General features: G+C 41.2%; 5 protein-coding genes across 11 annotated transcripts; 2 read left to right on the top strand and 3 right to left on the bottom strand.

The window, feature by feature from the left end:
• The first annotated feature begins 2,017 nt into the window (after positions 1-2,017).
• Positions 2,018-4,734, top strand: c1ql3b (complement component 1, q subcomponent-like 3b). Its single transcript, XM_062023390.1, has 2 exons — positions 2,018-2,826; positions 4,550-4,734. The coding sequence occupies exons 1-2, from the start codon at positions 2,206-2,208 to the stop codon at positions 4,727-4,729; spliced, it is 801 nt and encodes a 266-aa protein (XP_061879374.1). The 5' UTR covers positions 2,018-2,205; the 3' UTR covers positions 4,730-4,734.
• A 51,152-nt stretch (positions 4,735-55,886) lies between these two features.
• LOC133631474 (liprin-beta-2-like) lies at positions 55,887-182,695 on the bottom strand. Of its 6 annotated transcripts, XM_062023689.1 has the most exons (28): positions 182,598-182,695; positions 180,615-180,636; positions 138,097-138,189; positions 135,055-135,239; positions 122,409-122,495; positions 115,745-115,858; positions 113,740-113,877; positions 104,098-104,310; positions 102,194-102,286; positions 98,153-98,258; positions 93,074-93,135; positions 92,931-93,006; positions 92,386-92,453; positions 92,150-92,217; positions 91,926-91,991; positions 91,797-91,857; positions 89,005-89,134; positions 88,797-88,829; positions 73,667-73,820; positions 73,297-73,416; positions 71,848-71,998; positions 70,958-71,069; positions 69,486-69,574; positions 67,299-67,421; positions 58,257-58,382; positions 57,479-57,667; positions 56,702-56,860; positions 55,887-56,627 (listed from the first exon to the last, which is right to left on the bottom strand). In XM_062023689.1, the coding sequence occupies exons 3-28, from the start codon at positions 138,176-138,178 to the stop codon at positions 56,580-56,582; spliced, it is 2,853 nt and encodes a 950-aa protein (XP_061879673.1). In that variant the 5' UTR covers positions 138,179-138,189; positions 180,615-180,636; positions 182,598-182,695; the 3' UTR covers positions 55,887-56,579. The 6 variants fall into 6 exon arrangements, with proteins under 6 accessions (XP_061879673.1, XP_061879676.1, XP_061879675.1 ...); XM_062023692.1 differs by lacking the exons at positions 88,797-88,829; positions 180,615-180,636; positions 182,598-182,695 and adding an exon at positions 158,605-158,737; XM_062023691.1 differs by lacking the exons at positions 88,797-88,829; positions 180,615-180,636; positions 182,598-182,695 and adding an exon at positions 158,605-158,737 and having other exon boundaries at positions 73,667-73,829; positions 89,005-89,131.
• Positions 182,696-194,513: 11,818 nt separating this feature from the next.
• LOC133631463 (basic helix-loop-helix ARNT-like protein 1) lies at positions 194,514-232,093 on the top strand. Its single transcript, XM_062023665.1, has 20 exons — positions 194,514-194,659; positions 204,008-204,165; positions 206,237-206,300; positions 207,433-207,580; positions 210,134-210,154; positions 210,237-210,269; positions 211,562-211,591; positions 212,894-213,051; positions 215,512-215,591; positions 215,895-215,987; positions 216,060-216,177; positions 220,175-220,324; positions 221,762-222,008; positions 224,263-224,369; positions 225,697-225,847; positions 225,921-226,000; positions 226,072-226,183; positions 229,210-229,303; positions 229,630-229,723; positions 231,873-232,093. Exons 3-20 carry the CDS (start codon positions 206,255-206,257, stop codon positions 232,028-232,030), a joined length of 1,920 nt encoding a protein of 639 aa, XP_061879649.1. The 5' UTR covers positions 194,514-194,659; positions 204,008-204,165; positions 206,237-206,254; the 3' UTR covers positions 232,031-232,093.
• Positions 232,094-236,495: 4,402 nt separating this feature from the next.
• LOC133631462 (BTB/POZ domain-containing protein 10-like) lies at positions 236,496-266,545 on the bottom strand. 2 transcript variants are annotated; one of them, XM_062023662.1, is made up of 7 exons: positions 266,276-266,545; positions 265,548-265,863; positions 259,959-260,061; positions 254,555-254,675; positions 251,519-251,716; positions 244,337-244,447; positions 236,496-237,290 (listed from the first exon to the last, which is right to left on the bottom strand). In XM_062023662.1, the coding sequence occupies exons 1-7, from the start codon at positions 266,511-266,513 to the stop codon at positions 236,914-236,916; spliced, it is 1,464 nt and encodes a 487-aa protein (XP_061879646.1). In that variant the 5' UTR covers positions 266,514-266,545; the 3' UTR covers positions 236,496-236,913. The 2 variants fall into 2 exon arrangements, with proteins under 2 accessions (XP_061879646.1, XP_061879647.1); XM_062023663.1 differs by lacking the exon at positions 236,496-237,290 and adding an exon at positions 243,110-243,370.
• A 20,689-nt stretch (positions 266,546-287,234) lies between these two features.
• On the bottom strand, positions 287,235-287,839 carry LOC133631231 (parathyroid hormone-like). The gene is made up of 3 exons (XM_062023389.1): positions 287,832-287,839; positions 287,679-287,764; positions 287,235-287,583 (listed from the first exon to the last, which is right to left on the bottom strand). Exons 1-3 carry the CDS (start codon positions 287,832-287,834, stop codon positions 287,364-287,366), a joined length of 309 nt encoding a protein of 102 aa, XP_061879373.1. The 5' UTR covers positions 287,835-287,839; the 3' UTR covers positions 287,235-287,363.
• Positions 287,840-288,358: the final 519 nt, after the last annotated feature.

Genomic DNA, 288,358 nt, shown 5'->3' with positions numbered 1-288,358 from the left:
CATTTTTATTTAAAAAAAAAACAGTTTTTCCAAGGTATTCAATTTTAGCTTGAGGGTGCATGGGAGTTTGCTTAACCAGTCTACATGTGCTTTGTGGACTTGGAGAAGGCATTGGACCGTGTCCCTCGGGAAGTCCTGTGGGGAGTGATCAGAGAGTATGGGGTATGGGACCGTCTGATTGTGGCGGTCCGCTCCCTGTATGATCAGTGTCAGAGCTTGGTCCACTCCCTGTATGATCAGTGTCAGAGCTTGGTCCACTCCCTGTATGATCAGTGTCAGAGCTTGGTCCACTCCCTGTATGATCAGTGTCAGAACTTGGTCCACTCCCTGTATGATCAGTGTCAGAACTTGGTCCACTCCCTGTATGATCAGTGTCAGAGCTTGGTCCACTCCCTGTATGATCAGTGTCAGAACTTGGTCCACTCCCTGTATGATCAGTGTCAGAACTTGGTCCACTCCCTGTATGATCAGTGTCAGAGCTTGGTCCACTCCCTGTATGATCAGTGTCAGAGCTTGGTCCACTCCCTGTATGATCAGTGTCAGAGCTTGGTCCACTCCCTGTATGATCAGTGTCAGAGCTTGGTCCACTCCCTGTATGATCAGTGTCAGAGCTTGGTCCGCATTGCCGGCAGTAAGTTGGACACGTTCCCAGTGAGGGTTGGACTCCACCAAGGCTGCCCTTTGTCACCCATTCTGTTCTGAACTTTTATGGACATAATTTCTAGGCGCAGTCAAGGCGTTGAGGGGATCTGGTTTGGTGGCTGCAGGATTAGGTCTCTGCTTTTTGCAGATGATGTGGTCCTGATGGCTTCATCTGGCCAGGATCTTCAGCTCTCACTGGATCGGTTCGCAGCCGAGTGTGAAGCGACTGGGATGAGAATCAGCACCTCCAAGTCCGAGGCCATGGTTCTCGCCCGGAGAAGGGTGGAGTGCCATCTCCGGGTTGGGAGGAGATCTTGCCCAAAGTGGAGGAGTTCAAGTACCTCGGAGTCTTGTTCACGAGTGAGGGAAGAGTGGATGGTGAGATGGACAGGCGGATCGGTGCGGCGTCTTCAGTAATGCGGACGCTGTATCGATCCGTTGTGGTGAAGAAGGAGCTGAGCCGGAAGGCAAAGCTCTCAATTTAGCGGTCGATCTACGTTCCCATCCTCACCTATGGTCATGAACTTTGGGTTATGACCGAAAGGACAAGATCACGGGTACAAGCGGCCCAAATGAGTTTCCTCCGCCGGGTGGCGGGTCTCTCCCTTAGAGATAGGGTGAGAAGCTCTGTCATCCGGGAGGAGATCAAAGTAAAGCCGCTGCTCCTCCACATGGAGAGGAGCCAGATGAGGTGGTTCGGGCATCTGGTCAGGATGCCACTCGAACGCCTCCCTAGGGAGGTGTTTAGGGCACGTCCGGCCGGTAGAAGGCCACGGGGAAGACCCAGGACAGTTGGGAAGACTATGTCTCCTGGCTGGCCTGGGAACGCCTCGGGATCCCCCGGGAGGAGCTGGACCAAGTGGCTGGGGAGAGGGAAGTCTGGGCTTCCCTGCTTAGGCTGCTGCCCCCGCGACCCCACCTCGGATAAGCGGAAGAACATGGATGGATGGATGGATGGATGGATGGATGGATGGATGGATGGATGGATGGCAGTGTTGTTTTATTTTCACCCCCAAACATCCTACTTATATGGTCAAAAAGAGCTGCACAATAGATACTTCGTAGCACGCGTTCTTCTTGTTCTTGTTGCTGTTATTGTTGTTGTTATTGTTGTTGTTATTGTTGTTGTTGTTATTGCTGTTATTGTTGTTATTGTTGTTGTTGTCGTTGACTTTCTGTGCGGAGATTGAAGAAAAGCATCACTCATCCCCTCCCTGCTCCTTAAAAGCAGCCAACATTCTTTCAATTGTTGTGCGCACGCAGTAAGTGCGTGGGCAGAAAGAAGAACCCTAAAGGAATGTGGAGTAAATTTGAGCCCCACCCCCCTTCTTATTACCATGGAGGTGGAGGTGGAGGTGGAGGTGGGCGAGGTTGAAAAGGCAGACGAGCTGCGCGTAAAAAGCGGTGTCTGCTCCCTCTCCGCGCGTTCAAAGGGCGGTTTTAGCGCCCGAAAGTTCCAGAAGCACACCGGCTGGCTCCACTTCTCCTCTCCGCGCAGCACCGCTCACAAGCAGGCTGGAAGACCACCAGGCTCGGAGGACGCAGTCGCTCCGCAGGGTGCAGATGATCGCAGGCGGCGTGTGCGGCGTGGCGCTCGTCCTGGTGCTGGTGGTGCTCATCCCGGCCATGGTCAACTCTGCCGGGACCCCCACCCGCTACGAGATGCTCGGCTCCTGCCAGATGCTGTGCGACCCGCACGGGACCACAGCCACCGCCGCGGCTCCGACCAAAGCGCTGGAGCCGGTGAAAGACGCGCACCGCCTGGCGCAGTCCCTGCCCACCTTCATCCAGGGGCCGCAAGGCGAGCCAGGACGCGTGGGCAGAATGGGTCCGAGGGGTCCGGTGGGCGAGCCCGGCCCACCCGGTACCGCTGGCCGGCCCGGGGAGAGAGGGGCTCCCGGTGCTCCGGGGCCACCCGGTGCGAGTGGCCCTACCGGGGCCATCAGCGCGGCCACCTACAACACCGTCCCAAAGATCGCCTTCTATGCGGGACTCAAGAAGCAGCATGAAGGCTACGAAGTGCTGAAATTCGACGACGTGGTCACAAACCTGGGGAACCACTACGACCCATCCACGGGCAAGTTCACCTGTTCCATACCCGGGATTTACTTCTTTGTTTACCACGTGCTGATGCGAGGCGGGGACGGAACCAGCATGTGGGCCGACCTGTGCAAGAACAACCAGGTACGACACTTTGGTGCTTGGCTCACTTTTACGCACGCAAATGTCCGCTTGGCATTGACTAGGAACACGACACTTTGGTGCTTGGCTCACTTTTACGCACGCAAATGTCCGCTTGGCATTGACTAGGAACACGACACTTTGGTGCTTGGCTCACTTTTACGCACGCATGGCATTGACTAGAAACAAACTTCAGTGCGCTTTTATTGGAACTAGCAAGTCAAATGCTGTTCTAATATTCTTCAAAATACATGTTGCACTTGGTAGAGATAAAACTGCTCTGCATCCAACTTGGAGAACTTAGACTTAGACAAAGTGTAGTGATCCACAAGGGAAGTTGTTCCACACAGTAGCTCAGTTACAAAGGATGGAAAGGATAATGCAGATATGAAGTAGACTAAAAATGTACTATAGTAGCAATAGAAAATATAACGTGTGTGTAATATTTACAGATTACATAGATAGATAGTACTTTATTGATTCCTTCAGGAGAGTTCCCTCAGGAAAATTATATATTAAAATTTCAGCAGCAGACTTGAGATTTTTTTAAAAAGTAAATAATGGAGGTATAAATGGAAATAAAATAGAAAATATAACAATAGGAAGAAAAATAAAAAGTAACAATACAAACGAAAATTGAACAGTAAAAATAAGAATATAACAAGAAGAGAAAGTAGTGACCATGTTATGAAGAGAAAGAAAAGAAGAAAAACGGTAAAACTGTCCATTATATGAAAGATGTGATGTGTATATTGCACCTTTTCATTTGTATTGCACAGTTTTTTGTTGCAGTTTATTTCAGTATTATTATTGCTTTGACATCCTAGTACCCCAGACAGGACTTGTACAGTCTTAGTCCTGCACTTATATGTACAGTATATATAACAGGGGGGTCAAACTCATTTTAGACGGGGGGCCACATGGGGAAAAATATACTCCCGAGTGGGCCGGACTGGTGAAATCACGGCACGATAACTTCAAAATAAAGACAACTTCAGATTGTTTTCTTTGTTTAAAAATAGAACAAACACATTCTGAAATTTGACATTCTGAAATTGTACAAATAATAATGTTGTTTTTTTACACTTACATGTTGCGGTTAATAGTATTCTATCTTTATTTGTCCTTATTTATACTTTCTGAATAAATGGTGTGATAATATTCATCAGTCAACTCGTCTGTGTTCATTTTCAATACATCAAGATAAAAAATATCATAATCAAATTACAGAATCCTATTTATGTAGTTTGCTCATTTTCCTGGACTGATGTACTAATATCATGTGGTTTATTTTGTGCACGTGTAGCATCATCTACAAAGATACAAAGAATTGCTATTGTGACATCTAGTGGACACATTTAGAACAGCAGTTTCTTTCATTCAAAAACTTCAGGTTAATTTTTATACTTAGCAAACTCATCCCGCGGGCCGGATAAAACCTGTTCGCAGGCCTTATCCGACCCTCGGGTTGTACGTTTGACACCCACGGTATATAATATATACTGATATATTATAATATATTTGTATATAATGTATAACAAATCCCACTTACCATGTACAATATTACAGCAAAAGCAGACAGTGGTGTTCCTAATATTCTGTCCATGCAGTCCACCATACCAAAGGTGATTAAATGCTTGCGTCAATCATCTTTCATTTGAAATACATCTCTGGCTTTCCTCCTGGTGTGTTTTGACCTTTAGTGGCAAATTGTAACCCCCTTTAGGTCCGAGCCAGCGCCATCGCCCAGGACGCCGACCAGAACTACGACTACGCCAGCAACAGTGTGGTCTTACACCTGGAGCCCGGCGACGAGATCTACATCAAGCTGGACGGAGGCAAGGCCCACGGGGGCAACAACAACAAGTACAGCACCTTTTCGGGCTTCATGCTGTACGCCGACTAAAGACCCCGCAAACACCCCACTTGTCACTCATGCTGCTCACGCTCCAGCACTGGGATTAGTACTTCTATGTTCTACCCCGGCACTGGGATTAGTACTTCTATGTTCTACCCCAGCACTGGGATTAGTACTTCTATGTTGTACCCCAGCACTGGGATTAGTACTTCTATGTTCTACCCCAGCACTGGGATTAGTACTTCTATGTTCTACCCCGGCACTGGGATTAGTACTTCTATGTTGTACCCCAGCACTGGGATTAGTACTTCTATGTTCTACCCCAGCACTGGGATTAGTACTTCTATGTTCTACCCCGGCACTGGGATTAGTACTTCTATGTTCTACCCCAGCACTGGGATTAGTACTTCTATGTTCTACCCCAGCACTGGGATTAGTACTTCTATGTTCTACCCCAGCACTGGGATTAGTACCTCTATGTTGTACCCCAGCACTGGGATTAGTACTTCTATGTTCTACTCCAGCACTGGGATTAGTACCTCTATGTTGTACCCCAGCACTGGGATTAGTACTTCTATGTTCTACCCCAGCACTGGGATTAGTACTTCTATGTTGTACCCCAGCACTGGGATTAGTACTTCTATGTTGTACCCCGGCACTGGGATTAGTACTTGTATGTTCTACCCCAGCACTGGGATTAGTACTTCTATGTTGTACCCCGGCACTGGGATTAGTACCTCTATGTTGTACCCCAGCACTGGGATTAGTACCTCTATGTTGTACCCCAGCACTGGGATTAGTACCTCTATGTTCTACCCCAGCACTGGGATTAGTACCTCTATGTTGTACCCCGGCACTGGGATTAGTACCTCTATGTTGTACCCCAGCACTGGGATTAGTACCTCTATGTTGTACCCCAGCACTGGGATTAGTACCTCTATGTTCTACCCCAGCACTGGGATTAGTACCTCTATGTTGTACCCCGGCACTGGGATTAGTACTTCTATGTTCTACCCCAGCACTGGGATTAGTACTTCTATGTTCTACCCCAGCACTGGGATTAGTACTTCTATGTTCTACCCCAGCACTGGGATTAGTACTTCTATGTTCTACCCCAGCACTGGGATTAGTACTTGTATGTTCTACCCCAGCACTGGGATTAGTACTTCTATGTTCTACCCCAGCACTGGGATTAGTACTTCTATGTTCTACCCCAGCACTGGGATTAGTACTTCTATGTTCTAGCACATGTCAGGTTTGTTTTATTCTGGGTAGGTTTAGTGTCATCACACTCAGGAAGACATTGCTGTTGCATTGGTGTGTGATGACGCAATACCACCTTAATGCTGCCAACTAATACTACTTACCTATACACGCATTAATAATACCAATACTCACACTACTTACTTCTTTCTCTGGAAAACAGTGATTAGGAGCAAAATAAAGAAAATGTAGTGCAGTTTGGTCCTGGATGCAGTTCTTTCAGCAGAATGTTGACGACAAGACTTTGTGTACATGTAGCATGTGATGAGTACTGTACAGTATTTGTGTACATGTAGCATGTGATGAGTACTGTACAGTATTTGTGTACATGTAGCATGTGATGAGTACTGTACAGTATTTGTGTACATGTAGCATGTGATGAGTACTGTACAGTATTTGTGTACATGTAGCATGTGATGAGTACTGTACAGTATTTGTGTACATGTAGCATGTGATGAGTACTGTACAGTATTTGTGTACATGTAGCATGTGATGAGTACTGTACAGTATTTGTGTACATGTAGCATGTGATGAGTACTGTACAGTATTGTGTACATGTAGCATGTGATGAGTACTGTACAGTATTTGTGTACATGTAGCATGTGATGAGTACTGTACAGTATTTGTGTACATGTAGCATGTGATGAGTACTGTACAGTATTTGTGTACATGTAGCATGTGATGAGTACTGTACAGTATTTGTGTACCTGTAGCATGTGATGAGTACTGTACAGTATTTGTGTACATGTAGCATGTGATGAGTACTGTACAGTATTGTGTACATGTAGCATGTGATGAGTACTGTACAGTATTTGTGTACATGTAGCATGTGATGAGTACTGTACAGTATTGTGTACATGTAGCATGTGATGAGTACTGTACAGTATTGTGTACATGTAGCATGTGATGAGTACTGTACAGTATTTGTGTACATGTAGCATGTGATGAGTACTGTACAGTATTGTGTACATGTAGCATGTGATGAGTACTGTACAGTATTGTGTACATGTAGCATGTGATGAGTACTGTACAGTATTTGTGTACATGTAGCATGTGATGAGTACTGTACAGTATTGTGTACATGTAGCATGTGATGAGTACTGTACAGTATTTGTGTACATGTAGCATGTGATGAGTACTGTACAGTATTTGTGTACATGTAGCATGTGATGAGTACTGTACAGTATTTGTGTACATGTAGCATGTGATGAGTACTGTACAGTATTTGTGTACATGTAGCATGTGATGAGTACTGTACAGTATTTGTGTACATGTAGCATGTGATGAGTACTGTACAGTATTTGTGTACATGTAGCATGTGATGAGTACTGTACAGTATTTGTGTACATGTAGCATGTGATGAGTACTGTACAGTATTTGTGTACATGTAGCATGTGATGAGTACTGTACAGTATTTCTTTGACCTCCGCCAAGCAGCAAAGCATGAGTGAGTGTCACTGCAGGTGGTCTTCGTGTTTCTCATTACGTATGCAGACCTAACTGAGAAATAGGCAAGACAATTACAGAAATACAAGTATTGATTGATTGATTGATTGATTGAAACTTTTATTAGTAGATTGCACAGTACAGTACATATTCCGTACAATTGACCACTAAATGGTAACACCCCAATAAGTTGTTCAACTTGTTTAAGTCGGGGTCCACTTAAATTGATTCATGATACAGATATATACTATCATGTATACTATCATCATAATACAGTCATCACACAAGTTAATCATCAGAGTATATACATTGAATTATTTACATGATTTACAATCCAGGGGGTGGGATGTGGAGGGTTTAGTTGATATCAGCACTTCAGTCATCAACAATTGCATCATCAGAGAAATGGACATTGCAACAGTGTAGGACTGACTTGGTAGGATAAGTACAGCAAGTAGTGGACATAGAGAGAGAGTTCAGATAGCATAAGAACAAGTATATACATTGGAAATACATTTGATTATTTACATTTGGTTATTTACAATCCGGGGAGGTGGGATGTGGAAGGGAGGGTGTTAGTTTAGGGTTGAAGTTGCCTGGAGGTGTTCTAGTGTGTTTTTGAAGGAGGATAGAGATGCCCTTTCTTTTATACCTGTTGGGAGTGCATTCCACATTGATGTGGCATAGAAAGAGAATGAGTTAAGACCTTTGTTAGTTCGGAATCTGGGTTTAACGTGGTTAGTGGAGCTCCCCCTGGTGTTGTGGTTATGGCGGTCATTTACGTTAAGGAAGTAGTTTGACATGTACTTCGGTATCAGGGAGGTGTAGCGGATTTTATAGACCAGGCTCAGTGCAAGTTGTTTGACTCTGTCCTCCACCCTGAGCCAGCCCACTTTGGAGAAGTGGGTAGGAGTGAGGTGGGATCTGGGTAGTAAGCAGTTAAGTTACTTAAAAAAAAAAAAATCAACACCATCCATCCATCCATTTTCTACCGTTTGTCCCTTTTCGGGGGGTGCTGGAGTCTATCTCAGCTGCATTCGGGCGGAAGGCGGGGTACACCCTGGACAAGTCGCCACCTCATCACAGGGCCAACACGGATAGACAACATTCTTATAGCCCTGAATCACAAATCTAAACTTAGTACTAATTACTATTACTGTATGTTAAGTCCTTTTCCTGTTCTGTGTACAGTGTGAGTGACTCAGCTGGTCATTTATATAAATACCATTTACACAAAAACTCGACTTAGGCCCCTTCTACACTAGGATAAGGTTATCCAGGGTAAATCCCACCTAACCTTATCCTTGTCCACACACACAATGGTCGTTTAAGACCCCCCCCCCCCCCCCCTCCGTCCAGTACACATGCACACGTCATAGTCACCTCCAGTGTAGCTTTGTGTGCAACTTCTTAAATGTAACTTATCTGAACAATATCCAGTGTTGTGCTATTTCAATGAAGTGGAATCCAGAGTGACTATTGTAGTCAATCACACCTGAGACATCATACATCAATCACACCTGAGACATCATACATCAATCACATCTTTATTACACACCTAAACTATGTGATAAAGAACATTTACTAGGGATGTAGATGTCTGGTCAGGACACTCCTCACTCTTCACTCCTTCACCTTCATTGTCCATTCCTTTTTGCTGACTTGACATACTCTGGACCTAGACATTGAGTCCGTGACATACATGGCGGACAAGAACTGATACAGTCTGCTTTGCCAGTCCAAATACATTCGCCGTTTTCCGTAGTCTTCCCTCGACGGCCAGGTAATACAAAGCACACGCTACCTTTTTTATCACATCCACGGGAGCCCACATTCTCGTTGTCTCCCCTTCGACAAATGGACAAAGTTTTTCCGTAAGTAGAATCACAGCTGACCTGGACATTGGAAAGTTCTCTTGCCGTCTGAAAAGTGTTAGGGTTAGGGTGAAAAAAACATGTTGTATCCCGAATAGCTGCAATGAATGAAGTTATTAATTAAGGTATTCATGTGTGATTTCCACAAGTGTCCGTACATGTAGAAGAATGAGAAACATGGCATGTCTGGATGACCTGCCTCCATATTTCTAGTGTTTACCTCCGAGTGGGAACAGGTTGTTACGAAGCTGGCTGTGGCGTGTTCTTTCTGACGTCACTTCCTGTGTGGGCGTGGTCTTTCTGGCTTTACTTCCTCTCCGAACTCAGTTTGTAAACGATCAACGAGTCCATACAAAGCCAAGAGCGGGAAAATCAAGAAATAGACGCCGCACTTACCCGTGTGAAAATGTATCCGAGGAGGGGGACTTTAAACGATGGTTTAGTGTGGCTGAAACGCGGCTTAGGCTAAATAATGATTGCTTGAAGGCTTATTGTGTAGACATGGCCTCAGAAACGCAATTAGTTTGTGCACGCTGAGGACCTCCTGTAGTTGAGAAGACTGGGAGTTTAGTCCTGTAGGACCTGCTGTAGTTGAGAAGACTGGGAGTTTAGTCCTGTAGGACCTGCTGTAGTTGAGAAGACTGGGAGTTTAGTCCTGTAGGACCTGCTGTAGTTGAGAAGACTGGGAGTTTAGTCCTGTAGGACCTGCTGTAGTTGAGAAGACTGGGAGTTTAGTCCTGTAGGACCTGCTGTAGTTGAGAAGACTGGGAGTTTAGTCCTGTAGGACCTGCTGTAGTTGAGAAGACTGGGAGTTTAGTCCTGTAGGACCTCCTGTAGTTGAGAAGACTGGGAGTTTAGTCCTGTAGGACCTCCTGTAGTTGAGAAGACTGGGAGTTTAGTCCTGTAGGACCTCCTGTAGTTGAGAAGACTGGGAGTTTAGTCCTGTAGGACCTGCTGTAGTTGAGAAGACTGGGAGTTTAGTCCTGTAGGACCTCCTGTAGTTGAGAAGACTGGGAGTTTAGTCCTGTAGGACCTGCTGTAGTTGAGAAGACTGGGAGTTTAGTCCTGTAGGACCTGCTGTAGTTGAGAAGACTGGGAGTTTAGTCCTGTAGGACCTGCTGTAGTTGAGAAGACTGGGAGTTTAGTCCTGTAGGACCTGCTGTAGTTGAGAAGACTGGGAGTTTAGTCCTGTAGGACCTCCTGTAGTTGAGAAGACTGGGAGTTTAGTCCTGTAGGACCTGCTGTAGTTGAGAAGACTGGGAGTTTAGTCCTGTAGGACCTGCTGTAGTTGAGAAGACTGGGAGTTTAGTCCTGTAGGACCTGCTGTAGTTGAGAAGACTGGGAGTTTAGTCCTGTAGTTAGTTTGCAAGACAACACAAAAACCACACCTTGGTGCATGACCTTTGCAGCACACTTTTCAAAGTGATGCTTGTCCTCAAAGGAATCATCATTTGGAAGAAGAAGATGCTTTGGTGTGAAAGTCATCTTAGCTCAGGGGCCACATGGAGGAACATCTGTGCACACGGACTGTTACAATCATGGCATTAAAACCAAAAAATAAAGACAACTTCACATTGTTTTCTTTGTCTTACTTTGGCCAAAAATAGAACAAACACATTCTCAAAATATTACAAAAATGTACTGTGGGACCCCATTTTTATGACTTGATGGGGCCCCACAGTAAAATCATTGGCGTTTTGGCAGTCATTTCACTCCATATCAGTCTGTCTCCTGCAGCCTTGCTCATAAAACTGTATAGTATTATACTATACACAACACACATGTATACTGTATACATGTGTGTTGTGCAATTAATTAAAAACATATAAAACCAAACTATTCAAAAAGTTTATGAAGTAAGAAACAAAACAGTAATGATGATAATCTTAATAATAAAACAAAATATGTTACTAATATTTCATTTTAATCAATGTATTCATTCTAAAGCAGGGGTCACCAACGCGGTGCCCGCGGGCACCAGGTAGCCCGTAAGGACCAGATGAGTAGCCCGCTGGTCTGTTCTAAAAATAGCTCAAATAGCAGCACTTACCAGTGAGCTGCCTCTATTTTTTAAATTTTATTTATTTACTAGCAAGCTGGTCTCGCTTTGCCCGACATTTTTAATTCTAAGAGAGACAAAACTCAAATAGAATTTGAAAATCCAAGAAAATATTTTAAAGACTTGGTCTTCACTTGTTTAAATAAAGTCATTAATTTTTTTACTTTGCTTCTTATAACTTTCAGAAAGACAATTTTAGAGACTAAATACAACCTTAAAAATGATTTTAGGATTTTTAAACACATATACCTTTTTACCTTTTAAATTCCTTCCTCTTCTTTCCTGACAATTTAAACCAATGTTCAAGTACATTTATTTTTTTTATTGTAAAGAATATTAAATACATTTTAATTTAATTCTTCATTTTAGCTTCTGTTTTTTCGACGAAGAATATTTGTGAAATATTTCTTCAAACTTATTATGATTAAAATTCCAAAAAAATATTCTGGCAAATTTAGAAAATCTGTAGAATCAAATTTAAATCTTATTTCAAAGTCTTTTGAATTTCTTTTAAAATTTTTGTTCTGGAAAATCTAGAAGAAATAATGATTTGTCTTTGTTAGAAATATAGCTTGGTCCAATTTGTTATATATTCTAACAAAGTGTAGATTGGATTTTAACCTATTTAAAACATGTCATCAAAATTCTAAAATTAATCTTAATCAGGAAAAATTACTAATGATGTTCCACAAATTCTTTTTTTAATTTTTTCAAAAAGATTCGAATTAGCTAGTTTTTCTCTTCTTTTTTTCGGTTGAATTTTGAATTTTAAAGAGTCGAAATTGAAGATAAACTATGTTTCGAAATTTAATTGTCATTTTTTTTGCGTTTTCTCCTCTTTTAAACCGTTCAATTAAGTGTATATATCATTAATTATTAATAACATAGAGTTAAAGGTAAATTGAGCAAATTGGCTATTTCTGGCAATTTATTGAAGTGTGTATCAAACTGGTAGCCCTTCGCATTAATCACTACCCAAGAAGTAGCTCTTGCTTTCAAAAAGGTTGCTGACCCCTGGTCCAAACAAACAATGTGCAATTATAAACACTTTGTGAAATAATAAAAAATAAATGAAATCAAACATCTAAAGTTGGGGTGTCAAAGTCATCTTAGCTCCGGGGCCACATGGAGGAACATCTGTGCACACGGACTATTACAATCATGGCACTAAAACTACTACTAAAAAATAAAGACAACTTCACATTGTTTTCTTTGTCATACTTTGGCCAAAAATAGAACAAACACATTCTGAAAATATTACAATAAAAATATGGAACAAAATAGTTGATATAGTTTAGATCCATGAAGGAAAGAAGAAAGTGAATGAATGTTTATAACTGAATATATTTACATATGTATACAAATGTGTTTTCTTTTCTGTTTTGTTTTTTGTACTGAATGAAGTAACGTTTATGACAACCTTTTTCCAAAACACAATATAGAGTGTGAGATATAACATCATAATGCATACATTTAGCATTTGTTTGCAAAAAGGCTTACAAAAAAGTGGGACCCCAAAAATTGACTGTGGGGCCCCATTTTTATGACTTGATGGGGTCCCTGGGACCCCATTTTGAAAATTCCTAGTGCCAACACTGATGGAGTATTAGTGCGTGCAGAACAGCAGCAGGCGGCTGTGGCCTGCGGGCCGGATCTACTACTAATCAAATATCATCCCGGGAGCTGTAGATCATTGATCCGGTCCGCGGGCCTTGACTTTGACACCTAGGGTGTACAGGAAGTCACGCAGATCTTCTGATAGCAGGAAGACATGATCTAGCATGAAGACAAAGGCATCAAAAGATGTGTTCTTTCAAAGCACAACATGCTAACGCACATAAATAGTCCTTTTTTCACAAAACAATGTCCAAACAGAAGATGGGACTATTAGAATTAGAATGGCCAGCATCATTGTTGGACCAACAATGATGTTGGACCAACATCATTGTTGGACCAACATCATTGTTGGACCAACAATGTTGAACTTTGACAATATTTACACATCAATGATTCTTCTTGATCCTGGACTGAGCCGCTCAGACAAACTCACGACTGATCCCAGATTGGAAATGTTGCCTGAAAGAACATTTTCAGGCCATTTGCTGCCATCTTGTGAGCATTCCTTCATTACTTTGCTTGACTAATCCTCTCCCTGTCCACATACTTTGGACCAAGAAGCAAAGAGATATTTTTCTGTGGAAAAAGAAAGCAAACCAGAGAGGAAATGACCCAACAGATTTGGAGGTCAAGTAAGAACATCAGCAACACCCCAGTGTAGATACATGCTTTTATTTTGACAAGTATTTCAAGATGACTTCCAAAGTAAAACAAGCTGAAGTCAAGATTCTTCTTCTCTCCAAGTCAACAGGATGGCTGGTCAGGTGGTCACAACATGGATCTGCTCATCCACTTATCAATATCATACATCATTTATTATTATTATTATTATTTACAGCTCTGATCCTCTCACAAGATAACAGGAAGTTTTGCCCCAACACAGTCGGAGGGGCGATACTGTCCATTCATCACGATACTGTCCATTCATCACGATACTGTCCATTCATCAGGATACTATCCATTCATCAAGCTGTGAAGTCACCCTGTGATACCACCTGTTCTACGAGCAGAGGACTGCACCTCTTTCATTTTGTCAGTCAGACACTCCACCAAACCACTCACCATCCCAAACAATGTCTCCTGTCTCCTTACTAGCAACATGCTGCTTGTAGGTCGCGTCCTCCTTACTAGCAACATGCTGCTTGTAGGTCGCGTCCTCCTTACTAGCAACATGCTGCTTGTAGGTCGCGTCCTCCTTACTAGCAACATGCTGGTTGTAGGTCGCGTCCTCCTTACTAGCAACATGCTGCTTGTAGGTCGCGTCCTCCTTACTAGCAACATGCTGGTTGTAGGTCGCGTCCTCCTTACTAGCAACATGCTGGTTGTAGGTCGTTTCCTCCTTACTAGCAACATGCTGGTTGAAGGTCGCGTCCTCCTTACTAGCAACATGCTGGTTGTAGGCCGTGTCCTCCTTACTAGCAACATGCTGGTTGTAGGTCGCGTCCTCCTTACTAGCAACATGCTGGTTGTAGGTCGTGTCCTCCTTACTAGCAACATGCTGGTTGTAGGTCGTGTCCTCCTTACTAGCAACATGCTGGTTGTAGGTCGCGTCCTCCTTACTAGCAACATGCTGGTTGTAGGCCGCGTCCTCCTTACTAGCAACATGCTGGTTGTAGGTCGCGTCCTCCTTACTAGCAACATGCTGGTTGTAGGCCGCGTCCTCCTTACTAGCAACATGCTGGTTGTAGGTCGTGTCCTCCTTACTAGCAACATGCTGGTTGTAGGCCGCGTCCTCCTTACTAGCAACATGCTGGTTGTAGGTCGTGTCCTCCTTACTAGCAACATGCTGGTTGTAGGTCGTGTCCTCCTTACTAGCAACATGCTGGTTGTAGGCCGCGTCCTCCTTACTAGCAACAGCAGTGGTCGTGTGGCGAGCAGCAGTGCCATTAAAGTGTGTTTTGGAGAATGAAACATGTTGTGTGAGAGCAGAAAGTATCAACTATAAGTAATATCAATGTGACATGAATTCATCTCTGTATTAATGGACTTATTCAAAATATGGAGGTTTTTTATTTTAGGCTGCAAATGAGACAAGAACGTGCTATTTTTTGACCAAATGTGTCACAAATTGTTGATTTGTATGTCTTCAACATCTTGAAGTCCCAATCAGGAAGTGTGCAGCAATCACGTCAGTCATGTGACGAGACCAGCTGTTGTCACTCTAGAGACTCTGTGATTGATTGAAGTTCTCAAGTTCATGTATTGCTCCATTAAAGGAAACTCCACAAATAAAACAACTGCCTTGCCTCTTATTTGAAGTGGATGTTAGTCAGGAAGTGCGAGTAGTTGTGGCCGCCATGTTTGCTTTAAGCCAGGAGTGTCAAACGTATGGAACAGGTTTTATCCGGCCTGCTGGATGAGTTTGCTAAGTGTAAAAATGAGCTGAAATTTTTGAATGAAAGAAACTGCTGTTCTAAATGTGTCCACTAGATGTCACAATAGCAGTTCTTTGTATCATTGTAGATGATGCTACATATGTGACCTGTGCTGGCAAAATGAGTCACAATGAGGACATTTTAAAAAGTGAGTTATTGTTATTTCCACATTGTCCATCTAAAGACCTTCAAAATGATATATGGTTTGTTGGAATCGGACAGAAAATGACCGAGTTACATCCGATTGAAGTCGACCAAGTTTGAGGGTCCGTTTTGAGAAAAAGCAGCTTAAAGTTGACTGTTCCAGAATAAGAATGTTCCAAAACAAAACTCCATAGCAACCATACCTTAAAAGTCCTTGTAGCAACACCAAAATTGGTACAATTAAAGTCAAATCCATGTCTAAAGGAAAAATATATATTCAACTCTATAGAAAACGGTTATGTACAAAAATGTCAACACTGTTATGTCACAGTTTTTTTGTTCACTGGTCAGTTTGTCAGCTGGTCAGCTGTCCGTCATATTCCTGACCAGCAGCACTAAGAAGATTCGCCAGTGAATTTAGCGCACTTGCAACCGCCTGTGTACCCTCTCCACCTTCTAAATCCATTATGGAATGTAAAACACTCTAACTTATCCACAAAAATAATAATTAAATGTTCGAAAATCACCTTTTTTCACCAAATATTCCGCTGGAATTACTGTGTTGTTTTTCATCCGGGCGCTGCCATGATCCCACAATGCACCGCGCGGGGTGATTCAACCACTGAGGGTACGCCTCACAGCGACCGCTTAGCAACAAGCCAGATTTGTTTACGTCGGGACAGCTTTAAAAACTCAAATTATATTGCTTCAGAATGGCGTCATCGGGAATTCCATGCTCATTTTTATAAAGTAGGTCAGCTTGGCGTCACAATGCTAGCAAATATGGCTAAGAGGATTCACCCTTATTGCCGCCAGTGAGCGTTGAAAACACTCTCAAGGAATTTTAACACAAAGGATTCATTTCTGAAGACATACCTCGTACAAAACCTTCAAATAAAGGTGATTTAAGATGTTTTCTTGCTATTTCCATGATTGGGATCGCTAGATTGTGGCTTTATGGACTCATTTTTGTGAAAATCTCAATTTCAACCAAGTTACATTTTTTTCACTTATTTGCCTGTAGCTCAAAATGAGCCTGTGCGTATTCCGACTCATTTTGCCAGCACGGCTCACAAATGTACCAAAGAAAGCACATGATGTTAGTGCACCAGTCCAGGAAAATCATCAAACTACATAAATAACATATTGTCATTTTTTTTAAAATTTTTTTTTATCTTGATAGATTGAAAATGAACGCCAAAGAGTTGACTGATGAACATTATCACAACATTTATTCAGGAAGGATAAATAACAACAAATAAGTATAGAATACTATCAACAGCAACATGTAAGTGTAAGTAAAACAACAACATTATTATTTGTACATTTTCAGAATGTACTTGTTCTATTTTTAAACAAAGAAAACAATCTGAAGTTGTCTTTATTTTGAAGTTATGGTGCCGTGATTTTACCAGTCTGGCCCACTTGGGAGTACATTTTTCTCCATGTGGCCCCCCCGTCTAAAATGACTTTGACGCTCCTGCTTTAAGCTCAGAGTGTGGATGTTGTGCACCACGACCATCTGGTCCTCATATACTGGACTGGACCTCTTCTGCAAGGAAAGTCAAGTTGGACCAGATGAAAGCTGAAGAGCTGCGACCAACCTGGGAGGAAATATCAGAATTTACAGCAACAAAGTACAACTGAGCACAACATTTGTCCATATTTTCCACAGAAGAAATAATGTAAATATTGTTGCCACCACATGAGCGAAGATGGAGCACCACCAGCAGGATGGATGATGACATGGCAGCCAAGCTGGGCCGAGGTCTTTAGAACCTTCCTCTCACTCTCAGTGATGGGCCAGCTGGTTCTGATCCCTGCGATACACCGCGGAGGTCCTTAGTGCCGGCGCTGATCCACCACGGAGGTCCTTAGTGACGTCGCTGATCCACCACGGAGGTCCTTAGTGACGTCGCTGATCCACCGCGGAGGTCCTTAGTGACGTCGCTGATCCACCGCGGAGGTCCTTAGTGACGTCGCTGATCCACCGCGGAGGTCGTTAGTGACGTCGCTGATCCACCGCGGAGGTCCTTAGTGACGTCGCTGATCCACCGCGGAGGTCGTTAGTGACGTCGCTGATCCACCGCGGAGGTCCTTAGTGACGTCGCTGATCCACCGCGGAGGTCCTTAGTGCCGGCGCTGATCCACCACGGAGGGCCTTAGTGACGTCGCTGATCCACCGCGGAGGTCCTTAGTGACGTCGCTGATCCACCGCGGAGGTCCTTAGTGACGTCGCTGATCCACCGCGGAGGTCCTTAGTGACGTCGCTGATCCACCGCGGAGGTCCTTAGTGACGTCGCTGATCCACCACGGAGGTCCTTAGTGACGTCGCTGATCCACCGCGGAGGTCGTTAGTGACGTCGCTGATCCACCGCGGAGGTCCTTAGTGACGTCGCTGATCCACCGCGGAGGTCGTTAGTGACGTCGCTGATCCACCGCGGAGGTCCTTAGTGACGTCGCTGATCCACCGCGGAGGTCCTTAGTGACGTCGCTGATCCACCACGGAGGTCCTTAGTGACGTCGCTGATCCACCGCGGAGGTCCTTAGTGACGTCGCTGATCCACCGCGGAGGTCCTTAGTGACGTCGCTGATCCACCGCGGAGGTCCTTAGTGACGTCGCTGATCCACCACGGAGGTCCTTAGTGACGTCGCTGATCCACCGCGGAGGTCGTTAGTGACGTCGCTGATCCACCGCGGAGGTCCTTAGTGACGTCGCTGATCCACCACGGAGGTCCTTAGTGACGTCGCTGAAGATGACAACTGACAAGAAGGACAGAAACCACAATTTAAGAGACTTTTTAGGACGTAACGTTTGTTCCGTGGAATGTGACACATGACAGACAACCTGTGTGGCGGCTAACTTCTCACTGCATCAAAGCACATGAAAGAATGTTCCAGAACCAACCACTCACACACAATCACACACAAACAATATGGTCACCAGAGCGAATGATGCAATGTTCCTCTTGTCTTATGACTAACATATCACCTCCTTCAAGGCCTTCAAGGAGGTCATTGTTGGCCTTCAAGGAGGTCATTGTTGGCCTTGAAGGCCATCAAGGCCAACAATGACCTCCTTCAAGGCCAACAATGACCTCCTTCAAGGCCAACAATGACCTCCTTCAAGGCCAACAATGACCTCCTTCAAGGCCAACAATGACCTCCTTGAAGGCCAACAATGACCTCCTTCAAGGCCACCAATGACCTCCTTCACAAACTACATCATATTTACTTCTAGAATAATAGACTTTTTCAGCAGTTTTCTACATTATGGACCTTGGCGAGAGTCTTGCACTCTGGCTCGCAGTTTGTAAATGACAGGGGCAACATATGAAATAACAAGTGTGTGTAAGAAATTGAAATGCGCCCCCTTTGGCCAAAATAAATTAAAAATAAATATATATCCGGGAGGAGCTCAAAGTAAAGTTGCTGCTCCTCCACATGGAGAGGAGCCAGATGAGGTGGTTCGAGCATCTGGTCAGGATGCCACCCGAACGCCTCCCTAGGGAGGTGTTTGGGGCACGTCCGACCGGTAGTTTCTTTTTTTCTTGTGAAATTGTGAACTTTTTCTTGTGAAATTGTGAACTTTTTCTTGTGAAATTGTGAACTTTTTATTGTGAAATTGTGAACTTTTTCTTGTGAAATTGTGAACTTTTACTTGTGAAATTGTGAGCTTTTTCTTGAGAAACTGTGAACTTTTACTTGTGAAATTGTGAACTTTTTATTGTGAAATTGTGAACTTTTTATTGTGAAATTGTGAACTTTTTCTTGTGAAATTGTGAACTTTTTCTTGTGAAATTCCAACAAATTTTTCACAACAAGCTTTTTTATATTTGCATAGTATGTATATATTATTAATGTTGTAAATACACTTCTTTATATATCTAGAAAGGCTGGTCCCAGGCATTTCTTGGAGGTCTCAAGAAGGTAACAAATACAAGAATGTGTGTGTGTGTGTGTGTGTGTGTGTGTGTGTGTGTGTGTGTGTGTGTGTGTGTGTGTGTGTGTGTGTGTGTGTGTGTGTGTGTGTGTGTGTGCAGTTCATATAGCAGCCTGCCCCAGCCACAATGTGGACCCTGGTCTCCTTGGCCAACTTCCTCAGGGTGGGCAGGTCCCGTACTGATGTTCTCCACAATGGTCCCACAGACCCAGAACATTCTGGACCTTGCCGCTCATCTCTGACATGGCAGATACTTGGCGTTTCCTGCCAGCTGAAGCAAATGCAAAACAGGCAGTGATGAATGACTGACAGGCTGTCAGGCTGCAAACTTCTTGCATGTTTGATTTTTAGGTTAGCATACAGAGCAGACATGTAGGTTAGCATACAGAGCAGACACACTCAGCAGAGCAGCAACCAAAATACTAACTCACTTAACTCAATCAAACATACAAACCCTACATACAACTTGTCTTTTAGTACAAACCCTGTTTCCATATGAGTTGGGAAATGGTGTTAGATGTAAATATAAACAGAATACAATGATTTGCAAATCCTTTTCAAGCCATATTCAGTTGAATATGCTACAAAGACAACATATTTCATGTTCAAACTCATAAACTTTTTTTTTTTTTCTGCAAATAATCATTAACTTTATAATTTGATGGCAGCAACACGTGACAAAGAAGTTGGGAAAGGTGGCAATAAATACTGATAAAGTTGAGGAATGCTCATCAAACACTTATTTGGAACATCCCACAGGTGAACAGGCTAATTGGGAACAGGTGGGTGCCATGATTGGCTATAAAAGTAGATTCCATGAAATGCTCAGTCATTCACAAACAAGGATGGGGCGAGGGTCACCACTTTGTCAACAAATGCCTGAGCAAATTGTTGAACAGTTTAAGAACAACCTTTCTCAAGCAGCTATTGCAAGGAATTTAGGGATTTCAACATCTACGCTCCGTAATATCATCAAAGGGTTCAGAGAATGTGGAGAAATCACTGCACGTAAGCAGCATGGCCGGAAACCAACATTGAATGAGCGTGACCTTCCATCCCTCAGACGGCACTGTATCAAAAAGTGACATCAATCTCTAAAGGATATCACCACATGGGCTCAGGAACACTTCAGAAAACCACTGTCAGTAACTACAGTTGGTCGCTACATCTGTAAGTGCAAGTTAAAGCTCTACTATGCAAAGCGAAAGCCATTTATCAACAACACCCAGAAACGCCGCCGGCTTCTCTGGGCCCGAGATCATCTAAGATGGACTCATGCAAAGTGGAAAAGTGTTCTGTGGTCTGACGAGTCCACATTTCAAATTGTTTTTGGAAATATTCGACATCGTGTCATCTGGACCAAAGGGGAAGCGAACCATCCAGACTGTTATCGACGCAAAGTGTAAAAGTCAGCATGTGTGATGGTATGGGGGTGTATTAGTGGCCAAGACATGGGTAACTTACACATCTGTGAAGGCACCATTAATGCTGAAAGGTACATACAGCTTTTGGAGCAACATATGTTGCCATCCAAGCAACGTTACCATGGACGCCCCTGCTTATTTCAGCAAGACAATGCCAAGCCACATTCAGCGCGTGTTACAACAGCGTGGCTTCGTAAAAAAAGAGTGCGGGTACTTTCCTGGCCCGCCTGCAGTCCAGACCTGTCTCCCATGGAAAATGTGTGGCGCATTATGAAGCCTAAAATACGACAGCGAAGACCCCGGACTGTTGAACCACTGAAGCTCTACATGAAACAAGAATGGGAAAGAATTCCACTTTCAAAGCTTCAACAATTAGTTTCCTCACTTCCCAATTGTTTACTGAGTGTTGTTAAAAGGAAAGGCCATGTAACACAGTGGTGAACATGCCCTTTCCCAACTACTTTGGCACGTGTTGCAGCCATGAAATTATAACTTAATTATTATTTGCAAAAAAAAAATAAAGTTTATGAGTTTGAACATGAAATATGTTGTCTTTGTAGCATATTCAACTGAATATGGCTTGAAAAGGATTTGCAAATCATTGTATTCTGTTTATATTTACATCTAACACCATTTACCAACTCATATGGAAACAGGGTTTGTACTAAAAGACAAGTTGTCTAGTATGTTCACTATTTTATTTAAGGACTAAATTACAATGAAAAACATATGTTTCATGTACCCTAAGATTTGTTGTTAAAATTAAGCCAATAATGCCATTTTTTGTGGTCCCCTTTATTTAGAAAAGTACCGAAAAGTATCAAAATACTTTTAGTCACGGTAGCGGTAGCAACATATTGGTAAGGGGACAACACTAGTTGGAAAAGAAGCAATAAAACATGTAAGACAATGCAAATGTAGCTTGTAAAAAGCTGGAATGTAACAGACAGACATAAACATCGACAACGTTTGCGTGTGGAAATATCTCGCATTTGAATTTGGGAAGGCCTTTTTTTGTGGGGGAGAAAGAGAAGAGGATGCAAAAGGCTGAGCGATACCAAGACACCATCTTAGTCTCCCAGCAGACACCATCTTAGTCTCCCAGCAGACACCACCTTAGTCTCCCAGCAGACACCATCTTAGTCTCCCAGCCATCTTAGTCTCCCAGCAGACACCATCTTAGTCTCCCAGCAGACACCATCTTAGTCTCCCAGCAGACACCATCTTAGTCTCCCAGCAGACACCATCTTAGTCTCCCAGCAGACACCATCTTAGTCTCCCAGCAGACACCATCTTAGTCTCCCAGCAGACACCATCTTAGTCTCCCAGCAGACACCATCTTAGTCTCCCAGCAGACACCATCTTAGTCTCCCAGCAGACACCATCTTAGTCTCCCAGCAGACACCACCTTAGTCTCCCAGCAGACACCATCTTAGTCTCCCAGCAGACACCATCTTAGTCTCCCAGCAGACGCCATCTTAGTCTCCCAGCAGACACCATCTTAGTCTCCCAGCAGACACCATCTTAGTCTCCCAGCAGACACCATCTTAGTCTCCCAGCAGACACCATCTTAGTCTCCCAGCAGACGCCATCTTAGTCTCCCAGCAGACACCATCTTAGTCTCCCAGCAGACACCATCTTAGTCGCCCAGCAGACACCATCTTAGTCTCCCAGCAGACACCATCTTAGTCTCCCAGCAGACACCATCTTAGTCTCCCAGCAGACACCATCTTAGTCTCCCAGCAGACACCATCTTAGTCTCCCAGCAGACACCATCTTAGTCTCCCAGCAGACACCATCTTAGTCTCCCAGCAGACACCATCTTAGTCTCCCAGCAGACACCATCTTAGTCTCCCAGCAGACACCATCTTAGTCTCCCAGCAGACACCATCTTAGTCTCCCAGCAGACACCATCTTAGTCTCCCAGCAGACACCATCTTAGTCTCCCAGCAGACACCATCTTAGTCTCCCAGCAGACACCATCTTAGTCTCCCAGCAGACACCATCTTAGTCTCCCAGCAGACACCATCTTAGTCTCCCAGCAGACACCATCTTAGTCTCCCAGCAGACACCATCTTAGTCTCCCAGCAGACACCATCTTAGTCTCCCAGCAGACACCATCTTAGTCTCCCAGCAGACACCATCTTAGTCTCCCAGCAGACACCATCTTAGTCTCCCAGCAGACACCATCTTAGTCTCCCAGCAGACACCATCTTAGTCTCCCAGCAGACACCATCTTAGTCTCCCAGCAGACACCATCTTAGTCTCCCAGCAGACACCATCTTAGTCTCCCAGCAGACACCATCTTAGTCTCCCAGCAGACACCATCTTAGTCTCCCAGCAGACACCATCTTAGTCTCCCAGCAGACACCACCTTAGTCTCCCAGCAGACACCATCTTAGTCTCCCAGCAGACACCATCTTAGTCTCCCAGCAGACGCCATCTTAGTCTCCCAGCAGACACCATCTTAGTCTCCCAGCAGACACCATCTTAGTCTCCCAGCAGACACCATCTTAGTCTCCCAGCAGACACCATCTTAGTCTCCCAGCAGACGCCATCTTAGTCTCCCAGCAGACACCATCTTAGTCTCCCAGCAGACACCATCTTAGTCGCCCAGCAGACACCATCTTAGTCTCCCAGCAGACACCATCTTAGTCTCCCAGCAGACACCATCTTAGTCTCCCAGCAGACACCATCTTAGTCTCCCAGCAGACACCATCTTAGTCTCCCAGCAGACACCATCTTAGTCTCCCAGCAGACGCCATCTTCCACAGCAGCATTGGTTGCAGCGTGGTTGCTCGCCATGACACTCAGCAAATGGCCGAGCAGATGAGCGCCGCCAGTTAGAAGCTTCCAGCACAACAAACGGGACATTGTAGTTTTGGGAGTGGATGAAATGAAAGTGGTTTCTTTGGACCACAAGGATGCAAAAGAGTGCACAAGACAAAAGTTGTTATGTAAAATGAGATTTGGAGTTCCTCACACACTGTGACTATCTGCCCTGCAGGCCTCCTCATTAGTGGCAAACAGGGGAGTGACACTCATTTTGTATGTGGATGTCTTTCAGGCTGACATCACCGCTGGCACACAGGACAGGATGACTAACCCAGCTAACACAGGACAGGGATGAATAACCCAGCTAACACAGGACAGGGATGAATAACCCAGCTAACACAGGAGAGGGATGAATAACCCAGCTAACACAGGACAGGGATGAATAACCCAGCTAACACAGGACAGGGATGAATAACCCAGCTAACACAGGACAGGGATGACTAACCCAGCTAACACAGGACAGAGATGAATAACCCAGCTAACACAGGACAGGGATGAATAACCCAGCTAACACAGGACAGGGATGAATAACCCAGCTAACACAGGACAGGGATGAATAACCCAGCTAACACAGGACAGGGATGAATAACCCAGCTAACACAGGACAGGGATGAATAACCCAGCTAACACAGGACAGGGATGAATAACCCAGCTAACACAGGACAGGGATGAATAACCCAGCTAACACAGGACAGGGATGAATAACCCAGCTAACACAGGACAGGGATGACTAACCCAGCTAACACAGGACAGGGATGAATAACCCAGCTAACACAGGACAGGGATGAATAACCCAGCTAACACAGGACAGGGATGAATAACCCAGCTAACACAGGACAGGGATGAATAACCCAGCTAACACAGGACAGGGATGACTAACCCAGCTAACACAGGACAGGGATGAATAACCCAGCTAACACAGGACAGGGATGAATAACCCAGCTAACACAGGACAGGGATGAATAACCCAGCTAACACAGGACAGGGATGAATAACCCAGCTAACACAGGAGAGGGATGACTAACCCAGCTAACACAGGACAGGGATGAATAACCCAGCTAACACAGGAGAGGGATGAATAACCCAGCTAACACAGGACAGGGATGAATAACCCAGCTAACACAGGACAGGGATGAATAACCCAGCTAACACAGGAGAGGGATGACTAACCCAGCTAACACAGGACAGGGATGAATAACCCAGCTAACACAGGACAGGATGAATAACCCAGCTAACACAGGACAGGATGAATAACCCAGCTAACACAAGACAGGGATGAATAACCCAGCTAACACAAGACAGGGATGAATAACCCAGCTAACACAGGACAGGGATGAATAACCCAGCTAACACAGGAGAGGGATGAATAACCCAGCTAACACAGGAGAGGGATGAATAACCCAGCTAACACAGGACAGGATGACTAACCCAGCTAACACAGGACAGGGATGAATAACCCAGCTAACACAGGACAGGGATGAATAACCCAGCTAACACAGGACAGGGATGAATAACCCAGCTAACACAGGACAGGGATGAATAACCCAGCAAACAATATCCCCAAACTCTTACTCAGACATGTTGCAATATGAGCTGCAATGTCAACATCAAAGCATATATTTCATCATCAGGTCAGGTGATCAATATATTATATATATTTCATCATCAGGTGATCAATATATTATATATATGTCATCATCAGGTCAGGTGATCAATATATTATATATATTTCATCATCAGGTCAGGTGATCAATATATTATATATATGTCATCATCAGGTCAGGTGATCAATATATTATATATATTTCATCATCAGGTCAGGTGATCAATATATTATATATATTTCATCATCAGGTCAGGTGATCAATATATTATATATATTTCATCATCAGGTCAGGTGATCACTGCACCTTCAATCAACAGTCACATAGTACATTATATAGTACATTATATAGTACATTATATAGTACATTATATTGTACATTATATTGTACATTATATTGTACATTATATAGTACATTATATAGTACATTATATAGTACATTATATAGTACATTATATTGTACATTATATAGTACATTATATTGTACATTATATTGTACATTATATTGTACATTATATAGTACATTATATAGTACATTATATTTCAAAGTACATCCAGTATTTATTCAACTGTAGCCCTTTTGGCTGCTTTTACTTGTCCTCTGTCGCCACCTGTAGGCTGAGAGGTGGCACTGCACTCTTCAAAATATATTCATGTTCATTTATTAGGGGAAGAAGATGGATGGATATTTATTTAGCTGCATGAGAGGGTCAAAATATTCAAATACTAATGTAGAGTATGTGTGTGTTGTACTAATGTACTATTATGTGTGTGTTGTACTAATGTAGAGTATGTGTGTGTTGTACTAATGTACTATTATGTATGTTATACTAATGTATAGTTTGTGTGTGTTGTACTAATGTACTATTATGTGTGTTATACTAATGTATAGTATGTGTGTGTTGTACTAATATATAGTATGTGTGTGTTGTACTAATATATAGTATGTGTGTGTTGTACTAATGTACTATTATGTGTGTTGTACTAATGTAGAGTATGTGTGTGTTGTACTAATGTATAGTATGTGTGTGTTGTACTAATATATAGTATGTGTGTGTTGTACTAATATATAGTATGTGTGTGTTGTACTAATGTACTATTATGTGTGTTGTACTAATGTAGAGTATGTGTGTGTTGTACTAATGTAGAGTATGTGTGTGTTGTACTAATGTATAGTATGTGTGTGTTGTACTAATGTATAGTATGTGTGTGTTGTACTAATGTACTATTATGTGTGTTGTACTAATGTAGAGTATGTGTGTGTTGTACTAATGTATAGTATGTGTGTGTTGTACTAATGTATAGTATGTGTGTGTTGTACTAATGTAGAGTATGTGTGTGTTGTACTAATGTAGAGTATGTGTGTTATTCTAATGTAGAGTATGTGTGTGTTGTACTATTATGTGTGTGTTGTACTATTATGTGTGTGTTGTACTATTATGTGTGTGTTGTACTACTATGTGTGTGTTGTACTATTATGTGTGTGTTGTACTATTATGTGTGTGTTGTACTACTATGTGTGTGTTGTACTATTATGTGTGTGTTGTACTATTATGTGTGTGTTGTACTATTATGTGTGTGTTGTACTACTATGTGTGTGTTGTACTATTATGTGTGTGTTGTACTATTATGTGTGTGTTGTACTACTATGTGTGTGTTGTACTATTATGTGTGTGTTGTACTATTATGTGTGTGTTGTACTACTATGTGTGTGTTGTACTACTATGTGTGTGTTGTACTATTATGTGTGTGTTGTACTATTATGTGTGTGTTGTACTATAATGTGTGTGTAATGGAGGCCCGCCAAGTGTATGTTTGTAAAGTTGTCTCCGTGACACTTTAGAGAAGTCCTGTTATGCTAAACCAACTTTTTTTTTACCTTTTGGTTTGTGTTAGTGTGTTTATGATGAATTTACCTCACGGAACATGACAATCATGGAGACATGGTGGACATATTTACTAAACAATCTTGCTTTCCTTCATATTTCCTTCAAAAAAGCCATTTGGAATTTTTCCAACTTGTGACATTTTTTTCCAATTGGTCATCTCAGCTTTTAGTTTGCTTTTTTTTCCACTTTTACCCGAAGAGTTTTGCACGACTCCGCCAATGTAGTCCAACATTTGGTCAATGAGCTCCTTCTTTTTCTCTATCCTTTTGTTGTGGGGCAGACTGGCTCTTACATGCACATGCATCCTCCGCGGTGGCCATTTCTTATACAAAGAGTAACGTTCAGTTCCAACGTCCATATGGAAGTGCTAGAAAGTACAACATGGATGACGGGGAGAAGACGCAGTCCAAGTGGAGGCACGTAAATAAGAAAAGGGTGCATCCTGAAGAGAATGTCCGTGGGACACATTTTCAAGCGTTGACCAGTCCGCAGTTACAAGAAGGTTGGTGACCACTCATGTAGACCACAAGGAAGTCTTTTAAACGTAGACAAAATAGATCCTGACCCCTTTAAGATCTTGCCCTGGACTTTGAGCTGACAGTTTGGGCTTTCAGCGCGGTACCGAGCGCACTCATCTCTCATTCCAGACGACACGGGTTGGAGACCCGGGCGGAACGGAGGCAGGGCCTGGACCAGGCAGGACCAGACGGATTTCACAAGCATGCTGCTAGTGTGACAACCGCCGTGAAGTGTCATGCTAATGACTTTAGCACGGCGCCACATGATCCCCTGCTTGCCGCGTCTCACTGAAAGTCTTCTTTAAAAGCGCCCTGAGACCACAAGCGCTCCCACACAGTCCTGCCAGACCAACCTGAGGACAACACCATTGTTTTATTGTGTGCTATCATGTCCTCCAAAATTCAACTTGGAGCTCTTGTCCTGGTTGTGGGACTGTGCATTCTGACGCAGGGAGCCCCAGCCGAGTCCACCAACGCCTTCTGCAACATCGTGTGGTAAGAAAGCCTCATTTTCCTTGGGATGTGGTCTAGTTGTGTACGCTACAGTCGCTGCTTGCTGTGCAGGCTGCTGGGTGTGCCGTGCAGCCACACCAACATGGCCATTGTGACTCAGATTAAACTCATGGGCTCCTACCAGGTAACAAATGCAGGATTTCTACATCGGGTTAATTGTGAATAATCTCCTGTTTGCTTCACACCAGCTGGGCCCGCTCACGCCACTGCTGATCCACGCCAACCACACCTCAGCGGTGGGCCAGGTGGAGAGCGTTAACTTCACCTTATCTTCCACAGCCACGAGCCTCGGCTGCCGCGTGGATGTAAGCCATCCATTGACTTGTCACAAAAATATCTAAAACATCTAAGAGTTTCTTTGGCTGGCTCTCCAGGGTGCGTCAAAGTCGGCCTTCTGGGCCAGCTTGTTTGATAACGGCACTAACTACTGTAATCTTCGCAACATCATACAAGGTACGCTCATGACTTCTTCCAACTTTTTCCATGTTTAGCTCATTTGGTGTTTCCTGTGCACACAGGAAGTGGCCTCACCAAGGCTCCTGGATTCACAGAGTATACCAACGAGTGGCTCTGCCTTGGATACGGTCTCTCCGACTGCAAATAAACTATTGTTGAATGCCAATGTCTTAGATTAGCACATCAAATGATGAAGCATCCTCTGTTACGTTGCTATCATTCTTTTTGTATGATGTACTTCATTTCCCTATCTTTGTGTTTCATCCAGCATGACTAATAAAAGTAGCATGAGCCCAAGAGTAGTCATTATTCACACTTAACACGGCAGAGCACAACAACCTTGTGACCCACAACAATACAATCAATGAATTCAGCAGCACAAACACAATACATGAGCCTCCATGGCTGTAGGGGGAGCCCAGGAGTCAAAACACCCAAACACAAACAATTACTCTTGACAACAGGAGTCAAAACACCCAAACACAAACAATTACTCCTGACAACAGGAGTCAAAACACACAAACACAAACAATTACTCCTGACAACAGGAGTCAAAACACACAAACACAAACAACTACTCCTGACAACAGGAGTCAAAACACACAAACACAAACAATTACTCCTGACAACAGGAGTCAAAACACCCAAACACAAACAATTACTCCTGACAACAGGAGTCAAAACACACAAACACAAACAATTACTCCTGACAACAGGAGTCAAAACACACAAACACAAACAACTACTCCTGACAACAGGAGTCAAAACACACAAACACAAACAATTACTCCTGACAACAGGAGTCAAAACACCCAAACACAAACAATTACTCCTGACAACAGGAGTCAAAACACCCAAACACAAACAATTACTCCTGACAACAGGAGTCAAAACACACAAACAATTACTCCTGACAACAGGAGTCAAAACACACAAACACAAACAATTACTCCTGACAACAGGAGTCAAAACACACAAACACAAACAATTACTCCTGACAACAGGAGTCAAAACACACAAACACAAACAATTACTCCTGACAACAGGAGTCAAAACACACAAACACAAACAACTACTCCTGACAACAGGAGTCAAAACACCCAAACACAAACAATTACTCTTGACAACAGGAGTCAAAACACCCAAACACAAACAATTACTCCTGACAACAGGAGTCAAAACACACAAACACAAACAATTACTCCTGACAACAGGAGTCAAAACACACAAACACAAACAATTACTCCTGACAACAGGAGTCAAAACACACAAACACAAACAATTACTCCTGACAACAGGAGTCAAAACACACAAACACAAACAATTACTCCTGACAACAGGAGTCAAAACACACAAACACACACAATTACTCCTGACAGCAGGAGTCAAAACACCCAAACACAAACAATTACTCCTGACAACAGGAGTCAAAACACCCAAACACAAACAATTACTCCTGACAACAGGAGTCAAAACACCCAAACACAAACAATTACTCCTGACAACAGGAGTCAAAACACACAAACAATTACTCCTGACAACAGGAGTCAAAACACACAAACACAAACAATTACTCCTGACAACAGGAGTCAAAACACACAAACACAAACAATTACTCCTGACAACAGGAGTCAAAACACACAAACACAAACAATTACTCCTGACAACAGGAGTCAAAACACACAAACACAAACAACTACTCCTGACAACAGGAGTCAAAACACACAAACACAAACAATTACTCCTGACAACAGGAGTCAAAACACCCAAACACAAACAACTACTCCTGACAACAGGAGTCAAAACACACAAACACAAACAATTACTCCTGACAACAGGAGTCAAAACACACAAACACAAACAACTACTCCTGACAACAGGAGTCAAAACACACAAACACAAACAATTACTCCTGACAACAGGAGTCAAAACACCCAAACACAAACAATTACTCTTGACAACAGGAGTCAAAACACCCAAACACAAACAATTACTCCTGACAACAGGAGTCAAAACACACAAACACAAACAACTACTCCTGACAACAGCTTCATCTTGTGGAGTGTTTTTGAATTACAGTTTGTGTCCATGGCTTGAACACTACGGACACATTCTTAAAGGTAGCCTATGGTTCACAATCATTATGAAAGACATGACGACGGATGGATTGTTTTGAATGCATTCTAACTCGTAAATAAACATAAATCCATCCATCCATCCATCCATTTTCTACCGCTTATTCCTAAATAAAAGTCAGTAATAAGAGCCAATGAGAGTTTCTCTATCCTGCCCATAAAATCCAGTAAATAAACTTTCAAAAAGCGCCAACAAAACTCCATTCACATTTTGTGACATGAATATTAAGCAAATATTAGTGATATTATTATAACTGCTAACGTAGACAAACTATTTCTAGTGGCGTTGTGATCACTCCCCTGTATGTCTATGTTTACATCATGGAGTGGTCTGCTGCTTTCTGGCTTCCCTGCTCTCTGGAAGTTTATTCTGGATCATAAATCATGCCTCTCACCTGGAGGGTAGATGGCAGAGGATGTAATCCCACAAGTTGGTACACTTTGACAACCATTTTGCCAATTTGCAAGGATTATGAGACTTTCTTCATCTAAACGGGATCCTAATGACAGCAGACCTTGTACAGTAAGTGTTGTCTATGAGTGTTCTCATTGATCCAGGTCATTGGATTCTCAGGGCATTCAAACAATCGCAACTGGACTGTTTGGTTTGTCTTAGAAGACGTTTCGCCTCTCATCCAAGTAGGCTTCATCAGTTCATGCTCATAGACTTAGATTGGTCAGATCTAGTCTTGTGGTTGGTGCCAATACCTCAGTAGGCTTCATCAGTTCATGCTCATAGACTTAGATTGGTCAGATCTAGTCTTGTGGTTGGTGCCAATACCTCAGTAGGCTTCATCAGTTCATGCTCATAGACTTAGATTGGTCAGATCTAGTCTTGTGGCTGGTGCCAATACCTCAGTAGTCTTCATCAGTTCATGCTCATAGACTTAGATTGGTCAGATCTAGTCTTGTGGTTGGTGCCAATACCTCAGTAGTCTTCATCAGTTCATGCTCATAGACTTAGCTTGGTCAGATCTAGTCTTGTGGTTGGTGCCAATACCTCAGTAGGCTTCATCAGTTCATGCTCATAGACTTAGATTGGTCAGATCTAGTCTAGTGGCTGGTGCCAATACCTCAGTAGGCTTCATCAGTTCATGCTCATAGACTTAGCTTGGTCAGATCTAGTCTAGCAGCTGGTGCCAATACCTCAGTAGTCTTCATCAGTTCATGCTCATAGACTTAGATTGGTCAGATCTAGTCTAGCAGCTGGTGCCAATACCTCAGTAGTCTTCATCAGTTCATGCTCATAGACTTAGCTTGGTCAGATCTAGTCTAGCAGCTGGTGCCAATACCTCAGTAGGCTTCATCAGTTCATGCTCATAGACTTAGATTGGTCAGATCTAGTCTTGTGGCTGGTGCCAATACCTCAGTAGGCTTCATCAGTTCATGCTCATAGACTTAGATTGGTCAGATCTAGTCTAGCAGCTGGTGCCAATACCTCAGTAGTCTTCATCAGTTCATGCTCATAGACTTAGATTGGTCAGATCTAGTCTAGCAGCTGGTGCCAATACCAATCTGAGTCTCCGAGCATGAACTGATGAAGCCTACTTGGATGAGAGGCAAAACATCTTGTAAAACAAACCAAAGAGTCCAGTTGCGATGGTTTGAATGTAAATGATGTTTTATTTTGTTTGTTGGCTCTCATAAAGTCTGCAGGGTTGTAATAATCAGTGATGAAGAAAAAAAAGCAAATGTTGTGATCCATCCATTTTCTATTGCTTGTCCCTTTAAGGGTGGCGGGGGTTGCTGCAGCCTATCTCAGCTGCATTTGGGTGGAAGGCGGGGCACACCCTGGACAAGTCACCACCTCATCACAGGGCCAACACAGATAGACAACATTCACACACTACGGACCATTGATGTGTTTTTTAAAATGAGTTAAGTATTCTTAAATGGATCAAAATACGTAAATATTCAATGTTATTCTAAAGGTGCCTACATGACATATACTGTATATGTACATCATGTACAGTATATAAAACCTTAATGGAGGTGTTTGGGTGTTTTGAAGGGCTTCATAGGCAGAATTGAAGGTCTCCCATAGGCTCTATTGATTGCATGTATTTATATTTACAATGCATTAACAAAAACATCCATGGTCATATCTCTCACATCCTCCAAGGTTTCTCATTGGCTTGACTTTTTCCTTGCCCTGATGTGGGATCTGAGCAGAGGATGTCGTTGTGGCTTGTGCAGCCCTTTGAGGCACTCGTGATTAAGTGCTATATAAGTCAACTTTGATTGATTGATTGATTGACTTATTGAGTATGTTTGTGAAGAAGACCCACGACCTTCACGTTAGATTGAGTTTAATTCCAATTGCTACATTTTTTTTTACATCATCATTATATTTTTAATAAATATAATATAATTATAAATATTTATTGATTACTAATTGCAAAGACATATTCATTTGGCCTGTCAGTGAGACTTCTTCCAGCGGGCACTGTCATCATTTCACCAATCTCCCCTCACCCCCTGGGAGGTGAGGGGAGCAGTGAGCAGTGTATATACAGTACAAACATACAGTGGTGGTCAAAAGTGTACATCCACGTGTAAAGAACATCATGTCATGGCTGTCTTGACTTTACAATCAACTCTTATTTTGTTGTGATGTAGTGATTGGAGCACATACTTGTTGTTGTTGTGATGTAGTGATTGGAGCACATACTTGTTGTGATGTAGTGATTGGAGCACATACTTGTTGTTGTTGTGATGTAGTGATTGGAGCACATACTTGTTGTTGTTGTGATGTAGTGATTGGAGCACATACTTGTTGTTGTTGTGATGTAGTGATTGGAGCACATACTTGTTGTTGTTGTGATGTAGTGATTGGAGCACATACTTGTTGTTGTTGTGATGTAGTGATTGGAGCACATACTTGTTGCTCACGAAAAACATTCATGAAGTTTGCTTCTTTGATGAATTTATTATGGCTCTACTGAAAATGTGAGGGTGAAAAGTATACATACAGCAATGTTAATATTTGCTTCCTTGGCAAGTTGACCTGCAATAAGGCGCTTTTGGTAGCCATCCACAAGCTTCTGCTTGACCACTTGACCACTAAATTGCTGCAGTTCAGCTAAATGTGTTGCTTTTCTGACATGGACTTGTTTCTTCAGCATTGTCCACACCTTTAAGTCAGGACTTTCTAAAACCTTCATTCTAGCCTGATTTAGCCATTCCTTGACCACTTTTGAGGTGTGTTTGGGGTCATTGTCCTGTTGGAACACCCAACATGCCCACCTCTTTAGGACCACCCTTTCTAGATTTATAAATATGTGTATTTACAACATTAATAATATATACATACTATCCAAATATAAAAAAGGTAAGCTTTTAGTTAATTTAACAAAACAAAAACATTTTTTGTTTGTAATTGTTTTTTAATCTTCATTATTTACTTCAAGTTATTACAGTATGTCTCTATATACTGTACATATTTCATTTACATTTTTTTAAATTAATTTTGGCCAAAGGGGGCGCATTTCAATTTCTTACACACACTTGTTATTTCATATGTTGACCAAAGGGGGAGCACTTTTAAAACCGAGACACAGTCCATTTGAAAAATCCCTCCTTTTTGGGACCACCATCATTTTGGTGCAAATGAGACATCGTCTATTAGTTTCAATGTTATTGATTTATGTCATCACTTCTTCACACCTCCTCATATGGAAGATACTTGTCCTTCTTTATGTCTCAAGAAGGGTAGAAATACAAGAACACACACACACACACACACACACACACACACACACACACACACACACACACACACACACACACACACACACACACACACACACACACACACACACACACACACACACACACACACACACACACACACACACACACACACCAACTCTGGTTGTAGTCCAAGGACCATTAACAAATCCATGAAATTGAGCTGCTAGGTTTAAGCATAAATAATCAATTGAATTGGTCTTGTCAGATAAACAAGATGGTGTCTAAAATGAGCAGAACTGTTTCTGTTATCAGAAGATGTGCCTAATCTACAGTCATTGGTGTTGTCTCAACTCCATGATTGCTCTGTCATTTGGTCATGTGCTCCAAAGAAAGATATTCAAAAGCTCCAACTTATGCAAAAGAAGACCGCACGATTGGCATTGAAGTGCCCACTTGGACTAGTTTTGACATATGTTGATAAGCACTTACTTAAAACCCTATTGGTGTTTTTTTTTACTGTTCATACTACAAGAAGGCCACAAATCTTACATCTTTGTAACAGACACAGACAGTCCACTGGACAACAGACTAATCAGCATGGAATCATCACAAATAACAACACAAAAGTTTGTAACAATTCATCCTCAAAAGTTTCAAGTGAACAACAGATGTACTTTTTTCATGCATTTGGAAATAGTGAATAAAGTACTAGAGCTTCAACAATGAAGCTGCTGTTTAGTTGTGTCTTGTTACTGTGGTGTTATAACACCTCTTCTTGATGAACAGCTTGCTTTTCTCTACTTTTAATTGTTGCTACCTGAGCAAACAATACCTGCTAGCTTCTTTTCTTTAAGTGTATGGATTGCAATGCCTTCAACTTGACACTTCTACTATTTGCTCATCAATAATACAAGCAACGCCTGTTTTGTATGTGTCTTTAAAAAAATAAACACATAATATTGTTCTGACATGATACATTTAAGTTTCTTTTCACCAAGCAAAACTTCCATCTGCATCCAATTGAATCGCATCGAATCCTAATGTTTTAAAAAGTATTGTTAGTGAATAGTAACCCATGTATCAAAATTTTATATATATATATATATATATATATATATATATATATATATATATATATATATATATATATATATATATATTTTTATATATATATATATATATATATATATATATATATATATATATATATATATATATATATATATATATATATATATATATATATATATATATATATATATATATATATATACTAGATTTGTCCCAATACCAATATTTTGGTACCAGTACCAAAATGTACTTCAATACTTTTCTAAATAAAGGGGACCACAAAAAATGGCATTATTGGCTTTATTTTAACAAAAAAATCTAATGGTACATAAAAAATATGTTTATTATTGCAATCGAAGAACAATTTAGTCCTTAAATAAAATGTTGAACATACTAGACAACTTGTCTTTTAGTAGTAAGTAAACAAACAAAGACTCCTAATTAGCAGTAACATATTGTGTCATTTATACACCTATTATTTTCTACACATTATGAGGGACAAACTGTAAAAATGGATTATTCATCTACTTGTTCATTTACTGTTAATATCTGCTTATTTTATGTTTTAACATGTTAAAACATGTTATCAATGATTCCCAGAGCCCAAATCAAGTCTCCGGGCTTTTGAGCATTTTCAGTTGAGAGTCTATTAGAGTGGAGTGCCCTAACGCTAACAGTTAGAGATCAATTTAAATCCATCTTAAAACTCATTTATACACCCTAGCCATTAAATACACCCCTTGTTTAGACCAGTTGATCTGCCCTCTCTCTTTTCTGCTCTGCCCCTTTAAGTGGCCACAGATCAGTGTCCACGGAAGAGGAATTAGCTGTTCCAAGTCTGGACCTGGTGTTGCTCAGGTGGTGACTTCTCTGATCTGCTGACTTGTCTACATTCACTTTGGTCTAAACTCTCACATTATTAACTGGATCTACTCAGCATCCATTGCACTGGTCAGGACATGATGACTTGTCTACATTGACTATGGTCTAAACTCTCACATTATTAACTGGATCTACTCAGCATCCATTGCACTGGTCAGTACATGATGACTTGTCTACATTGACTATGGTCTAAACTCTCACATTATTAACTGGATCTACTCAGCATCCATTGCACTGGTCAGTACATGATGACTTGTCTACATTGACTATGGTCTAAACTCTCACATTATTAACTGGATCTACTCAGCATCCATTGCACTGGTCAGGACATGATGACTTGTCTACATTCACTTTGGTCTAAACTCTCACATTATTAACTGGATCTACTCAGCATCCATTGCACTGGTCAGGACATGATGACTTGTCTACATTGACTATGGTCTAAACTCTCACATTATTAACTGGATCTACTCAGCATCCATTGCACTGGTCAGGACATGATGACTTGTCTACATTGACTATGGTCTAAACTCTCACATTATTAACTGGATCTACTCAGCATCCATTGCACTGGTCAGGACATGATGACTTGTCTACATTGACTATGGTCTAAACTCTCACATTATTAACTGGATCTACTCAGCATCCATTGCACTGGTCAGGACATGATGACTTGTCTACATTGACTATGGTCTAAACTCTCACATTATTAACTGGATCTACTCAGCATCCATTGCACTGGTCAGGACAGGATTGTAAAAATCTTTGCAAAGTAAAACAACAAAATGTTCACCTTTTCCATGTAAAGTAAATAGATTTTACCCAAAAAATTGGCAGTTTTGAATTTTTTTTTGCCAGTTTGGCAAAAAAAAAAAAACAAGTTGTGGAAAAAAAATGCACGTCAAAAATGGTTATGTTTAGGAAAGTGTACGATGATCATTACTTTTAAAACTAATTGGTTAAAAAAGATACTTACCTCTTATGGAGGAAAAATGTTAATGTTCTCAAATGTTAGCATTTCAGAAAATTTACAAGTTGGTAAGAAAAAAATATTTGCAACTTATGAAATATTTTTTTTTTATGGGTTAGCATTAGCACAATTTCTAAAGATGAAGGAATTGGGGTAAAGGGTTAGCATACTGTATTTAAATATAATGATCTAATCAATACAATAAATAAAATAATATTAAAACAATTATAACAATTTATTAAAAAATGGTTAAGGTTAGTGATTGTACAAACTACAGAAGCAGTGAAGTTGTCACGTTGTGTAAATGCTAAATAAAAAGAGAATACAACAAATCCTTTTCAACTTATATTCAATTGAATAGACTGCAAAGACAAGATATTTCATGTTCACACTGACAAACTTTGCTATTTTTTGCAAATATTAGCTCATTTGGAATTTGATGCCTGCAACATGTTTCAAAAAAGCTGGCACAAGTGGCAAAAAAGACTGATAAAGTTGAGGAATGCTCGTCAAACACTTATTTGGAACATCCCACAGGTGAACAGGCTAATTGGGAACAGGTGGGTGCCATGATTGGCTATAAAAGTAGATTCCATGAAATGCTCAGTCATTCACAAACAAGGACGGGGCGAGGGTCACCACTTTGTCAACAAATGCGTGAGCAAATTGTTGAACAACAACATTTCTCAACGAGGAATTTAGGGATTTCACCATCTACGCTCCGTAATATCATCAAAAGGTTCAGAGCATCTAGAGAAATCACTGCACGTAAGCGGCAAGGCCAAAAACCAACATTGAATGCCGTGACCTTTGATCCCTAAATGGTACTGCATCAAAAAGCCACATCAGTGTGTAAAGGATATCACCACATGGGCTCAGGAACACATCAGCAAACCACTGTCAGTAACTACAGTTGGTCGCTACATCTGTAAGTGCAAGTTAAAACTCTCCTATGCAAACACAAAGCCATTTATCAACAACACCCAGAAATGCTTGGCTGGGCCTGAGCTCATCTAAGATGGACTGATATAAAGTGGGAAAGTGTTCTGTGGTCTGATGAGTCCACATTTCAAATTGTTTTTGGAAACTGTGGACGTCGTGTCCTCCGGACCAAAGAGGAAAAGAACCATCTGGATTGTTCTAGGGTGAAAGTGTAAAAGGCAGCATGTGTGATGGTATGGGGGTGTATTAGTGGCCAAGACATGGGTAACTTACACATCTGTGAAGGCACCATTCATGCTGAAAGGTACATACAGCTTTTGGAGCAACATATGTTGCCATCCAAGCAACGTTACCATGGACGCCCCTGCTTATTTCAGCAAGACAATGCCAACCATATAGTAAAAGAGTGTGGGTACTAGACTGGCCTGCCTGTAGTCCAGACATTGAAAATGTGTGGCACCTGCAATATGAGAAGGGAGACCCCCGGACTGTTGAACAACTTAAGCTGTACATCAAGCAAGAATGGGAAAGAATTCCACTTGAAAAATGTGTCTCCTCACTTCCCAAACGTGTTGTTAAAAGGAACTAATGATACTGCTTCCGCTATGTATTCATTCAGCTGATGGTGGTACTGATGACACATTGGGTTCAGCAGAACTCTGAACAATGAAGCTGCTGTTTAATTGTGTCTTGTTACTGTGGTGTTATAACACCTCTTCTTGATGAACAGCTTGCTTTTCTCTACTTTTAATTGTTGCTACCTGAGCAAACAATACCTGCTAGCTTCTTTTCTTTAGGTGTATGGATTGCAATGCCTTCAACTTGATACTTCTACTATCTGCTCATCAATAATACAAGCAACGCCTGTTTTGTATGTGTCTTTAAAAAGTAAACACATATTGTTCGGACTTGATACATTTAAGTTTCTTTTCACCAAGCAAAACTTCCAACTGCATCCAACTGAATCGCATCTAATGTTAATGTTTAAAAAGTATTGTTAGTGAATAGTAACCACATTCATAATGAATCACCATTTAAGGTAGAGATGCACACCCCTGATAAATATATATATACATATATGTGTCTATATATGAATATATACACACATAAATACATTAACATATATATAATTACATATACATACACACATATATACACTACCATTCAAAAGTTTGGGGTCACCCAAACAAGAATAGACTGTCGAGTTTCAGATGAAAGTTCTCTTTTTCTGGCCATTTTGAGCGTTTAATTGACCCCACAAATGTGATGCTCCAGAAACTCAATGTGCTCAAAGGAAGGTCAGTTTTGTAGCTTCTGTAACGAGCTAAAGTGTTTTCAGATGTGTGAACATGATTGCAGAAGGGTTTTCTAATCATCAATTAGCCTTCTGAGCCAATGAGCAAACACATTGTACCATTAGAACACTGGAGTGATAGTTGCTGGAAATGGGCCTCTATACACCTATGTAGATATTGCACCAAAAAGCAGACATTTGCAGCTAGAATAGTCATTTAGCACATTAGCAATGTATAGAGTGTATTTCTGTAAAGTTAAGACTAGTTTAAAGTTATCTTCATTGAAAAGTACAGTGCTTTTCCTTCAAAAATAAGGACATTTACATGTGACCCCAAACTTTTGAACGCTAGTGTACAATCAGAGCTATTCAAATGTTTGTATTTAGTGTATTAGATCCTGCAACTAGTTTGTATTTAGTGTATTAGATCCTGCAACTAGTTTGTATTTAGTGTATTAGATCCTGCAACTAGTTTGTATTTAGTGTATTAGATCCTGCAACTAGTTTGTATTTAGTGTATTAGATCCTGCAACTAGTTTGGTGTATTAGATCCTGCAACTAGTTTGTATTTAGTGTGTTAGATCCTGCAACTAGTTTGGTGTATTAGATCCTGCAACTAGTTTGTATTTAGTGTATTAGATCCTGCAACTAGTTTGTATTTAGTGTATTAGATCCTGCAACTAGTTTGTATTTAGTGTATTAGATCCTGCAACTAGTTTGTATTTAGTGTATTAGATCCTGCAACTAGTTTGTATTTAGTGTATTAGATCCTGCAACTAGTTTGTATTTAGTGTGTTAGATCCTGCAACTAGTTTGGTGTATTAGATCCTGCAACTAGTTTGTATTTAGTGTATTAGATCCTGCAACTAGTTTGTATTTAGTGTATTAGATCCTGCAACTAGTTTGTATTTAGTGTATTAGATCCTGCAACTAGTTTGTATTTAGTGTATTAGATCCTGCAACTAGTTTGTATTTAGTGTATTAGATCCTGCAAGTAGTGTTTGGATGTCAGTGTCCGCAACATGTGAAGAGCATGGAACAAAGCATGCATGGAACAAAGCATGCATGGAACAAAGCATGCATGGAACAAAGCATGCATGGAACAAAGCATGCATGGAACAGAGCATGCATGGAACAAAGCATGCATGGAACAAAGCATGCATGGAACAAAGCATGCATGGAACAAAGCATGCATGGAACAAAGCATGCATGGAAAAAAGCATGCATGGAACAAAGCATGCATGGAACAAAGCATGCATGGAACAAAGCATGCATGGAACAAAGCATGCATGGAACAAAGCATGCATGGAACAAAGCATGCATGGAACAGAGCATGCATGGAACAAAGCATGAATGTAACAAAGCATGCATGGAACAAAGCATGCATGGAACAGAGCATGCATGGAACAACGCATGCATGGAACAACGCATGCATGGAACAGAGCATGCATGGAACAAAGCATGCATGGAACAAAGCATGCATGGAACAAAGCATGCATGGAACAGAGCATGCATGGAACAAAGCATGCATGGAACAGAGCATGCATGGAACAAAGCATGCATGGAACAAAGCATGCATGGAACAAAGCATGCATGGAACAGAGCATGCATGGAACAAAGCATGCATGGAACAAAGCATGCATGGAACAAAGCATGCATGGAACAGAGCATGCATGGAACAAAGCATGCATGGAACAAAGCATGCATGGAACAGAGCATGCATGGAACAAAGCATGCATGGAACAGAGCATGCATGGAACAAAGCATGCATGGAACAAAGCATGCATGGAACAAAGCATGCATGGAACAAAGCATGCATGGAACAAAGCATGCATGGAACAGAGCATGCATGGAACAGAGCATGCATGGAACAGAGCATGCATGGAACAAAGCATGCATGGAACAGAGCATGCATGGAACAAAGCATGCATGGAACAAAGCATGCATGGAACAGAGCATGCATGGAACAAAGCATGCATGGAACAAAGCATGCATGGAACAAAGCATGCATGGAACAGAGCATGCATGGAACAAAGCATGCATGGAACAAAGCATGCATGGAACAGAGCATGCATGGAACAGAGCATGCATGGAACAAAGCATGCATGGAACAAAGCATGCATGGAACAAAGCATGCATGGAACAGAGCATGCATGGAACAAAGCATGCATGGAACAAAGCATGCATGGAACAAAGCATGCATGGAACAAAGCATGCATGGAACAAAGCATGCATGGAACAAAGCATGCATGGAACAGAGCATGCATGGAACAAAGCATGCATGGAACAAAGCATGCATGGAACAAAGCATGCATGGAACAAAGCATGCATGGAACAGAGCATGCATGGAACAAAGCATGCATGGAACAAAGTATTTGACTGTGGTTTTCTGTGCATGTGACCAAGACAACTTCAAACCTTCTTGTTTTAATTGTATTTTTCTTTTGTGATAGGTACGACTTTACCGTAAATTAATCATTAATGAATCTTTTTTCTGCCTGCTTTTTCAATTGAAGTAGTTCCACTAGAGGTAGAGAAATTGTTCCAAAAGTATGTGAGTTCTTTTCAAAGAGGATGATCCTGAAGTTCTGTCCTCACTCGTCTCTAAAGCCAACAAAGAAGGAAGTGTTGTCATTTGTTGCAGGTCACAACTTGTGGGATTCTCTTCTCTTTGTTTGCTGGCTTGACCTTTTTAGATGCTCACCAGGCCAAAGTCAGCCTTGTGGCTTTTCTTCCGGAACAATCAGTGGTGCCCAGATGGCATCAGCTCATCAGATTTGTGTTACCAAGGCTAGTGAGTGTGAAGAATTAGTGCAAAATGGAACATCCAGCCGGAGAAAATGAAGGTTTCTAAAAGATCTTGCCTGAAAAAGTTTGTCCTGAGAGCAAAGAGAGAATCCTTGGTGGCTTTTACTCAAATCAACTTTGCAGACAAAAAGGTTTTTGTGCGTACACATACTTACAACTCCAAGACCAAAGTAAACAAGTATTAATGTTAAGCACATTTAAGAAAGACCCTGTTTTTTTTATTTTAATGAAAAGAAGTATTTATGTTTAGTGAAGTGAAAAGCTATCATTATTTCTTTATTTAAGAATATATATATTTACAAACATTGACATGAAGCCACAGATTGCTGCACTCCTAAATGTCCCAACATGGTGCAGCAATACACACAAGCAGACAAAAGGCTCATCAATGATCTACATTTCAATATGAGATCAGTCTCTTTTACATTGTTTAGGAAACCACCTCATACTTTCTGAAAATGTACACAACAACATTCAATGTCAGCCTCATTTTCTCCAATGGAAGGAAGTAAAGAATGTCTTTTCCAGCGGGTGTTGCAGGGAGGCTTCCCATTTAGCACAATCACTCTTCTGGCCGAGCGAGTAGTAAATGCTGCACATTTATTAAAAGAAGATGACAAATAGTCAGAGCAGTGATTTCACACGTACGGCCGGGATGAGTTTGCTAAGTATATATATATATGTACATACCCTGTTTCCATATGAGTTGGTAAATGGTGTTAGATGTAAATATAAACAGAATACAATGATTTGCAAATCCTTTTCAAGCCATATTCAGTTGAATATGCTACAAAGACAACATATTTCATGTTCAAACTCATAAACTTTATTTTGTTGCAAATAATAATTAACTTAGAATTTCATGGCTGTAACACGTGCCAAAGTAGTTGTGAAAGGGCATGTTCACCACTGTGTTACATGGCCTTTCCTTTTAACAACACTTAGTAAAGGTTTGGGAAGTGAGGAGACACATTTTTGAAGTGGAATTCTTTCCCATTCTTGCTTGATGTACAGCTTAAGTTGTTCAACAGTCCGGGGGTCTCCCTTCTCACATTGCAGGTGCCACACATTTTCAATGTCTGGACTACAGGCAGGCCAGTCTAGTACCCGCACTCTTTTACTATGAAGCCACGTTGATGTAACACGTGGCTTGGCATTGTCTTGCTGAAATAAGCAGGGGCGTCCATGGTAACGTTGCTTGGATGGCAACATATGTTGCTCCAAAAGCTGTATGTACCTTTCAGCATGAATGGTGCCTTCACAGATGTGTAAGTTACCCATGTCTTGGCCACTAATACACCCCCATACCATCACACATGCTGCCTTTTACACTTTGCGCCTAGAACAATCCGGATGGTTCTTTTCCTCTTTGGTCCGGAGGACACGACGTCCACAGTTTCCAAAAACAATTTGAAATGTGGACTCGTCAGACCACAGAACACTTTTCCACTTTGTATCAGTCCATCTTAGATAAGCTCAGGCCCAGCGAAGCCGATGGCGTTTCTGGGTGTTGTTGATAAACGGTTTTCGCCTTGCATAGGAGAGTTTTAACTTGCACTTACAGATGTAGCGACCAACTGTAGTTACTGACAGTGGCTTTCTGAAGTGTTCCATGTGGTGATATCCTTTACACACTGATGTGGCTTGTTGATGCAGTACAGCCTGAGGGATGGAAGGTCACGGGCTTAGCTGCTTACCTGCAGTGATTTCTCCACATTCTCTGAACCCTTTGATGATATTACGGAGCGTAGATGGTGAAATCCCTAAATTCCTTGCAATAGCTGCTTGAGAAAGGTTGTTCTTAAACTGTTCAACAATTTGCTCAGGCATTTGTTGACAAAGTGGTGACCCTCGCCCCATCCTTGTTTGTGAATGACTGAGCATTTCATGGAATCTACTTTTATACCCAATCATGGCACCCACCTGTTCCCAATTAGCCTGCACACCTGTGGGATGTTCCAAATAAGTCTTTGATGAGCATTCCTCAACTTTATCAGTATTTATTGCCACCTTTCCCAACTTCTTTGTCACGTGTTGCTGCCATCAAATTCTAAAGTTAATGATTATTTGCAGAAAAAAACAAAGTTTATGAGTTTGAACATGAAATATGTTGTCTTTGTAGCATATTCAACTGAATATGGCTTGAAAAGGATTTGCAAATCATTGTATTCTGTTTATATTTACATCTAACACCATTTACCAACTCATATGGAAACGGGGTTTGTAATTCTACTGTCATAGTTTGTCCTTGTGTGACACTTGCAACATACCCTTGTATTTTTCACCATGACACGCTTGCCATCACGGTCACCAAAGCCAAAGTAGTTGGACACACCAGATCTGAATGATAGTGGAGGATCTTCCATTTCAGGTGTATTGCAGGCACTGACCATGTTGCAACCAGCTGAATAGAAGCTGCATGTCTCAGCAGCTTGTTTTGCTGTGAATAACATAACATAACATAACATAATATAGTCCATAAAATAGTCCATAACATAACATAACATAACATAACATAACATAACATAACATAACATAACATAACATAACATAACATAACATAACATAATATAGTCCATAACATAACATAACATAACATAACATAACATAACATAACATAACATAACATAACATAACATAATATAGTCCATAACATAGTCCATAACATAACATAACATAACATAACATAACATAACATAACATAACATAACATAATATAGTCCATAACATAGTCCATAACATAACATAACATAACATAACATAACATAACATAACATAACATAATATAGTCCATAACATAGTCCATAACATAACATAACATAACATAACATAACATAACATAACATAACATAACATAATATAGTCCATAACATAGTCCATAACATAACATAACATAACATAACATCTGACTTATTGTGTGGGGAAATAAGTAGACAAGTACACATCATTCACTAACTGTGTTACAGAAGAGGTTGGTTAGAATAATACCGTATTTTTCGGACTATAAGTGGCAGTTTTTTTAATAGTTTGGCCGGGGGTGCGACTTATACTCAGGAGCGACTTATGTGTGAAATGATGAACACATTAGCGTCAAATATGAAATAATATTATTGATGTCATTGACGTAAGAGACTAGACGTATAAGATTTCATGGGATTTAGCGATTAGGAGTGACAGATTGTTTGGTAAACGTATAGCATGTTCTATATGTTATAGTTATTTCAATGACTCTTACCATAATATGTGAGGTTAACATAGCAGTTGGTTATTTATGCCTCATATAACGTACACTTATTCAGCCTGTTGTTCACTATTCTTTAGACATTTTAAATTGCCTTTCAAATGTCTATTCTTGCTGTTGGCTTTTATCAAATACATTTACCCCAAAAAATGCGACTTATACTCCAGTGCGACTTATATATGTTTTTTTCCTTCTTTATTATGCATTTTCGGCCGGTGCGACTTATACTCCGGAGCGACTTATAATCGGAAAAATACGGTACATATTGCTGGATATTGAAAACATTCAAACCTTTTATTTTTTTAAATCAAAATGATGTAAATTCAATGATTTGGTGTTGTGGTTTTTAAAAAAAAGAGTGAGAATCCAAATACAGATCAGTAAAAAAATCTCTATTTAATAACCCAAAATCACTGGAGAATATAAATGAGTGGTAACAAAAGATCAGCTGCAGGAAAAGCGGGTCAACAGTCTGTCCTCCACCTGAGGAAGTACAACAATCAGGACTCACAAAAGGTTCCGGGCAAAGGTGAGAGTTCTGGAGCTCAGGACTAGATTGTAGCGCAGGTAACAGACCAACTGGCAGCAGCTGAGTGGAGATGCAGGGTTTAAGTCAGGTGGTTGATTAGCAACAGGTGTGCTGCATGATTGGCAGCACACCTGCAGCTAATGACAGCACAGACACAAGAGCAGGAAAAGAAGAGGAAACAAAAGCAGGAAGTGACAATTTACAAACACAACTTATTAATTGTGTGCAAAGCAAACTAAAACCTTTCTAGCCAGGAATGTACAACAATTCTTCTCACCAAAAGAGGATGAATAGAACCTCAGAGGAAGATGTAAGCGAACACATTTGGATGCACGTAAACACCTTTAGTTGATCAGGATGCAACATTAATAAAACAATGCACTAATATGACCCAGTTTAACAAACTCAAACTTTTACAAAGTAAAAAAAAAGAAGAAACTTATTAAAAAATGGTATCTTATTCATTTTATTTTGTGAATTACAACTTACTTAACTATTCATTCATGAGAACTTTATTATTTATTTATTTACTTACTCATTTATTTATTTAGTAACTGTTTGTTTGACAAATTGAGTACAAACAAATGTCTTAAAAATGGCTATGAAAGAGAAAAGAGGTAGGATTAAATAAGATGTGCTTCTTCCTATTCCTTTTCAGACATGTTGTAATGAGAAACTGTAAATATGTGATGTAAATGTATGCAGGTTCCAAATAAACTAACCATCATTGTTATTATTATTATTAATAATTAATATATCTTACTACCATCAATGTTTCCACTATGTATCATTACTATTTTCATTATTATTAAATGTGCCTTACCACCATCCATGTGTCCATTTTCAGTACATTGCTAATATTATCATCAGCTTACCACCAGCAATATACGCATTATCAAAGCATTACTATTATTATTATTATTATTATTATTCAATTGATCACTGTGTCCTTATCTTCCAACATGTTATTATTATGGGCCTGCTGCAATACCAGCAGCCCATATTATTATTATTATTGCTCATACTTCAAACTTTATTATTATTCTTTTTCCGCACGTTTCTCTTACGAGACCAACCGGCCAACGGACCCCCACATATGTTATACCGTCGGAAAGGGGCTGTTTGCAGCGATGGCGTGAATCTAAATTGGGAACATTGTGTGTTACCATGGCAACGCTATTCACGAACCCCCGCAAAAAATGGGCCAATTGAATGGGTACACACCTTTACAATGGCAAATATTTCCAGCACGAACCCACACATATGTTATACTGTCGGAAAGGTCTCGTTCGCGCCGATGGAGGAAATCTAATTTGGGAACATTTCATGTTACCATGGCAACACTGTTCACGACTAAAAAAACAACCTTTTGTCTAATACGAGACGAACTGGTCAACGAACCCCCACATATGATATACCGTCGGAAAGGTCTCGTTCATGCCCATTGCCGTATTTTAAATTGATAACCTAGTTTTGCAACCCTTTACCCCACAGTCATATAACTTGGTGTGTGACACTTGCTAACTTAAGCATACTAACTTTTTAACATCTCATTTGACATTTGCTTCTCTATTTCCGAAGCCAAACACCTTGCAGTCGTGTTCATTGAAATGTGAGACATGCTAACTGTTAGCATGCCATCGTTAGCACATTTACTAAGTGTTAGCATTTTATTGTGCGCATGCTAATGTAGCTCTGTAGGTCATTTTGTACAGTTACACCTAAAAGTGAGGGATTCGGACACTCGGCACCATCTTCACAGTACGGCAGCAGAGGTCCAGAGCGTCCAGGGCACAGATTGCAGGCCCATCAACATTTCACATCAAAACACAAAATTGACAATTTTCTAGTTATTATTACTATTAATTGGATCTGACCTCCATCAATGTGTTCATTATCTTCCAACATGTTAATATTGTAATTATTATTACTATTAAATGTATCTGACCTCCATCAATGTGTCCGTTATCTATTCATTATTATTATCATTATTCATTCTATTATTATAATTATTATTAAATGTATCTGACCTCATCAATGTGTCCGTTATCTATTCTTTATTATTATCATTATTCATTCTATTATTATTATCATTATTAAATCATTTTTACCATGACCAATTTGTGAATGTGGACTGACTGAATAATTGTCACTGCTCACTGTTACGCGCTTTGTGTGTATAGAAAAGTTGTACGTGGGTCAAAGGAGTCCAGATTGCAGTACTTCTGACGTTCTGTCATTGTGTGGAGAAACACAGCATAGAAGACAAATGACAAAGATTTGTGTGGCCAAGACTTGAAAACATGACTCATTTCAATGTTAATCTTGCAAAGCAGCTTTTTATTGAGTGAATACATTTGATGAAGAATGTTTCACTTTGTCCATCAGCCATTCATGTTTGTCCAAGCTAATAATAGATCAACAAGATACCAGCACAGTTGTGAATGGACCATGAACACACTAACTTTATAGCATCCACTAGATGGCACTGGAGTACAGTCTTGAAAATGGAAAATGGATTAACGCAAGAAGCCAACATTTTTTTTCTTGTTTTCTTGCAAAGCAGAAAAATCCCATAAAAAAAGATACTTTAGGCTTTGCAGGTGGCGAGTCCGTAGCCCAGGCAGGCCCACTCGTTGGTCATCTCCATGAAGCCCGGCGCATGCACCAGTCCGCTCTCTGGGTAGGAAGAACACATTTTTATTCAACTTGTAAGTCTTTGCAGCAAATTAGCTTGTCATCCAAAAAAGATGTGACCTGAGAGGAGGTCATAGAGGTTGCAGTAGTTGAGGCCATTATCCAGAAGGCTGGTGAATCCCTGAGATATGGACTGAGCCTGCAGGGCGCACAGGACATTGTGCACGTTCAACTACACAGCGCTATGAAGGACGCATGGCCGTCCCAGCCCGGCCGGGGAAGATCACGCAGTACTGGGCTTTGTTTTGTGTGAAAGAGGGCTTCAATGCAAACTTATACCTAGCCCATTCCTGCTCCGTCATTGATACGACTACAAATGAGCGGAACGTGATTACTTACGGAAACACGACAGCCTCCGGTCAGCACGGTGGGACTGAAGGTGAAGTTGATATTCTCCACCTGGAGGCCGTCTGCGGAGGTGTGGTTGGCGTTGATGCCCACAGGAGTGCCCGACACCAGCTGGACGCAACATTTGGACAGTTTAGACATCTGGTAAGCACTTTGGAAGCAGGCCGATGGATGCTTTTCTACCGTGTAGTGACATTTGGGGCAGCCAAACATTGGGTTCAAGGCCTGGATCTGCTGCACCACTCTGGTGCCCACCTCCACACAAGGCACGCTAAAGAGCCTGGAGGAACATGTTCCACACGTCAATGGACTCTTTTTGGAAAGAACAAATGTGGGAACATACCAGAGAGTCCTGCAGAAGGCGTGGTAGGGCACAGGAATAGGCACGGCGGCCGTGAAGACGACCAGTCCGGCGACAAGGAGGAGACTTTTCATGGTACCCGCGGAGGTTCTGGTGGAGGTTGCTGGGTGGAGGTTCTGGCGGAGGTTGCTGGGTGGAGGTTGCTGGGTGGAGGTTCTGGCGGAGGTTGCTGGGTGGAGGTTGCTGGGTGGAGGTTCTGGTGGAGGTTGCTGGGTGGAGGTTGCTGGGTGGAGGTTCTGGCGGAGGTTGCTGGGTGGAGATGTGTCCCGAGGCTGCGTTGGAAGAAGTGCTTCTGCTGCTGGCCTTTTAAACTACATCAAGCGGTCATGCGGTAAAGCGGCGTTGCAATCGGTTGGGTGTGGATCCACGCTGATGACCCGACATGGTGGTCTTGTGCTGATGACGCTTTAGTGATCAGAGTGGCACCTGTGCACTGTGCTAGTGATGAGAGGGTCACACCTGTGCACTGTGCTAGTGGTGAGAGGGTCACACCTGTGCACTGTGCTAGTGATGAGAGGGTCACACCTGTGCACTGTGCTAGTGATGAGAGGGTCACACCTGTGCACTGTGCTAGTGGTGAGAGGGTCACACCTGTGCACTGTGCTGGTGATGAGAGGGTCACACCTGTGCACTGTGCTGGTGGTGAGAGGGTCACACCTGTGCACTGTGCTGGTGATGAGAGGGTCACACCTGTGCACTGTGCTAGTGATGAGAGGGTCACACCTGTGCACTGTGCTAGTGATGAGAGGGTCACACCTGTGCACTGTGCTGGTGATGAGAGGGTCACACCTGTGCACTGTGCTGGTGATGAGAGGGTCACACCTGTGCACTGTGCTGGTGATGAGAGGGTCACATGACTCAAACCTCTTCTTCAGCCCTTCAAGTTACAAACCCCAAAAGCAGTCAAGTTGTCACGTTGTGGAAATGGTAAATAAGTGTGCGTGTGGTGTGCGTGCGTGTGGTGTGCGTGTGGTGTGCGTGCGTGTGGTGTGCGTGCGTGTGGTGTGGTGTGCGTGCGTGTGGTGTGCGTGCGTGTGGTGTGGTGTGGTGTGGTGTGGTGTGGTGTGGTGTGCGTGCGTGTGGTGTGCGTGCATGTGGTGTGGTGTGGTGTGGTGTGCGTGCGTGTGGTGTGCGTGCGTGTGGTGTGGTGTGGTGTGGTGTGGTGTGGTGTGGTGTGGTGTGGTGTGGTGTGGTGTGGTGTGCGTGCGTGTGGTGTGGTGTGCGTGCGTGTGGTGTGGTGTGGTGTGGTGTGGTGTGCGTGCGTGTGGTGTGCGTGCGTGTGGTGTGGTGTGGTGTGGTGTGCGTGCGTGCCTTTTTTTTCTTGTCATGAAAAACAAAATAGCTTGTTAGAAGCTACTTTTCATGTAAAAAACAACAAGTTATAAGTTAGCGTACTACATGTTCCAAGTCATTTACTACATGTAATAAAAGAAGTTTATAGCAGTTATTCTATCATCATCAACACTATTACTGACACGTCTCATCTTCATCATTCCTCACTTCACTCATTAAAGACCCTCATCTTCATCATTCCTCACTTCACTCATTAAAGACCCTCATCTTCATCATTCCTCACTTCACTCATTAAAGACCCTCATCTTCATCATTCCTCACTTCAGTCTTTAAAGACCCTCATCTTCATCATTCCTCACTTCAGTCTTTAAAGACCCTCATCTTCATCATTCCTCACTTCACTCATTAAAGACCCTCATCTTCATCATTCCTCACTTCAGTCTTTAAAGACCCTCCTCTTCATCATTCCTCACTTCAGTCTTTAAAGACCCTCCTCTTCATCATTCCTCACTTCACTCATTAAAGACCCTCATCTTCATCATTCCTCACTTCAGTCTTTAAAGACCCTCATCTTCATCATTCCTCACTTCAGTCTTTAAAGACCCTCATCTTCATCATTCCTCACTTCACTCATTAAAGACCCTCATCTTCATCATTCCTCACTTCAGTCTTTAAAGACCCTCATCTTCATCATTCCTCACTTCAGTCTTTAAAGACCCTCATCTTCATCATTCCTCACTTCACTCATTAAAGACCCTCATCTTCATCATTCCTCACTTCAGTCTTTAAAGACCCTCCTCTTCATCATTCCTCACTTCAGTCTTTAAAGACCCTCCTCTTCATCATTCCTCACTTCACTCATTAAAGACCCTCATCTTCATCATTCCTCACTTCACTCATTAAAGACCCTCCTCTTCATCATTCCTCACTTCAGTCTTTAAAGACCCTCATCTTCATCATTCCTCACTTCAGTCTTTAAAGACCCTCATCTTCATCATTCCTCACTTCACTCATTAAAGACCCTCATCTTCATCATTCCTCACTTCACTCATTAAAGACCCTCATCTTCATCATTCCTCACTTCACTCATTAAAGACCCTCATCTTCATCATTCCTCACTTCAGTCTTTAAAGACCCTCATCTTCATCATTCCTCACTTCAGTCTTTAAAGACCCTCCTCTTCATCATTCCTCACTTCAGTCTTTAAAGACCCTCATCTTCATCATTCCTCACTTCACTCATTAAAGACCCTCCTCTTCATCATTCCTCACTTCACTCATTAAAGACCCTCATCTTCATCATTCCTCACTTCAGTCATTAAAGACCCTCATCTTCATCATTCCTCACTTCACTCATTAAAGAGCCTCCTCTTCATCATTCCTCACTTCACTCATTAAAGAGCATTGTGACTCTGAAATGCTGGAAATGAAGCGTGCAGAATCTGCTAATTCCCGCCACGGTTGGCAGCCTGACGAGTCATTCGGACATCAGCAGACCAAAAAGTCCTTTTGTTGGTTCCTTGAACAAAAGTGTGGATTGTACAGCAGCTGCCTGTTTGATTGCGAGTGTGACCAAGTGTCATGTTCATTTCCTGTGCACATGACAGCCATCATAGCAACAACTTATGGAATGTTTTGACTAGAGTAGAAAGAACAATGTCTGTACACCTTTTGTGGAATGACATGTGTTGGTACTCACCAAGTCATGTGACATTGCCAATCATTGTAATAACTATTATGTTGACAAGGTATCTCAATGAAGACATGGTATGCATAAGTCCAATAACAACCAATCAGCTGACCTCATTAGGAATATTATAATGGATAATAAGGACTGTGAATTCAATGTTCCTCAGGTTGAAGTCAGTGAGGTTGAGAAGTTACTAGACTCTCTTGCGGACAACAAAGTAGCTGGTGTAGACAACCTGGAGAGTCAATGACTGCTGGTATCATATCAGTTCCTGTTTGTCATATTTGTAATAAATGTTTACAAGTGGGCCTGTGTCCAAAGATATGGAAGGTGGCTAAGGGTACTCCTCTACATAAGGATACCAAAGTAGCTTTCAATGAGGGCAATTCTAGACCAATAAGCATCCTACCTGGGTTATGTAAAATACTGGTTCAATTCTAGACCAATAAGCATCCTACCTGGGTTATGTAAAATACTGGTTCAATTCTAGACCAATAAGCATCCTACCTGGGTTATGTAAAATACTGGTTCAATTCTAGACCAATAAGCATCCTACCTGGGTTATGTAAAATACTGGTTCAATTCTAGACCAATAAGCATCCTACCTGGTTTATGTAAAATACTGGTTCAATTCTAGACCAATAAGCATCCTACCTGGGTTATGTAAAATACTGGTTCAATTCTAGACCAATAAGCATCCTACCTGGGTTATGTAAAATACTGGTTCAATTCTAGACCAATAAGCGTCCTACCTGGGTTATGTAAAATACTGGTTCAATTCTAGACCAATAAGCATCCTACCTGGGTTATGTAAAATACTGGTTCAATTCTAGACCAATAAGCATCCTACCTGGGTTATGTAAAATACTGATTCAATTCTAGACCAATAAGCATCCTACCTGGGTTATGTAAAATACTGGTTCAATTCTAGACCAATAAGCATCCTACCTGGGTTATGTAAAATACTGGTTCAATTCTAGACCAATAAGCGTCCTACCTGGGTTATGTAAAATACTGGTTCAATTCTAGACCAATAAGCGTCCTACCTGGGTTATGTAAAATGCTGGTTCAATTCTAGACCAATAAGCATCCTACCTGGGTTATGTAAAATACTGGTTCAATTCTAGACCAATAAGCATCCTACCTGGGTTATGTAAAATACTGGTTCAATTCTAGACCAATAAGCATCCTACCTGGGTTATGTAAAATACTGGTTCAATTCTAGACCAATAAGTCTTTAAATTAGTTTGCTCGTTGATGATTTGTTTGGTTTTATATTGTGTAGTTATATTTATATGGTCATTATTATTCTGTGACTGTAAATTGTTTGCTTGTTTTTTTATTGATGTTTTTTTTCTTTCTTTTCTGTATTGTGTAGTTATAATGATATACTTTTACTTGTAAATGCATTGAATTGTGGACTCCAGGAAGACTAGTGGCTTGTTGTGGTAACCAGCTAATGGGGATCCTTCATAACAACCCAATCTTATTATTTACCTTACACTGATACTGTCATCTTATTATCTACCTTACACTGATACTGTCATCTTATTATCTACCTTCCACTGATACTGTCATCTTATTATCTACTTTCCACTGATACTGTCATCTTATTATCTACCTTACACTGATACTGTCATCTTATTATCTACCTTCCACTGATACTGTCATCTTATTATCTACCTTACACTGATACTGTCATCTTATTATCGACCTTACACTGATACTGTCATCTTATTATCGACCTTACACTGATACTGTCATCTTATTATCTACCTTCCACTGATACTGTCATCTTATTATCGACCTTCCACTGATACTGTCATCTTATTATCGACCTTACACTGATACTGTCATCTTATTATCGACCTTACACTGATACTGTCATCTTATTATCTACCTTCCACTGATACTGTCATCTTATTATCAACCTTACACTGATACTGTCATCTTATTATCTACCTTCCACTGATACTGTCATCTTATTATCTACCTTACACTGATACTGTCATCTTATTATCTACCTTCCACTGATACTGTCATCTTATTATCGACCTTCCACTGATACTGTCATCTTATTATCTACCTTCCACTGATACTCTCATCTTATTATCTACCTTCCACTGATACTGTCATCTTATTATCGACCTTCCACTGATACTGTCATCTTATCTACCTTACACTGATACTGTCATCTTATCTACCTTACACTGATACTGTCATCTTATTATCGACCTTCCACTGATACTGTCATCTTATTATCGACCTTACACTGGTACTGTCATCTTATTATCGACCTTACACTGATACTGTCATCTTATTATCTACCTTCCACTGATACAGTCATCTTATTATCTACCTTCCACTGATACAGTCATCTTATCTACCTTACAGTCAAATCTAATAGACTTACAATTGATGTTTGAAGACTTAGGGCCTGGTCTATTAGAGGTTTGCGTGTACTAAAACATGTACAAACTTGATAGCACATGCGAAGTTGATCTACTCGTGAGCAGCATTGGCGTCGTTAGGCTTATTTTAGGAGGGCCTAAATTATTTTAAGTCCTCCTAAATACATTGGTGTGGTTTTTTATTTTTATTTTTTACAGAAAATTGCAGATAATTTTAATATAAATATGAAGGACTATTATTTCAAATAAATAATAATACATCCATCCATCCATCCATTTTCTACTGCTTGTCCCTTTTGGGATCATGGGGGGTGCTGGAGCCTATCTCAGCTGCAGTCCAGCGGAAGGCGGGGTACACCCTGGACAAGTCACCACCTCATCACAGACAACATTCACACACTAGGGACCATTTAGTGTTGCCAATCAACCTACCAGGTGCATGTCTTTGGAGGTGGGAGGGGCCTATCCCCAGGTGCATGTCTTTGGAGGTGGGAGGAAGCCGGAGTAGAACCCAGGCAGTCACGGGGAGAACATGCAAACTCCACACAGAAATATCCCGAGCCCGGGGATCGAACCCAGGACCTTATTGCGAGGCACATGCACAACCCCTGTGCGACCGTGCTGCCCTAAATAATAATACATTCTGTCATTATTCACTATGACTATGAATCATTTGAAGACTCTTTGTCAGCACTTATTATCCCATCCAGTCCATTCCATCAGTGCATTACTAGACTGGAAATCCAGTCCACGTTTTCCCTGTGGAGTCAGACGCAGCAACTTGAAGACTACTTCAGTGCCTCATAACTCAGACCAACAATGGAGCGTGACTACACTTGAAACAATACTTGGAAGTACTTGTAGTACAATGAAAATCTTTATTTGCATGTTGCATGTTCTCAATCAATCAATCAATCAATCAAATTGATTTGTACACTAGTAAGTTAAAGTATATTTCAAGAATGAAGTACATTTGACACACATTGTGTTTATTATAAACAAAATGTTACTACCTTTAGTATAGAATGTCCAAAAACCAAATAGAACACAAAAGAAATAAATTAAACACTGCAACAGTATTCCAAGTGGAAGTGTATTAAGTAAAAATGGAAGTATTACTCTTGTTTTGCTAAGGAACATTTAATGATGAGGGTTGGACATCACTGGTCCACAGGTGGACTTCAGGAGAAGGTAATGATGAGGGTTGGACATCACTGGTCCACAGGTGGGCTTCAGGAGAAGGTAATGATGAGGGTTGGACATCACTGGTCCACAGGTGGGCTTCAGGAGAAGGTAATGATGAGGGTTGGACATCACTGGTCCACAGGTGGGCTTCAGGAGAAGGTAATGATGAGGGTTGGACATCACTGGTCCACAGGTGGGCTTCAGGAGAAGGTAATGATGAGGGTTGGACATCACTGGTCCACGTCACACTGGTGGGCTTCAGGAGAAGGTAATGATGAGGGTTGGACATCACTGGTCCATGGGTGGGCTTCAGGAGAAGGTAATGATGAGGGTTGGACATCACTGGTCCACAGGTGGGCTTCAGGAGAAGGTAATGATGAGGGTTGGACATCACTGGTCCACGTCACACTGGTGGGCTTCAGGAGGATGAAGGAAAGACTGCAAGCAAAGTAAGGAAGCTGTGATTGGCTGCTATTGATGACCTAAATGTCATGTGGGCGTCGGCCACACACCTGGTCTGTGGACTCATCAGGATCCAGGATGTGGATCTGGTTCACTGATGTGCATCCGTCCTGAGGCCCACCAGACTCCACGGGACAAACGTAGTCCTTGGACTCTTCTGGCCGCCTCCTCCGCAAGTGAGCCAAGTTGGAAAAGACCAACTTTTTTGGCTGCAACACAAAAAATAACCCAGGAAAAAAACATAAATCTTTGTGGTAAACTTGATCTTTTACTGGCTGGCTGCTTTTTATGTTTATTGCATCATGAAAACATGAATGTTATGTTTACTGTTTCATAAAAACATGAATGTTATGTTTATTGTTTCATAAAAACATGAATGTTATGTTTATTGCATCATAAAAACATGAATGTTATGTTTATTGCATCATAAAAACATGAATGTTATGTTTATTGCATCATAAAAACATGAATGTTATGTTTATTGCATCATAAAAACATGAATGTTATGTTTATTGTTTCATAAAAACATGAATGTTATGTTTATTGTTTCATAAAAACATGAATGTTATGTTTATTGTTTCATAAAAACATGAATGTTATGTTTATTGCATCATAAAAACATGAATGTTATGTTTATTGTTTCATAAAAACATGAATGTTATGTTTATTGTTTCATAAAAACATGAATGTTATGTTTATTGCATCATAAAAACATGAATGTTATGTTTATTGTTTCATAAAAACATGAGTTTGATGTCTATTGTATAATGATGTAACATGCATGTTATCTTCATTGAGGTAAAAAAAGTGTTTTTGTTGTGTGTTACCTTGATCTTGGCGGTAATGTTGAGTGGCGAGTGGTCAGCGGCTTCGGCGTATTGTCGCTTCTCCTGCTGGGCGTGTCTCCCCAGCAGGTTGTTGAAGTTGCTGCTGAGGTGACGTCTGAGCAGTGTTTTGTGAGGCGGGATGTTCAGCAGCGTGGCCAGCGTGTCGGCGTTGAAGCGAGGCTCCACCATCTTTTTCACAAGAGACAATGGAGGAAGTTGATGGAAGCGACAAGCTAACATTCATAATTACTATCAGACCTCCACGACAATCATTCATACTTACTATCAGACCTCCATGACAATCATTCATACTTACTATCAGACCTCCATGACAAACATTCATACTTACTATCAGACCTCCATGACAATCATTCATACTTACTATCAGACCTCCATGACAATCATTCATACTTACTATCAGACCTCCATGACAATCATTCATACTTACTATCAGACCTCCATGACAATCATTCATACTTACTATCAGACCTCCATGACAATCATTCATACTTACTATCAGACCTCCATGACAATCATTCATACTTACTATCAGACCTCCATGACAATCATTCATACTTACTATCAGACCTCCATGACAATCATTCATACTTACTATCAGACCTCCACGACAATCATTCATACTTACTATCAGACCTCCATGACAATCATTCATACTTACTATCAGACCTCCACGACAATCATTCATACTTACTATCAGACCTCCATGACAATCATTCATACTTACTATCAGACCTCCATGACAATCATTCATACTTACTATCAGACCTCCATGAACTCCACTGCCACGCAGGTTTGGGGCGTACTCTGCCAGGTCCACAGATCTCAGCCACTCCATGACTCTGTGGTTGGACCACTGGGTCACCTCACTGTGACTCAACTGCTTCTGAACCACACATCAATAATGACTTTAGTACCATCAACTTTGTATTCAGCATCAATATTGACTTTAGTACCATCAACTTTGTATTCAGCATCAATATTGACTTTAGTACCATCAACTTTGTATTCAGCATCAATATTGACTTTAGTACCATCAACTTTGTATTCAGCATCAATATTGACTTTAGTACCATCAACTTTGTATTCAGCATCAATATTGACTTTAGTACCATCAACTTTGTATTCAGCATCAATATTGACTTTAGTACCATCAACTTTGTATTCAGCATCAATATTGACTTTAGTACCATCAACTTTGTATTCAGCATCAATATTGACTTTAGTACCATCAACTTTGTATTCAGCATCAATATTGACTTTAGTACCATCAACTTTGTATTCAGCATCATTATTGACTTTAGTACCATCAACTTTGTATTCAGCATCAATATTGACTTTAGTACCATCAACTTTGTATTCAGCATCAATATTGACTTTAGTACCATCAACTTTGTATTCAGCATCAATATTGACTTTAGTACCATCAACTTTATATTCAGCATCAATATTGACTTTAGTACCATCAACTTTGTATTCAGCATCAATATTGACTTTAGTACCATCAACTTTGTATTCAGCATCATTTGTTGAAAATCTACTTCCTGTTTTGAGGCCGTAAACCGGAAATTAGCGTCCGTAGCGTTTTTTTGCTCGGAAGGATTCGTCATTCATCGCCCCAAGCAACGTGTAGTGACTAAAGGCTGTAGATGACGGTTCACCGTGCGTGACTGCTCGCCGTCTGTCGCTGTTGCGAAAAAGCTAAGTAGCGCTCTATCTGTGTGCTTTTAATTGTTCTACAGCTTTCTTTATCACTTCTCAAACATTTTTAGTGGTACTATTTAACTTGCAAATCACCCGATCTCTGTCCCACCACCCTTTCCTCAGCTAGCTAGCTGCTAAGCTAGCGCGGAGAAAGGCAGCGCCGGTCAGTAAGAAGCTACTCCTACAGACCGCGACCACTTCCCTGAGGACAGCAGGAACTTCACTCGGTGACAGAAAACACTGTGAGTAATGGCTTCCTGCGCGTCTTGCACCATACTCACGGAGAGGTTGGCTCTGCTAGAGGGCCGTGTCCGCCAGTTAGAGCAGAGTAATGTCGTAACTTTAGATGTTGCGGACACATCTGCTAGCGTTAGCTGTAGCGAGCTAACTAGCCCAGCTTGTAGCAGTCCTAAGCGGCCTACAAGCTACGGTGTACCGGTTGAGACGCATAATAGATTTAGCTCTTTAGCTAGTCCTACACCCCAGTCTACCGGGCACCACACCTTAGTTATAGGGGACTCCATCACCCGAAACATAAAGCTTAGCAAACCAGCCACAATAAAGTGTATCCCCGGGGCCAGAGCACCTGACATTGAAGCTAATCTTAGGGAGCTAACTCGCAACAGGCCTAGTAAACACGTACGACAGGCTAATCGCACCACTAATTATGCGAATATAGTTGTACACGTTGGCTCCAATGACACTAGAATGAGACAGTCAGAGATTACAAAGAGAAACATAGCCAGGACTTGTGATCTCGCCAGAAAGATGTCCAGGCATCGAGTAATTGTCTCTGGCCCCCTGCCTGCGAGAGGCAATGATGAGAGATATAGCAGATTAGTCTCGCTTAACAAGTGGTTGGCTAGCTACTGTAGGACGCAGGGACTAACGTTTATTGATAACTGGCCCTCTTTCTGGGGCAAACCAGGCTTGCTGATGAGAGACGGCCTTCACCCTAACCAGGAAGGCGCCATCATCCTGTCTAGAAACATAGACTACTATTTAAGTCCCACTTGACTGACTACACTAGAGCAAGCCCGGTCACAGGCAATTACAATGTCTGTTAGTCCGGGTGAGGAGTCAGTTAAGCTAGAACTAGCCAGCGCCAGGCTGGATAATCCATGTACGCATAGCAATTCTCTTAGAATAATACACAATTCACATAATGTTTTTTCTGTTGTGTCTGTGTCAGAGGTGGACATGCATTCTACTGAGGTGGCAAATTATGATATGTCCAGTCTATTGCAGCACCAAGCAAACAATCGGAAAATTCCCGTCATATCAATTCCTAGATATGGTCGAAACTATTTAAAGTGCACTACGCATAATAAACGCAACATTGTTAATATTGCCACTACGGATAATCTTAACAAAAACTCGTCAAAACAGCCCAATACCTATAATATGGGCTTTTTAAACATAAGATCATTGTCTCCCAAGGCGTTATTGGTTAATGAGGTCATTAGAGACAACAATCTTAACGTCATTGGTCTTAGCGAAACCTGGCTCAAACCGGACGAATTTTTTGCGCTCAATGAGGCATCTCCTCCTAACTATACGAATGCGCATGTTGCCCGCCCTCTTAAAAGGGGAGGGGGTGTCGCACTAATATACAATGAAAATTTCAACCTTACCCCTAACCTAAATAATAAATATAAATCGTTTGAGGTGCTTACTATGAGGTCTGTCACACCGCTACCTCTCGACCTGGCTGTTATCTACCGCCCCCCTGGGCCCTATTCGGACTTTATCAGTGAATTCTCAGAGTTCGTTGCTGATCTAGTGACGCACGCCGACAATATAATCATAATGGGGGACTTTAATATCCATATGAATACCCCATCGGACCCTCAGTGCGTGGCGCTCCAAACCATAATTGATAGCTGTGGTCTTACACAAATAATACATGAACCCACGCATCGCAACGGTAATACAATAGATCTAGTGCTTGTCAGGGGTGTCACCACCTCCAAAGTTATGATACTTCCATATACTAAAGTAATGTCCGATCATTACCTTATAAAATTTGAAGTTTTGACTCTTTGTCAACAAGCTAATAATAATAATAACTGCTATAGCGGCCGCAACATTAATGCTGCCACAACGATGACTCTTGCTGACCTACTGCCTTCGGTAATAGCACCATTCCCAAATTATGTCGGCTCTATTGATAAACTCACTAACAACTTTGACGATGCCTTGCGCGAAATTATTGATAGTATAGCACCGCTAAAGCAAAAAAGGGCCCCTAAAAGGCGCACCCCATGGTTTACAGAAGAAATTAGAGCTCATAAATTATCATGTAGAAAACTGGAACGCAAATGGCGCGCGACTAAACTTGAGGTTTTCCATCAAGCATGGAGTGATAGTTTAATAACTTATAAACGCATGCTTACCTTAGCTAAAGCTAAATACTACTCAAATCTCATCCGCCTCAACAAAAACGATCCTAAATTTCTGTTTAGTACAGTAGCATCGCTAACCCAACAAGGGACTCCTCCCAGTAGCTCCACCCACTCGGCAGATGATTTTATGAATTTCTTTAATAAGAAAATTGAACTCATTAGAAAGGAGATTAAAGACAACGCATCCCAGCTACAACTGGGCTCTATTAACACAAATACGACTGTATATACGACGGACACTGCCCTCCAAAATAGTCTCTCTATTTTTGATGAAATAACATTAGAGGAATTATTACAGCGTGTAAGTGGGATAAAACAAACAACATGTTTACTTGACCCACTTCCTGGGAAACTTATCAAGGAACTGTTTGTATTATTAGGTCCATCAGTGTTAAATATTATAAACTTATCACTTTCCTCCGGCACTGTTCCCCTAGCATTCAAAAAAGCGGTTATTCATCCTCTGCTCAAAAGACCTAACCTCGATCCTGACCTCATGGTAAACTACCGACCGGTCTCCCACCTTCCGTTTATTTCCAAAATTCTCGAAAAAACTGTTGCACAGCAGCTAAATGAACACTTAGTGACTAACAATCTCTGTGAACCTTTTCAATCCGGTTTCAGGGCAAATCACTCTACGGAGACAGCCCTCGCAAAAATGACTAATGATCTATTGCTAACGATGGATTCTGATGCGTCATCTATGTTGCTGCTTCTTGATCTTAGCGCCGCTTTCGATACCGTCGATCATAATATTTTATTAGAGCGTATCAAAACACGTATTGGTATGTCAGACTTAGCCTTGTCTTGGTTTAACTCTTATCTTACTGACAGGATGCAGTGCGTCTCCCATAACAATGTGACCTCGGACTATGTCAAGGTAACGTGCGGAGTTCCCCAGGGTTCGGTTCTTGGCCCTGCACTCTTTAGTATTTACATGCTGCCGCTGGGTGACATCATACGCAAGTACGGTGTTAGCTTTCACTGTTATGCTGATGACACTCAACTCTACATGCCCCTAAAGCTGACCAACACGCCGGACTGTAGTCAGCTGGAGGCGTGTCTTAATGAAATTAAACAATGGATGTCCGCTAACTTTTTGCAACTCAACGCTAAGAAAACGGAAATGCTGATTATCGGTCCTGCTAGACACCAACATCTATTTAATAATACCACCTTAACATTTGACAACCAAACAATTAAACAAGGAGACTCGGTAAAGAATCTGGGTATTATCTTCCACCCAACTCTCTCGTTTGAGTCACACATTAAGAGTGTTACTAAAACGGCCTTCTTTCATCTCCGTAATATCGCTAAAATTCGTTCCATCTTGTCCACTAGCGACGCTGAGATCATTATTCATGCGTTCGTTACGTCTCGTCTCGATTACTGTAACGTATTATTTTCGGGCCTCCCTATGTCTAGCATTAAAAGATTACAGTTGGTACAAAATGCGGCTGCAAGGCTTTTGACAAAAACAAGAAAGTTTGATCATATTACGCCTATACTGTATATACCTTTATATACATATATATATATATATATACCTATACTGGCTCACTTGCACTGGCTTCCTGTGCACTTAAGATGCGACTTTAAGGTTTTACTACTTACGTATAAAATATTACACGGTTTAGCTCCAGCCTATCTCGCCGATTGTATTGTACCATATGTCCCGACAAGAAATCTGCGTTCAAAGAACTCCGGCTTATTAGTGATTCCCAGAGCCAAAAAAAAGTCTGCGGGCTATAGAGCGTTTTCTATTCGGGCTCCAGTACTCTGGAATGCCCTCCCGGTAACAGTTAGAGATGCTACCTCAGTAGAAGCATTTAAGTCCCATCTTAAAACTCATTTGTATAATCTAGCCTTTAAATAGACCCCCCCTTTTTTAGACCAGTTGATCTGCCGTTTCTTTTCTTCTCTCCTCTTCTCCCCTGTCCCTTGCGAGGGGGAGTTGCATAGGTCCGGTGGCCATGGATGAAGTGCTGGCTGTCCAGAGCCGGGACCCCGGGTGGACCACTAGCCTGTGCATCGGTTGGGGACATCTCTGCGCTGCTGACCCGTCTCCGCTCGGGATGGTTTCCTGTTGGCCCCGCTGTGGACTGGACTCCCGCTGATGTGTTGGATCCACTGTGGACTGGACTTTCACAATGTTATGTCAGACCCACTCGACATCCGTTGCTTTCGGTCTCCCCTAGAGGGGGGGGGTTACCCACATATGCGGTCCTCTCCAAGGTTTCTCATAGTCATTCACCGACGTCCCACTGGGGTGAGTTTTTCCTTGCCCGTATGTGGGCTCTGTACCGAGGATGTCGTTGTGGCTTGTACAGCCCTTTGAGACACTTGTGATTTAGGGCTATATAAATAAACATTGATTGATTGATTGATTGATTATTGACTTTAGTACCATCAACTTTGTATTCAGCATCAATATTGACTTTAGTACCATCAACTTTGTATTCAGCATCAATATTGACTTTAGTACCATCAACTTTGTATTCAGCATCAATATTGACTTTAGTACCATCAACTTTGTATTCAGCATCAATATTGACTTGGTTGCACATTTATGGATGAATTACTGATGAAAACATGAAATATTGTAAGCATTACAATAAAAATAATACATTTGTGATTCAGCTTGCAACTTAGCTATTGCCCTCCATTTTGACTCCAGAGGTCTTCTTCTATGGTTTTGTGGGCTGTCTCCTTGAATGAGGTGCTTGATCTCTGTTGCCTCCTAAAAAAAGTTTGGGTAATAACTTTTCTAGCACCTTTTTCCTCTTTTCTGTTGTGGTAAATGATGTGTGTAGTTTGTGCTGAAGTCAGCATTAACAGCTCCTGGTCTGCAGCAGCAGGACTCTTCGTGTTCACGGGAAGCTTCATTTCTGTTACAGGTCTGGAAGGTTGGGAGGGATCTTCCTTTCCGTTACAGGTCTGGAAGGTTGGGAGGGATCTTCCTTTCTGTTACAGGTCTGGAAGGTTGGGAGGGATCTTCCTTTCTGTTACAGGTCTGGAAGGTTGGGAGGGATCTTCCTTTCTGTTACAGGTCTGGAAGGTTGGGAGGGATCTTCCTTTCTGTTACAGGTCTGGAAGGTTGGGAGGGATCTTCCTTTCCGTTACAGGTCTGGAAAGTTGGGAGGGATCTTCCTTTCCGTTACAGGTCTGGAAGGTTGGGAGGGATCTTCCTTTCCGTTACAGGTCTGGAAGGTTGGGAGGGATCTTCCTTTCTGTTACAGGTCTGGAAGGTTGGGAGGGATCTTCCTTTCCGTTACAGGTCTGGAAGGTTGGGAGGGATCTTCCTTTCTGTTACAGGTCTGGAAGGTTGGGAGGGATCTTCCTTTCTGTTACAGGTCTGGAAGGTTGGGAGGGATCTTCCTTTCCGTTACAGGTCTGGAAAGTTGGGAGGGATCTTCCTTTCCGTTACAGGTCTGGAAGGTTGGGAGGGATCTTCCTTTCCGTTACAGGTCTGGAAGGTTGGGAGGGATCTTCCTTTCTGTTACAGGTCTGGAAGGTTGGGAGGGATCTTCCTTTCCGTTACAGGTCTGGAAGGTTGGGAGGGATCTTCCTTTCTGTTACAGGTCTGGAAGGTTGGGAGGGATCTTCCTTTCTGTTACAGGTCTGGAAGGTTGGGAGGGATCTTCCTTTCTGTTACAGGTCTGGAAGGTTGGGAGGGATCTTCCTTTCTGTTACAGGTCTGGAAGGTTGGGAGGGATCTTCCTTTCTGTTACAGGTCTGGAAGGTTGGGAGGGATCTTCCTTTCCGTTACAGGTCTGGAAAGTTGGGAGGGATCTTCCTTTCCGTTACAGGTCTGGAAGGTTGGGAGGGATCTTCCTTTCCGTTACAGGTCTGGAAGGTTGGGAGGGATCTTCCTTTCTGTTACAGGTCTGGAAGGTTGGGAGGGATCTTCCTTTCCGTTACAGGTCTGGAAGGTTCGGAGGGATCTTCCTTTCCGTTACAGGTCTGGAAGGTTGGGAGGGATCTTCCTTTCTGTTACAGGTCTGGAAGGTTGGGAGGGATCTTCCTTTCCGTTACAGGTCTGGAAGGTTGGGAGGGATCTTCCTTTCTGTTACAGGTCTGGAAGGTTGGGAGGGATCTTCCTTTCTGTTACAGGTCTGGAAGGTTGGGAGGGATCTTCCTTTCCGTTACAGGTCTGGAAGGTTGGGAGGGATCTTCCTTTCTGTTACAGGTCTGGAAGGTTGGGAGGGATCTTCCTTTCCGTTACAGGTCTGGAAGGTTGGGAGGAATCTTCCTTTCTGTTACAGGTCTGGAAGGTTGGGAGGGATCTTCCTTTCCGTTACAGGTCTGGAAGGTTGGGAGGGATCTTCCTTTCCGTTACAGGTCTGGAAGGTTGGGAGGGATCTTCCTTTCCGTTACAGGTCTGGAAGGTTGGGAGGGATCTTCCTTTCCGTTACAGGTCTGGAAGGTTGGGAGGATCTTCCTTTCCGTTACAGGTCTGGAAGGTTGGGAGGGATCTTCCTTTCCGTTACAGGTCTGGAAGGTTGGGAGGGATCTTCCTTTCCGTCACAGGTCTGGAAGGTTGGGAGGGATCTTCCTTTCCGTTACAGGTCTGGAAGGTTGGGAGGGATCTTCCTTTCCGTTACAGGTCTGGAAGGTTGGGAGGGATCTTCCTTTCCGTTACAGGTCTGGAAGGTTGGGAGGGATCCTCTACTAAAGTTTGTTCCTCCAGGATTTTGTGCTGGACTTTCATCCTTCTTGACAAGGTGCTGATGCACTGCAAGCTTACATTCATGTTTAGTTGCTGTGAGTCCGCAGAAATTCCTCAATGCGATGCTTCAGTCTCTCTTCTATCAAATATACTTTCTTTAACTCCCAGAGTACACTATTTTCCAGACCGGAGGGCGCACCGGATTATAAGGCTCACTGCCGATCAATAGTCTATTTTTGATCTTTTTTCATATAAAAGGCACACTGGATTATAAGTCATATTATTATGATTATTTTCTGAATGTAAAAGACTTCCTTGTGGTCTACACAACATGTGATGCTGCTTCTTCTTCAACTCACTTTCTGACAGTCTCTTCAGGATGCACCCTTTTGTGGACGCTCTTATCTACATGCCTCCACTTGGACAGCGTCATCTTTGGTGTAGCGTGCAAGGACGGGAGTGGAAGAAGTGTCAAAAGATGGCGCTAACTGTTTTAATGACATTCACACTTTACTTCAATCAATAATGGAGCAGCATCTCCTCATCCGTGGCTCACTAGTGCAACAACAACACCCGGAATGTGTCCCGTGACCGGAACTCTCTAATAACTAAAGTTCCTGGCTCACCTGGACCATCCAGATGACATCAACCTGTGTGCATGTACGTCCAGGTGTCACCTGGCTGACCCTGGCTCACCTGGACCATCCAGATGACATCAACCTGTGTGCATGTACGTCCAGGTGTCACCTGGCTCACCTGGACCATCCAGATGACATCAACCTGTGTGCATGTACGTCCAGGTGTCACCTGGCTCACCTGGACCATCCAGATGACACCAACCAGGCCCCCGTTGAACCTCGCCCAGGACAAGTTAGCACTTTAGCACAACAGCTGGCCTTCTTGCCAGCATCAATCTGTGCTAATCCTGAAAGACTTGTTTTGCCTGCACGTGTCTTTGGTCTCTGCCTCCTGGGGTCACTCAACATGGCACAATGTCATACAGGCAAGAATATTAAACACTGACCTCGCTGCTGGGTCGGCGCTTCAGACACAAGGGGTGGAACTTGTGCAGGTGCAGAACATGGATGGCACACTTGATGCTCACATGATGCAGCTGGCTGCTCACTTTCAGGACGTGCAGATCATTCTGAACACACAACTCATGTCATGTTGTGTAACTACAACACACCACTTCATGTCATGTTGTGTAACTACACCACACCACTTCATGTCATGTTGTGTAACTACAACACACAACACATGTCATGTTGTGTAACTACACCACACAACTCATGTCATGTTGTGTAACTACACCACACAACACATGTCATGTTGTGTAACTACACCACACCACTTCATGTCATGTTGTGTAACTACACCACACAACACATGTCATGTTGTGTAACTACACCACACAACACATGTCATGTTGTGTAATTACATCACACCACTTCATGTCATGTTGTGTAACTACACCACACAACACATGTCATGTTGTGTAACTACACCACACCACTTCATGTCATGTTGTGTAACTACAACACACAACACATGTCATGTTGTGTAACTACACCACACCACTTCATTTCATGTTGTGTAACTACACCACACAACACATGTCATGTTGTGTAACTACAACACACAACACATGTCATGTTGTGTAACTACAACACACAACTCATGTCATGTTGTGTAACTACACCACACAACACATGTCATGTTGTGTAACTACAACACACCACTTCATGTCATGTTGTGTAACTACACCACACAACACATGTCATGTTGTGTAACTACACCACACCACTTCATGTCATGTTGTGTAACTACACCACACAACACATATCATGTTGTGTAACTACACCACACCACTTCATGTCATGTTGTGTAACTACACCACACAACACATGTCATGTTGTGTAACTACACCACACAACTCATGTCATGTTGTGTAACTACACCACACAACACATGTCATGTTGTGTAACTACACCACACCACTTCATGTCATGTTGTGTAACTACACCACACCACTTCATGTCATGTTGTGTAACTACACCACACAACACACGTCATGTTGTGTAACTACACCACACCACTTCATGTCATGTTGTGTAACTACACCACACAACACATGTCATGTTGTGTAACTACACCACACCACTTCATGTCAAGTTGTGTAAGTACACCACACAACTTCATGTCATGTTGTGTAAGTACACCACACCACTTCATGTCATGTTGTGTAACTACACCACACAACACATGTCATGTTGTGTAACTACACCACACCACTTCATGTCAAGTTGTGTAAGTACACCACACCACTTCATGTCATGTTGTGTAACTACACCACACCACTTCATGTCATGTTGTGTAACTACACCACACCACTTCATGTCATGTTGTGTAACTACACCACACCACTTCATGTCATGTTGTGTAACTACACCACACCACTTCATGTCATGTTGTGTAACTACACCACACAACACATGTCATGTTGTGTAACTACACCACACCACTTCATGTCAAGTTGTGTAAGTACACCACACAACTTCATGTCATGTTGTGTAAGTACACCACACCACTTCATGTCATGTTGTGTAACTACACCACACAACACATGTCATGTTGTGTAACTACACCACACCACTTCATGTCAAGTTGTGTAAGTACACCACACCACTTCATGTCATGTTGTGTAACTACACCACACCACTTCATGTCATGTTGTGTAACTACACCACACCACTTCATGTCATGTTGTGTAACTACACCACACCACTTCATGTCATGTTGTGTAACTACACCGCACCACTTCATTTCATGTTGTGTAACTACACCACACCACTTCATGTCATGTTGTGTAACTACACCACACCACTTCATGTCATGTTGTGTAACTACACCACGCCACTTCATGTCATGTTGTGTAAGTACACCACACCACTTCATGTCATGTTGTGTAACTACACCGCACAAGAGATTGTGTAGTGTTGTGTGTCTCACCACACCACTTCATTTCATGTTGTGTAACTACACCACACCACTTCATGTCATGTTGTGTAACTACACCACACCACTTCATGTCATGTTGTGTAAGTACACCACACCACTTCATGTCATGTTGTGTAAGTACACCACACCACTTCATGTCATGTTGTGTAACTACACTGCACAAGAGATTGTGTAGTGTTGTGTGTCTCACCACAGTGAGGTATTGCAGCATGTGTCCATCCACTCTTGCTTCACTAAATTGATCTTTATACTGAGGCAGTCCGATGTCATCCAGCCATCCTTTGGAACGTCACATGTTACAAGTACAAAGTACAAAAGCAGTGAAGTTGTCACGTTGTGTAAATGCTAAATAAAAAGAGAATACAACAAATCCTTTTCAACTTATATTCAATAGAATAGACTGCAAAGACAAGATATTTCATGTTCACACTGACAAACTTCATTTTATTTTTTGCAAATCATGAAGTTAGAATGTAATGTCAGCAACACATTGCAAAAAAGGGCATGTTCACCACTGTGTTACATGGCCTTTCCTTTTAACAACACTCAGTAAAGGTTTGGGAAGTGAGGAGACACATTTTTGAAGTGGAATTCTTTACCATTCTTGCTTGATGTACAGCTTAAGTTGTTCAACAGTCTCCCTTCTCATATTTTAGACGCCACACATTTTCTATGTCTGGACTACAGGCAGGCCAGTCTAGTACCCGCACTCTTTTACTATGAAGCCACGTTGATGTAACACGTGGCTTGGCATTGTCTTGCTGAAATAAGCAGGGGCGTCCATGATAACAACATATGTTGCTCCAAAAGCTGTATGTACCTTTCAGCATTAATGGTGCCTTCACAGATGTGTAAGTTACCCATGTCTTGGCCACTTGGTTTTTTCCTGGGTGTTGTTGATAAATGGCTTTGGCTTTACATAGTAGAGTTTTAACTTGCACTCACAGATGTAGCGACCAACTGTAGTTACTGACAGTGGGTTTCTGAAGTGTTCCTGAGCCCATGTGGTGATATCCTTTACACACTGATGTGGCTTTTTGATGCAGTAGCGCCTGAGGGATCCAAGGTGTGTAATATCATGGCTTACGTGCAGTGATTTCTCCAGATCCTCTGAACCTTTTGATGATATTACGGAGCGTAGATGGTGAAATCCCTCAATTCCTTGCAATAGCTGCTTGAGAAAGGTTGTTCTTAAACTGTTCAACAATTTGCTCAGGCATTTGTTGACAAAGTGGTGACCCTCGCCCCATCCTTGTTTGTGAATGACTGAGCATTTCATGGAAGCTGCTTTTATACCCAATCATGGCACCCACCTGTTCCCAATTAGCCTGTTCACCTGTGGGATGTTCCAAATAAGTGTTTGATGAGCATTCCTCAACTTTATCACTCTTTTTTGCCACTTGTGCCAGCTTTTTTGAAACATGTTGCAGGCATCAAATTCCAAATGAGCTAATATTTGCAAAAAATAAGAAAGTTTGTCAGTGTGAACATGAAATATCTTGTCTTTGCAGTCTATTCAATTGAATATAAGTTGAAAAGGATTTGTTGTATTCTCTTTTTATTTAGCATTTACACAACGTGACAACTTCACTGCTTTTGTACTTTTCTACTTTGCTGTTACTGCTGGCTTCATGGTGTCATATTTAGTGTTGGAATACATACGAGTGACCCAGATGTAATCCAACTCAGCAGACTTCTCGTGCTGCTTGCTAGTCAAAGCCTTCATGGCCAGCTGGAGTTTCTTCCTATGCAATGGATTCTTCATCCCCATTTCCTAGAAAAACCAAGAAGGGGAGGACATGTTTGGACTCTCAGTCAGCTGTTCCATATGACTGCATCTACTCCCACTCAACATCAACAATCATTCCAAACAAAGTCACACAACAGAAGAAGACTTGTTGAAGGCGGAACTAAAAGAAGCTAGAAGTAAAGAGACAGGTGTTACTAAATGACAAGTAGACAGGCAGCAGTAAGACAGGTGTTACTAAATGACAAGTAGACAGGCAGCAGTAAGACAGGTGTTACTAAATGACAAGTAGACAGGCAGCAGTAAGACAGGTGTTACTAAATGACAAGTAGACAGGCAGCAGTAAGACAGGTGTTACTAAATGACAAGTAGACAGGCAGCAGTAAGACAGGTGTTACTAAATGACAAGTAGACAGGCAGCAGTAAGACAGGTGTTACTAAATGACAAGTAGACAGGCAGCAGTAAGACAGGTGTTACTAAATGACAAGTAGACAGGCAGCAGTAAGACAGGTGTTACTAAATGACAAGTAGACAGGCAGCAGTAAGACAGGTGTTACTAAATGACAAGTAGACAGGCAGCAGTAAGACAGGTGTTACTAAATGACAAGTAGACAGGCAGCAGTAAGACAGGTGTTACTAAATGACAAGTAGACAGGCAGCAGTAAGACAGGTGAGACATGTAGAAGTACAACTATTAACATGCTTGACAAAGATGACTGTGACACTGGCTGTGCACATGTGTGTGTGTGTGTGTGTGTGTGTGTGTGTGTGTGTGTGTGTGTGTGTGTGTGTGTGTGTGTGTACCTTGTGCAGCTCATGTGGCGTGGCTGCCAGTAGAGTTTGAGCAGAGGTGATCCAATGGCGAGCGAGCGTGACGTACTGACTCAGTCCAATATCTTCCAGCCAATCACACGTCTGCTCTGAGCTCCACTTGGAAAAAGGAACCTTCAAGTCTCTGAACAATAAATAAATACATCAATCATATTTTTATTCTTCAATTATTGCTAAACATTTCTGTCTTTTTTTCTGCTGCTGCTTTTCAACACTTTCTAAACACTTTGTAATATCATGATGAGTACATTATGTTTCATATATATCATTATGTGTACATTATGTTTCATGTATATCATGATGAGTACATTATGTTTCATGTACATCATTATGTTTCATGTATATCATTATGTGTACATTATGTTTCATGTATATCATGATGAGTACATTATGTTTCATGTACATCATTATGTTTCATGTATATCATTGTTTCATGTATATCATTATGTTTCATGTACATCATTATGTTTCATGTATATCATTATGTTTCATGTATATCATTATGTTTCATGTATATCATTATGTTTCATGTATATCATGATGTGTACATTATGTTTCATGTATATCATTATGTTTCATGTACATCATTATGTTTCATGTATATCATTATGTTTCATGTATATCATTATGTTTCATGTATATCATTATGTTTCATGTATATCATGATGTGTACATTATGTTTCATGTATATCATTATGTTTCATGTACATCATTATGTTTCATGTATATCATTATGTTTCATGTATATCATTATGTTTCATGTACATCATTATGTTTCATGTATATCATTATGTTTCATGTATATCATGATGTGTACATTATGTTTCATGATTTGTACTTCTAAGTTCATTTGACTTTTCAAATCTCTTAAGGGTAATATTAGCACCACAAGATATGTCGGACATTTGCAAAGTGTACACCCTCACACCACATCTTAAAACACCCTCACAAGGTCAGCTGATCAGTTTCTTCTTGTCCTTTACAATCCAGAGGTGATGGTGCATTACAATCCAGAGGTGATGGTGCATTTTCTGCTGGGGCACCAAAACTTTGGAACAAAATCCCTCTTACTATTTGGACAATTCCCTCTTTAATGACTTTTAAGTCACATCTTAAAACATATTTTCACTCTTTGGCTTTTAAACCAGCATGACAGTTGTGTGGTTTCACTCTTTTTTATTTTCTCTGATGTAATTTATGTATTTATTCTTCTTAATAGTCAAATGTTTGATAGTACTGACTCAGCACTTTGGCAAACTTCTATTGTTGTTTTTTAAACCTGCTGTATAAATAAAGTGGATTGGATAAGTTAGTGGGACATACAATATATATATATATATATATATATATATATATATATATATATATATATATATATATATATATATATATATATATATATATATATATATATACACATACCGCATATTAACTGAAGGTGCCAGTCTTGGTCCAGCGCTGGCTCTGATGTTTCCCCGCTTAAAGTCTCCAAGGTTGGGGTCATGGACCTGGACCGGACTACCTGACTGACTGCGACGGATGCTGAAGACGAGACAAAGACAACAAAAGGTAAAAAAGTTGACCTTAAATCCTCCCAGGATTTTGCAGGCTTTTCTGTTGATGTTTGAGTGTCACTCAGAGACTAATTGAATTGTTTATGGGCTGAAATATGCGGGGAAGTTGCAGGCATTCAATAAAGTTGGTTGAATTGGAGTGAGTTGCTGTGATTGCAAGAAGGAAATATCCTGGAGGGACTGAAAGATGGAGGACTGCCATCAGGACCAGGACTTACAAGCCCCACAGTTTCTTGATGCCTCGGTGACTCTTCCTGCTTTCTGCTGACATGGCGGACTGCTGGCTGGAGTCCCTCTCAGTGGACAGGAAGGACTGCTGGCTGGAGTCCCTCTCAGTGGACAGGAAGGACTGCTGGGACTCATCCATCTTCTCTGCATGTCCTGTCACAGCAGGAAGAAGAAGAGTAGATGTTTTGTGCGTCCTGACAACAAACCTTCTGGCCACAAAGGAGAAATACCCACCAGGACCAGGCAGGTGCAGGATCCAGGTGAGTGAGAAGTGAGAAGAAAGCAAAGATTTGAGTCAAGCCTGCAAAGTTTATGTTGGAGTTGCAGCCTGAGTCAGAGGTCAACTTTATTTTGTCTTGCTAAAACATGAACATAAACTCCTGCAGGATCATTACAATGTTTGTCCTTGTAGTGGATTGTCCGAAGCTTAAACAGGCAACAAAAGTAGTTTAGTACAACACATGTATTTACCCATTATCAGAAGAGCAGGTTGAATGAAGTTGGCCGTGCAGACAGACCACATGTTACTCCGGAGTAAACAAGACACACACAAGCCAAAATCACTGTCGAGTTCCGGTCTTCTGCCATTTTTTATATGTCTCTTGTGCGTCATTGTTTGTTATCTAATGCGTCATGATTGTTTTGTTCTGGTTTTGTCTGTTCCAAAACAACCTTGTATCTCTTAGTCATATTTGGAAATTCTAAACATTCTGTAGACAGGTTGGCACAACTCCATATTCACCTTTGTCCCACTGGCACAGAATAGAAGAGAAATTAAATGAGCGTACATTCTTGATAGACATGCAATATAGGTCAAAGGTCAGAAATTCTACTACATCCTCACTTTCTTTAACTTCATTATTACCCTATTTACACCGGAATATAAGGCCCACTGCCAATGAATGGTGTATTTTTGTTCATATATTAGGCACACCGGATTATAAGGCGCATTAAAGGAGTCATATTATTATTATGATTATTTTCTAAAGGTAAAAGACTTCCTTGTGGTCTACATAACATGTAATGCTGCTTCAAAATGTTGCATAGATGATGTTTTACTTATCATCTTCAACTCACTTTCTGACAGTCTCTTCAGATCTTATCTACGTGCCTCCACTTGGACAGCGTCATCTTTGTTGTAGCGGTGTAGCGTGCAAGGACGGGAGTGGAAGAAGTGTCAAAAGATGGCGCTAACTGTTTTAATGACATTCACACTTCACTTCAATCAATAACGGAGCAGCATCTCCTCATCCGGGGCTCACTAGTGCAACAACAACACCCGAAATGTGTCCCAGGACTGGAACTCTCTAATAAGTCAAGTTCCTTGGGTGAATAATGTAAAGTCACTACACCGGTATGTTTTAGTGCTTTCATGGTGAGTTTACTGACACATATAAGTAAGAACTTGACACTACTTTATATTAGAAATGACAACATGAATGTCACATAACAAGAAGATAGAGAAAAAGAAGAAGATTATCACTACGGTGTCGACACCGACTACAAAGGTGGATGCGCACAATTTTTCAGGATTTATGCAGATCCCAAATACAGATCAGCAGGTACCAGAAAGTAAGAAAAGTTGCTTTTGCATAATATTGTGAAACAAAATGATAGATAATGTCTTACCTTCTACACACAGCATAATATATGCTACATGGGTTATACTTTTCTACCTTCAAGGTACTCAAAGCGCTTTGACACTATTTCCACATTCACACACTGAATGCCATGCAAGGCCCTAACCACCACCCATCAGGAGCAAGGGTGAAGTGTCTTGCTCAAGGACACAACAGACGTGACTAGGTTGGTAGAAGGTGGGGATTGAACCAGGAACTCTCAGGTTGCTGGCACGGCCACTCTCCCAACTCCTATATTTATTTCGCCGACAATCCTTCAAGTGGTGTGGCTTCATAGCTTACCAAAGTCCTACTCAAACATTTTGATGGATGTTTGAGCGCCGTGTGTAATGTTCTATATTTTCAATGGAACATATCAAATGTTGGTGTTGTTTACTTGAGTCATATTGCCAACATATTGCAGTCTACACATATCTCTTATGTTTGACTGCCATCTACTGGTCACACTTATCATTACACCATGTCCATCCATCCCATCCATTTTCTACAGCTTGTCCCTTTCGGGGTGGCGGGGGGTGCTGGAGCCTATCTCAGCTGCATTCGGGCGGAAGGCGGGGTACACCAATACACCATGTACCAAATAAAATAGCTTCCAGGTGGGTAAGTTCCACCAAACGTATTCCTTACATTAGGTGCACCAGGCTACGAGGCGCACTGTCGAGTTTGGAGAAAAACAAAGGACTTTAGGTGCGCCTTATAGTCCGGAAAATACAGTATAATTATTATTATTATGTGTGGTTTTGTCCAATATTTATACATGTGATTTATTCTGCTACATGCCATCTTATGAGCTTGTAGGATCATTTAGGATCATGTAGGATCATGTGGGATCATGTAGGATCATTTAGTATCATGTGGGATCATGTAGGATGATGTGGGATCATGTAGGATCATGTGGGATCATGTAGGATCATTTAGGATCATGTAGGGTCATGTGGGATCATGTGGGATCATGTAGGATCATGTGGGATCATGTAGGATCATGTGGGATCATGTAGGATCATGTGGGATCATGTAGGATCATTTAGTATCATGTGGGATCATGTAGGATCATGTGGGATCATGTAGGATCATGTGGGATCATGTAGGATCATTTAGGATCATGTAGGATCATGTAGGGTCATGTGGGATCATGTGGGATCATGTAGGATCCTGTGGGATCATGTAGGATCATGTAGGATCATGTGGGATCATGTAGGATCATTTAGGATCATGTAGGATCATGTAGGATCATGTGGGATCATGTGGGATCATGTAGGATCATGTGGGATCATGTAGGATCATGTAGGATCATGTAGGATCATGTGGGATCATGTGGGATCATGTAGGATCATGTGGGATCATGTAGAATCATGTGGGATCATGTAGGATCATGTAGGATCATGTGGGATCATGTAGGATCATGTGGGATCATGTGGGATCATGTAGAATCATGTGGGATCATGTAGGATCATGTAGGGTCATGTGGGATCATGTGGGATCATGTAGGATCATGTGGGATCATGTAGGATCATGTAGGATCATGTGGGATCATGTGGGATCATGTGGGATCATGTAGGATCATGTGGGATCATGTAGAATCATGTGGGATCATGTAGGATCATGTGGGATCATGTAGGATCATGTAGGGTCATGTGGGATCATGTAGGATCATGTGGGATCATGTGGGATCATGTAGAATCATGTGGGATCATGTAGGATCATGTAGGGTCATGTGGGATCATGTAGGATCATGTGGGATCATGTGGGATCATGTAGGATCATGTAGGGTCATGTGGGATCATGTGGGATCATGTATGATCATGTGGGATCATGTGGGATCATGTAGGATCATGTGGGATCATGTGGGATCATGTGGGATCATGTGGGATCATGTGGGATCATGTAGGATCATGTGGGATCATGTGGGATCATGTGGGATCATGTAGGATCATGTAGGATCATGTAGGATCATGTGGGATCATGTAGGATCATGTAGGGTCAAGTGGGATCATGTAGGATCATGGAGGATCATGTAGGATCATGTGGGATCATGTGGGATCATGTAGGATCATGTAGGATCATGTGGGATCATGTAGGATCATGGAGGATCATGTAGGATCATGTGGGATCATGTAGGGTCATGTGATGTTTCACATAAGATCACCTGAGCACACATTTAGTGGGATGGAACCTCCGACACGTCAGCCATCTCCAGCTCTACACACACCACCATGTTGTGTTACCACCTTTTGCAGTAACTTATGTGTGTCCTTGTTTTGTGTTGAATTGTGTTTTCTGATGTTTGTTGTGACAATGTTTTGTGTTCCCATGTTTGGTCTACAAAGGTTTTGTGTTCCCATGTTTGGTCTACAAAGGTTTTGTGTTCCCATGTTTGGTCTACAAAGGTTTTGTGTTCCCATGTTTGGTCTACAAAGGTTTTGTGTTCCCATGTTTGGTCTACAAAGGTTTTGTGTTCCCATGTTTGGTCTACAAAGGTTTTGTGTTCCCATGTTTGGTCTACAAAGGTTTTGTGTTGTGACATTTCATGTCACAGCATTTTCTTTGTCACAATGTTTCCTGTTAGATGTTTTGTGTTACGATGTCACATTTGTTGAAAACACAATGTTTTGTGTTTCAATGTCCATCCTTCCATCCATTTTCTACCGCTTATTCCCTTGGGAGTCGCGTGGGGCGCTGGAGCCTATCTCAGCTACAATCGAGCGGAAGGCATTTCATTCATAATATTTTATGTTACCATGTTTTGTGTTATGATGTTTCATGTCACAATTTGTTGTGTCACTATATTCCGTGTCACAATTATTTGTGTTATATTTTGTGTCACAATATTTTGTGTAGAGATGTGAATCGATAAAATCTGTTTGGTTCCGATTCCACTTTTGATTCTGCTCAACGATTCGGTTCCTTATCAGTTCTCCTATCAATGTTTATTTGGATAAAACAATAAGAAAAGGATGGATTAGCATCAATTGTTGTTCAGTTTGGAGCTAACGTGACCTACAAAGCCAACAGTGAGGTCTTACAAGGCACACAGCATAGAAAAAACTTTTAAAAATAAAATTAAAAAAATATTTTCTGTAGAATTTATCAAAATAAAACGTGGAAATTATACAAGAATGTAACATTTTGAAAAAGTAATAAACTTTGTCATCTACCTAGAAAATATAGCGTGCAATACAAGGTTTGTTTAGATCTACAAGGTCAACGTCAAATAATGACATAGCATGCAACACAAATATCATGTTGATGTTTGCTGCTTACAGATCATCAAAACATTCAATTCAAAATCTCAGAAAATGTCTTTTTTTAAAAACTGTATGTTGGGAACTAGCATGGCTGCGGTATTTGTGACCCCAAGATGCAGGTAAGAGGATTTGAATATATTTAACAGAGGAGAAGCAATCATGTATACAACACAGGCTCTCTAACAATAATCAATCATGTATACAACACAGGCTCTCCAACAATAATCAATCATGTATACAACACAGGCTCTCTAACAATAATCAATCATGTATACAACACAGGCTCTCCAACAATAATCAATCATGTATACAACACAGGCTCTCCAACAATAATCAATCATGTATACAACACAGGCTCTCAAACAATAATCAATCATGTATACAACACAGGCTCTCTAACAATAATCAATCATGTATACAACACAGGCTCTCAAACAATAATCAATCATGTATACAACACAGGCTCTCTAACAATAATCAATCATGTATACAACACAGGCTCTCAAACAATAATCAATCATGTATACAACACAGGCTCTCTAACAATAATCAATCATGTATACAACACAGGCTCTCAAACAATAATCAATCATGTATACAACACAGGCTCTCAAACAATAATCAATCATGTATACAACACAGGCTCTCAAACAATAATCAATCATGTATACAACACAGGCTCTCAAACAATAATCAATCATGTATACAACACAGGCTCTCTAACAATAATCAATCATGTATACAACACAGGCTCTCAAACAATAATCAATCATGTATACAACACAGGCTCTCTAACAATAATCAATCATGTATACAACACAGGCTCTCTAACAATAATCAATCATGTATACAACACAGGCTCTCTAACAATAATCAATCATGTATACAACACAGGCTCTCTAACAATAATCAATCATCCAGCTTTGAGGGACAGGCGAGGCTGGCATGAATAACCGCCTGATTGGCAACTGCAACCAGGTGCAACCAGGGACAGGCGAGGGGTGCAATCAGGGACAGGTGAGGGGTGCAATCAGGGACAGGTGAGGGGTGCAATCAGGGACAGGTGAGGGGTGCAATCAGGGACAGGTGAGGGGTGCAACCAGGGACAGGCGAGGGGTGCAATCAGGGACAGGTGAGGGGTGCAATGAGGGACAGGTGAGGGGTGCAATCAGGGACAGGTGAGGGGTGCAATCAGGGACAGGTGAGGGGTGCAATGAGGGACAGGTGAGGGGTGCAACCAGGGACAGGCGAGGGGTACAATCAGGGACAGGTGAGGGGTGCAACCAGGGACAGGTGAGGGGTGCAATCAGGGACAGGTGAGGGGTGCAATGAGGGACAGGTGAGGGGTGCAACCAGGGACAGGCGAGGGGTGCAATCAGGGACAGGTGAGGGGTGCAATGAGGGACAGGTGAGGGGTGCAACCAGGGACAGGCGAGGGGTGCAATCAGGGACAGGTGAGGGGTGCAACCAGGGACAGGCGAGGGGTGCAATCAGGGACAGGTGAGGGGTGCAACCAGGGACAGGCGAGGGGTGCAATCAGGGACAGGTGAGGGGTGCAACCAGGGACAGGCGAGGGGTGCAATCAGGGACAGGTGAGGGGTGCAACGAGGGACAGGTGAGGGGTGCAATCAGGGACAGGTGAGGGGTGCAATCAGGGACAGGTGAGGGGTGCAATGAGGGACAGGTGAGGGGTGCAACCAGGGACAGGCGAGGGGTACAATCAGGGACAGGTGAGGGGTGCAACCAGGGACAGGTGAGGGGTGCAATCAGGGACAGGCGAGGGGTGCAATCAGGGACAGGTGAGGGGTGCAATCAGGGACAGGCGAGGGGTGCAACCAGGGACAGGTGAGGGGTGCAATCAGGGACAGGTGAGGGGTGCAATCATGGACAGGTGAGGGGTGCAATCAGGGACAGGTGAGGGGTGCAACCAGGGACAGGCGAGGGGTGCAACCAGGGACAGGTGAGGGGTGCAATCAGGGACAGGTGAGGGGTGCAATCAGGGACAGGTGAGGGGTGCAACCAGGGACAGGTGAGGGGTGCAATCAGGGACAGGTGAGGGGTGCAACCAGGGACAGGTGAGGGGTGCAATCAGGGACAAATAAATAAATAAATAAAAATAAAAATAAACTCCCCCCCTGGGACAAATTTTCAAGCGTTTACAAAAAGGTTGGGGAGCACAGGTGTAGATGGTGACGAGGAAGGGGGAGAGGTGTAGATGGTGAAGAGGAAGGGGGAGAGGTGTAGATGGTGAAGAGGAAGGGGGAGAGGTGTAGATGGGGAAGAGGAAGGGGGAGAGGTGTAGATGGTGAAGAGGAAGGGGGAGAGGTGTAGATGGTGAAGAGGAAGGGGGAGAGGTGTAGATGGTGAAGAGGAAGGGGGAGAGGTGTAGATGAAGGGGGAGAGGTGTAGATGGTGAAGAGGAAGGGGGAGAGGTGTAGATGGTGAAGAGGAAGGGGGAGAGGTGTAGATGGTGAAGAGGAAGGGGGAGAGGTGTAGATGGTGAAGAGGAAGGGGGAGAGGTGTAGATGGTGAAAAGGAAGGGGGAGAGGTGTAGATGGTGAAGAGGAAGGGGGAGAGGTGTAGATGAAGGGGGAGAGGTGTATATGGTGAAGAGGAAGGGGGAGAGGTGTAGATGGTGAAGAGGAAGGGGGAGAGGTGTAGATGGTGAAGAGGAAGGGGGAGAGGTGTAGATGGTGAAAAGGAAGGGGGAGAGGTGTAGATGGTGAAGAGGAAGGGGGAGAGGTGTAGATGGTGAAGAGGAAGGGGGAGAGGTGTAGATGGTGAAGAGGAAGGGGGAGAGGTGTAGATGGTGAAGAGGAAGGGGGAGAGTTGTAGATGGTGAAGAGGAAGGGGGAGAGGTGTAGATGGTGAAGAGGAAGGGGGAGAGGTGTAGATGGTGAAAAGGAAGGGGGAGAGGTGTAGATGGTGAAGAGGAAGGGGGAGAGGTGTAGATGGTGAAGAGGAAGGGGGAGAGGTGTAGATGGTGAAGAGGAAGGGGGAGAGGTGTAGATGGTGAAGAGGAAGGGGGAGCACAGGTGTAGATGGTGAAGAGGAAGGGGGAGAGGTGTAGATGGTGAAGAGGAAGGGGGAGAGGTGTAGATGGTGAAAAGGAAGGGGGAGAGGTGTAGATGGTGAAGAGGAAGGGGGAGAGGTGTAGATGGTGAAGAGGAAGGGGGAGAGGTGTAGATGGTGAAGAGGAAGGGGGAGAGGTGTAGATGGTGAAGAGGAAGGGGGAGAGGTGTAGATGGTGAAGAGGAAGGGGGAGAGGTGTAGATGGTGAAGAGGAAGGGGGAGAGGTGTAGATGGTGAAGAGGAAGGGGGAGAGGTGTAGATGGTGAAGAGGAAGGGGGAGCACAAGTGTAGATGGTGAAGAGGAAGGGGGAGAGGTGTAGATGGTGAAGAGGAAGGGGGAGCACAAGTGTAGATGGTGAAGAGGAAGGGGGAGAGGTGTAGATGGTGAAGAGGAAGGGGGAGAGGTGTAGATGGTGAAGAGGAAGGGGGAGAGGTGTAGATGGTGAAGAGGAAGGGGGAGCACAGGTGTAGATGGTGAAGAGGAAGGGGGAGAGGTGTAGATGGTGAAGAGGAAGGGGGGAGAGGTGTAGATGGTGTAAGAGGAAGGGGGAGGTTAGATGGTGAAGAGGAAGGTGTAGTTGGTGATGAGGGGAGTGGTGTAGATGGGAAGGAAGGGGAGAGGGAGAGGTGTAGATGGTGAAGAGAAGGGGGAGAGGTGTAGATGGTGAAGAGGAGGGGGAGAAGGTTGATAGAATGGTGAAGAGATGGTGAAGAGGAAGGGGGAGAGGACTGTGCCCTGCGGGGCCCCTGGTGTTGCTGAGCAGCCTGGCAGACACGGTCCTGCAGTCACACGTACTGTGGTCTGTCAGTCAGGTAATCAACAACCCAGGACACCAATATACCATCTTGTCGATACTACTATGATTACATCGATATTTTTTAACATCACAAAATCTTTTTTTCGTTTTTTTGTAAATGTATATTATGTTTATAAAGTCAGTAAATATGTCCCTGGACACATGAGGACTTTGAATATGACCAATGTATGATCCTGTAACTACTTGGTATCACATCCATGTGTGGTATCATCCAAAACTAATGTCAAGTATCAAAGAAGAGAAGAATAAGTGATTATTACATTTGAACAGAAGTGTAGATAGAACATGTTCAAAGAGAAAATAAGCAGATATTTACAGTAAATGAACAAGTAGATTAATAATACATTTTTACAGTTTGTCCCTCGTAATGTGTACAAAATAATAGGTGTATAAATGACACAATATTTTACTGCATAGACTAATTAGGAGTCTTTGTTTGTTTACTTACTACTAAAAGACAAGTTGTCTATTTTATTGAAGGACTAAATGACAATAATAAACATATGTTTCATGTACACTAACATTTCTTGTTCAAATAAAGACAATAATGACATTTTTGTGGTCCCCTTTATTTAGAAAAGTATCGAAAGGTATTGAAAAGTATCAAAATGCAAATATTGGTATGGGGACAACCCTAGTAGAGACGCATGAATGTGTATTGATGCTCCCCGCCTCCCCCCGCAGAGAACATTGGCAGTGCGCTAAAAATAGTTGCTGTTGTCTAGATTGTGATTCTATATTGCAGAAAAGATTTTACATATTATATAAAGGGACAAGCGGTAGAAAATGGATGGATGGATATATGTGTTGTGCTAGTTCAACAACATCATAATAACATACATGTGGAGTGTTTCCATGGTTACAGGCATTAGTACACACAAAAACCTTATTTAAATGAGGTGGTCTGCACCAGATCTTAATTGCGTACACAATTGTTTTGTTTGCACGTGCTATTTATTGCATGTTATTTAGCATCTTAGTACAAACATAGATCAGGCCCAATGGGGGGTGTCATCAAATAAAAGGAAAGTGAAAGTAGACATAGTCAATGTTGACAATCAGGACTGTTATCAAGCATAAACATGCTAGCTTTCACAATCTGCTCCCAACAAATAGACAGTCATAATAGTGGTGTCCTTATTGACACTTCCTATGTCTCCCTCCCTTGCAAAACCACTTCCAGTGTGCAAGACTAGCCCAGCAATAAAACCACTAGCCCAGCAATAAAACCACTAGCCCAGCACTAAAACCACTTCCAGTGTGCAAGACTAGCCCAGCAATAAAACCACTAGCCCAGCAATAAAACCACTAGCCCAGCAATAAAACCACTTCCAGTGTGCAAGACTAGCCCAGCAATAAAACCACTAGCCCAGCAATAAAACCACTAGCCCAGCAATAAAACCACTTCCAGTGTGCAAGACTAGCCCAGCAATAAAACCACTAGCCCAGCAATAAAACCACTAGCCCAGCAATAAAACCACTTCCAGTGTGCAAGACTAGCCCAGCAATAAAACCACTAGCCCAGCAATAAAACCACTTCCAGTGTGCAAGACTAGCCTAGCAATAAAACCACTAGCCCAGCAATAAAACCACTAGCCCAGCAATAAAACCACTTCCAGTGTGCAAGACTAGCCCAGCAATAAAACCACTAGCCCAGCAATAAAACCACTTCCAGTGTGCAAGACTAGCCCAGCAATAAAACCACTAGCCCAGCAATAAAACCACTAGCCCAGCAATAAAACCACTTCCAGTGTGCAGGACTAGCCCAGCAATAAAACCACTAGCCCAGCAATAAAACCACTTCCAGTGTGCAAGACTAGCCTAGCAATAAAACCACTAGCCCAGCAATAAAACCACTAGCCCAGCAATAAAACCACTTCCAGTGTGCAAGACTAGCCCAGCAATAAAACCACTAGCCCAGCAATAAAACCACTTCCAGTGTGCAAGACTAGCCCAGCAATAAAACCACTAGCCCAGCAATAAAACCACTTCCAGTGTGCAAGACTAGCCCAGCAATAAAACCACTAGCCCAGCAATAAAACCACTTCCAGTGTGCAAGACTAGCCCAGTACTTTTTATCTTCTATTTAAATGTATTCCTCTAGTCATGTTAGTGACCATGCTTGGGTAGAAGCAGTATTTTGCAGGAGTATACAGTACCTAAAGTATACAGTACCTAAAGTATACAGTACCTAAAGTATACAGTATCTAAAGTATACAGTACCTAAAGTATACAGTACCTAAAGTATACAGTATCTAAAGTATACAGTGCCTAAAGTATACAGTATCTAAAGTATACAGTACCTAAAGTATACAGTATCTAAAGTATACAGTACCTAAGGTATACAGTACCTAAAGTATACAGTATCTAAAGTATACAGTACCTAAAGTATACAGTACCTAAAGTATACAGTATCTAAAGTATACAGCACCTAAAGTATACAGTATCTAAAGTATACAGTACCTAAAGTATACAGTATCTACAGGCCTACTGAAATTAATTTTTCTTATTTAAACGGGGATAGCAGATCCATTCTATGTGTCATACTTGATCATTTCACGATATTGCCATATTTTTGCTGAAAGGATTTAGTAGAGAACATGGACGATAAAGTTCGCAACTTTTGCTCGCTGATAAAAAAGCCTTGCCTGTAGCGGAAGTAGCGTGACGTCACAGGTTGTGGAGCTCCTCACATCTGCACATTGTTTACACCAGCAGCGAGAGAGATTCGGACTGAGAAACCGACGATTACCCCATTAATTTGAGCCAGAATGAAAGATTTGTGGATGAGGAACGTAAGAGTGAAGGACTAGAGTGCAGTGCAGGACGTATCTTTTTTCGCTCTGACCGTAACTTAGGTACAAGGGCTCATTGGATTCCACACTTTCTCCTTTTTCTATTGTGGATCACGGATTTGTATTTTAAACCACCTGGGATACTATATCCTCTTGAAAATGAGAGTCCAGAACGCCAAATGGACATTCACAGTGACTTTTATCGCCACGAAAATACATCGATGAAACACTTTAGCTACGGAGCTAACGTGATAGCATCATGCTTAACTGCAGATATAAACAAAAGAAATAAACCCCTGACTGGAAGGATAGACAGAAGATCAACTATTAAACCATGGACATGTAAATACACGGTTAATGCTTTCCAGCCTGGCGAAGGTTAACAATGCTGTTGCTAACGACGCCATTGAAGCTAACTTAGCAACGGGACCTCACAGAGCTATGATAAAAACATTAGCACTCCACCTACGCCAGCCAGCCCTCATCTGCTCATCAACACCCGTGCTCACCTGCGTTCCAGCGATCGACGGAAGGACGAAGGACTTCACCCGATCATCCGTGCGGTCGGCGGCTAGCGTCGGCTAGCGCGTCTGCTATCCAAGTCAAAGTCCTCCTGATTGTGTTGCTGCAGCCAGCCGCTAATACACCGATCCCACCTACAACTTTCTTCTTTGCTGTCTTCATTGTTCATTAAACAAATTGTAAAAGATTCACCAACACAGATGTCCAGAATACTGTGGAATTATGAGATGAAAACAGAGCTTTTTGTATTGGATACAATGTGTCCCAATACTTCCGTTTCAACCATTGACGTCACGCGCATACGTCATCATACATAGACGTCATCATACATAGACGTCATCATACATAGACGTCATCATACATAGACGTCATCATACATACGTCATCATACATAGACCTTTTCAACCGGAAGTTTAGCGGGAAATGTAAAATGTCACTTTATAAGTTAACCCGGCCGTATTGGCATGTGTTGCAATGTTAAGATTTCATCATTGATATATAAACTATCAGACTGTGTGGTCGCTAGTAGTGACTTTCAGTAGGCCTTTAAAGGCCTTTAAAGGCCTACTGAAAGCCACTACTAGCGACCACGCAGTCTGATAGTTTATATATCAATGATGAAATCTTAACATTGCAACACATGCCAATACGGCCGGGTTAACTTACCGTAATTTCCGGACTATAAGCCGCACCTGACTATAAGCCGCACCAGCTAAATTTAGGGGAACATACAGATTGCTCCATATATAAGCCGCACCCGACTATAAGCCGCAGGGTTTTGATGTGTAATTAGCGTAGTATATAGGGGTTCCTGCTACCACGGAGGGGATTGTCGGGACAGAGATGACTGTTTGGGAACGCAAAGCGTCCCATTTATTAACAATAAATCTTTCAATCATTCAATCAAACTTTCACATCTTTGACATGGCGAACAGCATTCGTGCAGAGTACAAATAATACAACGGTGCAAAGTAATACAAAGTGCTCACCTGTACGTTATCAAAATAACCAGCCTACCGGTATATGAAAAGTCAGTCTTTAATCATTGTGTCATCGTCTTCCTCCTGCGTACTAAAACCACCGAAATCCTCTTTGTCGGTGTCGGAGAAGAACAGGCCGTAAATAAGCCGCACCCTTGTATAAGCCGCAGGGACCAGAACGAGGGGAAAAAGTAGCGGCTTATAGTCCGGAAATTACGGTATAAAGTGACATTTTAAATTTGCCGCTAAACTTCCAGTTCGAAACGCCTCTGAGGATGACGTATGCGCGTGACGTAGACCGGCGAACACGGGTATGCCTTCCACATTGAAGCCAATACGAAAAAGCTCTGTTTTCATTTCATAATTCCACAGTATTCTGGACATCTGTGTTCGTGAATCTGTTTCAATCATGTTCATTGCATTATGGAGAAGGAAGCTGAGCAAGCAAAGAAGAAAGGTGTCGGTGCGAAATGGACGTATTTTTCGAACGTAGTCAGCCACAACAGTACACAGCCGGCGCTTCTTTGTTTACATTCCCGAAAGATGCAGTCAAGATGGAAGAACTCGGATAACAGAGACTCTAACCAGGAGGACTTTTGACTTGGATACACAGACGCCTGTAGAGAACTGGGACAACACAGACTCTTACCAGGATTACTTTGATTTGGATGACAAAGACGCAGACGTGCTACTTTGAGTATGCAGCTTTGGCTTCTAAACATTTGATCGCTTGACCGTATGTGCGCAACTTTTTTTTGCGTATGTACGTAACTTTTTTAAAATATATGAGCTTTATGAACCTTGGGTTAGGTGAACGGTCTTTTGGGCTGAGTGATTGTGTGTGTTGATCAGGTGTTTGAATTGTATTGGCGTGTTCTATGGAGCTAGGAGCTAGCATAGGAGCTAGGAGCTAGCATAACAAACACGCAGGTGTTTTTATGCAGGATTAATTTGTGGCATATTAAATATAAGCCTGGTTGTGTTGTGGCTAATAGAGTATATATATGTCTTGTGTTTATTTACTGTTGTAGTCATTCCCAGCTGAATATCAGGTCACTCTCACAGCATCTTCCCTATCTGAATAGCTTCAACTCCCCACTAGTCCTTCACTTGCACTTTACTCATCCACAAATCTTTCATCCTCGCTCAAATTAATGGGGAAATTGTCGCTTTCTCGGTCCGAATCTCTCTCACTTCATGCGGCCATCATTGTAAACAATAGGGAACTTTGCGTATATGTTCAACTGACTACGTCACGCTACTTCCGGTAGGGGCAAGCCTTTTTTTTATCAGATACCAAAAGTTGCGAACTTTATCGTCGTTGTTCTATACTAAATCCTTTCAGCAAAAATATGGCAATATCGCGAAATGATCAAGTATGACACATAGAATAGATCTGCTATCCTCGTTTAAATAAAAAAAATTCATTTCAGTAGGCCTTTAAAGTATACAGTATCTAAAGTATACAGCACCTAAAGTATACAGTACCTAAAGTATACAGTACCTAATGTATACAGTATCTAAAGTATAGAGCACCTAAAGTATACAGTACCTAAAGTATACAGTACCTAATGTATACAGTATCTAAAGTATACAGCACCTAAAGTATACAGTAGCTAAAGTATACAGTAGCTAATGTATACAGTAGCTAAAGTATACAGTATCTAAAGTATACAGCACCTAAAGTATACAGTATCTAAAGTATACAGCACCTAAAGTATACAGTATCTAAAGTATACAGTATCTAAAGTATACAGTACCTAAAGTATACAGCACCTAAAGTATACAGTAGCTAAAGTATACAGTATCTAAAGTATACAGTATCTAAAGTATACAGTACCTAAAGTATACAGCACCTAAAGTATACAGTAGCTAAAGTATACAGTATCTAAAGTATACAGTATCTAAAGTATACAGTATCTAAAGTATACAGTACCTAAAGTATACAGTACCTAAAGTATACAGTACCTAAAGTATACAGTATCTAAAGTATACAGTACCTAAAGTATACAGTACCTAAAGTATACAGTACCTAAAGTATACAGTACCTAAAGTGGGTGCACTGGCGCTCCTGCAGTGAACTGCAGCCAGAGAAAAAGAGGAATGAGAAAGCAAAGAGGAAAGCAGTTGAAGTTAGAATCCATGACTTGCTAAAGCATGTGCAGATATGTGGTCTTTCTTTTCTTTTCAATCACACCTGAGTTATAAGTCACACATTCGCTTGAATCAGGGATCAAAAAAGAGGTTTGAACTCACTCAGGCTGCGCTGGTAGTTATTAACAGGAGATACTTCTTCTTCATCATCATCATCATCATCGTTCACGTCCATCTTTGAGCTCAACTTGCCTGGAAGAGTTCCATACTTCTTGTGCTCCATGGGGACCTTCTGACAAAACAAATTATGATTATGTTGGTAAACATGTCAAGTATTACTGTACACATCCTATTTGAGAGTGACTGTTACACAAGTGTGTGTGTGTGTGTGTGTGTGTGTGTGTGTGTGTTTATGGAAGACACAGCGTGGAAGTCAATGTGACCATGAAGAAACAACGCTGAGAGGAAGACGGTGATGCTAAACACTTCTGACAACCTGCACACACACACACACACACACACACACACACACACACACACATTTACGTGTGTGTGTGTGTGTGTGCGCGACAATCAACCCAGTTGAAGCCTATCATTAAGACAAGCAAGTAACTGAAACATATACAAACCCTGTTTCCATATGAGTTGGGAAATTGTGTTGGATGTAAATATAAACGTAATACAATGATTTTCAAATCATTGTATTCCGTTTATAATTACATCCAACACAATTTCCCAACTCTATGGAAACGGGGTTTGTACATGTTTCATAATCATACATTCCTATGAGCAATGATACACAGCATTGTGCCTTTTCTCCATAAAGCAGAGTGTTGTTGTTGTTGTTGTTGTTGTTGTTGTTGTTGGGAGACGGCGTGGCGCAGTTGGGAGAGGGGCCGTGCCAGCAACCTGAGGGTTCCTGGTTCGATCCCCACCTTCTACCAACTTCATCATGTCCGTTGTGTCCTTGAGCAAGACATTTCACCCTTGCTCCTGATGGGTGGTGGTTAGGGCCTTGCATGGCATTCAGTGTGTGAATGTGTGTGTGAATGTGTGTGTGAATGTGTGTGAATGTGTGTGTGAATGTGCAAATAGTGTCAAAGCGCTTTGAGTACCTTGAAGGTAGAAAAGTATAACAAGTATAACCCATTTACCATTTATGTTAGTACAGTAAGTACAGTAGTACGTCGGTTTTTGCTCACTCCACTTTTTGTATGATTCAGTTTTGTGTTGTGATGTTTAGTTTTGTTTTACAATATTCTGTTGAACAACATTTCGTGGGAAAACAATGCATCAGGATCAATATTCATATCTAATTCTACATCTTTATGGTTCATATTGCAAAAGGTTTTCAGTTACATATATTTTTGACCAATTGATAAGTTGATATACTTAGTAGCGTAAGAATAGTCATTTTAAAAACTAGACTATTGATACTCTCTGGTTGACCTGCTGGGGATGGAGGAGGCTGCTAGACTATTCCACTTTTGCTTTCTATTATTCTCTACAAATCTATTTTATATGCATAGTTTGGCTGTCTGGAGCGGAATCATTGGATTTTTTATGAGTTCTTACGGGAAAAATTGCTTGGATTTTGGTATGATTATTATTTTTGTCAGACCAATTCAAACAGATTACTCACGAAAAACGAGGTACCACTGTATTGTATTGTGTTAGTATTATTATTGTTATGTTATTGTGTTATGCCATGCAGCAGACCAGTACCTCTCCTGCTATGTATGTATGTATGTATGTATGTATGTATGTATGTATGTATGTATGTATGTATATATGTATATATGTATGTATGTATGTATGTATGTATGTATGTATGTATGTACGTATGTATGTATATATGTATGTATGTATTGTATTGTGTTAGTATTATTATTATTATGTTATTGTGTTATGCCATGCAGCAGACCAGTACCTCTCCTGCTATGTATGTATGTATGTATGTATGTATGTATGTATGTATGTATGTATGTACGTACGTATGTATGTATGTATGTACGTATGTATGTATATATGTATGTATGTATGTATGTATGTATGTATGTATGTATGTATGTATGTATGTATGTATGTATGTATGTACGTATGTATGTATATATGTATGTATGTATGTATGTATGTATGTATATATGTATGTATATATGTATGTATGTATGTATGTATGTATGTATGTATGTATGTATGTATATATGTATGTATATATGTATGTATGTATGTATGTATGTATGTATGTATGTATGTATGTATGTATGTATGTATGTATGTATATATGTATGTATATATGTATGTATGTATGTATGTATGTATGTATGTATGTATGTATGTATGTATGTATGTATGTATGTATGTATTGTATTGTGTTATTATGTTATTGTGCTATGCCATGCAGCAGACTAGTACCTCTCCTGCTACGTCTGATTAATTTTCATCTGGCAGGATGTCTACAGGCTAAAGCACACACACACACACACATGCACACACACACAGGCATGCACACACATGCATGCACACACACACACACATGCACACACACACAGGCATGCACACACATGCATGCACACACACACACACACACACATGCACACACACACAGGCATGCATACACACAGGCATGCACACACACACATGCACACACACACATGCGGAGACAAATGAGAGTCAGCAAGTTAAAAATGATGATATAAGTGAGGTAGATGTATAAATGAAGGTGACAAGTTGGATGACATAAGAGGAAAATGAAAGTGATCGTATTCTCAGGTCATTGAATTGATTACAAACAAATTGTTCAAATTGTCTTCGAAGACGTTTCACGGAAGACTAGGTAGGACGCGTAGATGTGTCCTATCTAGTCTGTGAGCCACAAGGTCTTCTTGCTTTCAATGACTCTGACAAGCTAGCGGCCTGCAGGAATGACAAGATTGTCATGGACGAGTGAGAACCTTCTGTAAAGATCTGCTCTGCAACTCCTCAAGACTGCTGGACTGCATCCTGCGCTGATGCCTGCAAGCAAACAGGACTATGACCACGGACTATCACCTCTGTGCCAAGGTATGAAGGCAAGTGCTTACCATGACCCCTGGGACAAGATGCTTTCTCTGGTAGCAAGTATTGATGTGTCCACTGACTTCTGGAAACTACAAGAACAGTTGGAATCTTTAAGTAGTACTCTTCTTTTCTAGTCTAGGGACACCTGATGGAAATAGAACATCTGACATATTTACATATCAGGTACATTTTCAATCATATGTACACTAACTATTTCAAACAAATAGGTTCTGTGTTTTTGCAATACCTTGAGTCCACGTCTCTCTGGTAAGGCGATGAGTATAACGTAAGTGGAGAAGATCCTCTCGATGACAACTACAAATAAAACAAAGTAATAACGTGTCCCACCTTACAAGTTTTTTGTTTTTTTTACATACGAGTCGTCCTAGGCATTTTTCCCCACCGCTAGTTAGCATAGCCAATATAACAGTGAATGATGTATTGACTGTACTTTACAAAGGAAAGAGTGAAATGTTTTGTTACCTGTGATTGGAGGAGATCAGAGTGTGTGAGGAATCTGATGTTTCCATTCAGCTCCTCTTCACTGCTCGCTGGTGTGATGAAGTTGTGTTCATTACATTGGATGAAGTTGTGTTCATTACATTGGATAAAGTTGTGTTCATTACATTGGATAAAGTTGTGTTCATTACATTGGATGAGGTTGTGTTCATTACATTGGATAAAGTTGTGTTCATTACATTGGATGAAGTTGTGTTCATTACATTGAATGAAGTTGTGTTCATTACATTGGATGAAGTTGTGTTCATTACATTGGATGAAGTTGTGTTCATTACATTGGATGAAGTTGTGTTCATTACATTGGATAAAGTTGTGTTCATTACATTGGATAAAGTTGTGTTCATTACATTGGATGAAGTTGTGTTCATTACATTGGATGAAGTTGTGTTCATTACATTGGATGAAGTTGTGTTCATTACATTGGATGAAGTTGTGTTCATTACATTGGATGAAGTTGTGTTTATTGTCTTGTAATCAACACAAGACAATAAATTGCAGGGACTTCTTACCGTGTGTGAGCATCATGAGCTCATTAATCTTTCTGTATTGGCCCAGGAGATTTGTCAGCTCTTCTATACGACGACTCTGATCATCATCAGCGGACATTTGTCAGTCAAATGGATTTGATCTTTTAAAACATTTCTTTACTCACCTTGTCATCATTGGAAGCTAGAAGAGACTCCATCCCCACCTTCAGTCTCTGGTATTCCTGGTCTGCAAACAAGAATATGCTAACATTACTGTAATATAAGAAGATGCTAACATTACTGTAATATGACATCTGATGGAAGACCACCATGCTAATATGCTAAAGAGCAACTACACAAATGACAGGAAGGATCAAGAAAACAACAAACCACTTGCAGGATGGAGGTAGAAATACAAAATCAACCATGCATGAATGCATGCACACACACACACACACACACACACACACACACACACACACACACACACACACACACACACACACACACACACACACACACACACACACACACACACACACACACACACACACACACACACACACACACACACACACGTGGAGCACTCACTCATAAGTCCAGAACTCATACCCACTGTACTCTCTCCTCTCCTCATAACATAGATGCTGTTGACACACTCCAGGATGTATTTGCTGTACAATACCTCACAAAAGATACAAATATTTGATGATATAATTTCAGGGGACAACAAAAACTGACACTAAAAGTACAGTGGAACCTTCATTCACAAACAAATGACACTAAAAGTACAGTGGAACCTTCATTCACAAACAAAATGACACTAAAAGTACAGTGGAACCTTCATTCACAAACAAATGACACTAAAAGTACAGTGGAACCTTCATTCACAAACAAAATAACACTAAAAGTACAGTGGAACCTTCATTCACAAACTAAATGACACTAAAAGTACAGTGGAACCTTCACTCACAAACAAACTTACACTAAAAGTACAGTGGAACCTTCATTCACAAACTAAATGACACTAAAAGTACAATGGAACCTTCATTCACAAACAAAATGACACTAAAAGTACAGTGGAACCTTCATTCACAAACAAAATGACACTAAAAGTACAGTGGAACCTTCATTCACAAACAAAATGATACTAAAAGTACAGTGGAACCTTCATTCACAAACAAACTTACACTAAAAGTACAGTGGAACCTTCATTCACAAACAAACTTACACTAAAAGTACAGTGGAACCTTCATTCACAAACAAAATGACACTAAAAGTACAGTGGAACCTTCATTCACAAACAAAATGACACTAAAAGTACAGTGGAACCTTCATTCACAAACAAAATGATACTAAAAGTACAGTGGAACCTTCATTCACAAACAAACTTACACTAAAAGTACAATGGATTCTTCATTCACAAACAAAATGACACTAAAAGTACAGTGGAACCTTCATTCACAAACAAAATGACACTAAAAGTACAGTGGAACCTTCACTCACAAACAAAATGACACTAAAAGTACAGTGGAACCTTCATTCACAAACAAAATGACACTAAAAGTACAGTGGAACCTTCATTCACAAACAAAATGACACTAAAAGTACAGTGGAACCTTCATTCACAAACTAAATGACACTAAAAGTACAGTGGAACCTTCATTCACAAACAAAATGACACTAAAAGTACAGTGGAACCTTCATTCACAAACAAAATGACACTAAAAGTACAGTGGAACCTTCATTCACAAACAAAATGATACTAAAAGTACAGTGGAACCTTCATTCACAAACAAACTTACACTAAAAGTACAATGGATTCTTCATTCACAAACAAAATGACACTAAAAGTACAGTGGAACCTTCATTCACAAACAAAATGACACTAAAAGTACAGTGGAACCTTCACTCACAAACAAAATGACACTAAAAGTACAGTGGAACCTTCATTCACAAACTAAATGACACTAAATGTACAGTGGAACCTTCATTCACAAACAAAATGACACTAACAGTACAGTGGAACCTTCATTCACAAACAAAATGACACTAAAAGTACAGTGGAACCTTCATTCACAAACAAACTTACACTAAAAGTACAGTGGAACCTTCATTCACAAACAAAATGACACTAAAAGTACAGTGGAACCTTCATTCACAAACAAAATGACACTAAAAGTACAGTGGAACCTTCATTCACAAACAAAATGACACTAAAAGTACAGTGGAACCTTCATTCACAAACTAAATGACACTAAAAGTACAGTGGAACCTTCATTCACAAACAAAATGATACTAAAAGTACAGTGGAACCTTCATTCACAAACAAACTTACACTAAAAGTACAATGGATTCTTCATTCACAAACAAAATGACACTAAAAGTACAGTGGAACCTTCATTCACAAACAAAATGACACTAAAAGTACAGTGGAACCTTCACTCATAAACAAAATGACACTAAAAGTACAGTGGAACCTTCATTCACAAACAAAATGACACTAAAAGTACAGTGGAACCTTCATTCACAAACAAAATGACACTAAAAGTACAGTGGAACCTTCATTCACAAACTAAATGACACTAAAAGTACAGTGGAACCTTCATTCACAAACAAAATGACACTAAAAGTACAGTGGAACCTTCATTCACAAACGAAATGACACTAAAAGTACAGTGGAACCTTCATTCACAAACAAAATGATACTAAAAGTACAGTGGAACCTTCATTCACAAACAAACTTACACTAAAAGTACAGTGGAACCTTCATTCACAAACAAACTTACACTAAAAGTACAGTGGAACCTTCATTCACAAACAAACTTACACTAAAAGTACAGTGGAACCTTCATTCACAAACTAAATGACACTAAAAGTACAGTGGAACCTTCATTCACAAACTAAATGACACTAAAAGTACAGTGGAACCTTCATTCACAAACAAAATGACACTAAAAGTACAGTGGAACCTTCATTCACAAACAAAATGATACTAAAAGTACAGTGGAACCTTCATTCACAAACAAACTTACACTAAAAGTACAATGGATTCTTCATTCACAAACAAAATGACACTAAAAGTACAGTGGAACCTTCATTCACAAACAAAATGACACTAAAAGTACAGTGGAACCTTCATTCACAAACAAAATGACACTAAAAGTACAGTGGAACCTTCATTCACAAACAAAATGACACTAAAAGTACAGTGGAACCTTCACTCACAAACAAAATGACATGAGTTGGTAAATGGTGTTAGATGTAAATATAAACATAATACAATGATTTGCAAATCCTTTTCAAGCCATATTCAGTTGAATATGCTACAAAGACAACATATTTCATGTTCAAACTCATAAACTTTATTTTTTTTTGTAAATAATCATTAACTTTATAATTTGATGGCAGCAACACGTGACAAAGAAGTTGGGAAAGGTGGCAATAAATACTGATAAAGTTGAGGAATGCTCATCAAACACTTATTTGGAACATCCCACAGGTGAACAGGCTAATTGGGAACAGGTGGGTGCCATGATTGGGTATAAAAGTAGATTCCATGAAATGCTCAGTCATTCACAAACAAGGATGGGGCGAGGGTCACCACTTTGTCAACAAATGCCTGAGCAAATTGTTGAACAGTTTAAGAACAACCTTTCTCAAGCAGCTATTGCAAGGAATTTAGGGATTTCAACATCTACGCTCCGTAATATCATCAAAGGGTTCAGAGAATGTGGAGAAATCACTGCAGGTAAGCAGCTAAGCCCGTGACCTTCCATCCCTCAGGCTGTCCTGCATCAACAAGTGTGTGTAAAGGATATCACCACATGGGCTCAGGAACACTTCAGAAAGCCACTGTCAGTAACTACAGTTGGTCGCTACATCTGTAAGTGCAAGTTAAAACTCTCCTATGCAAGGCGAAAACCGTTTATCAACAACACCCAGAAACGCCGTCGGCTTCTCTGGGCCTGAGCTCATCTAAGATGGACTGATACAAAGTGGAAAAGTGTTCTGTGGTCTGATGAGTCCACATTTCAAGTCATTTTGGCCCCCTGGGTCAAAATAATTGCCCAGGCCTGATGTATACGTACATTCTAGTGTCTTCATAGTGTCCACTTTGCTAAAACAGGGACTTCTGTGGAGGCCAGACAACTATTCATGTTTCCATTGATCCTTGTGAGGAACTATTCATGTTTACATTGATCCTTGTGAGGAACTATTCATGTTTCCATTGATCCTTGTGAGGAACTATTCATGTTTCCATTGATCCTTGTGAGGAACTATTCATGTTTACATTGATCCTTGTGAGGAACTATTCATGTTTCCATTGATCCTTGTGAGGAACTATTCATGTTTCCATTGATCCTTGTGAGGAACTATTCATGTTTCCATTGATCCTTGTGAGGAACTATTCATGTTTCCATTGATCCTTGTGAGGAACTATTCATGTTTCCATTGATCCTTGTGAGGAACTATTCATGATTCCATTGATCCTTGTGAGGAACTATTCATGTTTCCATTGATCCTTGTGAGGAACTATTCATGTTTCCATTGATCCTTGTGAGGAACTATTCATGTTTCCATTGATCCTTGTGAGGAACTATTCATGTTTCCATTGATCCTTGTGAGGAACTATTCATGTTTCCATTGATCCTTGTGAGGAACTATTCATGTTTCCATTGATCCTTGTGAGGAACTATTCATGTTTCCATTGATCCTTGTGAGGAACTATTCATGTTTCCATTGATCCTTGTGAGGAACTATTCATGGTGTTACAGGTAACAGGTGTGAATGGGAAGCAGGTGCCTCGTACATGGCAAGATGAACACTGACTACTCTACATTGTACCATGGAAACACATCATGAAATATTTGCAGAAGTATGAGGGGTGTATTGACTTTTGTGAGGTACAATACATGAATAGATATATGTTTGTTTATACAATAGAATGTTCAAAAACAAATGTGGATGAATGCACGCATAATAAAGACACAAAGGATGTGAACAGGAAATGGTCTTACATTTGTTAACCAGCTGTTTGATGTACACTTCTTATACAGCAGGGGGCAGCAAAGAGTCAAGAACAACAAGTTAAAGGAGTGAATATGTGCACCACACACACACACACACACACACACACGCACACACACACACACACACACACACACACACACACACACACACACACACACACACACACACACACACACACACACACACACACACACACACACACACACACACACACACACTGTCAGCAGTACCTCTGTGTGTGTTGTCATTGGTGGAGTTTGACAGATGTTGAGTGTGCAGGCGTTGGATCTCAGCATCCTTGCAGAGCAGCATGTGTTGCATCTCTGACATCTCAGCCTGCACAAGCCGAACATGATTTCATGATTGTATGTCATCATCAACATGATTTGATGATTGCATGTCATCATCAACATGATTTCATGATTGTATGTCATCATCAACATGATTTGATGATTGCATGTCATCATCAACATGATTTCATGATTGCATGTCATCATCAACATGATTTGATGATTGCATGTCATCATCAACATGATTTCATGATTGCATGTCATCATCAACATGATTTGATGATTGCATGTCATCATCAACATGATTTGATGATTGCATGTCATCATCAACATGATTTCATGATTGCATGTCATCATCAACATGATTTGATGATTGCATGTCATCATCAACATGATTTGATGATTGCATGTCATCATCAACATGATTTGATGATTGCATGTCATCATCAACATGATTTCATGATTGCATGTCATCATCAACATGATTTGATGATTGCATGTCATCATCAACATGATTTGATGATTGCATGTCATCATCAACATGATTTGATGATTGCATGTCATCATCAACATGATTTGATGATTGCATGTCATCATCAACATGATTTGATGATTGCATGTTAAAGTTAAGTTAAAGTAGCAATGATAGTCACACACACACACACACACACACACACACACACACACACACACACACACACACACTAGGTGTGGCGAAATTATTCTCTGCATTTGACCCATCACCCTTGATCACCCCCTGGGAGGTGAGGGGAGCAGTGGGCAGCAGCAGTGGCCGCGCCCGGGAATCATTTTTGGTGATTTAACCCCCAATTCCAAGCCTTGATGCTGAGTGCCAAGCAGGGAGGTAATAGCTCCCATTTTTATAGTCTTTAGATTTGAGGGTTTTGGAGGTGCTAGGGTACCAGGAGGTGCATGCGTAATGGAAAAAGGGTTGAACGAGAGTTCCCGCTAGAATCTTCAAGGTGCTTTTGTTCACCAGAGAGGAGATTCTGTAGAGAAATCTCGTTCGTTGGTTGACCTTTTTGATGACCTTGGTTGCCATTTTATCACAGGAAAGATTAGCCTCTAGAATGGAACCTAGGTAGGTGACCTCATCTTTCCTGGTGATAACAATGTCACCCACTTTTATGGAACCTAGGTAGGTGACCTCATCTTTCCTGGTGATAACAATGTCACCCACTTTTATGGAACCTAGGTAGGTGACCTCATCTTTCCTGGTGATAACAATGTCACCTACTTTTATGGAACCTAGGTAGGTGACCTCATCTTTCCTGGTGATAACAATGTCACCCACTTTTATGGAACCTAGGTAGGTGACCTCATCTTTCCTGGTGATAACAATGTCACCTACTTTTATGGAACCTAGGTAGGTGACCTCATCTTTCCTGGTGATAACAATGTCACCCACGTTTATGGAACCTAGGTAGGTGACCTCATCTTTCCTGGTGATAACAATGTCACCTACTTTTATGGAACCTAGGTAGGTGACCTCATCTTTCCTGGTGATAACAATGTCACCTACTTTTATGGAACCTAGGTAGGTGACCTCATCTTTCCTGGTGATAACAATGTCACCTACTTTTATGGAACCTAGGTAGGTGACCTCATCTTTCCTGGTGATAACAATGTCACCTACTTTTATGGAACCTAGGTAGGTGACCTCATCTTTCCTGGTGATAACAATGTCACCTACTTTTATGGAACCTAGGTAGGTGACCTCATCTTTCCTGGTGATAACAATGTCACCCACTTTTATGGAACCTAGGTAGGTGACCTCATCTTTCCTGGTGATAACAATGTCACCCACTTTTATGGAACCTAGGTAGGTGACCTCATCTTTCCTGGTGATAACAATGTCACCTACTTTTATGGAACCTAGGTAGGTGACCTCATCTTTCCTGGTGATAACAATGTCACCCACGTTTATGGAACCTAGGTAGGTGACCTCATCTTTCCTGGTGATAACAATGTCACCTACTTTTATGGAACCTAGGTAGGTGACCTCATCTTTCCTGGTGATAACAATGTCACCTACTTTTATGGAACCTAGGTAGGTGACCTCATCTTTCCTGGTGATAACAATGTCACCTACTTTTATGGAACCTAGGTAGGTGACCTCATCTTTCCTGGTGATAACAATGTCACCTACTTTTATGGAACCTAGGTAGGTGACCTCATCTTTCCTGGTGATAACAATGTCACCTACTTTTATGGAACCTAGGTAGGTGACCTCATCTTTCCTGGTGATAACAATGTCACCCACTTTTATGGAACCTAGGTAGGTGACCTCATCTTTCCTGGTGATAACAATGTCACCTACTTTTATGGAACCTAGGTAGGTGACCTCATCTTTCCTGGTGATAACAATGTCACCTACTTTTATGGAACCTAGGTAGGTGACCTCATCTTTCCTGGTGATAACAATGTCACCTACTTTTATGGAACCTAGGTAGGTGACCTCATCTTTCCTGGTGATAACAATGTCACCTACTTTTATGGAACCTAGGTAGGTGACCTCATCTTTCCTGGTGATAACAATGTCACCTACTTTTATGGAACCTAGGTAGGTGACCTCATCTTTCCTGGTGATAACAATGTCACCCACTTTTATGGTGAAGTCATTGACTTTGTTAAAGTTGATGTGGGACCCAAACAGGATGGATTCAGTGTATGGATAGCTTGTTGTCAGCGAGCCAGGTGCAAGTTCTACACAGCAGGTGTCAATAGTTTAGAAAAGTTAGTTCTGCATAATAGGACTCCTTTAAAGAAGTGAAATATACAAAACCCAAAAGCAGTGAAGTTGTCACGTTGTGTAAATGCTAAATAAAAAGAAAATACAACAAATCATTTTCAACTTATATTCAATTGACTAGACTCCAAAGACAAGATATTTAACGTTTGAACTGATTTGGGTGTTGTTGATAAATGGCTTTAGCTTTGAAAAGTAGTTTTAACTTGCACTTACAGATGTAGCGACCAACTGTAGTTACGGACAGTGGTTTTCTGAAGTGTTCCTGAACCCATGTGGTGATATCCTTTACACACTGATGTCGGTTTTTGATGCAGTACCGTCTGAGGGATGGAAGGTCACGGGCTTAACTGCTTACCTGCAGTGATTTCTCCACATTCTCTCAACCTTTTGATGATATTACGGAGCGTAGATGGTGAAATCCCTCAATTCCTTGCAATAGCTGCTTGAGAAATGTTGTTGTTCAACAATTTGCTCAGGCATTTGTTGACAAAGTGGTGACCCTCGCCCCATCCTTGTTTGTGAACGACTGAGCATTTCATGGAAGCTGCTTTTATACCCAATCATGGCACCCACCTGTTCCCAATTAGCCTGTTCACCTGTGGGATGTTCCAAATAAGTCTTTGATGAGCATTCCTCAACTTTATCACTCTTTTTTGCCACTTGTGCCAGCTTTTTTGAAACATGTTGCAGCCATCAAATTCCAAATGAGGTAATATTTGCAAAAAAATAGCAAAGTTTCTCAGTGTGAACATGAAATATCTTGTCTTTGCAGTCTATTCAATTGAATATAAGTTGAAAAGGATTTGTTGTATTCTCTTTTTATTTAGCATTTACACAACGTGACAACTTCACTGCTTCTGTCCAAGTATAATGTGAGTGTTACACTTTTGTAGAAGTCTAATGTGAGCGTTGCACTGAGTATAATGTGAGCGTTGCACTGAGTATAATGTGAGCGTTGCACTGAGTATAATGTGAGCGTTGCACTGAGTATAATGTGAGCGTTGCACTGAGTATAATGTGAGCGTTGCACTGAGTATAATGTGAGCGTTGCACTGAGTATAATGTGAGCGTTGCACTGAGTATAATGTGAGCGTTGCACTGAGTATAATGTGAGCGTTGCACTGAGTATAATGTGAGCGTTGCACTGAGTATAATGTGAGCGTTGCACTGAGTATAATGTGAGCGTTGCACTGAGTATAATGTGCTACCTTGGTGGCTCCAAGCTGCCTCTCATATTGTCCTTTCTGCCACTGCAGCTCCCCCACTTTCTTCCTGAGCTGCTCCATCTCCTCCAAGAAATCCTGCAACACAAACGCAGCACAAATCTTTCAGTTGGACAAAAAAGAAGATGAAGATTTTCACCTGGAAGGGAAAAGTGTGAGAAGTTGAAGGCTAATTGTGTTAGCATTGGTGCATATGCTGAGATGAATCCAAAGTACCTCTGGGAAAGAAACAACACAAAGTGCGGTTAAGAACAATCCAAGGACAGAAATGTAAACATCCTAAAGTGTGTAGAATGTTTCATCCACTGTGACACCTTTATCACCACAACATCACTATTTGCTAGCCATTCCCCTTGTTAGCAGGAAGAAAAGTACAACAGTGGAACAAGTTTATGTCGACAATGAAGCTTTCATGCATGCACACATTTTTCACAACACAACACAAAAATGATTGACAGAATCCCGGTTAAAACTGTCATGCTTTTATTTTGACACTGAACAATGAAGTCAGTGTGCATGTTTGCAATCAGACAGCAGCCATGTTGCTGAAGAACTTAACTAAACTACAACACTGAACAATGAAGTCAGTGTGCATGTTTGCAATCAGACAGCAGTTATGTTGCTGAAGAACTTAACTAAACTACAACACACGTCAACATAAACGGGCCATTTGTCATAGAAATGTCCACTCAACATCCACTTAAGAGGGCATTTTTTAAAAGGGGTGTGCTGATCCAATGTTGATATTGGTCTGGTATCAGCATTCAAAAAACAAGTATGGGATTATATTAGCTGACATGTAAAAATATCTGATCAAATGTCAGCTCCAAGCAGACCTGCAGCGGGTTGACGTGTGCAAAGCTGGACAGTAAATCCAGCTCGGTGGTCTAGTGGTTAGACTGTCCGCCCTGACACTGCAGCTTGTGAGTTCAAACCCCGGCCGAGTCATACCAAAGACTATAAAAATGGGAGCCATTACCTCCCTGCTTGGCACTCAGCATCAAGGCTTGGAATTGGGGGTTAAATCACCAAATGATTACCGAGCGTGGCCCACGCTGCTGCTCACTGCTCCCTTCACCTCCCAGGGGGTGAACAAGGGTGATGGGTCAAATGCAGAGGGTAATCTCACCACACCTAGTGTGTGTGTGTGACTATCATTGCTACTTGAACTTGAAATGTCCTGCAATTAGTTTGTACTGCTATTTATTTATTTTCAACATGTTATTTATTGTTTGTCTTGTATGGTAACTGCACCTCACATCTGTAATTATGTCTTGCTCTCATGTTTGATGACAATAAAGCATTATATTCTATTCAAAGCACACAAGGTTGGTCTTTTCTTGTATTTTAGTCATCTTATTTACAAAAGGTAAACATGGTAAGCTACAGGCTACTATTCATTGTTCTCTGCTTGGCTAATTTCACTTGATCAAGTCTTTTCTAGCATTCCACACTATTAATAATAGAAGTATGTATGATTCCTGCTAATCTTATCGCATCATTATCGCTATTGGCCAATAGTCAAGGCTCCGATATACAGTAAGTATCAGAAGTGAAGACGTAGTATCAGGACACCCCCAACTTTTGAGTCATAACCACACAGTTGGTCCACATACTATATATATATATATATATATGTATAAACACAGTCAATGTAAACAAGTTCCACTGTACATGAAATAGTCATGAGAAGTTGATCTCCTCAATACTCCAAGCCAAGAGAGGTGTAGGAAATACTGCAATGTTGCAGATTTGGGAAAGGTTGCAGAGGGAAAGCCGGTATGGTGAAAGAAAGCAAAAGAATGATGAAAGTTGTTAGAGCGAGTGTAAAAGTTTCAACAGCAGGTGAAAAGCGGGTTTAGACGCGCTCATCTGCCAAGTCTTCCTACATTTGCACTCAGTCCTCCATCAGAGTCACACGGGCTCAGCTGAGTTCTTGCTAAGTCCACCTGAGAGTTGTGCTCCTGGACCCGGATGGATGGAGGCTCTTCCTGCCGGCTCTCGCCTTCTCCCAGCGTTCGCTTCTCTTTAATGCGAGTGCTGATCTCCTCCTGGAAGCGGCACATCTGCTCCTGGAGCTCACTAATGAGGTTTACCACACACTGCCGTGCAGCCAGACAGAAGCCAGAAGACATTGAGGACATGGGGAGGAAAAAGAGCAATGAAGCAATGGGAGAAACAACATTTATCACTGACAACCTCACAGTCAATAATCAGTCTTCAAAGTTCAACTGGAGGGATTACCAATATTCAATTGGCAGGTGAGATGAGGTTGGAACCACTTTTATACAAAGTAAACAAACATTATAAGTACATCAAAAATAAAAAAAATCTGTTGTCATTCCAAACAGAATTAAAAAAAACCATGACAGTCTTTGCCATGCATTCCTTTATTTGTGGTGGCTTACCACTAGTAAGTTTGGCAAAATAGTTGGCGTTAAAGAAAGGTAAGACTTCACCTCCCACATAACACGGACTATTTGCTTTAAAATGAGAGTTGGAGGTTCGAGCAACATATTGTAGTTATTTGTCAGCAGCAACAAACTAAGTTGGCATTGTTATTTGTTTCCAGCAACTTTGATGAATATATGTCTGCAACTATAAATACTTTTGTTGTTTTTAGGGCCCTCAAAGATAATAATGTTCTTTTAACAGCACTAATCTTTTTAACGTGTGACTAACGTGCATGTGTCATGACTCTGGTTTTTTTTACCCTCGGTATGTTCAGTTACTGTTGAGCCACAAGCTGAAAAATAGTGAGCAGAAATGTAGAAAGAAAAGGATACATTATGGAAATCCCATGACTAAAGCCTTGGCAAGTCGTTCATCCGACAAGACAAGACCATTTGATCTTCCGTGAGCCGACATCACATTCTTTTTTCATCAGTGCCATCAAACAAATGACTACAACTTCAGCTATTTGTCATCCACGTATGTTGCCGTGTGGCGGTGACATTGTAAGTCGAGGCCAATGAGTGTTGACTAACAGAGTTGACAGGAAGAATGGCAAGAAATGGCAATTCTACTGGTTATTAAAGAGCGTGTGCAAAGCTCAATATGGAAGTATTTGGATTGCAAAACTAAGTTTAAAAGTGACACTTTAAACACCAGAAGTGCGGCGCTGGAAGCTGGAAGCTGGAAGCTGGAAGCTGGAAGCTGGAAGCTGGAAGCTTTAAAAAGTTGCCTAAGGTGACAATACAACATTACCACCTTTGCTTCAAACTTAGCTAAACACATTCAGACCTGCACACTCACTTTAAAAAGTCACTGGAGATGCAGTTAACATCTCCCCTTGTGCACATGTACATATGTACATATGTAGATGTGCACATGTACATATGTAGATATGTAGATGTGCACATGTACATATGTAGATGTGCACATGGAGATATGTAGATATGTAGATATGTAGATGTGCACATGTAGATATGTAGATATGTAGATATGTAGATATGCACATGTAGATATGTAGATATGTAGATATGTAGATGCGCACATGTAGATATGTAGATGTGCACATGTAGATATGTAGATGTGCACATGTAGATATGTAGATGTGCACATGTAGATATGTAGATGTGCACATGTAGATATGTAGATGTGCACATGTAGATATGTAGATATGTAGATATGTAGATGCGCACATGTAGATATGTAGATGTGCACATGTAGATATGTAGATGTGCACATGTAGATATGTAGATGTGCACATGTAGATATGTAGATGTGCACATGTAGATATGTAGATGTGCACATGTAGATATGCACATGTAGATGTGTAGATGCGCACATGTAGATATGTAGATGTGCACATGTAGATATGTAGATGTGCACATGTAGATATGTAGATGTGCACATGTAGATATGTAGATGTGCACATGTAGATATGTAGATGTGCACATGTAGATATGCACATGTAGATGTGTAGATGCGCACATGTAGATATGTAGATGTGCACATGTAGATATGTAGATGTGTACATGTAGATATGTAGATGTGCACATGTAGATATGTAGATGTGCACATGCAGATATGTACATGTAGATGTGTAGATGCGCACATGTAGATATGTAGATGTGCACATGTAGATATGTAGATGTGCACATGTAGATATGTAGATGTGCACATGTAGATATGTAGATGTGCACATGTAGATATGTAGATGTGCACATGTAGATATGCACATGTAGATGTGTAGATGCGCACATGTAGATATGTAGATGTGCACATGTAGATATGTAGATGTGCACATGTAGATATGTAGATGTGCACATGTAGATATGTAGATATGTAGATATGTAGATGCGCACATGTAGATATGTAGATGTGCACATGTAGATATGTAGATGTGCACATGTAGATATGTAGATGTGCACATGTAGATATGTAGATGTGCACATGTAGATATGTAGATGTGCACATGTAGATATGCACATGTAGATGTGTAGATGCGCACATGTAGATATGTAGATGTGCACATGTAGATATGTAGATGTGCACATGTAGATATGTAGATGTGCACATGTAGATATGTAGATGTGCACATGTAGATATGTAGATGTGCACATGTAGATATGCACATGTAGATGTGTAGATGCGCACATGTAGATATGTAGATGTGCACATGTAGATATGTAGATGTGTACATGTAGATATGTAGATGTGCACATGTAGATATGTAGATGTGCACATGCAGATATGCACATGTAGATGTGTAGATGCGCACATGTAGATATGTAGATGTGCACATGTAGATATGTAGATGTGCACATGTAGATATGTAGATGTGCACATGTAGATATGTAGATGTGCACATGTAGATATGTAGATGTGCACATGTAGATATGCACATGTAGATGTGTAGATGCGCACATGTAGATATGTAGATGTGCACATGTAGATATGTAGATGTGCACATGTAGATATGTAGATGTGCACATGTAGATATGCACATGTAGATGTGTAGATGCGCACATGTAGATATGTAGATGTGCACATGTAGATATGTAGATGTGCACATGTAGATATGTAGATGTGCACATGTAGATATGTAGATATGCACATGTAGATATGTAGATGTGCACATGTAGATATGTAGATGTGCACATGTAGATATGTAGATATGCACATGTAGATATGTAGATGTGCACATGTAGATATGTAGATGTGCACATGTAGATATGTAGATGTGCACATGTAGATATGTAGATGTGCACATGTAGATATGTAGATGTGCACATGTAGATATGTAGATGCACACATGTAGATATGTAGATGCTCACATGTAGATATGTAGATGTGCACATGTAGATATGTAGATATGCACATGTAGATATGTAGATGTGCACATGTAGATATGTAGATGTGCACATGTAGATATGTAGATGTGCACATGTAGATATGTAGATATGCACATGTAGATATGTAGATGTGCACACAGCTGCTTGGCTTGTTGACAACGATTAGCACAGTCAAAAGCAGTCCACATAGCATAAACTAATGCAAGTGAATTTCGTAACAAATTCCCCGTATTGAATTTCTTTAACAATGTCAGTTTTACATGTCTAATCTGTGTACTTTTAGCCATAGTTTTGTTTCCAGCATTTGTATGTATTTATTTTAGCATGTCCTATCACGCCTCTGAAGCAAATCATGTTGTTGTTGTGTATTGTATTTAGCAATTATTATATTTGCCTTAATAACATCAATTAAAATTGGCAACCCTGAATCATTAAGCATTTAATACAATACCAATAAAACGTTCTATTATATTCTAACCTAATTCTAGATGATGTCAGACTACATGTAATATGTAAAATTGTAAAGTGTTCTTTGATTGCAATAAGAAAAGTGTTTAATGCCTTTTAATTTCATTACAATCTTCTAAAATTGTTGTAATAAGAAACATGTCTATTCATAAATTTTATCATAAGATTTTCTGTTCAAATAAAGCAAATAATGACATTTATGTGGTCCCATTTATTTGACAAGTATTCAATTGCATTGAAATATATATGGATATACATTTTGGTACCGGTACTGCTACCAAAATATCAGTATCAGGACAACCCTAGTTGCCAAGGTAACTACTTTTAATGGCTTACGTGGCAGAACTCAAAGTATGCAGTGATGTAGCAAGTGGTGTCCCAAGTCCTTGGGAAGATTGCAAAGCTTTACCCGTCGTTCCTTCATTTGGAGGATGTAGTGGTGGTGGCTGCAGACGAGTGGTAGTGAGTGAAGGCTTGTAGTGTTGAGTGAGGGTGAACATCGGGATTGGGCCAAGAAGTCGGTGGCCAAACATTCCATGGCCTTCCAGATGTTGGGTGGGATGAGCATCAACACTCACCTTAAAGATGAGCTGGCACTTTGGATGATCCTTAGAGGAGCTTCACAGGAAGGCAATCCAACTTGGTTGTGACCAAATTTAACTTGGCCATAGCCTATCTTCTTGGATGACTTTAGGGAAAACCTGGCGCTCTTTCTGGACTTCCTTCAGCCTGGGTGACTTCCTCGCTCCCGAGTGGTGAGGACCAGGTGGGGGATGCACTGTGCACCGACTGGATGCCCTCCTAGACGGTTGTTTATTGTGCCGCAATTGTGTGCTGATGTCCTCACTTCGGGACATTTATCGAAAATGGTTTGTCATCCGGGATGACGTGGCCATGTTTCCAGTGGCTTACACGCGCTCCAAAGGGCAAGCAGTTCATTTCGGCCTGCTCTGTTTGCTCCTGAAACAAGTCATCCTATTGGGTCTCCTGCGACCCCTCCCAACTAATCAAGAAAATGGTCCCTTTGTTACGAGCTTACCACCCTGCAACAGTCGACACCATTGTGGATTGTTTTGTTCTAAGATAAGTTGTTATGTTCTTCTGCTCTCATCCTTGAATACGACAGAGTTGCTGGTCCTCCACGTGGTCTGGTTTCACATAATCCCCAGTGGATCACCTTTTGTCAGCGGTGTGAAGGGCTTTCTGCAAAGCATGAGGGCATCACCGAGTTTATCATCTAGACAACATCCCCAGACCAAGGGCCAGTCAGACTGGGCTAATCAGGGCATCAAGGCTGTTGTCAGATGTGTAGGTCATCATGACCCCACAAATTGGGCGAAGCAACTTCCCTAGATCGAATATGCCCGTAGCACCCTTGTCAACTTGGTCACTGGGTTAGTTTCCTATCTGTGTGGCTGATGAGTTGCAGCCTCCTACTTTTCCTTCACTGGAGTCAGTGATTTCCATCCCTTCTATGGACTGCCATGTTTCTTTGTATTGGGACTCACTTTTGAAGGCAACCAGCCTGCTGCCAATCACCATCATATTTATGTTAGATCTACGTTTGTACTATGAACTGGACTCTCACAATATTATGTTAGATCCACTATGGACTGGACTCTCACTATTATGTTAGATCCACTATGAACTGGACTCTCACAATATTATGTTAGATCCACTATGGACTGGACTCTCACACTATTATGTTAGATCCACTATGGACTGGACTCTCACACTATTATGTTAGATCCACTATGGACTGGACTCTCACAATATTATGCTAGATCCACTATGGACTGGACTCTCACACTATTATGTTAGATCCACTATGGACTGGACTCTCACACTATTATGTTAGATCCACTATGGACTGGACTCTCACAATATTATGCTAGATCCACTATGGACTGGACTCTCACACTATTATGTTAGATCCACTATGGACTGGACTCTCACACTATTATGTTAGATCCACTATGGACTGGACTCTCACAATATTATGCTAGATCCACTATGGACTGGACTCTCACACTATTATGTTAGATCCACTATGGACTGGACTCTCACAATATTATGCTAGATCCACTCAACGTCCATTGCACCGGTCGCCCACATCTGTGGTCCCGTCAAAGGTTTCTCATTGTCATCCCATTGGGTTGAGTTTTTCCTTGCCCTGATGTGGGTTCTGAGCCGAGGATGTGGTTGTGGCTTGTGCAGCCCTTTGAGACACTGCTGATTTAGGGCTATATAAGTAAACATTGATTGATGATTGATTGATATTCAAGCTTCCGCCTTTGTTCCAGGTGACAAGGTTTGGCTGTCATCCAAGGACTTACCTCTTGATGTTTCCTTCCACAGAACTGTCACCTGGTTTTGTTGGTCCTAATGAGGTGCAGCGTATCATCAACTCGAGCATGGTCAGACTCAAGCTGCCGGCTTCCTTCAAAAACCATCTAATGTAGCATGTGTCTGAAGTCAAACCTGTGAAAAGTACTTCTTGGAGTCCTCCAGTCAGGTCTCCTCATAGGCTTGTCGACAATCATCCAACTTTTGACGTTAACACGATTTTTGATTGTAGAAGACGTGGCTGAGGTGTTTAGTATTTGCTTGATAGGGTCGGTTACGGCCCTAGGGTTCGTGCAAGAGTCTCACGTAAGTTTATCTTTGATCTTTCTCTGATAGTCGCATGCCAAGTTTGTGGGTAAGCAAAGTGGGTCACCACGTGGCAGTCATTCCTCATTCTCTCTTCATTTGTTTCACCGTGACAAGATCGGGAACTTGCATGTACGTAGCGCGGCCAATTTAGGACAAACAATATCATTTGATGATAATATTTCCATGATGGTGAGAGGTCATCTTTGAAATGGATTAACAGTCCAGCCCTTACAGCAAACACAATGCAACTAAAAGTAACACAACAACCACCTCAGCAAACTTAAAGGGGAACTTTTTTGGAACTTTGCCAATTGTTCACAATCATTATGAAAGACAAATTGATTTTTTTAGGTGTTTGGATGTTTTCTAGGGTCTGTAGAGGCAGAGTTGAACAGTTTTCTAGGGTCTGTAGAGGCAGAGTTGAACAGTTTTCTAGGGTCTGTAGAGGCAGAGTTGAACAGTTTTCTAGGGTCTGTAGAGGCAGAGTTGAACAGTTTTCTAGGGTCTGTAGAGGCAGAGTTGAACAGTTTTCTAGGGTCTGTAGAGGCAGAGTTGAACAGTTTTCTAGGGTCTGTAGAGGCAGAGTTGAACAGTTTTCTAGGGTCTGTAGAGGCAGAGTTGAACAGTTTTCTAGGGTCTGTAGAGGCAGAGTTGAACAGCTCCCAAAGACTCCAATGTAAGCGGACTGGAAGCGTCGTCATGGCTTTCATAATTATTGTGAACAATAAGCAAAATTCCCCCAAAAGAACACTTCCCCTTCAACAGAGTGCTTGTGTGACAGGTGTATTTTATTCACATTAGGATTTGAGATTAGGAGTCATTTCTTAAAGGGATAGTACTCATTTGGACACAAAACCGCTTGGTGGGGGTCACAATGTTTGCTGTGTTGGGGTTTCAAAAACTAAACTAAACAAAAAAATAACGAATAGCTTCAGTTGAACGTTATTTGTTGACATTCTGTCACTGTTACAAAACACTACCATCAAACAATGTTCTGTTCTTGTCTCATTTAGAAAATGTCAATACTTCTTTTAGTGGCTGTTAGTCATGAAGGTACTGACCTATACTGATGTTGAAATGGTATGTGTAATAGTCATGAAGGTACTGACCTATACTGATGTTGAAATGGTATGTGTAATAGTCATGAAGGTACTGACCTATACTGATGTTGAAATGTGTAATAGTCATGAAGGTACTGACCTATACTGATGTTGAAATGGTATGTGTAATAGTCATGAAGGTACTGACCTATACTGCTGTTGAAATGGTATGTGTAATAGTCATGAAGGTACTGACTTATACTGATGTTGAAATGGTATGTGTAATAGTCATGAAGGTACTGACTTATACTGATGTTGAAATGGTATGTGTAATAGTCATGAAGGTACTGACCTATACTGATGTTGAAATGGTATGTGTAATAGTCATGAAGGTACTGACTTATACTGATGTTGAAATGGTATGTGTAATAGTCATGAAGGTACTGACCTATACTGATGTTGAAATGGTATGTGTAATAGTCATGAAGGTACTGACCTATACTGATGTTGAAATGGTATGTGTAATAGTCATGAAGGTACTGACCTATACTGATGTTGAAATGGTATGTGTAATAGTCATGAAGGTACTGACCTATACTGATGTTGAAATGGTATGTGTAATAGTCATGAAGGTACTGACCTATACTGATGTTGAAATGGTATGTGTAATAGTCATGAAGGTACTGACCTATACTGATGTTGAAATGGTATGTGTAATAGTCATGAAGGTACTGACCTATACTGATGTTGAAATGTGTAATAGTCATGAAGGTACTGACCTATACTGATGTTGAAATGGTATGTGTAATAGTCATGAAGGTACTGACCTATACTGATGTTGAAATGGTATGTGTAATAGTCATGAAGGTACTGACCTATACTGATGTTGAAATGTGTAATAGTCATGAAGGTACTGACCTATACTGATGTTGAAATGGTATGTGTAATAGTCATGAAGGTACTGACTTATACTGATGTTGAAATGGTATGTGTAATAGTCATGAAGGTACTGACCTATACTGATGTTGAAATGTGTAATAGTCATGAAGGTACTGACCTATACTGATGTTGAAATGGTATGTGTAATAGTCATGAAGGTACTGACCTATACTGATGTTGAAATGGTATGTGTAATAGTCATGAAGGTACTGACCCATAATGATGTTGAAATGGTATGTGTAATAGTCATGAAGGTACTGACCTATACTGATGTTGAAATGGTATGTGTAATAGTCATGAAGGTACTGACCTATAGTGATGTTGAAATGTGTAATAGTCATGAAGGTACTGACCTATACTGATGTTGAAATGGTATGTGTAATAGTCATGAAGGTACTGACCTATACTGATGTTGAAATGGTATGTGTAATAGTCATGAAGGTACTGACCTATAGTGATGTTGAAATGTGTAATAGTCATGAAGGTACTGACCTATACTGATGTTGAAATGGTATGTGTAATAGTCATGAAGGTACTGACCTATACTGATGTTGAAATGGTATGTGTAATAGTCATGAAGGTACTGACCTATACTGATGTTGAAATGGTATGTGTAATAGTCATGAAGGTACTGACCTATACTGATGTTGAAATGGTATGTGTAATAGTCATGAAGGTACTGACCTATAGTGATGTTGAAATGTGTAATAATGCAACACAATGTAAATATAAAACTAGGAAAGAAGTGAAAGTGAAAGCACTTCAGTGAGTATTGAAGTGAAATCACTTTACAATATAATGCATTTAGAAAATGTCTCTGTCACAAATGCATGTTGATAGTTGACTTAGTGATATGTACAGTATATATCAGTAAAATGATAGTGATATGTACAGTATATATCAGTAAAATGATAGTGATATGTACTGTATATATCAGTAAAATGATAGTGATATGTACAGTATATATCAGTAAAATGATAGTGATATGTACAGTATATATCAGTAAAATGATAGTGATATGTACAGTATATATCAGTAAAATGATAGTGATATGTACAGTATATATCAGTAAAATGACTTGTTGAATAGGTTGTCATCTGCTGGATGTCACAATAAGAAGGTTTCTTACCTGGGCTTTATTCTGCTGTGTGTGCGTTGGCTCTTCCATGTGTGTGTCCTCCATGCTAACCAGCTTCAGTTTGAGGTACGAGACCTCGTCCATCAGATCCAACTTGTGGGTCTCCAGCGAGGTCTTGCTCACCAGCTCCTGGGAAAAAACCTCATGGATCAGATTCCATGCTGGAATTGTGCAAAGCCAACACTTCTATACCAGACTGTGAGAACACTTCCTGAGTCCAGAGTTCTTCTCGGCCAGGCTGGGAACGCAGACCCCATGAAGCTAAATATAAACACGAGTGCTGGGTCTAATAATACAACTTATGTGGAATGGCAGACAAAAAAGAATAAAAAGAGGACTTGTATTTGTTGGCTGACACAGACCAAGCACACGTTTGCAACAAGCACTACTTTCACTTCCTCTTCCTAATGACTCAACTTTTTCTCAACAAAACTTGAATTCATTTGGAACAGATTTCATACCTCATATAAACTATAACAAAACATATAATCACCATTTACTTCCATCTTCTGGCTGAAGATTGGAGGTCATGCCAGCAGTTTGAAACTGTTACCTAAACAGTACTGATAGTATTTATTGATCCATGTTGACATGTTATCCACACTTCTACGTCTTGGTCTTCCTCTTTTCCTCCTACAAGTTAACTTCCAAGCAGATCATGTCTGATTGTGTGCCCAAAAATGTTTTTCATTTTCATAAAGTTGATTAAGAGCACTCTCTAGTGGTTTGCCATTGTTAGAACTGTATTGTTAGTTATTAGTTAGTGCTTTATTGTTAGTTATTTAATAGTACTTTATTGTTAGTTCCTAATTAGTACTTTATTGTTATCAGTTAGTACTTTATTATTTATTAAAACTCGACAGTGCGCCTTATAATCCGGTGCGCCCTATGGTCCGGAAAATACAGTATGTTGCATTGAAGTAAGTAGCTTGTCCCTAAACTTGAATTCAATCATATAGACACACTATTTTGTCACAACGCCATAGAAACCACATGACCATCAAACCATGTCCAAACTAAACCTTCATCACTTATCACCCTGAGGGACACACACACACACACACACACACACACACACACGCACGCACGCACGCACGCACGCACGCACACACGCACGCACGCACACACACACACACACACACACACACACACACACACACACACACACACACACACACACACACACACACACACACACACACACACACACACACACACATACACACACACACACACACACACACACACACACACACACACACACACACACACACACACACATACACACACACACCCGTGCACATAACATTGGTTTAAGAAGGACAGCTGACTGTCAAGTTTGCAATGGAACTTGATTGTGGCTTAGAGCAGGACAAGCCGCCATTAAAATGCCACAGGAGTGTGTGGCCACGCCCCACATTAACCAGGAGTGTGTGGCCACGCCCCACATTAACCAGGAGTGTGTGGCCACGCCCCACATTGACCAGGAGTGTGTGGCCACGCCCCACATTAACCAGGAGTGTGTGGCCACGCCCCACATTAACCAGGAGTGTGTGGCCACGCCCCACATTAACCAGGAGTGTGTGGCCACGCCCCACAGGTCAGCTGACATTTATTTGTTACCCTAATTAGGACAATCATGCATCAAATTGTTTCCTCACCAGCCTTTATAGAGTTACAAAAAAGGCCTTCCATTTGGGTAGGGTTAAAGTTCAAGGGCCCTTTTAATATTGACAACATTTTTCATAGTTCTGGACCTAAAAATGATGTTGGACAATTATCCTTTCCATCCTTACCCTTTCCATCCTTTGTAACTGACCTACTGAGTGGAACAATTTCCCTTGTGGATCAATAAAGTTTGTCTAAGTCTAACATTCTTGTCTGCATAAGTTGGAGCACTTCTTCATGATTTCTAAGCCAAAAGCAAACAACACTTTGCAAAAGTACTTCAACTAAATATGAATTATTGATCAAGCAAAACAATGGAAGAAGTTACCTGTTGAAGCATTTCCTCAGTGGAAGCTAGCTTGCGTCTGTGTTCCTCCAAGGAGCTTTCTAGGGATCGGATCTTCTCACCTTGGGCCTGCACTTGATCAGTCAGTGCACTCACCTGATGATGGACACATTCATTCATTCATCCATCACTACATTTATTCATGTTCCACTGTTACATCATCCATCCATCACTACATTTATTCATGTTCCACTGTTACATCATCCATCCATCACTACATTTATTCATGTTCCACTGTTACATCATCCATCCATCACTACATTTATTCATGTTCCACTGTTACATCACACATCCATCACTACATTTATTCATGTTCCACTGTTACATCATCCATCCATCACTACATTTATTCATGTTCCACTGTTACATCATCCATCCATCACTACATTTATTCATGTTCCACTGTTACATCACACATCCATCACTACATTTATTCATGTTCCACTGTTACATCATCCATCCATCACTACATTTATTCATGTTCCACTGTTACATCACACATCCATCACTACATTTATTCATGTTCCACTGTTACATCACACATCCATCACTACATTTATTCATGTTCCACTGTTACATCATCCATCCATCACTACATTTATTCATGTTCCACTGTTACATCATCCATCCATCACTACATTTATTCATGTTCCACTGTTACATCATCCATCCATCACTACATTTATTCATGTTCCACTGTTACATCATCCATCCATCACTACATTTATTCATGTTCCACTGTTACATCACACATCCATCACTACATTTATTCATGTTCCACTGTTACATCATCCATCCATCACTACATTTATTCATGTTCCACTGTTACATCACACATCCATCACTACATTTATTCATGTTCCACTGTTACATCATCCATCCATCACTACATTTATTCATGTTCCACTGTTACATCACACATCCATCACTACATTTATTCATGTTCCACTGTTACATCATCCATCCATCACTACATTTATTCATGTTCCACTGTTACATCACACATCCATCACTGCATTTATGAGGATTCACAACCTTATCTTTTTGAAGCTGAATATACAGAGGATGAACCACTGCTTCTGTAGGCGTGAGACATTGAACCAGACGGAAGGCGAGAGAGTGAGGTCGGCGTGTCTTTGGCGCTGTGAGTGTGGAAATTGAAACCATGCTCTTTTGACATAAATGGAGCGCTTAACCAAATAAACAAGAAAAAACTTCCCCGGCCAGCTGGACCAACGCACAACTGTCCATCGAGTGAGTCACACTTTAAAATTGAATATGATACATGCAGCTGGACATGTGTGTTGTTACAACTACAGTACATACACTATTAACCATCAAACAAAACATGACATTTGGGCTAATACTCACAGATAGATAGATAGATAGATAGATAGATAGATAGATAGATAGATAGATAGATAGATAGATAGATAGATAGATAGATAGACAGATAGATAGATAGATAGATAGATAGATAGATAGATAGATAGATAGATAGATAGATAGATAGGTAGATAGACAGACAGACAGACAGACAGACAGACAGACAGATAGATAGATAGATAGATAGATAGATAGATAGATAGATAGATAGATAGATAGATAGATAGATAGATAGATAGACAGACAGACAGACAGACAGACAGACAGACAGATAGATAGATAGATAGATAGATAGATAGATAGTACTTTATTGATTCCTTCAGGAGAGTTCCCTGCTACAATATGATTATTCCTATTTTTCAGACAGTACAGATTGGTGTCCTATCGCATTGTGTTGTGTGTTACAAACTCAAATGCGATTCGTGCTGACTTGGAAGCTAACTTACGACTTACTACGCCAGAAAAAGAGTTCCTCAGTGTTCACACTTACAATAACAATGTCGCTACAGTTTGGTTATTATGACGGAACGTAAATGAAGTCTTGTTGACAATTTTTGAATGCATTTTGAAAGTGATTTCGAGGTAGAATTGATCGCTCCCATTAGCTGCATAGCAAGCTACCAAGAACAAGCTGCTTTGTACACTTCTTGTCTCTCATAATAATTGTAAATGATAGGCAACATTCTAAAAAAAGGTGCAGTTCCCCTTTAACAAACACCACAATTAAACACAAACACTATCCATATTTCCCATCCTTTGCAAGTAACAATATTAATGATATTTGGTTTAATACCAACAAAATGAGCTGACATTGTAATATATGAACCAGGGCTGCAAAGTTTTTCAAATTGACGAGTGAGACTTTAGTTTCATGACGCGTTCAACATGTTTTGGACCTTTTTTAACATCGATTTGGCCCGTTTTAACATTGATTTATAACTTCAGACCAGGGATGTCAAAGATGCCAAAAAAACTCATTTGCTAGCAGCCGAGGGCCGGACTGGTTCAACGTTTATTCAAACATATTTAAATGATTGCACAGCATAATGCATACATTTAGCATTTGTTTGCAAAAACAGTTACAAAAAAGTGGGACCCCAAAAATTTACTGTGGGGCCCCATTTTTAGGACTTGATGGAGGCCCTGGGACCCCATTTTGAAAGTTCTTACACCAATGGAGTATTGGTGCGTGCAAAACAGCAGCAGGCGGCTGTGGCCTGCAGGCCGGTTCTAATACTAATCAAATATCATAATGAATTCCTTGACTTTGTAGCGATGTCCTCACCTGCAGCACTGTGGCCCTCAGTCTTCTTTTTCCGTGCTTCTCAAAGTGGATTCCGGGGACTCTGTTTGTTCTGAATTGACCCTTCCAACATTTGTAACTCTGACAGTGTTGGCTCCATTTGGTCTAATTTGCACACTGTTAAGGACTTAAGAAAATACCTTGAAAGGAAAATGTTTGAGCAACACTGCTTTAGGGACGGTCTAATTTATATTTACAAGTCTGTAAGTGACACACACATATTGAGACTAACGTGTGAACTGGCCTCATATTAACATGTTTAACAGCTTTGCAACATATAACAGACTTCTATCAGCCGCACAGTACATATTCACTTATGTTAACATGTTTAATAGCTTTGCAACATATACAGGACAATAACAGACTTCTATCAGCCGTACAGTACATATTCACTTATGTTAACATGTTTAACAGCTTTGCAACATATAACAGACTTCTATCAGCCGTACAGTACATATTCACTTATGTTAACATGTTTAACAGCTTTGCAACATATAACAGACTTCTATCAGCCGTACAGTACATATTCACTTATGTTAACATGTTTAACAGCTTTGCAACATATAATAGACTTCTATCAGCCGTACAGTACATATTCACTTATCTTAACATGTTTAATAGCTTTGCAACATATAATAGACTTCTATCAGCCGTACAGTACATATTCACTTATGTTAACATGTTTAACAGCTTTGCAACATATACAGGACAATAACAGACTTCTATCAGCCGTACAGTACATATCAATCAATCAATCAGCTTTATTGTCCATTCTTACATGTACAAGACACATAAGAACTGAAATTACATTTTCGGCACAATCCCGCTAAGAGCAGACATACGTTACAGGGAGACAAGACGGGACCGCCAACGGATATTCACTGGGGAACTCAAGGAGAAACAGCAGTGAACAAAAGTGGGTAGTTAGCCTCTTTTAGCAAGCAGGAGAATACTGAGTGGGTTTTAAATGTTGCTGCTGTTGTGTGTGAAGGATGCTTTGAGACGCCAAGACCTTCTTCTTCTTCTTTTAATGGCAGTTGGCAAGCAACTTTGTGGTGTGCATTACCCCCACCTTCTGAAATAGTGTGAATAGAGATGCTACCCTACTCTAAATTATTTGATTTAACCATGTCTTTTCAAAAATGTATGAATTATTTTGTACCTTACATGTTCTGAATGCAATTTTAAAAAACCCTTTTCTGCTATACTAACTTTCTCTTTCACTAACTTATTGTTCATTATTGACCTATCTGTAATATATTTCCTACTCTGTAATAATTACAGGTGGGGGAAATAATCATTTTTTAAATGCATCGGAATGCTGACATGGGCGATTCTAAAACCGATTAGAAAACGTCAATAATGGATTATTTATTGTAAATAAAGTAATGCAGACATTTCTAAAATGTGTCTGACTGCAGCGAGCCACCTCACCGTGAGATCCGACCAATTCCTTTATTTTAGGGCACTTATGTTCTAGTTTTGCACACATTCCCATTAATTTAATAAGTGTAATGGGAATTAATTCAACAGTTTCTTATTACAAATGCACTGTTTTTAAAAGTTGCAATTAATGAATGCTTGTTCAGTCAAATGAAAAGTAATGTAAAACTGCATTGATATTCATAAACTAAAGCAGCACTAAAGAATGTTTGAACCCTTTTAAAATATGTTTGTAAATCTTGGGATGATACATTAGTTAAATGACACTTTTGTCATGGCTTGAGGGGTCTGTATCTCTTTTGCTGGCACTTCATGACATTGAAGAGGGTGCCAGGAACCCTGCCACACAAAAAACTACAAATGTGCTGACTTGTTTTACGGGATACGTCACTCCCCCTTTCCTTGTTCATTAAAAAGACAGAAGCTGATACGAAGGCCGACGTGCCGCCGGAAAACAAAAAGAAGAAGAACGCCTGTTAACATGGTCGAAGCCCCAAAACACCCAAAGAAACAAAAAGTTTTGTCCGAGGAGACAAAAAAAGGAAAACGGAGATTACCCGGATAAAAGGACAGTCAGGATCAACATTGCCTCGGCTTTCACTCACTGGCGTAAGCTCAAAGGTGATGTTGCTTTTCCAGGTCATGTTGGGCTGGATGGGCTCAGTGAATTTTTTTTCCTGAAATCAACAATCTTTGGTCTTTGTGGGGTTGAGAATGAGGTTGTTTTTGGCATAGTGGTCTGACAGTGCCTTTACCTCTTCTCTATAGGTAGTCTCTTCCCCTTCTGCGATGAGCCCCACCACTGTAGTATCATCCGCAAATTTGATGATGGAATTGCTCGGATGAATGGGAATACAGTCGTAGGTGTAAAGGCTGAAGAGCAAAGGTTGAGGAAAGATGGTGTCCGACCTTCACTCTCTGAGGGCGGTCCGTTAGAAAGTCCTTGATCCAGTAACAGATCTGTTGAGACAGGCCTAACTCCAGCAGCTTGGGAATCAGAATGGTGTTAAAGGCACTACTGAAGTCCATGAAGAGCAGCCTGACATAGCTCCTTGGCTTTTCCAGATGTGTAAGTGTGGAATGGAGAATTGTTGCTATGGCATCCTCTGTAGATCGTTTTGCTCTATATGCAAACTGATGAGGGTCAAGTGCAGGTGGTATGATAGCGGTGATATGGCTTCGGACCAGTTTCTCCAAACACTCCATGATGGTTGGTGTAAGAGCTACTGGCTGGTAGTCATTTGGGCTGCTGGCGTTTACCTTCTGTGGCAGGGGGATTATTGTGGAGGACTTTAGGCAAGGTGGAATCACAGTCCCATACTGTAGATCTGGAGAGCAGTGGCTGTCAATGATGGTGGTGTTAGTGCACCAGCTGTGATTCACGTATATGCACACACCCCCTCCTCTATGTGGCTGTTTCTGTCTTGCCTGTGTACTGTGCGCCCTGTTAGCTCAATAGCTGTGTCTGCTATAGATGAATGGAGCCAAGACTCGCTTATCACCGTAACGCAACAGTCCTTGATGAGTCTGTTACCTGCGGTCCACAGTTTCAGCTCATCCATTTTGTTCACCATGGATCTGACATTAGAGTGAACAATGCCGGGAAGCGGTGGTTTGTGTGGCTGCTTTCTAAGCTGCAGGAGAAGGCCTGCTCGGCAGCCTCACTTCTCTCCTGTGCCGACATCTCCTCCTGCCTGCTGGTATGACAATCCACGGTCTGCGGGCTATGTCCTGCGGTATGTTGTGCCAGTGTATAAAGTCCTTGTTTATTGGTTGTTCCGTCCGCAATCCAATGCCTACGAGAGCTTGTCGGCTGCAGACAGGGTTTGCGCGACTGACTGTAGTTGACAAACAAAACCGTACTAACAAAAACATGAACAAAAAGCACTGAAAAGAAGAGCTCAAAACCGCACCGACCAATATGGCTCTTTCAACATTTTGTGTTGCCGACCCCTGACCTAACACGTAGCATGCCAGCCAGTTAACACCAGGTAAGAATATCCATGACTTTTAGTTGTGTACCTACAAAACTGGCTGAAAGTCTAACTCTTAGCAAACTCAATTCAAATTGGAACACAGAAGTAAGAAAGTGTGGTTTGCAGAGAGCAGTTGGTCGTGTTGAAGGACTACAATTTAAATCACCTTTACGAGACCAAACAGGCAGATAATAATGACGTCTGAGGTGTACCTAGCTTGGCTAGCTTGTAGAGCAGCGAGGCTAAAACCAGCAAGTCATTAGCATACACCTGACTTGATGAAGTCCAACACAGACTACATTGCTCTCTTAAAAACAGTGAGATGTTTGTCTTGAAAGAGAAATGCTTGTAAGAATTTGATATATTAAGAAATGGAGCATCATTTAGTTCAGCCTGTTGACCCAACCTTCACCATATTCATAGGAATATTTCCCCTTTGAAAACTGCCTATTTAGACTTTACAGCCATCAGATCGATAATGAATAATTAAACAGTATTGGATATATTGCTTTAATCCCACATCTAATGAATGACGTACCTGTAGGACCAAAGACTTCTTGTCCTCCTCGAGACGTAGCAGTCTCTCTGTGTAGCTTTCATTCTTGGCAGGAGGACACAAGCTCACCTAAACAAATAAATATAGGGTGACAACATTAATATATGTTTGGTGAGGCGTGGTTGTATACATGAGTATGTATGTATATGTGCATGCATTTGTACAGTATGTATGTATGTATGTATGTTTGTACAGTGAATGTGCATGTGGATGTATGTAGTGTGTGTGTGTGTGTGTGTGTGTGTGTGTGTGTGTGTGTGTGTGTGTGTGTGTACTGTATGTATGTATGTCCTGGGCATGACGTTAAAGTGCATCCGGCAGTGGAGGCTCCTCTTTGGGGTTTTGGGGCACTAGGAGGTTAACCCCTTTACTACTGTTACCCCAGGTGGCCCTTGGAAAAGGCCTAGTACCTGACTGCCCCCTAGCCAGGGATACGGTGAAGACCTGCTGCCTTGTGGGTAAGTCTAGAAAGACAAAGGCTAGGGGAGCACACCCTGAGAGATAAGCAACGTGGCTGGCGGCACACGACAGGCGGTCCTCCGAAAAACTGGAGCTCCGGCAGCCTCCTCCAACTGTGGAAGAGTGCCGGTCATCCCGGGTTCCCCTTACCACTGGATCCCACCCTCTCACAGTGAAAGAAGTGCTGCTGGGACATGCGCACCCCCAGTGGCACTCTAAAAAAGCTCCTATGCGCAGGTATTCATCTCTGCCTCGGTGAGACCAGCTACCGAATATGAACCCAAGTCTGGTGGCAATGGAGTGCCTGATAACGGGAGCAGGTATGAATGCACTGGAAGCTCCTAGTCAGAACCCTGCACACCAGCGATACAGGGCTATCTATGGTCACTAGTAGCTGAAATTGAGTTGCAGCTGCTCTCGGCAGACCCCTGTACGTCTGAGCAGCCCTATTTAGGATTGCACTGCTCACCCCAAATGGGGATGGGCCTAGAAGAGGTGGCCCAAACATTGCCCACTCAAAAACATCCTGGACAGGCTACCGCACCTGTCGGGAATTCCACTCAACGGTAGAAAATAAAACAAAAAAAGTAATCCCTCTTAAACTGGCATCATGTAACATAAGGACACTCCTGGACACTAGCATCACCACTGATAGACCCCAGCGGAGAACTGTACTCATTGCAGCGGAACTTAACCGCTACAATGTTGATATTGCTGACCTTAGTGAAACTAGACTTCTGGATGAAGGATCCCTGAAGGAAGAAGGTCAAGGATACACTTTCTTCTGGAAAGGAGACCCTCCAGGAGGGGAGCATCAGCACGGTGTGGGACTTGCAATAAAAAACAGCCTCCTACCAAAACTCCCAGAAACACCGGTTGGCATAAGTGAAAGGCTCATGTCACTCATGATCCCTATGGCTAAGAAAAGATACGCCACCCTTCTTAGTGCCTATGTACCGACGCTACCATCAAAGGAATATGTTAAGGACCGCTTCTACCGGGCATTAGATGAGGGCCTCCATCGCATACCTAAGGAGGACAAGATCTTCTTGTTGGACAATTTCAATGCCAGAGTGGGGAAGGACAACAAGGTGTGGAGTAGTGTTATTGGCAGGCATGGCATTGGACAAGACAATGCTAATGGCCTATGGCTGTTAAGCCTCTGTGCTGACCATGACTTGACCATCACAAACACCATCTTCCAACTAAAAAATAAGCACAAAACATCCTGGATGCACCCACGCTCCAAACATTGGCACCTGATTGATTACGCCATTGTGAGACACCCGGACATAAAAGACGTATCACTAACTGGTGCAATGAGAGGAGTGTTGGACTGACCAGGCTCTGGGTGCAAGTACGCCCTGTTATCCGTCTTCAAAAGTCAGGAAAGAAGAGACTTGACTGTACTAGTAGAGCCTATGGCTCGGGAAAATCTCCGTCTCTTTCTGGCCGAAAACCTGGAAGACATCGAGCATATTCTGGAGAGCGATGACTCCATTGATGACAAATGGACCTCTATCAGTTCCAGGCTCTATGAGGCAGGATCCCAATCTATTGGCTATAAGCGCAGAAAGCATCAGGACTGGTTTGATGACAACACAGCCACAATAACCACCATGCTCAAACACATGCACACAGCACACAATGCTGTACTCAACAACCCCACTTCAGCTGTGCTGTGACAGCAATGGCGAAAATCCAGAAGGGAGGTGCAGTCAAAATTGCGTGCCCTAAAGTGGGGTTGTGGTGAGTGGGTGGTGAATATCAAAGGCAGCTGAAATACAATCTCATGCCAACAAAAATGATATGCACAACTTTTACGATGCAGTGAAAACCATCTACGGCCCAAGAAACTGTGCTGTCTCCCCGCTGAAGTCCAACGATGGTACAACCCTCATAAAAGACCAGAAGCTCATCATTATAAATATAATTCACTTCACTTCACTTCATCATCAAAAGATGGGCAGAACATTTTGAAACCCTCCCAAATCAGCCCGCCCCAACAGACCCCTCAGTCCTGGAGGAACTACCTGACTACCCGACCATCCATGACCTTGACCTTCCACCAACCTTTGGAGAGGCTAAGAGTGCAATAAGGTCTCTGAAAAACAACAAGACCCCTGGTCCTGACAGCATCCCTGCAGAGATCTTCAAGCAAGGAGGCTACCTTTCGTGTGGAAGCATGAAACTGTCCCTCAGCAGTGGAGAGATGCCAATATTTTTACCATCTACAAAGGCAAGGGGCACAAGTCCCTCTGTGGCAACAGTCATGGCATTTCACTTCTGGCTGTTGCTGGTAAAGTCCTGGCTAAAGTCATGCTACACAGGCTGGTGAACAACATCACGGAAGACCTGCTGCCAGAGTCACAATGTGATTTCAGGAAGAACAGGAGCACTGTGGACATGGTGTTCATAACACGGCAGCTTCAGGAGAAGTGTAGGGAGCAGCACCAGGACCTCTTCGTTGCTTTCATCAATCTGTTGAAGGCTTTTGACACTGTCAACAGGGAGATTCCCTGGAATATCCTCTTGAAGTTTGGCTGCCCACAGAAGTTTGTCAACATCCTAAGGCAATTCCATGAAGGGATGATGTCACGTGTGACTATTGGCGGCCAGGAATCAGAACCGTTTAAGGTGTGCACCGGTGTACGCCAGGGATGCGTCCTTGCTCCAGTCTTATTGAATATCTTCCTCCTGTGTGTGACACTGCTGCTTCATGAGAGGATCAAGAAGGGCAATGGGGTTACCGTCGGCTTACGACTTGACGGAAACCTGTTTAACATCCGGAGGCTCCAAGCAGTCACAAAAGTCACACCAGTGCAAGTCATTGAACTGCAATACGCAGATAACTGCGCAGTTGTGGCCCACACACTGGAAGTGTTACAAGCTACTCTCTCAGCCGCTGCAAGTGCCTATGGCAGACTGGGCCTCTCTGTCAACGTGGCAAAAACCGAGGTAATATGCCAGTGGGCATCCACTCCTCCACTTCATCCACAAACCTTCACCATCGACAATAAACCACTTGCAGTAGTGGACTCTTTTAAATACCTTAGCAGATTTCTCTCTGACTATTGCAGTATCGACAGGGAGATTCAAAACCGGATCAAGCAGGCGTCAGCATCTTTTGGCAGACTCAGGGGAAGGGTTTTCCAGAACAAAAACCTTAACTACATACCAAGGTAGCGGTCTATTTAGCTGTGGTCATGACGACCCTCCTCTACAGCTGTGAAGCGTGGACCCTGTACAGCCGCCACCTCAGGATGCTGGAGGCCTTCCACATCAGGTGCTTACAATGCATCCTGGGGATATCCTGGAAGGACAGAGTCCCCCACACTGAAATACTCTGCAAGACCAACTGCACCAGTGTGGAGGCTACCGTCACCCAGCACCAACTTCGCTGGCTAGGCCACGTTATCAGGATGCCAGAAGAACGCTTGCCACGCAAGGTGCTTCATGGTCAGCTTCATCTTGGTCATCACTTGGCAGGAGGCCCAAAATATAAACTCGGACATGGGAGGCGTTCGGGGAGTCAATGGAAAACGACTTCCAGATGGCTTAAAAGCAATTCCGACCACCCTTCGCCGCCTCAGGAGGGAGAAGCAGTGCACTGTCAAAACCGTGTATGGTGGGAATGGTGTGCTGCTGACCTCAACTCGGGATGTTGTGTCTATGGTTCTCCTTCATAAAAGGGTGGAGTGCCATCTCTAGGGTTGGGGAGGAGATATTGCCCCAAGTGGAGGAGTTCAAGTACCTCAGAGTCTTTTTCACGAGTGAGGGAAGAGTGGATGGTGAGATGGACAAGCGGATCAATGCGGCATCTGCAGTGATGGGAACCCTGTATCCATCCATCGTGGTGAAGAAGGAGCTGAGCTGAAAGGCAATGCTCTCAATATGCTGGTCGATTTACAGTCCTATCCTCGGTAACCTATGGTCATGAGCTTTGGGGTGTGACTGAAGGTATAAGATCACGGGTACAAGCAGCCAAAATGAGTTTCTTCCGTCCGGTGGCAGGGCTCTCCCTTAGAGATAGGGTGAGAAGCTCTGGCATTCGCGGGGATCTCAAAGTAAAGCTGCTGCTCCTCCACATGGAGAGGAGCCAGAGGAGGTGGTTCGAGCATCTGGTCAGGATTCCACCCGAACGCCTCCCTAGGGAGGTGTTTAGGGCAAGTCCAACCAATAGGAGGTCACAGGGGAAGATCCAGGACACGTTGGGGAGCTGACCAGGATCCCCCGGGAGAATCTGGACATCGTCGCTGGGAAAAGGGAAGTCTGGGCTTTTCTTCTTAGGCTGCTGACCCCGCGACCCCACCTCGGAGCGGAAGAAGATGGATGGCTGGATGGATGGATTCTTTAAATCTTGATGAAGTATAAGTACGTATATGCCATCATTTTCTTCCCTTACCAAAACATGACAAATACATACCTCCAAGTTGAAGGTGAACATATTTGTAGACAAATAGATGGATAAATGATGTGGAAACTTACTGTATATAAATCAATGAATAAAATGTGTTCTATTGAAAACAATAACATCCATCAAATGTTCTGCCAACATGTGTCATTGAATCAAGCAGTATCAGCATCAGCAGCAGTATCAAGCAGTATCAGCATCAGCAGCAGTATCAGCATCAGCATCAGTATCAGCATCAGCAGACGCTGCTTTGTCAACAACAATCAGCTGATAGATGATCTAATGTGCTAACACAACCTTGTGATGCATTCCTACACGCTGACAACGCCGCTAAGGAAATCAACTCTTGAGTTTCTTGTCAAAAGTAAATGTGCATTAGATATCAAGTAATCAGATTACCTTTTTAAGCCAGGAGAAGTGCTTGTAGACGTCGATAGTAGTCTCCATTATCCCATAACTTCTCTGCTTTGCCTACTTCCTCCACCATTCTCTTCCAGTCTGTGTGTGTATGTTCGTGTGTGCGTGTGTGTGTGTGTGTGTGTGTGTGTGTGTGTGTGTGTGTGTGTGTGTGTGTGTGTGTGTGTGTGTGTGTGTGTGTGTGTGTGTGTATGTAGCCCAGCCCACAACTAATAAGTCAGCTTGTGCTTGCAGAAAGTACCATCGAGTGGGAAAACATCTTTTATATCATCTCTGCTGTCTAATCACAACATATTTAAATTCTACTGCTGCCATCCTTAAACATATACTACTTCCTTGCTAAGTATTTATTTATAACAAATACTACTTTCTTGCTAAGTATTTATTTATAACAAATACTACTTTCTTGCTAAGTATTTATTTATAACAAATACTACTTTCTTGCTAAGTATTTATTTATAACAAATACTACTTTCTTGCTAAGTATTTATTTATAACAAATACTACTTCCTTGCTAAGTATTTATTTATAACAAATACTACTTTCTTGCTAAGTATTTATTTATAACAAATACTACTTCCTTGCTAAGTATTTATTTATAACAAATACTACTTTCTTGCTAAGTATTTATTTATAACAAATACTACTTTCTTGCTAAGTATTTATTTATAACAAATACTACTTTCTTGCTAAGTATTTATTTATAACAAATACTACTTTCTTGCTAAGTATTTATTTATAACAAATACTACTTTCTTGCAAAGTATTTATTTATAACAAATACTACTTTCTTGCTAAGTATTTATTTATAACAAATACTACTTTCTTGCTAAGTATTTATTTATAACAAATACTACTTTCTTGCTAAGTATTTATTTATAACAAATACTATTTCCTTGGTAAGTATCTATTTAAAACAGTATTTCATTACTAAGTATGTACAAACCCCGTTTCCATATGGGTTGGTAAATGGTGTTAGATGTAAATATAAACAGAATACAATGATTTGCAAATCCTTTTCAAGCCATATTCAGTTGAATATGCTACAAAGACAACATATTTCATGTTCAAACTCATAAACTTTATTTTTTTCCGCAAATAATAATTAACTTAGAATTTCATGGCTGCAACACGTGCCAAAGTAGTTGTGAAAGGGCATGTTCACCACTGTGTTACATGGCCTTTCCTTTTAACAACACTCAGTTTTGGTTTGGGAAGTGAGGAGACACATTTTTGAAGTGGAATTCTTTCCCATTCTTGCTTGATGTACAGCTTAAGTTGTTCAACAGTCTCCCTTCTCACATTGCAGGTGCCACACATTTTCAATGTCTGGACTACAGGCAGGCCAGTCTAGTACCCGCACTCTTTTACTATGAAGCCACGTTGATGTAACACGTGGCTTGGCATTGTCTTGCTGAAATAAGCAGGGGCGTCCATGGTAATGTTGCTTGGATGGCAACATATGTTGCTCCAAAAGCTGTATGTACCTTTCAGCATTAATGGTGCCTTCACAGATGTGTAAGTTACCCATGTCTTGACCACTAATACACCCCCATACCATCACACATGCTGCCTTTTACACTTTCACCCTAGAACAATCCGGATGGTTCTTTTCCTCTTTGGTCCGGAGGACACGACATCCACAGTTTCCAAAAACAATTTGAAATGTGGACTCGTCAGACCACAGAACACTTTTCCACTTTGTATCAGTCCATCTTAGATGAGCTCAGGCCCAGAGAAGCCGACGGCGTTTCTGGGTGTTGTTGATAAACGTTTTTCGCCTTGCATAGGAGAGTTTTAACTTGCACTTACAGATGTAGCGACCAACTGTAGTTACTGACAGTGGCTTTCTGAAGTGTTCCTGAGTCCATGTGGTGATATCCTTTACACACACTTGTTGATGCAGTACAGCCTGAGGGATGGAAGGTCACGGGCTTAGCTGCTTACGTGCAGTGATTTCTCCACATTCTCTGAACCCTTTGATGATATTACGGAGCGTAGATGGTGAAATCCCTCAATTCCTTGCAATAGCTGCTTGAGAAAGGTTGTTCTTAAACTGTTCAACAATTTGCTCAGGCATTTGTTGACAAAGTGGTGACCCTCGCCCCATCCTTGTTTGTGAATGACTGAGCATGACATGGAATCTACTTTTATACCCAATCATGGCACCCACCTGTTCCCAATTAGCCTGTTCACCTGTGGGATGTTCCAAATAAGTCTTTGATGAGCATTCCTCAACTTTATCAGTATTTATTGACACCTTTCCCAACTTCTTTGTCACGTGTTGCTGCCATCAAATTATAAAGTTAATGATTATTTGCAACAAAAAAAAAGTTTATGAGTTTGAACATGAAATATGTTGTCTTTGTAGCATATTCAACTGAATATGGCTTGAAAAGGATTTGCAAATCATTGTATTCTGTTTATATTTACATCTAACACCATTTCCCAACTCATATGGAAACGGGGTTAGTATTTACAACATATACTATTTCCTTGCTAAGTATTTAATTACAATAAATACAACTTCCTTGCTGATCTTGTCTGTGTAATCACCAAATGGTGGAGTCCAGAAAGAGGGTGTTGGTCAAAGGAGTTGCTTGTTTTGTCCATCTTGGCCCAATCTCACTTCCACACACACACACACACACACACACACACACACACACACACACACACACACACACACACACACACACACACACACACCACACACACACACACACACACACACACACACACACACACACACACACACACACACACACACACACAAGCACGTACGCACACACAGAGACACACCCAAGCACACACATACACGTACAAGCACATGCTAGCATGCACACACACAGAAACACACACACACACACACAGAAACACACACACACACACAAGCATGCACACACACACACACACAAGCACGCACACACACACAGAGACACACCCACGCACACACTTACACACACAAGCACATGCATGCACGCACACACAGACACACGCACACACACATGCAAACTCAAACATCTGCTAAACGTGTTGGATACCCGTGTGTGTACAGTACAGCATGTGTGTGTGTGTGTGTGTGTGTGTGTGTGTGTGTGTGTGTGTGTGTGTGTGTGTGTGTGTGTGTGTGTGTGTGTGCATGACGACTTCATGTTTTAGATCTGCAGGAATGTCATGACTGTGTAACAAAATGCATGTTGATAAATTGAAGACATGATTTGGTGGAGCACAACAACACAACTCTTATACAAGCTAACACAACAACACAACTCTTATACAAGCTAACACAACAACACAACTCTTATACAAGCTAACACAACAACACAACTCTTATACAAGCTAACACAACAACACAACTCTTATACAAGCTAACACAACAACACAACTCTTATACAATCTCATAGGGGAAAATATGCTATTTGATAGAACAAATACTTTGTTTTGTGTTACTATCAATAACAAAGTTTTTGTGTTACTATCAATAACAAAGTGTTTTGTGTTACTATCAATAACAAAGTGTTTTGTGTTACTATCAATAATAAAGTGTTTTGTGTTACAATCAATAACAAAGTGTTTTGTGTTACTATCAATAATAAAGTGTTTTGTGTTACTATCAATAATAAAGTGTTTTGTGTTACTATCAATAATAAAGTGTTTTGTGTTACTATCAATAACAAAGTGTTTTGTGTTACTATCAATAATAAAGTGTTTTGTGTTACTATCAATAACAAAGTGTTTTGTGTTACTATCAATAACAAAGTGTTTTGTGTTACTATCAATAATAAAGTGTTTTGTGTTACTATCAATAATAAAGTGTTTTGTGTTACTATCAATAACAAAGTGTTTTGTGTTACTATCAATAACAAAGTGTTTTGTGTTACTATCAATAATAAAGTGTTTTGTGTTACTATCAATAACAAAGTGTTTTGTGTTACTATCAATAACAAAGTGTTTTGTGTTACTATCAATAATAAAGTGTTTTGTGTTACTATCAATAATAAAGTGTTTTGTGTTACTATCAATAACAAAGTGTTTTGTGTTACTATCAATAATAAAGTGGTTTGTGTTACTATCAATAATAAAGTGTTTTGTGTTACTATCAATAACAAAGTGTTTTGTGTTACTATCAATAATAAAGTGTTTTGTGTTACTATCAATAATAAAGTGTTTTGTGTTACTATCAATAACAAAGTGTTTTGTGTTACTATCAATAATAAAGCGGTGAATGTGTTCCTGATCCTAAGTCAAAAGTCAAGCTACAAAATAACAATGCTGCTCATTTCTGTCCCTGTGGACCTTTGTTATTGGTGGTGCTCGCCATTGCTGAAACATTACTACTGTACATTACTACTGTACATGACTACTGTACATTACTACTGTACATGACTACTGTACATGACTACTGTACATTACTACTGTACATGACTACTGTACATGACTACTGTACATTACTACTGTACTTGACAACTGTACTTTACCACTGTACACTCTGTGAAGCTCAATCACCATCACTAATTCTTCATGTTGTATACTTCCTGTCTGTAAGTGTGTACTTCCTGTGTTTGACTACAGTAGAAAGTAGAAGACACCTCCAGGGTGCATTCCCACTACAAAGCACGTCTTTAACCCTTACACTTAAAAAAGAAAGACCCTTGTACATATATACATACATACACATATATATATATATATATATATATATATATATATATATATATATATATATATATATATATATATATATATATATATATATATATATATATATATATATATATATATATATATATATATATATACTGTAAGTATTATTATATATATTTGTGGTAATGATATATATATGGTAGCACCCTAGTATGGATGTAATGTTGATGACAGGAGACTCTTCACAGTTGACATGTTAGTTACTTGTGCTCTAATACTGTAAAGAAGGTTACTAATACTGTAAAGACGGTTACTTGTGCTCTAATACTGTAAAGAAGGTTACTAATATTGTAAAGAAGGTTACTTGTGCTCTAATACTGTAAAGAAGGTTACTAATACTGTAAAGAAGGTTACTTGTGCTCTAATACTGTAAAGAAGGTTACTAATACTGTAAAGAAGGTTACTAATACTGTAAAGAAGGTTACTTGTGCTCTAATACTGTAAAGAAGGTTACTAATACTGTAAAAAAGGTTACTAATACTGTAAAAAAAGGTTACTAATACTGTAAAGAAGGTTACTAATACTGTAAAGAAGGTTACTAATACTGTAAAGAAGGTTACTTGTGCTCTAATACTGTAAAGAAGGTTACTAATACTGTAAAAAAGGTTACTAATACTGTAAAAAAAGGTTACTAATACTGTAAAGAAGGTTACTAATACTGTAAAGAAGGCTTAGGGGTAATAAGAAAGAACCACAGCGGCCTCTGCAGGACAACAAAGGCAACAGCAGCAAAAAGCTGTCATGTCAAGAAAGCACACATTCCTGATTCCTTCCTTCCTTCCTTCCTTCCTTCCTTCCTTCCTTCCTTCCTTCCTTCCTTCCTTCCTTCCTTCCTTCCTTCCTTCCTTCCTTCGTCTTGTAAGACTTACTTGACTATCTTCAAACTGAAATGAAGGCTTTCCTTTGGCAACATAACTACTACACAATGACTACTACACAATGACTACTACACAATGACTACTGCACAATCTACTACTACACAATGACTACTACACAATGACTACTACACAATGACTACTACACAATCTACTACTACACAATGACTACTACACAATGACTACTACACAATCTACTACTACACAATGACTACTACACAATAACTACTACATAATGACTACTACACAATCTACTACTACACAATGACTACTACACAATGACTACTACACAATCTACTACTACACAATGACTACTACACAATAACTACTACATAATGACTACTACACAATCTACTACTACACAATGACACATTCAATGTCAAATGTACTTCAAAATAAAGTCCTGAGTAAACAAAACTACTATCTACTACTCTTAAAAATCATTTCTTTATCCCCGCAAAGTCCGCTCCATCCATCCATTTTATATCCCACTTATCTTCATTGGGTTGCAAGGGGGACACTGGAGCCTATCCCAGCTGATGTTGAGTGTACTCCCGACACACAAGGGGGACACTGGAGCCTATCCCAGCTGATGTTGAGTGTACTCCCCACACACAAGGGGGACACTGGAGCCTATCCCAGCTGATGTTGAGTGTACTCCCCACACACAAGGGGGACACTGGAGCCTATCCCAGTGGATGTTGAGTGTACTCCCCACACACAAGGGGGACACTGGAGCCTATCCCAGCTGATGTTGAGTGTACTCCCCACACACAAGGGGGACACTGGAGCCTATCCCAGCTGATGTTGAGTGTACTCCTGACACACAAGGGGGACACTGGAGCCTATCCCAGCTGATGTTGAGTGTACTCCTGACACACAAGGGGGACACTGGAGCCTATCCCAGCTGATGTTGAGTGTACTCCCGACACACAAGGGGGACACTGGAGCCTATCCCAGCTGATGTTGAGTGTACTCCTGACACACAAGGGGGACACTGGAGCCTATCCCAGCTGATGTTGAGTGTACTCCCCACACACAAGGGGGACACTGGAGCCTATCCCAGCTGATGTTGAGTGTACTCCCCACACACAAGGGGGACACTGGAGCCTATCCCAGCTGATGTTGAGTGTACTCCTGACACACAAGGGGGACACTGGAGCCTATCCCAGCTGATGTTGAGTGTACTCCCCACACACAAGGGGGACACTGGAGCCTATCCCAGCTGATGTTGAGTGTACTCCCCACACACAAGGGGGACACTGGAGCCTATCCCAGCTGATGTTGAGTGTACTCCTGACACACAAGGGGGACACTGGAGCCTATCCCAGCTGATGTTGAGTGTACTCCCCACACACAAGGGGGACACTGGAGCCTATCCCAGCTGATGTTGAGTGTACTCCTGACACACAAGGGGGACACTGGAGCCTATCCCAGCTGATGTTGAGTGTACTCCCCACACACAAGGGGGACACTGGAGCCTATCCCTAACATGCCAGAGGCTGTTCACCTTGGAGACCTGCAGTGTTTATGGGTACGGCCTGGCGTGAGATTTACATCTTCTCCCCCGGATTTTCAAGGGCATTTTATTAACACATATTATTTACAGGCTTTCGCAGGCCACATCAAATAATGTGGCGGGCCGGATTTGGCCCCCGGGCCTTAAGTTTGACACTTGTGTGTTAACTGAAGAGGCCATTGTAGATAATAAAAGAAGAGCAGAGAAGGAGAGGACAAACAGTAGCGCAGTACTCACTGGAAGGCCATGAAGCCAGGCTTGGAGAGTCTGAGCTGTTCCTGCAGGTAACTTCTCTCTCAGCTGCTCTCTGGCTTCTTGCTGAGGATGAAGATCCAAAGCCCGTTTCAGGTCCTCGGCTAACTGGACCACAGGAGTCAGCTCGTAGACGCCATTGGAGAGTTCCACTTGTGCTGCTTTGGATGCTGTACATGCTCATTGATTGATTGATTGATTGATTGATTGAGACTTTTATTAGTAGGTTGCACAGTGAAGTACATATTCCGTACAATTGACCACTAAATGGTAACACCCGAATAAGTTTTTACACTTGTTTAAGTCGGGGTCCACTTAAATGGATTCATGATACAGATATATACTATCATATATACTATCATCATTATACAGTCATCACACAAGTGAATCACATTGAATTATTTACATTATTTACAATCAGGGGTGTGGAGGGGGGGGGGTAGGATATGGACAGCAAGTAGTGGACATAGAGAGAGAGAGAGAGAGAGAGAGAGAGAGAGAGAGAGAGAGAGAGAGAGAGAGAGAGAGAGAGAGAGAGAGAGAGAGAGAGAGAGATCAGAAGGCATAAGAAAAAGTATCTGCATTTGATTGTTTACATTTGATTATTAGCAATCCGGGGAGGGTGTTAGTTTACGTGAACTCATCATTTATCCATGTCATAAGTATCGGGTCTGTATGGATAACACTACATCCAGTATCACTGCTACTGATATTGGGCTGCCACAAGGCTCTAATATCGGCTGCTTCTGTTTTCCCCGTATGTAAAGCACCTGCCATCTGCATGTGAGGATGTTGATATCCAGATGTTAATATCCAGATGTTAACATCCAGATGTTGATATCCAGATGTTAATATCCAGATGTTAATATCCAGATGTTAATATCCAGATGTTGATATCCAGATGTTAACATCCAGATGGTAATATCCAGATGTTGATATCCAGATGTTAACATCCAGATGTTAATATCCAGATGATTGCAGATGACACGCTTCTTTCTACTTGGGGAAAAGACGCTGAAACGCCTGCCAATAAACTTCCAGCAGCCCTGGAAAAGATGGCCACATGTCTCACATTAAACATTAATAAAACAACAACAATGAGCTATGTTAACAAATATAAAACGTCATCTTTTCCAAACATAACAGTAAAAGGGAAAATAATGCAAACTGTTATTGAATATGGCTATGTGGGTGTCATTTTAGAGCCTTAAAAAGACATGTGGCGTAGTCTCAAGTACAACATCAAATGTGTTGACAGTAGAGGCAGCTCAAATGTATTTTGATGCTTTTTGAAATATTGTATAGCAAAGCCACCCAGAGACCATTGGACACCTTGCACAAACAACCACTCAAAATCCTCAACTGAAAAGCATGACATCATCACTGATTAGTCCTGCAAAAATAAAGACTGTTCCATTTTGACATCATTTAAACATTTTGGAATTGGGGGTTAAATCACCAAAAATGATTCCCGAGTGCGACCACCGCTGCTGCTCACTGCTCCCCTCACCTCCCAGGGGGTGGAACAAGGGGATGGGTCAGATGCAGAGGGTAATTTCACCACACCTAGTGTGCGTGTGACTATTAGTGGTACTTGAACTTCAACTTTGAAGCACTATGTCTAGTTCACTTGAAACACACAGGCTTCCACCAGGGGGCGGTGTAGCATACCCACCAGGGAGCGGTGTAGCATACCCACCAGGGGGCGGTGTAGCATACCCACCAGGGGGCAGTGTAGCATACCCACCAGGGGGCGGTGTAGCATACCCACCAGGGGGCAGTGTAGCATACCCACCAGGGGGCGGTGTAGCATACCCACTAGGGGGCAGTGTAGCATACCCACCAGGGGGCAGTGTAGCATACCCACCAGGGGGCGGTGTAGCATACCCACTAGGGGGCAGTGTAGCATACCCACCAGGGGGCAGTGTAGCATACCCACCAGGGGGCAGTGTAGCATGTCAAACCTTTTTTGCACAATTAGCCTTTTGATAAAAAGCTATAAAGGAATGAGAAGTCAAAGGGACTATTGTCCATACACAGTAGAAGTTGAAAAGTGAATCAAAGCTGCACACATGACAACTTGATGTGTCTTATATTCATGTACAGTATGACATGTGAGCTGTGGAATGTATCTGTGGTTACTTCTTACAAATGATGACAGATGTGAATGAGAGGATGAATTGTCTATGTGTGATGAGAGAAGTGGTTGTTATGTACAAGTCTCACCTAGGCTTCAGTGATGTCCTACTTAGTCCCACTTCACCTCTCCAAATACTGTAATGGATATCACCACATGGAGATACTATACAAAATACTGTAATGGATGTCACCACATGGAGATACTATACAAAATACTGTAATGGATGTCACCACATGGAGATACTATACATAATACTGTAATGGATATCACCACATGGAGATACTATACAAAATACTGTAATGGATGTCACCACATGGAGATACTATACAAAATACTGTAATGGATATCACCACATGGAGATACTATACAAAATACTGTAATGGATGTCACCACATGGAGATACTATACAAAATACTGTAATGGATGTCACCACATGGAGATACTATACAAAATACTGTAATGGATATCACCACATGGAGATACTATACAAAATACTGTAATGGATGTCACCACATGGAGATACTATACAAAATACTGTAATGGATGTCACCACATGGAGATACTATACAAAATACTGTAATGCAGTGGTCCCCAACCACCGGGCCGCGGCCCAGTACCCGTCCGTGGACCGATTGGTACCGGGCCGCACAAGAAATGAAATGCTGCATGTATGTTTCATACAAGCCCAGAAGAGCTTTCCTAAACTGTAACCTCTTTCCATTTTTAAAAAATCATTTATATAGCAAATAATATAGTGCATGAATGATTTTGAATCAAGAATTGACTCTGAATCAGATCGTCAAGCAAGAATCTGAATGAAATGGAATTGTGAGTTGTCAGATTGTTAATGCTCAGAAGTGTAGATGGTTGGTGTTGGTGGTCCATACCTGCAATGATGTCATCCATCTGCTCCAGGGCTGCCTCTAGCATGTGACTGGCCTCTGTTTCCATGGTAACGGTGGCTAACATTACTCCTCAGACTGAAAGAAGAACAGAAAGAATATGGAAATAATTTAATAGTGCAAACAAATTCTGTTCTCTGGGACGATATTTATGTGCTGGATCATCAGATTTACAACAACATTATTACATTTTAAATGTAATAAGATCCATATTCTACTGCTTGTCCCTCTGGGGGGAGCGGGGGGTGCTGGAGCCTATCCTAGCTGTGTTGCCAATCAACCTATCCCCAGGTGCATGACTTTGGAGGTGGGAGGGGCCTATCCCCAGGTGCATGACTTTGGAGGTGGGAGGGGCCTATCCCCAGGTGCATGACTTTGGAGGTGGGAGGGGCCTATCCCCAGGTGCATGACTTTGGAGGTGGGAGGGGCCTATCCCCAGGTGCATGTCTTTGGAGGTGGGAGGGGCCTATCCCCAGGTGCATGACTTTGGAGGTGGGAGGGGCCTATCCCCAGGTGCATGTCTTTGGAGGTGGGAGGGGCCTATCCCCAGGTGCATGTCTTTGGAGGTGGGAGGGGCCTATCCCCAGGTGCATGACTTTGGAGGTGGGAGGGGCCTATCCCCAGGTGCATGTCTTTGGAGGTGGGAGGGGCCTATCCCCAGGTGCATGACTTCGGAGGTGGGAGGGGCCTATCCCCAGGTGCATGTCTTTGGAGGTGGGAGGGGCCTATCCCCAGGTGCATGTCTTTGGAGGTGGGAGGAAGCCGGAGTAGAACCCATGCAGTCACGGGGAGAACATGCAAAGTCCACACAGAAAGGCCCCGAGCCCGGGATCAAACCCAGGACCTTCGTGTTGTGAGGCACATGCACTAACCCCCTAGGATGGACATACACTTTTCAATCTCAATGTACCCAATGGTACTCAAAAATCAATGTCCTCAATTGTACTTTAAATCTATATAGTCAATGGTACTTCAACTCTATGTAGTCAATGGTACTTCAACTCTATGTAGTCAAAAGTACTTTCACAATTCAAAGGCTCTGTGCATGAAGGGTGAATGTCGCTGACACCTCTTGAGGCGACAGGTCTTTCGGGGTGTGCGGGTCACTCCTGCGCACCTTCTGCTGTGTTCTGTGCCATTGTTTGCTGCAACATGGTCAGAGACAGCATGGTCAGAGACAGCATGGTCAGAGACAACATGGTCAGAGACAGCATGGTCAGAGACAACATGGTCAGAGACAGCATGGTCAGAGACAACATGGTCAGAGACAACATGGTCAGAGACAGCATGGTCAGAGACAACATGGTCAGAGACAGCATGGTCAGAGACAGCATGGTCAGAGACAACATGGTCAGAGACAGCATGGTCAGAGACAACATGGTCAGAGACAACATGGTCAGAGACAGCATGGTCAGAGACAGCATGGTCAGAGACAACATGGTCAGAGACAGCATGGTCTTTCTTTCTGTCTTGCCTCTTGGTGAGGGTGGTCGCATTTTTCCCTGCTCCTCCTCCTTCCCGCTTGCTTTCTTGTGTCCTTGTCTTTGTCCGAACTTTTGGAAGCCTCTTTTCTTGAGCTGTCCTCAAATCTAAACATCAAAATGAATTTGATCAACTGGACTCTCGACGCAATTGACACAGTCTTTTCGACAAGGAAAAGAGGTTCGGGGGAGCCTGGCTGCCCTGATGGAACCATTGCTGCGGGGTACGTGAGAGATTCCTGGAATACTTGGAGAATCATGTGCCTCTCAGTCCTTTCCATCGAGGACGTGGAAGACATCTACCTATTTGGAGCTGTGATCGCAGGGCATTTGCTGATTGGGCTGGGCATTGCTCTGGTGTATCGTCAAATTCGGAAGACGATGGCAGCCACTCAAGGGGCCAACAGGCTGTTCAACGCAATGGAAGGATTGGGTCGTGCTGTGGGATCACAGACTGGAGCGATTGCTGATTTGAATCGCAAGGTAGATTCCATCTTGATGAAGTTAGAGAAAGAATAAATTGGAATTGTCAGAGCCAGCATACAGAGCAGGAATGTCATTGTTTTGACTGCTCGAAGAAAAAACAACATCTTAATCTACGATTTGACTCCCTCGAATGGCCTTGAGGAACAGGCTGTTTGAAAACACTCCCCTGAGGACTCCTCAAAGATGGACGCTTTTGACCTTTCCCTTTTTTTTCAAAAGCACCTGGGTCGGACTCTTGAACTCTTGAACTCTTGGGGCCGGCCTCGGCCCATAAAGACAATTCCAACATCTCACCCAAGTTAATTGGGCATACATGCACGCACACACCCCTCCCCAAATCAACGCCTTCACCACTGCTTAATTCCTCCGGGGTTGTGGGGGCTGAGTAGCGCTCAACAGCAGCTGCCGGCCTCCAAAGTCCTGTTGGATGACTCTGTTGCGAGTTGTTGTGATTACATGTACCATGTTTATGTGTGCCATGCTATGTGAGGTTTTTTTCCTCGGACTCAGTCTGGACCATTCCTGAGGGTCCAGCCTCAGACTGATATTTTTTTTACTCTTCCCCCCTTCCCCAATGTCACCTTTTTCCCACCTTTTTAAGGAGCGCCCTAAGTGGCTGATCCGTTGGCGGTCCCGTCTTGTCTCCCTGTAACGTATGTCTGCTCTTAGCGGGATTGTGCCGAAAATGTAATTTCAGTTCTTATGTGTCTTGTACATGTTAAGAATGGACAAATAAAGCTCTGATTGATTGATGGTCAGAGACAACATGGTCAGAGACAGCATGGTCAGAGACAGCATGGTCAGAGACAACATGGTCAGAGACAGCATGGTCAGAGACAACATGGTCAGAGACAGCATGGTCAGAGACAACATGGTCAGAGACAGCATGGTCAGAGACAGCATGGTCAGATACAGCATGGTCAGAGACAACATGGTCAGATACAGCATGGTCAGAGACAACATGGTCAGATACAGCATGGTCAGAGACAACATGGTCAGAGACAACATGGTCAGAGACAGCATGGTCAGAGACAGGAACACACTTCATCAACTGATTAATAGAGCTGACTCCATCCTAGAATGCCCACTAGACAGCTTTGAGGTGGTGGCCGATGTTGACAAAGTCCAAACCCGCTCACGCCATGCACAACACTGAGTAGTTCCTTCAGCATGAGACTGTTACATCCACAGTGCAAGAACTAACGCTACCAGCATGAGACTGTTACATCCACAGTGCAAGAACTAACGCTACCAGCATGAGACTGTTACATCCACAGTGCAAGAACTAACGCTATCAGCATGAGACTGTTACATCCACAGTGCAAGAACTAACGCTACCAGCATGAGACTGTTACATCCACAGTGCAAGAACTGACGCTACCAGCATGAGACTGTTACATCCACAGTGCAAGAACTAACGCTACCAGCATGAGACTGTTACATCCACAGTGCAAGAACTGACGCTACCAGCATGAGACTGTTACATCCACAGTGCAAGAACTAACGCTACCAGCATGAGACTGTTACATCCACAGTGCAAGAACTAACGCCACCAGCATGAGACTGTTACATCCACAGTGCAAGAACTAACGCTACCAGCATGAGACTGTTACATCCACAGTGCAAGAACTGACGCTACCAGCATGAGACTGTTACATCCACAGTGCAAGAACTAACGCTACCAGCATGAGACTGTTACATCCACAGTGCAAGAACTAACGCCACCAGCATGAGACTGTTACATCCACAGTGCAAGAACTAACGCTACCAGCATGAGACTGTTACATCCACAGTGCAAGAACTAACGCTACCAGCATGAGACTGTTACATCCACAGTGCAAGAACTGACGCTACCAGCATGAGACTGTTACATCCACAGTGCAAGAACTAACGCTACCAGCATGAGACTGTTACATCCACAGTGCAAGAACTAACGCTACCAGCATGAGACTGTTACATCCACAGTGCAAGAACTAACGCTACCAGCATGAGACTGTTACATCCACAGTGCAAGAACTGACGCTACCAGCATGAGACTGTTACATACACAGTGCAAGAACTAACGCTACCAGCATGAGACTGTTACATCCACAGTGCAAGAACTGACGCTACCAGCATGAGACTGTTACATCCACAGTGCAAGAACTAACGCTACCAGCATGAGACTGTTACATCCACAGTGCAAGAACTAACGCTACCAGCATGAGACTGTTACATCTACAGTGCAAGAACTGACGCTACCAGCATGAGACTGTTACATCCACAGTGCAAGAACTAACGCTACCAGCATGAGACTGTTACATCCACAGTGCAAGAACTAACGCTACCAGCATGAGACTGTTACATCCACAGTGCAAGAACTAACGCTACCAGCATGAGACTGTTACATACACAGTGCAAGAACTGACGCTACCAGCATGAGACTGTTACATCCACAGTGCAAGAAGGAATGCTACCAGCATGAGACTGTTACATCCACAGTGCAAGAACTAATGCTACCAGCATGAGACTGTTACATCCACAGTGCAAGAAGGAATGCTACCAGCATGAGACTGTTACATCCACAGTGTAAGAACTAATGCTACCAGCATGAGACTGTTACATCTACAGTGCAAGAAGGAATGCTACCAGCATGAGACTGTTACATCCACAGTGCAAGAAGGAACGGTCTTTTCTACCCACAGCCATAAGACTCTACATTTCCAACACACTCATGTGATTACTGTCATTTTTTATTTGTGCAATACACATGTTAAAGTGGTGTTTTCTCTTTTATTTGTATCTATACATAGTGCAATCATTAATATACAGTTTATTATTTATAACAATGTTTTTGTTTTTCCATTACGTTGTACTCCTGTTAGTGTTTATAAAAAGCTGCACTGCAACCACATAACTGATCATGTTCTGTTTGGTTTTGGACTCCCTAAGTTCCTGTTTTCTTTGTTTTCTGTTTCCATGGGTGCTTGTTGTTTACACCTGTCTCTGATTGGTGCTTATTGTTTACACCTGTCTCTGATTGGTGCTTGTTGTTTACACCTGTCTCTGATTGGTGCTTGTTGTTTACACCTGTCTCTGATTGGTGCTTGTTGTTTACACCTGTCTCTGATTGGTGCTTATTGTTTACACCTGTCTCTGATTGGTGCTTGTTGTTTACACCTGTCTCTGATTGGTGCTTGTTGTTTACACCTGTCTCTGATTGGTGCTTGTTGTTTACACCTGTCTCTGTTTGGTGCTTGTTGTTTACACCTGTCTCTGATTGGTGCTTGTTGTTTACACCTGTCTCTGTTTGGTGCTTGTTGTTTACACCTGTCTCTGATTGGTGCTTATTGTTTACACCTGTCTCTGATTGGTGCGCACCTGTTTCCCCACCACTAATCACACTACTATTTAGCCCAGCCTTTTCCGGTTGCACTTTGTCTGCAACCTTCATGTGTTAGTGTGTCTGCAACCATCATGTGTTAGTGTGTCTACAACCATCATGTGTTAGTGTGTCTGCAACCATCATGTGTTAGTGTGTCTGCAACCTTCATGTGTTAGTGTGTCTGCAACCATCATGTGTTAGTGTGTCTGCAACCATCATGTGTTAGTGTGTCTGCAACCATCATGTGTTAGTGTGTCTGCAACCATCATGTGTTAGTGTGTCTGCAACCTTCATGTGTTAGTGTGTCTGCAACCATCATGTGTTAGTGTGTCTGCAACCATCATGTGTTAGTGTGTCTGCAACCATCATGTGTTAGTGTGTCTGCAATCTTCATGTGTTAGTGTGTCTGCAACCATCATGTGTTAGTGTGTCTGCAACCATCATGTGTTAGTGTGTCTGCAACCATCATGTGTTAGTGTGTCTGCAACCATCATGTGTTAGTGTGTCTGCAACCATCATGTGTTAGTGTGTCTGCAACCATCATGTGTTAGTGTGTCTGCAACCATCATGTGTTAGTGTGTCTGCAACCATCATGTGTTAGTGTGTCTGCAACCATCATGTGTTAGTGTGTCTGCAACCATCATGTGTTAGTGTGTCTGCAACCATCATGTGTTAGTGTGTCTGCAACCATCATGTGTTAGTGTGTCTGCAACCATCATGTGTTAGTGTGTCTGCAACCATCATGTGTTAGTGTCTGCAACCATCATGTGTTAGTGTGTCTGCAACCTTCATGTGTTAGTGTGTCTGCAACCATCATGTGTTAGTGTGTCTGCAACCATCATGTGTTAGTGTGTCTGCAACCATCATGTGTTAGTGTGTCTGCAACCATCATGTGTTAGTGTGTCTGCAACCATCATGTGTTAGTGTGTCTGCAACCTTCATGTGTTAGTGTGTCTGCAACCATCATGTGTTAGTGTGTCTGCAACCATCATGTGTTAGTGTGTCTGCAACCATCATGTGTTAGTGTGTCTGCAACCATCATGTGTTAGTGTGTCTGCAACCATCATGTGTTAGTGTGTCTGCAACCATCATGTGTTAGTGTGTCTGCAACCTTCATGTGTTAGTGTGTCTGCAACCATCATGTGTTAGTGTGTCTGCAACCTTCATGTGTTAGTGTGTCTGCAACCATCATGTGTTAGTCACTAACACATGAAGGTTGCAGACACACTAACACATGATGGTTGCTGTAAAGTTAGGACAAAAGAGTGAAATGAGTGAAATAAAGAGACAGTGCGTGTAATACTGCAGTTTTGTGTGTAGGAGTAATGATCTATAATAATAATAATAATAATAATAATGATCTATAATAATAATAATAATGATCTATAATAATAATAATAATAATAATAATAATAATCTATAGGACACTTTTCTAAAGACTTGATGAACAGCATTGTGACCAAAGAAGACTTGAAGACAAGAACAATGATGTGTGTGTGTGTGTGTGTGTGTGTGTGTGTGTGTGTGTGTGTGTGTGTGTGTGTGTGTGTGTGTGTGTGTCTGTGTGTGTGTGTGTGTGTGCGTGCGTACACACGTGGGCGCTTGTGTCATGACAATCAACAATGCTGCTTGTGTGTGCTTTTTCTGCTGATACACCGCCTTCAACACAACTGCAATCCTCTTCTGCTGATACACCGCCTTCAACACAACTGCAATCCTCTTCTGCTGATACACCGCCTTCAACACAACTGCAGTCCTCTTCTGCTGATACACCGCCTTCAACACAACTGCAATCCTCTTCTGCTGATACACCGCCTTCAACACAACTACAATCCTCTTCTGCTGATACACCGCCTTCAACACAACTGCAGTCCTCTTCTGCTGATACACCGCCTTCAACACAACTGCAGTCCTCTTCTGCTGATACACCGCCTTCAACACAACTACAATCCTCTTCTGCTGATACACCGCCTTCAACACAACTACAATCCTCTTCTGCTGATACACCGCCTTCAACACAACTGCAGTCCTCTTCTGCTGATACACCGCCTTCAACACAACTGCAATCCTCTTCTGCTGATACACCGCCTTCAACACAACTGCAGTCCTCTTCTGCTGATACACCCCCTTCAACACAACTACAATCCTCTTCTGATGATACACCGCCTTCAACACAACTGCAGTCCTCTTCTGCTGATACACAGCCTTCAACACAACTACAATCCTCTTCTGCTGATACACCGCCTTCAACACAACTACAATCCTCTTCTGCTGATACACCGCCTTCAACACAACTGCAGTCCTCTTCTGCTGATACACCGCCTTCAACACAACTACAATCCTCTTCTGATGATACACCGCCTTCAACACAACTGCAGTCCTCTTCTGCTGATACACAGCCTTCAACACAACTACAATCCTCTTCTGCTGATACACCGCCTTCAACACAACTGCAATCCTCTTCTGCTGATACACCGCCTTCAACACAACTGCAGTCCTCTTCTGCTGATACACCGCCTTCAACACAACTACAATCCTCTTCTGCTGATACACCGCCTTCAACACAACTACAATCCTCTTCTGCTGATACACCGCCTTCAACACAACTACAATCCTCTTCTGCTGATACACCGCCTTCAACACAACTGCAGTCCTCTTCTGCTGATACACCGCCTTCAACACAACTACAATCCTCTTCTGATGATACACCGCCTTCAACACAACTGCAGTCCTCTTCTGCTGATACACAGCCTTCAACACAACTACAATCCTCTTCTGCTGATACACCGCCTTCAACACAACTACAATCCTCTTCTGCTGATACACCGCCTTCAACACAACTGCAGTCCTCTTCTGCTGATACACCGCCTTCAACACAACTGCAATCCTCTTCTGCTGATACACCGCCTTCAACACAACTGCAGTCCTCTTCTGCTGATACACCGCCTTCAACACAACTACAATCCTCTTCTGATGATACACCGCCTTCAACACAACTGCAGTCCTCTTCTGCTGATACACAGCCTTCAACACAACTACAATCCTCTTCTGCTGATACACCGCCTTCAACACAACTGCAATCCTCTTCTGCTGATACACCGCCTTCAACACAACTACAATCCTCTTCTGCTGATACACCGCCTTCAACACAACTACAATCCTCTTCTGCTGATACACCGCCTTCAACACAACTGCAATCCTCTTCTGCCGATACACCGCCTTCAACACAACTGCAGTCCTCTTCTGCTGATACACCGCCTTCAACACAACTGCAGTCCTCTTCTGCTGATACACCGCCTTCAACACAACTACAATCCTCTTCTGCTGATACACCGCCTTCAACACAACTGCAATCCTCTTCTGCTGGTACACCGCCTTCAACACAACTGCAGTCCTCTTCTGCTGATACACCGCCTTCAACACAACTACAATCCTCTTCTGCTGATACACCGCCTTCAACACAACTACAATCCTCTTCTGCTGATACACCGCCTTCAACACAACTGCAGTCCTCTTCTGCTGATACACCGCCTTCAACACAACTACAATCCTCTTCTGCTGATACACCGCCTTCAACACAACTGCAATCCTCTTCTGCTGATACACCGCCTTCAACACAACTGCAGTCCTCTTCTGCTGATACACCGCCTTCAACACAACTGCAGTCCTCTTCTGCTGATACACCGCCTTCAACACAACTACAATCCTCTTCTGCTGATACACCGCCTTCAACACAACTGCAATCCTCTTCTGCTGATACACCGCCTTCAACACAACTACAATCCTCTTCTGCTGATACACCGCCTTCAACACAACTGCAATCCTCTTCTGCTGATACACCGCCTTCAACACAACTGCAATCCTCTTCTGCTGATACACCGCCTTCAACACAACTACAATCCTCTTCTGCTGATACACCGCCTTCAACACAACTGCAATCCTCTTCTGCTGATACACCGCCTTCAACACAACTACAATCCTCTTCTGCTGATACACCGCCTTCAACACAACTACAATCCTCTTCTGCTGATACACCGCCTTCAACACAACTACAATCCTCTTCTGCTGATACACCGCCTTCAACACAACTACTGGGTCTGCTCAATGTCAGGTCTCTGAATAGCAAATCATTTTTAGTCAATGATTTTATTAGCACTTCTAAACTTGACTTTATGTTTTTAACTGAAACATGGCTGGAACAAAATAACAGTGCAAGCATTCTGATCGAGACAGCACCCCCCAACTATAACTTCATTGATATATGTAGATCGGGGAAAAGAGGTGGAGGGGTTGCTGCTATATTTAAAAACATGTTTCAGGGGAAACAGATGTCACTCGGTGAGTTTACATCATTTGAATACCTGTGTGCTGTGTTGAAATGCTCTCCCAAAATTCTCTTGTTAATTATCTACAGGCCACCTAAATATTCTGCAAATTTTTTTGATGATTTTACTGAACTATTGTCTAGCATCTCCACTGACTTTGACTGCCTGGTTATAACTGGTGATTTTAATTTTCATATTGACGATTTAAATGACAAGGGCGCAAAAGAACTTTTTACTATTTTAGACACATTTGAACTGTCTCAACATGTGAAAGAGGCTACACATTATAAGGGACACACCCTGGACCTGATTATCACAAAAGGTCTCAATGTTTCTGATGTTCTTGTGATTGATCCTTCATTGTCTGATCATTTCTGTGTTTTCTTTAATATTTCTGTAATTCCGGACACACAAACAGAATCAAAGAATGTCAAAAAGCGGTACATAAATGAACATGCTAATGTCCTCTTTAAAAACGCCATCTCCTCACTACCACCTCTAAACCCAAGTCATGCTGATGATCTTGTAAGCAACTTTAATTCCAAAATTGTGAATATCATAGATATCATTGCACCTGTTACAGTTAAAACGATTTCTGGCAAGCAAAAGGCACCCTGGAGAAAATCTGCTGCTGTAACAGCCCAGAGAAGAGAGTGCAGGAAGGCTGAACGAATCTGGCGGAATACAAAACTTCATATTCACCATGACATCTATAAAGAGAGCCTCCAGGCCTACAATTTAGTCTTAAAAAGTGCTAGAGAAACATTCTTCTCCAATATCATAAACAGCAACACAAATAAGGCCAAAACCCTATTCACAATCGTTGACAGACTGACTAAACCCCCAACACAAATACCAGCCGAACTCCATTCCACGCAGAAATGCAATGACTTTGCATTCTTTTATACTGATAAAATTGAAGGCATCAGACGCACCATCAATATCTCAAGTAAAAAAGTTGGATCACCACCCCATTTAGGCAAAAGTAACACAGCAATGATGGCAAGCTTTAATGCCATAGACTCTAAAACTCTAGTGGAAACGGTGACAGCTCTAAAGTCATCCACCTGCTGCCTTGATGTTTTACCTACCAACTTCTTTAAGAATGTTTTTGACTGCCTATCAACAGACATCTTGCAAATAGTTAATAATTCTATTAAATCGGGCAATTTCCCGAAGGCTTTCAAAACTGCAGTCATTAAACCTCTTCTAAAAAAGCAGAGCCTAGATGCCTCTGTTATCAACAACTACAGACCAATTTCAAATCTACCATTCATAAGTAAAATAATTGAGAAAGTTGTCCTCCAACAACTAAATCACTTCTTGGCTTCTACTGGCTGCCACAACAACTTCCAGTCAGGATTTCGACCTCTTCATAGCACAGAGACGGCCCTTCTTAAAGTTATAAATGACATCCGTCTAAACACAGACTCTGGCAAAACTTCAGTATTAATGCTTTTGGACCTCAGTGCTGCATTTGACACTGTCGACCACTCAATACTTTTGGACAGGTTGGAAAACTGGGTGGGGATCTCAGGCACAGTTTTAAGCTGGTTCAAGTCATATCTACAAGATAGGAACTATTTTGTTTCCATTGGTGACTTTGTATCAGAACCAACCAACGTAACGTGTGGAGTCCCCCAAGGTTCAATCTTGGGGCCGACTTTATTTAACATCTATATGCTCCCACTAGGACAAATCATGCAAAATAATAACATTGACCATCATTGCTATGCCGATGACACCCAAATCTATGTAGCGCTATCACCAAATGACTATCGCCCCATAGATCTTCTGTGCCAGTGCATTGAGCAAGTCAAACACTGGATGTGCCAAAATTTCCTACAACTAAATGAAGATAAAACTGAGATAATTGTTTTTGGTGCTAAAAAAGAAAGGTTTAAAGTCATCCAACACCTTCAATCACTGTCCCTGAAAACCTCAAATAAAGCCAGAAATCTTGGGGTTATTTTAGATTCTGATTTACATTTCGACAGTCACATCAAATCAGTAACAAAATCGGCCTACTATCACCTCAAAAATGTAAAAAGACTTAGAGGGCTCATGTCAGCTCAAGACTTAGAAAAACTTGTACATGCCTTTATTACCAGTAGGCTAGACTATTGTAATGGTCTCCTTGCAGGTCTTCCCAAAAAAACTGTCAGGCAGCTACAGCTTGTTCAGAACGCTGCTGCTAGAGTTCTAACAAAGACCAAAAAATGTGAGCACATTACAGCAATTCTTAAATCCTTACATTGGCTCCCTGTACATCAGAGAATTGATTTCAAAATCCTCCTGCTCACATATAAATGACTACATGGTCTAGGGCCCAAGTATATCACTGATATGCTCCCACTATATACGCCCTCTAGATCACTAAGATCTTCTGAGAGCAATCTGTTAGCGGTTCCAAGAGTAAACTCAAATCAAGGGAGATCATCATTCAGTCACTATGCAACACATAGCTGGAATAAACTTCCTGAAGATGTCAGACTCTCCCCAACTCTCACTACTTTTAAAACTAGACTGAAGACTTTTATGTTCACCTTAGCTTTCAGCTAAATCTTTTAATCTTTTAACTTTTAACGTCTGCACTGTTTTTATTTTTATTGTCTGCATTTTAATTTTGCTTTTATTTTCTTTCATTTCACTTTGTTGTCTGTGAAGCACTTTGAGTCTGCCTTGTGTATGAAAAGCGCTATACAAATAAAGTTGCCTTGCCTTGCCTTGCCTACAACACATCACTCTTATAGGGGAGCTGCACTTATGTTGCCAATCCTTCACAATCCTTATGAGGGCCAGGAACAACATTTTAATTTTAGCATTGTAATTTGTTAGAATTAGTCTGACTTTTCAAAAGCCAAACATGATCAGATAGCTGAAGGTGTTTCCATCAGTTGTATTAAAACATGATCAGATAGCTGAAGGTGTTTCCATCAGTTGTAGGAAAACATGATCAGATAGCTGAAGGTGTTTCCATCAGTTGTAGGAAAACATGATCAGATAGCTGAAGGTGTTTCCATCAGTTGTAGGAAAACATGATCAGATAGCTGAAGGTGTTTCCATTAGTTGTAGGAAAACATGATCAGATAGCTGAAGGTGTTTCCATCAGTTGTATTAAAACATGATCAGATAGCTGAAGGTGTTTCCATCAGTTGTAGGAAGACATGATCAGATAGCTGAAGGTGTTTCCATCAGTTGTAGGAAAACATGATCAGATAGCTGAAGGTGTTTCCATCAGTTGTAGTAAAACATGATCAGATAGCTGAAGGTGTTTCCATCAGTTGTAGGAAAACATGATCAGATAGCTGAAGGTGTTTCCATCAGTTGTAGTAAAACATGATCAGATAGCTGAAGGTGTTTCCATCAGTTGTAGTAAAACATGATCAGATAGCTGAAGGTGTTTCCATCAGTTGTAGTAAAACATGATCAGATAGCTGAAGGTGTTTCCATCAGTTGTAGGAAGACATGATCAGATAGCTGAAGGTGTTTCCATCAGTTGTAGTAAAACATGATCAGATAGCTGAAGGTGTTTCCATCAGTTGTAGGATGCTTCTTTTCAGCCCAGTTGCAATGAAAGAAGGAATCGTGCCTGGCAGCCCCAACATGGCAGCTGTGCTGAGTGGACAACCTTCACATCAGCTGACAAGTCATCTTTCAACATGATCACGTGTGACGTGGGTTACACTTGAATTGCTATTGCCACATCTGGTGGACACATTTAGAACAGCGCTTTCTTTCATTCAAAAATTGCAGCTCATAAAGGCTTAGTGGCCACATGTGTGGACAGCACCTTTTAGCTCTTATTTGGGGTCTTATGGCTGCTTATGTGGACACGTATACTGCCATCTGGTGGTGTCAGAAGAGTATAACATACAATGGAAATTGGAAAAAAAAGTGTAAAAATACAAATTTGCATGTCACTACACATGAAGTACACGTTTGTGTACTTATGGACTAATAAGTACATCGTATCAAAAGACGACTTTTAGTTTTTATTGTAATTAGGGTCCAATAAGCCCAAATAGCAAAGAGAAATAAAAAAGCATGTAAACAAACAGCTTGGGTCTTAAAGCTGTTCTGTACCCGAATGTTTGACACCCTGACCTGGATGAAGGAGAGCATCCATGGATATGGAGAAAATCCAAGATGATTGGTTTGGTTTCCAATGAGGACACCCATGATGATTGGCTGGTTTACGTATGATGAGTCACGATTGGCTGAGGACAACATTAGCCATCATACGTCACACGTGATGCAGAAGTAAACATGGCTGCCACTCTACATGCATTTCTGACAGTTTCAGCTATTTTGTGCAATCTATGTCAACCTTTTGTCAACACAATGATTGGACAGAGATGATTAAGAAATGAGATGATTGGACAGAGATGATTAAGAAATGAGATGATTGGACAGAGATGATTAAGAAATGAGATGATTGGACAGAGATGATTAAGAAATGAGATGATTGGACAGAGATGATTAAGAAATTAGATGATTGGACAGAGATGATTAAGAAATGAGATGATTGGACGTAGATGATTAAGAAATGAGATGATTGGACGTAGATGATTAAGAAATGAGATGATTGGACGTAGATGATTAAGAAATGAGATGATTGGACGTAGATGATTAAGAAATGAGATGATTGGACGTAGATGATTAAGAAATGAGATGATTGGACAGAGATGATTAAGAAATGAGATGATTGGACGTAGATGATTAAGAAATGAGATGATTGGACGTAGATGATTAAGAAATTAGATGATTGGACGTAGATGATTAAGAAATGAGATGATTGGACGTAGATGATTAAGAAATGAGATGATTGGACGTAGATGATTAAGAAATGAGATGATTGGACAGAGATGATTAAGAAATGAGATGATTGGACAGAGATGATTAAGAAATGAGATGATTGGACGTAGATGATTAAGAAATGAGATGATTGGACAGAGATGATTAAGAAATGAGATGATTGGACAGAGATGATTAAGAAATGAGATGATTGGACATAGATGATTAAGAAATGAGATGATTGGACAGAGATGATTAAGAAATGAGATGATTGGACAGAGATGATTAAGAAATGAGATGATTGGACAGAGATGATTAAGAAATGAGATGATTGGACGTAGATGATTAAGAAATGAGATGATTGGACGTAGATGATTAAGAAATGAGATGATTGGACATAGATGATTAAGAAATGAGATGATTGGACAGAGATGATTAAGAAATGAGATGATTGGACAGAGATGATTAAGAAATGAGATGATTGGACAGAGATGATTAAGAAATGAGAGGGCGAGCCTTCTGGCCTTTTGCAGTTTGATGGAACATTTGCTAGCACGTTAGCTCTGAAGAGCGTGTTGGCGAGCAGTCGCAGACACGAGTGGTGTAAGTTCCTTAAACATGCTATTTTGACCTCTTTTCTGCTCATTTGTCAAGCCATGCTGCTTACGAAACACTAGTAGAACAGTCCTGCCATCAAAATATGCTGCTTAGTAAACACTAGTAGAACAGTCCTGCCATCAAAATATGCTGCTTAGTAAACACTAGTAGAACAGTCCTGCCATCAAAATATGCTGCTTACGAAACACTAGTAGAACAGTCCTGCCATCAAAATATGCTGCTTAGTAAACACTAGTAGAACAGTCCTGCCATCAAAATATGCTGCTTAGTAAACACTAGTAGAACAGTCCTGCCATCAAAATATGCTGCTTAGTAAACACTAGTAGAACAGTCCTGCCATCAAAATATGCTGCTTAGTAAACACTAGTAGAACAGTCCTAGCATCAAAATATGCTGCTTAGTAAACACTAGTAGAACAGTCCTAGCATCAAAATATGCTGCTTAGTAAACACTAGTAGAACAGTCCTAGCATCAAAATATGCTGCTTAGTAAACACTAGTAGAACATTCCTGCCATCAAAATATGCTGCTTAGTAAACACTAGTAGAACAGTCCTAGCATCAAAATATACTGCTTAGTAAACACTAGTAGAACAGTCCTGGCATCAAAATATGCTGCTTAGTAAACACTAGTAGAACAGTCCTAGCATCAAAATATGCTGCTTAGTAAACACTAGTAGAACAGTCCTGCCATCAAAATATGCTGCTTAGTAAACACTAGTAGAACAGTCCTGCCATCAAAATATGCTGCTTAGTAAACAGTAGTAGAACAGTCCTAGCATCAAAATATGCTGCTTAGTAAACACTAGTAGAACAGTCCTAGCATCAAAATATGCTGCTTAGTAAACACTAGTAGAACAGTCCTGCCATCAAAATATGCTGCTTAGTAAACACTAGTAGAACAGTCCTAGCATCAAAATATTCTGCTTAGTAAACACTAGTAGAACAGTCCTGCCATCAAAATATGCTGCTTAGTAAACACTAGTAGAACAGTCCTGCCATCAAAATATACTGCTTAGTAAACACTAGTAGAACAGTCCTGGCATCAAAATATGCTGCTTAGTAAACACTAGTAGAACAGTCCTAGCATCAAAATATGCTGCTTAGTAAACACTAGTAGAACAGTCCTGCCATCAAAATATGCTGCTTAGTAAACACTAGTAGAACAGTCCTGCCATCAAAATATGCTGCTTAGTAAACACTAGTAGAACAGTCCTGCCATCAAAATATGCTGCTTAGTAAACACTAGTAGAACAGTCCTGCCATCAAAATATGCTGCTTAGTAAACACTAGTAGAACAGTCCTGCCATCAAAATATGCTGCTTAGTAAACACTAGTAGAACAGTCCTGCCATCAAAATATTCTGCTTAGTAAACACTAGTAGAACAGTCCTGCCATCAAAATATGCTGCTTAGTAAACACTAGTAGAACAGTCCTGCCATCAAAATATGCTGCTTAGTAAACACTAGTAGAACAGTCCTGCCATCAAAATATGCTGCTTAGTAAACACTAGTAGAACAGTCCTGCCATCAAAATATGCTGCTTAGTAAACACTAGTAGAACAGTCCTGGCATCAAAATATGCTGCTTAGTAAACACTAGTAGAACAGTCCTGCCATCAAAATATGCTGCTTAGTAAACACTAGTAGAACAGTCCTGCCATCAAAATATGCTGCTTAGTAAACACTAGTAGAACAGTCCTGCCATCAAAATATGCTGCTTAGTAAACACTAGTAGAACAGTCCTGGCATCAAAATATGCTGCTTAGTAAACACTAGTAGAACAGTCCTGCCATCAAAATATGCTGCTTCGTAAACACTAGTAGAACAGTCCTAGCATCAAAATATGCTGCTTAGTAAACACTAGTAGAACAGTCCTAGCATCAAAATACGCTGCTTAGTAAACACTAGTAGAACAGTCCTGCCATCAAAATATGCTGCTTAGTAAACACTAGTAGAACAGTCCTGCCATCAAAATATGCTGCTTAGTAAACACTAGTAGAACAGTCCTGCCATCAAAATATGCTGCTCAGTAAACACTAGTAGAACAGTCCTAGCATCAAAATATGCTGCTTAGTAAACACTAGTAGAACAGTCCTGCCATCAAAATATGCTGCTTAGTAAACACTAGTAGAACAGTCCTGGCATCAAAATATGCTGCTTAGTAAACACTAGTAGAACAGTCCTGGCATCAAAATATGCTGCTTAGTAAACACTAGTAGAACAGTCCTGCCATCAAAATATGCTGCTTAGTAAACACTAGTAGAACAGTCCTGCCATCAAAATATGCTGCTTAGTAAACACTAGTAGAACAGTCCTGGCATCAAAATATGCTGCTTAGTAAACACTAGTAGAACAGTCCTGCCATCAAAATATGCTGCTTAGTAAACACTAGTAGAACAGTCCTGCCATCAAAATATGCTGCTTAGTAAACACTAGTAGAACAGTCCTGCCATCAAAATATGCTGCTTAGTAAACACTAGTAGAACAGTCCTGGCATCAAAATATGCTGCTTAGTAAACACTAGTAGAACAGTCCTGCCATCAAAATATGCTGCTTCGTAAACACTAGTAGAACAGTCCTAGCATCAAAATATGCTGCTTAGTAAACACTATTAGAACAGTCATAGCATCAAAATATGCTGCTTAGTAAACACTAGTAGAACAGTCCTGCCATCAAAATATGCTGCTTAGTAAACACTAGTAGAACAGTCCTGCCATCAAAATATGCTGCTTGGTAAACACTAGTAGAACAGTCCTGCCATCAAAATATGCTGCTCAGTAAACACTAGTAGAACAGTCCTAGCATCAAAATATGCTGCTTAGTAAACACTAGTAGAACAGTCCTGCCATCAAAATATGCTGCTTAGTAAACACTAGTAGAACAGTCCTGGCATCAAAATATGCTGCTTAGTAAACACTAGTAGAACAGTCCTGGCATCAAAATATGCTGCTTAGTAAACACTAGTAGAACAGTCCTAGCATCAAAATATGCTGCTTAGTAAACACTAGTAGAACAGTCCTGCCATCAAAATATGCTGCTTAGTAAACACTAGTAGAACAGTCCTGCCATCAAAATATGCTGCTTAGTAAACACTAGTAGAACAGTCCTGCCATCAAAATATGCTGCTTAGTAAACACTAGTAGAACAGTCCTGCCATCAAAATATGCTGCTTAGTAAACACTAGTAGAACAGTCCTGCCATCAAAATATGCTGCTCAGTAAACACTAGTAGAACAGTCCTAGCATCAAAATATGCTGCTTAGTAAACACTAGTAGAACAGTCCTGCCATCAAAATATGCTGCTTAGTAAACACTAGTAGAACAGTCCTGGCATCAAAATATGCTGCTTAGTAAACACTAGTAGAACAGTCCTGGCATCAAAATATGCTGCTTAGTAAACACTAGTAGAACAGTCCTAGCATCAAAATATGCTGCTTAGTAAACACTAGTAGAACAGTCCTGCCATCAAAATATGCTGCTTAGTAAACACTAGTAGAACAGTCCTGCCATCAAAATATGCTGCTTAGTAAACACTAGTAGAACAGTCCTGCCATCAAAATATGCTGCTTAGTAAACACTAGTAGAACAGTCCTGCCATCAAAATATGCTGCTTGGTAAACACTAGTAGAACAGTCCTGCCATCAAAATATGCTGCTTAGTAAACACTAGTAGAACAGTCCTAGCATCAAAATATGCTGCTTAGTAAACACTAGTAGAACAGTCCTGCCATCAAAATATGCTGCTTAGTAAACACTAGTAGAACAGTCCTGCCATCAAAATATGCTGCTTAGTAAACACTAGTAGAACAGTCCTGCCATCAAAATATGCTGCTTAGTAAACACTAGTAGAACAGTCCTGCCATCAAAATATGCTGCTTAGTAAACACTAGTAGAACAGTCCTGCCATCACAATATGCTGCTTAGTAAACACTAGTAGAACAGTCCTGGCATCAAAATATGCTGCTTAGTAAACACTAGTAGAACAGTCCTAGCATCAAAATATGCTGCTTAGTAAACACTAGTAGAACAGTCCTGCCATCAAAATATGCTGCTTAGTAAACACTAGTAGAACAGTCCTGCCATCAAAATATGCTGCTTAGTAAACACTAGTAGAACAGTCCTGCCATCAAAATATGCTGCTTAGTAAACACTAGTAGAACAGTCCTGCCATCAAAATATGCTGCTTAGTAAACACTAGTAGAACAGTCCTGCCATCAAAATATGCTGCTTAGTAAACACTAGTAGAACAGTCCTGGCATCAAAATATGCTGCTTAGTAAACACTAGTAGAACAGTCCTGCCATCAAAATATGCTGCTTAGTAAACACTAGTAGAACAGTCCTGCCATCAAAATATGCTGCTTAGTAAACACTAGTAGAACAGTCCTGGCATCAAAATATGCTGCTTAGTAAACACTAGTAGAACTGTCCTGCCATCAAAATATGCTGCTTAGTAAACACTAGTAGAACAGTCCTAGCATCAAAATATGCTGCTTAGTAAACACTAGTAGAACAGTCCTGCCATCAAAATATGCTGCTTAGTAAACACTAGTAGAACAGTCCTGCCATCAAAATATGCTGCTTAGTAAACACTAGTAGAACAGTCCTGCCATCAAAATATGCTGCTTAGTAAACACTAGTAGAACAGTCCTAGCATCAAAATATGCTGCTTAGTAAACACTAGTAGAACAGTCCTAGCATCAAAATATGTTAAATGTCATTCTAAAGATGGAATGTGTTGATGTTTGCTTTGTGGGACAAATATGTTCTTTGCACTTTTTCTTTGGCCATGTTATTGTCATGTGCTTTGTGTTGAATATATCCTGTGCTCAAAAGTCTCCATTCTAATAGAAAGTATATATTTTGGTGTTTACTTCATAGTATTTGTATTGTTTCTTTGTCTTTTATGTACAGTGTTTTGTTTACAGTGTTTTTTCACTCATTTTGGTACTGCAAGTTTGGAAGTTAAAAGAAATGTTAAAATGTTAAAAAGCCAGACAAAGTGCATCTTTCGTCTGTGTTGATTATAATAAACAATCAAACTTTGCATTTTTTCTTTGCCTATTTGTTTGGAGGAAAGTTGTACATGAAGTTGAGATATATATTGAAATATATGTAGTGTTGATTTAGCAAACTACTTCTAATGTTTGAAAGCTAATTCTCTTTGGGGATAGTTTTTCCTGTCTTAGCTACGTTTAATCACGGCTAGCTAGTAGCTTAGCTTACTACATTTTTCAAGTAGCTTGCCCATCACTGGTTATACATTATTATTAGTGATTCCACCAAATAATGTACATTTTCTTCCAGATTGTCCTCATTAAGTCTTTCCTTGAATGACAGCAGCATTTTGTCTCTGCAGACCTGCTTTCGACTTCAACATCTGAAATGAAAATAATACCATTCCTTTTCATTGAAAGTGTGTCATACCTTTTACGAGATGGAGCCCAACTCTCTTGTAAGTCAAAGACAAATCTCTATTTTGCATTTGCACAATAGTCCCTTGTAAGGAGAGTTGAAGAATATCCTGTCAGTGTGTTGAGTTGTGAAGAAACACACACACAACCGTTCCAAACCAAGAAGTTCATTCCGGAAAAACCAGTTAGTTTGTTTAACACGATGACAGCTTTCTTAAAGTTACACTCACCTGACAATCAAACATGTTCTGTATCTAAGTCCAACATCTTTAAACACTAACCACTACCGTTTACCACTAACATTGACTACTACCATTACCATTGTCCAATAAAAAACAGCAAAACAATACAATGTCAAATGTGAACAAAATATTGTCCTGATTAACATTTTGTCCTTCTGATCTCAATCACATTTTTTTGGCCTCAGATTTGATTTTGAGTTCTGATCCGATACTGTAGATGGGGTCAGCAACCCGTGGCTCATGCGGCTCTTTAGCACCGCCCTAGTGGCTCCCTGGACCGCTTTCAGAGATGTGGGAAATGGAACAAGATGAAGAAGAAAAAAAAGTGTTTTAATATATTTTCTGCAGGAGAACAAACATGACACAAAGCTTCCTAATTGTTTTAAATGCCACTCTTTATATTCAACATGCTAATTGTTATAAATGCCACTCTTTATATTCAACATGCTAATTGTTATAAATGCCACTCTTTATATTCAACATGCTAATTGTTATAAATGCCACTCTTTATATTCAACATGCTAATTGTTATAAATGCCACTTTATATTCAACATGCTAATTGTTATAAATGCCACTCTTTATATTCAACATGCTAATTGTTATAAATGCCACTCTTTATATTCAACATGCTAATTGTTATAAATGCCACTCTTTATATTCAACATGCTAATTGTTATAAATGCCACTTTATATTCAACATGCTAATTGTTATAAATGCCACTCTTTATATTCAACATGCTAATTGTTATAAATGCCACTCTTTATATTCAACATGCTAATTGTTATAAATGCCACTCTTTATATTCAACATGCTAATTGTTATAAATGCCACTCTTTATATTCAACATGCTAATTGTTATAAATGACACTCTTTATATTCAACATGCTAATTGTTATAAATGCCACACTTTATATTCAACATGCTAATTGTTATAAATGCCACTCTTTATATTCAACATGATAATTGTTATAAATGCCACTCTTTATATTCAACATGCTAATTGTTATAAATGACACTCTTTATATTCAACATGCTAATTGTTATAAATGCCACTCTTTATATTCAACATGCTAATTGTTATAAATGCCACTCTTTATATTCAACATGCTAATTGTTATAAATGACACTCTTTATATTCAACATGCTTCACTGAGGAGACCATTTGGCAAGCATTGTTTTGTCCTACTCATTTCAGCCATCCTTGAACTCACCGTAGTTTGTTTACATGTACAACTTTCTCCGATGCTGCCACAGAAAGACGTGTTTTATGACACTCCTTCTTTGTCTCATTTTGTCCACCAAATGTTTTATGCTGTGTGTGAATGCACAAAGGTGAGCTTTGTTGATGTTATTGATTTGCTGGAGTGCTGATCAGGCATATTTGGTCACTGCATGACTGCAAGCTAATCGATGCTAAAATGCTATTTAGGCTAGCTGTATGTACATATTGCATCATTATGCCTCGTTTGTAGCTATACTTATAAATAAATGATAAATGGCTTATACTTGTATAGCGCTTTTCTACCTTCAAGGTACTCAAAGCCCTTTGACAGTATTTCCACATTTACCCATTCACACACACATTCACACACACATTCACACACACATTCACACACACATTCACACACTGATGGCGGGAGCTGCCATGCAAGGCGCTAACCAGCAGCCATCAGAGGCAAAGGGTGAAGTGTCTTGCCCAAGGACACAACAGACGTAACTAGGAAGGTAGAAGGTGGGAATTGAACCCCAGTAACCAGCAACCCTCCGATTGCTGGCACAGCCACTCTATCAACTTCGCCACTCATTTCATTTCCTTGACTTATGTCCTCTGTGTATTTCATTTATATTTGCATGACACATTATCTGTATGTAATATTAGCTGTATTTCTCATAGTTGTTTGTGTGCCATGTTGTTCCAGACCACAGCAAACGTTACCCAGCTTGCAAAGATTGTAATAAATCTACTAGAAGAAGACAGCCTGCCGTTACCTTTAACTTGCACACACACATCTATACCTTTAACTTGCACACACACATCTATACCTTTAACTTGCACACACACATCTATACCTTTAACTTGCACACACACATCTATACCTTTAACTTGCACACACACATCTATACCTTTAACTTGCACACACACATCTATACCTTTAACTTGCACACACACATCTATACCTTTAACTTGCACACACACATCTATACCTTTAACTTGCACACACACATCTATACCTTTAACTTGCACACACACATCTATACCTTTAACTTGCACACACACATCTATACCTTTAACTTGCACACACACACACATCTATACCTTTAACTTGCACACACACACACATCTATACCTTTAACTTGCACACACACATCTATACCTTTAACTTGCACACACACATCTATACCTTTAACTTGCACACACATCTATACCTTTAACTTGCACACACACATCTATACCTTTAACTTGCACACACACATCTATACCTTTAACTTGCACACACACATCTATACCTTTAACTTGCACACACACATCTATACCTTTAACTTGCACACACACATCTATACCTTTAACTTGCACACACACATCTATACCTTTAACTTGCACACACACATCTATACCTTTAACTTGCACACACACATCTATACCTTTAACTTGCACACACACATCTATACCTTTAACTTGCACACACACATCTATACCTTTAACTTGCACACACACATCTATACCTTTAACTTGCACACACATCTATACCTTTAACTTGCACACACACATCTATACCTTTAACTTGCACACACACATCTATACCTTTAACTTGCACACACACATCTATACCTTTAACTTGCACACACACATCTATACCTTTAACTTGCACACACACATCTATACCTTTAACTTGCACACAGACATCTATACCTTTAACTTGCACACACACACATCTATACCTTTAACTTGCACGCACACATCTATACCTTTAACTTGCACACACACATCTATACCTTCAACTTGCACACACACACATCTATACCTTTAACTTGCACACACACATCTATACCTTTAACTTGCACACACACACATCTATACCTTTAACTTGCACGCACACATCTATACCTTTAACTTGCACACACACATCTATACCTTTAACTTGCACACACACACATCTATACCTTTAACTTGCACACACACATCTATACCTTTTGTCATGCTGAGTCAGTCATTTCCAGAAGTTATCTCATCCTGTGTGAATCCTCCATTTTACTAATGAGTTCCAATGTTGCAAAAATGTGTAGAAAAAATATTACATTTCAACATTTCTGTCAACGAAGATTTGTGTCAGCCTTTAAAAGTAGGCTAATATAGCTAATATAGACACTTACATCATGTGTTGCCTTCATTATAACACTTATATAAGACTTTTAAAGTAATTTTGATAGTAGGCTAATATAGACACTTACATCATGTGTTGTCTTCATTATAACACTTATATAAGACTTTTAAAGTCATTTTGATAGTAGGCTAATATAGACACTTACATCATGTGTTGTCTTCATTATAAGACTTATATAAGACTTTTAAAGTCATTTTGATAGTAGGCTAATATAGACACTTACATCATGTGTTGTCTTCATTATAACACTTATATAAGACTGTTAAAGTCATTTTGATAGTAGGCTAATATAGACACTTACATCATGTGTTGTCTTCATTATAAGACTTATATAAGACTTTTAAAGTCATTTTGATAGTAGGCTAATATAGACACTTACATCATGTGTTGTCTTCATTATAACACTTATATAAGACTGTTAAAGTCATTTTGATAGTAGGCTAATATAGACACTTACATCATGTGTTGCCTTCATTATAAGACTTATATAAGACTTTTAATTTTTTGACCACAAGGAAGTGTGTTAAATGCACATTTAAATACAATTGTTTTAGCTTTTTGAAAAAGAAAACATGCTTCATAGGCAATTATGCAAACTATAAGATGACATGGCCACGCCCCCTCAGTCACAAAAAGATTATGGCTCTGTGGGAAATACTGACACCACCAGGTTAAGCTGGAATGCCCCCAAAAGAGATGAATCTTCACTTTGTGTTTTGTTTGGCCACTTGTCAAACATCTACAGAGATGTCACTGATTTACAACCTGGAAACATTTTGGAAATTCCAGTTTGACCAGAACCTCCACGACCGTTTAAACATTAGCAGAGAAAACATCCGCACTTGCAGATGTAGAAGCCACCCCTTCTTATTCCCATCAGCCTGTTTGTTTACATTATATTGTATATTGTAGATGTAGAAGCCACCCCTTCTTATTCCCATCAGCCTGTTTGTTTACATGATATTGTATATTGTAGATGTAGAAGCCACCCCTTCTTATTCCCATCAGCCTGTTTGTTTACATTATATTGTATATTGTAGATGTAGAAGCCACCCCTTCTTATTCCCATCAGCCTGTTTGTTTACATGATATTGTATATTGTAGATGTAGAAGCCACCCCTTCTTATTCCCATCAGCCTGTTTGTTTACATTATATTGTATATTGTAGATGTAGAAGCCACCCCTTCTTATTCCCATCAGCCTGTTTGTTTACATGATATTGTATATTGTAGATGTAGAAGCCACCCCTTCTTATTCCCATCAGCCTGTTTGTTTACATTATATTGTATATTGTAGATGTAGAAGCCACCCCTTCTTATTCCCATCAGCCTGTTTGCATTACTGTCACCAGCAAGAGGACAAACCTTAGCCTTAGGGCCTACTGACACAACCCTGTCTAAGTGCGTGTGTGCGCGTGTACAAGTGTGTGTGTGTGTGTGTGTGTGTGTGTGTGCATGTGTGTGTGTGCGTATGTGTGTGTGTGTGCATGTGTGTGTGTGTGTGCGTGCAGAGCCAAGCCAACATGTGACAGTGAGTTCTAAAGCAATCATCATCAAAGAGCCAGCAGCTCCAATAGGAAGAAGATGAGGACATTCTCTGTTATGTCCTGAAGATCAACTGGATATATTATATATATGATTATATATATTATCTATATGATTACATATATTATCTATATGATTACATATATTATATATATGATTATATATATTATCTATATGATTACATATATTATATATATGATTATATATATTATCTATATGATTACATATATTATATATATGATTATATATATCATCTATATGATTACATATATTATATATATGATTACATATATTATCTATATGATTACATATATTATATATATGATTATATATATTATCTATATGATTACATATATTATATATATGATTATATATATTATCTATATGATTACATATATTATCTATATGATTACATATATTATATATATGATTACATATATTATCTATATGATTACATATATTATCTATATGATTACATATATTATATATATGATTATATATATTATCTATATGATTACATATATTATCTATATGATTACATATATTATATATATGATTATATATATTATCTATATGATTACATATATTATATATATGATTACATATATTATCTATATGATTACATATATTATCTATATGATTACATATATTATATATATGATTACATATATTATCTATATGATTACATATATTATCTATATAATTACATATATTATCTATACGATTACATATATTATCTATATGATTACATATATTATATATATGATTATATATATTATCTATATGATTACATATATTATCTATACGATTACATATATTATCTATATGATTACATATATTATCTATATGATTACATATTTGATATTCTCACAAAGACTATGTTTACACTGCAGGCCAAAATGGACAAAATCAGATATTTTTCCCAGCTGACTGATTAGACTACAAGTCAAATGTGTTTTTTATAAGACTCCGGTATACACTGGCACAGGGCCCAATGTGGCCCCGATGTCACTTACATGGGCAGTTCCATAATGTGGCCCCGATGTCACTTCCATGGGCAGTTCCATAATGTGGCCCCGATGTCACTTACATGGGCAGTTCCATAATGTGGCCCCGATGTCACTTCCATGGGCAGTTCCATAATGTGGCCCCGATGTCACTTCCATGGGCAGTTCCATAATGTGGCCCCGATGTCACTTACATGGGCAGTTCCATAATGTGGCCCCGATGTCACTTCCATGGGCAGTTCCATAATGTGGCCCCGATGTCACTTCCATGGGCAGTTCCATAATGTGGCCCCGATGTCACTTCCATGGGCAGTTCCATAATGTGGCCCCGATGTCACTTCCATGGGCAGTTCCATAATGTGGCCCCGATGTCACTTCCATGGGCAGTTCCATAATGTGGCCCCGATGTCACTTCCATGGGCAGTTCCATAATGTGGCCCCGATGTCACTTCCATGGGCAGTTCCATAATGTGGCCCCGATGTCACTTCCATGGGCAGTTCCATAATGTGGCCCCGATGTCACTTCCATGGGCAGTTCCATAATGTGGCCCCGATGTCACTTCCATGGGCAGTTCCATAATGTGGCCCCGATGTCACTTCCATGGGCAGTTCCATAATGTGGCCCCGACGTCACTTCCATGGGCAGTTCCATAATGTGGCCCCGATGTCACTTCCATGGGCAGTTCCATAATGTGGCCCCGATGTCACTTCCATGGGCAGTTCCATAATGTGGCCCCGATGTCACTTCCATGGGCAGTTCCATAATGTGGCCCCGATGTCACTTCCATGGGCAGTTCCATAATGTGGCCCCGATGTCACTTCCATGGGCAGTTCCATAATGTGGCCCCGATGTCACTTCCATGGGCAGTTCCATAATGTGGCCCCGATGTCACTTCCATGGGCAGTTCCATAATGTGGCCCCGACGTCACTTCCATGGGCAGTTCCATAATGTGGCCCCGATGTCACTTCCATGGGCAGTTCCATAATGTGGCCCCGATGTCACTTACATGGGCAGTTCCATAATGTGGCCCCGATGTCACTTCCATGGGCAGTTCCATAATGTGGCCCCGATGTCACTTCCATGGGCAGTTCCATAATGTGGCCCCGATGTCACTTCCATGGGCAGTTCCATAATGTGGCCCCGATGTCACTTCCATGGGCAGTTCCATAATGTGGCCCCGATGTCACTTCCATGGGCAGTTCCATAATGTGGCCCCGATGTCACTTCCATGGGCAGTTCCATAATGTGGCCCCGATGTCACTTACATGGGCAGTTCCATAATGTGGCCCCGATGTCACTTCCATGGGCAGTTCCATAATGTGGCCCCGATGTCACTTCCATGGGCAGTTCCATAATGTGGCCCCGATGTCACTTCCATGGGCAGTTCCATAATGTGGCCCCGATGTCACTTACATGGGCAGTTCCATAATGTGGCCCCGATGTCACTTACATGGGCAGTTCCATAATGTGGCCCCGATGTCACTTCCATGGGCAGTTCCATAATGTGGCCCCGATGTCACTTACATGGGCAGTTCCATAATGTGGCCCCGATGTCACTTCCATGGGCAGTTCCATAATGTGGCCCCGATGTCACTTACATGGGCAGTTCCATAATGTGGCCCCGATGTCACTTCCATGGGCAGTTCCATAATGTGGCCCCGATGTCACGCCAGAGAGGAGTTGCACAGTGTGACAGGAGTTTTGGAGTCTATTAGTCCTGCACTTGGGATGAAGCAGTCCAGTACTGAACAGTCTAGCACTGAACAGTCTAGTACTGAACAGTCTAGTGCTGAACAGTATAGTACTGAACAGTATAGTACTGAACAGTCTAGCACTGAACAGTCTAGTACTGAACAGTCTAGTACTGAACAGTATAGTACTGAACAGTCTAGCACTGAACAGTCTAGTGCTGAACAGTCTAGTACTGAACAGTCTAGTGCTGAACAGTCTAGGGCTGAACAGTCTAGTACTGAACAGTATAGTACTGAACAGTCTAGCACTGAACAGTCTAGTGCTGAACAGTCTAGTACTGAACAGTATAGTACTGAACAGTCTAACACTGAACAGTCTAGCACTGAACAGTCTAGTGCTGAACAGTCTAGTACTGAACAGTCTAGTACTGAACAGTCTAGCACTGAACAGTATAGTACTGAACAGTCTAGCACTGGACAGTCTAGTGCTGAACAGTCTAGCACTGAACAGTATAGTACTGAACAGTCTAGCACTGGACAGTCTAGTGCTGAACAGTCTAGCACTGAACATGCTCCTCTGGCTATGCAGAGGGTGACTGCCATCATCCACGATGTTCACTAGTTTTTCCGGGCTAGCTTTTAACTCACCCTTATTTTACAGTGGGTCCTTAAAAAGAGCAGCACGGGCTTGTAACTCTGACAAAATAAATAGACCAAAGTCAAACGTTTACTGTCTACTGCAGTGCTTCTCAAATATTTCCCAATACCGAAGGGAGAAGTTTGGCCCCCCGGTCCTTAGCTTTCTGGAAATGTGGCCCTCCAAACAATTTAGTTGAATAGGCCTGTCCTAAACATTCCTGACAATTCCTTTCATACACTATGGCATTTTGAAGGGTTTTTTTTGGACATATAACCCAATAACAAAATCCTACTGTGGCCTTAATACTGTGATAACATCATACCGTGAGATTTTGCTATCTTTGCATGCCAAGAAGATACTGAACAGAAACGTAGACAAGCACATGTTATGGACAGTGCACAGTGAGAAACATGTTGACATAGTAAGCTTAGCATAGTAGAGTTGCAGCAATAACTGGCTGAATGGTAGAAGTGCAGTAGAAACTGTCAGAAGCATAGTAGAGTTGCAGCAATAACTGGCTGAACGGTAGAAGTGCAGTAGAAACTGTCAGAAGCATAGTAGAGTTGCAGCAATAACTGGCTGAATGGTAGAAGTGCAGTAGAAACTGTCAGAAGCATAGTAGAGTTGCAGCAATAACTGGCTGAATGGTAGAAGTGCAGTAGAAACTGTCAGAAGCATAGTAGAGTTGCAGCAATAACTGGCTGAATAGTAGAAGTGCAGTAGAAACTGTCAGAAGCATAGTAGAGTTGCAGCAATAACTGGCTGAATGGTAGAAGTGCAGTAGAAACTGTCAGAAGCATAGTAGAGTTGCAGCAATAACTGGCTGAATGGTAGAAGTGCAGTAGAAACTGTCAGAAGCATAGTAGAGTTGCAGCAATAACTGGCTGAATGGTAGAAGTGCAGTAGAAACTGTCAGAAGCATAGTAGAGTTGCAGCAATAACTGGCTGAATGGTAGAAGTGCAGTAGAAACTGTCAGAAGCATAGTAGAGTTGCAGCAATAACTGGCTGAATGGTAGAAGTGCAGTAGAAACTGTCAGAAGCATAGTAGAGTTGCAGCAATAACTGGCTGAATGGTAGAAGTGCAGTAGAAACTGTCAGAAGCATAGTAGAGTTGCAGCAATAACTGGCTGAACGGTAGAAGTGCAGTAGAAACTGTCAGAAGCATAGTAGAGTTGCAGCAATAACTGGCTGAATGGTAGAAGTGCAGTAGAAACTGTCAGAAGCATAGTAGAGTTGCAGCAATAACTGGCTGAATGGTAGAAGTGCAGTAGAAACTGTCAGAAGCATAGTAGAGTTGCAGCAATAACTGGCTGAATAGTAGAAGTGCAGTAGAAACTGTCAGAAGCATAGTAGAGTTGCAGCAATAACTGGCTGAATGGTAGAAGTGCAGTAGAAACTGTCAGAAGCATAGTAGAGTTGCAGCAATAACTGGCTGAATGGTAGAAGTGCAGTAGAAACTGTCAGAAGCATAGTAGAGTTGCAGCAATAACTGGCTGAATGGTAGAAGTGCAGTAGAAACTGTCAGAAGCATAGTAGAGTTGCAGCAATAACTGGCTGAATGGTAGAAGTGCAGTAGAAACTGTCAGAAGCATAGTAGAGTTGCAGCAATAACTGGCTGAATGGTAGAAGTGCAGTAGAAACTGTCAGAAGCATAGTAGAGTTGCAGCAATAACTGGCTGAATGGTAGAAGTGCAGTAGAAACTGTCAGAAGCATAGTAGAGTTGCAGCAATAACTGGCTGAACGGTAGAAGTGCAGTAGAAACTGTCAGAAGCATAGTAGAGTTGCAGCAATAACTGGCTGAATGGTAGAAGTGCAGTAGAAACTGTCAGAAGCATAGTAGAGTTGCAGCAATAACTGGCTGAATGGTAGAAGTGCAGTAGAAACTGTCAGAAGCATAGTAGAGTTGCAGCAATAACTGGCTGAATAGTAGAAGTGCAGTAGAAACTGTCAGAAGCATAGTAGAGTTGCAGCAATAACTGGCTGAATGGTAGAAGTGCAGTAGAAACTGTCAGAAGCATAGTAGAGTTGCAGCAATAACTGGCTGAATGGTAGAAGTGCAGTAGAAACTGTCAGAAGCATAGTAGAGTTGCAGCAATAACTGGCTGAATGGTAGAAGTGCAGTAGAAACTGTCAGAAGCATAGTAGAGTTGCAGCAATAACTGGCTGAATGGTAGAAGTGCAGTAGAAACTGTCAGAAGCATAGTAGAGTTGCAGCAATAACTGGCTGAACGGTAGAAGTGCAGTAGAAACTGTCAGAAGCATAGTAGAGTTGCAGCAATAACTGGCTGAATGGTAGAAGTGCAGTAGAAACTGTCAGAAGCATAGTAGAGTTGCAGCAATAACTGGCTGAATGGTAGAAGTGCAGTAGAAACTGTCAGAAGCATAGTAGAGTTGCAGCAATAACTGGCTGAATAGTAGAAGTGCAGTAGAAACTGTCAGAAGCATAGTAGAGTTGCAGCAATAACTGGCTGAATGGTAGAAGTGCAGTAGAAACTGTCAGAAGCATAGTAGAGTTGCAGCAATAACTGGCTGAATGGTAGAAGTGCAGTAGAAACTGTCAGAAGCATAGTAGAGTTGCAGCAATAACTGGCTGAATGGTAGAAGTGCAGTAGAAACTGTCAGAAGCATAGTAGAGTTGCAGCAATAACTGGCTGAATGGTAGAAGTGCAGTAGAAACTGTCAGAAGCATAGTAGAGTTGCAGCAATAACTGGCTGAATGGTAGAAGTGCAGTAGAAACTGTCAGAAGCATAGTAGAGTTGCAGCAATAACTGGCTGAATGGTAGAAGTGCAGTAGAAACTGTCAGAAGCATAGTAGAGTTGCAGCAATAACTGGCTGAACGGTAGAAGTGCAGTAGAAACTGTCAGAAGCATAGTAGAGTTGCAGCAATAACTGGCTGAATGGTAGAAGTGCAGTAGAAACTGTCAGAAGCATAGTAGAGTTGCAGCAATAACTGGCTGAATGGTAGAAGTGCAGTAGAAACTGTCAGAAGCATAGTAGAGTTGCAGCAATAACTGGCTGAATAGTAGAAGTGCAGTAGAAACTGTCAGAAGCATAGTAGAGTTGCAGCAATAACTGGCTGAATGGTAGAAGTGCAGTAGAAACTGTCAGAAGCATAGTAGAGTTGCAGCAATAACTGGCTGAATGGTAGAAGTGCAGTAGAAACTGTCAGAAGCATAGTAGAGTTGCAGCAATAACTGGCTGAATGGTAGAAGTGCAGTAGAAACTGTCAGAAGCATAGTAGAGTTGCAGCAATAACTGGCTGAATGGTAGAAGTGCAGTAGAAACTGTCAGAAGCATAGTAGAGTTGCAGCAATAACTGGCTGAATGGTAGAAGTGCAGTAGAAACTGTCAGAAGCATAGTAGAGTTGCAGCAATAACTGGCTGAATGGTAGAAGTGCAGTAGAAACTGTCAGAAGCATAGTAGAGTTGCAGCAATAACTGGCTGAACGGTAGAAGTGCAGTAGAAACTGTCAGAAGCATAGTAGAGTTGCAGCAATAACTGGCTGAATGGTAGAAGTGCAGTAGAAACTGTCAGAAGCATAGTAGAGTTGCAGCAATAACTGGCTGAATGGTAGAAGTGCAGTAGAAACTGTCAGAAGCATAGTAGAGTTGCAGCAATAACTGGCTGAATGGTAGAAGTGCAGTAGAAACTGTCAGAAGCATAGTAGAGTTGCAGCAATAACTGGCTGAATGGTAGAAGTGCAGTAGAAACTGTCAGAAGCATAGTAGAGTTGCAGCAATAACTGGCTGAATAGTAGAAGTGCAGTAGAAACTGTCAGAAGCATAGTAGAGTTGCAGCAATAACTGGCTGAATGGTAGAAGTGCAGTAGAAACTGTCAGAAGCATAGTAGAGTTGCAGCAATAACTGGCTGAATGGTAGAAGTGCAGTAGAAACTGTCAGAAGCATAGTAGAGTTGCAGCAATAACTGGCTGAATGGTAGAAGTGCAGTAGAAACTGTCAGAAGGAGTCAAAGGTGCACGACTAAGGTTACAAAACAGAATCAACAAGAAGATCACATGACAGGATCAAGTGTCAGTCACATTGAAGTGTTTGCTCACGTCTGTCAAATAGATATATACTGTATACATACATATAAATATACATAAGTATATACTGTATACAGATATGTAAAGATATATACACTTATAGATAAATACTTATATACGTATACACTAGAGGTGGGAATCTTTGGGCACTTCACGATTCGATTACGATTCAGGAGCTACGATTCGATTAAAAATCGATTATTGATGCATCTTTAGTTTATGTATATTAATGCGATATTACATTTATTTTCGTTTCACTAAATATGCTTTTGTCACCAGAAACAGTCGATTCATTCCCACATTCATTAAATGAATGAAAATGTGTGCAAAAGTGGAGCATAAGTGGCAGATAGTATTGGAGTTGGTGAGGTGGCTCGCTGCAGTCAGACACAACTGTCTGCATTACTTTATTTACAATAAATGCATCCATTATTGACGTTTACTAATCGATTCGATAATCTTTTGTGTCCCAATTGTGATGCATCTAAAAATGTATTATTTCCCCCACCTCTAGTATATATATATATATATATATTTATATATATATATATATATATATATATATATATATATATATATATATATATATATATATATATACAAATGTTTTACATATTAATGCATACACAAATACATACATATATAATAGTTGACATAGATTGCAACTTTCTTGTGGCAGTGGGGCCACAATATGGATCAATATGACATCATCATATCATTTGCATAAGATACATATATTGACTTTAAAAAGATACATATATTTTCTTTAAAAAGGCTGAAGAAAATGTTTTACATACATTTAAAAATAAACCTGTGTCATTATTAATTAGTGTTAACAGATTTTTTTTCATATATTACATAGTTTTGCTCTATTTTGCAATTGTTGCTGCTTATTGTATAATGTAACACAGGTGGTATACCAGTGGCTGCTGCTGGTCTTTCAAGTAGTGGAAGCTCATTTTCAGCTCCTCTCTAAACACAAATACCGTGCAGTCTCCAGTAACACATCAAATATATAAATATGCTATATTTTATAAAGAATGTGTCACTTACAGGATTGGAACATTTTCACCACTGTCCTCCTAACATTGGCTCGGTCAGGCTAGGACTTGTGTCACCACTGTCCTCCTAATATTGGCTCGGTCAGGCTAGGGCTTGTGTCACCACTGTCCTCCTAATATTGGCTTGGTCAGGCTAGGGCTTGTGTCACCACTGTCCTCCTAATATTGGCTCGGTCAGGCTAGGACTTGTGTCACCACTGTCCTCCTAACATTGGCTCGGTCAGGCTAGGGCTTGTGTCACCACTGTCCTCCTAATATTGGCTCGGTCAGGCTAGGGCTTGTGTCACCACTGTCCTCCTAATATTGGCTCGGTCAGGCTAGGGCTTGTGTCACCACTGTCCTCCTAATATTGGCTCGGTCAGGCTAGGACTTGTGTCACCACTGTCCTCCTAACATTGGCTCGGTCAGGCTAGGACTTGTGTCACCACTGTCCTCCTAATATTGGCTCGGTCAGGCTACGACTTGTGTCACCACTGTCCTCCTAATATTGGCTCGGTCAGGCTAGGACTTGTGTCACCACTGTCCTCCTAATATTGGCTCGGTCAGGCTAGGGCTTGTGTCACCACTGCCCTCCTACTATTGGCTCTGTCAGGCTAGGGCTTGTGTCACCACTGTCCTCCTAATATTGGCTCGGTCAGGCTAGGACTTGTGTCACCACTGTCCTCCTAATATTGTCTCTGTCAGGCTAGGGCTTGTGTCACCACTGTCCTCCTAATATTGGCTCTGTCAGGCTAGGACTTGTGTCACCACTGTCCTCCTAATATTGGCTCTGTCAGGCTAGGGCTTGTGTCACCACTGTCCTCCTAATATTGGCTCTGTCAGGCTAGGGCTTGTGTCACCACTGTCCTCCTAATATTGGCTCTGTCAGGCTAGGACTTGTGTCACCACTGTCCTCCTAATATTGGCTCTGTCAGGCTAGGACTTGTGTCACCACTGTCCTCCTAATATTGGCTCTGTCAGGCTAGGGCTTGTGTCACCACTGTCCTCCTAATATTGGCTCGGTCAGGCTAGGACTTGTGTCACCACTGTCCTCCTAATATTGGCTCTGTCACGCTAGGACTTGTGTCACCACTGTCCTCCTAATATTGGCTCTGTCAGGCTAGGGCTTGTGTCACCACTGTCCTCCTAATATTGGCTCGGTCAGGCTAGGGCTTGTGTCACCACTGTCCTTCTAATATTGGCTCTGTCAGGCTAGGGCTTGTGTCACCACTGTCCTCCTAATATTGGCTCTGTCAGGCTAGGGCTTGTGTCACCACTGTCCTCCTAATATTGGCTCGGTCAGGCTAGGGCTTGTGTCACCACTGTCCTCCTAATATTGTCTCTGTCAGGCTAGGGCTTGTGTCACCACTGTCCTCCTAATATTGGCTCTGTCAGGCTAGGACTTGTGTCACCACTGTCCTCCTAATATTGGCTCTGTCAGGCTAGGACTTGTGTCACCACTGTCCTCCTAATATTGGCTCTGTCAGGCTAGGGCTTGTGTCACCACTGTCCTCCTAATATTGGCTCGGTCAGGCTAGGACTTGTGTCACCACTGTCCTCCTAATATTGGCTCTGTCACGCTAGGACTTGTGTCACCACTGTCCTCCTAATATTGACTCTGTCAGGCTAGGGCTTGTGTCACCACTGTCCTCCTAATATTGGCTCTGTCAGGCTAGGGCTTGTGTCACCACTGTCCTCCTAATATTGGCTCTGTCAGGCTAGGGCTTGTGTCACCACTGTCCTCCTAATATTGGCTCGGTCAGGCTAGGACTTGTGTCACCACTGTCCTCCTAACATTGGCTCGGTCAGGCTAGGACTTGTGTCACCACTGTCCTCCTAATATTGGCTCGGTCAGGCTAGGGCTTGTGTCACCACTGTCCTCCTAATATTGGCTCGGTCAGGCTAGGGCTTGTGTCACCACTGTCCTCCTAATATTGGCTCGGTCAGGCTAGGGCTTGTGTCACCACTGTCCACCTAATATTGGCTCTGTCAGGCTAGGACTTGTGTCACCACTGTCCTCCTAATATTGGCTCGGTCAGGCTAGGGCTTGTGTCACCACTGTCCTCCTAATATTGGCTCGGTCAGGCTAGGACTTGTGTCACCACTGTCCTCCTAATATTGGCTCGGTCAGGCTAGGACTTGTGTCACCACTGTCCTCCTAATATTGGCTCGGTCAGGCTAGGACTTGTGTCACCACTGTCCTCCTAATATTGGCTCGGTCAGGCTAGGACTTGTGTCACCACTGTCCTCCTAATATTGGCTCTGTCAGGCTAGGACTTGTGTCACCACTGTCCACCTAATATTGGCTCGGTCAGGCTAGGACTTGTGTCACCACTGTCCTCCTAATATTCGCACACTTTGTAAATCCTTATCTCGGAGTATGTCCACATCGCAGACATGCTGTGGGCCTGGCCCAATATTCAATAAGTTCATTAACCCACGATAAATGAAAATTAAATGGGTAAGTTTTCCAGTGTTGATAAATGGCCACATGCATGCTTCAACAGCATTTCATCCGTTTCAGCAACTGCGGCCATTTGTGCCAGAGTGCTCACTCTTTTGCATTGGCGTTTGTACCACAAATAAACGCTCATACTGATAACCAATAGCTAGACTGTTCGGCATACCAGTAGATGGAGCCCGCGTACCCCAGTTTGAGAATCGTTGGTCTGCATCATGCTTTAGAAGAATATAACCGATAAAAACAATACAGTGTTTATAATATAATATAATCATAATATATAATAAAAATGCAAGTAAACATTAAATAGGATATCAACTTTGTCATTACTGTGAAATTTTTTACCATTGTACTTTTATCAGAAGGTAAATAACTTTGTTGTCCTAAAAAATAAAATGGACTCTCATTGAATGCGTGGACTTAATAACCTTTTCCTGTCTGGCACTAAGAATTATAAATCATACAGTCCAAGTTTGCAATGTTTACAAGCATTACTGCATCATTTCAATCTACACTTTTTTCCTCTTACACTTTCTTCCAATCCACAATTTTCTCCTTCCTCTCGTTCTTCACATTGGGTTCCTACTTTCCCTGGACTGACAGCAGAGCAGATAAGCACTTCTTTCTCTCCCTTCCTCTCTCGCTGCTTCACGCAGGAAACATAGGATTATTTCTTGCAGATTAGCAGCACTACTTTGCTTTTGTGCTTGCAACTACCAGCTCCTCACTTCACTGCTTCTCTCTCCTTCACATCCTTTCTTCTGGCGCACAGCTGCAGGAGTTAACATTACATATACTGTATATACATACATATATACACATACAGTATATCTACATATATTTACATATATATACTGTGTATATGTATATATATACACATATATATGTATACATATATATATATAAACATTTACAGTATATGTATATATGTGTATGTGTATATGTATATGTATAGATGTATGTATATATGTATATACATATACTGTATATGTATATATACATACCGGTACAAAGTATATGTATATATGTATATACATATATACATATATGTATATACATAGCTCTTTGTATCGATAAAATCCTAACGATATACATCCATGGTGGCAAATTTTTGAGAATGTATTCTACTTTGCAGCAGATTATCAGCGGTTGGGAGCCAGACATACTGTAGCTCTTCACACACACACACACACACACACACACACACACACACACACACACACACACACACACACACACACACACACACACACACACACACACACACACACACACACACACACACACACACACACACACACACACACACACACACACACACACACACACAAATTGATGGTGTGCAATAACGCAGCATGTGTCAATGCAACTTAGCATCTTTTCATAGCCCAAAGTGCATGAAACAACCAACTGGCCTTGTTTTCTATCTGAGGGTTGCCAGGACTAAACTTTTTATGGAGAACCTACTGAACGCCTGTGCCTGTACAACACATAATATACTGTACATACATACAATACAATACAACATACATACATACAATACAACATACATACATACAGTAGAGGCCAAAAGTTTGGACACACCTTCTCCTCATTCAATCTTTATTTTCATGACTATTTACATTGTAGATTGTCACATCAAAACTATGAATGAACACATGTGGAGTTATGTACTTCACAAAAAAAGGTGAAAACATGTTTTATATTGTAGTTTCTTCAAAATAGCCACCCTTTGCTCTGATTACTGATTACTGCTGATTACTGCTTTCTCTCCATGAGCTTCAAGCACACCTGTGAAGTGAAAACCATTTCAGGTGACTACCTCTTGAAGCTCATGGAGAGAATGCCAAGAGTGTGCAAAGCAGTAATCAGAGCAAAGGGTGGCTATTTTGAATAAACTACAATATAAAACATGTTTTCACTTATTTTTTTGTTAAGTACATAACTCCACATGTGTTCATTCATAGTTTTGATGTGACAATCTACAATGTAAATAGTCATGAAAATAAAGATTGAATGAGGAGAAAGTGTGTCCAAACTTTTGGCCTCTACTGTACATACATAATATATATTACTCATCGTATGCAAATGATTCTTTACCTCAATATTGTATCAAAGTGTAATGCACATGTGCACAGTACTCTAGTACACATGATTCCTGCTAGTAACCAGTGCACAGTACTGTAGTACACATGATTCATGCTAGTAACCAGTGCACAGTACTCTAGTACACATGATTCCTGCTAGTAACCAGTGCACAGTACTCTAGTATGCATGATTCCTGCTAGTAACCAGTGCACAGTACTCTAGTACACATGATTCATGCTAGTAACCAGTGCACAGTACTCTGGTACACATGATTCATGCTAGTAACCAGTGCACAGTACTCTAGTACACATGATTCCTGCTAGTAACCAGTGCACAGTACTCTGGTACACATGATTCCTGCTAGTAACCAGTGCACAGTACTCTGGTACACATGATTCATGCTAGTAACCAGTGCACAGTACTCTAGTACACATGATTCCTGCTAGTAACCAGTGCACAGTACTCTAGTACACATGATTCATGCTAGTAACCAGTGCACAGTACTCTAGTACACATGATTCCTGCTAGTAACCAGTGCACAGTACTCTGGTACACATGATTCATGCTAGTAACCAGTGCACAGTACTCTAGTACACATGATTCCTGCTAGTAACCAGTGCACAGTACTGTAGTACACATGATTCCTGCTAGTAACCAGTGCACAGTACTCTAGTACACATGATTCCTGCTAGTAACCAGTGCACAGTACTCTGGTACACATGATTCATGCTAGTAACCAGTGCACAGTACTCTAGTACACATGATTCCTGCTAGTAACCAGAGCTAAAAACAGAGTAATAGTTTCTGCCCACACGTTGAACGGATGACGATGAGGTTGATGGACGATCTCTTGAGCGAGTAAGAGCAAGCAGGAGCAGACAAGAAGACGTGCTAATTGCTAAAGTTGCCAGCTTGAAACAAATACGTGCTGTTTGACACCACCACCAGCTTATGTCAATAGTGGTTTAACACACCACATTTTATAAATACTTGAATTGAATTCTATATTAGTCACAATTTGAAGTTACACTTTGTAATACACTTCCACGTAGTCCGAATGAAATGTTGGCTTTGATTGGCTGTCATTGTTCCTGTCCATACACGTGTGAATTCCCACAGAGCGTGCACACCGACAGGACGTATCTTGGCGTACCAAAGGATAAAAAATGGATGCAATGGCCGCCACAAGTGAGCAAGACCATAAATCCCTCCTAACACAATCCTGGCACCGTAGCTTTTCTATTTTTCTCCAGCGTGTGCACATCCTGAAGCTTTGAACCAAGAACTAGGACAGGTCACCAGCATCCAGCTCACCGTGACATACAGCAGATTTAAGTTCATTTATTAAAAAAGTCTTGACTTTGGAAAAAATTAGTACGTTTTCCATTTTTCTAAGCGACGGTTCTGGCACATTGGTACCAGCACCGTTTCAAAAGTACTGCTTTGGCAGCAGTTTGATATATTTATACAATTTAAAGGCCTACTGAAAGCCACTACTAGTGACCACGCAGTCTGATAGTTTATATAGCAATGATGAAATCTTCACATTGCAACACATGCCAATACGGCCGGGTTAACTTATAAAGTGACATTTTAAATGTCCCGCTAAACTTCCGGTTGAAAACGCCTTTGGATGATGACGTATGCGCGTGACGTAGCCAGTGAAACAGAAGTATCGGTACACCATTGAAGTCAATACGAAATAGCTCTGTTTTCATGTCATTATTCCACAGTATTCTGGACATCTGTGTTGGTGAATCTGTTGCAATTTGTTCATTGCATTATGGAGAAAGAAGCTGAGCAAGCAAAGAAGAAAGTTGTCGGTGCAAAGCGGAGTATTTTGCGAGGGAAGTCAGCAACACAACACAGCCGGCGTTTCATTGTTTACATTCCCGAAAGATGCAGTCAAGATGGAAGAACTCGGACAACAGAGACTCTAACCAGGAGGACTTTGACTTGGATACACAGACGCCTGTAGAGAACTGGAACAACACAGACTCTTACCAGGATTACTTTGATTGGATACACAGACGCAGACGTGCTACCGTGAGTACGCAGCTGCGCTTCCAAACATTTGATCGCTTGCCAGTACGTGCGTGTCACGTACGTAACTTTGGGTAAATATATAAGCTTTATGAACCTTGGGTTAGGTGAACGGTTCTTTGGGCTGAGTGTGTGTGTTGTGCAGGTGTTTGAATTGTATTGGCCGGTTATATGGACGGGAGCTAGGAGCTAGGAGCTAGCATAACAAACACCTAGGTGTTTGTTATGCAGGATTAATTTGTGGCATATTAAATATAAGCCTGGTTGTGTTGTGGCTAATAGAGTATATATATGTCTTGTGTTTATTTACTGTTGTAGTCATTCCCAGCTGAATATCAGGTCCCACCCGCCTCTCACAGCATCTTCCCTATCTGAATCGCTTCCACTCGCCACTAGTCCTTCACTCTCACTTTCCTCATCCACAAATCTTTCGTCCTCGCTCAAATTAATGGGGAAATCGTTGCTTTCTCGGTCCGAATCGCTCTCACTTCTGGCCGCCATCACTGTAAACAATAGGGAACTTTGCGTATATGTTCAACCGACTACGTCACGCTACTTCCGGTAGGGGCAAGCCTTTTTTTTGTCAGGTACCAAAAGTTGCGATCTTTATCGTCGTTGTTCTCTACTAAATCCTTTCAGCAAAAATATGGCAATATCGCGAAATGATCAAGTATGACACATAGAATAGATCTGCTATCCCCGTTTAAATAAAACAATGTCATTTCAGTAGGCCTTTAATGTCGAGCAATACACAACCCTACACCTCAGACGTGGCTCCAGTTCTATGTTTGTTTTGGACTTGAGTAAATAAATATGTAAATATGAATTTATGATTACTGTGTAAGTTACATGACAGATATACTTGGCAGGAAAATAAATATTTGTATTTAATATTCATATATCCGTCATATTAACCATCAAACACACTGAACATGTTATCAATACATTTCAATATTGCAATCAGTATTGATGGTCAACAATCAAACCAACAAAACATTACAATAAACAAGACGAACGTTACAACAAACAAACAAGACAAACGTTACAACAAACAAACAAGACAAACGTTACAACAAACAAACAAGACAAACATTTCAACAAACAAACAAGACAAACGTTACAACAAACAAACAAGACAAACGTTACAACAAACAAACAAGACAAACGCTACAACAAACAAACAAGACAAACGTTACAACAAACAAACAAGACAAACGTTACAACAAACAAACAAGACTAACATTACAACAAACAAACAAGACAAACGTTACAACAAACAGGACAAACGTTACAACAAACAAACAAGACAAACGTTACAACAAACAAACAAGACAAACGTTACAACAAACAAACAAGACAAACATTACAACAAACAAACAAGACAAACGTTACAACAAACAAACAAGACAAACGTTACAACAAACAGGACAAACGTTACAACAAACAAACAAGACAAACGTTACAACAAACAAACAAGACAAACGTTACAACAAACAGGACAAACGTTACAACAAACAAACAAGACAAACGTTACAACAAACAGGACAAACGTTACAACAAACAAACAAGACAAACGTTACAACAAACAAACAAGACAAACGTTACAACAAACAAACAAGACAAACGTTACAACAAACAGGACAAATGTTACAACAAACAAACAAGACAAACGTTACAACAAACAAACAAGACGAACGTTACAACAAACAAACAAGACAAACGTTACAACAAACAAACAAGACAAACGTTACAACAAACAAACAAGACAAACGTTACAACAAACAAACAAGACAAACGTTACATGGCATCCAGTAATTGCTTTTACTCACATTGTAGTTCCTCTTTAGAGTGCTAGATCTCCCAAGGTTGTTGCATATGACCATGAAATGACACACAAACATTCCCAACAAGGTGTGTCGTGCGGCAGTTGTTGTACACTAGTAGTGTAGTACTGTCGTGTAGTAGTGTAGTTGTAGTGCTGTTGTGTAGTAGTGTAGTGCTGTTGTGTAGTAGTGTAGTGCTGCTACTGTTGTGTAGTAGTGTAGTACTGTTGTGTAGTAGTGTAGTGCTGTTGTGTAGTAGTGCAGTACTGTTGTGTAGTAGTGTAGTGCTGCTACTGTTGTGTAGTAGTGTAGTGCTGCTACTGTTGTGTAGTAGTGTAATACTGTTGTGTAGTAGTGTAGTACTGTTGTGTAGTAGTGTAGTGCTGTTGTGTAGTAGTGCAGTACTGTTGTGTAGTAGTGTAGTGCTGTTGTGTAGTAGTGTAGTGCTGTTGTGTAGTAGTGTAGTACTGTTGTGTAGTGCTGTTGTGTAGTAGTGTAGTACTGTTGTGTAGTAGTGTAGTGCTGTTGTGTAGTAGTGTAGAACTGTTGTGTAGTAGTGTAGTGCTGTTGTGTAGTAGTGTAGTACTGTTGTGTAGTACTGTAGTGTAGTACTGTAGTGTAGTACTGTTGTGTAGTAGTGTAGTACTGTTGTGTAGTAGTGTAGTGCTGTTGTGTAGTAGTGTAGTACTGTTGTGTAGTAGTGTAGTGCTGTTGTGTAGTGCTGTTGTGTAGTAGTGTAGTGCTGTTGTGTAGTGCTGTTGTGAAGTAGTTTAGTGCTGTCGTGTAGTAGTGTAGTGCTGTTGTGTAGTAGTGTAGTGCTGTTACTGTTGTGTAGCAGTGTAATACTGTTGTGTAGTGCTGTTGTGTAGTAGTGTAGTACTGTAGTACTGTTGTGTAGTAGTGTAGTACTGTTGTGTAGTAGTGTAGTGCTGTTGTGTAGTAGTGCAGTACTGTTGTGTAGTAGTGTAGTGCTGTTGTGTATAGTAGTGTAGTGCTGTTGTGTAGTGCTGTTGTGTAGTAGTGTAGTGCTGTTGTGTAGTGCTGTTGTGTAGTAGTGTAGTTCTGTTGTGTAGTAGTGTAGTACTGTTGTGTAGTTCTGTTGTGTAGTAGTGTAGTACTGTAGTACTGTTGTGTAGTAGTGCAGTACTGTTATGTAGTAGTGTAGTGCTGTTGTGTAGTAGTGTAGTACTGTTGTGTAGTAGTGTAGTACTGTTGTGTAGTAGTGTAATGCTGTTGTGTAGTAGTGTAGTGCTGTTGTGTAGTGGTGTAGTACTGTTGTGTAGTAGTGTAGTGCTGTTGTGTAGTAGTGTAGTACTGTTGTGTAGTGGTGTAGTACTGTTGTGTAGTAGTGTAGTGCTGTTGTGTAGTAGTGTAGTACTGTTGTGTAGTAGTGTAGTGCTGTTGTGTAGTAGTGTAGTGCTGTCGTGTAGTGTTGTTGTGTAGTGCTGTTGTGTAGTGTTGTTGTGTAGTGCTGTTGTGTAGTGCTGTTGTGTAGTAGTGTAGTGCTGTTGTGTAGTGTTGTTGTGTAGTGCTGTTGTGTAGTGCTGTTGTGTAGTAGTGTAGTACTGTTGTGTAGTAGTGTAGTGCTGTCGTGTAGTAGTGTAGTGCTGTTGTGTAGTGTCGTTGTGTAGTGCTGTTGTGTAGTAGTGTAGTACTGTTGTGTAGTAGTGTAGTGCTGTTGTGTAGTGTTGTTGTGTAGTGCTGTTGTGTAGTAGTGTAGTGCTGTTGTGTAGTAGTGTAGTGCTGTTGTGTAGTGTTGTTGTGTAGTGCTGTTGTGTAGTGCTGTTGTGTAGTAGTGTAGTACTGTTGTGTAGTAGTGTAGTGCTGTTGTGTAGTGTTGTTGTGTAGTGCTGTTGTGTAGTAGTGTAGTACTGTTGTGTAGTAGTGTAGTGCTGTTGTGTAGTGTTGTTGTGTAGTGCTGTTGTGTAGTAGTGTTGTTGTTGTCAACTATTCGTGTAATGTTTTAGTCTCTGCCTCGCGCTCGCTCACCTGCCATGTGACAGCAATGGTGCCTTCAAGTATTCCTCGGAAAAAAGAGCTCCTGAACAGTTTTGCCAGATAGGAATCTTAAAATGAATTATTGTATCCTGAGAAAAAAAGTATCGTGAATACCCGATTTGACGTTGATCGGGGCTATTTTCTACAGTAAAATGTCGGCACGGACCTTGTATAGCATATTTTATAAAGCAGTAGTGTCGCGAAGAAGCTGCCAGCAACACAACAGCTCCCACTAAGTGTTGTTAAAACCATGGACGTGCAGTACAAAAACCTTTAAAACTGTTACTTTGTTAATATTACTGCGTGACAGTGTTTGTCAATTATGTTTTTATTTAAAAAATGTCAACATGGGTTATAAAAAATATAAATGCTTATTTAAATAAAAAACGTTAGGATTTTCAGGGCATCATTAATATTTGTTCACTACTCAACACTGCCATCTAGTGGAAATAACTTGTCAATAACAGTTGGATGTAAAAATGGCTCATTTAAATCCAAATGTGTGAATAAATCTGATCATCTTAAATTAACAACAAAAATGTAATCAGCCTTACAGACAACAAATATATTGAAGAAGACACACGTGTGTATGCTTCACACTCAAATGATGACTTAGTAGGACTTGCCCAAGTACAAAGTACTCAAATGATGACTTAGTAGGACTTGCCCAAGTACAAAGTACTCAAATGATGACTTAGTAGGACTTGCCCAAGTACAAAGTACTCAAATGATGACTTAGTAGGACTTGCCCAAGTACAAAGTACTCAAATGATGACTTAGTAGGACTTGCCCAAGTACAAAGTACTCAAATGATGACTTAGTAGGACTTGCCCAAGTACAAAGTACTCAAATGATGACTTAGTAGGACTTGCCCAAGTACAAAGTACTCAAATGATGACTTAGTAGGACTTGCCCAAGTACAAAGTACTCAAATGATGACTTAGTAGGACTTGCCCAAGTACAAAGTACTCAAATGATGACTTAGTAGGACTTGCCCAAGTACAAAGTACTCAAATGATGACTTAGTAGGACTTGCCCAAGTACAAAGTACTCAAATGATGACTTAGTAGGACTTGCCCAAGTACAAAGTACTTTACCTCCTGCTGGTTCACTAAATGATCATCACACTTTCTACAAACACATTCAATACATCAAATCAAGTTTACAAATCAATGTCAATTTCTTCCCAAGACCAAATGAACAAACTACTTCTTTGATACCAAATGTTTATTGTGCTTGTAGTACTTGTACAAGTGTGTATAGTAGTTGTAATACTTGTAGTACTTGTACAAGTGTGTCTGTAGTTGTAATACTTGTAGTACTTGTACAAGTGTGTCTGTAGTTGTAATACTTGTAGTACTTGTACAAGTGTGTCTGTAGTTTCTTATACTTGTAGTACTTGTAGTAGTATACTTGTAGTTTCTTGTAGTTGTAATACTTGTAGTACTTGTACAAGTGTGTCTGTAGTTTCTTATACTTGTAGTACTTGTAGTAGTATACTTGTAGTTTCTTGTAGTTGTAATACTTGTAGTACTTGTACAAGTGTGTCTGTAGTTTCTTATACTTGTAGTACTTGTAGTAGTATACTTGTAGTTTCTTGTAGTTGTAATACTTGTAGTACTTGTACAAGTGTGTCTGTAGTTTCTTATACTTGTAGTACTTGTAGTAGTATACTTGTAGTTTCTTGTAGTTGTAATACTTGTAGTACTTGTACAAGTGTGTCTGTAGTTTCTTATACTTGTAGTACTTGTAGTAGTATACTTGTAGTATACTTGTAGTTGTAATACTTGTAGTACTTGTACAAGTGTGTCTGTAGTTTCTTATACTTGTAGTACTTGTAGTAGTATACTTGTAGTATACTTGTAGTTGTAATACTTGTAGTACTTGTACAAGTGTGTCTGTAGTTTCTTATACTTGTAGTACTTGTAGTAGTATACTTGTAGTTTCTTGTAGTTGTAATACTTGTAGTACTTGTACAAGTGTGTCTGTAGTTGTAATACATGTAGTACTTGTACAAGTGTGTCTGTAGTTTCTTATACTTGTAGTACTTGTAGTAGTATACTTGTAGTATACTTGTAGTTGTAATACTTGTAGTACTTGTACAAGTGTGTCTGTAGTTTCTTATACTTGTAGTACTTGTAGTAGTATACTTGTAGTTTCTTGTAGTTGTAATACTTCTAGTACTTGTACAAGTGTGTCTGTAGTTTCTTATACTTGTAGTACTTGTAGTAGTATACTTGTAGTATACTTGTAGTTGTAATACTTGTAGTACTTGTACAAGTGTGTCTGTAGTTTCTTATACTTGTAGTACTTGTAGTAGTATACTTGTAGTTTCTTGTAGTTGTAATACTTGTAGTACTTGTACAAGTGTGTCTGTAGTTTCTTATACTTGTAGTACTTGTAGTAGTATACTTGTAGTATACTTGTAGTTGTAATACTTGTAGTACTTGTACAAGTGTGTCTGTAGTTTCTTATACTTGTAGTACTTGTAGTAGTATACTTGTAGTTTCTTGTAGTTGTAATACTTGTAGTACTTGTACAAGTGTGTCTGTAGTTTCTTATACTTGTAGTACTTGTAGTAGTATACTTGTAGTTTCTTGGAGTTGTAATACTTGTAGTAATGTACTAGAAGTTGTTTGTAGTTTTAGTACTTGTAGTAAAGTACATGCAATTTATTGTAGTCATAGTACTTGCAGTAAAGTGTAAGCATCTTCTTGTAATTGTAATACTTGTAGTTGTGTATTTGTGGTTTTTATACTTGGCGTTAGTTCTTGCACTGTGGATGTAACAGTCTCATGCTGGTAGCGTCAGTTCTTGCACTGTGGATGTAACAGTCTCATGCTGGTGGCGTTAGTTCTTGCACTGTGGATGTAACAGTCTCATGCTGGTAGCGTTAGTTCTTGCACTGTGGATGTAACAGTCTCATGCTGGTGGCGTTAGTTCTTGCACTGTGGATGTAACAGTCTCATGCTGGTAGCGTTAGTTCTTGCACTGTGGATGTAACAGTCTCATGCTGGTAGCGTCAGTTCTTGCACTGTGGATGTAACAGTCTCATGCTGGTGGCGTTAGTTCTTGCACTGTGGATGTAACAGTCTCATGCTGGTAGCGTTAGTTCTTGCACTGTGGATGTAACAGTCTCATGCTGGTAGCGTTAGTTCTTGCACTGTGGATGTAACAGTCTCATGCTGGTACCGTTAGTTCTTGCACTGTGGATGTAACAGTCTCATGCTGGTGGCGTTAGTTCTTGCACTGTGGATGTAACAGTCTCATGCTGGTGGCGTTAGTTCTTGCACTGTGGATGTAACAGTCTCATGCTGGTAGCGTTAGTTCTTGCACTGTGGATGTAACAGTCTCATGCTGGTAGCGTTAGTTCTTGCACTGTGGATGTAACAGTCTCATGCTGGTAGCGTTAGTTCTTGCACTGTGGATGTAACAGTCTCATGCTGGTGGCGTTAGTTCTTGCACTGTGTATGTAACAGTCTCATGCTGGTAGCGTTAGTTCTTGCACTGTGGATGTAACAGTCTCATGCTGGTAGCGTTAGTTCTTGCACTGTGGATGTAACAGTCTCATGCTGGTAGCGTTAGTTCTTGCACTGTGGATGTAACAGTCTCATGCTGTTTTTGTTTGCGGATGACTCTGCCCTGCTGGTATCCGGCAAGGACAAGTCACAGGTGGAGAAAATCCTCAGTGCTGAGCTCTGTAGAACTTGCACCTGGCTCGCTGACAACAAGCTATCCATCCACTTGGGTAAAACAGAATCCATCCTGTTTGGGTCCCACATCAACCTTAAGAGAGTCAATCACTTCACCATAAAAGTAGGTGACAGTGTCATCACCAGGAAAGATGAGGTCACCTACCTAGGTTCCATTCTAGAGGCTAACCTTTCCTGTGATAAAATGGCAACCAAGGTAATCAAAAAGGTTAACCAACGAACGAGATTTCTCTACAGAATCTCCTCTCTGGTCAACAAAAGCACCTTGAAGATTCTAGCGGGAACTCTCGTTCAACCCTTTTTCGATTACGCATGCACCTCCTGGTACCCTAGCACCTCCAAAACCCTCAAATCTAAACTCCAAACATCTCAGAACAAGCTAGTCAGGTTACTTCTAGACCTCCACCCCAGATCACACCTCACTCCTACCCACTTCTCCAAAGTGGGCTGGCACAAGGTGGAGGACAGAGTTAAACAACTTGCACTGAGCCTAGTCTATAAAATCCGCTACACATCCCTGATACCGAAGTACATGTCAAACTACTTCCTTAACGTAAATGACCGCCATAACCACAACACCAGGGGGTGCTCCACTAAACACGTTAAACCCAGATTCCGAACTAACAAAGGTCTTAACTCATTCTCTTTCTATGCCACATCAATGTGGAATGCGCTCCCAACAGGTGTAAAAGAAAGGGCATCTCTATCCTCCTTCAAAACCGCTATAAAAGTTCACCTCCAGGCAGCTACAACCCTAAACTAACACCCTCCCCGGATTGCTAATAATCAAATGTAAACAATCAAATGCAGATTCTTTTTCTTATGCCTTCTGATCTCTCTCTCTCTCTCTCTCTCTCTCTCTCTCTCTCTCTCTCTCTCTCTCTCTCTCTCTCTCTATGTCCACTACCCCCCCCCCCCCACCCCCCCACCCCACCCCCCCCTCCACACTCCTGATTGTAAATAATGTAAATAATTCAATGTGATTATCTTGTGTGATGACTGTATAATGATGATAGTATATATGATAGTATATATCTGTATCATGAATCAATTTAAGTGGACCCCGACTTAAACAAGTTGAAAAACTTATTCGGGTGTTACCATTTAGTGGTCAATTGTACGGAATATGTACTTCACTGTGCAACCTACTAATAAAAGTCTCAATCAATCAATCAAAAAAATGGTGGCGTTAGTTCTTGCACTGTGGATGTAACAGTCTCATGCTGGTAGCGTTAGTTCTTGCACTGTGGATGTAACAGTCTCATGCTGGTAGCGTTAGTTCTTGCACTGTGGATGTAACAGTCTCATGCTGGTGGCGTTAGTTCTTGCACTGTGGATGTAACAGTCTCATGCTGGTAGCGTTAGTTCTTACACTGTGGATGTAACAGTCTCATGCTGGTACCGTTAGTTCTTGCACTGTGGATGTAACAGTCTCATGCTGGTAGCGTTAGTTCTTACACTGTGGATGTAACAGTCTCATGCTGGTAGCGTTAGTTCTTGCACTGTGGATGTAACAGTCTCATGCTGGTGGCGTTAGTTCTTGCACTGTGGATGTAACAGTCTCATGCTGGTGGCGTTAGTTCTTGCACTGTGGATGTAACAGTCTCATGCTGGTAGCGTTAGTTCTTGCACTGTGGATGTAACAGTCTCATGCTGGTGGCGTTAGTTCTTGCACTGTGGATGTAACAGTCTCATGCTGGTAGCATTAGTTCTTGCACTGTGGATGTAACAGTCTCATGCTGGTAGCGTTAGTTCTTGCACTGTGGATGTAACAGTCTCATGCTGGTGGCGTTAGTTCTTGCACTGTGGATGTAACAGTCTCATGCTGGTAGCGTTAGTTCTTGCACTGTCGATGTAACAGTCTCATGCTGGTAGCGTTAGTTCTTACACTGTGGATGTAACAGTCTCATGCTGGTGGCGTTAGTTCTTGCACTGTGGATGTAACAGTCTCATGCTGGTAGCGTTAGTTCTTGCACTGTCGATGTAACAGTCTCATGCTGGTAGCGTTCCTTCTTGCACTGTGGATGTAACAGTCTCATGCTGGTGGCGTTAGTTTGTAGTAGAATTTCTGACCTTTTGACCTATATTTCTTGTCTTTTAAGAATGTCCGCTCATTTTCAATACTCTTGTATTTTTGTGCCATTGAATGGACCAGTTGTGGGACAAAAGTGAATATTAAGTCGTGCCAACCTGTCTACAGAATGTGTTGACTGTCTACAGAATTCGAGTTGTTATGGAACAGATAGGAAAAGCAAAACAAGACATTGACGCATTTGATAAGGAACGATGACGCACAAGAGACATATAAAAAATGGGAGAAGACCGGAACTCGGGGGTGATTTTGGCTTGTGTGTGTCTTGTTGGCTCCGGAGTAACTTGTGGTTTGTCTGCACGACCAACTCAATTCAACCTGCACTTCTGATAATGGGTAAATAAATTTGTTGTACTAAACTACTTTTGTTGCCTGCTTAAGCTTCGGACAATCCACTACAAGTTCTTGCACTGTGGATGTAACAGTCTCATGCTGGTAGCATTAGTTCTTGCACTGTGGATGTAACAGTCTCATGCTGGTAGCGTTAGTTCTTGCACTGTGTATGTAACAGTCTCATGCTGGTGGCGTTCCTTCTTGCACTGTGGATGTAACAGTCTCATGCTGGTGGCGTTAGTTCTTGCACTGTGGATGTAACAGTCTCATGCTGGTAGCGTTAGTTCTTGCACTGTGGATGTAACAGTCTCATGCTGGTGGCGTTCCTTCTTGCACTGTGTATGTAACAGTCTCATGCTGGTGGCGTTCCTTCTTGCACTGTGGATGTAACAGTCTCATGCTGGTGGCGTTAGTTCTTGCACTGTGGATGTAACAGTCTCATGCTGGTAGCGTTAGTTCTTGCACTGTGGATGTAACAGTCTCATGCTGGTAGCGTTAGTTCTTGCACTGTGTATGTAACAGTCTCATGCTGGTAGCGTCAGTTCTTGCACTGTGTATGTAACAGTCTCATGCTGATAGCGTTAGTTCTTGCACTGTGGATGTAACAGTCTCATGCTGGTAGCATTAGTTCTTGCACTGTGGATCTAACAGTCTCATGCTGGTAGCGTTAGTTCTTGCACTGTGGATGTAACAGTCTCATGTTGGTAGCGTTAGTTCTTGCACTGTGGATGTAACAGTCTCATGTTGGTAGCGTTAGTTCTTGCACTGTGTATGTAACAGTCTCATGCTGGTGGCGTTCCTTCTTGCACTGTGGATGTAACAGTCTCATGTTGGTAGCGTTAGTTCTTGCACTGTGGATGTAACAGTCTCATGCTGGTGGCGTTAGTTCTTGCACTGTGGATGTAACAGTCTCATGCTGGTAGCGTTAGTTCTTGCACTGTGGATGTAACAGTCTCATGCTGGTAGCGTTAGTTCTTGCACTGTGTATGTAACAGTCTCATGCTGGTAGCGTTAGTTCTTGCACTGTGTATGTAACAGTCTCATGCTGGTAGCGTTAGTTCTTGCACTGTGGATGTAACAGTCTCATGCTGGTGGCGTTAGTTCTTGCACTGTGTATGTAACAGTCTCATGCTGGTAGCGTTAGTTCTTGCACTGTGGATGTAACAGTCTCATGCTGGTGGCGTTAGTTCTTGCACTGTGGATGTAACAGTCTCATGCTGGTAGCGTTAGTTCTTGCACTGTGTATGTAACAGTCTCATGCTGGTAGCGTTAGTTCTTGCACTGTGGATGTAACAGTCTCATGCTGGTGGCGTTAGTTCTTGCACTGTGGATGTAACAGTCTCATGCTGGTAGCGTTAGTTCTTGCACTGTGGATGTAACAGTCTCATGCTGGTGGCGTTAGTTCTTGCACTGTGGATGTAACAGTCTCATGCTGGTAGCGTTAGTTCTTGCACTGTGGATGTAACAGTCTCATGCTGGTAGCGTTAGTTCTTGCACTGTGGATGTAACAGTCTCATGCTGGTAGCGTTAGTTCGTGCACTGTGGATGTAACAGTCTCATGTTGGTAGCGTTAGTTCTTGCACTGTGTATGTAACAGTCTCATGCTGGTAGCGTTAGTTCTTGCACTGTGGATGTAACAGTCTCATGCTGGTAGCGCTAGTTCTTGCACTGTGGATGTAACAGTCTCATGCTGGTAGCATTAGTTCTTGCACTGTGGATGTAACAGTCTCATGTTGGTAGCGTTAGTTCTTGCACTGTGTATGTAACAGTCTCATGCTGGTAGTGTTAGTTCTTGCACTGTGTATGTAACAGTCTCATGCTGGTAGCGTTAGTTCTTGCACTGTGGATGTAACAGTCTCATGTTGGTAGCGTTAGTTCTTGCACTGTGGATGTAACAGTCTCATGTTGGTAGCGTTAGTTCTTGCACTGTGTATGTAACAGTCTCATGCTGGTAGTGTTAGTTCTTGCACTGTGTATGTAACAGTCTCATGCTGGTAGCGTTAGTTCTTGCACTGTGTATGTAACAGTCTCATGCTGGTAGCGTTAGTTCTTGCACTGTGGATGTAACAGTCTCATGTTGGTAGCGTTAGTTCTTGCACTGTGGATGTAACAGTCTCATGTTGGTAGCGTTAGTTCTTGCACAGTGTATGTAACAGTCTCATGCTGAAGGAGCTCCACAGTGTTGTGCATGAGGTGAGAGGGTTTGAACATTATGGATGTTGTCGTCTTCAACATCCTTCTGTCCGCAACCTCCTCAATGCTCTCTAGTGGGCAGCACCCCAGCTAACCACAGCATAGAACCCGCAGAAGCCACCACAGTGTCATAAAATATGGGCAGTAGCGACCCGCACACCTTGAAGCACCTCAGCCTTCTGAGAGGTGTAGGTGACTTTGACCTTTACATAGCTTTTAAATAGTGAGTCCAGTCCAGTGGATTGTGTCCATGATGACTGCACGCCACTGGTGTGTAACATATTTCTTGTGCTGAGTGATCATAATACTGCCGCGAAGACACACTGTGGGAGGCTCGTCTCATAACCCCGCCTCCTGGTGCCAAGCACCTCCGCCGCAGAATGCACCGCCCGACGGGAGCGCCACACCAACCAAAGCCCACACCCAAACCCTCCACGTGCAAGACCGAATCCACCCAAAAAAAGTCACTTAACAAGAAGCCAAAAAGTGCAAAAACAACAATGCTCGTGCTGGAGGAACCGCAAACGACCGCAGGGACACAACATTAGGTACACCTGCAGACTGCAGCACGGATTTCATATTTCATTCATTCACAACTCTTCCAACACCAACACCACTGTTCCCGCACTTATAAGTAAAGGTAAGACCATAATAACGTTTTTTTTTTATTAAATGTCCTTTTTTGTGTGCTACAGTTTGTATGTGTAAAGTTAAAGTTAAGTTAAAGTAGCAATGATTGTCACACACACACTAGGTGTGGTGAAATTTGTCCTCTGCATTTGACCCATCCCCTTGTTCACCCCCTGGGAGGTGAGGGGAGCAGTGGGCAGCAGCGGGCCGTGCCTTGGAATAATTTTTGGTGATTTAAGCCCCAATTCCAAGCCTTGATGCTGAGTGCCAAGCAGGGAAGAATGCTGGTATGAGCTTGTAAACATAACCCGTTAACTGCTGCCAATCAAATGGTGAATAAGATACTCTTTAGGGTTCATATGTGTGCCTCACCAGTCATGAACCTCACCGCACACCACTGTTACACACATACAGTTGTTGACAAAATACACTGTACATTATATACCTCAGCTAACTAAATGTATAATATAATTCATATAGCAATACAGTGTCACTGCACAGCAGGCCAGCAGTTAGCCCAGTCATTGTGCACAATCCATGTTGAGGCACAACGCAGTGACGCCTCAACTGGCTGCTGATCACCGCACCGTCTCTTCTCACTATTTCAACGGCAAATGTGAAAATAAAAATAAAAATAATTTAAAACTGATGAAGTTAAATGGAAAATAACTTTAGTATAATCACTGGATACATTTAACAATTTAATTATTATTTTTTTCTTTTTACTTTTTTTTTTCTTTCCATGATGGCAGGTGAGGCCGTGCCTCCCCTGCCTCTGGTGACTGCACGCCACTGATATATATATATATATATATGTGTGTGTGTATGTATATAAGTGTATGTATGTGTGTGTATGTATATGTGTTAGAGCCATATACACTTTATGTCCGTCAAATTCACGACAAGTGGACCCCGACTTAAAGAAGTGTAAAAACTTATTGGGGTGTTACCATTTAGTGGTCAATTGTAGGGAATATGTACTGTACTGTGCAATCTACTAATAAAAGTCTCAATCAATCAATCAAAAACGTCACTAAGGGGTTGGCTCAAGGCCAAGTGCCAGTCTACCTGGGGAGGGTCTGGGATCTGCTCAGGTGTTGCTGAGTGGAGGCACAACACTTTTTGACTGTGCCAGGCTATTATTTGTTTGCTCCCGTTTATTTTCCGTTTTGCTACAAAGTGAGTTTTATTTACGTGTCTTTATGATAATAAACATTTTGGTTAAACATGGACACAATTCAGGATATTGATTGATTGAAACTTGTATTAGTAGATTGCACAGTACAGTACATATTCCGTACAATTGACCACTAAATGGTAACACCCCAATAAGTTGTTCAATCGACTATTAGCCGGCTGCACACGTCTGAACTAGCTTCATTTATATTCGACAACCAGTAGCAGTAATAGTATAGGACTTTACCGCTACAATATGTATGTTTGGTCATTAGTTATTATTAATACTATTTCAGCTTTATTTAGTTATTATGTCAACATTTGAGCTTTTTCTCTATTTTTTACATCTTTGCTGCTTGATTTGATTTATAATGAAACATGTCTGATTGTTTCAATGACTTCACTATAAAAGTGGGTGACAGGAAAGATGAGGTCACCTACCTAGGTTCCATTCTAGAGGCTAATCTTTCCTGTGATAAAATGGCAACCAAGGTCATCAAAAAGGTCAACCAACGAACGAGATTTCTCTACAGAATCTCCTCTCTGGTCAACAAAAGCACCTTGAGGATTCTGGCGGGAACTCTCGTTCAACCCTTTTTCCATTACGCATGCACCTCCTGGTACCCTAGCACCTCCAAAACCCTCAAATCTAGACTCCAAACATCTCAGAACAAGCTAGTCAGGTTACTTCTAGACCTCCACCCCAAATCCCACCGAGCACTGAGCCTAGTCTATAAAATCCGCTACACCTCCCTGATACCGAAGTACATGTCAAACTACTTCCTTAACGTAAATGACCGCCATAACCACAACACCAGGGGGAGCTCCACTAACCATGTTAAACCCAGATTCCGAACTAACAAAGGTCTTAACTCATTCTCCTTCTATGCCACATCAATGTGGAATGCACTCCCAAAAGGTGTAAAAGAAAGGGCATCTCTATCCTCCTTCAAAAGCGCACTAAAAGAACACCTCCAGGCAACTTCAACCCTAAACTAACACCCTCCCTTCCACATCCCACCTCCCCGGATTGTAAATAATCAAATGTAAATAATCAAATGTAGATACTTGTTCTTATACTTTCTGATCTCTCTCTCTGTCCACTACTTGCTGTACTTATCCTACCAAGTCAGACCTACACTGTTTCAATGTCCATTTCTCTGACGATGCAATTGTTGATGACTGAAGTGAAAACAACCAACCAAACCTACCCCCCCCCCCCCCCCCCCACCTCCACATCCCACACCCCGGGTTGTAAATAATGTAAATAATTCAATGTATATACTCTGATGCTTATCTTGTGTGATGACTGTATTATGATGATAGTATATATCTGTATCATGGTGGACCCCGACTTAAACAAGTTAAAAAATGTATTGGGGTGTTACCTTTTAGTGGTCAATTGTAGGGAATATGTACTGTACTGTGCAATATACTAATAAAAGTTCCAATCAATCAATCAATCAATCAATCAACCAATCAATCAATCAATCAATCAATCAATCAATCAATCAATCAATCAATCAATCAATCAATCAATCAATCAATCAATCAATCAATCAATTCTTATTGGACAACCCTGAATGATTTGTCTTCCATTGCGCCATCTTGCGGCGTGAGTCCGCATTACAGTGTTGCCGCACTCACGCAAGTAGCTCTGCATTCCGTCTGACTGAAGGCTGTGATTGGTCAATGTGGGCCAGCCCGTCATCTTTTCCCAGCCTCTTCTCGCTGCTGATTGGCCAGAGACGCACCAATGGCGGCAGCACGGCTGCCATTGGCTGAGAAAGTAGGTTAGTGGTCCGACAGCATGACGGAGGACAGAAACTGGGTCACTGCTTTATGTCACACTTTTCACTTCCATAACAGCTCACCTAGCCTTCTTCCATGGACGCACACATCATAGCAGACTACATGTGAGTATGCAAATACAACATTTGTCCATGTCGCCGACTTTTGTGTTGATCCATCATCTTGGATGTCGTCGATGTTTTCCAGGCTGGCACATTAGCGTGTGGCTAGCTGGCTGCTGCTAATATTAGTCTAGTCAATGTTATCATTGGTGTCACTTAGCTTCAATGACTTTTATCATTAACCGAGTGTTTGTTTCGAGATAAATCTGCCTTTTTAGGCGTCTGCAACTGTGCCTGTCAAAGCTGCTAATAAGCATGCTAACTATAGCTGAGAGGCTAGTATATGTAAACAGGCCTCAGCCCCGCCATTAAACTACACACTTATACTTCACACCCGCCATTAAACCACACATTTACAAACATATTGTTCATTGAAGATGACCGTGACGTGATTTAAGCCACGGGAGCTGCTCATATTCGCTCGTGAAAATGCAGACAATGTTTGCATTGTGACGTCATTCCGATTATGTTCTGTCCAAGTCATCGGAAAATGCTCGTCAGCTATGTTACATTAATTATTATTATTATTATTGATGTTTGACATCATTTATTACACAAGTGTTACAACCAACGTCAGCTATGTTACATTAATTATTATTATTATTATTGATGTTTGACATCATTCATTACACAAGTGTTACAACCAACGTCAGCTATGTTACATTAATTATTATTATTATTATTGATGTTTGACATCATTTATTACACAAGTGTTACAACCAACGTCAGCTATGTTACATTAATTATTATTATTATTATTGATGTTTGACATCATTCATTACACAAGTGTTACAACCAACGTCAGCTATGTTACATTAATTATTATTATTATTATTGATGTTTGACATCATTCATTACACAAGTGTTACAACCAACGTCAGCTATGTTACATTAATTATTATTATTATTATTGATGTTTGACATCATTCATTACACAAGTGTTACAACCAACGTCAGCTATGTTACATTAATTATTATTATTATTATTATTGATGTTTGACATCATTCATTACACAAGTGTTACAACCAACGTCAGCTATGTTACATTAATTATTATTATTATTATTGATGTTTGACATCATTCATTACACAAGTGTTACAACCAACGTCAGCTATGTTACATTAATTATTATTATTATTATTATTGATGTTTGACATCATTCATTACACAAGTGTTACAACCAACGTCAGCTATGTTACATTAATTATTATTATTATTATTGATGTTTGACATCATTCATTACACAAGTGTTACAACTAACGTCAGCTATGTTACATTAACTATTATTATTATTATTATTATTGATGTTTGACATAATTCATTACACAAGTGTTACAACCAACGTCAGCTATGTTACATTAATTATTATTATTATTATTATTATTATTGATGTTTGACATCATTCATTACACAAGTGTTACAACCAACGTCAGCTATGTTACATTAATTATTATTATTATTATTATTATTGATGTTTGACATAATTCATTACACAAGTGTTACAACCAACGTCAGCTATGTTACATTAATTATTATTATTATTATTGATGTTTGACATCATTCATTACACAAGTGTTACAACTAACGAGTTTAATATGTCTGTGACAAGCTCCTAATCCAAAATACTTGCACCTAGGGCTGGGCGATATGGCCTTTTTTTAATATCTCAATATTTTTAGCCCATATCGCGATACACAATAAATGTCGCAATATTTTGCCTTAGCCTTGAATGAACACTTGATGCATATAATCCCAGCAGTATGATGATTCTATGTGTCTACATTCAAACATTCTTGTTCACAGGGGCGCCGCTAGGGATTTTGGGCCCCATGAAAAGAATCTTTACAGGGCCCCCTGTATTATAATTTCATCATCATTAGAGGCCTCCCTGGGCCCCCCTCCATCATGGGCCCCTAGAATCCGTCTCCTTTACACCCCTTTTCGGCGCCCCTGCTTGTTCATACCACATTAATATATGCTACTTTTAAACTTTCATGCAGAGAAGGAAATCACAACTAAGTCAGTTTAGCAAAAGTGTATTTATGAAACAGTTATTAAGCAGTGGCACAAACATTCATGTCATTTCCAAAACAGAACGTGCAAGATTGTAAGAGACATTTTAAAACAAGCTATAAGTGCACTTTTGTGCATGATGTCCTCAAGATGACAAATCAAAACAACACTTAATTAAGTGCACTTTCTGAACAGAACGCCACTACAATAGTTTAAAACAGTGGTTCTTAACCTTGTTGGAGGTACTGAACACCACCAGTTTCATATGCACATTCACCCAACCCTTCTTTACTGAAAAATAATTTAAAACAAAATTTCAAATTCAAGACAGAGTTATATGTTTTTGGTAACACTTTAGTATGGGGAACATATTCTAAGTAACAAAGACTTAATTTAGAGTTATTTGGTTAGGGTTAGGGTTAGAGGGTCAGGGTTAGAGGGTTAGGGTTATAATAAGGCCATGCTGAATAAGGCATTAATAAGTACTTAATAATGACTAGTTAAGAGCCAATATGTTACTAATTTGCATGTTAATAAGCAACTAATTAGTGGTGAATATGTTCCCCATACTAAAGTGTTACCATGTTTTTTTACTGGTGCACTTGATGAAGCGTGCATGAACATCACCTTGTTCAAACAACAAAACCAACACAGTGCATAAACTCACAACAAATGACACACCTGCAAATCAGTCTGACTTCTGCTGTTGTCGTATCCGTAATACGCCGATAGGGAGAAGTTTGTATTTACACCATGAGTCGGGTGTGTCTTGACCTCCGCCGAACCCCTGAGGCCGACTCACCGAACCCCAAGGGTTCTATCGAACCCAGGTTAAGAACCACTGGTTTAGAGCAAATAAAGTGCACTTTTGTGCATGATGTCACACAAGATATTTCAATAAGTGTCAAATAAAAATGAGCTGCAGTATAGGAGATCAAATAGTGTATATCCTTCGCTATGTGGTAGGTTCCTGCAGACGTTATCTCCTTATGTTGTTGACTATTTGTTTCATACGGTGTTGATGTGAAATGGTTGCCTCTGCATTTTGTTGGTGTGGCACCGAACGGATATGTTGACATGCGGAGTAAGCACTGCTCATTCTCTAACGGGTGACTTTTCAAATGATGCTACATATTAGCAGTAATGCTACTTTTTATAGCAACTCTTTTGCCCCACACTTGACAAATTACGGTTGTCTGTTCGACATATTCCCACTTGAAGCCAAACCACCGCCAGACGATGGACCCCCTGCTGTTTTTCCTGGGAATTAATTCTTCCTTCATTTGTTACCAGATTCGCACCTTCTTTTTCTCGTATTACTGCTAGCATCACAGCTAACATTACCCATGCTGCTACCTCTTTGCTCCGAGAGGGCGTATACGTATGTGACGTATGACGTGACAGTATGTGACGTATGACGTGACGGTATGTGACGTATGACGTGACAGTATGTGACGTATGACGTGACAGTATGTGACGTATGACGTGACGGTATGTGACGTATGACGTGACAGTATGTGACGTATGACGTGACAGCATGTGACGTATGACGTGACAGTATGTGACGTATGACGTGACAGTATGTGACGTATGACGTGACAGCATGTGACGTATGACGTGACATTATGTGACGTATGACGTGACGGTATGTGACGTATGACGTGACGGTATGTGACGTATGACGTGACGGTATGTGACGTATGACGTGACAGTATGTGACGTATGACGTGACGGTATGTGACGTATGACGTGACGGTATGTGACGTATGACGTGACGGTATGTGACGTATGACGTGACAGTATGTGACGTGTGTAAGAAGGTGCGCTTGCTGTCTGTGAGAAGGAGAGACAAGAAAGAGTGAGAAGAGCCTGTAGTGTAATGCCAGCAGCTAAAAGCAACTGTGTGAGAATGTATACTCCAATATCACCATATAGTCATTTCCTATATCGCACAGAGATAAACCCGCGATATATCGCCCAGGCCTACTTGCACCTCAAAGCAGTGTTCCCCATTGGAATTCCAGTAGTGCAGTCTGAGCCCCTAAACACAAACACCTTTAATATGTAACATTCTTTTTACTAAGTACAACCTGTTAACTAGGGTACTGCATACAATAGTTTATTGAAGTAACCACATTTTTGCTCATATCTAAACAAAATTGGTAAGGCGAGGTACCACTCTATTGTTATTTACTATTGTTATCAAGAGCATTAAAAAAAAAACAATAAACACTTGTAATTACAAGTCCCTTTTTCCTACAGTGTATACTAGGGCAGTGTTTTTCAACCTTTTTTGAGCCAAGGCACATTTTTTGCGTTGCAAAAATGCGGAGGCACACCACCAGCAGAAATCCTTAAAAAACGAAACTCAGTTGACAGTAAAAAGTCTTTGTTGGATATGACTTTAAAGCATAACCAAGCATGCATCACTATAGCTCTTGTCTCAAAATAGGTGTACTGTCACCACCTGTCACATCACACCCTGACTTATTTGGACTTTTTTGCTGTTTTCCTGTGTGTAGTGTTTTACTTCTTGTCTTGCCCTCCTATTTTGGTGGCTTTGTCTCTTTTTTTGGTATTTTCCTGTAGCAGTTTCATGTCTTCCTTTGAGCGATATTTCCCGCATCTACTTTGTTTTAGCAATCAAGAATATTTCACTTGTTTTTATCCTTCTTTGTGGGGACATTGTTGACTGTCATGTCATGTTTGGATGTACTTTGTGGACGCCGTCTTTGCTCCACAGTAAGTCTTTGCTGTCGTCCAGCATTCTGTTTTTGTTTACTTTGTAGCCAGTTCAGTTTTAGTTTGTTCTGCATAGCCTTCCCTAAGCTTCAATGCCTTTTCTTAGGGACACTCACCTTTTGTTTATTTTTGGTTTAAGCATTAGACATCTATTACCTGCACGCTGCCTCCTGCTGTTCCCGACATCTACAAAAGCAATTAGCTACCACCTACTGATATGAAAGAGTATTACACAGTTACTCTGTCGAGCTCTAGACAGCACCGACACTCAACAACAACACATCATTTGCAGACTATAATTACTGGTTTGCAAAAAATACTTTTTTACCCAAATAGGTGAAATTAGATCATCTCCCACAGCACACCAGACTGTATCTCATGGCACACTATTGTGCCGCGGCACAGTGGTTGAAAAACACTGTACTAGGTCATGTCTACATATCTGAGTTTAGAGATTAATCTGTAATTTCCAAAATTGCTTTTAATAGACAGTGTTTTTGACGACAACTCTGTAGGGCTTGTTTGGTGTGTTTTTATTTTCATTACTTTGTGGTTTTAAGGTAACGTTAGTATTTTGTTGCATTCTAACACTGTCTGTGTACTGTTGTTCATGGTGTGTCTTCAAGTGATAGGAAACGATAGCGTGTTCAAATCGTTAGCAACAACTTGTTGCTGGCATGTTTTGTAGAATCTTGTTTGGTCTGTGTGTATTTTTTGTATCCAAACAGTTTCTTTTCCAACTTTTTTAGACCATATCCTTTTCGGGTTTTGTTGGTTTAGCTTCCATTGTGCTTTCCGTCCGTGCAATGTTGTTGACATCAGCGACGTAAAAACGCTACCACAAAGTAGCATTGTTCTTGCAATGACATTAGCCGTAGCCCAGAAGTAAAATTACGTTACATACAATAGGACATTTTATTGTATGGCTGATATTTTTATGGCGTATTACAATATACAAGATGTCCTCTAGATTGCCAAGATACCTGTGGCAGTGGGGGCGTGGTTACCATGACGTCGTCACACAATAAACATAATTTGCTATGATAATGATCTGAGATAGGCTCCAGCGTCCCCCGCGACCCCGTAGGGAATAAGCGGTAGACAATGGATGGATGGATGGTTGACTTCTCAGAAAATGTATGCATACATTTAAAAACTAATGTTTTATATGTGTATGAGGAAGCACAGAGACAAAAGTGAATGCACTGGAGCTAAAGCCTGTTGGAAGTGTGCCGTTTGTTGGCATAAGATTGGCAACAAAAGTAAAAAATAGCGTCAGACTTTGTGTGACTTTTTTTGAAGGGTACAATACATCATATTACTTTAATTTGTTTTCATGTAAAACAACTTATTTTGAAGGTCTGGTGGCTATGATATTGCTGTAGCGGTGCGCCACATTCAGTTACATGAAGGGGAAACCCTGATTTATATTGTAACATAACACAGCACTTAAGTTTTATTTTGTTTATTTAGTCAGTGCATTGTTTTCCAAAAGATGGGAAAACTGCGACTATGCAAAATATTGTAAATGACTTGTAACTGCAAACAGGATACTATTGATTTGTCATATCTCAGTGTCATGTCTGCTACAAATATTTGATCATATACTTTAGCTCACATTCCATTTTTGAGTGCTAGAAGCTGTACTAGACACCTCAACATGACATGTCTTTCTTCATTTGTGATGAAGCAGCAGTGTTGCCAGATCTAGATGAATCCTTGTATTTATTTGTATGATCGTTTCACCCTCTGTACCTCAATAACTCCCCAGATCTCATAGTATATGTTTGAAAAGTAGTGATAGTTTGACCCCTTTATTAAATGACTATCAGCAAACCTAAACAGGATACAGCCAGGCGGCCCACTGTTATTTTTTTCAACAATATTGTCAGTTTGAATACAGTTAAAACTGCATTATCCTATATAAGATCTGTGGTAATGTTTTACTATAGCAGAAGGCCCTTAGCGACATCAAATGATGATCATTTTTCTCAAAATATAATTTTAAGCTTGGTAATTTGTAATTTTGCATTTGGCATCACTGTGAAGTGGTGAATATTTTGCAACAATTGTTTTATTTACGCTGCAGGTGTCAGTCATGTGCCCGTGGAGGTTTTCGACTTTTCACATTTATTGACAGACTTAAGATGCTGACATTTGTCACAAGGATTTTACACACTTCTCATCTAAAAGTGCTGCACATCAGTTCTTGGTAAATCTTTCAATATGTACGTACCTTCCATATCAAAACAAGGAATACATTTTGGAGCAGTGTTTGAACCCAGGCCAAATGTGTGATTCACAACAAATTGTGCGTTGTTTTTTTCTTCATTTAGTCCAGTGCAGAGCACAACATTTGTAGGAGTGTTTTTTTCTTCACCATGTATTTACATGATTGTTGCTATTTAGCGTGTGCTCACATTGCTAATATTGTTAACCATGTCTATGGCCTCGTTCACACTGCAAGCCAATTCCGATTTTTTGCCCACATGTATCTCATTTTTTTATGTCAATGTGAACAGTGCTATTCCGAATTTTTCATATCCGACCCAGGTCTTTTTCATATGTGGATATAAATGGGATATGTATGCGATTCGACTGCCGTGTGAACGCTCCCAAGCGCCAGACACATTCATCCTAACAGAATGTCATCAAAAAGCGATAAGCGTCATAATTCTTCACCAAAATAGATGGTTGTAAAATAAATAGTCAATGTTTAACCATTCATGTCTCCGACTACTCGATGACACGGAGCAGATGTGTAAGTAAAATGTCCTGCAAACTGCAAGAGCCAAAATACTTTCCTTGCGCAATAATTCAGTTCAGAAAATGTTGTCTTTGATTGCAAAACATTCTTGAAATAGCCACACATGTACCAGGATTGAGACTGATGTTTACTTCTGTAAACACTGCAGCATGTGTGACGTCATGACAACATGTCTGCATGCAGGTCAGATTGTGTTCAAATTAGACATCCCATTTGTCTTGTATTGTGAACGCTAACGTAGAAAGATCGTATTGGACCAAAAAATCCTAATTGGGCATCCTACCCTGCAGCGTGAGTGTAGCCTAAGGCATGGGGGAAACCTTTGCACCATCATTTATTTAACATGTTTGGACTTCATCAATGTGTTTTTTGTTCAATCAGTGGAAACATAGTCTAGGCATGGACTGATTACACATTTTGCTGGACCATATATAGTCCCACAAATGATTGCCAATAAACGATGTTATTGTCAGCATGGTTTGAGACCAAATTAAGCACTAATTTAATTTATAGACATTGGCCGGTATTAAAAAATGACTTACAAAACCAGTAAAAATCTCCTTCATACATAGTGGAAGTTAGAAATCCTTCAGGTCAAATGCGGCTCTGCAGATAGTATGACAGACGAAGGAAGATAGTCCCTCAAACTTTTCCCTTCATTTAAAATGACTATTTGGGAATACTTCACTTGCTGTACAAATACAGATCACCATGCTGGATCTTCCAACGTAGTAAACGTGCTGTGATCATGGCGGTAAGAAAAAAGAAAAGAGAAGGTAGCACTTTGATCAAGCATCTATTGGAGCTCCACATATCGCTATATACTAAATTCCAGGTAAAGCTGAAGCGGTCTTGTCGTGAACTAACTACCTTTTGCATCTAGCAATAGTAACACAAATAGTAACTTGTTACTGAGGAAGCTATATCATGCTAACATGGCCACTAGCTAGCTAACATGACACAAAGAAGAGTGGTACATTTTGGTTACCATAACAACCTGTGTATCACCGAATAATGATGATGAACAAATGGTTTAAGACCTGCACTTGTCAAAAAAATGGCACCTCCAACAGATTCAACGTTAAAATGTTGACATACTATATCAAACTCATATGTCACTCAATCAAACACAAATTCATTCATAACCATTTACTTTATTTGGTACAAAAATATTGTCTCTCGATCTTTAAATTCTGGACTAAGCATCTCTTTGCAAGGGGGTAAACGTACTTGGGTGATGAGAAAAAAGCTTCAACTTATATTTTGTTGCTCCTATAACTGTTTGAGTATAGTAAAAATGTATCAAGTCCGGACCGCATAAAGTGCACCGAACTTCTAATATGCGTACATATATTTCTCGCACAATAGAGCAGAATTGAGAGCGGTGGGGCGCTGTGATCTTTTTTCACATTTATATTGAGGCACACGTGTTAAAAGTGCAATTTCAATGTTGTTGATATGCATTTATTAAGACAAAATTAGGGTTATGGCAAACAGAAAAATCAGTTATTTCAGCTATTTTTCCAAATAAATATTTGTTAGTTCATGCTACCACTACTATTACTACCAATACAAATGAAACATAAAGAAACGTTCCTCAGAGAAAAAAGGTTTGCTGATCTCAAGTAGAGTATGAAAAAGCTCCAGAACTGCACAATAAATGTCTTTCCTGGAGAGATGGGCTAAATTAGTACGTTTCAGGGCTGTAGCTATCGACCGTTTTAGTTATTGAGTAATCCGTCAATAGTTTGTCCATTAATCAAGTTACCAGGTAAAACACTGTTTAGCCTTTATGCTAAAAATCTGATTATGTTTGTATTTTTTGCAGAGTTTCACAGCGAGCACCTGCTATTTAGGGATCAGAGCAGATTACGTGGATGGAACTTGGCTGAGCTGACTCTACCAGAGACCACATCAAATATCAGCTGACCAGTCTGGGACAGATACAAGTCTCATTAGGGAGGCCTGTTGCTGTTTCTTATCCAGGTAATGAAGTGCCTCAGTCGGTCCCTTGATTCGCATTGCAAGCTTTTTTGTGTGTTGCAGTCTAAAATGCCTGAATCCACAGCAGCTTTTTCCAGAGGGTTGCGGCAAAAGTTGCAATGTTTTGAGGCTTATTTAAGGCAAATCTACTTGTGAAGTTACGAATTGGTTGTCAATGTTTTTAAGCATTCATTGACCTAAAAAAGCACAGTATTTTAACAAAAATTGGAAAACAAATACTGTATTGATGTTCTCCTCATTTTATACAACACAGACTTAAAATTCTCAGAGCTCATTGTCAAATGAATGTACTGTTTTGATTGATTATAACTAATCATTAAATAACTTAATTATAACTAAAGAAATAAACACCACCAAAGGCTTCCTGATTGTCCGCTATCTGCTCTGTTGTCCACAAGATGAAGACATTCTTTGTGTATGTTTTACACTTGAAAAGTGTTTGTCCAGCTTCAACATTCATTCACTTGCGTACACATATTTACCCCCGCCCATTATAGGGGAATTTTCCATATCATTCACAATCATTATTAAATACATGACAACGGATGTATTTTTTTAAGCATTGTAACTTGTAAATAAATGTAAATAAACGTCAGCTTACAACGGAGCCAATGGGAGGTCCTCTATTCTGCCCATAAAACTCCCCCCAAAAAACATCCAAAAAGCGCCAACAATACTCCATTTACATTTTGTGACTTGAATATTAACCAAGTATTAGTGATATTGGCATTATAAGCGCTAACACAGAGTAACTTTTTATAGTGGTGCCATGATCACAAGCTTGCGTGCCAATGTTGACATGATCGACTGATGAGCTGCTTCCTCCTTTCCTTGCTCGTCAAACTTTATTCTAGATCAAGGCCTTTCACCTGGAAAGTAGAAGGGTGAGGACATATTCCGACAAGTTGGTAACCTTTTACAGCAAATTTAGACCCTGAAATGGCAAGATTGACACGGAAAGATGCTTGGTTCCACCGCCCGTTTCTTAGTGAGTCATCTAACCAGGACTACAATTAGATTCTATCAGTCGGCATCCTAATGACAGCAGACATTTTTTATTGTATAATGTAACACAGGCCGTGTACCAGTGGCGTATGCTGGTCTTTCAAGTAAGGGAAGCTCATTTTCAGCTACTCTCTAAACACATGTACAGTCTCCAAAAAAATATATAAAGATGCTAGTTTTGACAAAAAAAGTCACTTAAAAGATAGTACAATTCTCCATATCAACAGGAACAATGAAATGAAAATTGAAAAATGCTATGGCAGTGGTTTATATTTCAAGATCACTGATTCGCTCATTTTGCTATCAATGGAAAAGGGAATCAGCCTCAGACAGATCATGCAGAAAGAAGCCTGGCGTCTCGGCCACACCCACTTGGAACAACCCACTCTATGCTCCGAATGAATGAGAAGAAAGCTGTCACGAAAGTAGCTGATTCCAAACAAATGTTTAATGCATCCTCGCGCATATTTAGTTAATGAAATGTAAACAGAAAAGTACATATTTGGCCACTTTTTGGCGTGATACTTTAGGGGACGCTGTCTTGCAATCTTAGAGCTATCACCACTGTCGCATACCCATATCCTTGATACTTTTCAATACGCTTCTGCGTATTAGAAAGTATCCAGTAACAGACATGTCCGCATCATTCAACTAAGTCTTAAACTTAACTTCATTAATTACTGCGGTCACTGGATGTCGTGTCATAACTTAAAGACAGCATAAGTCCATTCTAGATGGTTAATAATAAATAGGTTAGTGTCATTGTTCTGTCTGTCTAATTTCACTTCATTCAACTTTTTCTAACATTCTACGCAACAAAATGTTAAAAGTATGTATGATTTCTGCTGTTATTGTATCGAATCTGTATTGGTATCGGTTAGTACTCAAAGCTTTTTGAGTATCATCAGAAGTGGAAAAGGTTGCGTGGGTTGCACCTTTTCATATTCTTCCTGCACCTAATTTAGAATGACCTATTTGTGTCTGCAAATTGATAGTGTTTTTTTACTCTGTACATTTTCTGAGCGATGCATTCTTTCTTTGTTCACAGTTGAGGGCTCAAGAGTGGATGGAAGGAGATGATTTTAACACAGAGGCTGTGATGAACATCTGTGGTGAGACTTCATTTCATTCTGTTATTTCCACATATCAGCTCAACATTGTCTCCGGCTAATAGTGTCCTATTTGTTAAGTAATGACCGGGCATCCCAGATGTCCTCTATTTAGCGGAACTCCGCTATTTGTCTAGCCAAAGTGATATCTTTTTTCAAATTTCCGTATCGCTAGCAGGCCGAGTGCAGCCTACAGTAGCTGACTTGTTCACGCTTTCCGGCGCACTGTGGCTAGCTGGCCGCTTAGAGTCAAAGCTGGCTACTCTAGCCACTCAGTAGGCCTGGTGCAGCCTGCGCTGCCTGGCGTGTCCACGCTATCTAAATATATTTTATTATGCTTTTCTAACATGTGGACACGTCCCTATAGCAGGAACAACCTCTCTAAGAAAAGTGTGCAATTCATACATGCTTTTGCCGGCGTCAGTGTGAAGGCATTTTGGCAATTGCAGTGTTCACACTGACATTACAAAATCCGATACAGGTCACATATGGTCCAAAAAATCGGAATTGACCTGCAGTGTGAACAAGGCCTGTGTTTCGCTTTCCTGCCTGTTACTGTACAGTGCTAGTTTATAAAAACAAATAAAAGGCTGACTTGCGCACAGTCATTCTGCCTCCTTCATATTGCTGCCACCATTACAGTATGTTCATGAATTTATTAAGATTATGTATAAGTAAAAGCTTCAAGTTATAATTGTACTACAAATCTTGTAGCAGTTACCATGAATTAATCTTACACCCATGACTTTACTAAGTGACTCACTAGTTCAACAACATATTTAAGTTTTTACAATTACAATGTTTTTTTAATTAAATATAACCATACTATCTCATGTATTCATGAAATGCCTTATAGGGATGTAGTGAAAAGATTTTCTAAACCAGACAAAACATTGAACTAAGGACATAAACTATGGATGTTGTACATTTTGGAATGACTTGCATTGATGTGAAGATATTTTCGCCACAAAAACAATGAACTATTGATGATGTAGTACAGTCATGCAATAGAGATGTGTTTGTCAGTTTATATTATCTAACAGAAACCATTGGTAAGTTTTCTTGCATTTTTACAGATCAATCAAAAATGCTGCTGAATCCTCCATATAATGGTACTGTGATTTTGCCTCTGCAGATGACCTAATGGCAGACCAAAGGATGGACATCTCCTCTACAATGACTGACTTTATGTCCCCCGGCTCTACTGACCTCATCTCCAGTTCTATCAGCACTCCCAGCATGGACTACACTCGGAAGAGAAAGGGCAGCACCACAGAATACCAGTAAGCAATTTATTTGTACAGCATACACCATAGAGCTAGGGTCCCAAAACCTTTAGACTCGGAGGGCCACATTCATTGGGTTAAAAATTAGGGCTGTCAATGGTAACTCGTTAACGCGTGTGATTAATAAAAATGTTTTATTGCGTTATCATAAATGGAAAATGATGAATCACATTGTTTGTTTTGACCACTACAAGGTGGCACACATTGCACAGGCAGTGATCTCGTCACAGCCAGTTTGATGAGAGGCGAAACGTCTTCTAAGACAAACCAAACAGTCCAGTTGCGATTGATTGAATGCCCTCAGAATCCAATGACCTGGATAAATGAGACATGTTTCTGTATAACATTCTGACTACAAAAATGCATTTGTATCCAACTATTGGGGTATTTTCTTAAGTGAATTTGATTTATGCAAGCAAACAAATAACTGGTCCAGTGTAGATGTGTGTGCATGCCTGCGTGTGCATATGTATATAAATATATGTATATACACATTCTTACATATATACACACACAGTGGGTACGGAAAGTATTCAGACCCCTTTAATTTTTTGATTCATTGCAGCCATTTGCTAAATCATCATTAATTTTATTTCTCACTAATGTACACTCAGCACCCCGTCTTTACAGAAAATAAACAGCAATGTTGAATGTTTTGCAAACTTATTAAAAAAGAGAGACTGAAATATCACAAGGTCATAAGTATTTAGACCCTTTGCTCAGTATTGAGTAGAAGCACTCTTTTGAGCTAGTACAGCCATGAGTCTTCTTGGGAACGGTCCAACAAGTTTTTCACACCTGGATTTGGGGATCCTCTGCCATTTGTCCTTGCTGATCTTCTCCAGTTCTGTCAAGTTAGCTAGTGAACATTGGTTGTCAGCCATTTTCAGGTCTTTCCAGAGATGCTCAATTGGGTTTAGGTCAGGGCTTTGGCTGGGCCATTCAAGTCACAGAGTTGTTCCGAAGCCACTCCTTTGTTATTTTAGCTGTGTGCTTAGGATCATTGTCTTGTTGGAAGGTGAACCTTTGGCTCAGTCTGAGGTCCTGAGTACTCTGGAAGAGGTTTTCTTCCAGGATATCTGTGTACTTGGCCCTATTCATATTTCCTTCAATTGCAACCAGTTGCCCTGTCCCATCAGCTGAGAAACACCCCCATAGCATGATGATGTCAGCACCATGTTTGACTGTTGGGATTGTATTGGGCAGGTGATGAGCAGCCACACATACCACTTAGATTTAAAGCAAAACTTTTATTCTTTGTCTCATCGGACCAGAGAATCTTATTTCTCATAGTCTTGGAGTCCTTCATGTGTTATTTGGCAAACTTTATGCAGGCTTTCATATGTCTTGCACTGTGGAGAGGCTTCCGTCGGGCCACTCTATCATAAAACCACGACTGGTGGAGGACTGCAGTGATAGTGGACTCTGTGGAACTTGTGGCAACATCTCCCTACTGCATCTCTGGAGCTCAGCCACAGTGATCTTTGGGTTCTTCTTTACCTCTCTCACCCAAGCTCTTCTCCCGCAATTGCTCAGTTCGGCTGGATGGCCAGCTCTAGGGAGAGTTGTGGTCATCCCAAACTTCTTCCATGTAAGGATTATGGAGGCCACTGTGCTCTTAGGAAGCTTGAGTGCTGCAGAAATTATTTTGTAACTTTGGTCAGATCTGTGGATTGCCACAATTCTGTCTCTGAGCTACTTCGGCAGTTCCTTCGACCTCATAATTCTCATTTGCTCTGACATGCACTGTGAGCTGTAAGGTCTTATATAGACAGGTGTGTGCCTTTCCTAATCAAGTCCAATCAGTCTAATTAAACACAGCTGGACTCCAATGTAGGAGCAGAAGAAAAGAAATTGACACCATATGAGTTAAAAATAAGTGTCACAGCAAAGGGTCTAAATATTTATGGACATGTTTTTTTTTTAAAATATATTTGCAAAAAATTCTACATTAGTTTTTTTATGTCAAGATGGGGTACTGAGTGTACATTAACGAGAAATAAAATGAACTTTTTTTATTTTAGCGTGCATGCGTGATAGGTCCAAGTTTGTTTTATAAGGAAATCGATCGATTTTTCGATCTGTTGAAGAGGTTTATTTATTAGCCTACTGATGTGTATTCATAAATGGTTGATTTATATAGGATAGTAAGGTAAAGTTTTGTACCTGACAAGTTTCGGCTACCTTGCGTCTGCAGCCTTCATCAGAGGCTAACATCGCGTGATGTTAGCCTCTGATGAAACTTTACCTTACTATCCTATATAAATCAACCATTTATAAATAGATTTTTATCGATATTAGAAAAAGGAAAACATAGGATTTACGAACACAATCAGACTTTATGTGGAGTTTAGCACTTTTAATAATAAAGACGTTAAACAGTACGTCTATTTTCCCGTCTGTGGCGTCATCAAAACAAAAACGGATGGTGGAGAAAGGTCATTGCAAACGCCACAAGACAATAGTGTAATATATTTCATCAAATATAGCCATCATATCTCAAGTATTCATAAAATGTATATAGTAACAGATGAACGTTTTCTTTTTCAGAATCGATGGCTTCCCATATGAGTAAGTGCAAACACATTAACAGTCAAATCAGGCTCAGTCTGACACACTTCCATTGCTGAATGCATTATCTCTCCCTCTTCAGCAATTTAGACCCAGACAAAGATAAACTGGGAAGGTAAGAGGCCACTGTTACTATTTATTAAACCTGCTTTTCCATAAACCAGATTTTCACCCATTTGTATGTTACATCAACACTTCATATAGTCATTATTAACAAATTAAGCAAAGCATGCTTTTTAAGATACTAAAGTTTGATTTTATCTCCAGGAATGTGGTGTTACTTGGTCTTTGATGACAATCTCAGTCTGTAAAGCTAATTGTGTTTACACTGATTACAAATTGGGATAATTAGCGAAACTGGGTTCTGTAATAGATGGGTACCGACACAAATTGTAGTAAGCTGACAGGGTGAAAAGGGTTAGCTATTGGTGCCACTATATAGTGCTTGTTCTTGAGTCTGTTCAACTTCATTGCCAGGCTTCTGAACACGTGAACAGCTTTGCTTAGTTCTAACACCACACACACATTTCACTGTAGCACCCGCAGTAACAGCAACACAACACTTCCTTTAGGTCATGGTAAGCAAGGTGCATTCACAAACAATTACATTTTTGAAAAGACACTTTAAAACACGTGCAAATTTGCACATTCTATATTTTTTATTGGTGCTGGTTTTACTGTTCTAATCCTGACGATTTGTTGAATGTGTTAGTAATAGGGATGTAAGGATAAACGGTAATAATGATAACTGCGGTAAAATTCTTGAAAGTTGGTGTTATCATTTCAAATTAAAATGATCGAAAAACCCTGATTGATAGCCATACTTTGATAAACTCACGGACACACTGGTACTAGCTTGCTAGCTTAAATTTTAACATGAAAACAAGAGACATTATTATCTTACCCCATTAAGAAACGGTGTACCCCAATCTAAACTTGTAGAAACACATTGCTGTCTAAACAACTAAGATATTTAATTGTGCACATTGCACCTACAAACTGTGCTGTCTTAGCAGAGTCATTGATAGAAACTCGGAGGAACATGACACCAAGGTGTTTCTACGGTGTATTCAGGACTGCTGAACACAGTAGGACACCACAACGCCCGCCAGAATGCTCTTATCAGTGAAGCATTTGAAACGCAAAACATACAAAAGTGGGATTTCTAACAGTAGGTCTATTTATTTAATTTATTTTAAAAATTCAAGATTTCAGTGTGTAAAAGCAACTTTTGAGCAAATTCAACAATACCGGTTAATGATAATCGAGAACATTTTGGTGATATGCAAGTTTGATAGTTACATCCCTACTTAGTAATCTTTGTAATTATGTTATTGACATATTTGAATGACTATTGTGTTTAACTCACAGCTACTTGTTCCTTTAAATTGTATTTTCTCTTTTCAGTGACCAACCAGGACGGATAAAGAATGCCAGGTATGGGATATTTTGTTCTTTCAATGAAATGTCATTGCCTGATTTGAGGCAGACCCAGTGAATGAAAGACAGGAGTGTATGGACATACCAATGCTCGCTGGCTGTGCCTGCTAAAATGGGTAGCTAAAGGTGAAGGTGTTTAGAAAGTTATACAAAATGTGCTTTTCTTGCCACAGTTGTATAGTAGTAGTAGTTTTTGCCTTTTTATCCTCCTCCTTCTTGCTTCCTTTGCTATAAGCTCTGAGATTTGTTCTAAAGCTATGGCACAGCCACACTAGCTGGCATCCCTTAGGCACACCACAGCCACACTAGCTGGCATCCCTTAGGCACACCACAGCCACACTAGCTGGCATCCCTTAGGCACACCACAGCCACACTAGCTGGCATCCCTTAGGCACACCACAGCCACACTAGCTGGCATCCCTTAGGCACACCACACGCTTCTGTTAAAAAAAAAAAAAAAAACTTTCAGAAATTGATTTTGTAATCTTTTGTAACTCCAGGCTGTTTTTCTTTAGTATAAAATGGCGCAAAATTGCTGTTTTGACCAAAAAGTCGCCAACCCTACAAATGAAGATTACAGTTGTGGATTTTTGGGACTTTGTGAGCAATACAAACTGAGGGATACAAATTAGGGATGTCCGATAATGGCTTTTTGCCGATATCCGATATTCCGATATTGTCCAACTCTTTTAATTACCAATACCGATATCGACCGATACTGATATCAACCGATACCGATATATACAGTCGTGGAATTAACACATTATTATGCCTAATTTGGACAACCAGGTATGGTGAAGATAAGGTCCTTTTTAAAAAATAAAATAAGATAAATAAATTAAAAACATTTTCTTGAATAAAAAAAGAAAGCAAAACAATATAGAAACAGTTACATAGAAACTAGTAATTAATGAAAATGAGTAAAATTAACTGTTAAAGGTTAGTACTATTACAATCATGTGTGCTTACGGACTGTATCCCTTGCAGACTGTATTGATATATATTGATATATAATGTAGGAAGCAGAATATTAATAACAGAAAGAAACAACCCTTTTGTGTGAATGAGTGTAAATGGGGGAGAGAGGTTTTTTGGCTTGGTGCACTAATTGTAAGTGTATCTTGTGTTTTTTATGTTGATTTAATTAAAAAAAACAACAACAAAAACGATACCGATAATTTCCGATATTACGTTTTAAAGCATTTATCGGCCGATATTATCGGACATCTCTAATAAAAATGTCATGTTTCATTCACTGAATAGAAAATGATGTGTATTTTTTCTCACGCATCTTCACAGAGAGGCTCACAGCCAGATTGAGAAGCGCCGCAGGGACAAGATGAACAGTTTTATTGATGAACTGGCGTCACTGGTGCCCACGTGTAACGCCATGTCTCGTAAACTGGACAAGCTGACGGTTCTGCGCATGGCTGTTCAACACATGAAGACACTTAGAGGTCAGAACAGACATAATTACCAGCAAAACCTCTTACCGGTACTTTGTTCTTAGGGCCAGATTCTCCCATTTGCACTTTAGTGTTTTTACGTGCTTGACGTTATGCACGTTACTCCTTTTTGTATTCTCCCATCAAGTGTGCAGATATGTCCACCCCGTAACTTTGTAGAGGTGCTGTTTGCAACTTTCTCACTAACAAAATACAACAAGAACACCACCTTTTATTTACACACCCGAAGGGGACCCCGCATATATCAGCCTTGTTTGGACATCCTGGTACTAGTGGAAGTAATACAACGATTTCATCTGGATCGTTATCATTGAACTATGTGACTATTGGATAGAAATGACATATTTGTTGTAGTGTCTTTTAAGGCTGCACGAATAATCAACATCGAATTAACCTCAAGGTTTGAATTAGTTTAATCAATAACCACAAGAGGCTGAGATTTTATTTTTCCTGTCGTCACCGCCACTTGAGTGACAGCCATGGTCACCAATCAGAATTGTTGAGCCTTGCGTTTGTTCGCCTCTCACTTCAAACAGGTAGAAAGACTGTGTACATCGCTCTCAGCACCTGAACACATTTATTTAACAATAGAATGAACTGAACGCAATGATCCCTCTTTTCAGTCATTGATCCCTCTTTTCAGTCATTGATCCCTCTTTTCAGTCATTCACAATCTTTATCAACGGCGTGGCTCGGTTGGTAGAGCAGCCATTCCAGCAACTTGAGGGTTTCTGGTTCGATTCCCAGCTTCCGCCATCCTCGTCACATTTGTGTTGTCCTTGAGCAAGACACTTCACCCTTGCTCCTGATGGGTCGTGGTTAGGGCCGCCATCAGTGTGGAAATAATGTCTTAAGCGCGTAGAAAAGCGCTATACAAGTATAACCCGTTTCCCATTGTCTCGGTGGCCGGAGAGCGGGGTGCCCGCTTTACACACAGGAAGCACAGGCAGCCTCGCCACTTGCTGTGAAGTAACACAAATTACAAGGACAAAAAATATGATAACAAAGCCAAATGTTCCTTTGTGGTAATATTTCAGCTTCAGATCAGATGGGTATTATTAGCCCATCAACACAGACGTTATTTATTTAAGGCACGTTTTTGCTTGCAGAAATAAGTCCACTTTATGTCTTGTTTTATCTACTTATTTAGGATAACAAAGTTGTTTACCTTCCAATTGCAGCACAATGGTAAACAATTCTGCAGTAATAAAAAAAATGAAAGTTTAAAAACCTTGTAAATGGTTACTTGCAATATTATTACATATCATGATTTCATTACATTGTAGCACTGTAAAAATGTTTTGGATTATTTCTTCAGTTTAAGAGTATGCTGTAGCCAAAGGCTCTGAGTCTGTCTGCATAAAGCCAAATATTTTTTTCAAGTAAATTATTGCATATTCTTCTGATCTGTGGCACCTTGAGACAAAGGTAGGTTGATTTACAGTCGAAAAGAAACATGTCGTCACTTGTTAGTTTTGCACTTTTTGGCATTTTTATATAAAAAAAAAAACAATGGCAATTTTTAGAGAGAAAAATTGCAATTTAGGTTTTTTCTCAAAATCGTGCAGCCCTAGTATCTATTGATTTATTTCACTTTTTTTACCACTCAAACGGTCAGCTGCACTCGACACATTGGAGGCACACACACACACACACACACACACACACACACACCCACACAATTGTCCATACAAGCCTCTCTGACACGTCACTGCTTTTGTACTAAACATACATCTTAACATCACAAATAACATTAGGGTGAATAATAACATTTCATCCACTGAGTGACATCTAGCCAGGAAGAATAAACTGTTGTAGTGTGCAGACACGCACTACATCACCATGGCAGCACAAGTAAGTGCGGCTTGGATTGATTTGACAGGAAATGCCCACATTTAATGGTTGCTCGACCTAAAGTGTGCATCTTGGATGAAGGCGCGCACTGAAACATTTAAATTGAGGGGCAGAATCATTGCAGTTGGAGAATAGGTCTTTAATAACACTGTTTGTCAATCATTTTTTGGGATAATTTATTCTGTGATGCATGGATATTCAATAAGATCATTGAATTCAACAGTATTTTAAGCTTTAAAAAAAAAACATTTTTAGGGATGTTTCAATCAGTTTTATGCTGTTGACTCCGATACTGATGAGTGAGATCAGCCGATATATTCACATTTATTAAGTGTCTATTTTTAATTTATTAATGGTGATTGCTATTGACAGTGTAACAATATCAAAACATATTGAAACTGGTTCCTATGAGCTTGTATTACGTACAATTGTTTGATCAAAATGAAGTCAATAGTACACAATAACTAAACAAAAGCAAAAACTACTATTACTTTTTAAAATATTTACTTTTTTAACCTCAATGTCCTCCTGTGTCCAGGGAAGATTGATGAAAGTAGCAAACTAATAGATGGAAAATGTGTTTGCTGTTGTATGCAGGAGCAGCAAACCCCTACACAGAGGCCAACTACAAGCCTTCCTTCCTTTCTGACGATGAGCTGAAACATTTGATACTTAGGGTGAGTTCTATACACTTTATAATATGAACTTCTTCCTTTTTAGAAATTGTGAATCTATCACAATTACAAATTGGCAGCCACATTTGGGGGAGTCATTATTTTCTAACCTTTTTTGTTCAAATCAATTTATCATGGTCATGTCTTCGTAACCTTGAAGTCAATCCAACTGTTAGTCATTCATCAGACGAATAAAGATAATGTATACAGTAAGAATAATTTGTTTCTGCTATTGATGAAAGTATTAATGGCATATGTGTTGGTACAATTTCTAAAATCAGAATTGTTGTCTGTTTGTTTTTGCAGGCTGCCGACGGTTTCCTGTTTGTGGTCGGCTGTGATCGTGGAAAAATTCTTTTTGTTTCAGAATCTGTTTACAAGATTCTTAACTACAGCCAGGTAAGTGGACAAACACTTGGTGCAAGCCAAGCAGTCTGAGGACAAATTCAATCTTTGATGTTTCTTTTTCAGAATGACCTGATAGGTCAGAGTCTCTTTGACTACCTGCATCCTAAAGACATTGCCAAGGTGAAAGAACAGCTGTCTTCTTCCGACACCGCCCCTCGTGAGAGGCTCATTGACGCTAAAAGTAGGCAAATACCTTCTTCTAGTGATACCAATATGATACATTTCTGCTTCTTAGGACTGATAGGTTATTTAAAACTATTATTTTTTAAATGTAGATTTAAGTATGGTTTATGCACATCTGAAGGTAAGAAAGACTTTCTTTTTTTTTTTTTTTTCCATTTATTTATTTATTTCAGGCAATGACATAAAAAAGTACAAAGTTGACAACACATAATAATATAAATTAATAAAGTGCAAAAGGTAATGTATAGTATGTAATGCATGATTGTCCAGTTTTGCCTGAAAGGGAGTGGGAAGAAGATCATTTATTTAATCCCACCCCCAGTTCTCCATTCAGTGATTATTCACATGACTTTCACTCTTACTTTGTTCAAGGATTATAATACACATGTTGTATCATAGTGGCATTACCACAATCATTATTACACTGTAACAATCATTTGTATCAACAATGTAGGAATAATGAATATACCAACAATGGTAATAGACAACATAGCAATAATGGTAATAGACAACATAGCAATAATGGTAATAGACAACATAGCAATAATGGTAATAGACAACATAGCAATAATGGTAAGGAAACATTGAGCACATGTTAATAACACTTTGAGACAGAGTACAGCAGCAGGTCAAATTAAAGACCCTCATCTCTATATTTGAACCAGACCCCATGTTTGTATAATAGTTTAAATCCATTAATAGTTTGGCATTGCTTGTGTTGTAAGTCCAGTTTGTTCCATAGTTTTAGACTCTAACAAAGGTGGATTTAACAAACTGTGCCTTTTTTAATTTGTCCTTGCAAAAGCCAGTATTTTCAACAATGGTGAAGGGCTGGCCGTCTCGGGCCATGATTTCCATGTTAAAATCACAGATAGCTTCAGTCCTCGGGTCTTCTCTGGTAGGGATGTCCCGATTCGATATTTGGATCGGATCGGCCGCCGATATTTGCCAAAAAATGCGTATCGGCAAGGCATGGGAAAATGCCGATCCAGATCCAGTTTAAAAAAAGGACTCCAGTAGCTGACATATGAGCCAGTAAGCGCTGAAACGTATTTTTAAAATTGATACTTGAATATTTTGAATTGATTCAAAAATCGTAATAAATAAGAGTCGCAAGTCGGATGTGAATCAATTTTTCCGGCACCCGTAGCAGTCATCAATCAAGATTTTACAGTACTTTTATTTTAAAACAGGAATACTAACTATGAGTTTTACAGCGGTTTATCATTAATACTATTGTTCCTTACATCCCTAATACCAAACAATTTATTGCAAGAATCGTTTTGAATTGATTATGATTTGAATCGTCACCCCAAGAATCTGTATCAAATTGAATCATGAGTTGTTGTAAGATTCAAATTCTTACAGTCTTCCTTTTCAAATGGTGGAGAAGTCCCTCACGATCAGCCTATGTTTACCGTAATTTCCGGACTATAAGCCGCTACTTTTTCCCCTCGTTCTGGTCCCTGCGGCTTATACAAGGGTGCGGCTTATATACGGCCTGTTCTTCTCCGACACAGACGAAGAGGATTTGGGTGGTTTTAGTACGCAGGAGGAAGACGATGACACAATGATTAAAGACTGACTTTTCATATACCGGTAGGCTGGTTATTTTGATAACGTACAGGCGAGCACTTTGTATTACTTTGCACCGTTGTATTATTTGTACTCTGCACGAATGCTGTTCGCCATGTCAAAGATGTGAAAGTTGGATTGAATGATTGAAAGATTTATTGTTAATAAATGGGATGCTTTGCGTTCCCAAACAGTCATCTCTGTCCCGACAATCCCCTCCGTGGTAGCAGGAACCCCTATATACTACGCTAATTACACATCAAAACCCTGCGGCTTATAGTCGGGTGCAGGTTATATATGGAGCAATCTGTATTTTCCCCTAAATTTAGCTGGTGCGGCTTATAGTCCAGAAATTACGGTATATATTGCTGAGAGGACATTTATGACTGGTCGTTCAAAGTTTTTAGGAGAGCGCTTGATTTGCTACAGCACATTACGGGTTAGGGCTGCACAATTAATCGACGTCGAGATTTTAATTAGTGTGATAAATAACCGCAAAAGGCGGGGGGTTTTCCCCCGCCGTCACCGGCATTTGAGTGATTAGACATGTTAGCAAGTCAGAATTGTTGAGCCTCGTGTCCTTGGCCTCCTGGCCAATTTGATTGATTGATTGAAACTTTTATTAGTAGATTGCAAAGGAAGAGAATACATTATATGAAACAGTACAATTGACCACTAAATGGTAACACCCCAATAAGTTTTTCAACTTGTTTAAGTTGGGGTCCACGGTAATCAATTCATGGTAATCAAAAGTGTTTAAGAAAACAGCAAGTTTGTCTGCGCTGCAGTGGAGCCAGCTAATAACAAACATTGGTGTTGGAAAAAGTTTGAATGGTGACTTGTCTTGGGCCGATGGTCAATAAGACAATCAAACACTAAATGATAATTGCTCTGTCCGTGTGTGTTTATTTTCTTAATCTCCCTCTAAAAACAGGGAGAAAGAGGTCTCAATCTCTGCATTGCTTTTAGCACCTGAGTGTGTTTATCTAACAGTAGAATTTACTGAACGCAGTGAGCCCTCTTTTCACTGATTCACAATCTGTGTCTCGGTGGGCGGAGAGGAAGACCGTTGCTTACACACACAAGAAGCACGTTCAGAGAGCCTCACGACTCACTAGTGTGAAGTTAAAATAAAAAAAGAGGAAAAATATGATTACAAAGCCAAATGTCCCGTTATGGGAATATGATATGTCACCCAAAATGAGCCCATCTCCACAAACAAACAAGCGATCACGTGATGGCAACAAAAAAAAGACAATCCAAAGTAGTTTTTCCAACTGGGAAAAAAATGCACTTTGAGGTGTTTATAATTAAAGTACAATTTTTGCTTACAGTGATGAGTCCATTTAAGTTTTTTTTTTTTTTTTAGGATAATTAAAAGTTGTTTACCTTCCAATTACAGTACAATGGTAAAACAATTCTACAGTAATGAGAAATAAAAGTTTTAAATGGTGACTTGCATTATTCTCAGCAATGCAGAACACCTCCAGGGCCCTATTGAAATTGCTGTGGTTTTTATTCTTTATGTTTGGATACCTTTTTGAGGCCTTTAACACACACAAAAAGTCCTCATATTTTGCAGCTGCAAATGAAATTTCAAAATTGTCTCTTTAGCGCCACCTTTTAAAATGACAAGAAAATCATACCCTCGTACAAGTTTCACGTATCGGCACGAACATTGCGAGACATCTAGACGTCTATCCTGATGGGACGCACATAAGTCTCAGGAACCCATACCTGAAAACGGACAGGAAGTCGGCCATCTTTGTTTTCGTACAAAAAGGGTCCGTACTATAACAAACTCCTCCTATGGACTTTGACCAAATGAGTCTCGGTTAAAATTTCTGATACTGCACTTATAGGTGATGATAAATTGCGAACAAATGTTGTCGTATGCCATAAGATGTGGGCGTGGTATACCGCCAAACTTAGCTCTGATGGTTATTAGCCAATTTTCAACAAAAAAAAGGGGTTCTCCTAGGGACTTTGGCCAAATGAGTTGCAGTTACAATTACAAATACTACACATAGAGGTAATAATACATTGTAAACACATTTTGTCTACGCCATAAATGTGGGCGTGGCATGCCACCCAACATTGCTCCGATGATTTCCCACAAAACACAAAACTTTAATAAATGGGCTCCACAAATCAATATCTTGATCTTATTTAGTAGAACTGATGATAATGATGTTACCCTGATGGGTCAGTACATTTTTCTACTTACTCGTACTGCAGCCATAGAACAAGTCATCTCGCCTCATTGGAGCGTTTTTTTTGGTCTTTATTAAAGTTGTTTTTCAATGTTATTGGTATTATGACAGAATTTCTCATATTGACACGATCATTTTTACCACTTTTTTCCACACGAATACTTTACAGTACATTTTCTAAATTCTGTTGTCTTTTTTGTATTGCAGCTGGTCTTCCAGTGAAGACGGACATCACGCCTGGTCCATCAAGACTTTGTTCTGGAGCCAGACGCTCATTTTTCTGCAGAATGAAGTGTAACAGACCTTCTGTCAAAGTAGAAGATAAAGACTTTCCCTCTACGTGTTCCAAGAAAAAAGGTAGAGTGCTTTTCAAACACGACGTACACAATTTGTAATCTCCCTTTGCTCCAAAACAAGCACTTGTTGTAGTGCTGAAAGTATTGTCCCACACTTGTTTCCCAGACCTTCACCTCACATGTTTGAAATAGAACAAATGCAAAGGTCCCTCTTTCTATTTGAAAGGCCACATCCTTGTTAAAGGCAGGACTCTCACTTCACTTAGCACAAGGCATTACACAACTGAATGCATAAGTGCATCCAGTCTGATCCCCTGCTGATTAGACCTTTTTTTACCACTTACAAACATCATTGTTGGTGCGTTTATTGAAAAAGATTAAAGCATTTATTAAATGTATTGATTAATTTGCATTTGGGTGAAATAAGTATTTGATGCTACTACAAACAGTGATTTAGTACTTGGGGTAGAACTCCTTGTTGGCCAGCACAGAGGTCATTCTTGTGTGCTTGTGGTCACTATGGTTGCACACATCTCAGGAGGGATTTTGCTTCACCCCTCTTTATAGATACGCTCCGAATATGTAAGGTTTTAAGGCTGTCGCTTGGCAACTCGGGTGTTTGAGTTCCTTACACAGATTTTCTATGGGATTAAAGTCCGGAGACATAGTACTTTGCTACGTTACGTTAAACAGGTATTTCCCTCAATCAAATACTCCAATTATTCAAATGAATTTATAACTTTTACAACAGCGCAAATAATGATAAAATCTCTCACTGATTTTATAAGTTCACCCACTGACTAAGAAATGAACGGTCTTCACTTTTAATGATGCGTTTATTTGAACAGTGAGAGACAGAATATCTAAAAGAAAATCCTGAAAATCATATTGGAAAAAAGATATAAATGTATTTGCATGTCACTCAATGAAATAAGTATTTGATCCCCTGGTAATAGGGCTGTCACAATACCAAAATGTTAGTAGTCGATACCGATACTTGTGTATTTCCATTCTCATTTTATTCGATATAAAAATGTGAAAAACTGAATCCATGTCCATTACTTTGTTGAAAACAGTTTTAGTTTTCATGGGACAGCATAGCAAAATTGCCACCTGGTGAGAAACAATTAACACCACACACCCTGGCTTTAAAAAAAAAGCAGATCCTGTTTCAAGAAACTTGCTGTAGATAGCATAAATGATGCTACGCAGTGTGACAGGATAAAGCTTCTCCAACTGTTGCTGAACTGCAGTCAGGGACAGAACAACTTCTCACCAGGCGGTCATTTTGCAACACTCTTCCAATGTCAATTGGTGAGCCATGGGCAAAGAAATGCAAAGGCTAAGCTGTTAAATTCTGATGGCCTCATGTCTGTCTGAATGATACCTAAAACCAAATAGAAAAAAGTATGTGTATAGTGACTCTGGGGACACACTGTACTTTAATGTGTGTTCAAAGGATGTAAACTTACACTTTCTTGTTGTATTTCCACCACAGCTGATCGTAAAAGCTTCTGCACCATCCATAGCACAGGGTATCTAAAAAGCTGGCCCCCCACAAAGATGGGTCTGGATGAAGACAATGAGCCAGACAACGAGGGCTGCAACTTGAGCTGCCTGGTAGCCATCGGTCGGCTGCATCCACATATTGTCCCGCAGCCCAGCCTGGCAGACATCAGGGTGAAACCCACCGAATATGTCTCCCGCCATGCTATCGATGGCAAATTTGTCTTTGTTGACCAAAGGTAAGTCAGTGTCATGCAAACCATCACTTGGAAAAGAACCCTATGTATTTAAACTAAACAATCGCTTATTCAATCCATAATCTTCTCACTTAGGCCACTGATTGAATTTATGCTTCATTTAGTCGTGCTGGTCTGAACTATTATGAAACTTCCATCAAGAGAAAAACTATTTACAATGTGCAAGTAGGGAGGAGACCCTTCTTTAAATCTTCTTTATTTTTCTTAATCTAAACAGCACTTAACCCTCTAGGGGACATGGTCGGAAAAAAAAAAAACACAATCCTAAGAAAATATTGGAAGATCCTAAGATAGTTTTTAAATTATTTTTGGGTCAGGTGTTATTTCCTTTCAGTATTTCCAGCGTTTTGGTAAGGCTTAACTTTTACTTTGAAATCAGACTGAAACATAATGACATAAAATGTGGTCTTTACTACCCTAGCGTCACAACATTCTCTCTATAGCAAGCATCGCACAATCATCCTAGCTGTGATTATATTTGATCATTTCACTAAACAAAATACATTTTTGGCCTACTTTGTCCCTTTGCATGCACATTATGCCCTCTGTAAGGATCTGTTGTGACCCCAAGAAATCCTTATCTGGTGATTAGCAATCCACAACACTTGCAGCATTTGGAACAGTTTCTCTGGATCTTGCAAAACTATCTAAGGATTTTGCAAAACGAAGGACCTCATAAAACTATCTATGTATTAGGGATTTATACCGGGTACTGTTATTTGTTTTTTTTTTTGCTACCGGTTCCTAATAGGGAAGACCGTTAAGATTCTGGACTAATGATCCTGCTATCTGTATTTTTTTTTACCAGCTGATCGTCGTAATTGTGACACGCTGTCACATTCAGTTCTAGTGGCTCTAGTACTCACGGGCAGATGATAATCACCCTGGAATAATCACAAATAAAGAAGCAACACCACACAAAAGTTTGTAACACAACAATATTAACTCCTAGTCCCCAAAGTCACACATGCTAATAAGAGTAAGTGTCAAACCGACCGTTGATCCAGCAATCAAGTCATTCACAGGCCAGAATTAATCCACTCAAAAAAATGAACATCTAAAATAATTATTGGGTCTTTTTATTTATGAAATGCACGCACAACACAGATAAATATTTGTTGGTGGCTGTCAACACTGGCTTCCGAGCCGTCAGTTTAATAGCAACATAAACACGAATAACCATTCCTGTTGTTACAAAATGCACACCCCCCTAACATGCTAATTGATTGTATTGGTTTATATTATATATTTAATATGAGGTATCATGTTAAAGGTCTGTGAATGAACATGAATGCCACACATATTATTTGAATGTATTATTTAATTACTATTATTATAGGAAGAAGTGGTAGAAAATGGATGGTTGGGTTTACTGAGTGTAATTGTAATGAATAGAAACACAGTGATGGATCTGTGTGGTCGTTACAAGATGATGACATTACTTCTGCACATGTTGACCTGTTTAAGACCTAAAAAGCAGGTGTTGATCAAATACTTCCATGCTGTGAGATGTTCTATCTTGAATGTTGCTGGTGCACAACCTCTCGTGCTAATTCAAATGCTTTTTTTCACATCTTTACACAAATTACAAATAGTACCAATAAGAGTACCGATGAATACCGGTATCGATAAGTTATGTAGGGGATATAGCAAAAGTTTCTCAGTTTTAGTATCTGGCAAAACTATTTAAGGATCTCACAAGACTTTTTAAAGATTTTGCAAAAGTTTGTCCGGATCTTGCTAAAGTTTTTCTGCATCTCGCACAACTACAGTATCACTGGATCTCGCAAAACTGTCTCAGGATCCTGCAAAAGTTTCTCTGTATTGTGTTTTTTAACAATGTTCCATGCGGTGCTCAATACTCCCAAAGGGGCCATTGATTGATTGATTGAAACTTTTATTAGTAGATTGCACAGTACAGTACATATTCCGTACAATTGACCACTAAATGGTAACACCCCAATAAGTTTTTACACTTCTTTAAGTCGGGGTCCACGTTAATCAATTCATGGCCAGAGTGATAATAGTTTTTAATTTTTTATAGAACTTTGCCACTTGAAATATAGAACCTGTTTAGGTGTTCATTATGTGAGTTGACTTGGCAAAACTGTCTTTCATGAGGGTTGAAGCGATATAGATTGTATCGATTCATAGCTGCATAAATGCTTGTAAGCACAGCCTGCTACTACTTAACTTCTAGGTGTCTCCTCTAAAAACCTGTTGTTGTTGTTTTCAGGGCAACAGCTATCCTAGCATACCTACCCCAGGAGCTGCTGGGAACCTCCTTCTATGAATATTTTCATCAGGATGACATTGGCCATCTAGCTGAGTGCCACAGACAAGGTATTTGGAAAGTACAGAAAAAAAGTTCTGCTCCACACTTGTGCTAAGTTGGATAATGTGCTTCATTAATCATCAGTTGATAATTGGAGTGTGCTGAAAGAGTGTGTGACCCTCGGCCGTTTTCAATGAAATTACATATTTTATTTAAAATGAGACGAGTAGAAATGTGCAAACACACATTGGTGGTGTCCATCATGGAACCCGTTTGAGTCAGCCAGTCTGTGTGGACCAACTCATCTAGTCCTGGTTCACCGTGTTCTTCCTCTTACTAAAAAGTGCCCGCTTAGGTCGACATCCGCATGCATGTTCGGCCGCTTTTGTCGACATAAAACATGAGTCAAAAGGGCCAATTTCTTTAAAAGAAAAATGGTCGGTTTATGTCGACGTGTTGTGCTGTTACCTACATCATCATCGCTAAGCTACTTTATAATTTAAAGGTCTTCAGCGTTTTCCAGGCCAAGGTCCCCCAAACCGATGGGAGACAGGACCCACCTCTTCAGGGATGTCCAAAGACACAGCTTGAGTTTTGTTGGTCGGCAGCATATCGTCGAAATAAAATCTAACGGAAAAACTGTTAAATGTAAGAAAAAGAGCAATAAGACATAATATAAAAAGAAAAAGTTGAAATGTTAATACTACTAATAATAAAATGCTTGGTAACCTACAACACAAACCTTCAGTATTACAGTTCTTAGTGTACAACATTTGGACGTCTCTTTTCTACTTGTACTGTATATCCTGTATAAAATGTGTTTGAAATTAAACTTGTACTAAAAGTACCATTTTATTGTCCAATACTAAGATATTCAAATAATGCAGTATAGCGGCGTTCATTTTTAGCTGGCAACTAGAGCGCTAATCACTAGCTATCTTAAATGCTGACGCTAATATTTGTATTTCAAAGCTGCAAGGTGGCAATGCCACTACACTATTGGATTCATGTTAATGTGTATTTACATTTACATTTGTGAACAAATGGCCAGGGGAAATATAAAAAAAATATATCACGAAAAAGTAATCAAGCAAAGATTTTACGACCCCCCTGCAGTACTTCGGCAGACACCATAGGGGTCACACACACGCACACACACACACTCTCATAACCTGTTCAGTGCTAGTTTGGGTTATGTCGACAACCGCTTATGTCGATTCCACTGTCATTTTACCTTTTGACACGTGCTATTTTGTGTTGGCTTTTCTTCCAACAAAGATGCTTGTGGCTTTGTTGTTTGATTGGTAAACAATGGATGTGAACTGAGAAGCTACTTCTGCGTTTGTATCGCAGACACAACAAGAACTGAATGATTCCTTCTGTCCTCTGTCATAGTGTTGCAGATGAGAGAAAAGATCAACACCAATTGTTACAAATTTAAGATCAAAGATGGCTCTTTCATCACGCTGAGAAGCCGATGGTTCAGCTTCATGAACCCCTGGACCAAGGAGGTGGAGTACATTGTCTCCACCAACACGGTTGTGTCGTAAGTGTCAAAAGATCAATAGACAATGTCAGAGAGGTGTGTGTTATGAAACAGAATGCTTGTCTCTCTCAAGGTGTCCCATGATTGAAGGATCCGTGTACACTCAGTCTGCTGCCTCTCCACAGAGTATGGACAGTCTTCTCCCCTCAGAAGGTAAAACGTTGCATTCAAGCACAGTAGTGACTTGTGTGCTAATCCTTCTCTTCCTGATTGCTGTGGACTAGTAGGTGGAGGAAGGCGAGCCCTACAAACAGTGCCTGGCATCCCCGGTGGCACCAGAGCAGGAGCGGGAAAAATTGGAAGGATGATCGCAGAGGAAGTTATGGAGATTCAAAGGTAAGAGCAGATAACTACTGTTCTTCCAACTGATTCATTGATACTGACCAATTCAACTGTTTACAGACCTGCATAAAGCAAACTAGGCTTGTCGAAAGTATCGGTACTTCGATACCAAGTCAATGCCAAAAAATTACATGGATACCTACTTTTTTTTAGCACGGCGTGGCGAAGTTGGTAGAGTGGCCGTGCCAGCAATCGGAGGGTTGCTGGTTACTGGGGTTCAATCCCCACCTTCTACCATCCTAGTCATGTCCGTTGTGTCCTTGGGCAAGACACTTCACCCTTGCTCCTGATGGCTGCTGGTTAGCGCCTTGCATGGCAGCTAATGTGTGTGTGAATGTGTGAATGTGGAAATAGTGTCAAAGCGCTTTGAGTACCTTGAAGGTAGAAAAGCGCTATACAAGTATAACCCATTTACCATTTAGCATTGCCAGTACCAGATACTGTACACCACTTTTACCTGGGCGAGCCTTGTCTTTTCTTGGGGTGTGAGCCCCGAGTCAGTGCTGAGGAACAACCCATGGTGTTTAAAGAAATGACAGTGTTTCTATAAATCTATTTATTTGAGGACGTTTGTCACAAATGTGGATTTTGCACTTCCGGTTCCCAAACAAATGATGATGGACGTGTGTATAGAATAACTGTAGGTGTGGTGTAACTGTGCTTCACAACACACCTCGTACGTGCCTGCTTTGCCAGTGAATAAGACGTAGCACAAATGATCTGTGATACACTTTAGCCACTTAGCGAGTAGAGGTACCAATTAAAAGTGAATGAGAGGTGTAGCTTGCGACATACATTTATTGGGTAGCCCCACTATGGACTGGACTCTCACATTATTAACTGCATCCACTGTGCATCCATTGCACCGCTCACCCAGGGGGGTCCCCACATCTGCGGCCTCTTCCAAGGTTTCTCCTCGTTCCCATTGGGTTGAGTTTTTTCTTGCCTGAGCCGAGGATGTCGTTGTGGCTTGTGCAGCCCTTTGAGACATTTGTGATTAAGGACTATATAAGTAAACTGATTGATTGGGTAATCGAATACAAGTCGTCACAAAAGTATCAGCCGTGCGAGTGAGAGCAGAGATCCGCCACCACAAGCCCAGGGAGTGTGCATTACCACAGTGTGCAGAAAACCTCCAGAAGCGTGCAACCCAACCTTTATCACTTCCATAAGTGCTAAGAAAACACGGCTTAGAGACACGCTTCTGTCATTTGGCAACACTCTGAACTAGAGGCGGCCACCTCATGATCCCATTACGATTCAGGAGCTGACATTCAATGAAAAATCCATCATTAATGCATCTTTATGTATATTGATGCAGTTTTACATTTCTTTCCGTTTCACCCAATAAGCGTTTGTCACTTGCAACTTTGAAAAACAGTGCATTTGTAAATACAGTTAAATTAGTTCCCACGTTTATTAAATTAATGGAAATGTGAGCAAAACTGGAACATAAGTACCTTATAATAAAGGAGCTGGTCGGCTCTCTTGGTGAGGTCTGTAGTCAACCAACTTTTAGAACTCTTTTGTTTGCATTACTTTATTTACAATAAATACTTCGATTATCTGCTTTTGCTAACCGATTTTATGATCGTCCAGTTCCAAATTGTGATGCATCCAAAAATGGGTTATTCCCCCCATCTCTACTCTGAACACCATTGCTTTATTTGTTTCACCAGGAAGGCGAAGTGTGGCCTTGGGGGCCATTTGCAGAACGCACCTCCTCTTATGGCACATTGTAGAAATAAAATTAACAAAAAAGTACAAATAGAGCATAATGTAATGGGAAAAAATGTAAATGTTGATACTATTAAAGAATACTAACAAAAGGTTTGTCATAAAAAATATGTTTAAACCTTTTTATTAGCTTATTTCATCACAAATGACATGATGATGTCACACTACGACCACATTGAAAGAATCAAACAATATTGTTTGTTTGTTTTGTTTTGTATACTACACCACTGCTGTTCTGTTTACAATGTCAAATAGTTGATGCTGTCTATTTTTCAATGTATAATTACCTCAGCTGATTCTGATTTGTTAATTCTTTTCAATGGAATAGTGAATTTACAAGTACATGGAACATGTGATCCTTGTGTTTGACAATACTTTCAACACCAAGTACTAAACCCCTTTTGTGTTGGATTCAAATATGTATTTAGCTCAGTGTAATACTAAATCATTTATAAAGTTTATTTCTAGTTATTTCATTTACATTCTGACACTGTGCAAATAAAAGTAGCATAACAATAAAGCACTATATTTACATCATCATCAGGGATCAAATACTTGTTATCCTGTGAATGGGTGGGTCTGCTTAGTTAAAAAATCACAGTTAAAAAAACAATATTTTTAGGTAATTGGAGACTAATTGTAAAGTGAATGGTGAAGTTTAATGTACAGTACAGGCCAAAAGTTTGGACACACCTCATTCAATGCAGTGTTTTCTTTATTTCCATGACTATTTACATTGTAGATTGTCACATCAAAACTATGAATGAACACATGTGGAGTTATGTACTTAACAAAAAAATAACTGAAAACATATTTTATATTCTAGTTTCTTCAAAATAGCCACCCTTTGCTCTGACTACTGCTTTGCACACTCTTGGCATTCTCTCCATGAGCTTCAAGCACACCTGTGAAGTGAAAACCATTTCAGGTGACTACCTCTTGAAGCTCATGGAGAGAATGCCAAGAGTGTGCAAAGCAGTAATCAGAGCAAAGGGAGGCTATTTTGAAGAAACTACAATATAAAACATGTTTTTTTGTGAAGTACATAACTCCACATGTGTTCATTCATAGTTTTGATGTGACAATCTACAATGTAAATAGTCATGGAAATAAAGTTGAATGAGGAGAAGGTGTGTCCAAACTTTTGGCCTGTAATGTATATAAAGTACACAACATTTATCCAGGGGTGTCAAACTCAATCATGCAGGGGGCCAACATTCAAAACCAACTTAACAGGATTAATCACTATTACTATTAATTATGATGAAATGTTTCCATTGTAGGATTCGAGGCTCCTCCCCCTCCAGCTGTGGATCCAGCCCACTAAACATCACCAGCACACCTCCACCGGACACCTGCTCTCCAGGGGGGAAGAAGGTGATGCACACACACACACACACACACACACACACACACACACACACACACACACACACTAGTGGAGAAACCATTCACAAAATCCACTGTTTGATTGTTGTCACTTTTTTAGAAGAGTTTTTTACACCTCTGAATATCATAAATCCCAACAATCCACTATTACTGTTGTTTATTCCTTGTGATTTTAACAGAAAATCATAAATACATTTACATTCATCCAATTTTAAAAATCACTGAAGATGTATGGTAATATTCATTCCTTGCTGTAAATATGATTATTAAATGTCCAAGAGACCAAGTTGTTGAATGAATGTTTCCTCTGATAGATTCACAATGGAGGAACACCTGAGCTGGCCAGCACTGGAATCCTACCTGGACCTGATTCTGTGGGATACCCCTACTCCAACCAGTCCATCATGAGTAGGTCTCACACACACACACACACACACACACACACACACACACACACACACACACACACACACACACACACACACACACACACACACACACACACACACACACACACACACACACACACCTATTACCTTCTTGAGACCTGAGAAAAATGCCTCCCTCTTTAGGACCATCCTTTCTAGATATATAAAGATTTGCATTTACAACATTAATAATATATACAAACTATGCACATATAAAAAAGCTTGTTGTGAAAAATGAGTTGGAATTTCACAAGAAAAAGGTCACAATTTCACAAGACAAACTTAGATTGTTGGCAGTATTATAATAAAAGTTGTCATTTTACTCAACACAAGTCAGAATTTTACAAGAATTTGCATTAAAAAGTAATAATGTTACATAAAAAAGTAATAATTTTACGATAAAAATTGCAATATTACATCTTATTTTATAAGAAAAAAGTCGACACACTGCGAAAAAAAGACTGCTTTTAGTTAAGTTATTTTAATTTTTTTGTAATTGTTTTTTAATCTTCTTTATTTACCTAAAGTTATTACAGTATGTCTCTATATACATATTTATTTAATTTGTTTAGTTAATTTTGGCCAAAGGGGGCGCATTTCAATTTCTTACACACACTTGTTATTACATATGTTGGCCAGAGGGGGCGCTCTTTTGAAAGCGACACAGTCAATTTGAAAAATTCCTCCTTTTCGAGACCACCCTCATTTTGATAGATGTCACCACCAGGGGTGCAAATGAGATCTCTATTTTCTGTTATTTGTAATGTGCTTAAGGCCAATGACAAAGGAGTCAGGGACCACAGACGACAAAGGAGTCAGGGGCCACAGATGACAAAGGAGTCAGGGACCACAGACGACAAAGGAGTCAGGGACCACAGACGACAAAGGAGTCAGGGACCACAGACGACAAAGGAGTCAGGGACCACAGACGACAAAGGAGTCAGGGACCACAGACGACAAAGGAGTCAGGGACCACAGATGACAAAGGAGTCAGGGACCACAGACGACAAAGGAGTCAGGGACCACAGACGACAAAGGAGTCAGGGACCACAGACGACAAAGGAGTCAGGGACCACAGACGACAAAGGAGTCAGGGACCACAGACGACAAAGGAGTCAGGAGCCACAGATGACAAAGGAGTCAGGGACCACAGACGACAAAGGAGTCAGGGACCACAGACGACAAAGGAGTCAGGGACCACAGACGACAAAGGAGTCAGGGACCACAGACGACAAAGGAGTCAGGGACCACAGACGACAAAGGAGTCAGGGACCACAGACGACAAAGGAGTCAGGGACCACAGACGACAAAGGAGTCAGGGACCACAGACGACAAAGGAGTCAGGGACCACAGACGACAAAGGAGTCAGGAGCCACAGATGACAAAGGAGTCAGGAGCCACAGATGACAAAGGAGTCAGGGACCACAGACGACAAAGGAGTCAGGGACCACAGACGACAAAGGAGTCAGGGACCACAGACGACAAAGGAGTCAGGGACCACAGACGACAAAGGAGTCAGGGACCACAGACGACAAAGGAGTCAGGGGCCACAGACGACAAAGGAGTCAGGGACCACAGACGACAAAGGAGTCAGGGACCACAGACGACAAAGGAGTCAGGGGCCACAGATGACAAAGGAGTCAGGGACCACAGACGACAAAGGAGTCAGGGGCCACAGATGGCTCCTGTGCCGCACTTTGGGCAACCTACCTGTAGAAGCTAACTTAATAGCCACCATAGTCTTAGTAGCGTAGTGTATTTATTCATCCTACGGTCACATATGGGACGCAGGTTGTTTTACGTCAGCACAGGAAGTGGTCAAATCAGCCGTTCACCTGGCGGGGATGAATAGGGAAGTCCTTCTTTAGCCGCCATCTTGTTTGATCATATATTGTTGCCTTTGCACCTGTCAATGTTTACTTTTGGAAGCACATTACATCAACAAAAAATCTTGACTTTGGAGCAATGTTCACAGACTCTAGTATTTGGCTCTCTATTAGATGCAATGATTTATGTCTTAACTTGTTCACACCTCCTCATATGGAAGCTACTTTTCCTTGTTGATGTCTGAAGAAGGCTATAAATACAAGGCAGCCGCTCACAGTCAAGTGTAACTGTCGTCCAATCAGGTGACAACTCCCACCTGGGTATCGACATCATGGATGAGCCCGGGTCCAGCAGCCCCAGCAACGACGAGGCGGCCATGGCGGTCATCATGTCCCTCCTGGAGGCGGACGCCGGCTTAGGCGGCCCCGTGGACTTCAGCGACCTGCCCTGGCCTTTGTAAGAGGACTGTGGACTGAGGACTGAGGACTGAGGACCTCCCTCCTGCACCAAAGCCAGCGCTAGAGAGAGTTGAGCCAGGAGGAAATGTTTGCTGCCAGCAAAGAACTCTGACATCATGGCTCCTTGTACTGTAGAACCCGGTAGTTGACCTCTTTCTAACCCTGGCTCTGGACCTCAGCAAACGCTGCAAGACTTTCTAACCTGGCTCTGGACCTCAGCAAACGCTGCAAGACTTTCTAACCTGGCTCTGGACCTCAGCAAACACTGCAAGACTTTCTAACCTGGCTCTGGACCTCAGCAAACGCTGCAAGACTTTCTAACCTGGCTCTGGACCTCAGCAAACGCTGCAAGACTTTCTAACCTGGCTCTGGACCTCAGCAAACGCTGCAAGACTTTCTAACCTGGCTCTGGACCTCAGCAAACGCTGCAAGACTTTCTAACCTGGCTCTGGACCTCAGCAAACGCTGCAAGACTTTCTAACCTGGCTCTGGACCTCAGCAAACGCTGCAAGACTCGCCATCTAACAATTCCACTTGTGGATCAGAGAAAAGCATCCAGATGTTTCCGGAACTCTACAACTTCCACTTGCTGAGAGTCCAGTGCTGACGATGAATCTGGAAACCTTCCTGAAGGTTTGTAGTGGTCCTCAGCAGAGCACGTAGACCTCACCTTTACTTCTCCCTGCACACCTGCCAGTGGTCACCCTGGCATGGCTTACATGACTTTTCAACAAGATGCCATATCTACAGTACTGTACCTCCCACTCAAATAGGAACACTCCCTAACAATCATTTCATGATCAAATATCTACTCGCCTGCGATATATGTGGAATATTACTTCTGATTGAAGGACGTGACCTGCTATATACACCTACCTTTTTGGCAAAGGTCAATCCTAAAAACTGCCTTGCACTGTCAGTAGCTGTGATGGACGTCCAACATCCTTAATAGTTGTCTTACTGGCCAGCGGCACGCTGAAGGAGTGCTTACCTTAATAGTCGTCTTACTGGCCAGCAGCACGCTGAAGGAGTGCTTACCTTAATAGTTGTCTTACTGGCCAGCGGCACGCTGAAGGAGTGCTTACCTTAATAGTCGTCTTACTGGCCAGCAGCACGCTGAAGGAGTGCTTACCTTAATAGTCGTCTTACTGGCCAGCAGCACGCTGAAGGAGTGCTTACCTTAATAGTCGTCTTACTGGCCAGCAGCACGCTGAAGGAGTGCTTACCTTAATAGTCGTCTTACTGGCCAGCAGCACGCTGAAGGAGTGCTTACCTTAATAGTCGTCTTACTGGCCAGCAGCACGGTGCTTACCATTCACACAAAAAAGGTGAGACGAAGAAAAAGCCAGTAAATATTTGATTCCACTTGAGACGCAACCTTTGTGGTGAACTTTTTCTTCCAAGCCGGCAGCAATGGTGAGGTGAGGTGAGGTCTACGGTGCGTTTTAGTGTTTGACCTTGTTTTAATGTTAGACACAACAATAAAGTGTACCCATGTCTATAAACCCCCTCCCCCGTCACAGAATAATGTATCAAATATTATACTTTATGCAAATATATGAGTGTATTGTATGTATCAGCAGTCAATTATTTTTTAAAATAAAACTTTGTTTCTGTCTTTTTTTGCTGTTTATATGATATGACTTAAAGTCCTACTGAAATGATTTGTTTCTATTTAAACGGGGATAGCAGATCCATTCTATGTGTCATACTTGATCATTTCGCGATATTGCCATATTTTTGCTGAAAGGATTTAGTAGAGAAAATCGACGATAAAGTTGGCAACTTTTGCTCTCTGATAAAAAAAAGCCTTGCCTGTAGCGGAAGTAGCGTGACGTCACAGGAGCTAGTATTCCTCACAATTCCCCGTTGTTTACAATGGAGCGAGAGAGATTCGGAGCGACAAAGCGACGATTACCCCATTAATTTGAGCGAGGATGAAAGATTCGTAGATGAGGAACGTTACAGTGAAGGACTTGATAGGCAGCGATGGACGTATCTTTTTTCGCTCTGACCGTAACTTAGGTACAAGCTGGCTCATTGGATTCCACACTCTCTCCTTTTTCTATTGTAGATCACAGATTTGTATTTTAAACCACCTGGGATACTATATCCTCTTGAAAATGAGAGTCGAGAACGCGAAATGGACACTCAGTGCCTTTTATCTCCACGACAATACATCGGTGACACACTTAGCTACTGAGCTAACGTGATAGCATCGTTCTCAAATGAAGATAGAAACAAAATAAATAAGCCCCTGACTGGAAGGATAGACAGAAGATCAACAATACTATTAAACCATGTACATGTAACTACACGGTTAAAAATTCTCAGCCTGGTAAGGCTTAAAAATGCTGTTGCTAACGACGCCAAGGCTAATTTAGCAACTTAGCAACCGGACCTCACAGAACTATGATAAAACATTAGCGCTCCACCTACGCCAGCCAGCCCTCATCTTCCCATCAACAGCCGTGCTCACCTGCGTTCCAGCGATCGACGGCGCGACGAAGGACTTCATCCGTGGGTTTGGCGGCAAGCATCGTCTGCTTTCAGGGTAAGTAGTCCTTGTTGTGTTGCTGTAAGTATTGTAATGCCCCGCAGTGGAGAAGGAGTCACACAGACGAGGATGCGCTGCTCAATCGCTTTATTAACAAGCGGTAACTGGTTGTAGTTCAAAAAGTAACGCACACACACACACGAGCTGCTGTTAGCCAAAAGTCACGCTCACACACACTCAAGTTCTCCGCCAACTCACTCGCGCATGAGCGTTCCCCAAACCCTTAAAGTAGCAATGATTGTCACACACACACTAGGTGTGGTGAAATTTGTCCTCTGCATTTGACCCATCCCCTTGTTCACCCCCTGGGAGGTGAGGGGAGCAGTGAGCAGCAGCGGTGGCCACGCCCGGGAATAATTTTTGGTGATTTAAGCCCCAATTCCAAGCCTTGATGCTGAGTGGCAAGCAGGGAAGAATGCTGGTATGAGCTTTTAAACATAACCCGTTAACTGCTGCCAATCAAATGGTGAATAAGATACTCTTTAGGGTTCATATGTTTGTGAATGTGACTGTGATGAAGTCAGTGCCTCACCAGCCATGAACCTCACCGCACGTCACTGAGTAATATAGATCACCAGTTGAGACAAATACCATCGTCATTCTCTTTGTCAGTTTAAGGGTTATACCAGCACCCACCACTAGGTGGGAGAAAATGTGCAAATTCATGAACTAAGGCAGTTAATATGATATATCATGGTCACATGTTTGAAAAAAGGTGTACAATATGTCTAGTAAGTGTAAAATAAGTAAGTGTACAATAAAGTAAGTGTACAATATGTCCAGTAAGTGTAAAATAAGTAAATGTACAATAAAGTAAGTGTACAATATGTCCAGTAAGTGTACAATAAAGTAAGTGTAAAATAAGTAAATGTACAATATGTCCAGTAAGTGTAAAATAAGTAAGTGTACAATATGTCCAGTAAGTGTACAATAAGTAAGTGTACAATATGTCCAGTAAGTGTATAATAAAGTAAGTGTAAAATAAGTAAATGTACAATATGTCCAGTAAGTGTACAATATGTCCAGTAAGTGTATAATAAAGTAAGTGTATAATATGTCCAGTAAGTGTATAATAAAGTAAGTGTACAATATGTCCAGTAAGTGTAAAATAAGTAAGTGTATAATATGTCCAGTAAGTGTATAATAAACTAAGTGTACAATATGTCCAGTAAATGTATAATAAAGTAAGTGTACAATATGTCCAGTAAGTGTATAATAAAGTAAGTGTATAATATGTCCAGTAAGTGTATAATAAAGTAAGTGTACAATATGTCCAGTAAGTGTATAATAAAGTAAGTGTACAATATGTCCAGTAAGTGTATAATAAAGTAAGTGTACAATATGTCCAGTAAGTGTATAATAAAGTAAGTGTATAATATGTCCAGTAAATGTATAATAAACTAAGTGTACAATATGTCCAGTAAGTGTATAATAAAGTAAGTGTACAATATGTCCAGTAAGTGTATAATAAAGTAAGTGTACAATATGTCCAGTAAGTGTATAATAAAGTAAGTGTATAATATGTCCAGTAAGTGTATAATAAAGTAAGTGTACAATATGTCCAGTAAGTGTATAATAAAGTAAGTGTACAATATGTCCAGTAAGTGTATAATAAAGTAAGTGTACAATATGTCCAGTAAGTGTATAATAAAGTAAGTGTACAATATGTCCAGTAAGTGTATAATAAAGTAAGTGTACAATATGTCCAGTAAGTGTATAATAAAGTAAGTGTATAATATGTCCAGTAAGTGTATAATAAACTAAGTGTACAATATGTCCAGTAAATGTATAATAAAGTAAGTGTACAATATGTCCAGTAAGTGTATAATAAAGTAAGTGTACAATATGTCCAGTAAGTGTATAATAAAGTAAGTGTATAATATGTCCAGTAAGTGTATAATAAACTAAGTGTACAATATGTCCAGTAAATGTATAATAAAGTAAGTGTACAATATGTCCAGTAAGTGTATAATAAAGTAAGTGTACAATATGTCCAGTAAGTGTATAATAAAGTAAGTGTACAATATGTCCAGTAAGTGTATAATAAAGTAAGTGTACAATATGTCCAGTAAGTGTATAATAAAGTAAGTGTATAATATGTCCAGTAAGTGTATAATAAAGTAAGTGTATAATATGTCCAGTAAGTGTCAAATGGAGGCTGTGCTTCCAGTCAGGTGAACAGCGCCACCTAGTGGTCGGACATTGGGTGGTGTTGACTCTTCCAGTGAACACACCACTTTGGTGTGCTGAATAAAAGCAAATGTTTAAAGCACAAAAAGGCAAAGTGGTGTTTTAGTTGCAGGTCAAAGGTCAGTAGGTTCTCCACCCTCAAAGTGCTGACGTGGCAAAAGGCGGGGCTTGGGGGTGCGGCTGGTGGCGGCAAAGTGCCTGAGTGCGATTGCTCGGTGTGGGACTTTGGATCTCCTCAGACCGGCGAGGAGCGATGGTGTGATGAGGCTGCTGGGCGTGGCCTGACCCGTGTGAGCCATCCCAAGGGGGCGTGTCCGAAGGTTGGAGAATGACCAGCTGGTCTGCGGCCAGGTTGCTGGTGGACTTGGACTTGACGCACTGGAAGTCCACATGGCGACTTTTGCCCTCCTCTTTCTCCCAGGACATGCAGATGAAAGGACGCTGGACGTAGTTGTAGATCACCTCCGGGTCACTTCCTGGACGCCGCTTCACCTTCTCCTTGTAGGTGGGGTAGCCTGCAGAAGAGGAGCGTCGTCAGGAACTTGGAGCACAGGTTAGCTTAGCATTGATTCAACAGCAGAATGACAACTTCCTGTCTAGTAGTGACAACTTCCTGTCCAGTAGTGAAGCCATCATGATGGATGATTCCTACATTTGAATCAATGATGAATGTATGTTGGCTCACCTGGCTGCTGGGAAAAGGAGTCACAGCTATTGGGAAGTTCACCTGGACACACAGCAGGGGGTCTGCAGAGCACTTGGACACACAGCAGGGGGTCTACAGAGTGTTTGGACACACAGCAGGGGGCCTGCAGAGCACTTGGACACACAGCAGGGGGTCTACAGAGTGTTTGGACACACAGCAGGGGGTCTGCAGAGCGTTTGGACACACAGCAGGGGGCCTGCAGAGCACTTGGACACACAGCAGGGGGTCTACAGAGTGTTTGGACACACAGCAGGGGGCCTGCAGAGCACTTGGACACACAGCAGGGGGTCTACAGAGTGTTTGGACACACAGCAGGGGGCCTGCAGAGCACTTGGACACACAGCAGGGGGTCTGCAGAGTGTTTGGACACACAGCAGGGGGCCTGCAGAGCACTTGGACACACAGCAGGGGGTCTACAGAGTGTTTGGACACAGCAGGGGGTCTACAGAGTGTTTGGACACACAGCAGGGGGTCTGCAGAGCACTTGGACACACAGCAGGGGGTCTGCAGAGCACTTGGACACACAGCAGGGGGTCTACAGAGTGTTTGGACACACAGCAGGGGGTCTACAGAGTGTTTGGACACACAGCAGGGGGTCTGCAGAGCACTTGGACACACAGCAGGGGGTCTGCAGAGCACTTGGACTGACAGCAGGGGGTCTGCAGAGCACTTGGACACACAGCAGGGGGTCTGCAGAGCACTTGGACACACAGCAGGGGGTCTGCAGAGCACTTGGACACACAGCAGGGGGTCTGCAGAGCACTTGGACTGACAGCAGGGGGTCTGCAGAGCACTTGGACACACAGCAGGGGGTCTGCAGAGCACTTGGACACACAGCAGGGGGTCTGCAGAGCGTTTGGACTTTCTGCTGCACTGGCGTTGCCATGGTGACACGTGAGAGTTCAGTTCAGTTGACTGTTGTTTATGCTTATGCAGTTCAGAGTACCTCATTTTTTGGATTGTCTAGAGGAAGTACTCTGGGGATTCCCTAGTTCTGCTGGGGGACTCTTGTTGGCCAACACGAGACCTGGAGAAGCATGATTGGTCTAACCCAGGGCTCGGCAACCCAAAACGTAGAAATAGTCATATTGGACCAAAAATACATAAAACTAATCTGTCTGGAGCTGCAAAAAAATGAAAAGTCTTATATAAGTGTTATAATGAAGACAACACATGATGTAAGTGTCTATATTAGCTATATTAGCCTACTATCAAAATGACTTTAAAAGTCTTATATAAGTGTTATAAAGAAGACAACACATGATGTAAGTGTCTATATTAGCTATATTAGCCTACTATCAAAATGACTATGTGTTGCAGGCTGACGCCGATCTTTGTTGACAGAAATGTTGAAATGTAATATTTATTCTACACATTTTTGCAACATTAGAAATCATTAGTAAAATGGAGGATTCACACAGGATGAGATAACTTCTGGAAATGACTGACTCAGCATGACAAAAGGTATAGATGTGTGTGTGTGCAAGTTAAAGGTATAGATGTGTGTGTGTGTGTGTGCAAGTTAAAGGTATAGATGTGTGTGTGTGTGTGTGCAAGTCAAAGGTATAGATGTGTGTGTGTGTGTGCAAGTTAAAGGTATAGATGTGTGTGTGTGTGTGTGTGTGTGCAAGTTAAAGGTATAGATGTGTGTGTGTGTGCAAGTTAAAGGTTGTCTTCAGGCTGTCTTCTTCTAGTAGATTCATTACAATATTTAGCAAGCTGGGTAACGTTTGCTGTGGTCTGGAACAACATGGCACACAAACAACTATGAGAAATACAGCCAATATTACATGCAGATAATGTGTCATGCAAATATAAATGAAATACACAGAGGATAAAAGTGAAGGATATGAAATGAGCTCAAATATAGCTACAAACGAGGCATATTAGACTTAGACTTCCTTTTTATTGTCATTCAAATGTGAACTTTACAGCACAAATAAGAAGGAAATGTTGTTGCATTAGCTCATGTAGTGCAGGATAATGCAGTGCAGGATAATGCAGTGCAGGATAATGCAGTGCAGGATAATGCAGTGCAGGATAATGTAGTGCAGGATAACTTCATGTAGTGCAGGATAATGCAGTGCAGGATAATGCAGTGCAGGATAATGCAGTGCAGGATAACTTCATGTAGTGCAGGATAATGTAGTGCAGGATAATGTAGTGCAGGATAATGCAGTGCAGGATAATGCAGTGCAGGATAATGTAGTGCAGGATAATGCAGTGCAGGATAATGTAGTGCAGGATAATGTAGTGCAGGATAATGCAGTGCAGGATAATGCAGTGCAGGATAATGTAGTGCAGGATAATGTAGTGCAGGATAATGCAGTGCAGGATAATGCAGTGCAGGATAATGCAGTGCAGGATAATGTAGTGCAGGATAATGTAGTGCAGGATAATGTAGTGCAGGATAATGCAGTGCAGGATAATGTAGTGCAGGATAATGCAGTGCAGGATAATGTAGTGCAGGATAATGTAGTGCAGGATAATGCAGTGCAGGATAATGCAGTGCAGGATAATGCAGTGCAGGATAATGTAGTGCAGGATAATGTAGTGCTGGATAATGCAGTGCAGGATAATGTAGTGCAGGATAACTTCATGCAGGATAACTTCATGCAGTGCAGGATAATGTAGTGCAGGATAATGTAGTGCAGGATAATGCAGTGCAGGATAATGCAGTGCAGGATCATGTAGTGCAGGATCATGTAGTGCAGGATAATGTAGTGCAGGATCATGTAGTGCAGGATAATGTAGTGCAGGATAATGTAGTGCAGGATAATGCAGTGCAGGATAATGCAGTGCAGGATAATGCACTGCAGGATAATGCAGTGCAGGATAATGTAGTGCAGGATAATGTAGTGCAGGATAATGTAGTGCAGGATAATGTAGTGCAGGATAATGCAGTGCAGGATAATGCAGTGCAGGATAATGTAGTGCAGGATCATGTAGTGCAGGATCATGTAGTGCAGGATAATGCAGTGCAGGATAATGCAGTGCAGGATAATGCAGTGCAGGATAATGCAGTGCAGGATAATGCAGTGCAGGATAATGTAGTGCAGGATCATTTAGTGCAGGATAATGTAGTGCAGGATAATGCAGTGCAGGATAATGCACTGCAGGATAATGCAGTGCATTATCCTGCAGTGCAGGATAATGTAGTGCAGGATAATGTAGTGCAGGATCATGTAGTGCAGGATCATGTAGTGCAGGATAATGTAGTGCAGGATAATGCAGTGCAGGATAATGCAGTGCAGGATAATGTAGTGCAGGATAATGTAGTGCAGGATAATGCAGTGCAGGATAATGCAGTGCAGGATAATGTAGTGCAGAATAATGTAGTGCAGGATAATGTAGTGCAGGATAATGCAGTGCAGGATAATGCAGTGCAGGATAATGCAGTGCAGGATAATGTAGTGCAGGATAATGTAGTGCAGGATAATGTAGTGCAGGATAATGCAGTGCAGGATAATGTAGTGCAGGATAATGCAGTGCAGGATAATGTAGTGCAGGATAATGTAGTGCAGGATAATGCAGTGCAGGATAATGCAGTGCAGGATAATGCAGTGCAGGATAATGTAGTGCAGGATAATGTAGTGCAGGATAATGCAGTGCAGGATAATGTAGTGCAGGATAACTTCATGCAGGATAACTTCATGCAGTGCAGGATAATGTAGTGCAGGATAATGTAGTGCAGGATAATGCAGTGCAGGATAATGCAGTGCAGGATCATGTAGTGCAGGATCATGTAGTGCAGGATAATGTAGTGCAGGATCATGTAGTGCAGGATAATGTAGTGCAGGATAATGTAGTGCAGGATAATGCAGTGCAGGATAATGTAGTGCAGGATAATGCACTGCAGGATAATGCAGTGCAGGATAATGTAGTGCAGGATAATGTAGTGCAGGATAATGTAGTGCAGGATAATGTAGTGCAGGATAATGCAGTGCAGGATAATGCAGTGCAGGATAATGTAGTGCAGGATCATGTAGTGCAGGATCATGTAGTGCAGGATAATGCAGTGCAGGATAATGCAGTGCAGGATAATGCAGTGCAGGATAATGTAGTGCAGGATCATTTAGTGCAGGATAATGTAGTGCAGGATAATGCAGTGCAGGATAATGCACTGCAGGATAATGCAGTGCATTATCCTGCAGTGCAGGATAATGTAGTGCAGGATAATGTAGTGCAGGATCATGTAGTGCAGGATCATGTAGTGCAGGATAATGTAGTGCAGGATAATGCAGTGCAGGATAATGCAGTGCAGGATGAAAGAGCAATAAAGTGCAGATAGAAATAAATAGATTACTGTACAGATAAATATATTGCACTATATGCATCCACGTTTATGGATGTTTGTTATATTGTCTTTATATTCCACGTTTATGGATGTATGTTATATTGTCTTTATATTCCATGTTTATGGATGTATGTTATATTGTCTTTATATTCCATGTTTATGGATGTATGTTATATTGTCTTTATATTCCACGTTTATGGATGTATGTTATATTGTCTTTATATTCCACGTTTATGGATGTATGTTATATTGTCTTTATATTCCATGTTTATGGATGTATGTTATATTGTCTTTATATTCCATGTTTATGGATGTATGTTATATTGTCTTTATATTCCACGTTTATGGATGTATGTTATATTGTCTTTATATTCCACGTTTATGGATGTATGTTATATTGTCTTTATATTCCAGCCACTTCATCCATTTTTGGGGGGAGTTGAGAGGATAATTTAATTATGATGCGTTCAAGAGTCTTACGGCCTGAGGGAAGAAGCTGTTACAGAACCTGGAGGTTCTGCTTTGGAGGCTGCGGAACCTCTTTCTAAAGTCCAGCAGTGAAAACAGTCTCTGGAAATTTTCTGAGCCCTGGTCAGGCAGCGGCTTTTTGCAATCTCCTGGATAGAAGGAAGAGGAGTCCTGATGATCTTTTCCGCCGTCCTCACCACTCTCTGGAGAGACTTCCAGTCTGAAGCACTGCAGGCTCCAGTCCAGACAGAGATGCAGGTGGTCTCTATAGTGCCTCTGTAGCTCTCTATAGTGCCTCTGTAGCTCTCCATAGTGCCTCTGTAGCTCTCCATAGTGCCTCTGTAGCTCTCCATAGTGCCTCTGTAGCTCTCCATAGTGCCTCTGTAGCTCTCTGCAGAATGTGGCAAGAATGTAGGGAGGGAGCTGTGCTCTTTTCATCCCACGCAAAAAGTGCATGCGCCGCTGAGCTCTTTTTACCAGACCTCAGGTGTGTAGGGACCAGGTTATATAATGATGCAATATGTACATACAGCTAGCCGAAATAGCATGTTAGCATCGATTAGCTTGCAGTCATGCGCTGACCAAATATGCCTGATTAGCACTCCAACAAGTCAATAACATCAACAAAGCTCAGCTTTGTGCATTCACGCACAGCATAAAACCTTTGGTGGACAAAATGAGACAAAGAAGGAGTGGACGATTTTACATGTAAACAAACTGTTGCGTCACAGTCCACACCATGGTGAGTTCAAGAACCGCCGAAATGAGTAGGACAAAAGGATGTTCAGCAAACAGTGTCATCAGTGAAGCATACACACAAACGTACTAAAGAGTGGTAGTTCTAACAATTGTGTCATGTTTGTCCTCAAATTAAAAACATACTAAAATAAAATAATTATTTTCCCCCATCTTTTTCCATTTTCAATCCTTTTTTAAAAATGCTCCAGGGAGCCACTAGGGCGGCACTAAAGAGCTGCAGGTTGCTGACCCCTAGTGGTGCTTTGGCACCAGGACACACTAAGCTAAGCCACATCCTGCAACTTTGTTGTCAAACTTGCGGCTCCAAGTCTTGGACACTCGGGTGAAGGGAGGGGCTTCTTCTTTTGGCCCGTGGAAAGGAATACCTTGAAGTAGGACAGGGTAAAAATAATCGATTTGATTGATTATGGATCTATTTCTTTCCATTTTTAGCAATATCAATTGACAAGGCATATTATTGATTATTATCTCTCTGTATGATGTGTCAGAGCTTAGCCTGCATAGCTGCCACTCGCTTGGGTTCATTTCCAGTGAGAGTTGGACTTGGTCAGGTATGCTCTTTGTCATTCTATTCATAACTTTTATGGACAGAATTTCTAGGGATCCAGTCCAATGGCCGGTCCACTTTTTGCAGATGATTTCATTGGGCTGTCATCTTCAGTTCTCACTGGATGGGTTTGAGTGTGAGTGTGAAGCAGAAGGGATGACCATCAGCACCTCCAAGTCAGAGGCTATGGTTTCTTGCCAGGAAAAGGGTGGAGTCAGCGCCATCGCCGGTTCAGGTATGAGATTCTGCCCCATGTGGAGGAGTTCAAGTAGCCTGAAGGCTAAGCTCTAAATGTATCTCTCCATCTATGTTCCTATCCTCACCTATAGACATGAGCTTTGGGTAATGACCGAAAGGACATGAACACGCATTGAAATGAGTTTTCTTTGTGGGGTTCGGGGCGGTCCCTTAGAGAAGCGCTGTCATTCAGGGGGAACTCGGAGTGCAGTTGCTGCTCCTCCACATTGAGAGGAGCCAGATGTGCTAGCTCAGGCATCAAGTCAGGATGCCCCTAGTTCATGTCGGACCGGCAGGAGGCCTTGTGGGAGACCCAGGAAAGGTTGGAGAGACTATGTCTCTCAACTGGTCTGGGAAGGCCTAGGGTTCCCATGGCAGAAGCTGGCTGAAATCAGTTTTTTCTGTTTAGGATGCTGCCCCCGCAATCCAACTCCAGATATGCGGAAGAAGATGGATGGATATTACCATTGTTTACACTTTATACCTGGCTTGGACTTGACCGTTTAGGACTGTTCATTAAAGCTAGATCTGTTGAGTGGGAAAGTACCTTCTATGCCCAGTCGGATCTTCTTCAGTCCTCGGTCTTTCAACACAGACTTGGCCACATCTCTGTTCTCAATGTATTTGAAGAAGCGGTAGAGTTTGGTGCTGTAAATGACTGTTCAGGGAAAAGGAAACTTTGCTTTAGCCTTCAATGAAGTTTGCTACGCAGATTACAAAATGTTGAAGATCAATGATGCTATGCTATCTTACAAGTACAAGTTAGCATTCATGCGTGCGTGTGTTTGCATTGATTATTATACGCACACACACATATCCATAAACACACTAAATGTAACTGCAGAGAAGTGCTTACATTACTGTACTCACATCTACAAAGTACAAAAGCAGTGAAGTTGTCACGTTGTGTAAATGCTAAATAAAAAGAGAATACAACAAATCCTTTTCAACTTATATTCAATTGAATAGACTGCAAAGACAAGATATTTCATGTTCACACTGACAAACTTTGTTGTTTTTTGCAAATATTAGCTCATTTGGAATTTGATGCCTGCAACATGTTTCAAAAAAGCTGGTACAAGTGGCAAAAAAGAGTGAGAAAGTTGAGGAATGCTCATCAAAGGCTTATTTGGAACATCCCACAGGTGGACAGGCTAATTGGGAACAGGTGGGTGCCATGATTGGGTATAAAAGTAGATTCCATGAAATGCTCAGTCATTCACAAACAAGGATGGGGCGAGGGTCACCACTTTGTCAACAAATGCCTGAGCAAATTGTTTAAGAACAACCTTTCTCAAGCAGCTATTGCAAGGAATTTAGGGATTTCACCATCTACGCTCCGTAATATCATCAAAAGGTTCAGAGAATGTGGAGAAATCACTGCACGTAACATTGAATTCCTGTGACCTTCCATCCCTCAGGCGGTACTGCATCAAAAAGCCACATCAGTGTGTAAAGGATATCACCACATGGGCTCAGGAACACTTCAGAAAACCACTGTCAGTAACTACAGTTGGTCGCTACATCTGTAAGTGCAAGTTAAATCTCTAGTATGCAAAGCCAAAGCCATTTATCAACAACACCCAGAAATGCCGCCGGCTTCGCTGGGCCCGAGCTCATCTGAGATGGACTGATACAAAGTGGATTCCACATTTCAAATTGTTTTTGGAAACTGTAGACGCCCTGTGAGTGAATTGCAAGCCTCTTCGTCGCGAGTTGGCATAGCGAAGCCCCGTAATATCCGTCCCAAAACATTCGGTGTTAGCGACAACTTATACTGCAGCTAGATTGAAATAACTTCGTTTTCTAAACATTGGAAACCATTAGGCAGCGGTCCAGCTCCTCCACCCATGGCTCGGCTTACTGCCCACGCCTGGAGCAGCTGTGGGAAGGAGTGTCCCAGCGGTCTGGCACATACCAAACCTGTGTGGTCCCTTTTGTCCGGTCGTGCTGCTACCAAGTCTAGGCCCAGTCACTCTCCACAGAAGTAGCGGCAACCCTACCAGAACATCGACGATTGTGGGAGATAGCATAACTAGTAATCTATCTGCTAGTCAAAGTTATGGACATTGTTAACATGCTCCCAGATAGCATAAATAGTAATCTGCTAGTCAAAGTTATGGACATTGTTAACATGCTCCCAGATAGCATAACTAGTAATCTGCTAGTCAAAGTTATGGACATTGTTAACATTCTCCCAGATAGCATAACTAGTAATCTATCTGCTAATCTATCAATATACAGATCAAACATATCAGTCTACTATCTACTCATTAATATCAATATACAGATCAAACAGGTCTACTATCTACTCAATATCAATATACAGATCAAACATATCAGTCTACTATCTACTCATTAATATCAATGGCTGACAGTGTTGTCGCAATGTGTGGATATATTCTGATTTATTATTCTACTTGCTCATTTCTTCTTCTTAGCTGGTGTAACGCAGCTCCTCTTAGACTTTTTTGAAATGTACAAAGAATCTATTTTTTTCTGCTTGTACTACAAATCCCGTTTCCATATGAGTTGGTAAATGGTGTTAGATGTAAATATAAACAGAATACAATGATTTGCAAATCCTTTTCAAGCCATATTCAGTTGAATATGCTACAAAGACAACATATTTCATGTTCAAACTCATTAAAAAAAACAAAAATTTGCAAATAATCATTAAGATTAGAATTTGATGGCAGCAACACGTGACAAAGAAGTTGTGAAAGGTGTCAATAAATACTGATAAAGTTGAGGAATGCTCATCAAACACTTATTTGGAACATCCCACAGGTGTGCAGGCTAATTGGGAACAGGTGGGTGCCATGATTGGGTATAAAAGTAGATTCCATGAAATGCTCAGTCATTCACAAACAAGGATGGGGCGAGGGTCACCACCTTGTCAACAAATGCCTGAGCAAATTGTTGAACAGTTTAAGAACAACCTTTCTCAAGCAGCTATTGCAAGGAATTTAGGGATTTCACCATCTACGCTCCGTAATATCATCAAAGGGTTCAGAGAATGTGGAGAAATCACTGCACGTAAGCAGCTAAGCCCGTGACCTTCCATCCCTCAGGCTGTACTGCATCAACAAGTGTGTGTAAAGGATATCACCACATGGGCTCAGGAACACTTCAGAAAGCCACTGTCAGTAACTACAGTTAGTCGCTACATCTGTAAGTGCAAGTTAAAACTCTCCTATGCAAGGCCAAAACCGTTTATCAACAACACCCAGAAACGCCGTCGGCTTGGCTGGGCCTGAGCTCATCTAAGATGGACTGATACAAAGTGGAAAAGTGTTCTGTGGTCTGATGAGTCCACATTTCAAATTGTTTTTGGAAACTGTGGACGTTGTGTCCTCCGGACCAAAGAGGAAAAGAACCATCCGGATTGTTCTAGGGTGAAAGTGTAAAAGGCAGCATGTGTGATGGTATGGGGGTGCATTAGTGGTCAAGACATGGGTAACTTACACATCTGTGAAGGCACCATTAATGCTGAAAGGTACATACAGCTTTTGGAGCAACATATGTTGCCATCCAAGCAACGTTACCATGGACGCCCCTGCTTATTTCAGCAAGACAATGCCAAGCCACGTGTTACATCAACGTGGCTTCATAGTAAAAGAGTGCGGGTACTAGACTGGCCTGCCTGTAGTCCAGACATTGAAAATGTGTGGCACCTAAAATAGCAGAAGGGAGACCCCCGGACTGTTGAACAACTTAAGCTGTACATCAAGCAAGAATGGGAAAGAATTCCACTTCAAAAATGTGTCTCCTCACTTCCCAAACCTTTACTGAGTGTTGTTAAAAGGAAAGGCCATGTAACACAGTGGTGAACATGCCCTTTCACAACTACTTTGGCACGTGTTGCAGCCATGAAATTATAAGTTTATGAGTTTGAACATGAAATATGTTGTCTTTGTAGCATATTCAACTGAATATGGATTGAAAAGGATTTGCAAATCATTGTATTCTGTTTATATTTACATCTAACACCATTTCCCAACTCATATGGAAACGGGGTTTGTACTTCACATTCATTGTGTGTGTGTGTGTGTGTGTGTGTGTGTGTGTGTGTGTGCATCTGCACTAACCCATCTGTCTTACTTTATTTAACATACAAACGTTTGTACATACATTTAAATCTACGTTCCCATCCTCACCTATGGTCATGAGCTTTGGGTTATGACCGAAAGGACAAGATCACGGGTACAAGCGGCCCAAATGAGTTTCCTCCACCGGGTGGCGGGTCTCTCCCTTAGAGATAGGGTGAGAAGGTCTGTCATCTGGGGGGAGCTCAAAGTAAAGCCGCTGCTCCTCCACATGGAGAGGAGCCAGATGAGGTGGTTCGTGCATCTGGTCAGGATGCCACCCGAACGCCTCCCTAGGGAGGTGTTTAGGGCACGTCCGACCGGTAGGAGGCCACGGGGAAGACCCAGGACACGTTGGGAAGACTATGTCTCCCGGCTGGCCTGGGAACGCCTCGGGATCCCCCGGGAGGAGCTGGACCAAGTGGCTGGGGAGAGGGAAGTCTGGGCTTCCCTGCTTAGGCTGCTGCCCCCGCGACCCCACCTCGGATAAGCAGAAGAAGATGGATGGATGGGACATTTAAATAATAGATATTTGGACATTTGTCTTTCGATTCAGGATTGCCCAAGTTCCAATGGTGATGCATTGAAGAATCAATTATCTTGCCCACCTCTACCATCTACACAACTGAAGTTTAAAAACATGTCTGTCATGCACATTTTGTACAAGGCAGAAAAAGCAACCACAGATGACTGTTATCAAAACAGCGATATACTGTATTAGATGTAAGTGTTGTTATGTGACATTCATGTTGTCATTTCTAAAGTTCTTACTTATATCTGTCAGTAAACTCACCATGAAAGCACTAAAACATACCGGTGTAGTGACTTTACATTATTCACCCAAGGAACTTTAGCTATTAGAGAGTTCCGGTTGGACTTTTTTTTCACGGGACACATTTCGGGCGTTGTTGTTGCACTAGTGAGCCACGGATGAGGAGATGCTGCTCCGTTATTGATTGAAGTAAAGTGTGAATGTCATTAAAACAGTTAGCGCCATCTTTTGACACTTCTTCCACTCCCGTCCTTGCACGCTACACCGCTACAACAAAGATGATGCTGTCCAAGTGGAGGCACGTAGATAAGACCTGAAGAGACTGCCAGAAAGTGAGTTGAAGATGATGTGTAAAACATCATCTATGCAACATTTTGAAGCAGCATCACATGTTATGTAGACCACAAGGAAGTCTTTTACATTTAGAAAATAATCATAATAATATGACTCCTTTAAAGGCCTACTGAAATGAGATTTTCTTATTTAAACGAGGATAGCAGATCCATTCTATGTGTCATACTTGATCATTTCACGATATTGCCATATTTTTGCTGAAAGGATTTAGTAGAGAACATCGACGATAAAGTTGGCAACTTTTGGTGGCTGATAAAAAAGCCTTGGCTGTAGCGGAAGTAGCGTGACGTCACAGGTTGTGGAGCTCCTCACATCTGCACATTGTTTACAATCATGGCCACCAGCAGAAGTAGCGTGACGTCACAGGTTGTGGAGCTCCTCACATCTGCACATTGTTTACAATCATGGCCACCAGCAGAAGTAGCGTGACATCACAGGTTGTGGAGCTCCTCACATCTGCACATTGTTTACAATCATGGCCACCAGCAGAAGTAGCGTGACGTCACAGGTTGTGGAGCTCCTCACATCTGCACATTGTTTACAATCATGGCCACCAGCAGAAGTAGCGTGACGTCACAGGTTGTGGAGCTCCTCACATTGTTTACAATCATGGCCACCAGCAGAAGTAGCGTGACGTCACAGGTTGTGGAGCTCCTCACATCTGCACATTGTTTACAATCATGGCCACCAGCAGAAGTAGCGTGACGTCACAGGTTGTGGAGCGCCTCACATCTGCACATTGTTTACAATCATGGCCACCAGCAGAAGTAGCGTGACGTCACAGGTTGTGGAGCTCCTCACATCTGCACATTGTTTACAATCATGGCCACCAGCAGAAGTAGCGTGACGTCACAGGTTGTGGAGCTCCTCACATCTGCACATTGTTTACAATCATGGCCACCAGCAGAAGTAGCGTGACGTCACAGGTTGTGGAGCGCCTCACATCTGCACATTGTTTACAATCATGGCCACCAGCAGAAGTAGCGTGACATCACAGGTTGTGGAGCTCCTCACATCTGCACATTGTTTACAATCATGGCCACCAGCAGAAGTAGCATGACGTCACAGGTTGTGGAGCGCCTCACATCTGCACATTGTTTACAATCATGGCCACCAGCAGAAGTAGCGTGACGTCACAGGTTGTGGAGCGCCTCACATCTGCACATTGTTTACAATCATGGCCACCAGCAGAAGTAGCGTGACGTCACAGGTTGTGGAGCGCCTCACATCTGCACATTGTTTACAATCATGGCCACCAGCAGAAGTAGCGTGACGTCACAGGTTGTGGAGCTCCTCACATCTGCACATTGTTTACAATCATGGCCACCAGCAGAAGTAGCGTGACGTCACAGGTTGTGGAGCTCCTCACATCTGCACATTGTTTACAATCATGGCCACCAGCAGTGAGAGCGATTCGGTCCGAGAAAGCGACGATTAGCCCATTAATTTGAGCGAGGATGAAAGATTCGTGGATGAGGAAAGTGAGAGTGAAGGATTAGAGGGCAGTGAAGGCGATTCAGATAGGGAAGATGCTGTAAGAGGCGGGTGGGACCTGATATTCAGCTGGGAATGACTACAAGAGTAAATAAACACAAGACATATATATACTCTATTAGCCACAACACAACCAGGCTTATATTTAATATGCCACATAACAAACACCTCCCCCCTCCCGTCCATATAACCCACCAATACAATTCAAACACCCGCACAACACACTCAATCCCACAGCCCAAAGTACAGTTCACTTCCCCAAAGTTCATACAGCACATATATTTCCCCAAAGTTACGTACGTGACATGCACATAGCGACACGCACGGACGGGCAAGCCATCAAATGTTTGGAAGCCAAAGCTGTTTACTCACGGTAGCGCGTCTGCTATCCAAGTCAAAGTCCTCCTGGTTGTGTTGCTGTAGCCAGCCGCTAATACACCGATCCCACCTACAGCTTTCTTCTTTGCTGTCTTCATTGTTCATTAAACAAATTGTAAAAGATTCACCAACACAGATGTCCAGAATACTGTGGAATTATGCGATGAAAACAGACGACTTAATAGCTGGCCACAATGCTGGCCCAATATGTCCGCACAATCTGTGACGTCACGCGCAAACGTCATCATACCGAGACGTTTTCAGCAGAATATTTTGCGGGAAATTTAAAATGTGACTTTATAAGTTAACCCGGCCGTATTGGCATGTGTTGCAATGTTAAGATGTCATCATTGATATATAAACTATCAGACTGTGTGGTCGCTAGTAGTGGCTTTCAGTAGGCCTTTAACGCGACTTATAATCCGGTGCGCTTTATACATGAAAAAAGATCCAAAATAGAGCATTCATCGGCAGTGCGCCTTATAATCCGGTGCGCCCTATGGTCCAGAAAATACGGTATGTGCAATTGAAATGTTTTTCAAACAATATTTAGTGTCCAAAAGTTAGTTTTTCTAATTAAAAGGCATTTTGTATGTTAAAATGGTGCTGTTTTAGTTGACTATTGAAAGGCCAAAAGTCTTACTTTGTGAGTACTCCTCTCCCATCTGCGGAGGATACTCTTCATCCCAGTCCACCACGTCGTCATCAGTCAGCACCACCAGGTGACACTCCCTCTCCCCGCTGTGTGCACTGGCCACCATCAGCGGCAGCAGCATCTCCTCCAGGTAGCACTCAAACTGACGTCGGGCCCCGTCATTGGACAGCTCGTGCATCAGGGCGCCTGGCAAAGGAGGGTTGGCTTTCTGATTGCTTGAAGTTTGAACAGCACTTATTTGACAATTTTATTCATTTGTTCCCACTTCCACTAAACCTTGTCATCAGAGGAGCAAAACTTGTACGTAACTGACCTTCTGTGCAGGCAAGCTTCAGCAAATTCAGACTTGTCCCTGACAGTTTGGTTAAGTTGAGTTTTTCCTCTGTGTTTGTTTTATTTCCTGTCAGCACTCTTATTTTGGTTCAGTTTCCTGTTTGTCTCTCTGAGTGCTGTGTCCCCTCAGCTGTGGCTGATTGGCACCTGGCCACACCTGCAGTCAATCAGCCAGCTGCTATTTCAACCTGCTTTGTCCTCCAGTCAGGGCTGGAGTATTGTCGCTCCAGCTGATACTTGTCCATGTCTTTGTTTGTGGTAATCTGTTCCTGTTTAATAGTTCCTATAGCCAATTCTCCTAACTTCTTCTTTTTCTGTTAGCTATATCCAGTTAGCCGTTAGTATTCCTAGTTCCTGTTCCCTGTCTCCAGTTTGCCTGTGCCTGTCTCCTGTTTCTTTTATTATTTTATGCACATTAAATCATGTTTTCCTGCACAAAGCCTGCCTTCTCTGCATCCTGGGGTTCGTCACCAACAACACGTGACACTAAAGAGTACAAACTAGAATTCCAACAAGAGTTGGTGTTGTCAAAAGTATCGATATTTTGATACTAACACACAAAAACCTGCTTTTTTCAGTATCGCCAGTACCGAAAAGTGTACATTTGTTTTGCGAAGCCGTGTCAACTGTGGGCATGTAAGCAAGGAGTCAGCGACAAAGAAGAACGCCTGCTGTCTTATAGCCACACACTAAAAATTGTGGGGTTAAAAAATAACCCAATTTGAACCCAACTGCTGGTACAGAAATGGACGAACCCCTTATTTGACTTATTTTAACTCAACATTTTGGGTTCATTTTTATTTAACCAATAAGTTGAGTTGGGTTATTCCCAACCAAACTATTGGGTTCAATTATTTAACCCAAAAGTTGAGCTATGCTAACTCAATGTCGGGTGATTGTAAATAATGTTAATGAGATTAATCCATAATAAAATTCCCTTCCAAATAAAATTTACTTTTTAATTTAAAAAAAGCATTTTTTACCCCAAAATGCGTTACTCGTTGAAAAACAACCCAAAAATGGTTCATAATTTGGAAAACCCAGAAATTAAGTTAACATAATACCCTTATTACCCCCAAAAATGCATTGCTATTCATAAAAATAACTCCAAAATTGAACCCAACACGAACAACTCATAAATTGGGTTGTCAAAATAACCCAGCATGTTTTCGTGTGTACTCTGTCGCTATATTTAGTGACTAGAAGTAAATATTAAAAGTGTATCTTGCATCATGAATTCCTTGGCTAATCAAATACAAGCTGTCACAAAAGTATCAGCCGCGCCAGTGAGAGCGGAGATCCGCCACCACAAGCCCAGGGGGTGACATTACCACAGCTCGCAGAAAACGCTCGGAAGCGTGCAAGCCAAGTTTTATAACTTCCATAAGTGCTAAGAAAACACACTGCTTTAATTGTTTCACCAGGAAGGTAATTACTTGTTTCACCAGGAAGGTAATTACTTCTTTCACCAGGAAGGCAATTACTTGTTTCACCAGGAAGGCAATTACTTGTTTCACCAGGAAGGCAATTACTTGTTTCACCAGGAAGTCAATTACTTGTTTCACCAGGAAGTCAATTACTTGTTTCACCAGGAAGGTAATTACTTGTTTCACCAGGAAGGTAATTACTTGTTTCCCCAGGAAGGTAATTACTTGTTTCACCAGGAAGGTAATGTGTGGCCTGGGCTCCATTTGCTGAATGCACCTCTTTTTTATGGCACTTTGTAGAACTCCAATAAACATTTGAAAGTAGAGCAAAAAGGCATAAGGTAATGAGAAAAGGCTGACATGTTGATACTAATAATGAATACAAACAAAGATTTGTTTTTAAATATATGTTTTAGCCTTTTTATTAGCCTATTTCTTTACAAATGATATGATGACATCACACTAGCACCATATTAAAAACATTTTGAATAATAATATGGTTTGTTTGATCTACTTAAGTCATTGCTGTTCCTTTTAAAAGGTGAAATAGTTGACTATTGTTGTTATCTATGATCATATTTATAAGCAGAGTATTGTTTGTTGTGATATACTGGGAGGTTATAGATGTATAATTAGCTCTTTGCAGAACTTAATGATATGTAAATGATGTTGAAGCACAGTGATCTTAAATACGTGACACTTTAAAACACTTTTCAATAATGTAGTGAATTTAAAAGCACATGGGTTCAGTTTTTGTTTTTTTCAACTGCTGTATCAAAAACTATCAAGAATTGTGGGAAATTCACTACCGAAATTCTGTTACCGTGACAAGCCCATAACAGTAATCAGTACTTACTTTGGCTGCCCACACACGTATACACATCAACACACACACGCACACACACACGTATACACATGAACACACACACGCACACACACGTATACACATGAACACACACACACACGTATACATATGAACACACACACACACACACACACATATACAGATGAACACATATACACAGATGAACACACACACACACATATACACACACACATCTACAAAGACAAGAGCTGCCATTAGTAGAAGTGGCCCCTCCCACACACTCCCAAACAAAGCAACCACAGCCAGAACACAAACATGAGTTACACAAAATATTCTGCACAACAATTCATTTCCAACCCTGAATGTACGCAAGTTGGTGTGAAGCCAGCATGGAAGACAGTGCATCAACAACACCCGCAGGAAGAAGTGTGTACTCACTGAGGTCTCTGCACTTGATGGTGCTGCAGTTGAAGGCGACACACAGGTAGTCACATGCCTCCCTCAGCTCAGGAATGGAAACGCCGTCAGGGCAGCGGATTATCCCTGATTTGTAGTAATCCTGCCATTTTCAGCGCCATGCACACAGTGTGCAGGAAGGAGGGTGTTCCCACACACACACACACACACACACACACACAAAGGATGACAACACAAGACTCCATTATTGATGCTGCTTGACTCACCGAGGCTGCAGGCAGAGAGGAGTGGAGGGCAGGTGCGGTGCTGACAAAGTGAAAGTGGGCCAGCATCACCAGAGCTAAATAAGGCAGCGATGAAGAGGAAAGCTGCTGTCGTCACTCCACTTTGCATGTCCACCTCCCTCGTTGCCATGGAAACCACCACCTTACCACTTCCACCACAGATACAACTACTATCATCTCTAATTCTACGTTGCCATGGAAACCATCACCTTACCACTTCCAGCACAGATACAACTACTATCATCTCTAATTCGACGTTGCCATGGAAACCATCACCTTACCACTTCCAGCACGGATACAACTACTATCATCTCTAATTCTACGTTGCCATGGAAACCATCACCTTACCACTTCCAGCACAGATACAACTACTATCATCTCTAATTCGACGTTGTCGATGAGCGGGTCTAGTCAGGTCTTTTTTCATACAAAAGGCGCACCGGATTATAAGGCGCATTAAAGGAGTTATATTATAATGATTGTTTTCTAAATGTAAAAGGAGGGGCGGCGTGGCGTAGTTGGTAGAGCAACCGTGCCAGAAACCTGAGGGTTGCAAGTTCGCTCCCCGCTTCTTACCATCCAAAAAAAAAATCGCTGCCGTTGTGTCCTTGGGCAGGACACTTCACCCTTGCCCCCGGTGCCGCTCACATCGGTGAAATTAATGATGAATGATAGGTGGTGGTCGGAGGGGCCAAGTTGGCAGCCACGCTTCCATCAGTCTACCCCAGGGCAGCTGTGGCTACGAAAGTAGCTTACCACCACCAGGTGTGAATAAATGATGGGTTCAAGAATGTAAAGCGACTTTGGGTACTTAGAAAAGCGCTATATAAATCCCAGGTATTATTATGATTATTTTCTACATGTAAAAGACTTCCTTGTGGTCTACATAACATGTAATGCTGCTTCTTTGCTCAAAATGTTGCATAGATGATGTTTTACTCATCATCTTCAACTCACTTTCTGACAGTCGCTTCAGGATGCACCGTTTTGTGGGCGCTCTTAGCTACGTGCCTCCACTTGGACAGCGTCATCTTTGTTGTAGCGTGCAAAGACGGGAGTGGAAGAAGTGTCAAAAGATGGAGCTAACTGTTTTAATGAAAGAAAGCAGCAATATGATTGACTTTAAGAGACTGTTCAAACTACAAGTGTTCACTAAGTACACACAACAACAATTATGATCGACATCTTCAACACTTTTTTTCTTTTTTTTTTTTTTTTTATTGAGACAAAGATTATTTATTAGAGATGCGCGGTTTGCGGACACACCCGCGGTGTCGGGCGGATGAATGACGAAAAAAATAGATTTTAAATAGATTCGGGCGGATGGCGGTTGAACCAATTGTGAAATATATATACATGGTAAATGTATCAAGAGAATCCTTCCTATGTGTCCCAGCAACAAGTGAGTGGCGCAAGTGAGCGCTCCTTCAGCGCAGCAGGGTGCATTTTAGAGGCCAGGCGCTCTCGCCTGCATGAGTCCTGGCACTGTAGATGCCATTTTATTCCTGCATAGTGCTAAAAAAAAAAAGTAAGTAGACATACGGTTGGATATGTTAAACCAATTAGTCTACGTTACCTAGGCTATACCAAATAAGCCCATGTCTAACCTATATTGAGTTGGGTCAGCTGAATAATTGTGATGGTTACGTGTTTTTTGGGCGCACTACAATGCAAAGGAATTAAGGCAATTGCGTTGTTTATTGTGTTTTTTTTTCTATTGGAGATATACTAGTGTGTGTTCATTATTTGGCCTCGCTTTCAAGTGAAGCGCATCTCCCATTGGCTACAATGTAAGACTATTTAGCCTGCTTTGTTCGTCTATTTTCATTATAATTCAATTATTATTATTTATTTAATTTATTTTTGTTTAAATAGGGATGACATACATATGTTGTTGTATAATTTAAGTTTGTGCGTGTGATTGACAGCCTAAGGCTTATAGGCACATTTTTTATTTCAACTTAAAAGCGTATGAGCCTATGCCTACAACATAGGCTATGTGTTTATTTTATTTCAACTTAAAAGCGTATGAGCCTATGCCTATGCCTACAACATAGGCTATGTGTTTATTTTATTTCAACTTAAAAGCGTATGAGCCTATGCCTATGCCTACAACATAGGCTATGTGTTTATCTTGATTTTCCTGCCTGTCGTTGACAACGGAGATTGTCTGATATTTTGTCATGGCTGCAGATCAATCAATAAAGGTTCATCTTTGTCGTGAAATTGTTCATTGCTTCACTGTGCACCCCGCCCTCGTCCCTATTTGAGCATTATAACATTAACAAGTTCATATTCATTGAAATAAATTCAGAACAATTTTTTTTACCTAACAAAAATATAGGCCAAGTCTTTCTAAAACATGTTTTTAACTTGTTAAAAGCATCCTTCTGCTTGCTGCAACTGCGCACACAAAGTGTGAGGAACGCACTCCTGGCAACAATAGTCAACACTTTCTTAATGGAAATGACAATAATATTATAATAATGATAAATACCACCCGGGTGGTTATAAAACTAGCTATTGTGGTTTTGATAAAATGTTGGTTCGGGTGGATGGCGGGTGGATGACGACTTTCGTGATGCAGTTGCGGATGAAATAATTGCCTATACGCGCATCTCTATTATTTATGTATTTAATATTTATTCATTTACTATGGTATATTATTTATTTATTATTTATTTGTTTACTGTTCTGTTACAGAGAACAAGGAAATGGGATAAAATTGCTATGGTATGAAAAGGGGAAGGATTAAATAAGCTCTGCTTCTTCCTACTCCTTTTCGGACGTGCTGTAATGAAAGAAGTGGAAATGTGTGATGCCTTACATTGCATCGTATGCATGTTCCACTCAAACTGAACTGAACTACTAGAGGGGAAAAATGAACATGACAAACCTGAATAATCCCACAATACCCCATTAGTGGACAAGGGGAGACACAACCATTGATGCACGTTCAATGGCGTTATTAACTATCAGTAAAAAAACATTCCACACGTGCTGCCGTCAACAATTTCCTTCCAGTCCACAGACTACCATCACTGAGCTAAAACAGCCTCGCTGACGTCACGCTTCACTTGGCAACAGGCACCGCCTCTTAAAGCCACACACACACACTCTTCTCTCATGAAACATCTCTCAACTGCATATGTCACATATTTCAACGTTTTTTGAAAAGTAACACATTGGTTACTTTCCCTTGTTTATAATTACATCTATTAAAGAATAAGTCGGTTAGTAATTCAATGATTTGCTAACAGCGCCTCCTTGCCACACCCGCTGGATTTAAGACGTTCTTTATTTTCTCAAACTGGAGAAGTTTAGTATGACATTGAATGGCTGTTCTGTGCAGTTTCAGGAAGTATAGTGTAAAAGAGACTCGTCTCAAATTGAACCCCGATTGAACTGTAGATGATTGATTGTCTGCTTTAGTGTATTGCTGCATTGGGGAGTGCAGCTTCATGTCAATATTTGCCTGTACTTATTGGACTGATGCATGTTTTTATCGTGGCTTTCTTGTTTTGGGGAAAAGCATTTGACACGTATTCAATTGTATTACTGCCAATTGTAAAAGTGGAAATGTTTAAAAAAAAAGTTGTTAGTTGCTACCATAAACGTACCGGTAAAATACATAAACAAAGACAAGTGGATAAGATTAAAGTAGAGTGCCACCATTGTTAAGTAGAGGACTACAATATGGAACTATGAATACTGTACTTTATCATTTACACTGCTCAAACTCTTACTATAGTACTTGTCTCCATCCTTGCACAGGGTGTGTTCAATTTGGTGCTTTCACACTGCACCTTTTATGCCACTTGCCAAGATTTAAAATTGTATTTCTAGAAATGTCCTTAGTTTTAAGAGCATTTTTTATTTTTTTATTTAAAGTAATTGACTTTACATCATAATCATAATTTTAGCATGAATAATTATATTTTGTCTATTTGCTATTCAAATAAAAGATTCTGATTTTACCCAGATAGATAACTGTTAATAGATTCTGCAACATCCCGGGGATGCTAAATTTAAGAATTGCAAGTTAAATGATGCTTGTTTTCAGAACAAAATGTGGGTTGTTCTCCCAGGATGCAGACGGAAACTCCGGAGGCAAAATGCAGGTAAGGAAAATGATTTATTCCTCATATTAACATTAATAATATTAACATATTAATACATAACTATTCTAATTCTGATTCTGATATAACAGTCAACATACAAAGAAAACAAAGCAAACGTGCCGATCTTCTCAGGTGTGCCTGCATCTTTTATAGTCTTGTCTAGCGTCCTTATTTTGTTCTTTGTTTTTCTGTTTAACTTCTTTCATGAAGTATTTTTCCTAGCCTTGTCTAGTGCTTGTGGTTATGTGTATTTTATTTCGCAAAGTAGTTTTTTTGCATGGTGTTTTTTGTGTTTACCACCATCGCCTTTATTTTGCTACTTTGTGCTTCCTCCTAAATAAAAGGAAGAACTCTTGTCCATACGATAAACGTCTCTGCATCCTTGGGATCCACTTCACCTACGCGTCACACAAAAAACGTATTTCTATCTTAAAAGTCCTGCTAATTTCTAGATATACAAATCTTAATTTACAATGTCTTATCAACTGTAACTAGCTGCAAGGACAGATCATTTCACTAGTTTTTATTTGTATTATTCCGTCTTTTTATATTACATTTAGTCAGCTCTTTTTTGCAGTGCCCCTGCATACTTGCATAATAGTTCATCATATAACCTCATGAGCAACTCTGAGGATGTAAAAAAAAGAATAGAAGATGAGCGACACTCTGAATGTGAACGTCAGCACGACGGTGGAGACCATTCATCACTTTGACTTGACACTTTCCACTCAGAACAGAGCTCACCATGAAATGGATGTATGACAGTAGTTGTGAATGGCAACTAAATGCATGAGCATAGCTTGTGTTTGTCAAATAGATGTAATCACGCTCCTTCTTCCTACTTCTACTCCTACTACATGTTCCATCTCGTAGTATAAACATTCAGTTAATAAATAATCTTTTGATTACAATCGTGCAGTTTCTTTTTCATTTTATGAAACAATAAACAAGTCCAGTGTACAAGAAGCTTAAGACAAAGTGTTAAAGATGTCAGCCTAAGGGTTGGGATGTCATTCTTACCAGAATGGCTCTGAAGAGAGAGCAGCTGATACCATCCGCCACTTCAAACTCTCCTTTTTCATTGGGCCTTGGGAAATTGTTGTCCCACCCGGAGCTAAACATCCTACGAAGAAAGCAGGAAAAACAACAAGCATCTTGAATCCAGAACCAGAAGAAAACAGTGACGATGCAGAGCCAAGAGAGGCTGCAACAGCTATCAAGTATTTAGAGAAAACTTCTCAGTATCAAAAAAACACTAGTAGACACCACAAAATGATGGGAGTATCACCTGGTGCACACACGGTCATCAGTGGTAAAATGATGGGAGTATCACCTGGTGCACACACGGTCATCAGTGGTAAAATGATGGGAGTATCACATGGTGCACACACGGTCATCGGTGGTAAAATGATGGGAGTATCACATGGTGCACACACGGTCATCAGTGGTAAAATGATGGGAGTATCACATGGTGCACACACGGTCATCAGTGGTAAAATGATGGGAGTATCACCTGGTGCACACACGGTCATCAGTGGTAAAATGATGGGAGTATCACCTGGTGCACACACGGTCATCAGTGGTAAAATGATGGGAGTATCACATGGTGCACACACGGTCATCAGTGGTAAAATGATGGGAGTATCACCTGGTGCACACACGGTCATCAGTGGTAAAATGATGGGAGTATCACCTGGTGCACACACGGTCATCGGTGGTAAACGCAAAGAAAATGGAGGAGAAACTAAGGCAGAACATTTCTTTTTTTGTTCTGTTCAGCTATTCATGCAAATCATATTGTTGGTCCATACATCCATTTCTACCGCATGTCCCTTTCGGGCGTGGCTGGAGCCTATCCCAGCTGCACTTGGGCGGAAAGCAGGGTACACCCTGGACGAGTGGCCACATCATCGCAGGGCAAACACAGGTAGACAACATTCACACTCGCTCGGGTATGTTCAGTTTGTGTTTATGTATGTTTGTACAGTGAATGTATGTACCGTGTGTGTGTATGTATGTACTGTATTTGTGTACATATATGCCAGTATATGTGCGTAGGTACCTATGTGTGTACGTATGTATATACAAATTAATGAACATCCATCCATCCATTTTCTACCGCTTGTCCCTTTCGGGGTCGTGGGGGTGCTGGAGCATATGTACTGTATGTATGAATTGTGTGTATGTACATTGTATGTACAATATATTTGTCTCCCAGAATGTGCGGGAGGCAAAGTATGGCCCCAGCCACCCAGAGAGCCCAACCCAAAACAGCAGGTGCAATACCCAAGGAACGAGGGACCTCCGGCCCCACGCAGGCAGGCCATCCAGCAAAAGGAGCCCCAGAACCAGGCCCACAGTCCCACCTGGCAGGCCAGCAGCAGGCCATAGACAGAGGTGCCCGGCAGAGGACAAGGCACGGGAGAAGCAGGAGACAGCCAGCCCCCAAGCCAGCAAGAGACCATACCCCCAGGGGTGAAAAGACAGGACGCCCCGCCCCAAGGGGCCCAGAGACGGGAAGACCGCCCCGCCCCACAAGCAACTAGGGCCCCATGAGCCCAATCCAGCAACCGCCCTGGCTGATCCTCCCACTGAGGAAATTAAAAAAATGTTAAAAAAGGAGGAAAGGAAAGCATGAATCACAGACACGCCGACACAGAAGGTCACTACCCCAGCAACTGGCCACCATGCAACACAGCATAAGGTATTATGCATGGTAATGCAACGCACCAAAGGGCCACGACAGACGCGGGGACGAGTCCTAGCGGGCCCAAACCAAGACGAGCATCTGAAAGAAGGACCCAGGTGCCCCAGACACGCAGCCCGGCTTGAAGATGTCAATAAACTTCTCAATCAATCAATCAAAAGCAACCCAAGACAAGAAGGCCCCGAGTGCGCCCCATACCGTATTTTTCGGAATATAAGTCAACGTTTTTTTCATAGTTTGGCCGTGGGTGTGACGTATACTCCGGGGCGATTTATGTGTGAAATTATTAACACATTACCGTAAAATATCAAATAATATTATTTAGCTCATTCCCGTGAGCGACGAAGAAAATGTCTAGAATCGTCACTCACACGTCAACCAATAAGAATTTGGCGGGGGAGGGTCATGGCAGAAGTGCATTGTGGGTCATAGGATGCTAACTGCTATATGCTACTGCCGCAGCTATTAGAATGGGTCATCAACATTGGCGGTAACTTATAAAAACTGAGAAGGACTGAACTAAAATGGCAGCGAAAAGGAAATCCTATACTGCAGATTACAAGCTGGACGTAGTGAAATATGCAGCAGAGAACAGAGATCGAGCAGCAGAAAGAAAGGACATAGCAGAGGCCACACCGGGGAGGAAGATTTCATGGGATTTAGCGATCGGGAGTGACAGATTGTTTGGTAAACGTATAGCATGTTCTATATGTTATAGTTATTTGAATGACTCTTACCATAATATGTTACGTTAACATACCAGTTGGTTATTTATGCCTCATATAACGTACACTTATTCAGCCTGTTGTTCACTATTCTTTACACATTTTAAATTGCCTTTCAAATGTCTATTCTTGCTGTTGGCTTTTAGCAAATACATTTACCGAAAAAATGCGACTTATACTCCAGTGCGACTTATATATGTTATTTTGTAATTTATTGTGCATTTTCGGCCTGTGCGACTTAATACGGTATCCTGTATATATATATATATATATATATATATATATATATATATATATATACATAAATATACATGAATATACATACATACACACACACTTATACATACATACACACAGAGGCAGCACAGTGAAACAGGGGTTAGTGCATGTGCCTCACAATACGAAGGTCCTGGGTTCGATCCCGGCTCGGGATCTTTCTGTGTGGCGTTTGCATGTTCTCCCTGTGACTGCGTGGGTTCTACTCCGGCTTCCTCCCACCTCCAAAGACATGCACCTGGGGATAGGCCCCTCCCACCTCCAAAGACATGCACCTGGGGATAGGCCCCTCCCACCTCCAAAGACATGCACTTGGGGATAGGCCCCTCCCACCTCCAAAGACATGCATAGGAATGTTCCACCATTCTTCCAAAAGTGCATTGGTGAGGTCCCCCACTGATGCTGGTGGAGAAGGCCTGGCTCTCAGTCTCCCCTCTAATTCATCCCAAAGGTGTTGTATCGGGTTCAGGTCAGGACTGTGTGCAGGCCAGTCAAGTTCATCCACACCAGACTCTGTCATGCATGTCTTGATGAACCTTGCTTGGTCATGTTGGAAGAGGAAGGGGCCCGCTCCAAACTGTTCCCACAAGGTTGGGAGCATGGAATTGTCCAAAATGTTTTGGTATCCTGGAGCATTCAAAGTTCCTCTCACTGGAACTAAGGGGCCAAGCCCAACTTCTGAAAAACAACCCCACACCATAATTCCTCCTCCACCAAATTTCACACAATGCAGTCTGAAATGTAGCGTTCTCCTGGCTCTGTAGCAAGTGACTGTGCAGAAAGTCTTTGCACTATGCTAACCTCTCTGTCACTTTACCTGGTCTACCACTTGGTGGCTGAGTTGCTGTTGTTCCCAAACTTTTCATTTTTCTTATAATAAAGCTGACAGTTGACTTTGGAATATTTACGAGCGAGGAATTTTCACGACTGGATTTGTTGCCCAAGTGGCATCCTATGACAGTTCCATGCTGGAAATCACTGAGAGCGGCCCATTCTTTCACACATGTTTGTAGAAACAGTCTCCATGCCTAAGTGCTGGATTTGATACACCTGTGATTAGTGATTGTCATCCTTTGGATGGCTGGCCAAATATATTTGGCAATATAGCACACACACACACACACACACACACACACACACACACACACACACACACACACACACACACACACACACACACACACACACACACACACACACACACACACACACACACACACACACACACACACACACACACACACACACACACACACACACACACACACACACACACACACACACACACACACACACACACACACACACACACACACACACACACACACACACACACACACACACACACACACACACACACACACACACACACACACACACACACACACACACACACACACACACACACACACACACCAGTGGAGCAGCGATTCAGCCCCGGAGGCAGAACATTTATAAGTGGGATTGAAATAGATGTTCCCTTCTATTACCAGAGTTTATCGATTGTAACTGTGGAGGAGTAATTGCGATTGATATGATGTATATTGCATTTTTCTTTTGATAATGAAATAAATCACAATACAACATTTGGTATGTAAACGATAATAGACAAAACAGGTTCAAAATGCTCCTAATTTAGCTGACGGCGTATGCGCTAACATTGTGTCATTTCCAGTTGTATTATTTTGTCAAAACTATTATTCATCTACTTGCTAATTTACTGTTGATATCTGGTTACTTTCTGTTGTAACATGTTTCTATCTACACTCCTGTTGAAATAAAATGAACACTTATTCTTCTTTTGTTTGGATACTTTACATTAGTTTTAGGCGATACCACAAGTTTGGGTACCAATCCAATACCAAGTAGTTACAGGGGCAGCAGTGGGCATACCAATGCCGATACTGATACTTCAAATTTTCAACATCATTGAATGATTCAATTTTTGATCGCAATAATAATTAGACCAGTGGTTCTTAACCTGGGTTTGATGGAACCCTAGGGGTTCGGTGAGTCGGCCTCAGGGGTTCGGCGGATGTCAAGACACACCCGACTCATGGTGTAAATACAAACTTCTCCCTATCGCCGTATTACGGATACGACAACAGCAGAAGTCAGACTGATTTGCAGGTGTGTCATTTGTTGTGAGTTTATGCACTGTGTTGGTTTTGTTGTTTGAACAAGGTGATGTTCATGCACGCTTCATTTTGTGCACCAGTAATAAAACATGCTAACACTTTAGTATGGGGAACATATTCACCATTAATTAGTTGCTTATTAACATGCAAATTAGTAACATATTGGCTCTTAACTAGTCATCATTAAGTACTTATTAATGCCTTATTCGGAATGGCCTTATTATAACCTTAACCCTCTAACCCTAAACCTAACCAAATAACTCTAAATTAATTCTTTGTTACTTAGAATATGTTCCCCTAGTGTCCAAATAACTCTAAATTAAGTCTTTGTTACTTAGAATATGTTCCCCTAGTGTCCAAATAACTCTAAATTAAGTCTTTGTTACTTAAAATATGTTCCCCATACTAAAGTGTTACCAAAAACATATAACTTTGTCTTGAATTTGAATTTTTTTTTTTGAATTTTCACTAAAGAAGAGTTGGGTGAATGCGCATATGAAACTGGTGGGGTTCGGTACCTCCAACAAGGTTAAAAACCACTGCATGAGATGAAAACAAAGGTCATGAAAAAAGGTGGAAAATAGACCATTCATTGGCAGTGCGCCTTATCCGCTGCGCCCTAATTGCAATACATTTGTGGTTCTTTGAGAACCCAATTACTATCCTGGCACTTTCATGTGTGCTAAATGCTGCCGCGTAAGTAGGAGTGAAGTATAGTTGTCACTAAATGTAAAGTCATGTTTGTGAAGTGTGATGTATTTACCTTCCCAGCATGGTGTTGGCTTGGGCTGTAAAGATGGCGGAGTCCACGACAAATCTTGTATTGTCCACGACAAGCGTCAAGCACTCTCCTCCTCCTCCGTGATGAAACTCTTTACTACGGAGGTCATACACAAGCATGGTATCACATGGTCTTTGACCAAGGGTCTTGGGGTGGAGGTCCCCTCTTGCGTGGCTAGGGGTTTGGGATAGGTGTCCTGCAAATACCGCTCCTTGTACACTTGAAGACGGAAGAGAGGCCCTAGGAGGCCGTGGACTGGAAGATCTGGAGGATGAGCCGCCATCACCACGTTGTCCATCTGCGGGGAAAAAGATCATTTCTAACATTTCCCAAGTGCAGCTGTGCATCACTTCTTATATCTTAGCAAAACTCTTCATCCTTGACCATCTAACGCAGTGTTTGTGGTGGCCCACCTTGAATATATTTGCACCGCCCGCGTTATTAAACACATGATAACAGGACTATGTGTGAATGCACAACTCTCTATAGTAGATGACATCCTAACTGGCTTTTTAACAAAAGGATCAGCTCAGGGATCTTTTAGATCATTTGTCCAGATGACTGTGGCAAGTATTAGTGGCCCCCATCTATTGTGATGTGTTGAAAAGTTTGTCGTCACACCCTGATTGTTTTTCTAAGTCAACAAAAGGCGTAAACGGTATAGCAAACATGGTGGATGTAACAACGCCACTCCTTTAAGCCATCCTCACCATGCTGCCAGGTCGGGGATGTGACATTCCTCATGCAGGGGGTCAGCTGACTCTCTTCTCTCTCACGGGACGAGTCACCATTATCACTCCCTCCTCCTGCTTGACCGCTGGTGTCATCCTTCCCGTACAGGCTCATGCTCCCTCCTCCTGCTTGACCGCTGGTGTCATCCTTCCCGTACAGGCTCATGCTCCCTCCTCCTGCTTGACCGCTGGTGTCATCCTTCCCGTACAGGCTCATGCTCCCTCCTCCTGCTTGACCGCTGGTGTCATCCTTCCCGTACAGGCTCATGCTCCCTCCTCCTGCTTGACCGCTGGTGTCATCCTTCCCGTACAGGCTCATGCTCCCTCCTCCTGCTTGACCGCTGGTGTCATCCTTCCCGTACAGGCTCATGCTCCCTCCTCCTGCTTGACCGCTGGGGTCATCCTTCCCGTACAGGCTCATGCTCCCTCCTCCTGCTTGACCGCTGGTGTCATCCTTCCCGTACAGGCTCATGCTCCCTCCTCCTGCTTGACCGCTGGTGTCATCCTTCCCGTACAGGCTCATGCTCCCTCCTCCTGCTTGACCGCTGGTGTCATCCTTCCCGTACAGGCTCATGCTCCCTCCTCCTGCTTGACCGCTGGTGTCATCCTTCCCGTACAGGCTCATGCTCCCTCCTCCTGCTTGACCGCTGGTGTCATCCTTCCCGTACAGGCTCATGCTCCCTCCTCCTGCTTGACCGCTGGGGTCATCCTTCCCGTACAGGCTCATGCTCCCTCCTCCTGCTTGACCGCTGGTGTCATCCTTCCCGTACAGGCTCATGCTCCCTCCTCCTGCTTGACCGCTGGGGTCATCCTTCCCGTACAGGCTCATGCTCCCTCCTCCTGCTTGACCGCTGGGGTCATCCTTCCCGTACAGGCTCATGCTCCCTCCTCCTGCTGCTTGACCGCTGGTGTCATCCTTCCTGTACAGGCTCATGCTCCCTCCTCCTGCTGCTTGACCGCTGGTGTCATCCTTCCTGTACAGGCTCATGCTCCCTCCTCCTGCTGCTTGACCGCTGGTGTCATCCTTCCTGTACAGGCTCATGCTCCCTCCTCCTGCTTGACCGCTGGTGTCATCCTTCCCGTACAGGCTCATGCTCCCTCCTCCTGCTTGACCGCTGGTGTCATCCTTCCTGTACAGGCTCATGCTCCCTCCTCCTGCTGCTTGACCGCTGGTGTCATCCTTCCTGTACAGGCTCATGCTCCCTCCTCCTGCTGCTTGACCGCTGGTGTCATCCTTCCTGTACAGGCTCATGCTCCCTCCTCCTGCTTGACCGCTGGTGTCATCCTTCCTGTACAGGCTCATGCTCCCTCCTCCTGCTGCTTGACCGCTGGTGTCATCCTTCCTGTACAGGCTCATGCTCCCTCCTCCTGCTGCTTGACCGCTGGTGTCATCCTTCCTGTACAGGCTCATGCTCCCGGTCCACCGCTGCTGCTGCTGCTGGTGGTGGTGGTGGTGGTGGTGTTGGTGGTGGTGGCAGTCCAACACTGACACGCCACAATGTCTGTCACTAAGACATGAATTCAAAGACACAAATGTGAAAGAACAAGTATTGTCATTGAAGTATTCCTGCTTAACAGTGTAGCTGATGTTTTACTTCCAGCAGCTGAAGGCAGTCAAATGACAAATGAAAGTAAAGAGCGATCGGACACCAAAGAAGTGGAGCACTTAAAGGTGCTGTATGGTCGGTCGGGCTGGTCGATAAGGACCAAAAAGTATATCTCGATATGTTTTTACTTAAACTCCATGTTGGATATAGATCTCCATATATTTTCCAGTGAAAGTATACATATAAAGATATTCATTTTGAAACGAAATTCAGTGAAATTGAAGTGAATGACAAGTGTACTGTAAACAGTCAGAGGCACTTTTATTAACCCACTTAGTCAAGATGGGTATTAACAACACTTTTATTAACCCACTTAGTCAAGATGGGTATTAACAGTACTTGTATTAACCCACTTAGTCAAGATGGGTATTAACAGCACTTTTATTAACCCACTTAGTCAAGGTGGGTATTAACAGTACTTTTATTAACCAGTTAGTCAAGATGGGTATTAACAGTACTTTTATTAACCAGTTAGTCAAGATGGGTATTAACAACACTTTTATTAACCCAGTTAGTCAAGATGGGTATTAACAGTACTTTTATTAACCAGTTAGTCAAGATGGGTATTAACAACACTTTTATTAACCCAGTTAGTCAAGATGGGTATTAACAGTACTTTTATTAACCAGTTAGTCAAGATGGGTATTAACAGTACTTTTATTAACCAGTTAGTCAAGATGGGTATTAACAGTACTTTTATTAACCCAGTTAGTCAAGATGGGTATTAACAACACTTTTATTAACCCAGTTAGTCAAGATGGGTATTAACAGTACTTTTATTAACCCAGTTAGTCAAGATGGGTATTAACAGTACTTTTATTAACCAGTTAGTCAAGATGGGTATTAACAGTACTTTTATTAACCAGTTAGTCAAGATGGGTATTAACAGCACTTTTATTAACCCAGTTAGTCAAGATGGGTATTAACAGTACTTTTATTAACCCAGTTAGTAGCTCTACTATGCAAAGCGAAAGCCATTTATCAACAACACCCAGAAACGCAGCCGGCTTCTCTGGGCCCGAGATCATCTAAGATGGACTCATGCAAAGTGGAAAAGTGTTCTGTGGTCTGACGAGTCCACATTTCAAATTGTTTTTGGAAATATTCGACATCGTGTCATCCGGACCAAAGGGGAAGCAAACCATCCAGATTGTTATCGACGCAAAGTGTAAAAGGCAGCATGTGTGATGGTATGGGGGTGCATTAGTGCCCAAGACATGGGTAACTTACACATCTGTGAAGGCACCATTAATGCTGAAAGGTACATACAGCTTTTGGAGCAACATATGTTGCCATCTAAACGCCATCTTTTTCATGGACGCCCCTGCTTATTTCAGCAAGACAATGCCAAGCCACATTCAGCACGTGTTACAACAGCGTGGCTTCGTAAAAAAAGAGTGCGGGTACTTTCCTGGCCCGCCTGCAGTCCAGACCTGTGTCCCATCCAAAATGTGTGGCGCAGTATGAAGCGTAAAATAGCACAAGGGAGACCCCCGGACTGTTGAACGACTGAAGCTCTACATAAAACAAGAATGGGAAAGAATTCTGTAACCAATCCGTGCTACAATCAATGCAATAAATATTGAGTTTTATGGGCTAGGAACAAAAGACTAGGGCTTCGACTCGGAGAGAGAAGGCAAAGCTCAAATTGCAGGTTGGTTAACACCGTGTATTAAACAATTTGTGAGGGACAGCAGATATATACACACAATACGTTGAATGGCCATTCAACAGGAAAGTAATCTGGAAAACAACAGTGACTATATACACAATTCAAATTTCAGTAATTAATGTCTCTGGATCTGAATAAATCTCAGTTCAGACTTAGAGTTTGTGGGGAAAAAAAGGATGGCAGTACAATCCATGTACTGCTGGTTAAAGATGGGGAAAAAATGTAAAGGGTCGGCTGGAGAGCCTCCTACCCGCCCAGACAGAACAGGTGGTGGTTCCTGGCTGGGATCTTCCAAAACCAGTCCTTGGACTAGATTCTTCTTTCTTTAGCTCGCCATCAAAAAAAAGAAGCCTGGCCTGTGTAAGAGCCAGGAACATTCTTATAAATCCATGTGTACACAAAATATCTTCTTTAAATAACACTAATTGTATTATAAAGTATCCAGAATATGTTCTAGTTCTTTGCTCAATATTGTACAATATAAATCAATACATGTCAGAATCACAGTATGCAATAAAATGCCAAAATAACTATTAGCAGCATAAATATGACCTATACAAAACAATCAGTGCACTAAACGTGCTTATTATCAAAACACATTTAATAGTACATTCAATACACAAATAGTTATCAAAGGTTTAAATCATAAACCTTGTATATGGACGATTGAGAATATGCTACAAAGACTGCTGCAATGAAAACAATCCAAGAAACATACATGCTAAAGGTGCTATGTTCATAAATATGGACTCACCAACTCTTCTACCGTCACACACAGCTTAATGAGAAAAAAACTCCGGCGCTGGTAGTTGGCTCTATAAAGTTACAAAGTAGGCATTTGAGTTTCTACTCAGTCAGCACAATATTACAGGTGAAAACAAGAATACAAATCTACCTCGAGAATACAATCGGTCTGTCTGCGGGCCACTTCCTGGTACCGGTTTATAAGCCAAGCTAATTGGACCGCGGCGGTCACGTGACCCGGAAGCACGCACAGCGCTCAAAGAGTAACTAGCAGGCAAGATCATACCAGTCAAATTCAAAAAGGTATGAATTTGACACCTGCGTTACACCTCCACTTTCAAAGCTTTAACAATTAGTTTCCTCACTTCCCAAACCTTTACTGAGTGTTGTTAAAAGGAAAGGCCATGTAACACAGTGGTGAACATGCCCTTTCACAACTACTTTGGCACGTGTTGCAGCCATGACATTCTAAGTTAAAGGCCTACTGAAAGCCACTACTACCGACCACGCAGTCTGATAGTTTATATGTCAATGATGAAATCTTAACATTATAACACATGCCAATACGGCCGGGTTAACTTATAAAGTGACATTTTAAATTTGCCGCTAAACTTCCGGTTCGAAACGCCTCTGAGGATGACGTATGCGCGTGACGTAGCCCGGGGAACACGGGTATGCCTTCCACATTGAAGCCAATACGAAAAAGCTCTGTTTTCATTTCATAATTCCACAGTATTCTGGACATCTGTGTTCGTGAATCTGTTGCAATCATGTTCATTGCATTATGGAGAAGGAAGCTGAGCAAGCAAAGAAGAAAGTTGTCGGTGCGAAATGGACGTATTTTTCGAACGTAGTCAGCAACAACAGAACACAGCCGGCGCTTCTTTGTTTACATTCCCGAAAGATGCAGTCAAGATGGAAGAACTCGGATAACAGAGACTCTAACCAGGAGGACTTTTGACTTCGATACACAGACGCCTGTAGAGAACTGGGACAACACAGACTCTTACCAGGATTACTTTGATTTGGATGACAAAGACGCAGACGTGCTACTGTGAGTATGCAGCTTTGGCTTCTAAACATTTGATCGCTTGACCGTATGTGCGCAACTTTTTTTTGCGTATGTACGTAACTTTTTAAAAATATATAAGCTTCATGAACCTTGGGTTAGGTGAACGGTCTTTTGGGCTGAGTGATTGTGTGTGTTGATCAGGTGTTTGAATTGTATTGGCGTGTTCTATGGAGCTAGGAGCTAGCATAGGAGCTAGGAGCTAGCATAACAAACACGCAGGTGTTTTTATGCAGGATTAATTTGTGGCATATTAAATATAAGCCTGGTTGTGTTGTGGCTAATAGAGTATATATATGTCTTGTGTTTATTTACTGTTGTAGTCATTCCCAGCTGAATATCAGGTACCGTGAGTATGCAGCCTTGGCTGCTAAACATTTGAGAGCTTGACCGTATGTGCGCGTCACGTACGTAACTTTTTAAAAATATATAAGCTTTATGAACCTTGGGTTAGGTGAACGGTCTTTTGGGCTGAATGATTGTGTGTGTTGATCAGGTGTTTGAATTGTATTGGCGTGTTCTATGGAGCTAGGAGCTAGCAGAGGAGCTAGGAGCTAGCATAACAACCACGCAGGTGTTTTTATGCAGGATTAATTTGTGGCATATTAAATATAAGCCTGGTTGTGTTGTGGCTAATAGAGTATATATATGTCTTGTGTTTATTTACTGTTGTAGTCATTTCCAGCTGAATATCAGGTCACCCCCGCCTCTCACAGCATCTTCCCTATCTGAATAGCTTCAACTCCCCACTAGTCCTTCACTTGCACTTTACTCATCCACAAATCTTTCATCCTCGCTCAAATTAATGGGGAAATTGTCGCTTTCTCGGTCCGAATCTCTCTCACTTCATGCGGCCATCATTGTAAACAATAGGGAACTTTGCGTATATGTTCAACTGACTACGTCACGCTACTTCCGGTAGGGGCAAGCCTTTTTTTTATCAGAGACCAAAAGTTGCAATCTTTATCGTCGTTGTTCTATACTAAATCCTTTCAGCAAAAATATGGCAATATCGCGAAATGATCAAGTATGACACATAGAATAGATCTGCTATCCCCGTTTAAATAAAAAAAAATCATTTCAGTAGGCCTTTAATGATTATTTGCAAAAAAAAAAAAGTTTATGAGTTTGAACATGAAATATGTTGTCTTTGTAGCATATTCAACTGAATATGGCTTGAAAAGGATTTGCAAATCATTGTATTCTGTTTATATTTACATCTAACACCATTTCCCAACTCATAGCATTTAAGTCCCATCTTAAAACTCATTTGTATACTCTAGCCTTTAAATAACCCCCCTTTTTAGACCAGTTGATCTGCCGTTTATTTTCTTTTCTCCTCTGCTCCCCTCTCACTTGTGGAGGGGGAGTTACACAGGTCCGGTGGCCATGGATGAAGTGCTGGCTGTCCAGAGTCGGGACCCGGGGTGGACCGCTAGCCTGTGCATCGGTTGGGGACATCTCTGTGCTGCTGACCCGTCTCCGCTCGGGACGGTTCCTGCTGGCCCCACTATGGACTGGACTCTCACTATTATGTTAGATCCACTATGGACTGGACTCTCACTGTTATGTTAGATCCACTATGGACTGGACTCTAACTATTATGTTAGATCCACTATGGACTGGACTCTCACTATTATGTTAGATCCACTATGGACTGGACTCTCACTATTATGTTAGATCCACTATGGACTGGACTCTCATTGTTATGTTAGATCCACTATGGACTGGACTCTCACTATTATGTTAGATCCACTATGGACTGGACTCTCACTATTATGTTAGATCCACTATGGACTGGACTCTCACTATTATGTTAGATCCACTATGGACTGGACTCTCACACTATTATGTTAGATCCACTGTGGACTGGACTCTCACACTATTATGTTAGATCCACTATGAACTGGACTCTCACTATTATGTTAGATCCACTATGAACTGGACTCTCACTATTATGTTAGATCCACTATGAACTGGACTCTCACTATTATGTTAGATCCACTATGAACTGGACTCTCACTATTATGTTAGATCCACTATGAACTGGACTCTCACTATTATGTTAGATCCACTATGAACTGGACTCTCACTATTATGTTAGATCCACTATGGACTGGACTCTAACTATTATGTTAGATCCACTATGGACTGGACTCTCACTATTATGTTAGATCCACTATGGACTGGACTCTCACACTATTATGTTAGATCCACTATGGACTGGACTCTCACTATTATGTTAGATCCACTATGGACTGGACTCTCACTATTATGTTAGATCCACTATGGACTGGACTCTCACTGTTATGTTAGATCCACTATGGACTGGACTCTAACTATTATGTTAGATCCACTATGGACTGGACTCTCACTATTATGTTAGATCCACTATGGACTGGACTCTCACACTATTATGTTTGATCCACTAAGGACTGGACTCTCACTATTATGTTAGATCCACTGTGGACTGGACTCTCACACTATTATGTTAGATCCACTGTGGACTGGACTCTCACACTATTATGTTAGATCCACTGTGGACTGGACTCTCACTATTATGTTAGATCCACTATGGACTGGACTCTCACTATTATGTTAGATCCACTATGGACTGGACTCTCACACTATTATGTTTGATCCACTATGGACTGGACTCTCACTATTATGTTAGATCCACTATGGACTGGACTCTCACTATTATGTTAGATCCACTATGGACTGGACTCTCACTATAATGTTAGATCCACTATGGACCATCCATCCATCTTCTTCAGCTTATCCGAGGTGGGGTCGCGGGGGCAGCAGCCTAAGCAGGGAAACCCAGACTTCCCTCTCCCCAGCCACTTGGTCCAGCTCCTCCCGGGGGATCCCGAGGCGTTCCCAGGCCAGCCGGGAGACATAGTCTTCCCAACGTGTCCTGGGTCTTCCCTGTGGCCTCCTACCGGTCAGACATGCCCTAAACACCTCCCTAGGGAGGCGTTCGGGTGGCATCCTGACCAGATGCCCGAACCACCTCATCTGGCTCCTCTCCATGTGGAGGAGCAGCGGCTTTACTTTGAGCTCCTCCCGGATGACAGAGCTTCTCACCCTATCTCTAAGGGAGAGACCCACCACCCGGCGGAGGAAACTCATTTGGGCCGCTTGTACCCGTGATCTTGTCCTTTCGGTCATAACCCAAAGTTCATGACCATAGGTGAGGATGGGAACGTAGATCGACCGCTAAATTGAGAGCTTTGCCTTCCGGCTCAGCTCCTTCTTCACCAGAACGGATCGATACAGCGTCCGCATTACTGAAGACGCCGCACCGATCCGCCTGTCGATCTCACCATCCACTCTTCCCTCACTCGTGAACAAGACTCCAAGGTACTTGAACTCCTCCACTTGGGGCAGGGTCTCCTCCGCAACCCGGAGATGGCACTCCACCCTTTTCCGGGCAAGAACCAAGAACTCGGACTTGGAGGTGCTGATTCTCATCCCCTATTCTCGCTGGATCGGTTCGCAGCTGAGTGTGAAGCGACTATGGACTGGACTCTCGCTGATGTGTTGGATCCGCTGTGGACTGGACTTTCACAATATTATGTCAGACCCACTCCACATCCATTGCTTTTGGTCTCCCCTACAGGGGGGGGGGGGGGTTACCCACATATGCGGTCCTCTCCAAGGTTTCTCATAGTCATTCACATAGACGTCCCACTGGGGTGAGTTTTTCTTTGCCCTTATGTGGGCTCTGTACCGAGGATGTTGTTGTGGCTTGTGCAGCCCTTTGAGACACTTGTGATTTAGGGCTATATAAATAAACATTGATTGATTGATTGATATGGAAACGGGGTTTGTACATTTTACAAATAATTCTCTTGGCAGAACACTTCAAGTTAGTTGAAGATTCTGAGGAAAATAATTGGTGCAGTTTCAAAAACGGTCTCAGTGTTTTTACAACGGCATTCAACTTGAAGCACTTCCTGTTTATCATTGTCATGTTGGCAGTTCACCATTAAAGACGTGTTTGGCAAAGCAAGCGAGTGTCCCTAATGTTTTGCCCTACTCTTAACCAATGCTGACTCATCATAGTAGGCCCTCCGACCAATCATGGATGTTCTTATACGTGTTATAATGAAGGCAACACATGATGTAAGTGTCTATATTAGCCTACTATCAAAATGACTTTAAAATCTTATATTAAAGATTAAAGTACGTGTTAAAATGAAGACAACACATGATGTAAGTGTCTATATTAGTTATATTAGCCTACTATCAAAATGACTTTAAAAGTAATAATAACAATAATACCTGGGATTTATATAGCGCTTTTCTAAGTACCCAACGTCGCTTTACATGTTAAAAACACATCATTCATACACACCTGGTGGTGGTAAGCTACTTTCGTAGCCACAGCTGCCCTGGGGTAGACTGACGGAAGCGTGGCTGCCAATTTGCGCCTACGGCCCCCCCGACCACCACCTATCATTCATTCAACATTCATTCACCGGCGTGAGCGGCACCGGGGGCAAGGGTGAAGTGTCCTGCCCAAGGACACAACGGCATGGTAAGAGGCGGGGAGCGAACCTGCAACCCTCAGGTTTCTGACACGGGCGCTCTACCCACTACGCCATGCCGCCCCTAAAGTCTAATATAAGTGTTATAATGAAGGCAACACATGATGTAAGTGTCTATATTAGCTATATTAGCCTACTATCAAAATGACTTTAAAAGTCTTATATAAGTGTTATAATGAAGACAACACATGATGTAAGTGTCTATATTAGCTATATTAGCCTACTATCAAAATGACTTTAAAAGTCTTATATAAGTGTTATAATGAAGACAACACATGATGTAAGTGTCTATATTAGCTATATTAGCCTACTATCAAAATGACTTTAAAAGTCTTATATAAGTGTTATAATGAAGGCAATGCATGACGTATAGCACACATTGACCCAGCAACTAGTCCTGGGTGACAGAAATGACTTTAAATAAATGGGAGTGATCAACCGAAACACCTGGTGGGAACACTAATTGCTAAACTAAGACAGGTGAGGAGAATCAGTTCCCATGGAAACCAACAGTAAACAAAAGGAAAGAGGGTGCGCCCAGGAAACAGACTCTACCGTATTTCCTTGAATTGCCGCCGGGTATATAGTATGCGCATGCTAGAATTAGCGGCGGGTCAAACTGGTTTTAAATAAATAATACATATGTATTGATATACACGACCTCCTCAATCAGCCCTGAGACAAGATGACACAGATGACCACCAAGACATAGCCCTAAAAAGTGATGAGGAAGGGGACACAGATGACCACCAAGACATAGCCCTAAAAAGTGATGAGGAAGTGGACACAGATGACCACCAAGACATAGCCCTAAAAAGTGATGAGAGTGATGAGGAAGTGGACACAGATGACCACCAAGACATAGCCCTAAAAAGTGATGAGAGTGATGAGGAAGTGGACACAGATGACCACCATACATAGCCCTAAAAAGTGATGAGAGTGATGAGGAAGTGGACACAGATGACCACCAAGACATAGCCCTAAAAAGTGATGAGGAAGTGGACACAGATGACCACCAAGACATAGCCCTAAAAAGTGATGAGAGTGATGAGGAAGTGGACACAGATGACCACCAAGACATAACCCTAAAAAGTGATGAGAGTGATGAGGAAGTGGACACAGATGACCACCAAGACATAGCCCTAAAAAGTGATGAGGAAGTGGACACAGATGACCACCAAGACATAGCCCTAAAAAGTGATGAGAGTGATGAGGAAGTGGACACAGATGACCACCAAGACATAACCCTAAAAAGTGATGAGAGTGATGAGGAAGTGGACACAGATGACCACCAAGACATAGCCCTAAAAAGTGATGAGGAAGTGGACACAGATGACCACCAAGACATAGCCCTAAAAAGTGATGAGAGTGATGAGGAAGTGGACACAGATGACCACCATACATAGCCCTAAAAAGTGATGAGAGTGATGAGGAAGTGGACACAGATGACCACCAAGACATAGCCCTAAAAAGTGATGAGGAAGTGGACACAGATGACCACCAAGACATAGCCCTAAAAAGTGATGAGAGTGATGAGGAAGTGGACACAGATGACCACCAAGACATAACCCTAAAAAGTGATGAGAGTGATGAGGAAGTGGACACAGATGACCACCAAGACATAGCCCTAAAAAGTGATGAGAGTGATGAGGAAGTGGACACAGATGACCACCAAGACATAGCCCTAAAAAGTGATGAGGAAGTGGACACAGATGACCACCAAGACATAGCCCTAAAAAGTGATGAGAGTGATGAGGAAGTGGACACAGATGACCACCAAGACATAACCCTAAAAAGTGATGAGAGTGATGAGGAAGTGGACACAGATGACCACCAAGACATAGCCCTAAAAAGTGATGAGGAAGTGGACACAGATGACCACCAAGACATAGCCCTAAAAAGTGATGAGAGTGATGAGGAAGTGGACACAGATGACCACCAAGACATAGCCCTAAAAAGTGATGAGGAAGTGGACACAGATGACCACCAAGACATAGGCCTAAAAAGTGATGAGAGTGATGAGGAAGTGGACACAGATGACCACCAAGACATAACCCTAAAAAGTGATGAGAGTGATGAGGAAGTGGACACAGATGACCACCAAGACATAGCCCTAAAAAGTGATGAGAGTGATGAGGAAGTGGACACAGATGACCACCATACATAGCCCTAAAAAGTGATGAGAGTGATGAGGAAGTGGACACAGATGACCACCAAGACATAGCCCTAAAAAGTGATGAGAGTGATGAGGAAGTGGACACAGATGACCACCAAGACATAGCCCTAAAAAGTGATGAGGAAGTGGACACAGATGACCACCAAGACATAGCCCTAAAAAGTGATGAGAGTGATGAGGAAGTGGACACAGATGACCACCAAGACATAGCCCTAAAAAGTGATGAGGAAGTGGACACAGATGACCACCAAGACATAGCCCTAAAAAGTGATGAGAGTGATGAGGAAGTGGACACAGATGACCACCAAGACATAGCCCTAAAAAGTGATGAGGAAGTGGACACAGATGACCACCATACATAGCCCTAAAAAGTGATGAGAGTGATGAGGAAGTGGACACAGATGACCACCATACATAGCCCTAAAAAGTGATGAGAGTGATGAGGAAGTAGACACAGACGAAATGATTTCAAACGACGGTGCTGTAGTTTTGGACGTACATGTCGGACAGGGTGACGGAGAAATGGACGACGCTGAAGATGAAGAGGTCTGAACAAGTGATGGATCTCCACAGGATGTAGTCCAAGTACCGTAGTAGATGTCCATCAAGGTGCAGTGGGGGAAGCATCTGTCAGTAATGCCGACAGGAACATTTTCAGTTTGTTCAAGTTCAAATGATATTTTCTCTCTGGCCTCACGGATGTCGTTTACATTGATTGATGATGTTTGTTGTTACAATCATAGTTAAGAATTAAAGTAGCATGTTTTATTTTCAAATTGTTTTTCATGCGTTTTTACATACAGAAAAATGCGTACGTAATTGTTGAATGACCCCTTGTAAAAATAAAGAGTGTCACGTTATAATTGCCTTTTCAGACCCAAACAAAAAGAACTCCCGGGATGATTTATTGTGCTTTAAATGTTATTGCGGCATTAAGCGATGTCATGATGGTATCCTTACATCACACTCAAATTTATAAGCGCATGCCTAAATTTACCGCATGCCTTTGGTAAGCGCCGGAGTGAGAAGAAGTTTTAAAATAATTACTGCCCGGGCGCTAATTCGAGGAAATACGGTAAAACATAGGAAACTACTAAACATAAATTATGCCATGACCCGGGTAACAGATCATGACAAGACATGCAAATATAAATGAAATACACAGAGGACATAAGTCAAGGAAATTAAATGAGCTCAAATATAGCTACAAAAAAGGCATAATGATGCAATATGTACATACAGCTAGCTTAAATAGCATGTTAGCATTGGTTAGCTTGCAGTCATGCAGTGACCAAATATGCCTGATTAGCACTCCAACAAGTCAATAACATCAACAAAGTTCACCTTTGAGTATTAACGCACAGCATAAAACTTTTGGTGGACAAAATGGGACAAAGAAGGAGTGGACGATTTTACATGTAAACAAACTCTTGTGTCACAGTCCACACTATGGTGAGTTCAAGAACCGCCGAAATGAGTAGGAAAAAATGATGTTCACCAAATACTCTCACCAGTGAAGCATACACACAAACATATTCAAGAGTGGTAGTTCTAACAATTGGGAAGGTTTGTGCTTTGTGGACTTGGAGAAGGCATTGGACCGTGTACCCCGGGAAGTCCTGTGGGGAGTGCTCAGAGAGTATGGGGTATGGGACCGTCTGATTGTGGCGGTCCGCTCCCTGTGTGATCAGTGTCAGAGCTTGGTCCACTCCCTGTATGATCAGTGTCAGAGCTTGGTCCACTCCCTGTATGATCAGTGTCAGAGCTTGGTCCACTCCCTGTATGATCAGTGTCAGAGCTTGGTCCACTCCCTGTATGATCAGTGTCAGAGCTTGGTCCACTCCCTGTATGATCAGTGTCAGAGCTTGGTCCACTCCCTGTATGATCAGTGTCAGAGCTTGGTCCACTCCCTGTATGATCAGTGTCAGATCTTGGTCCACTCCCTGTATGATCAGTGTCAGAGCTTGGTCCACTCCCTGTATGATCAGTGTCAGAGCTTGGTCCTCTCCCTGTATGATCAGTGTCAGAGCTTGGTCCTCTCCCTGTATGATCAGTGTCAGAGCTTGGTCCGCTCCCTGTATGATCAGTGTCAGAGCTTGGTCCACTCCCTGTATGATCAGTGTCAGAGCTTGGTCCTCTCCCTGTATGATCAGTGTCAGAGCTTGGTCCTCTCCCTGTATGATCAGTGTCAGAGCTTGGTCCGCTCCCTGTATGATCAGTGTCAGAGCTTGGTCCACTCCCTGTATGATCAGTGTCAGAGCTTGGTCCACTCCCTGTATGATCAGTGTCAGAGCTTGGTCCTCTCCCTGTATGATCAGTGTCAGAGCTTGGTCCGCTCCCTGTATGATCAGTGTCAGAGCTTGGTCCGCATTGCCGGCAGTAAGTCGGACACGTTTCCAGTGAGGGTTGGACTCCGCCAAGTTCTGTTCTGAACTTTTATGGACATAATTTCTAGGCGCAGTCAAGGCGTTGAGGGGATCTGGTTTGGTGGCTGCAGGATTAGGTCTCTGCTTTTTGCAGATGATGTGGTCCTGATGGCTTCATTTGGCCAGGATCTTCAGCTCTCACTGGATCGGTTCGCAGCCGAGCGTGAAGCGACTGGGATGAGAATCAGCACCTCCAAGTCCGAGTCCATGGTTCTCGCCCGGAAAAGGGTGGAGTGCCATCTCCGGGTTGGGGAGGAGATCTTGCCCCAAGCGGAGGAGTTCAAGTACCTGGGAGTCTTGTTCACGAGTGAGGGAAGAGTGGATGGTGAGATGGACAGGTGGATCGGTGCGGCATCTTCAGTAATGCGGACGCTGTATCGATCCGTTGTGGTGAAGAAGGAGCTGAGCCGGAAGGCAAAGCTCTCAATTTAGCGGTCGATCTACGTTCCCATCCTCACCTATGGTCATGAGCTTTGGGTTATGACCGAAAGGACAAGATCACGGGTACAAGCGGCCCAAATGAGTTTCCTCCGCCGGGTGGTGGGTCTCTCCCTTAGAGATAGGGTGAGAAGCTCTGTCATCCGGGAGGAACTCAAAGTAAAGCCGCTGCTCCTCCACATGGAGAGGAGCCAGATGAGGTGGTTCGGGCATCTGGTCAGGATGCCACCCAAACGCCTACCTAGGGAGGTGTTTAGGGCACGTCCGACTGGCAGGAGGCCACAGGGAAGACCCAGGACACGTTGGGAAGACTATGTCTCCTGGCTGGCCTGGGAACGCCTCGGGATCCCCCGGGAGGAGCTGGACCAAGTGGCTGGGGAGAGGGAAGTCTGGGCTTCCCTGCTTAGGCTGCTGCCCCCGCGACCCCACTTCGGATAAGCGGAAGAAGATGGATGGATGGATGGATGGATGGGAAGGTTTGTGTCATGTTTGTCCTTAAACAAAAAATATATACTAAAACAAAACAAAAAAAAGTTCCCTCATCTTTTTCCATTTTCAATCCTTTTTTAAAAAATGCTCTAGGGAGCCACTAGGGCGGCACTAAAGAGTCACATGCAGCTCGAGAGCTGCGAGTTGCTGACCCCCGCCTTAATATCTAACACTATGTCTCATTAATAATTGTATTTTTTTATTATTAAATCCACATAAAAAACACAAGATACACTTACAGTTAGTGCACCAACCCAAAAACTCTCCCTCCCTCCACACCCATTCACAAAAAAGGGTTGTTTCCTTCTGTTATTAATATTCTGGTTCCTACATTATATATCAATGCAGTTTGCAAGAGATACAGTTATTAATATTAACAATATAAATCAATACAGTCTGCAAGAGATAGTTATTAATATTAACAATATAAATCAATAGTCTGCAAGAGATAGTTATTAATATTAACAATATAAATCAATACAGTCTGCAAGAGATACAGTTATTAATATTAACAATATATATCAATACAGTCTGCAAGAGATAGTTATTAATATTAACAATATATATCAATACAGTCTGCAAGGGATACAGTTATTAATATTAACAATATATATCAATACAGTCTGCAAGAGATACAGTTATTAATATTAAAAATATAAATCAATACAGTCTGCAAGAGATACAGTTATTAATATTAACAATATAAATCAATACAGTCTGCAAGAGATACAGTTATTAATATTAACAATATAAATCAATACAGTCTGCAAGAGATACAGTTATTAATATTAACAATATAAATCAATACAGTCTGCAAGAGATACAGTTATTAATATTAACAATATATATCAATACAGTCTGCAAGAGATAGTTATTAATATTAACAATATAAATCAATACAGTCTGCAAGAGATACAGTTATTAATATTAACAATATATATCAATACAGTCTGCAAGAGATACAGTTATTAATATTAACAATATATATCAATACAGTCTGCAAGAGATACAGTTATTAATATTAACAATATAAATCAATACAGTCTGCAAGAGATACAGTTATTAATATTAACAATATAAATCAATACAGTCTGCAAGAGATACAGTTATTAATATTAACAATATATATCAATACAGTCTGCAAGGGATACAGTTATTAATATTAACAATATAAATCAATACAGTCTGCAAGAGATACAGTTATTAATATTAACAATATAAATCAATACAGTCTGCAAGGGATACAGTTATTAATATTAACAATATAAATCAATACAGTCTGCAAGAGATACAGTTATTAATATTAACAATATATATCAATACAGTCTGCAAGAGATACAGTTATTAATATTAACAATATAAATCAATACAGTCTGCAAGGGATACAGTTATTAATATTAACAATATAAATCAATACAGTCTGCAAGAGATACAGTTATTAATATTAACAATATATATCAATACAGTCTGCAAGAGATACAGTTATTAATATTAACAATATAAATCAATACAGTCTGCAAGGGATACAGTTATTAATATTAACAATATAAATCAATACAGTCTGCAAGAGATACAGTTATTAATATTAACAATATATATCAATACAGTCTGCAAGAGATACAGTTATTAATATTAACAATATAAATCAATACAGTCTGCAAGGGATACAGTTATTAATATTAACAATATAAATCAATACAGTCTGCAAGAGATACAGTTATTAATATTAACAATATAAATCAATACAGTCTGCAAGAGATACAGTCCGTAAGCACACATGATTGTGTGTGCTGCTGCTCCACTAATAGTACTAACCTTTAACACTTAATTGTACTCATTTTTATTAATTACACATTTCTATATAACTGTTTTTATTTTATTTTAGTTTCTTTTTTGTTCAAGAAAATGTTTTGTTTTTTGTTTTTTGTGTGTTTTTTTTTTTAAATAAAGGACATTATCTTCACCAGACCAGGTTGTCAATGAAATGAGATTGTTTAAAGGGTTCTTAAAAGCAGGTCCAGTCCAGATTATGTCAGCAACACACACCTTCATTTATGTACACTCAAAATTAGGGAACACAACAACAGATTGCATATAATCTATAAACAAAATTACATTCAACAATTCATTATAATAATAATAATTATGCACTTTACATTTGTTTAAAACTCAAAGTATAAAAAAAATAAAAAATAGAAAGTTAGAATATATAATATATAATAGAAAATTAAAATAGAAATGACAACATGAACAACACTAGATAAACACTAAATAAAAACAGAAACATAGATTAAAAAAAATAGAAATATTATATATCATTGTATTTTCATGACATGCCAAGGGCCAATAAAATCGAGCTGTATGCTGAAAACGGGCCGCTGTTTGGACACCCCTGCTGTAAAGAATGGTTTTCTTTTTACTGCTCATTTTCAAGTAGGAGAAGGAATGAAATATGATGAAGCAAGATTAGCCTGGTTGCCATGACTACATAGCAGCGATGTCCTTGAAGACACCAGCAGGGGCAAAAACCTCCACATACGCTTTGAGGGGGAAATGTCTGATAGAGAAGTGAAGTGCTAACACAAAGTGGACAATAAAAAGGTATCTGGCAACAGAAATGTCTGAAAGAGAAGTGAAGTGCTAACACAAAGTGGACAATAAAAAGGTATCTGGCAACAGAAACGTCTGATAGAGAAGTGAAGTGCTAACACAAAGTGGACAATAAAAAGGTATCTGGCAACAGAAATGTCTGATAGAGAAGTGAAGTGCTAACAAAAAGTGGACAATAAAAAGGTATCTGGCAACAGAAATGTCTGATAGAGAAGTGAAGTGCTAACAGAAAGTGGACAATAAAAAGGTATCTGGCAACAGAAATGTCTGATAGAGAAGTGAAGTGCTAACAGAAAGTGGACAATAAAAAGGTATCTGGCAACAGAAATGTCTAAAAGAGAAGTAAAGTGCTAACAAAAAGTGGACAATAAAAAGGTATCTGGCAACAGAAATGTCTGATAGAGAAGTGAAGTGCTAACAGAAAGTGGACAATAAAAAGGTGTCTGGCAACAGAAATGTCTGATAGAGAAGTGAAGTGCTAACAGAAAGTGGACAATAAAAAGGTATCTGGCAACAGAAATGTCTGATAGAGAAGTGAAGTGCTAACAAAAAGTGGACAATAAAAAAGGTATCTGGCAACAGAAATGTCTGATAGAGAAGTGAAGTGCTAACAAAAAGTGGACAATAAAAAGGTATCTGGCAACAGAAATGTCTGATAGAGAAGTGAAGTGCTAACAGAAAGTGGACAATAAAAAGGTATCTGGCAACAGAAATGTCTGATAGAGAAGTGAAGTGCTAACAAAAAGTGGACAATAAAAAGGTATCTGGCAACAGAAATGTCTGATAGAGAAGTGAAGTGCTAACAGAAAGTGGACAATAAAAAGGTATCTGGCAACAGAAATGTCTGATAGAGAAGTGAAGTGCTAACAGAAAGTGGACAATAAAAAGGTATCTGGCAACAGAAATGTCTGATAGAGAAGTGAAGTGCTAACAAAAAGTGGACAATAAAAAGGTGTCTGGCAACAGAAACAAAGAAATTGAGGGAAGGTGGCTCCTCCATCAGCATTTTGCTGACCACTGCTACATTTATTTTAAGGTGGTGTTCAATAAGGGGAATTATAGGACAGCAGTTCAATAAGGGGAATTATAGGACAGCAGCTGAATACGTGGAATTAAAGGACAGCAGCTCAATACGTGGAATTAAAGGACAGCATCTGAATACGTGGAATTATAGGACAGCAGCTGAATACGTGGAATTAAAGGACAGCAGTTCAATAAGGGGAATTATAGGACAGCAGCTGAATACGTGGAATTAAAGGACAGCAGCTCAATACGTGGAATTATAGGACAGCAGCTGAATACGTGGAATTAAAGGACAGCAGCTCAATACGTGGAATTATAGGACAGCAGCTCAATACGTGGAATTATAGGACAGCAGCTGAATACGTGGAATTAAAGGACAGCAGCTGAATACGTGGAATTAAAGGACAGCATCTGAATACGTGGAATTAAAGGACAGCATCTCAATACGTGGAATTATAGGACAGCAGCTGAATACGTGGAATTAAAGGACAGCAGTTCAATACGTGGAATTAAAGGACAGCAGCTGTCACGGCTATCTATTAAAAGCAAGAGTGTCGTGGGCTCCATCAATGATTTAGCGGATGCTGCCATGGACTGATGGCCAAAGGAGAAAGCTCTTGCAGTGACATGATGTATTAACTGCACAAATGTAAATATGTGGGTTAGTCTCCCACTCCCAATCCACGGGAATGAAAGGCACGTCGTAGAAAAGTGAGAATTGTAAAGCAGGCATCCTACCGGCGCTCCGGGGAGGACCAGGAGAAGACAAAGCAGCAAAAGCCTCGTCGTCCTCCCAACAAAGCCTCAGCATCCTCGCTCATTACTTGACAACTTCATCCGCATCCTTCCTTCCACTCAGTCAACGCGTCGGCTCAAACATTGAGAGCGTCAGAAAAGAAAAATGTTGGGGGGAAAAAAAGGGAAAAAAAGGATGCAGCGGCGAGTCATCATCAAGACACTTTCAAAGTCCGGATGACTGAGTCACAGCGATGCTGCCTTCAAATGCGCCTCGGAAAAACCGGACATCTCCTCCTTAATTGCCTTAGGGCAGCACCATGCTGATAATAACTGCACTAGCGATGCTTATGTTTTATTATTTATATATTTAGTACACCACTCATTTTTTATTTCCCTATTAGAAAATGATCACATAGTGTGAAACAATTAATTCCTACTCCTTTTAAGAGCCTAAACATATCAAATGAACTGTGTTAAGCATGTTTGAGTGAAACAAAACCATTAAAAAACGATGTCCCCTACAATCTACCCCTGTTTTAAAATGACACCGTTTTCGTCTCTTTTCAGACGTTTCTGGTGTTTGATTGTGTTCGCCTTTAATGCTACTAACGTGGGTACAATACCTCAAAATGTAACATTTTTACACTGTACGTCCTATGAAATCAAAGTAAAAAGTACATTTTCTACAGAAATGAATGGCATATGTTAATATATTATATATTATATATGTCCTGCATCTTCAACTCCATCAAGCCAATTTAATAAGTGCCTGATGTGTTTGCGCATGCGTCAAAAGTCAGCCACTTCTGTTCCCTAGCTGATGGTGTTTCCTCTGTAGCATATATTTCATTTACTAACTGCAGAAATAATTGACAAACACGCTTTAAAAATGGGAATAACTTTTATCCTCCACATTATACATTGTTAAAATTTTAAGCTGCCCTTTTTTGTCTTAGCTTTGACTTTGACTCGCGGTGACGTAACTAAATAAGTTTGCTTTTCAAGCTAATAATTGAAATATTCCTTTTTGAAAAAATATTATCGCTATGCAAATATTTTGAATGCTCGTACGTTGTTATTTTTGTTTTATGACTGAAAGTCGTAGCGCAGCAGGAAGTTGTTTACTATCACGACTTCTCGCGAGACTTAACGCGACCTCTTAATGTCTCAGGGCAATCCCAAATTGTCAAAAAACGATTTTGTTCTAAAAACAGGTACACTCATAAAATAATTGGTCTAAGTTCATATTTGTTTAAACGGATAAATAAAAAAATATAGATGTATTTTGAAATCAAGTCAAACGGGAAAAAATAATTTAATTAGAATTGTATCAATGACATTGGTCCAATTCTTCCCTTTTCATCTTGCAAATAAACAAATAGTGCCTACATGAATCTCAGCCCGTACATATTGCGTCTTAAATAACAATGTAATAAATACAACTACAAAATGAACTGGAATTCAAAATAAAAACATTTTGGAGCATATGAAGAGAGGAACAATTCCAACTGTAGTGAAATCAAGAGCGTTTGGAGTTGAGGAACTTGTCGAACACGTCCAAAGCTTCCTGGATCTCCTCTGCTGTCAGGCCACCCAGTTCCTCCAGAAAGAACCTCCTCCTGGTCCACGGCGCGGTGTGGAGGCCTCGCAGCCTCACCTGCAACCAATCGCGGCGCTGCTGCACCTGTTTGAGCTCGCCATGGTCGTGCATGAGCTGGACCTCGCTCACCGTCCTCTTCCTGCGACATGCACAACACAATCATTGGTACTTGAACTCCAACTTAACAAGGTCCTAGAAAAGCACAAGCACACCCTTCTCAAAGTGATCATCTACCTCAGGGGGCCGCCTTGGGCGACAGTGAAGACTTGTGAAATGCAGACGATAACCACGACTGAACTTCTCATGATGAACTCTGCAGCCTGTTAACAAACAAAGGCCATGTTAAACAAATGAAGTTGATTTCATTTGGACGCGTGTTAACCGCACCATTTGTGATGGCGTCTGTCAGTGATGCTATAAACGGCCGAGTACAGGTCTTTTATAGGCGGCGGGCTACCGGCCAATAAGGAGCTGTCGTCATGAGCGCTGATGACATCACAGGACAGGAACACCTCCTCTTTGCAAACATGACCACCGACACTGACCTTCTGGTGTGACTCACACAACACTTTCCATGGATTTACGACGGCCATTGATGGCCGGCACGTCTCCTTGGTTGCGACGGCGCATCACCAGGCATGAACACCGGCCTCCCGAAAAGGAGCTTTGACGCCGATTTGACGTCAGAGAAGGTTTTCTCAATGAAGTATCTGGAGGAGCGTTTCCTAACCTTTATGGCGCAGTGCACATGTTTGGGAAGCTCAAGTCAACGCAGTCACTTTTTGTAAGTAATCCCATCCAAAAGGTCAGAACAAAACTGAATCGTTATCTAAGATTTTACACTTCATTCCAGGGAACAACTACAAACCCCGTTTCCATATGAGTTGGGAAATTGTGTTAGATGTAAATATAAA

Source organism: Entelurus aequoreus, linkage group LG16 (genome assembly GCF_033978785.1).
Source record: "Entelurus aequoreus isolate RoL-2023_Sb linkage group LG16, RoL_Eaeq_v1.1, whole genome shotgun sequence".
Classification (NCBI taxonomy): domain Eukaryota; kingdom Metazoa; phylum Chordata; class Actinopteri; order Syngnathiformes; family Syngnathidae; genus Entelurus; species Entelurus aequoreus.
The sequence above is the reverse complement of the archived record's forward strand: the minus strand, read 5'-3'. Positions and strand labels throughout refer to the sequence as shown.

What these genes read in the sequence shown, in the direction of transcription:
- c1ql3b (XM_062023390.1), top strand. Translation starts at nt 2,206, where the DNA reads ATGATCGCAGGCGGCGTGTGCGGCGTGGCGCTCGTCCTGGTGCTGGTG. An exon ending in ACCTGTGCAAGAACAACCAG is followed by an intron (nt 2,827 to 4,549) that starts GTACGACACTTT and finishes AACCCCCTTTAG; the next exon opens with GTCCGAGCCAGCGCCATCGC.
- LOC133631474 (XM_062023689.1), bottom strand. Translation starts at nt 138,178, where the DNA reads ATGTTAGCCACCGTTACCATGGAAACAGAGGCCAGTCACATGCTAGAG. An exon ending in CACAGCAGAATAAAGCCCAG is followed by an intron (nt 104,311 to 113,739) that starts GTAAGAAACCTT and finishes GCTGCACGGCAG; the next exon opens with TGTGTGGTAAACCTCATTAG. An exon ending in CGCCAGTGCACCCACTTTAG is followed by an intron (nt 73,821 to 88,796) that starts GTACTGTATACT and finishes CAGGACATGCAG; the next exon opens with AGAAGATGGATGAGTCCCAG.
- LOC133631463 (XM_062023665.1), top strand. Translation starts at nt 206,255, where the DNA reads ATGGAAGGAGATGATTTTAACACAGAGGCTGTGATGAACATCTGTG. An exon ending in TTTGTCTTTGTTGACCAAAG is followed by an intron (nt 222,009 to 224,262) that starts GTAAGTCAGTGT and finishes TGTTGTTTTCAG; the next exon opens with GGCAACAGCTATCCTAGCAT. An exon ending in CAGTCTTCTCCCCTCAGAAG is followed by an intron (nt 226,001 to 226,071) that starts GTAAAACGTTGC and finishes GCTGTGGACTAG; the next exon opens with TAGGTGGAGGAAGGCGAGCC.
- LOC133631462 (XM_062023662.1), bottom strand. Translation starts at nt 266,513, where the DNA reads ATGAGCCTGTACGGGAAGGATGACACCAGCGGTCAAGCAGGAGGAGGG. An exon ending in GCCAACACCATGCTGGGAAG is followed by an intron (nt 260,062 to 265,547) that starts GTAAATACATCA and finishes CTTTCTTCGTAG; the next exon opens with GATGTTTAGCTCCGGGTGGG. An exon ending in CTCTCTTCAGAGCCATTCTG is followed by an intron (nt 254,676 to 259,958) that starts GTAAGAATGACA and finishes TGAAAATGGCAG; the next exon opens with GATTACTACAAATCAGGGAT.
- LOC133631231 (XM_062023389.1), bottom strand. An exon ending in GCCCAAGGCGGCCCCCTGAG is followed by an intron (nt 287,584 to 287,678) that starts GTAGATGATCAC and finishes TGCATGTCGCAG; the next exon opens with GAAGAGGACGGTGAGCGAGG.